General features: G+C 42.0%; 7 protein-coding genes and 1 long non-coding RNA gene across 19 annotated transcripts in view; 5 read left to right on the top strand and 3 right to left on the bottom strand.

The window, feature by feature from the left end:
• The window catches only part of LOC118360749 (synaptotagmin-6-like), a 44,542-nt gene extending 33,414 nt beyond the window's left edge, over window positions 1-11,128 (bottom strand). The window contains exon 1 of the mRNA XM_035740123.2: window positions 10,880-11,128. The gene's annotated coding sequence lies outside the window, so the exon portion shown is untranslated. The remainder of the gene's footprint in view (window positions 1-10,879) is intronic.
• Window positions 11,129-74,423: 63,295 nt separating this feature from the next.
• On the top strand, window positions 74,424-99,534 carry LOC118360748 (kelch-like protein 21). Its single transcript, XM_035740122.2, has 5 exons — window positions 74,424-74,561; window positions 89,908-91,018; window positions 92,260-92,671; window positions 96,285-96,357; window positions 96,460-99,534. The coding sequence occupies exons 2-5, from the start codon at window positions 89,959-89,961 to the stop codon at window positions 96,778-96,780; spliced, it is 1,866 nt and encodes a 621-aa protein (XP_035596015.1). The 5' UTR covers window positions 74,424-74,561; window positions 89,908-89,958; the 3' UTR covers window positions 96,781-99,534.
• Window positions 99,501-105,674, bottom strand: LOC118360747 (telomere zinc finger-associated protein-like). 4 transcript variants are annotated; one of them, XM_035740118.2, is made up of 11 exons: window positions 105,389-105,674; window positions 104,141-104,964; window positions 103,597-103,922; window positions 103,280-103,397; window positions 102,751-102,843; window positions 102,325-102,411; window positions 102,027-102,181; window positions 101,766-101,902; window positions 101,338-101,502; window positions 100,741-100,829; window positions 99,501-100,605 (listed from the first exon to the last, which is right to left on the bottom strand). In XM_035740118.2, exons 2-11 carry the CDS (start codon window positions 104,903-104,905, stop codon window positions 100,066-100,068), a joined length of 2,475 nt encoding a protein of 824 aa, XP_035596011.1. In that variant the 5' UTR covers window positions 104,906-104,964; window positions 105,389-105,674; the 3' UTR covers window positions 99,501-100,065. The 4 variants fall into 4 exon arrangements, with proteins under 4 accessions (XP_035596011.1, XP_035596013.1, XP_052341019.1 ...); XM_035740120.2 differs by having other exon boundaries at window positions 103,597-103,859; XM_052485059.1 differs by having other exon boundaries at window positions 104,894-104,964.
• A 189-nt stretch (window positions 105,675-105,863) lies between these two features.
• LOC118360384 (uncharacterized) lies at window positions 105,864-119,053 on the top strand. 2 transcript variants are annotated; one of them, XR_004820842.2, is made up of 9 exons: window positions 105,864-107,171; window positions 110,473-110,569; window positions 110,668-110,765; window positions 112,170-112,342; window positions 115,490-115,732; window positions 115,967-116,081; window positions 116,300-116,459; window positions 116,885-117,006; window positions 117,316-119,053. It is a non-coding gene; the product is annotated as an uncharacterized LOC118360384 (long non-coding RNA). The 2 variants fall into 2 exon arrangements; XR_004820843.2 differs by lacking the exon at window positions 110,668-110,765.
• Window positions 119,054-124,953: 5,900 nt separating this feature from the next.
• Window positions 124,954-232,442, top strand: LOC118360745 (pleckstrin homology domain-containing family G member 5-like). 8 transcript variants are annotated; one of them, XM_035740113.2, is made up of 19 exons: window positions 125,004-125,031; window positions 142,496-142,591; window positions 164,058-164,134; window positions 203,842-203,983; window positions 204,506-204,602; window positions 205,153-205,213; window positions 205,621-205,712; window positions 205,999-206,135; window positions 206,987-207,180; window positions 220,033-220,224; window positions 221,310-221,480; window positions 222,505-222,600; window positions 222,766-223,077; window positions 223,749-224,036; window positions 224,225-224,344; window positions 224,627-224,759; window positions 228,126-228,399; window positions 228,572-229,663; window positions 230,523-232,442. In XM_035740113.2, exons 4-19 carry the CDS (start codon window positions 203,941-203,943, stop codon window positions 230,530-230,532), a joined length of 3,312 nt encoding a protein of 1,103 aa, XP_035596006.1. In that variant the 5' UTR covers window positions 125,004-125,031; window positions 142,496-142,591; window positions 164,058-164,134; window positions 203,842-203,940; the 3' UTR covers window positions 230,533-232,442. The 8 variants fall into 8 exon arrangements, with proteins under 8 accessions (XP_035596010.1, XP_035596006.1, XP_035596003.1 ...); XM_035740111.2 differs by lacking the exon at window positions 125,004-125,031 and adding an exon at window positions 125,587-126,475; XM_035740117.2 differs by lacking the exon at window positions 142,496-142,591 and having other exon boundaries at window positions 124,954-125,031.
• Window positions 232,443-238,107: 5,665 nt separating this feature from the next.
• LOC118360744 (ankyrin repeat domain-containing protein SOWAHB-like) lies at window positions 238,108-261,376 on the top strand. Its single transcript, XM_052485057.1, has 11 exons — window positions 238,108-238,394; window positions 240,685-240,746; window positions 241,107-241,388; window positions 242,652-242,750; window positions 245,226-245,285; window positions 245,582-245,683; window positions 248,185-248,199; window positions 250,808-250,894; window positions 252,790-252,862; window positions 257,181-257,282; window positions 257,664-261,376. The coding sequence occupies exons 1-11, from the start codon at window positions 238,271-238,273 to the stop codon at window positions 257,849-257,851; spliced, it is 1,194 nt and encodes a 397-aa protein (XP_052341017.1). The 5' UTR covers window positions 238,108-238,270; the 3' UTR covers window positions 257,852-261,376.
• An 11,669-nt stretch (window positions 261,377-273,045) lies between these two features.
• On the top strand, window positions 273,046-274,750 carry LOC118360383 (iroquois-class homeodomain protein IRX-1-like). Its single transcript, XM_035739647.2, has 2 exons — window positions 273,046-273,473; window positions 273,702-274,750. The coding sequence occupies exons 1-2, from the start codon at window positions 273,267-273,269 to the stop codon at window positions 274,473-274,475; spliced, it is 981 nt and encodes a 326-aa protein (XP_035595540.1). The 5' UTR covers window positions 273,046-273,266; the 3' UTR covers window positions 274,476-274,750.
• A 4,341-nt stretch (window positions 274,751-279,091) lies between these two features.
• LOC118360743 (tumor necrosis factor receptor superfamily member 5-like) lies at window positions 279,092-285,181 on the bottom strand. The gene is made up of 9 exons (XM_035740107.2): window positions 285,018-285,181; window positions 284,411-284,489; window positions 284,131-284,256; window positions 283,885-284,031; window positions 283,585-283,678; window positions 280,372-280,430; window positions 279,883-279,981; window positions 279,767-279,798; window positions 279,092-279,658 (listed from the first exon to the last, which is right to left on the bottom strand). The coding sequence occupies exons 1-9, from the start codon at window positions 285,075-285,077 to the stop codon at window positions 279,296-279,298; spliced, it is 1,059 nt and encodes a 352-aa protein (XP_035596000.1). The 5' UTR covers window positions 285,078-285,181; the 3' UTR covers window positions 279,092-279,295.
• Between the last annotated feature and the right edge of the window lie 3,177 nt (window positions 285,182-288,358).

The raw sequence follows: 288,358 nt of genomic DNA, 5'->3' as shown, positions 1-288,358 counted from the left end.
GTATTCAGACCCCTTTACTTTTTCCACAGTTTGTTACATTACAGCCTTATTCTAAAATTGAACAAATGATTTTACACCAGATCTACACACAATACTCCATAATGACAAAGCAAAAACAGGTTTTTAGACATTTTTGCAAATTTATAAAAAAAATAATAATAATAATAATAATAATAATACCTTATTTACATAAGTATTCGGACCCCTTGCTATGAGACTCGAAATTCATGTGCAAGTCATGTGCATCCTGTTTCCATTGATCATTCTTGAGATGTTTCTACAACTTTTTTAGAGTCCGTACACCTGTGGTAAATTCAATTGATTGGACAGGATTTGGAAAGGCACACCTCAGTCTATATAAGGTCCCACAATTGGCAGTGCATGTCAGAGCAAAAAACAAGCCATGAGGTCAAAGGAATTGTTCACAGAACTCCGAGACAGGATTGTGTCGAGGAACAGATCTGGGGACAGGTAGTAGTGATGTCAGAGTAGTGATGCTGGACGGGCGGGCAGGTGCAGGCATCGATCGGTTGAAGTGTATGCATTTAGTTTTACTTGCATTTAAGAGCAGTTGGAGGCCATGGAAGGAGAGTTGTATGGCATTGAAGCTCACCTGGAGGTTTGTTAACACAGTGTCCAAAGAAGAGCCAGAGGTATACAGAATGGTGTCGTCTGCTTAGAGGTGGATCAAAGAATCACCAGCAGCAAGAGCGACATCATTGATGTATACAGAGAAAAGATTGTGTATACATTGTGGATACACCATGCCTTATAAAGGATGAGAACACTATTCCCCTTTCACAGACAGTCAGGTTATTGATCCTATGAGCCAACAAACATTCTGTATCGTATGTGTGCGTCCAAGAGGCCAATGGAAACTGTGGAAAACCTTACCACAAGCATCTCACACATCCCTCACTCTCTTCCTCGCTACCCTGGCTGTGTGTTTTGTGACGTTTATCTCTCCATTGTGCATCACTTTTCACACATTGAGCTGCCTCACTGTTTTTTTTTACAGGCAACCCTTAGCGAATGACATTTTAACAAAAAGTCTTAAATCGATTTCCAGGTATGGCGACCGTGAGGTAGTCAGGTGAAGGTGATCCGTTTGGTATTCTGGTTCTTTACCAAAAATATGCCTCTTAAATTGAAAATAACTTTTCAGTCATTTATTGACTTTAGAGTTTTTTTTTCTTTATGTCGGCAACTGCATGTTATGGCAAATACTAGATCTACAAAACAAAGTGACCATGGACCAAGTAGCTGATGACACGGCTAAAGTGAGTTTAGAGACACTATTAACACAATGGCTATGTAAAAAGATACGCGTTAATGCCTTCACTCGCACACCTATTAACAAGACACAGCACCACTCAGGCCAACTGTCTAAATGAATAACACTTTAATGGCTATTGCATATGCAGCCTAAATGACAAGCCATCCATTGGTAGGCCATAGCCATGACCTATTTGTTTACGTAACAAACTTCAAGTGAACAAGACAACATGATTGCTATGATCTGGACAATTATTTTGAATGCCCCCCAGCCGATAGGCTATAAAGGCCTGAGTGGGTGGGAAGAATTTAAGTGACCCATATATAAAAAAGAGATCAAATGTCATACAGCATAAGATGCTGAATTTGTAAGCACACTGTCATTACCCTACCGCCACCAAGGGGCACTCTGTTCACAGCGTTGACATCAGCAAACCGCTCGCCTACACGACACCATACACATGGTCTGCAGTTGTGAGGCTGGTTGGACGTATTGCCAAATTCTCTAAAACAACATTGGAGGCGACTTATGATAGAGAATTGAACATTAAATTATGTGGGCAACAGCTCTGGTGGACATTCCTGCAATCAGCATGCCAATTGCACGCTCCCTCAAAAGTTGAGACATCTGTGGCCGTGTGTTGTGTGACAAAACTGCACATTTTAGAGAGGCCTTGTATTGTCCCCAGCACAAGGTGCCCCTGTGTAATGACCATCTCAGTGCAAGAGGTGTCACTGCAGTCCCTGGAGCTGCTAGAGTCTCCCGCCTCTCCAGAGCTGCTAGAGTCTCCCGTCGCTCCAGAGCTGCTAGAGTCTCCCGTCGCTCCAGAGCTGCTAGAGTCTCCCGTCTGTCCAGAGCTGCTAGAGTCTCCCATCTGTCAAGAGCGGCTAGAGTCTCCCGTCTGTTCAGAGCAGCTAGAGTCTCCCGCACATCCCGTACCACATCTGTCACTTAATCCGGCATAGCCAAAGACACGACACAGCTATAAGAGCAAATGGACACATCTCTGATCCAGACATCCCTTTCCTGCAGTCAATGACCAAAAGCACCCTCTTGTCCTCATTGGTGGAATGTTATTCATATTTGTCCAAATGTCCAAAGAAAAAATAAATAAACAACGAAAATCCGGTGTTTCTTTGTTAAACTGTTTTGTTATATTTCAGTCTTCGTTAATGTATATGAAGTTTAATATTGGGATTCAAACTCAAAATGGACTACAATTCAACTCTATATCTGACATGGTACAGGTGTCTTCTTTTTCTTAAGCCCATAATCATGTGTGTTAGGTGTATATTATTGTTTCAAAGTAGATTTGTTTAAGACTACCAAGAATCACTCCATGTGACACTGATTTAGGTTCAGTTATCAAGAGGAAGAAGACAGGGGAGGCCCTCTGTCCAGTTATTTATTTGCTTTAGCCACGTAACCCCAAGCATCAATAATCAGAACCCACGGCTCAATCCAGGGAAAGCAGCTACTCTTCCTGGGGTTCAGTAAAATTAAGGCAGTTTCTACAATTTTAAAAACATTACAATACATTTCACAAAACACTGTGTGCCCTCAGGCCCTTACTCCACCACTACCACATACCTACATTACTAAATCCATGTGTATGTTATCGTGTGTGTGTGTGTGTGTGTGTGTGTGTGTGTGTGTGTGTGTGTGTGTGTGTGTGTGTGTGTGTGTGTGTGTGTGTGTGTGTGTGTGTGTGTGTGTGTGTGTGTGTGTGTGTGTGTGTGTGTGTGTGTGTGTGTGTGTGTGTGTGTGTGTGTGTGTGTGTGTGTGTGTGTGTGTGTGTGTGTGTGTGTGCGTGTGTGTGTGCGTGTGTGTGTGTGTGTGTGTGTGTGTGTGTGTGTGTGTGTGTGTGTAATAATGTGTCTGTGTTGCTTCACAGACCCTGCTGTTCCATAAGGTGTATTTTTATCTGTTTTTTAAATCTAATTTTACTGCTTGCATCAGTTACTTGATGTGGAGTAGAGTTCCATGTCGTCGTGGCTCTATGTAGTACGTTGTGCCTCCCATAGTCTGTTCTGGACTTGGAGACTGTGAAGAGACCTCTTGTGGCATGTCTTGTGGGGTATGCATGGGTGTCCGAGCTGTGTGCCAGTAGTTTCGACAGACAGTTCAGTACGCTCAACATGTCAATACCTCTCATAAACAAAAGTAGTGATGAAGTCAATCTCTCCTCCACTTTCAGCCAGAAGAGATTGACGTGCATATTATTAGTATTAGCTCTCTGTGTACATCCAAGGGCCAGCCATGCTGCCCTGTTCTGATCCAATTGCAATTTTCCTAAGTCCTTTTTTGTGGCACCTGACCACACAACTGAACAGTAGTCAAGTTGCGACAAAACTAGGGACTATAGGACCTGCCTTGTTGATAGTGTTGTTAAGACAAGGCATCGCTTTATTACAGACAATATTCTCACCATCTCAGCTACTACTGCATCAATATGTTTTGACCATGACCGTTTACAATTTAGCGTTACTCCAAGCAGTTTAGTCATCTCAACTTGCTCATTTTCCACATTTTTTATTACAAGATTTAGTTGAGGTTTAGGGTTTAGTGAGTGTTTTGTTCCAAATACAATGCTTTTAGTTTTAGAAATATTTAGGGCTAACTTATTCCTTGCCACCCACTCTGAAACTAACTGCAGCTCTTTCTTGAGTGCTGTCACTGTAGTAGCTGATGTGTGTAGTGTTGAGTCATCCGCATACGTAGACACTCTGGCTTTACTCAAAGTCAGTGGCACATCGTTAGTAAAAATTGAAAAAAGCAAGGGACCTAAACAGCTACCCTGGGGAATTCCTTATTCTAACTAGATTATATTTGAGAGGCTTCCATTACAGAACACCCGCTGTGTTCTGTTAGACAAGTAACTCTTTATTCATATTATAGCAGGGTGTTGAGTGTCCTTCCCCATAAGCATGCTGAAATTCTGTTGTCAATTTGTTTACTGTGAAATAGTATTGTATCTGGTCAAACACCTTTTTTTCCAGAAGTTTACTAAGGGTTGGTAACAGGCTGATTGGTCAGCTATTTGAGCCCGTAAAGGGGGCTTTACTATTCTTGGTAGCGGAATGACTTTGCTCCCCTCCAGGCCTGAGGGAACACACTTTTATGTAGACTTAGATTGAAGAGATTGCAAATGGGAGTGACAATTTCATCCTCTATCATCCTCATTCATTTTCCATTGAAGTTGTTTGACTCAGGTGGCTTGTCATTGTTGATAGACTACAATCTTTTTTTCAACTCTTCCACACTGACTTTACGGAATTCAAAAGAACATTTATTGTCTTTCATAATTTGGTCCGCTATATTTGGATGTGTAGTCCGCGTTTGTTACTGGCATGTCATCCCTAAGTTTGCATATCTTGCCAATGAAAAAGTCATTAAAGTAGTTTGCAATATCAGTGGGCATTGTGATGAATGAGCCATCTGATTCAATGAATGAAGGAGCCGAGTTGTCTTTTTTTCTCTCCAAAATGTTATTTAAGGTGCTCCAATGCTTTTTACTATCATTCTTTATATAATTTATATTTGATTCACATTGTAGTTAACTTTTATTTTTTATTTAGTTTAGTCACATGATTTCTTAATTTGCAGTATGTTTGCCAATCTGTTGGTTTGCCAGACCTAAGTGAAATACTTTCCGCATCCCTCTCAACCGTACAATTTTCAATTCCTCATCAATCCAAGGGGATTTAACAGTTTTTACAGTCGTTTTCTTAATTAGTAACTGGAATAAGTAGTTCCATAAATGCATCAAGTGCAGCGTCTGGTTGCTCCTCATTACACACCACAGACCAGCAAATATTATTTATATCATCAACATATGAATCACTACAAAACTTATTGTATGACCTCTTATACACTATATTAGGCCCAGCCTTTGGAACTTTGGTTTTCCTAGATATGGCTGTTATATTGTGATCACTACATGCTATGGATTTGGATACTGCTTTAAAGCAAATATCTGCAGCGTTAGTAAAGATGTGATCAATACATGTTGAGGATTTAATTCCTGTGCTGTTTGTAACTACCCTAGTAGGTTGACTGACAACCTGAACCAGGTTGCAGACACTGGTTACAGTTTGAAGTTTTTTCCTGCGTGGGCAGCTTCATGACAGCCAGTCAATATTTAAATGACCCAGAAAATATACTTCTGTGTTGATATCACATACTGTAGATTATCAAGCATTTCACACATATTATCCAGATACTGACTGTTAGCACTTTGTGGTCTATAGCAGCTACCCACAAGAATGGGCTTTAGGTGAGGCAGATGAACCTGTAACCATATTACTTCAAAAGTATTTAATATTAGATCGTCTCTAAGCTTTACAAGAATGTGGTTCTGAACACTACAGACTGCAAAACCGCCTCCGCCTCTGTTTCTGTCATTTCTGTCTTTTCGGGAGATGTTATAGTCATCTATTGCTACCACTGTATCATCAAAGCTATTATCTAAGTGAGTTTCAGAGATAGTCAGAATATGAATGTCATCTGTTATTGACTTCATGGACCTTGTTTCTTAGGCTACATATGTTAATATGGGTTATTTTTAGCACTTTTCTGGGTTGCTTGATTGTTTTTAATCCTTTACTGGGAAGCTTATCAGAGGTAGACTTACTCAAGTTATTTACATTGGAGCTGATGGTCTTCCTACTATTGCACACCGCTCTCAGTGCTAACAGTGTAACTCTGGTTTATAGGCTCATGATTACTGCTTGCAATAGCTTTAGGATAAACGGATGTATTCGGTGCAATTAGGGGTACATAAATTAAATTACTTACATTGTGTTTGCCAATGCCCCTAAGATCATGTACATTTGATGCAGCATTATGACGACTCATTGTCACAATGGTAGGGATTAACTGAGCTGGTCTTGGATCATTATCATACCAGTCATTGTTTCAATGCAGCCTTGAAATGCGAGTCCAAAAGCCAAGATGATTTGGTGGAGAACTACATGCGATATCATTGTATGCAGACATTTGACTGTATTTATCTGAACCAGCACATTATTTTGCAACTGTTATGGTGCTCTATCAGGAGTCAGAGTGAATTGGGAGAAAACAGAAATAATGCCCATTTCTAATTATGAATTCTCAAGCTTGGGTGGCAGGTAGCCTACTGGATAGAGCGTTGGACTAGTAACTGAAAGGTTGCAAGATCAAATCCCTGCAATGACAAGGTAAAAATCTGTTGTTCTACTGCTGAACATGGCAGTTAACCCACTGTTCCTAGGCTGCCATTGAAAATAAGAATTTGTTCTAAACTGACTTGACTAGCTAAATGAAGGTAAAAAAAATTAAAAGCTTGGAAAGTAGATTTGAGTGGAAATGGACAAAGATACATGGGTTTATTGATAATTTACAATTTGCAGGAGGCCTATAAAATCTACTTCAGTGCCCTCCACTAATATTGGCACCCTTGGTAAATATAAACCAAAAAAAATGTGACAAAAAATGGCTTTGCTGTTTATCCTCTTGTTCTTTCATTTAAAAAAATCCACAAAAATGAATTAAAATTGATGTGAAATAAATGCGATAAATATTTTTCCACAAAACATGTGCCCCAATTATTGGCACCACTAAAAATGCTTATGAGTCAATTCTAACTGAAGTATATTCCCATTCATATTTTACTTTTTCAAGTTCACCTGAGTGATTACGAACACTTCAGTGGTAAGCCATGACTTCCTGTTTCACTGGGGTTTAAATATGATGTGACACACAGGCACACCTCAAAATCAACACAAAAATGGTTCACTGATCACAGAATCAAGGTTTTGCCACGGCCATCCCAGTCCCCTGACCTAAACCCCATAGAAAACCTGTGGGATGAGCTGAAGAGGAGAGTCCACACGCGTGGACCTGGGAATCTGAAGGATCTGGAGAGAATCTGTGTGGAGAAATGGTCTCAGATCATTGAAATGCAAATCAATTTATAGCATTTTTGACATGCGTTTTTCTGGATTTTTGTTGTTGTTATTCTGTCTCTCACTGTTCAAATAAACCTACCATTAAAATTAGACTGATCATTTCTTTGTCAGTGGGAAAACGTACAAAATCAGCAGGGGATCAAATGCTTTTTTCTCTCACTGTATGTGAACATGTTCATATTTGCTTCTACAACCTTAGACATAAATGACTGTAATTCAAGATAATCCACAGGATTTACTAAACTCCTGCCAGAATGCATTTAAAGCACCCAGAAAAGTCACATCTCTGTTGGAGATGCAGAAAACAAAAAGGAACCCTATTACATATGCTGTGGTCCTGTTACATATGCTGTGGTCCTGACACCATTTTGGGATAATGTCTGTACTAACATGTCATTGTGCACTTTATATCCATCCATATCCACGATTATGTCTGTTGGGAAATATCAATATCAAACAAAGTTTTGGTGTAGGTGTAATTGCTGCAAAAAAAATGTATAGCTTTCAATTGGAAAGTATCATACTCACTGTCAGTAATGAACTGGAGGGCTGAACTATGTAGTTACATTCCATTAGATTCAGAGTCTAATGGAATGTAACTAAGCAAAATAAAATGCATTTTTGATCAAATCTGGAAACCTGGCATTGACCATCTTGAGATGTATGACATTTCCCTACAGACAGAATCGCGTTTGAATTATCAATGTATATTTGCTACGTTCAAGGACAGGTGTGGGCATGTTGTGGTGTGTATCGGGTGTAGTGGTTGTGTTGTTTTTGTGTGATGTTGTTTCTGTTTTTTCATGTTTATATATTTTTTAAAGAAGTGAACAAATTAGTCATAAAACATGCTGCTTGAAGAAAATCATACCATCCATCCCCTGTTTTCTGCTTCAGGAGTGAGAGAGAGAGTGAGAAACAGAGAAACAGAGGCAGAGAGAGAGAAGAGACCCCTGAGGTCATCCTAATCAACCTCAATCATGTCACGGCTGCTGCCTGCCTGCACACACGCCGCCCGCCTCCTGCTTGGCTCGTAGGGTCTAGTCTTTGGCAGAAAACGGATAAGGCTGGAAAGGATTTGTTCAGTTTAGGCTCCCTCCTACTGCTGTATACTGCTGGGGACAGAGTGACAGACAGCCTGGAACAGCACCATAGGAACAGGTGAAGGGATGCAGGGGACCCAGAGATAGAACAGCCTAATCTCTATGGGGGGACCAATATCTACCACAGAGATGCATTCAATCACCATCACTTATCACTGAATGCTCAGCCAGCCACAAACAATGTAAAGTGATTTGATGTTGGCTGAAAAATTATTTATGAACCCAATCCACTGCAACACCAGATCCTCTGCCAATACCAATACAATTCATGTAAGTTTTTAGTTATGAATACCTTACTCCTATAACTACTACTGTATATCCTAATGCACATTGAACTTTTGAATGATTTTCTGTCTGATTTGTGTTGTACAGTACAGATGAAAGGAAACAAATGGTTCCCTGGTGTGTCTCACATTAGCTTGGCAGCAGACAGGGAGCGTTAATCAAAGGGACAGACAGAGCCGTGATCCATCCACTAAGGATTGATGATGAAACCCATGTGAGCTGTCCACAGAGAACATGAGGTAACTACCTACCTGATGGGACTGGGAGGTAACACTCTGGAGACCTGACTCTGTGCTGCACATTTCATGCTACGCAGCTAAATGTGTACCCCTGATACCGTACTGTTGTACAGGACCACTGACTACATTGTCAGTGGTCGCGGCAGCGTAGCCTAGTGGTTAGAGCGTTGGACTAGGAACTGGAAGTTTGCGAGTTCAAACCCCCGAGCTGACAAGGTACAAATCTGTCATTCTGCCCCTGAACAGGCAGTTAACCCACTGTTCCCAGGCCGTCATTGAAAATAAGAATGTGTTCTTAACTGACTTGCCTGGTTAAATAAAGGTAAAAAAATATATATATAGATAGATGTGATATAAAACACCAGAGACATTGACTACACAGTTATAAAGATACAAGATACTGTAAACATAAGAGATATACAAGTTACAAACAGAACCAGTCAAAAGTTTGGACACATCTACTGAGTAAAGGGTTTTTCTGTTTTCTGTATTTTTACTATTTTCTAAATTGCTGAATAATACTGAAGACATCAAAACTATGAAATAGCACAAATGGAATCATGTAGTAACCAAAAAATGTATTTTAGATTTTAGATTCTTCAAAGTAGCCACCCTTTGCCTTGGTGACAGCTTTGTACACTCTTGGCATTCTCTCAACCAGCTTCACCTGGAATGGTTTTCCAACAGTCTTGAAGGAGTTCCCACATATGCTCAGCACTTGTTGGCTGCCTTTCCTTCACTCTGCGGTCCAATTCATCCCAAATAATCTCAATTGGATTGAGGTCAGGTGATTGGGGTGGCCAGATCATCTGATCTAGCACTCCATTACTCTCATTCTGTGGAAGAGCTATTTGACCAAGAATGAGAGTAATGGAGTGCTGCATCAGATGATCTGGCCTACACAATCACCCGACCTCAACCCAATTGAGATGGTTTGGGATGAGTTGGACCATATAGTGAAGGAAAAGCAAGGACCAAGTGCTCAACATATGTAGGAACTCCGTCAAGACTGTTGGAAAAACATTCCAGGTGAAGCTGGTTCAGAGAATGCCAAGAGTGTGCAAAGCTGTCACCAAGGCAAAGGGTGGCTACTTTGAAGAATCTAAAAATATATTTTGATTTGTTTAACACTTTTTTGATTACTACATGATTCCATATGTTATTTTATAGTTTCAATGTCTACAATGTAGAAAATAGTAGAAATAAAGAAAAACCCTTGAATGAATAGGCGTGTCCAAACTTTTGACTGGTACTGTACAGCATATACAAGAGGCATAAAACAAAGTCAAGATTTTGACAAATTGACTAGAGTTGCAAAGCTTCACATTGGAATTGACTGAGGCAGAAGTGGGAAAAAAGATGCGGCCAAAAAGTGTGGCAACAGAAAATCATTCTTATCAAATATTTACACAGTGATTCATAAATGATACAGAAGAGTATGTGTAATCCAGCAACAGATAGTCTTAGAAAGAGAAACTCAGACACTGATTTGACACTGGTGAGATAGAAATAGTGGCAAAACATAATCAACACTTGAGCAGAGAGGAAGGAGTCTGTCACTGCTTAAAAAGATCAGAGGATCATCCCCACTTTGATGACACACACACACACGCAAACACAAGCACACGCACACATGCACGCAGGCACGCACACATGCACGCAGGCACACACACACACACATGCTTACACACCACCACAACACACACATGCACACACTCGTGCACATACACACGCACACAGCCACACGCATACACAATTTAATTATGCAACAAAAATGAACTTGAACCATTCAGCAAACAAAAGCCAGAGGTGTGCCATCCGTCTGCCTGCCTCTGAGACCAAAGCATCACACAAACAAGACAAGGCTTTCTCTCTCTTCTCATCCCCCACAAACTAACAACCTGTTTCCCATACAGCCACATCATGAGAGAAAATAACCTGGAGAAATCAATGATCAAAGGAAAGAAAGAGCTCAAAGCAACAGATTTTCACCAACTGATCCAATATAAAGTGACAGCTTGTACTCACCGGTGACTGGCTCTCTCACTATGTTTCCATGTTCCCTCTCTCTCTCTCTCTCTCTCTCTCTCTCTCTCTCTCTCTCTCTCTCTCTCTCTCTCTCTCTCTCTCTTTCTTTCTTTCTTTCTCTCTTTCTTTCTTTCTCTCTCTCTCTCTCTCTCTCTCTCTCTCTCTCTCTCTCTCTCTCTCTCTCTCTCTCACTCTCTCTTCTTCACTTACTCCCTCTCTCTAACTCTTACTCTCGATCCTCTCCCTCGCTAGCTCTTAGACAGAATGAGCTACCACTGCACTCAGGAACTCTGTTTCTATGGGGGCGAGGCGAGAGCAAGTCAGCCAGCAGGATACTGTACTGTAGCAAATGTTTAGGGGCAGATACGTCCTCACTCAGTTCCAGAGCAGTTACAACCGCTTCACAAATAGCCTCTCTGCTAATCCCTGTTGTGGTGAAACACCCCCAAACCACTTCACTTCGCTATCACATACAGATGTAGGATCTGAATTTGATCACCCTGTGATGTAAGAAATGTAATACTTGTAGTGTGTTTGAGGTTTAAAAATGCTTCAGAAGTTTGTAATTTCCACTTTGAAATTGCAGGCTTGATGTAACAACACATACAAAATTATCCATTAATTATAATCCACATAATAATTCACATTTCCTGTTGCTGCAGGATTATTTTCCTGCTGTAGCAAACTGGCTCAAATTAAGATCTACACCTGTAGTGGTGTGTATGTAAGTGGAGACTAGATGTGGATGTGCATGCAGCGGGGGACAGAGAGGGAAAAAACATAACATAATATACAATCTGTAAATACTGTAATACTGTAAATACTGTAAATACTATAATACTGTAATAATGTAATACTGTAATACTTTAATACTGTACTACGTAATACTGTAAATACTGTAATACTGTATATACAGTAACACTGTAAATACTGTAAATACTGTAAGTAGTCTGTATGTTTTCTACAGAAAATATGCACAACAAAAGAGAGAGGAAGACATGTATACGTTTACAAGGCATGAATATTAATAAAGCAGACATTCCTCCTCATTAATATATTTTTTTAAAGGTGAGTAGATAACAGATCCACCAAAGGTTTGTTTTATTTTCAGATTGAGATTAAGCAAATTTGTTCGACGGAAGATAAAATGTATTATTTATGATGCTGCGAATACAAAACTATGGCTTTGTTTCCCTAGAGTGTTCTAAAATCTACTGCAAGGAACACAATCAAAATGCATACAACATTGATGTAATATACTTGGGAGAAATTGTGCCTCAGTCTGCAGCTATAGCTATGTCTGAGGTCAAGCGATATTGCAGCACAATCTAGCAACGACAGACAGACAGACAGAGAGAGAGAGAGAGAGAGAGAGAGAGAGAGAGAGAGAGAGAGAGAGAGAGAGAGAGAGAGAGACAGAGAGAGAGAGAGAGAGATATATAGAGATAGCAATACCTCCTAGCCTCCCCCTCTCTGTCTAGATTAGCATCAGTTTATATCCTCATCTGCCTTCAGCAGCCTAGATGCAGTCATCTCTGTACACAGAGAAGCACCCTGACCAGCCATCAGCCTAGATGCAGTAATCTCTGTACATAGAGAAGCACCCTGACCAGCCATCAGCCTAGATGCAGTAATCTCTGTACACAGAGAAGCACCCTGACCAGCCATCAGCCTAGATGCAGTCATCTCTGTACATAGAGAAGCACCCTGACCAGCCATCAGCCTAGATGCAGTCATCTCTGTACATAGAGAAGTACCCTGACCAGCCATCAGCCTAGATGCAGTCATCTCTGCATACAGAGAAGCACCCTGACCAGCCAACAGCCTAGATGCAGTCCTCTCTGCAAGCAGAGAAGCAACCTGACCAGCCATCAGCCTAGATGCAGTCATCTCTGCATACAGAGAAGCACCCTGACCAGCCATCAGCCTAGATGCAGTCCTCTCTGCAAGCAGAGAAGCAACCTGACGAGCCAACAGCCTAGATGCAGTCATCTCTGCATACAGAGAAGCACCCTGACCAGCCATCAGCCTAGATGCAGTCCTCTCTGCAAGCAGAGAAGCACCCTGACCAGCCAACAGCCTAGATGCAGTCATCTCTGCAAGCAGAGAAGCACCCTGACCAGCCAACAGCCTAGATGCAGTCCTCTCTGCAAGCAGAGAAGCAACCTGACCAGCCAACAGCCTAGATGCAGTCCTCTCTGCAAGCAGAGAAGCACCCTGACCAGCCAACAGCCTAGATGCAGTCCTCTCTGCAAGCAGAGAAGCACCCTGACCAGCCAACAGGCTAGATGCAGTCCTCTCTGCAAGCAGAGAAGCACCCTGACCAGCCAACAGCCTAGATGCAGTCCTCTCTGCAAGCAGAGAAGCAACCTGACCAGCCAACAGCCTAGATGCAGTCCTCTCTGCAAGCAGAGAAGCACCCTGACCAGCCAACAGCCTAGATGCAGTCCTCTCTGCAAGCAGAGAAGCAACCTGACCAGCCAACAGCCTAGATGCAGTCCTCTCTGCACACAGAGAAGCAACCTGACCAGCCAACAGCCTAGATGCAGTCCTCTCTGCACACAGAGAAGCAACCTGACCAGCCAACAGCCTAGATGCAGTCCTCTCTGCAAGCAGAGAAGCAACCTGACCAGCCAACAGCCACAGTGAAGACGGCTTGCAATCAATTAAATAACCAACTACATAACGAAGACGTGTAAAGATTAATCTGATTTAAAGATTTATCATGTTGATATGCAAAATGATATAGTTGGCAGGTACTCAATGGGACTCTGAAATATACATGTACAGTGCCTTCAAAAAATATTCATACCCCTTGACTTTTTCCACATTTTGTTGTGTTACAGCCTGAATTCAGAATGGATTCAATATATATTTTTCTGACGTATCTGCACAGAATACTCCAGAATGACAAAGTGAAAACATGTTTTCAGACATTTTTGCATATGTACTGAAAATTAAATACAGAAATATCACATTTAGGTAAGTGTTCACACCCCTGAGTCAATACGTTTTAGAAGCACCATTGACAGCAATTACAGGTTTGAGTATTTCTGGGTATCGAAGAACTTTCCACACCGGGAAAGTGCAACATTTGCCCATGATTCAAGGTCTGTCAAATTGATTGTTGATCATTGCTAATCTGTACAGGCTTCCTTCTTTTCACTCTGTCAATTAGGTTGATATTGTGGAGTAGCTACAATGTAGTTGATCCATCCTCCGTTTTCTCCTATCACAGCCATTAAACTCTGTAATTGTTTTAAAGTCACCATTGGCCTCATTGTGAAATCTGAGCGGTTTCCTTCCTCTCCGGCAATTGAGTTAGGACGAACACCTGTATCTTTAGTGACTGGGTGTATTGATACACCATCCAAAGTGTAATTAATAACTTCACCGTGCTCAAAAAGTTATTCAACTTCTGTTTTTTTTTTACCCACCTACCAATAGGTTCCCTTCTTTGCGAGGTATGGACAGTGTATTAATAGAAAAAGGTGTGTACTGCAGTAGTTACAGGATGAGCCTTGACTAGAATACATTGTATACATATGAAGTAGGTAAAACAGTATATAAACATTATTAAAGTGACCAGTGTTCAATGACTATGTGCATAGGGCAGCAGTCTCAGGGTAGAGTACTGGGTGGTAAGCCGGCTAATAACAGTGACTAAAGTTCATGGCAGGGTACTGGGCGGAGGCCGGCTAGTGGTGACTATTTAACAGTCTGATGGCCTGGAAGCGGGGTGAACAGGCCCTGGCTGGAGTGGCTGAGGTCCTTGATGATCTTATTGGCCTTGCTGTGTCACCAGGTGCAGTAGATGTCCTGGGGGACAGGCAGTGTGCCCCCGGTGATGCGTTGGGACAGCATCAATCTTTGTAGAGCCCTGTCGTTGCAGACGGTGCAGTTGCTGTATCAAGCTGTGATGCTCTCAATAGTGCATCTGTAGACGTTTGTGAGGGTCTTAGGGGTCAAGACAGATAAATACTACCTCAGGGCTACAATATGTACAACCTCAGGATATGCGGTCGCGGTGTCGGCTTGAGGGGAAATATACATGGTCGTGATGATGACCGAAGAGAATTCTCTCCGGTGGTAATGCAGTCGGCATTTGATAGTGAGGTATTCCATATCGGCAGAACAAAAGGACTTAAGTTCCCGTATGTTACCACAGTCACACCATGAGTAGTTAATCATGAAACATAATGCACAATGCACCTCTAACTGAGACAGCTCAAAGCAAATCGAAGAAATATGTTATACTGTGTGACAAAGTAATATGTGTGTCAAATGTGCTATTGTATTACAAATGTATTGTATTACAAAAACTATTCATGACAGAGAAGTTCAAAAGAGCAGGGATCTTATGACAGCGAGCTGATAGCAGCTGGACAGACACTTGACAGGGCAGCGAGGGCACGACAGTGTGTTTGAAGTGATAGGTCAACATCAAAGCTGAGTCAGTCCAAAGGTAGAATATTCTAGAATTTTGTAGGTTTGGTACACTTGTAGTGTGTTCTAAATCTATGTATATCCAAAAATGGTTATATCGCTTGCTTCCTATATGACACCCAAATGCTTCTATATAGAGCCCTTGAAGGCTACATACAGTACAGTATATAGGACTTTTTCTGAAAAAGGTTCTTATATTTAAACTGAAGAACCACATTGGGTCTAAATAGCCTACAAAAGGGTTCTATATAACCTTTCAGGGTGCCGTATATGAAGCATTCATCCGATATCGAAAGAACGTTCCAATAATACATTTAATCTGTTCTTTAAAGGTTCCCAGAATGTTTAATTCGGTTGTGGGAACCTTCTGGTGAGAGCATTGTGGGGACATCACAAAAGATATGTTCCCAAACCACAAAAACTGTCATGATGTGCGGATGATTCTACAATGTTTGTTTAAGGGTGTAAAAAACATTCAACCGTTTGTTACAAGAATGTTCCTAGTCTGTTCTTTAGAGGTTGCTATAAAAATAAAAATAAATGATGTTCACACAACATACATTTGACCTTGTCTGGAGGTCCTCAGAACATTTCAAGAACATTTACAAAATGTTATACTTAAGATTTACCTAATATTACTGCAACATTCTCACCATGCACATTTGTAGCTCCTTAAAGTTAAGGAAAAAGATTGGAATACATCCCCATTATGTTTCTCTCCAGATACATATGGCATTTATATTTTATTCATAGGACATTTCAACAGCATTTAATCATAGAAACACAACTAAATGTTTTTACTCTTATGTTGTCAACTTGCACATTATTTCAATCATAGGACATTCGAGCAGCATTTATTGATACAGACACAACAATATTTTTCAAATGTAATTTGTTAACAATCTGTACATTATATCATTCATAAGTCATTTGAACAGCATTTAATCATATAAACACATTCATATTTTTTACACTTCATATATTGACAATGTGCACATGGTGGGGTTAAACCTACAATGTTTGGTTCCCGAGCCAGGTCTTTAATCCTCTGCCCCAGACCATGAAAATGCTGGAGGAAACAGGTAGAAAATTAACTATATCCACAGTAAAATGAGTCCTATGTCGACATAACCTGAAAGGCGGCTCAGCAAGGAAGAAGCCACTGCTCCAAAACCGCCATAAAAAAGCGAGACTACGGTTTGCAACTGCTAATGAGGACAAAGATTGTACTTCTTGGAGAAATCCACAAGCTTCCACAAGCTTCCACAAGCTTCCCACAATATGTTGGTGAATTTTGGCCCATTCCTCCTGACAGAGCTGGTGTAACTGAGTCAGGTTCGTAGGCCTCCTTGCTCGCACACGCTTTTTCAGTTCTGCCCACAAATTTTATATAGGATTGAGTTCAGGGCTTTGTGATGGCCAATCCAATACCTTGACTTCATTGTCCTTAAGCCATTTTGCCACCACTACTTTGGAAGTATGCTTGGGGTCATTGTCTATTTGGAAGATCCATTTGCAGCCAAGCTTTAACTTCCTGACTGATGTCTTGAGATGTTGCTTCAATATATCCACATAATTTTCCCTCCCTCATGATGCTCTCTATTTTGTGAGATGCACCAATTCCTCCTGCAGCAAAGCACCCCATGATGTCAAGCAAAGAAGCACTGAGTTTGAAGGTAGGCCTTGAAATATATCCACAGGTACATCTCCAATTGACTCAAATTATGTCAATTAGCCTATCAGAAGCTTCTAAAGCCATGACATAATTTCCTGGAATTTTGCAAGCTATTTAAGGGCACAGTCAACTTGGTGTGTGTAAACTTCTGACCCGCTGGAATTGTGATACAGTGAATTATAAGTGAAATAATCTGTCTGTAATCAATTGTTGGAAAAATTACTTGTGTCATGCACTAAGTAGACATCCTAACCGACTTGCCAAAACTATAGCTTGTTAACAAGAAATGTGTGGAGTGGTTGAAAAATTAGTTTTAATGACTCCAACCTAAGTGTATGTAAACTTCCGACTTCAACTGTTTGTGAAAACGGCAGATTTCTAAGTTTTGTAGAAACATTTATAAAGTACAAAAATAAATAAAACAGTGATTTTCAAAGATTATGAGATTCACGGTGATGAGGGAGCAAGAAAATACCTTCCCTTTTGCTAGAAACTCGTTGCAAGTTTTGAAAATCACTTTTGTTTTTTTACTTTTAATACTACTCTGTGATGTCACAGAGAAGCATTTTTTTCGGGTCCTTTCTTCTCATCCTTTTAACCACAGACCATAGAAACAGGTTGTTTTCACATATGTAGACACTGGTTTGTGCTGGAAATGATGAGTATGAGGTTGAAAAGTGGTGGAATTGCCCATGAATTCTCTCTGAGCACAAACCCCCTTAGATGAATGCTCTAATTATGTTTTGATCAATTCATATTAGTCGTTGAATTATCCATTGTATAAATTATAAAATGTTCCTACATGTGTGCTATGTGCATTGATTTCATACAATGACAGTATATTTGTCATTCTTATATATCTTCCTCCAAGTCTGTGTCTTAAATTACTGCCTTGATTTACAATCAAAATCATTTAGCTAATGTTACCTTTTCGATGTGAACATGATCTTACATTTATATATTAATCCCTTTCTCTTAATTGGGATAAATAATATTTAACTCCTGTGGTGTTTTAGGCTTAAACCCTTTACCCTTCTACAAGTTTGAATTCTGATGAGGGTGAATGGTTTGACAGAAAGAGACAGGGTTTCATGTTAAGAAATTATGGATAATGAGGACAGATATACGGGGTAAGAGGAACGAGGATTGTCGGAAGAAACCAGAATTTCATGGTAAGGAAAATAAAGCATAAAAAACAAAGACTCTAGGCTGAATACATCAGCCGTGTTAGGATTCCATACAAGGTCGGCGTTGTTGAGTATGTTCATTTTTGGTAGAACCTCAACTGACGAGCGTTATCCTTGGCTGAGAGGATTAAAGATCTGGCTTGGAAAGCAAACATTGCAGTTTTAAACTCATGTTCAGACTGTCAACATATGACGTGTAAAAAACAGGGTTGTGTTTGTATGATTAAATGCTGTTCAAGAGTCATATGAATGAATTTAAAATGACCTGTGTCTCACATCACCAAATGTTCCCACGGCCTATAGAAACATTCTGGGAACCTTTAAAGACCAGACAACATGTCTTCTGTGAACGTTCATATAACATTAGGTAAAGGTTTTTTGCACCCTAATAGGAACATCATCCACACAACTGGACAGTTTTTGTGTTTTTTGTTATGACCCTATACTTGTGATGAAAGGTCAAGTTTCAGTCAAACCCACTTCTGAGCTTTTAATTGTTTACAAGATGGTTGCTGCTTTCAGGGGGAGGTTATATTTATTAAAATGTTGTTGCCAGGAATAGTCACGCAAGGGGAACTGGGAGGCTATATAAGCTACAGGATTTCTTAGACACTTTGCAGAACCTGGGGAGAGCTATCATATACTGTACTATGTACCAACTTCTGCCTACAATTGTATTACTAAAGGAAAATCTTAATACTTAAACAGAGTCTGTGTTTCCTTTCTACTACCAATATATATATACGTTTGATAATTATATAGACCTGATCATCTTTTGAAGAAATTGACCAACACCACTCAAGGACATTCAGAGACTTGTCCCAAAGCCACTCCTGCGTTGTCTTGACTGTGTATTTAGGGACCTTGTCCTGTTGGAAGGTAAACTTTTGCCAAAGTCTGAGGTCCTGAGCGCTCTGGAGCAGATTTTCATCATGGATCTCTTTGTACTCTGCTCCGTTCATCTTTCTCTCGATCCTTACTAGTCTCACAGTCTCTGCCACTGAAAAAACACCACCACAGCATGATGCTGCCACTGCCATGCTTCACCGTAGGGATGGTGCCAGGTTTCCTCCAGACGTGAAGCTTGATATTCAGTCCAAAGAGTTCAATCTTGGTTTCATCAGACCAGAGAATCATGTTTCACATGGTCTGAGAGTCTGTAGGTGTTTTTTGACCAACTCCAGGTGGGCTGTCTTGTGCCTTTACTGAGGAGAGGCTTCCGTCTGGCCACTCAAACATAAAGGTATGTTTGGTGGAGTGCTGCAGAGATGGTTGTCCTTCTGGATTGTTCTCCCATCACCACAGAGGAACTCGGGTTCTTGGTCAACTCCCTGACCAAAACCCTTCTTCCCCGATTGCTTAGTTTGGCCGGGTGGCCAGCTCTAGGAAGAGTCTTGGTGGTTCCAAACTTCTTCCATTTAAGAATGATGGAGGCCAATGTGTTTTTGGGGACCTTCAATGCTGAAGACATTTATTGGTACCCCTTCACCATATCTGTGCCTCGACACAATCCTCTCTCTACGGACAATTCCTTCAACCTCATGGCTTTGTTTTTGCGCTATCAACTGTGGGACATTAAATATACAGGTGTGTGCCTTTCTAAATCATGTCCAATCAATTGAGTTGACCACAGGTGGACTCCAATCAAGTTGTAGAAACATCTCAAGGATGGTCAATGAAAAGAGGATGCACTTGAGTTCAATTTCTCATAGCAAAGAGTCTGAATACTTATGTAATTAAAGTCTATATATTTTTGGGGATTCATTTTCAAAAACATCTGACAAGCTGTTTTCACTTCGTCATTATTGGGTATTGTATGTAGACTGCTGAGCATTTTTTTATTGAATCCATTTTAGACTGTAACGTCACAAAATGTGGAAAAAGTCAAGGGGTCTGAATACTTTCCGAAGGCACTCTAATTATGCACCATAGCAGTATTTTTGTGAATTTCCATGCCAAGAAAGTTCAACCAATAAGGACATTGTTTGAATGAGCCTGCTGTCTGATCTAAACATGAATGGAGTCATGTTTTGTAGCAATTATTGTCTTTGTGTTTCGCCGATTGCAAGATCACGCTAGCAGCGAGTAGATATTGTTATCCTTGTTCAATAGAGCCATTGGTCTCAAAAATGTTCCTGTCTGCCACGACATTGCAGGATATATAGGTTGACAAATTTTCTCTGGCTTTGTAAAGACTATAGCCTGACGGAAGCCCTATTTACCGACCCTCGAAAGCAGGCTTTTCAAAATGGGCGCGTTACTAGTTTCTACAGCTAACGTTACTAGCTAGCCTTACAGCACATCTCATTAGGACTAGGAGCAAAACTGGAGACATTTTTTGATGATGATGACGAAAAGTCAATGAATGATTTTGTCTTTATGATTCGTTTTTGAGTACCTACTGTATACCTGTGCGTTGTAGTTAGCGAATGTGTGTCTTTGAGATGTGTAATATTCTGTATCGTGGTGCTACAGTAGGCATACAGACAATACACAACGATTACTCATGAAAGTCTAATAGCGCTTTTGCATTCTCTCACAGACAATACTGCTTGGTGGCCTACAGATTGTTTGGGGAGTTTATTCTACCTGGGGAGAATTTAGGCAAATTACACTGAATCCCCTTGCCTGCATGTGTGGTTGGGACCTTGTGTGACCTGTTTCAGGAAACTAGGCATATGTCGCGGGTCACTACTTCACATGAGAGTCATTTGAACATAATATTTTCTTTTTTTTTAATCAATTTTCTTTTTTTTTATAAATGTGTGAACTTTCATGTGCCTTAATAACAAACTTGAATGCCATCTGTAAATACAAATACAATTGTTAAATTACAAGCCTAGTTGGTTTAGCCACAGAAAAGGGGGGCAACCTTCCCGCTAGCCATGATTTGCTGAGATAATGAGTGGGCTGGACATTCCAAGAGATGAGTTCGGATTGGTCTGCCATATAGCACGCTTTTGTCTATTTGAGCTGGTTAGTATGTGTAGGTAATACTGTCTAACACAGCTTTTTTAAAGTATATATTGCTTAGTAGAACTGGATAAGTGTTGCTCTCCACTTCCTGGAGGTTTGAGTTTTGAAATCAGTGGAATTATAGCATGATAGCTAAAGTGATGGAGAAAACACCTGTCTCCAGATTAGATCTTCAAACTAAGGGCAACCATGGCATCTGTGACTGGGAGAAGCCTCCAACCATGATGTATTTGGGTAAAATGGTCTAGCTAGCTACATTTTCAGATATTACACGTTTCTAATTTTTACAAAGTCCTTTTCATTTCAAGTTAAAGTGTACTGTTAGCTAGCTAGCTAACATTAGCTGGCTGGCTCACTAGCTAACGATACGTGTATTATCGTATTATTTGTATCTCAGAGCCATTTACTTGGCTAGTTATGGGATTATGAATCTGGTTCACTAGCTACCTGCAGATTCATGCACGGTAGTAATTTCATGAGTGTTAGCTAGCTAACATTGAACCTGGTTCTCTAGCTCTGTCATGTTCATCGTATGTAGTAGACCAAAGCGCAGCGTGGTTAGAATACATTATTTTTTATTGCAGGAAGAACACGAAGAACACTTAAACAAAACAACAAAACGATAAGACGAACGTGACTGCTAATGAAACAATGTGCTAACGTGCAACATAACATAGACCATAACCCACAAAATACCCAAAGAAGATGGCTGCCTAAATATGGTTCCCAATCAGAGACAACGATAAACATCTGCCTCTAATTGAGAACCAATCTAGGCAACCATAGACCTACATAAACACCTAGATGGTAAACAACCCCATAAATCTACAAAACCCCTAGACAGTACAAAAACCTTAGATGAGACAAAAAACACACATTCCACCCTCGTCACACCCTGACCTAACCAAAATATATAAAGAAACAAAGAATACTCAGGTCAGGGCGTGACAAGCTCCCTGACCTGACGTGACAAGCTCCCTGCAGATTCATGCAAGGTAGTAACGTCATGAGATTATGGTTCATTGTTTAGCTAGCTAGCTACATGTCTTAACATAAGATTTGACTATGCAAGAATACCTTTCAATAAAATGTCACTGTGACAACTGTTGATAGATGAGGCTGGTAAATTTGCTCTGGCTATCTACTCTGATTTCAGACCACGGGTAAGATAGTCTAGCTCGCTACATTTTCAGATATTACATGTTTTTAATTTTGACCTGAAGTCTTTTCATTTCAAGTTGAAGTGTACTGTTAGCTATCTAGCTAACATTAGCTTTCTGGCTCGCTAGCTAACGTTATGTGTATGATTTTAGAATGTTAATGTGACAACTGTTAGCCAGTTATCGTGGGATCAACCCTTAAGGAGATTCGTGGTGCATAAGCTTAAGAGGGTGTGAACGATGCTGAATGGGTGTTGACAAAGAAAAGCTCTCCAGTAGGTACCAAAACATTTAAAGACCTTTTTCTCAAAAGTGAGGTTACAAGTTTATCAACTTTCAAACCTTTATTTATTTAACTAGGCAAGTCAGTTAAGAACAAATTCTTTCTTACAATGACAGCCTACCCCAGTCAAACTCTAACAATGCTGGGCCAATTGTACACCTCCCTATGGGACTCCCAATCACAGCCAGTTGTGATTCAGCATGGAATCAAACCACGGTCTGTAGTGACACCTTTAGCACTGAGATGCAATGCCTTAGACCACTCCGCCACCCGGGAGCAGAATTACTTTCCTATTGTTCCTCAAATGCATTGTATGATATAAAACATTTTAACCCTGTGTCTCTGCTTTTATCCAATGTAAAAAACACCATTTCAAATGTTACTACATAATCAAGGCAGTCGGTCACATTTGAGCAATTCAAGAGGAGATGTAAAAGGTCCATAATAACAATACCCTGTTGTATCAAAGGGACTCTGAGCACCTCACTGCACCCCAAAAACACACCATATGCATGTATTCCTTTTGAAGAGCTGTAGTATTTATTATAGACGTGAGAAGTATATTTTTGTTCTACTGTATATATATGTCATACATTGCCATAACTTTTCGTGCATACTGCTGTGTAAACTCACCTCTGTCTCCAGAGCAAATAAATGTTGAATAAAAGCCATGTCTACTTGAATAAAAGCCATGTCTACTTATTTGCGACATTGACAGACCAATCAACTGTTATTTTGAAGCATGTTTACTTGCCAACAAATGAAAGTTGAAATGACGCACAGACTCCCTGCGTCATTCGTTTTAGCAGTAAGATTGTAGCTAGTTACTTCCAAATACATTAAATGAATATCACAATTGATCCAGAAGTTGAAGTCAATACTTTATTGTTTTCTGATGCAGCTGCAATCATTTAGTCACTTGTCAGTACACTTGTAAAGCATATTATATAAAACATTTGATATGAAACTTAATTAAAAACATATGTACAAGAGCTAGCAACATCTATACTACAATGCAGCTGTGAGCATAGTAGCCATTCTATATTATACTACAACTGAATATGGATGTTGTGCTGGCTGAATGTTCCAGGCAGGGTCCTGAATAAGTCTACAGTATCTGAACTACTAAAGCTGGTGTCAACCTCGTCTTGTCTTGGGCAACGGCAACTGGTCTGGCAGAACTTCATGAGCTCCATGACCTTGGACATAGACTATACACTTTGGCTCTTGTCAGCACTGTGCAGTCTATTCCTCTTCCCAGTCAGATGATGATGAGCTTGTTCTCGTCTGAAAACTTTCATCCAATGGGTCTACAGGATCTGTACTACTATAGTTGGTGTCCAGGTCATCAGCAGCAGGATGAGTCTGTAGGACATACACTAGTCAGTGATTAGCCAACATTTTACTACTTTGTCCCCATCAATAGACACTCAGAAAGGTAATATACACACCCATCCCCCTCACGTTTAATAGATCAAGCTGACTAACTTTCACAAACACAATACCTACTCCCACACCATCCCCTCCTTACTAATAACTCTACAGATAATGTAACTACGATAGAAGATGAAGGCTACTTATAAACACACCAACTATGACAACAAAACACAAAACATGTTTATGCCTAGCTCCAGTATATTTATTTGCTCATTATAGAGTTATGGAAAGATTTTGCAAATGTGACTTACCCTACTTCCTGGTGCTGAGCTTGATGTTGATGCCACTGCAGATGTTGATGGGATCAGACTCTGTAAATACAACACATAGGCCAGTCACATTAGCCTCTGCGGTATTTAGTTAGCTAGTTAACGGTTAGATACTGTCCAGTAGGTTGTAGCTAATGTAACCTAACGTAGCTAAAGTTAGCTTGCAAAATTGCAAATCACACCGCCAGATAGCAGCTGGTTATCGCTATGAATTCTGGATATTGTGGTTTGCTTTACAATCAGGAAATGTAGATGTCTCGTTTCTACCGGTGAGATGCAGAACCTGTCATATTTGTGTGTAGTGAGGAAATTCTCGATTTTTATTACACATATTATATGAAAATAACATTATTGGACATATAGAGTGAAAGAGCAGCAGTGACGTTTCCCTTTAATGGGAATCTTAGCTAATGTCCTGGGAATGTTCCCGGTTGGCTCGGAACATAGACAAAATTCACTCCGTGGCTGAATACAATCAATGACAAAGCTTTACGACAAGCCAGAATATAATCCTATTAACAATGTCTCACTTAGCAGCAGGTATTATAATTTCTTCTTCTATCATACTTCTTATTAACTTGAAATGACTCATAGGGACAGTTATAGATGTAATACGTAGGGGTGTGGGCCATGTGCTAGTGGTGTGCCATGTGCTTGTGCTGTGCTGCTTGACTCATGATCTGCACCTGTACATGCATTTAATTACCTCTTTTATTTAGCCTTTGTATAGATTCGACATTGTACCTGTCATTGAACATGGAAGAAGCATGATGCCTACCAGTGGAGGGAGGGAGCTCGACCTAGTAGAACTAAAGGCACATCTCAGCGTCAGGCCTCACTACGGATATAGCTCCACAGCAGTCATCTTTCTAATGCACCAAACATCAACAGCCCTCAATCAATGTCAATTTAAGCATAAATGGCTCGTGGATTGCTCTATACCTGAAACCCCAGCCTGGCAATCTTAAGAACAGAGGATCAAAGAGAAAGCTCTGCTCAGTTGAGATGTGTCCTTCAGGGAACTGATGGGGGTTCTCTGAGAATACAAATCTAAATTGAAATTCACTCAGTTTTTCAATGACGCTTTTCGTGAGATTTAATATAGCCCCCTCAAAATCCTTCCAATCCATTGACAAGCCCAAGCCCGGACCAATGTGTTAACTTCGAAAAAAGAGTAGAAGTTTAGGGGACAAACCCAAGTAGGAAATGGACTGGAGAGGGCTGATGTGCCGCAGAGATTAAAGAAAGAAGGGCATGATAAGAGGAAGTTCATATAAAATGGAGGATAGTGGTGGCTTTAATGTCTAGAGTCCTTTCCTTTCAGGGGATTTAGAGCTACCCTACATAAGCCAAAAGTATGTGGACGCCTGCTCGTTAAACATCTCATTCCATAATCAAGCACATTAATATGGAGTTGGTCACCCCTTTGGTGCTATAACAGCTTCCACTCAACTAGGACGGCTTTCCACTAGATGTTGGAACATTGCTGCGGGGACTTGCTTCCATTCAGCCACAAGAGCATTAATGAGGTCAGGTACTGATGTTGGGCGATTAGGCCTGACTCGCAGCCGGCGTTCCAATTCATCCCAAATGTGATTAATGGGGTTGAAGTCAGGGTCCTGCGCAGGCCAGTCAAGTTAATCCACACCGATCTCAACAAACCATTTATGTATGGACCTCGCTTTGTGCACGGGGGCATGCTGAAACAGCAAAGGGCCTTCCCCAAACTGTTGCCTCAAAGTTGGAAGCACAGAATTGTCTAGAATGTCATTGTAGGCTGTAGCATTAAGATTTCCCTTCACTGATTACTACATGTGATGCCATATGTGTTATTTTACAGTGTTGATGTATTATTTTACAATTATTTTACAATGTAGAAAATAGTAAAAAGAAAGAAAACCCTGGAATGAATAGGTGTGTCCAAACTTTTGATTGGTACTGTATATTGTGTATAATATCTCTCCAATGTTTTTTTCTAAACAGCATTTGGAACAAACTGTGAATTTCAGAATCAAAACGGTCGACAATAGACAAACAAAGTGGTTTCCAGGGGGGGTCTATTCGTTCTAAATGTATCGGGTAAACCCTCATGAAAACCCTCATGAAAACTACAGTTTACTAGATAATACTACAGTACTTACTTTAGAATTCTGTCTTAAACAATAGTATACTGTAGAATAATATACTACCACTGTAGTACCCCTCAATCATGTGTAGCACTTACTATAGAATGGTGCATTATGCTGTAGAATACTATAGTAAATATTATAATAGTGTCCACAAAAACACTACAGTCTGCAAATACACTACCCATTGTGCCACCCATAAGTGAGCCTACAGGTTATAGAAATTATTAGAAGCTCTGAACTATCCGTTCAGACCCCAGGCCTACCTAGCTACAAGAAATGGAAAATGTACTCTTTTAGTATTTCTCAAGTAGGTTTCCTCAAGGAGAAAGCCTGCACTTCTATGTTAATGAGAATAAAACAAAAACACTGTAGTAAATATTACAGTAATGTCCTCAAAAACATTACAGTAAATACTACAATAAACTACAGTGAATACTACAGTATACTACAGTCCACAAAAACACTACAGTATATACTACATTATTCTACAATCCACAAAAACACTAATTTAATTACTATAGTATATACTACAGTATTATTTTACTACAATATTTATAGTATAATTAAATGTAAATACTAAAGTATACTGCAGTAAATACTACCATATTCACTACAGGGTTTTTGCTGACTTTTTTAACATCACTACAGTGAATACTATAGTATTTATACCATAGTATTTTTTTTCATGTGGGGAAGCTGTAATGGCCCTGTGATGTGTCACACCAACCTGTATTATAGTACAAATCTGCAATGAATTCAATTTTGCTCACAGGTGAAGGTAATCTGTGATATGAATCACTAGGGAGTCCTACAAAACTACTGAAGTGAACACTAGATCAGGGATCATCAACTCTTGAGCGGATGGTCGGGGGACCAGAACATAATTACAAATCATTTGTAGACTGCAAATTGACTGCAAAAAAACGCAAAAAAAACATAATAATTTGAAACCTTGCTTACATTTGTATAAGATCACGTCTCTCTATTATGCATGGGAATACTTGGGAACATATTTCCAAAATTAAAATCACTTATAGCTGGTGTTTTTACAGTCTTTTATTTCCAACAATAAAAATACAAAAACAAAACTTGGAGGGTGTAATATAAACAATCATAGTCCAAATTGGTCCCGAGAGCCACCACTTGGGGAACCCTGCTGTAGATTGTAACTACAGCAATGCTGTGGTCCCAGACATTAACCCTACTCGTCTTCTCTACCAAGACGGCTATTTTCAGAGGACACGAAAAGACACAAATCTATGTTACAGGAACATCCTAGTACTAGAAACATCCTGAGAAGCAAATGTTGAACTTAAATGATTTGGTTGAGCAAAGATACTTACTATCCTCATCCTCTTCTAATGTCTCTGTCATAATCTGAATGGTTTGAGAGAATCATTTGTTTTCCATAAGTTCAGATAGTTACAGCCTGAGCTAAAATGCACAAATTATGGAGTGTATCACCTCTGGCATGTCATAGATGCACCATTCTTATCATGTTCTTAATTAAACATATTACCCTGTGTGGCTCAGTCGGTAGAGCATGGTGCTTGCAATGCCAGGGCTGTGGGTTCCATTCCAATTGGGGTAAAGTATGGAAAACTATGCACTCACTACTAAGAAACACTTTACATCAAATCAAATCAAAGCTTATTTGTCACATGTGCCAAATACAACAGGTGTAGTACACCTTACAGTGAAATGCTTACTTACAGGCTCTAACCAAGAGTGCCAAAAAAGGTATTAGGTGAACAAAAGGTAGGTAGAGAAATACAAACAACAGTAAAAAGATAAGCTATACACAGTAGTAAGGCTATAAAAGTAGTGAGGCTACATACAGACACCGGTTAGTCAGTCTGATTGAGGTAGTATGTACATGTAAATATGGTTAAAGTGACTATGCATATATGATGAGTAGCAGTAGTGTAAAAGAGGGGTTGGCGGGTGGTGGGTGGGACACCATGCAGATAGCCCGGTTAGCCAATGTGCGGGACCAGTGGTTGGTTGGCCCATTTGACGTAGTATGGTGACTATACATATATGATAAACAGAGAGTAGCAGCAGCGTAAAGCGTGGGGGGCGGTGGCTCACAATGCAAATAGTCTGGGTAGCCATTTGATTACCTGTTCTTATGGCTTGGGGATAAAAACTGTTGAGAAGCCTTTTTGTCCTAGACTTGGCACTCCGGTACCGTTTGCCATGCGGTAGTAGAGAGAACAGTCTATGACTGGGGTGGCTGGGGTATGACAATTTTTAGGGCTTTCCTCTGACACTGCCTTTACCTGTTATGACACATATATTTAGACCTGTTGTGACATATATTGTGTTATTTTATGACACCAACATAAGAGTGTAAAAACCCACAAAACCTACCACACAAGGCTAAACATTCCATTACACCATAGCCTACATGTCAACAGTATGTTTAAGGGTTTTTCTTTATTGTTTACAATTTTCTACATTGTATAATAATAGTGAAGACATCAAAACTATGAAATAACACATATGGAATCATGTAGTAACCAAAAAAGTGTTTGAGCCAATCAGTTGTGTTGTGACAAGGTAGGGGAGGTATACAGAAGATAGCCCTATTTGGTAAAAGACCAAGTCTATATTATAGCAAGAACAGCTCAAATAAGCAAAGAGAAACGACAGTCCATCATTACTTTAAGACATGAAGGTCAGTCGATGCGGGAACATTTCAAGAAGGCTACCAAAATAGTTGATCAACTTCCAAATATTGTTTTACAAAGTAATACAAGAGAGATAGGCTTTTGGCACGAGCGCATTGGCCATCACCAGTGAGTGAGCTGCGCATCATGGGGTGAGTCAGTGAAACAGGAAAGCATTTTTAGGACTATCATTTCCTCCTCTACAGCAGTCTTCTCTTTTCAGCAGGATCCATTTGCTTTCCAACCTGTGTTTTCCCTTCATTGTATTTGAAATATTGCACAGGGCCTGTTTTGTCTGCATGCTGTTTTTTCTGCATGCTATTTTTTCACTGACAGATTTGCAGCGTGTTCACTATTATAGGCTATTCCTTGTTTTTGGGCTAATATCCACAGCTAGGCTATTTAAGAAAATAATCTATGGAGCCTTAGCCAAATTATAGGCCTCCTCATGGTGTAGTAGGCTATTCTGAATGATTTCATTTATGGTAGACTACTCTGAATGATTTCAACAGACAGCAGTAATTCTATAACTTTGGCAAATGTATTTCAATGTATTTCAATATGCAGTTCCTTCAGAACCCTTAGCGCGATTCTATAAGGAAATACGTGATGAAGTGCTGCTGCTGGAGAGATGAGAGTTGCAGGCTCATGTCTTTCAGAGCAAAGAGGGAGAGAGTTCATTGAAAGCGAATCTCATTCTAGTTATGTGAGAGATACTGGTGCGATTTTCACACAGCCACGCTTTGGTCTCAAACATATGTTGCACAAATCATAAACCCAAATCAACTCTCAGAATATTAGGTCCGGACTGAAAATCTACTTCTTCACACTACTTTTTTTGTGGGGCCAGGAGAATTAACAAAGAGGCATCTCGAATGAACATTGATCACTTTTGTTCAAATTTTTACATTGCAAAAAAATGCAATGAGAGGTTCCCAATCCGGCAAATAAGTTCCGGAACAAAACAGTCCAAAATTGAGAGGTGCAGGATCCTGTTCCGGCAAGATTTGGCTCAAATTAAGCACTGGTGGTGATACTTCACAGACCTTCAACCACACATCTGTTACACAAACCTGTATTCTGTCGGTTAGAGAGAACATTTCCCAAAGTACCCTTCCTTCAGTATGCTTGTCAACCATGGTGTTGTTTTGTAGGTAGAACATAAGTGAAAAATGCATCATAGAGGCACGACTGTCTCTTTCCCTGTGTTTATCAGTGTCCCACGGAGAGGTTTTCAGCAGTTGGACAAGCTGGAAGGTCATTCCATCAATTCCTGTCAGTTTGGGTAACATCACTTCAGGCTGTAGCCGGTTGGCACAGAGCTCTAATACAATCAAGGAATGAAATGTCACAACAAACCTCAAGTTGCCCCTACCATTTGTCTTAGTGCAAGTGAGACAGAAATTAAATTTTGTCATTTTGTTATTAATGTAACACCATCAAACCCTCTCACTGAATCACAGACATAAACACGTTTCTCTGCACGCACAGGCACACACGCATATATGAACATGCTCGAATGAACGCACACCCACACACAAACACAAACACAAACACAAACACAACAGCACACACACTGACTTTGGAGGCCTTCCAGTTGTATTTCATGAGGTTGTTATTCAATTTCCACTCATTCTCGTCTCCTCTGTTGTCCCTCTTTTTGGGTAACATTTCCTCAGGGGACAGTTAATTGGACTATAAGTAAAAACAAAGAATAGGAACCAAGAAATATTCCAGGAAATTGGAATAATAAAGTATGTACCAATAAAAGCCAACAGCGTCAGATACACAAGGTGGACTGAGAAACCCAGTTTCTGTTAATACAACAGAAAATACAGAGCATAAATATGATATAATTTGAGTAAGAGTAATATACGTATATATAAATTGCATTGAACTATTTATTATACATGAATGAATAAAATGACGAGGGTAAGCTTCATCTGCTGTTCAGTTCCACATAGCAATGTTAGATAACAGTCCTATATACTGTAGAAGCCCTATGTAATGATAATACATAACGGGATCTGCAGCATAGCTTAAACAATAGACAACATTCAGACCATCCAGAAAAATGATATACAGCATACCCTTGGCTTGCCCCTGAAAAAGCTGTGGTATTTTGTAAGTAATTATGGTCTTTCATGCATGCAACACAATCATCCAATTAGTGAATAAGGTGTTGACAGGGCTCTAACGTAGTGCATGTAAATATCAACATCTCTCTCACTTCATTGTGCCCACAGCCATAACACCCTACCACTTTACTGTTAACAAACCAAGGTAAGAAGAAGGGGCTAGATTTGGCTATAGCATGTTACTGTAGTCTCACTAAAATACTAATAAGACAGGGTTAGATTTGGCTATAGCATCTTACTGTAGTCTCACTAAAATACTAATAAGACAGGGTTAGATTTGGCTATAGCATCTTACTGTAGTCTCACTAAAATACTAATAAGACAGGGTAAGATTTGGCTATAGCATCTTACTGTAGTCTCACTAAAATACTAATAAGACAGGGTTAGATTTGGCTATAGCATCTTACTGTAGTCTCACTAAAATACTAATAAGACAGGGTTAGATTTGGCTATAGCATCTTACTGTAGTCTCACTAAAATACTAATAAGACAGGGTTAGATTTGGCTATAGCATCTTACTGTAGTCTCACTAAAATACTAATAAGACAGGGTTAGATTTAGCTATAGCATCTTACTGTAGTCTCACTAAAATACTAATAAAATACTAATAAGACTAATAAGACGGGTTAGATTTGGCTATAGCATCTTACTGTAGTCTCACTAAAATACTAATAAGACAGGGTTAGATTTGGCTATAGCATCTTACTGTAGTCTCACTAAAATACTAATAAGACAGGGTTAGATTTGGCTATAGCATCTTACTGTAGTCTCACTAAAATACTAATAAGACAGGGTTAGATTTGGCTATAGCATCTTACTGTAGTCTCACTAAAATACTAATAAGACAGGGTTAGATTTGGCTATAGCATCTTACTGTAGTCTCACTAAAATACTAATAAGACAGGGTTAGATTTGGCTATAGCATCTTACTGTAGTCTCACTAAAATACTAATAAGACAGGGTTAGATTTGGCTATAGCATCTTACTGTAGTCTCACTAAAATACTAATAAGACAGGGCTAGATTTGACTATAGCATCTTATTCAAGTCTCACTAAAATACTAATAAGACAGGGCTAGATTTGACTATAGCATCTTATTCAAGTCTCACTAAAATACTAATAAGACAGGGTTAGATTTGGCTATAGCATCTTACTCAAGTCTCACTAAAATACTAATAAGACAGGGTTAGATTTGACTATAGCATCTTATTCAAGTCTCACTAAAATACTAATAAGACAGGGCTAGATTTGGCTATAGCATCTTACTGTCAGGCTGTGGGTAACTGGTGCATGGAATCAGGCGCAGGAGAGCAGAGATGAGTGTACAAGGTAGTTTATTCCACGAACTGCACCAGTATAAAACAAATATTAAAGGTGCGTGAAAATACCGGTCACTTGTAAATAACGGGCATAAAAACGAACCCAGCAAACAATACCAGCCATAAAGATACAACCTGAACATAATAAACAAACACGCACACCAACATGAGGGAAACAGAGGGTTAAATAATGAACATGTAATTGGGGAATAGAAACCAGATGTGTAGAAAACAAAGACAAAACAAATGGAAAATGAAAAGTGGATTGGGAATGGCTAGAAAGCCGGTGATGTCGACCGCCGAATGCCGCCCGAACAAGGAGAGGGACCGACCTCGGCGGAAGTCGTGACACGTACTCACGTCTCAACAAAATGTTGCCTTCTCCAGGATGAAATCCAGGTCGATTGGATACATGAGCATTTTAAGACAAAATCAAGCCTTTCTAATGTCTCACATCAGTGTGGTTGATGAAGTGTGTGGGGGCACCTGTCTGGTTATAAGTGTTTCTACATCACCAACTCAGTAAGAATAGCAGTAGTTTGACCCCCAGAAGGTTCGCTGGAACTACAGAACAGCTTTCAGCATGACAGGCTGCATAGAGCAGTCCTGTTGATGAGGGAACAGAACAGAATGACTGTGTATGTCCCAAATTGCACCCTATACCCTATATTGTGCTCTATGTTTGACCAGAGCCCCATGGGCCCTGGTCAAAAGTACTGCACTGTAATGGGAATAGGGTGCCTTTTGAGACGCAAACTCTGTCTGCATGCAGCTAAATCAACAATGCCAACCTCTCTCGTGGCATAATCCATGTAGGAGTTGTCTAATTTACATTTCTGGGTAAATTAATTGGGTTCAAAGCACTGATGTGAGTGATAAATTTGAGAAATGAGGGCATGATGCAATTCTTGTAGTAGAGATACAGGCAGTGGCAATTTTAGCACGAAATCTTGGTGCGGTAACTCCCCCTACAATGTTTAGCCACAACACAACACAAAACAACACTAAAAAATACATTATTTGCAATATAACAGTGACAAATGGTGCCCACAAACTCTTAGTGCCAACATAAAGCTGTCCCAACAGCAGCGTCCCAACAGCAGTCCCAACACCTTACCACTGCTACACCTGGCTACTCAGAGCCTTGTCTGGCAGCGAAACAGTTCCTTCAGCCTCATTAACTGTCTTTGAAAAAAACATAGATGATATGGCTGACATGCTTAAACATATGTGGTTTCTACTGAAAATTGAGATGTACAATCTATGGCATAAGGGGACGACGAGCATTAATGGGACGACGATACATTAATGAGCTAGCTAGGACAGATGTAGTCAATATAACTATTTGTTCAGCACTTTTGAAATGTACAGCGACATAATTGAGAACATGGGCTGTTCTTACAGTATTCTCCCTGTACACCAAGTCAGAGCCGTAGGATAAATGAAGGGGGTAAATAAGCAGAAAGCTTACAATATTCGATGATGACATTTCTCTAAAACAGGCTATAGGCTACATGTGCACTACCAAGTCAGAACAGTAGGCCAAGTTATGAGAGGGAAAGGGACCAAATTATTAGAGTGAGGCACATGGGCTACTAACAGCTTACTACACAACATACAATTAGTATAACTTTCTTAGCTGCAGTATACATATCTCCCTGGCATATTACATAATTGATGCAGCAGCATACATTACATTTTTTGACTCACCTTGTTGTGCTGTGCTCACTTGAACAGGAAGGTGGCCCGGCGGTCCTTCGTGAGCAAATGCTGTCATCAAACTTTGTCATCAAATTCTGACATTCTCTGAATTTATGGTGTTTTCGAGACAACTGGGAAATCTAAAAAATATAAGTTTGAATCAAGATGTCTGTGATCTTCAGGTCAGAACTCTAGAAAGAGGCCTGAGTTTACGACTTGGAATTCCGAGTTGGATGACCTTTCAAAATGTATTTTCCCAGCAGGATATAATTTTTTTCTGAGTTCCCAGTTCCGAGTTTTACAGTAGTTTAGAAACCTGCCGGCAGAAGTCATGCTGGATTGACAGCATGGCCAATGTTGAATGTTTATCATTCTAAGCTTGGAAAAGAGACCCTTAAACCCACACTTGGACCACACACTCACTCCACTGAATAGCAGGCTTGTGATTGTTTTGCAATGGTTGCAGTTAGCCACTGATTCTTCCAAACCACAAATTGTTGAATTTGTGATTTCCAACATGTTGTATAATGTTTGTGTCCAATGGCCGATGAGCACCATCTATAATTTCTCTTCATAATTTATTTTCATATGACAACGACTGAAAAGGATTTGCTTGTAGATTGTCGACTTGATTCATGATGATGACTGCTAGCTTGCTATCTAAGATTTTGAAAGTATGATGTTGACATGATTAGTCCAATCAAAGTTACAGTAGATATAACGTGATTTGACGTCATTTTATCTGTGGCCAATGACCTTGAGCCTTCTTGGATGTGCACTTCTAATGTAACTCTATGGCAGCACCCAAGGGGCTTGAATTTTCGAGCTCTCCTCATAGATTTTGGGGTGACGTAGTGTTCCCACGAGTGACAGAACACTGAGCCAATCACGGCTCAACAAGAGAACATTACCAAACTCTACGTTACATATTTTCAGCTGGCTGCCCCACCACCACAGAAAGCACTGAGCTAGGCTGAAACACTTGCATTTTGGAGCTGCCTTACTCAAGAAAGCAAAAAAAGAGACCATGTTTGTACAGTATGCGGCTTTATTAAGTCAATTAAAACATTTTTTTTAATTGTTTGAAAAATTATATGTGACATGTATTAATGCCAAAATAACATGCAAAACAGGGCAGCTATGCCCTACCTGCCCTGAATGACGGGTCGCCACTGGATACAGGCATGCATGTAATTCTATACAGGCCAGTTAATTATTCTATGTTGTGGCTGAGATACAGGCATGCATGTAATTCTATACAGGCCAGTTAATTATTCTATGTTGTGGCTGAGATACAGGCATGCATGTAATTCTATACAGGCCAGTTAATTATTCTATGTTGTGGCTGAGATACAGGCATGCATGTAATTCTATACAGGCCAGTTAATTATTCTATGTTGTGGCTGAGATACAGGCATGCATGTAATTCTATACAGGCCAGTTAATTATTCTATGTTGTGGCTGAGATATAGGCATGCATGTAATTCTATACAGGCCAGTTTATTATTCTATGTTGTGGCTGAGATATAGGCATGCATGTAATTCCTCTATATGCTGTGATCCAGTTCTAGGGCTTCACAAAATGTCCATGTGTTTCAATGTGCATTCTGTAACTATATTTGCAACAGGCCAGGATTAATAATATGGTCTGCTTATGGTTTGCTCGTTCTCTTTCTGAGTTTTCATGGTGGCTGGATGTCCTTTGGGTGGTGGACCATGTTTGATACATACGGGAAACTGTTGAGTGTTGAAAACCCAGCAGCGATTCAGTTCTTGACACAAACCGTTGCGCCTGGCACCTACTGTACTATCAAACCCTGTTCAAAGGCATTACATCTTTTGTCTTGCACATTCACCCTCTGAATGGTGCACATACAATCCATGTCTCATCTGTCTCAAGGCTTTAAACCCCTTCTCCTCCCCTTCATCTCCACTGATTGCAGTGGATTTAACAAGTGACATCAATAAGGGATCATAGCTTTCATCTGGATTAACCTGGTCAGTATATTGAGGGAGAAAACCATCTGTACCTCTGGTTCATGCAGGGTGGTGGGTTATTCATGCAGGGTGGTGGGTTATTCATGCAGTTGTGGTGGATTTACATTGATGATACAGCACAGAGCATCACAGTGCATGGTGGGAAATAGCCCTGTACGGTTCTACTGAGAGATAGATAACACCCCAACAAGCAACACTATCAGGAATATCCCAAAAGCTAGTGATCTTCAACAAGTTAATGGTTCAAAAAAAGAACAGAAGAAAATAACACAGTAGAAAAAGCAAAATAATTCCAGTTGGAGTGCTGCTCATATTCTCAGAACAGAGGCGTGATTGGTATTCTGGACTGCTCCTTTTGTCTTTAGTGCATTGTAATGAAAAATGTGTTCCACTTGGTTGGCCATTATTTCAGCCACCTCTTCAGCCAACTGGGCTAACTGAGAGACGGGATCCGTTTGAATTTAAGCTATGGCTTTTATCAGCCACTCTCAGGGAGGATAACCTTAGTCCTCTGCGTGTCGGTGGGTCTAAGGCAGGGAATAGAGGTAGAACTAGATGGGTTATAATGCTTGTGGTGATGTGTATACACTGTTGGAAAAAAAGGTGCTATCTACAACCTTAAAGGGTTCTTCGGCTGTAGCCATAGGATAACCCTTCAATTAACTATTTTTGGCTGCAAGTAGAACCTACATGGAACCAGAAATGGTTCGACCTTGAACCAAAAAGGTTTTTCCTATGGGGACAGCCAAAGAATCATTTTGGAACCCTTTTTCTGTACACTACTCTCAAAGAACTAGAATGTATATTATTTCCTCTTTATTCCCTCTCTAATAAGCTTGAATTTACACTGAAATGCAAAATGTAAATGTTTCATGAGCTGAAATAAAAGATCCCGGATATTTTCCACAAAAATCGTATTTCTCTCAAATTTTGGGCGCAATTAGTTTACATCCCTGTTAGTGAGCATTTCTCCTTGGCAAGATAATCCCTCCACCTGACAGGTGTGGCATATCAAGAAGCTGATTAAGCAGCATGATCATTAAACAGGTGCACCTTGTGCTACGGACAATAAAAGGCCACTCTAAAATGTGAAGTTTTGACACACAACACAATGCCATAGAAGTCTCAAGTGATTGAGGGACGGTGCAATTGGCATGCTGACTGCAGGAATGTCCACCAGAGCTGTTGCCAAATAATTGAATGTTACTTTTTCTATCATAAGCCACCATGCTTGGGACTCTCTGGATTGACATGTACGACAGCATGTTCCAGTTCCCGCCAATATCCAGCAACTTCACACAGCCATTGAAGAGGATTGGGACAACATTTCACAGGCCACAATCAATAGCCTGATCAACTCTATGTGAAGGAGATGCGTCGAGCTAAATTAGGCAAATGGTGGTCATACCAGATACTGACTGGTTTTCTGGTCCACAGCCCTACCTTTTTTTAAAGGTATCTGTGACCAAGAGATGCATATCTGTATTCCCAGTCGTGAAATCCATAGATTAGGATCTAATTCATTCATTTCAATTGACTGATTTCCTTATATTAACTGTATTTCAGTAAAATCTTTGAAATTGTTTAATGTTGCGTTTATATTTTTGTTCAGTATACATAAAAATATTCCGTCAGTTTTCAAAACTGTTATGTGCTGTCACATATCAGACTGTATTTGTTCATCCAAGTGTGCACAGCCAGAAGCGCTACCACAACAGCCTTCATGTCGTAATAATGAGACATAGGCATCTCGCAGTGAAATGGACAGCTTTCCAATGTTCTTTTGGAAATGTTTGTACTCACTGGGAAGTGCTGTGTCTGTAGAACACAGAGTCAGTGTGACTGTGTGAATATTAATTATTAAAGGGAGGTTTGTCTGGGTTCTACAGTAATCTCTACAGCCTAGTTCATTTGATGTTTTTGTCCTGTTGTTTTGGATTTCACCTGCACTGCGTCATCCTTCCTGGCCTGCAAATAGAGGACTAAGGAGCGACCAGTTCCCTGTTCTGGATGGAACTTACCTTTATTTGTAATAATTTATAATTTTCTCCTTACAGAATTTGAATATTGAGGAAAGACAATCATTACATTATATAGCCTGATCTAGCAGCATAGTGCTCTCTGAGAAATTCCCCTGGAGATACTGCAGTATTGTTTCTTCCCAGAACCGTATTGCTCTAGCTTAATCACAAAGGAGAACATGACTTCATTCACCAACATGAAATGCAGCAGAAAAAATGCCTAAACATTCCCCCTCTTATCTCTCCAAAGGCATCAGCAAAAAGGTAAACACAACACAATAAGGTTATTGTAAAATACATTTCCCGAGATGGATGAACAATAAGGATTTGAATTAAGACTTCCCATTAGCATTTTCCTTTCACTGAATACCTTCAAACCTTGTGTCACTGTCAAACATTTTCAAGACATTGCCACAGTGAAGAGTTCCTACACTACAATGATGGATCCAGAGGGTACATGTCACATGTCAGGTGCCAGGGCGTGGCCGTGTTCTAAGTTCTGTCCATATCTCCCATCCACATCTCTACCAAGTCCCAATAATAATAAAGTAAAGCGCCTTGCATTTATCCTTCATGTGGCAGAAGAGATTCACAGTGATGGGTGGATAACATGCAATGGCATTTAATGCCCCCACAGCTTAGTGACGGATGCCCATGGCATGGTGAAGTACGTTTGATTCCATCGCTGAGGATAATGTGGAGTGACATAGGATTTTGTCAGAAATGGTGTGACGCGTACCCTCTGACATGGGGATCCATCCGAGCAGAAACATCGCTGAACGACATTTGTTATGTACCTGCCTTCAGTCCAAATTCTCTGGCTGGCTCTTCAATCATGTCACATACTGTAGCTATATGTTTCACTGATGTATTGGTCTATGTATAAGCAGTTACAAAATCCTCCAAATGTAAAAATCATCTTCAGTTTATATGTACACTTCAGTTCAAAAGTTTAAGGTCACTTAGAAATGTCCTTGTTTTTGAAAGAAAAGCACATTTGTTGTCCTTTAAAATAACATCAAATTGATCAGAAATACAGAGTAGACATGGTTAATGTTGTAAAGGACTATTGTAGTTGGAAACGGCTGATTTTTTATAGAATATCTACATAGGCGTACAGAGGCCCATTATCAGCAACCGTCACTCCTGTTTTCCAATGGCACGTTGTGTTAGCTAATCCAAGTTTATAATTTTAAAAGGCTAATTGATCATTGGCAGGAACTGGAACACACTGTTGTACATGTCAATCCAGAGCATTCCGAACATGCTCAATGGGTGACAAGTCTGGTGAATATGCAGGCCATGGGAGAAGTAGGACATTTTCAGCTTCCAGGAATTGTGTACAGATCCTTGCGACATGGGGCCGTGCATTATCATGCTGAAAGATGAGGTGATGGTGGCGGATGAATGGCACAACAATGGTTCTCAGGAACTCATCACAGTATCTATGTGCATTCAAATGGCCATCGATAAATTGCTATTGTGTTCATTGTCCATAGCTTATGCCTGCCCATACCATACCCCCACCGCCACCATGGGGCACTCTATTCACAACGTTGACATCAGCAAACCGCTCGCCCACACGATGCCATATACATGCAGTCTGCCATCTGCCTGGTACAGATGAAACCAGGATTCATCCGTGAAGAGCAGCACACTTCTCCAGTGTACCAGCTGCAATTGAAGGTGAGTAATTGCCCACTGAAGTTGGTTACTGCAGTCAGGTCAAGACCCTGGTGAGGAAGATGAGCATGCAGATGAGCTTCCCTGAGATGGTTTCAAACAATTCTTCGGTTGCGCAAACCCACAGTTTCTTCAGCTGTCTGGGTGGCTGGTATCTGACGATCCCGCAGGGGAAGAAGTCGGATGTGGAGGTCCAGTGTTGGCGTGGTTGTGGTCTGGGGTTGTGGTCTGGGGTTGTGAGGCCTGATGTACGTACTGTCAAGTTCTATAAAACGACGTTGGAGGCAACTTATGTGAGAGAAATTAACGTTCAATTCTATGGCAACAGCTCCTGCAGTCAACATGCCATTTTCCCACTCCCTCAACACTTAAGACATCTGTGCCATTGTGCTGTGTGACAAAAATGAACATTTTAGAGTGGCCTTATATTGTCCGAGGCACAAGGTGCAGCTGTGTAATGATCATGCTGTTTAATCAGCTTCTTGATATGCCATACCTGTCCAGTGGATGGATTATCTTGGCAAAGAAGAAATGCTCACTAACAGGGACGTAAACTAATTTGTGTACAAAATTTGAGAGAAATACGCTTTTTGCGCTTATAGAACATTTCTGGGATCTTTTATTTCAGCTCAGACATTGGACTAACACTTTACATGTTACATTTATATTTTTGTTAAGTATATGAGTAGAACTCTTCCCAGCCATTTCAATATCCATTACTATAGACACAGCTATACTGTAGGATGAGTTGTCTTTTTCATTATGATAGGCCCTCAATTCTGACACACAATAAATGTCAATGGGAAAAAAATACATAGCGTGTACTTAACAATTGGATATATTTAACATTTGGGATGCCTCTCATAATTAATCACAGTGGGACTGTCTGCGACATTAAAGAACTTTGAAAGTACACTACAAGGCCAAAAGTATGTCAACACCTGCTCGTCGAACATCTCATTCCAAAAGCATGAGCATTAATATGGAGCTGGTCCCTCCTTTGCTGCTATAACAGCCTCCACTATTCTGGGAAGGCTTTCCATTGCTGCGGGAACTTGCTTCCATTCAGCCACAAGTGCATTAGTGAGGGCGGGTAGTGACGTTGGGCGATTAGGCCTGGCTCGCAGTCTGCGTTCCAATTAATCCCAAAGGTGTTCGATGGAGTTGAAGTCAGGGCTCTGTGCAGACCAGTCAAGTTCTTCCACACCGATCTCGACAAACAATTTCTGTATGGACCTCGCTTTGTGTACGGAGGCATTGTCATGTTGAAACAGGAAAGGGACTTCAGCAAACTGACCATCCTACCAATCCTACCAATCCTCGACTTTGGTGATGTCATTTACAAAATAGCCTCCAATACCCTACTCAACAAATTGGATGCAAGTCTATCACAGTGCAATCCGTTTGGTCACCAAAGCCCCATATACTACCCACCATTGCGACCTGTACGCTCTCGTTGGCTGGCCCTCGCTTCGTACTCGTCGCCAAACCCACTGGCTCCATGTCATCTACAAGACCCTGCTAGGTAAAGTCCCCCCTTATCTCAGCTCGCTGGTCACCATAGCATCTCCCACCTGTAGCACACGCTCCAGCAGGTATATCTCTCTAGTCACCCCCAAAACCAATTCTTTCTTTGGCCGCCTCTCCTTCCAGTTCTCTGCTGCCAATGACTGGAACGAACTACAAAAATCTCTGAAACTGGAAACACTTATCTCCCTCACTAGCTTTAAGCACCAACTGTCAGAGCAGCTCACAGATTACTGCACCTGTACATAGCCCACCTATAATTTAGCCCAAACAACTACCTCTTTCCCTAGTGTATTTAATTAATTTATTTATTTTGCTCCTTTGCACCCCATTATTTTTATTTCTACTTTGCACATTCTTCCATTGCAAATCTACCATTCCAGTGTTTTACTTGCTATAATGTATTTACTTTGCCACCATGACCTTTTTTGCCTTTACCTCCCTTATTTCACCTCATTTGCTCACATCGTACATAGACTTGTTTATACTGTATTATTGACTGTATGTTTGTTTTACTCCATGTGTATCTCTGTGTCGTTGTATGTGTCGAACTGCTTTGCTTTATCTTGGCCAGGTCGCAATTGTAAATGAGAACTTGTTCTCAACTTGCCTAGCTGGTTAAATAAAGGTGAAATAAATAAATAAATAAAAAACTGTTTCCACAAAGTTGGAAGCACAGAATCGTCTAGAATGTCATTGTATGCTGTAGCACTAAGATTTCCCTTCACTGGAACTAACGGGCCTAGCCCGAACAATGAAAAACAGCCGCAGACCATTATTCCTCCTCCATCAAACTTTACAGTTGGCACTATGCATTCGGGCAGGTGGCGTTCTCCTGGCATCCTCCAAACCCAGATTCTTCCGTTGGACTGCCAGATGGGGAACCATGATTCATCACTCCAAAGGAAACGTTTCCACTGATCCAAAATTCAATGGCGGCTCGCTTTACACCACTCCAGCCAACAATTGGCATTGCGCATGGTGATCTTAGGCTTGTGTGTGGTCACTCGGCCATGGAAATCTACTTCATGAAGCTCCTGATGAAGCGTTCTTTTGCTGACATTGCTTCCAGAGGCAGTTTGGAACTATGTAGTGAGTGTTGCAACCGAGGACAGACGATTTTTACGCACTATGCGCTTCAGCAGTTGGCCGGTCCTTTTCTGTGGGCTTGTGTGAGCCGTTGTTGCTCCTTGAAGTTTTCACTTCACAATAACAGCACTTACAATTGACCGGGGAAGCTCTAGTAGGGCAGAATTGTGACAAACTGACTTGCTGGAAAGATGGCATCCTGTGACGGTGCCACATTGAAAGTCACTGAGCGCTTCAGTACGGGTAATGCTACTGCCAATGTTTGTCTCAATGTTGATTTCATGTCTGTGTGCTTGATCTTATACACAGGTGTGGCTGAAATAGCCAAATCCACTCATTTGAAGGTGTGTCCACATACTTTTGGCAATTTAGTGTCCCTCTAAATAATGCAGTAACTTTGGTGCAGTAAATATACCAGGATAATAGCACTGACTGAGATTCTTTACAAAAGTAAAGTAAACCTGAAGTCCTCTCATTAATCCATGCAACAATACTATCAGTTTCAGTTGCAGGGAGCTGTGGGCTCCAATCTGCTATAATGCTAATGGTAAGGTTGAGCGATCAGGACAGCATCAGCAGAAATTAAGCTAAAGGCTGATTTATTCGTTTTATAGGAGCTCTGCTTACCCAGACTAACTAAAAAGTCACTCTGAGTTTGGTTTATAGGCTATACCTATGGTTGCTCTGCCCTGGGGTCACAAAAACTAATTAGAGATGTGTCCAAGGCCCAGCCTGACCCCTAACATAGACAGTGAGGAAAACAAAAGGAGAAGAAAATAAGTAATACAGAGTGATAGTGCATGTGCGAGCATGCGTGTGAATTCTTTCCTCCAAAAAATACATTTGTTCTGAAAAAATGCACCTACTTATACAATTGCTGTTATATTAATACCATGTGGCATCCATTCATCAATAGTCCTGTCACATGCACAGATAGGGCTCTACCTGATATACAGTACCAGTCAAAAGTCTGGACACCTACTTATTCAAATGTTTTTCTTTATTTTTACTATTTTCCACGTTGTAGAATAATAGTGAAGACATCACAACTTGTGAAATAACACATATGGGAATCATGTAGTAACCAAAACATCTTAAAGAAATCAAATATATTTTATATGTGAGATTCTTCAAAGTAGCCACCATTTGCCTTGATGACAGCTTTGCACACTCTTGACATTCTCTCAGCCAGCTGCATTTCAGATGTGAAATGATGTGCCTTGTACAAAGGTAATTTGTGAATTTCTTTCCTTCTTAATGCATTTGAGCCAATCAGTTGTGTTGTGACAAGGTAGGGGTGGTATACAGAAGATAGCCCTATTTGGTAAAAGACCAAGTCCATATTATGGCAAGAACAGCTTAAATAAGCAAAGAGAAATGACAGTCCATCATTACTTTAAGACATGAAGGTCAGTCAATACGGAACATTTCAAGAACTTAAGTTTCTTCAAGTGCAGTCACAAAAACCATCAAGCGCTATGATGAAACTTTATCTCATGAGGACCGCCACAGGAAAGGAAGACCCAGAGTTACCTCTTCTGCAGAGGATAAATTCACTAGAGTTACCAGTCTCAGATTGCAGCCCAAATAAATGCTTCACAGAGTTCAAGTAACAGACACATCTCAACATCAACTGTTCAGAGGAGACTCTGAATCAGGCCTTCATGGGCAAATTGCTGCAAAGAAACCACTACTAAAGGACACCAATAATAAGAAGAGACTTCCTTGGGCCAAGAAACACGAACAATGGACATTAGACCGGTGTAAATCTATCCTTTGGTCTGATGAGTCCAAATTTGAGATTTTTGGTCCCAAGCACCTTGTCTTTGTGAGACGCAGAGTAGGTGAACAGATGATCTCCGCATGCGTGGTTTCCACCGTGAAGCATGGAGGGGGAGGCGTGATGGTGTGGGGGTGCTTTGCTGGTGACACTGTGATTTATTTAGAATTCAAGGCACATTTAACCAGCATGGCTACCTCAGCAATACGCCATACGCCTCAGCAATACGCCATCCCATCTGGTTTGTGCTTTGTGGGACTCTCATTTGTTTTTCAACAGGACAATGACCCAAAACACACCTCCAGGCTGTGTAAGGGCTATTTGACCAAGAAGGAGAGTGATGGTGCTGCATCAGATGACCTGGCCTCCACAATCACCTGACCTCAACCCACTTGAGATGCTTTTGGATGAGTTGGACTGCAGAGTGAAGGAAAAACGGCAAACAAGTGCTCTTCAAAACATTCCTCATGAAGCTGGTTGAGAGAATGCCAAGAGTGTGCAAAGCTGTCATCAAGGCAAAGTGTGGCTACTTTGAAGAATCTAAAATCTAAAATCTATTTTGATTTGTTTAACACTTTTTTGGTTCCTATTGTAACGGTCGGACCGAAATGCAGCGTGGTGGTTACTCATGTCTTTAATGAAGAGATCGCGATACATGAAATAACTATACAAATACAAAACAACAAACGGAACGTGAAAACCGAATTACAGCCTATCTGGTGAAACTACACAGAGACAGGAACAATCACCCACGAAATACAAAGTGAAACCCAGGCTACCTAAATACGGTTCCCCATCAGAGACAACAAGAATCACCTGACTCTGATTGAGAACCGCCTCAGGCAGCCAAGCCTATACTAGACACACCCCTAATCAACCACAATCCCAATGCCTACAAAAAACCCAATACGACAATACAATAACCCCATGTCACACCCTGGCCTGAACAAATAATTAAAGAAAACACAAAATACTGAGACCAAGGCGTGACAACTATGTGATTCCATATGTGTTATTTCATAGTTTTGATGTCTTCACTATTATTCTACTATGTAGAAAATAGTAAAAATAAAGAGTAGGTGTATCCAAACTTTTGAATGATACTGTATATATATATTTTCTTCACAAAAGTAGTGTACTGGGCCTTTAGTAGTCCTGTATTAGCTGATGATATAGCACCTGTCCCTTGGCTGCGCCTGTAATTTGAGCTGTATTCTATCAAGACATAACCATGTTGATCTGTATGGAGCTTGCGCTTGCCCAGTTGTGCCTTTTTTCCAGTCTGTCCTGCAAGGTGATTGCGCAAGCGCCCGCTGGTATCCAATCATGCATGGCTTGAGAGATGCAGTTTAAATACATCAACAGTATTGCCACAGCAGCATAACATTGATTAACACTTAGCACTTGATTTAGCCCACATTATGATCAATATTCGGTATGGTTGGCAGATGCATTCCAGAAAGATAGAGAGACAAATCACAATCAGTCAAATAAATTGATCTAGCTAACGAGCAGATTTACATAAATCATCAACATCAATGATTAGCTGATAGCCCATCCTCTTTTCTCGATGTCAATCATGTCTTTAGGAGGATGTGTAACCTATCTAACTTGCTTACAATTTCTAATGACGAGTGATTGTGTTGTGCAGAAATAAATAGGCCTTTGCTAAAAATATATATAATTTTCAGCTTCAGAGGGATTTAGCATGTTATTACTTTCGAGATAATAATAATAATAATAATAATTATTATTATTATTCTTTCAAGCGGGGTTGCCCTTTTTTCATTTTGAGCACCTTACCCCTGAAAGGTCTGTGCATGGCCCTGGTTAAGTCCTAATATACTGTACTGTATATAAAAGTTGTTACTGCAAGAAAGGCAAATTTTGCTCAAACGTCACAAACGCTAGCTCACTGTTTGAGAAACAAAAAGCAGTGACAGCAGGGAAAACCAATTCCACAGTGCAAAAACACAGTGCCTATTCTGGAATATAGACACTGTTATAAAACATGCTTAAGATTCTATGTACATGTTCGAAATGTTCTTACCTGGTTCCTTGTGGTCCGAGTTTTGGTTGGACAGCAGAAACAGGAAGTCCTGGCAGGTGTCCTGGTCCAATAGCTGCTTGTTCTGGAGGCAGAGGTCAACAATCAGGGTCACGGCTTTCTGACAGAACATGTCATACTCCTCTCCGTCAGGACTCATGCTCCCAGCTGCATCCTCTGTCTCTCAGCGCTGTGTCTCAGCAACGTGCTCATCCAAGGAGACTCGTAACGCTACGTAACACATGCACTGTACAGCACCCACAAACAGACACACAGCCGCCCAGCATAGACAGAAGATAAATGAGACTGGTCTCTGTCCGTACGGCTGATTCTTGTTATTCTGTCTTGTACTGTCTCTCAAGTGTGTGTGTGTATTTGAGTGTGTGGAGGTTAGCGTGTATGTGCATTTCTAAATGTGAGTTTGTGTCTGATCTGGGCCAAGTTTGTGTGTATGTGTGTATATGTATTAAGTTTGTGTGTATGTGTGCATGACCACGTGTAGCTTACGGTTGGGGACTGTGTGTGTACAAGTGTGTAGGCTTGATGAATCACTTATTCCCCCAGGTATTCTAGGAACAATAATTATTACATCACATTTATTCTGAAGCTCTGGCAAATTAAAATGAGAACACTCAACAACAACTGAATATGGATGATACAGCCCCTCCCTCTCCCCTCCCCTTACTGTCCTGTTCTCCCCCACTCTCCCATCCCTCCCCCTACTCTCCTGTTCTCCCCCCACTCCCCACTCCCCACTCCCTCATCCCTCCCCTTTACTCTCAAGTTCTCCCGCCACTCTCCCACCACTCCCCTTACTCTCCTGTTCTCCCCCCACTCCCTTATCCCTCCCCCTTATTCACCTGTTCTTCCCCCACTCTTCCACCCCTCCCCCAATCTAACCCCTCCACCAAGCAACAGATGAGTTCACCCTGCAACAACTGAATATAGATACTAGAGCCCGTGTCCTCAGTGCTTCCCCTATTCTCCCCCATTCTAACCCCCACCCAAACAAAACACAACAGATTAATTCACTGGGCAATAACTGAATATGGATATTAAAGCATATCTCCCGTCTTCCCCCACCTCCCTCCCTCCCTCTTTCTCCCCCCATCTTCCCAACCCCCTCCTCCCACGCCAATACCTCTGTCTGTGTGTGTAGTAATGAAAAGCTTCTTGTTTGGACCAGTGGGCTGGTCAGGTCAGCTGATCCCTCAGCTCCAGGTCTCCCCTCTGGTATCACTCCCCTCTGGTATCACTCCCCTCTGGTATCACTCCTCTCTGGTATCACTCCTCTCTGGTATCACTCCACTCTGGTATCACTCCCCTCTGGTATCACTCTCCTCTAGTATCACTCCTCTCTGGTATCACTCCACTCTGGTATCACTCCCCTCTGGTATCACTCCCCTCTGGTATCACTCCACTCTGGTATCACTCCCCTCTGGTATCACTCTCCTCTAGTATCACTCCTCTCTGGTATCACTCCCCTCTGGTATCACTCCCCTCTGGTATCACTCCTCTCTGGTATCACTCCCCTCTGGTATCACTCCCCTCTGGTATCACTCCTCTCTGGTATCACTCCCCTCTGGTATCACTCCTCTCTGGTATCACTCCCCTCTGGTATCACTCCCCTCTGGTATCACCCCCTCTCTGGTATCACTCCACTCTGGTATCACTTCCCTCTGGTATCACTCCCCTCTGGTATCACTCCTCTCTGGTATCACTCCACTCTGGTATCACTTCCCTCTGGTATCACTCCCCTCTGGTATCACTCCTCTCTGGTATCACTCCACTCTGGTATCACTCCCCTCTGGTATCACTCCTCTCTGGTATCACTCCTCTCTGGTATCACTCCACTCTGGTATCACTCCCCTCTGGTATCACTCTCCTCTGGTATCACTCCCCTCTGGTATCACTCCACTCTGGTATCACTCCCCTCTGGTATCACTCCTCTCTGGTATCACTCCCCTCTGGTATCACTCCCCTCTGGTATCACTCCTCTCTGGTATCACTCCCCTCTGGTATCACTCCCCTCTGGTATCACTCCCCTCTGGTATCACTCCACTCTGGTATCACTCCCCTCTGGTATCACTCCTCTCTGGTATCACTCCTCTCTGGTATCACTCCACTCTGGTATCACTCCCCTCTGGTATCACTCTCCTCTGGTATCACTCCTCTCTGGTATCACTCCACTCTGGTATCACTCCCCTCTGGTATCACTCTCCTCTGGTATCACTCCCCTCTGGTATCACTCCCCTCTGGTATCACTCCCCTCTGGTATCACTCCACTCTGGTATCACTCCCCTCTGGTATCACTCCCCTCTGGTATCACTCCCCTCTGGTATCACTCCCCTCTGGTATCACTCCACTCTGGTATCACTCCCCTCTGGTATCACTCCCCTCTGGTATCACTCCCCTCTGGTATCACTCCCCTCCAATATCACTCCCCTCTGGTATCACTCTCCTCTGGTATCACTCCCTCCGAATTCACTCTCCTCTGGTATCCCCTCCGGTATCACTGCCTCCCTGGGCTCAGATAAACTCCCTGTTTCTGGTACCTTTCACTTCTCCTCTACCCCCTCCTCCTTTTCTCTCCCTCTTCCTCCTCTGCATCCTCCTCCTCTCCTCCCCTTCCTCCACAACGTGATTGCCTGTGCTTTGCGTGCTGAATGTTTACAACAGTCTGATTAGGAGGAGGAGGGAGGAGGGCGAGGAGGGAGGGACTAACTGTGTATGGGAGACATATCGTCCGACCGGACCTAATCACGGTCTGTATCGACTTTGGAGTGATTTTTGCACGTGGCTGCATCCTAATAACCTTTTGAGTGTTCTTGGCTGCACATGTGTGTACCTGCATCTAGATGACCGTGCGAGTGCGTTTGTGTGTGCAGGTGTATATTAAAATGCTTGATAATATTTTGTTCAACTGTTGAGTGAACACAATACTGAATTTAGTTTCTGATCATAATTATTACAAGCGTTGGACTCTGATATTAATTCATTAATTTACTTTAATCTGCAGTCTCTTCAAGACTGTTGCATGCACTGGGAAAACTGCCAGGAGAAACTTGCTTAATTGACGTGACTTAGTCTCCACACAAAACTCTGCATTAACTTCCCTGACCCTGAGCCTTAATTACATTCTTACTGACTTTAACATTATTCAACTTAATTTAATCAACCTAATAAAGATAAAGATGTAGGAATAATGACTTCATGCCTCTCTAGCCTACATACAAAATTATATTCCCGATTGATTCCCTTACTTAATTGAGCCGAGACAGAGATGACCGCGTTGAAAGAGGAGCCGTGTCCATTTTGGTGGGGGAGGAGTTTCTTCAGATGATTGCTGAGATAATTGGTGGCTAATCTTGGTCTACGTTCGCTCCCTCGTCTTCTCCGGTCCTGGGTGGATCGCCTCTCAGGTCCTCTGGTCCTCTGTTGATCCCAGGTAATGAGGTTTGGATCTGCTCAGGCGGACAACAAATTATTTCTGGCTGCACCTCTTCAAAGGAGTCAATTACTTTCTCCATCTGCTCTAGCTGATCCGGTCCTCTTTATTTACCTGTGGGGTATCTGGCTAATACTGGAGGGTCAATCAACAGTCACCTGTTGCCCCAAGCCATAAGGTTGTATGTACTGCGGGGAAAGCACTGGAAATTGCTTCATGGTGCAATACATCTAACTGTTGTTAGAAGAATGTGCTGGTGCAATGCATCCAACTGTTGTTTACTCAGTGCATCAATGGGGAGACAATTGTGTCTGTCCCTACTTAATTAAAGGATTAACATTTAGTAAATAAACATTATTACACTATGACTATGGGGACAGAGCAGCATGATCTCCGCCACTTCTGCCAACACTCAGTAGGCATGGTGATAGACCGGTGTGACGGCACTGTATTTTGCTGATGCACTTGAGAGAGAAATAGATTTGTGGACGTGACAGTTCAGCCAGCCCTACAGCCTTGCACTTCATCATAAGAGCATTTGCGTGGCAGACTGGCAGTAGGGGCAATCAGCAGTTGAAACAATAACAAACTGTTTCGGGAAACAGCTGAGGGATGGGACTGGAGTAATGTAACCACTCTCAAATGCACGGACTGACCATCCATGGTATCAACATTTGTTTTAACCATTATTTGAGGCTATACAGTGTTCTTTTTTACATTTATGCTGTAAACAAATATCAGAGTAAAGCAAGCTTATATTTGGGTTCTGATGGGGTATGACAGTTGAACTAAACTGACGGGGCATTTATAAGTATAATTTTTCAAGAATATAGTCTAAAACAAGATAATAGCTGTGAGAGTTATTTAAGATACTCTTCAAAGAGTTAGGGTTTCAGACGTTTTCTGAAGATGAGGCAGGGACTCCGCTGTCCTGACTGTAGGGGAAAGCTGGTTCCACCTTTGGGGTGCAAGAACAGAGAAGAGCTTTAATTGGCCTAAGTGGGAACTGTAGTGGGGGGAGTGCCAAGAGACCAGAGGTGGTTGAACAGAGTGTTCGGGTTGGGATGTAGGGTTTGAGCGTACTATGAAGGTAAGGAGGGGTAGTTCCTTTAAGTATAGTATAATTAAGCAATAACGCCTGAGGGAATGTGGTATATGGCCAATATACCACGGCTAAGGGCTGTTCTTAAGCACGATGCAACACTGAGTGCTTTTCAACCACCTAGTTTATAATTTAGCCTAAGTATAACTTACCTGCATGCATTTCATACCATTTTCTCCCCATTTCCTCTCCATCTCCTGTGAACCACCAGTCCTGGGATGGCCATCCACCTGTTAAGCAGAATCCAACATTTATTAAACATCACAGGTTTAATTGTATAACACCAGCTTCTTCATTATTCATCCATCTTTAAGATCAAACATAGCACCAAAGTCATATAGCATATAGCAGATACTTTACTCGAGTCTCTGAATAATTTAGATACTTAGTGTCAGAAGTGCATGATGGGAAATAGACGTAAATATGAAGTATGCTTATGTAGAATTAAGGTTTTAATCAAGTTTGCACTGCTAAGAGCACTCACAGCTAATTCAGTTAGCCTTGGTATCAAACCATCCAATCTTAAGCGTGTCTTGGTCCATGAAAAGTGCTATATAAAACCCATGTATTAGGACTATTATTGTCATTATACCAGCTCATCTCACATACACCATATTTTACGTTAACGGCCAAGTTGCTATCTATACAGTGTAGATGCTATCTATAAATAATGAGAATGGGTGGGGGTGTTACTAATATTGACTGTAGCAGGTGTGCATGGGCATTATTTATTCCTAGTAAATGAGGAAAGCTGTTGCACATGAGGTGGCCAAGAGAGGGGAGGGTTTGTGTCAACATCATCTTTGGTGAATCTGTGTGCTCCGACAGGCCTGTGGCTGCAGGTGTTGAACTTGATTCAGAGTGGCAAATGCATGACAAAGGGACCACTCAGTCAAAGCTATGCTAATCAACATCAGCACTCCTATGAACTTGACCTGAGGGACAGCGAATTGATAATTTCTATATATAGAGTGAAATGTGTGTGTGTTTGTTTGTGTGTGTGCACGTGCTTGACACTCTATGTCACAGTATGTTAATCATAGGTTTTGAACTTTATCTTTAGGGCGAAGCAGAAAATACTTCAATTTTGACTCACAGTTAAGCTCATTAGTGACACCCTCAGACTGTGTGTTAAAGTTCTCTGGTTATTACCTACTCTCAAAAGAGGACAAATGGGAGGGAGAAAGGATCTATGAACACATGAAGTTGAATACGGACATACTGTTTCAGCGAATTGCTCAGGGCAACTAAAATACTCATAAAGTAAAATGACATGTAGGCCTCAGACTGTATACAGTGATGTACAGTATGGGGGATGGTGTCCAGAGAGACATGACATTAGTCACAGTCCATGAGGCGTTCCAACCTGGACTCAGGGGTAAACATAGCATAGTAAATGTAAATCCAGGACACTCCAATTAGTATGATATGTTACGTTTTGTATGGTATGTATTAATTTGTGGATGGCCATTATCCATTTTATCCATTAGCTAGTCTAGGGGTTAGGGGTTAAGAGTTAAATTAAAGGGTTAAGGTTATTGTTAGGAGAAAGGTTAGCTAACATGCTTAGTAGTTGCAAAGTAGCTAAAAAGTAGTAAATAGTTGAAAAGTTGTTAATTACCTAAAATTGTCCGTGATGAGATTCAAACATGCAACCTTCGTGTTGCTAGATGTTCGCGTTACACCCATCCACCCCGACCAATCACTCTACTTTCATTGTTGTCTTAAGTAACCTTCCTTCTTATGAAACCAAACATATCATACTCATTTGAGTGTCCCGGATTTACACTACCGTTCAAAAGTTTGGGGTCACTTAGAAATGTCCTTGTTTTTTAAAGAAAAGCCTTTTTTTTGCCAATTAAAATAACATCAAATTGATCAGAAATACAGTTTTATTGCTTCTTTAATCAAAACAACAATTTTCAGCTGTGCTAACATAATTGCAAAAGGGTTTTCTAATGATAAATTAGCCATTTAAAATGATAAACTTGGATTAGCTAACACGACGTGACATTGGAACACAGGAGTGATGGTTGACCTATGCAGATATTCCATTTAAAAAAGTAGTTTCCAGCTACAGTACAATAGTCATTTACAACATTAACAATGTCTACACTGTATTTCTGATTAATTTGATATTATTGTTATGGACAAAAAAAATGCTTTTCTTTCAAAAACCAGGATGTTTATAAGTGACCACAAACTTTTGAACTGTAGTGCATGTTTATTATGTTACGTCTAATCTATGAAACCAGGATGGGCATTCACAGCATTACTTCATATACGGAAATCATCAATTGAAATAAATTCAATAAGCCCTAATCTATGGATGTCACATGACTGGGCAGGGGCAAACCATGAGTGGGCCTCGGAGGGCATAGGACCACCCACTTGGGAGCCAGGCCCACAAAAGGGCTTTATTACAGACAGAAATACTCCTCAGATTAATCAACTGTCTGGGAGCCTGGTCTCAGCTGATCCCGCAATTGAAGAAGCCGGATGTTGAGGTCCTGGGCTGGCGTCGTTACACGTGGTCTGCAGTTGTGAGACCGGTTGAACGTACTGCCAAATTCTCTAAAACGACGTTGGGGACAGCTTATTGTAGAGAAAATAACATTGGTCTTTTATTGCCTTTTATTGTCCCCGGCACAAGGAGCACCTGTGTAATGAACATTCTGTTTAATCAGCTTCTTGATATGCCACACCTGTTAGGTGGATGAATTATCTTGACAAATGAGAAATGCTCACTGACAGGGATGTAAATTTGTGCAAAATATTTTTGAGAAAAAAGCAGCAAAACTACATGGTCTTTTTTACAAGATATTCTTTAAAGAGGTAGGGTTTCAGATGCTTTTTGAAAATTGACAGGGACTCGGCTGTCCTGACATTAGGGGGAAGCTTGTTCCACAATATGGGGGTGCCAGGACAGAACAGCATCATGGTGTAAGAACAACGGTAGTGGCAGTATTGTTTATGTTTTAAAATGAATCTTAATAAACACTGATAATATCTCGCTGCAGGCAGTAAGCAGATTTGCAGTGATTAGAATTATTATGAACCTTGTTTCCGCATTGGTCGTATTGGTCGAATGGGCGGATTTGGTAAATCCAGTCAGGTCATGAAGAAACTCACACTACACCGCATCTGTTTATAGTGGGTCGAGGACAAAGACTCATGATCTGTCTGGTATGTAGCTATTGCCTATTCCCGCTAAATGTCAACTCATTAGGAACATTAGGAGACATATTACCATACAAAGTCCCTATTAAAGGATTTAACTATCTATTTCTCATTCTAACCCTTATCGCGGATGTATTGAAAGCAGGAAGCTGAAGGAACCTGAAGGTAATAACAAAAACACAAGGCTATATACAGACAGAATACCCTATATAATATTCATAAAACACTAAATACATGAATCAATTCAGTAGTTTGATGACTATCGTCCTTGAACAACTGTAAAGTGCAGACAGGCAAATACACAAAAGTTAGGCCTACAAAACATTGTACAGTATATGCCTATGCATTGTCAACAGTCATATGCACGTAAACATTATGTAATAAGTATAATTAACAATGAAAGTACTCCAGTGAGCAACCCCAGTCAGCCAGCATCCTGACTCTAGCAGAGCATGGACAGGATCAACACAGGGGCTGAGGCTTAGCTCTCATATAAATTCATCTTTAGGAGAGAGCTTCCCTACCTAGTCTCCTCCCCTTTCTTGGCCACCTCAGGCGACCTACAGATGGCCTGATAGTCCTGTGTTTGCTCAGGTGATTTGAGATGTATGGGGCCTAATACCAATGACTACTTCCAGCAGCCCTTCCTGGAAATGAGAGGCTAAATGAGCTTCGATTCCATTCATCAGGATGAAATGTGTTCAAGCTGTTACCACGGCAACAGATCCAACAGGGAAGGGAGAGAGGGGGATGAGAGGTCCAAGAATTTAAAAATCTATGTATAATTCACTACAATAACAGCAGAGACCAGATAATAAAGATGATCACATGGAAAAATAAGATTCATACCCTCTTCATAAAAAAAAAGAATACATATTTTTATTCTAAATGTGCTGTTTTGTTTTAATTACTCATGATATACACTACAGTTCAAAAGTTTGGGGTCAGATAGAAATGTCCTGGTTTTTGAAAGAAATTTTTTTTATTTGTCCATTAAAATAACATAAAATTGATCAGAAACACAGTGTTGACATTGTTAATAAGTCGCTCTGGATAAGAGCGTCTGCTAAATGACTTAAATGTAAATGTAAATGTATTGTAAATTACTATTGTAGCTGGAAATGGCAGATTATTTATGGAATATCTACATAGGCGTATAGAGGTCCATTATCAGCAACCATCACTCCTGTGTTCCAATGGCACGTTGTGTTAGCTAATCCAAGCTTGTCATTTTAAAAGGCTAATTGATCATTAGAAAACCATTTTGCAATTATGTTAGCACATATAAAAACTGTTGTACTGATTAAAGAAGCAATAAAACTGGCCTTCATTAGACTAGTTGAGTATCCGGAGAATCAGCATTTGTGGGTTCGATTACAAGCTCAAAATGGCCAGAAACAAAGACCTTTCTTCTTGAACTCGTCAGTCTATTATTTTCTGAGAAATGAAGGCTATCCCATGCGAGAAATTGTTAGAAACTGAAGATCTCATACAACGCTGTGTACTACTCCCTTCACAGACAGCGCAAACTGGCCCTAACCAGAATAGAAAGAGGAGTGGGAGGCCCCGGTGAACAACCGAGCAAGAGGACAAGTACATTAGAGTGTCTAATTTGAGAAACAGATGCCTCACAAGTCCTCAACTGGCAGCTTTATTAAATAGTACCCGCAAAACACCTGTGTCAACGTCAACAGTGAAGAGGCGACACCGGAATGCTGGCCTTCTAGACAGAGTTGCAAAGAATAAGCTATATCTCAGACTGGCCAATAAAAATAAAAGTTTAAGATGGGTAAAAGAACACAGAAAATGGACAGAGGAAAATTGGGGGAAAAAAGTGTTATGGACAGACTAATCTAAGTTTGAGGTGTTCGGATCACAAAGAAGAACATTCGTGAGATGTAGAAAAAATGAAAAGATGCTGAAGTAGTGCTTGACGCCATCTATCAAGCATGGTGGAGGCAATGTGATGGTCGGGCGGTGCTTTGGTGGTGGTAAAGTGAGTCATTTATACAGGGTAAAAGGGATCTTGAAGAAGGAAGGCTATCACTCCATTTTGCAACGCCATGCGCCATGCGGACAGCGTTTAATTGGTCCAATTTCCTCCTACAACAGGATAATGACCCAAAGCACAGCTCCAGACTATTCAATAACTTTTTAGGGAAGAAGCAGTCAGCTGGTATTCTGTCTATGTGGCCAGCACAGTCACCGGATCTCAACCCTACTGAGCTGTTGTGGGAGCAGCTTGACCGTATGGTACATAAGAATTGCCCATCAAGCCAATCCAACTTGCGGGAGGTGCTTCAGGAAGCATGGGGTGAAATCTCTTCAGATTACTTCAACAAATTGACAACTAGAATGCCAAAGGTCTGCATGGCTGTAATTGCTGCAAATATTACCAATAAAGAAAAACCCTTGAATGAGAAGTTGTGTCCAAACTTTGGACTGGTACTGTGTATTTCCACACTATGAGGTTGGAATAATACTGTGAAATTGTGAAAATGATGATAATTTCAGCCTGAAAAAAAACCTCCAACCATGGGTTACGGCCCTGGTTCCTAACCTCTCTGCCAATAACAGATAGTTTTCAGTTTTCCTCTCTCCACGCCACGACAGTCCAGGCAAAAAAATAATTTAAAAATTGCTTCGCTAAGAATCTATTTTTGTTTATTTTTGACCATTTTAATTTTAAACAATCACAGTAAGGTACTTAATTTTGACCCAGTAATAATTTGTTATTGAGATAAATAATGGCTGCATTGGAACTTGAAGTAAGTGATTCAAATAGATATTGGATTCATTCAAGTTTCCAATACGAAGTGTTATGACAACATTGTAGAAAACTAAGCAGCACTGAAATGCAGACTGTGCAAATTGTTAGGCGTTAGGCTATTTTATGAGGGTTTTACAGACACTGCAAGTTCTTCCATACATGGGAGGGAGTTGAGTACAGTCTTGGGGGGGGGTTCTTCCACAGGGACAAGGATCATACAAAAAGGTTCTAAATTCCTGTCTTTGCTGGGAGAAAAGATTATACTGTACCTAGAACCATAAAGGGTTCTTCAGAGATATGCTGAATAAACTTTTATGGTTGGAACTAGGAAGAACCTTTTTTTTAAAGTGTAGACCCTGCTTGCCCTAGCTCTACCTGATGCACCATTTGTAATCTCCGATTTTCGGTGTGTGAAATCACTCTGGCAGAATGATTTGATGGTTGGCTCTGAAGCAGAAGTGTGAGATTTGTTTCTGTGTTGATAAAAACAACCCTCACTGTTTTCTGACACTGTTGCAAACACTTTCATTTAAATTTTGGCAGGAAATAATCACATCTTCCACAGGCAGGAACACAGCTCACCTAGTCATTGTGATGTTGTTTTGCAACTTTTTCATTTGAATATTAAATGATGTGTCTTTTGTGCCTCGCCAGTTGGCCTCTTAGTCATCCCTTAATATTGTTTTATTATGAATCTGCTCCACGTGTACTAGCAAAATATGCAATGTTTTGCCATGAGCAACATTTTACAATGTTGCATCACTAAGAATTTGTAAGCACCTACCCAAAGGGTACAAAAAGGGAGAAACTAATCAATATTTGTTTTATTTTTTTTTATTTTTATTATTATTATTTTACCTTTATTTAACCAGGCAAGTCAGTTAAGAACACATTCTTATTTTCAATGACGGCCTGGGAACAGTGGGTTAACTGCCTGTTCAGGGGCAGAACGACAGATTTGTACCTTGTCAGCTCGGGGGTTTGAACTCTCAACCTTCCGGTTACTAGTCCAACGCTCTAACCACTAGGCTACCCTGCCTACTAATTATTGACTTGCTTATAAAACAAACAGTCATACATTTTTCATGACATAATAGTCGATTGTCAGTTGTAATTTTGTCATCTAGTCACGTTTGAGACCAGTTGTAAAATATCTACATTGTAATCTCCAACAGTAAAATGATTCTTTGAAGAACCCTTTTGGTTCCAGGTAGAGCACTTTTGGGTTTCACGTATAACCCTTTCACAACCCTTTTCTACATGAAACCCAAAAGAGTTCTACCTGGATCCAAAAATGGTTATCCTATCAGGACGGCCAAAGAACCATTTTGGAACCATTTTTTCTAAGAGTCTATAAGAGCTCTTCTGAGAGCCCTTGAAAGCTAATTGTACCCATGCAGCACCTCATCACAAAACACACCAGTACTTAGATAAGCAGTGTTCTTTTGTTCCTCGTTAATAATGACCAGTTTAGTCTGTCTCCAGCCCACCAAGACTCAACCAGCTCCATCCACCATCCTAATAACACAGCTGCCTCTGCAATGTGGCAGGAGCCACAATGGTAAGTGTGTTCAGGGTGTGTGTGTATACGTCTCTGGTGATAAGGGGCGAAGCTGCAGTCTATAGACAGGCTGTGAAGCAGAAACATATGGTTCTTGACGCCTCCCGGGGTTTAATGTCTTGGTTTTTTCCACAGACTGAACCAAAAATGAACACTTTGGCAGCAGGGCCACTGTCAGGTTGTCGTCATTTCCTTTCACATGCAGGGAGTTAATCTGTTAGGAGGAACGTAGGGAACACATTTGCCTCGTGATTATGAGCTGCTCATATGGTTGACGTAGCATAACGAGGTCCAGCAGAGTTGTGGTTTTGCATAAAAATCTGGGATATTTGTTGTGAACTATTGACTTATGATAGTTAGCCACTGAGAACACACACTACATTCCACCAACCTAGTAGCTTTCATCCAATGCCCCTTTTCCACTGTGGAGATTTACACCAGAACTTGGCTAGTGTCAGAATGACATACAGTATAATGACACCCCTCTGTCTGGTGACCTTTACTGATGCCCTGTGTTTGGCTGGGTCATTGGCCGGGTCAGAGTAGGTCAGTCAGTGTCTTTTGTAGTGGACGTTCGTTATTCTGCATCACGTGAGTCATGGCAGAGGCTGGAGCTCAGCCACATGCATCACTGCACCTTACTAAGTGGTTTTAACATGGTGAGTATTAGAAGCTCACACATCTCCCAGCGATTCCTTTCATTTTCCTTTGTTTCAGTCAACTTCCTTCTCATTATACAGTCGCTTGACTTCTTCATGGAGTTTGATGTAAAAAAAAATGGACTTTCTTTCACCTTGACTGTTGAGTGTTCCGTGTTCTGAATTCTGTAAATTCCACATTCTGAGGCGGATCAGAGACGGAGTCTCCATTTATTAATCTCCTCAGTCATTATCTCTCATTAAAGCGTCAATCAGCCCCCGTTTCGGTAAAAAGCTAAGGGATAGGGCTGGGGAAATGTAACCACTCTCAAATTCATAGACAGAGCTATGGATGCACGTACTGACCATCCGTGATATCAAAATTATAGTTTTAACCATGTTTTGAAGGCTATATAGTGTTTGGTTACATTTACTTTGTTTACACACATTGGAGTGAAACAAGCTTATATTTCGGGTTCTGATGGGATACAGCAGTTGAATTAAGCTCATGGGGCATTTAAAAGTTATATTCTTCAAGAATAAATGGTTACATTTCATTAATTCAGAAATCCTCAAATGTATCAATCAACTGCGATTTGTCCCTTTAAGGCAAAATGTATAAATATGAATACATTGGAAGTAATTATGAAAATTATGATGACTGACTTCATAAACTGCATACAGCTATACAAGACTGTATTAGATTGTAACTCTTAAAAGGGCAATCTGCAGTTAGAACAATAACAAACACCACCCCACCATTGATTTGGTAAACAGCTGAGGCATGGGGCTGGAGAAATGTAACCCCTCTCAAACTCATGGACAGAGCTATGGATACAAGGCCTGACCATTCATGATATCAATATTATACTTTTAACCATGTTTTGAGATTATACAAGTCTTTGGTTACATTTACATAGTTTACAAAGGAGTAAAACAAGCTTACATTTGGAGTTCTGATGGGGTATGACAGTTGAACTAAGCTCATGTGGCTTATAAGTTATATTCTTCCTGAATCAATGGGTACATATCATTAATTTAAATGTGTTAAATTTGGATGTAGCAACTTCAGATTGCCCCTTTAAAGTCACAGTCACTACACTAAATTCCACTTAAGGGTATAGTCACTATAGTGGTTGACCTCCCTTCACTGTGTTGTATGATGTGTCACTCTGAGCTAGGTTACCCTGGGCCATCCACTACAGTTGCATTAATTGTGACATGGATGATTAATTGTGCAGTGTTGTGGGAGAGGAGATAGGGATAATGTAAGCGATGGATATCTGTTGAGTCTCTGTAGTGGGTGGGAGGCGGGACAGGACGGGAGCAGCAGTTACTCTTTAAGCGCCATGTATAGATGTCTATTATGATACATGTGTCTTAAAAACAAGAGGAAAGATTTGTGAGGTTTCAGAATAAAGGGATTGGGACTGAAGATAATGTAAAATATAGGGTACCAGTCAAAAGTGTGGACACACTTACACATTCAAATTTATTATTATTATTATTTTACTATTCTCTACATTGTAGAATAATAGTGAAGACATCAAAACTATGAAATAACACAATCATGTAGTAACCAAGTGTTAAACAAATCAAAATATATTTTATATTTGAGAGCTTTGCCTGGAATGCATTTCAATTAACAGGGGTGCCTTGTTAAAAGTTCATTTGTGAAATTTCTTTCCTTCTTAATGCATTTGAGTCAATCAGTTGTGTTGTGACAAGGCAGGGTTGGTATACAGAAGATAGATCTATTTGGACATGAAGCACAGTCAATACGGAAAATGTCAATAACTTTGAAAGTTTCTTCAAATGCAGTCGCAAAAAACAATCGCTATGATGAAACTGGCTCTCAAGAGGACCGCCACAGGAAAGTAAGACCCAGAGTTACCTCTGCTGCAGAGGATAAGTTCATTAGAGTTACCAGCCTCAGAAATTGCAGCCCAAATAAATGCTTCACAAAGTTATAACAGACACATCTCAACATCAATTGTATGGAGACTGTGTGAATCAGGCATTCATGGTCGAATAGCTGCAAAGAAACCACTACTAAAGGACACCAATAAGAAGAAAATATTTGCTTGGGCCAAGAAACATGAGCAATGGATATCAGACCAGTCCTATGGTCTGATGAGTCCAAATTTTAGATTATTGGTTCCAACAGCCATGTCTCTGTGAGATGCAGAGTAGGTGAATCCGCATGTGTGGCTCCCACCATGAAGCATAGAGAAAGAGGTGTGATGGTGCTCTGCTGGTGACACTGTCAGTGATTTATTTAGAATTCAAGACACACTTAACATGGCTACCACAGCATTCTGCAGCGATACGCCATCCCATCTGGTTTGTGCTTAGTGGGACTATCATTTCTTTTTCAACAGGACAATGACCCAAGACCCAAACTGTTACAGACCTATATCCCTCCTGCCCTGCCTTTCTAAAGTATTTTAAAGCCAAGTGAAGAAACAGATCACCGACCATTTTGAATCCCACCGTACCTTCTCTGCTATGCAATCTGGTTTCCAAGCATGTCACGGGTGCACTGTCACGTTCTTTCAAAATCGAACCCAGAAGCAGACCAGGACAAGGAGAGTAGGAAGAAGGTGAGTATTTATTTACAAGTGAATGTGAATGGGTAGATATATCCAGGTGGCGTAGCGGGCAGCGGTGGTGAGTTGATGGGAGTAAATAGGTGGATCCAATGGGGTAGCGGAAACCTCAGACGACCAGGCGGGAATAGGGTAAATGATCCGGGTGAGTAACTGAAGACAGAACAAACGGAGGTAAGTTTAAGGCAAGCAATACGTAAAAAACAACAAAACAAATTCTATCCAACTTGAGTCTGATACTATGGCACAACATACTGTTCATGGCTAACGATCCGGCAGGGAATGGATGTCAGGTCAGAGCTTTTGAAGGGGAGAGGTGATGATCAGGACAGGTGTGCAGATTACTGATTGGATACAGGTGCGGGTGAACATCGATCTCCCAACAAGCTAATTCGCCCGGCAATCATACAGGGTGCGTTCCAGGACACCGGAAACACACTCCAGGACAGAAACACAGGCAAACACAGACTCAGGAAGCGGGATTCGTGACATGCACCTCAGCCACGCTCAAGGTACTAACCAATATCATAACCGCCATCGATAAGAGACAATACTGTGCAGCCGTCATCATCGACCTGGCCAAGGCTTTCGATTCAGTCTCAGTCAATCACCATATTCTTATTGGCAGACTCAACAGCCTTGGTTTCTCTAATGACTGCCTCGCCTGCTTCACTAACTACTTCTCAGATAGAGTTTAGTGTGTCAAATCGGAGGGCCTTGTGTCCGGACCTCTGGCAGTCTCTATGGGGGTGCCACGGGTTTCAATTCTCGGTTTGACTCTTATTTCTGTATATATCAGTGATGTTGCTCTTGCTGCTGGTGATTCGTTGATCCACCTCTACGCAGACGACACCATTCTGTATACATCTGTCCCTTCTTTGGACACTGTGTTAGCAAACCTCCAAACGAGCTTCAATGCCATACAACACTCCTTCCGTGGCCTCCAACTGCTCTTAAATGCAAATGCTATTAAAACTAAATGCATGCTCTTGAACTGATAGCTGCCCGCACCCGCCCGCCCGACTAGCATCACTACTCTGGACGGTTCTGACTTAGAATATGTGGACAACTATAAATACCTAGGTGTCTGGCTAGACTGTATACTCTCCTTCCAGACTCACATTAAGCATCTCCAATCCAAAGATAAATCTGGAATCGGCTTCCTATTTCGCAACAAAGCCTCCTTCACTCATGCTGCCAAACATACCCTCGTTAAACTGACTATCCTACCGATTCTTGATTTCGGCGATGTCATTTATAATTTAGCCTCCAACACTCTACTCAGAAAATTGGATGCAGTCTATCACAGTGCCATCCGTTTTGTCACCAAAGCCCCATATACTACCCACCACTGTGACTTGTATGCTCTCGTTGGCTGGTCCTCGCTACATATTCACCGCCAAAACCACTGGCTCCAGGTCATCTATAAGTCTTTGCTAGGTATAGCTCCGCCTTATCTCAGCTCACTGGTCACCATAGCAACACCCACCCATATCACGCGCTCCAGCAGGTATATTTCACTGGTCATCCCCAAAACCAACACCTGCTTTGGCTGCCTTTCTTTCCAGTTCTCTGCGGACAATGACTGGAACGAATTGCAAAAACCACCGAAGTTGGAGACTTGTATCTCCCTCACTAACTTTAAGAGTTAGCTGTCAGGGCAGCTCACCGATTGCTGCAGCTGTACACAGCCTATCTCTAAGTAGCCATCCAACCAACTACCTACCTCATTCCCATATTTGTTTTTGTTTTTCTGCTCTTTTGCGCACCATTATTTCTACTTGCACTTCCTCATCTGCACATATATCACTCCAGTGTAAATTTCTAAATTGTAATTATTTCACCACTATTGGCCTATTTATTGTCTTACCTCCTTACTTCATTTGCACACACTGTATACATATTTTTCTATTGTGTTATTGACTGTACGTTTGTTTATCCCATGTGTAACTCTGTGTTGTTGTTTTGGTCGCACCGCTTTGCTTTATCTTGGCCAGGTCGCAGTTGTAAATGAGACCTTGTTCTCAACTGACCTACCTGGTTATAATAAAGGTGAATAAAACATATTTTTAAAATAAATTTATATATAAAAATATATATATATATATATATATATATATATATAATTTAAAAACACACCTCCAGGCAGTGTAAGGGCTATTTGACCAAGAAAGAGAGTGACGGAGTGCTGCATCAGATGACCTGGCCTCCACAATCCCACGACCTCAACTCAATTGAGATGGTTTGGGATGAGTTGGACCACAGAGTGAAGGAGAAGCAGCCCAAAAGTGCTCAGCATATGTGGGAACTCCTTCAAGACTGTTGGAAAAGCATTCCAGGTGAAGGTGGTTGAGAGAATGCCAAGAGTGTGCAAAGCAAAGGGTGTCTACTCTAAATAATCTAAAATATATTTAGATTTGATGTAAGCACTATCAGAGTCCAAAAAATGTGACTTAAGATATGATTCATCATGATAATAAAGCAGTATCAGGAATCAAGGTATGACCCAGATGCAGACACATTGAATTGACAATGGTTTAATATTCCAACAGGGGCAGGCAATAAACAGGTCAAGGCAGGCAGGGGTCAGTAAATCAGAGGTGGGGCAAACAAATAGGTCGGCAGGCAGGCTCAGGGTCAGGCAGAGTGGTCAGGCAGGCGTGCTCAGGGTCAGGACAGGCAAGGGTCAAAACCAGGAGGGTGAGAAAAAGAGAGACTGGGAAAAGCAGGAGCTGATAACAAAAACACTGGTTGACTTGACTAACAAGACGAACTAGCAATGGACAAACAGAGAACACAGGTATAAATACGCAGGGGATAATGGTGAATATGGGCGACACCTGGAGGGGGTGGAGACAATCACAAGGACAGGTGAAACAGATCAGGGTGTGACAAAGCTGTAATCAAGGCAAAGGGTGGCTACTTTGAAGAATCTCAAATATGAACTATATTTTGAGATTTGTAAAACACTTATTTGGTTACTACATGATTCCAGATGTGTTATTCCATAGATTTGATGTCTTCACTATTATTCTACAATGTAGAAAATAGTAAAAAATAAAGAAAAACCCTTGAATGAGTAGGTTTGTCCAAACTTTTGACTGGTACTCTATATTTTCACTAATTCCATCTATTCTTTACTTCCGTGCAGTAGGACTCAGTGGCTGCAGATGTACCAGCAGAGAATATCCAAAGTGTTGTTTGGTATGATATCACAGAGGTAATATTAGTGGTGTAAAGCGATATCACAGAGGTAATATTAGTGGTGTAATATGATATCAAAGAGGTCATATTAGTGGTGTAATATGACATCACAGAGGTAATATCCGTGGTGTATTGTGATATCACAGAGGTAATATCCAAGGTGCAATATGATATCACAGAGGTAATATTAGTGGTATAATATGACATCACAGAGGTGTAACATGATATTACAGAGGTAATATTAGTAGTGTTATGAAATGCACATCAACTTGTGTGCACCATCAGAGTGCAGAGTCCAGAAAATCTGACATAAGATATGATTTATCATGATAATTAAGCAGACTTGTGTCCTTTTTCACGAAAAACAACATTAGACTAGATTGTTCAGGCAAGTGTTGAATGGTTGTACTGAGATAAATAATTTCCATCCCATGTGGATGTGTCGAGTTTGAATTTAAACACGTACAGTCTATTGCCTTTAGGAATAATGAGCAATAAAGGTTTATAATTACTTTAAAACCAAGGGCTGACAGTCAGCAATAGTCCACAAGGATACAGATCTTTAGCTTATGATTGTCATCCAATGAGGCAACAGGAAACAAAACCAGTGGCTTTGCCCTCTAAATGAAAGACATTGTTTGTGACATGCTTGACAGAAAGCTAGCAGTATGGGCTAAGGCAGCACGGATCATCAAACAACCAATTGAGCACGCACGCAGGTTGCCCACCTGACCCAAAAGTTCAACAGCACATACAGTCATCGTCTTACTCAGGTGAGGTGGCGTCACTCCGACGCAATGCTTGTCCCTCAATCAACGGTTACAAGTGAAATCTTTGCGCTAAGACAATGCACATACACACAAGGCTAGTCAATAGCACTGGCTGAGCGCAATCCTCTTATACATACATGGCAACTATGGTAATTGAAGACATTAGGACTATTGTAAAGTATAAAGTAAGTGCCTTATTATTATTAATAATAATCATATTTTGTGGGGTGCTTATATTTGTCCCGTTACAAACAAGTGTGTAATGGAAATGTTTTATAATTAATTTTTTTGCATGTCCCAACCCCCGGAGACACCCGCAGGGAGTGAGGTCACGGACAGGGTCATCATCATTCAGCGGCCCTGGAGCAATTAGGGTTAAGTGCCTTTCTCAGTGGCACAGCAACAGATATATATATATTTTTTACCTTGTAGTCTCCGGTATTCGATTACTGGCCTAATGTTGCAACCAACACCAATGCCTTCTCTTGAAGAGAATTACATATTTATTCAAGTTTGAATGTTATCCTAATAACAGGTTTGTTTAGATGACACTGTATGGACAAAAGAAGGAACCACTGGTAGGCCTAGCATTTGATGTTAAGTGTTACAATGTCAAATACAATACAATCATCTGTTTAATCTTCCCCCTGTGTACATTCAATCTAACCTTTTACACAGATTGTCAATGTGTTTACAGAGGCTGCCATAGCGTTGTGGTGGAAATCCACACACCACTTATTCCTCTTCTATATTGAACTAAGACACTATGTGCATCTATGATGGCAGGTGTAGCACTTTCCTGCAGTCAATGACCAAAAGTGCCCTCTTTAACCTCATGAGTGAAATGTTATTAATATTTTTCCTAATTTCCTAATTCATGAAGATAAAAAAATAAATACAAATAAGTGTTTCTATGTCAAACAGTTTTGTTATATTTCTGTCTTCTGTGATGTATATAAAGTGTATTATTGGGATGCAAACTCAAAATTGAATAAATGTAAACTCTATATCTGACATGGTACAGTTGTCTTCTTTTTTTTAAGCCCATAACCATGTGTGTTAGGTGTATACTTTTGCTTCAAAGTCAAATCTGTGTAAGACGTTGATTAATGTGCACTGTCCCTGTAAAAATTGTAAAAATAAACCTAAACTACCAAGAATCACTCTATGTGACCCTTGATTTAGCCCACTACAGTAAAAGTTTAACATGACCAATTGAACAAGGCATTGTTTGGGTGTTTGATGAATAGTGAAAATGGTCCGTTGATGCTCTACTTGGAATGGGAGCTCATAGAAATACGTTCTTCCTGGATGAGGCTTATGCACGCAACAATTAACCACTTCAATTCCAGTCGGAGGACATAAAAATGCACCACACTTGGGATCAATCATAAGCATTTCTGTGGAAATTCACAGGAATTCACCCCTTTTTGTCTGCCTGGTAAAGGAAAGTCAAGGTGTGTTATTAAAGCTTCCACCGCATGAAAGAGCAATACTATAAAACAATTAGGAGGGAATATAATTCAGAAGATTATTATTATTGTCTGATATTAAAGTGTGCTCAGATGAAACATGCATGGCCACATTCTGTGTATACTACTAGCTAAGCAGGCTATGATTGTCTGTCCCCTGTCCCTACCCCATACTGTGTCTTCTCTAGTTCCTCTCCTCTCCCCTCCCCACCTCTCCGCTCCCCTCCCCACCTCTCCTCTACCCTCCTCTCCTCTCCTCTCCTCCTACCCTCCCTCCCCTCCCCACCTCTCCTCTCCGCTCCCCTCCCCACCTCCCCCACCTCCTACCCTCCCCTCCCCACCTCTCGTCTCGTCTCCTCCTCCCCTCCCCTCCCCACCTCTCCTCTCCCCTCCCCTCCCCTCTCCGCTCCCCTCCTGAGGTGTTTATTGATATTCAAAGCCACACTTGAACCATCATATCAATAATTTACACATTGAGTGTGCTGAATTTTAAAACGTCTGGACTCAGTGTAAAGTTGTCATGAGGACGGACGTCTAACAAGCCTTACATTAATCAGTCCTGCTGGACGATCCCACTACTTGCAGAGTAATGTGTGGTTTACAGATGTTTATAAAGTAGGTGGTTCGAGCCCTGAATGCTGATTGGCTGACAGCCGTGGTATATCAAACAGTATACTACAGGTATGACAAAACCTTTATTTTTACTGTCCTAATTACGCTGTAAACCAGTTTATTATAGCATAAAGGCACCTCAGTGTTTGTGATATATGGCCAATATACCATTGCTAAGGGCTGTTTCCAGGCACTCCACATTGCGTCGTGGAAAAGAACAGCCCTTAGCCGTGGTACTCCATCGTGGTACTCTATCATTTTACTGAATTTGAACTAAATAGGGACAAATATTTTTTCATTAAATGCTATTTGATCCTTGTCAGGTATTCTGGTACATTTTCATCAAGCAGAGACATATTGCAGAGTGTCTGGTGATTAGTGAGGAGGACATCAGTCAAAGTTCTTAATGATGGGCTTTTTACCTCTGGTAATATCCTGCTGTCGGAATACCTTATTATAATCTACTCTATGTAGAATGTGACTAATGCAAACTAAGAGAAATACATCACTTTACAGACAAAATCTATATAATTGGCAATACACTGAGCCACTGAGCCATGAGCCATTCGTTTGAAAGAAAAACGTAAAGATGTAATTTTAGGGCATGTGAGTTTTGGACACGAATCAACTGCTACAATAAATTGTGAGCCAATGGAAAAGAAAATAATATAAGCTACTTGGGAATTATTTTAGTTCTCTGAACACAGCCTTATACACTGCTCAAAACAATAAAGGGAACACTAAAATAACACATCCTCGATCTGAATGAATGAAATATTCTTATTAAATACGTTTTTCTTTACATAGTTGAATGTGCTGACAACAAAATCACACAAAAATGATCAATGGAAATCGAATTTATCAACCCATGGAGGTCTGGATTTGGAGTCACACTCAAAATTAAAGTGGAAAACCACACTACAGGCTGATCCAACTTTGATGAAATGTCCTTAAAACAAGTCAAAATGAGACTCAGTAGTGTGTGTGGCCTCCACGTGCCTGTATGACTTCCCTACAACGCCTGTGCATGCTCCTGATGAGGTTGCGGATGGTCTCCTGAGGGATCTCCTCCCAGACCTGGACTAAATTATCCGCCAACTCCTGGACAGTCTGTGGTGCAACGTGGCATTAGTGGATGGAGCGAGATGTGCTCAATTGGATTGAGGTCTGGGAAACGGGCGGGGAGGGCCAGTCCATAGCATCAATGCCTTCCTCTTGCAGGAACTGCTGACACACTCAGCCACATGAGGTCTAGCATTGTCTTGCATTAGGAAGAACCCAAGGCCAACCGTACCAACATATGGTCTCACAAGGAGTCTGAGGATCTCATCTCGGTACCTAATGGCAGTCAGGCTACCTCTGGCGAGCACATGGAGGGCTGTGCGGCCCCCCAAAGAAATGCCACCCCACACCATGACTGACCCACCGCCAAACCTGTCATGCTGGAGGATGTTGCAGGCAGCAGAGCGTTCTACACGGCGTCTCCAGACTGTCACGTCTGTCACATGTGCTCAGTGTGAACCTGTCACGCCCTGGTCGAAGTATTTTGTGTTTATCTTTATGTATTGGGTCAGGCCAGGGTGTGGCATGGGGTTTTTGTATTGTGGTGTGTTTTGTCTTGGGGTTTTGGTGTGTATATATTGGGATTGTAGCTAGTGGGGTGATCTAGCAAAGTCTATGGCTGTCTGGAGTGGTTCTCAATCAGAGGCAGGTGTTTATCGTTGTCTCTGATTGGGAAGCATATTTAGGCAGCCATATTCTTTGATTTTGTCGTGGGTGATTGTCCTTAGTGTCTTTGTTCCTGTCACTGTGTTAGTTGACAAGTATAGGCTGTTTCGGTTTTCGTTACGTTTATTGTTTTGTAGTGTTTGTGTTATTTCGTGTTTACGTTTGTTTGATTAAACATGGATCACAATCTACACGCTGTGTTTTGGTCCGACTCTCCTTCACCACACCTAGAAAACCGTTACAGAACCTGCTTTCATCTGTGAAGAGCACAGGGCGCCAGTGGCGAATTTGCCAACCTTGGTGTTCTCTGGCAAATGCCAAACGTCCTGCACGGTGTTGGGCTGTAAGCACAACCCCCACCTGTGGACGTCAGGCCCTCATACCACCCCCATGGAGTCTGTTTCTGACCGTTTCAGCAGACACATGCACATTTGTAGCCTGCTGGAGGTCATTTTGCAGGGCTCTGGAAGTGCTCCTCCTGCTCCTCCTTGCACAAGGGCGGAGGTAGCGGTGCTGCTGCTGGGTTGTTGCCATCCTACGGCCTCCTCCACGTCTCCTGATGTACTGGCCTGTCTCCTGGTAGCGCCTCCATGCTCTGGACACTACGCTGACAGACACAGCAAACCTTCTTGCCACAGCTCGCATTGATGTGCCATCCTGGATGAGCTGCACTACCTGAGCCACTTGTGTGGGTTGTAGACTCCGTCTCATGCTACCACTAGAGTGAAAGCACCGCCAGCATTCAAAAGTGACCAAAACATCAGCCAGGAAGCATAGGAACTGAGAATTGGTCTGTGGTCCCCACCTGCAGAACCACTCCTTTATTGGGGCTGTCTTGCTAATTGCCTATAATTTCCACCTGTTGTCTATTCCATTTGCACAACAGCATGTGAAATCTATTGTCAATCGGTGTTGCTTCCTAAGTGGACAGTTTGATTTCACAGAAGTGTGATTGACTTGGAGTTAGATTGTGTTGTTTAAGTGTTCCCTTTATTGTTTTGAGCAGTGTGTATTTTCTGCTGGAAATAAATACTTATCTTTCAACTCCTGGTTCAAATCTGACCAGTCAAGAGAGACAAAGGTGTTAAAAACCACAAAGTGAAGAATATCTCCATCTAGTGTCTGAAAGGTAACAGTTAGAAAATTCACCACTTCTACTATTATTACATGTTGTTTATTAATTTACTATATCCCCTGGACAGTGTTTGTCAGTCCAAATCTCTAAAATTAGTATTTTGGATGATGCAAAGGGTTAGCACAATAGGCAGATAATGAGGTAAGTCTCACAGATAAGAATTACACACATGCTGTGAACAAATAGGGTTAGGAAAATATTTTCACAAAGGCAAATCTAAACCAGGATTTTAATTAGGAATCTTACAAATTGAAGAACAGCAATAAACAAAAACTACAATATATTGTCAGTATCTAGATGTATGTACAATCAATGTTTCTTCTATAAGTAGAGCCTGTATTGTGGTCAGCATTTCCCTGGGCAAATAAGGATTCCCGCATTAAGCCTTTTCCTAGATTAAAGAATGCATTTTCTTCGCAAATTATGCTATTTTTGCTCACTTATGATTGAGTGCTAGTGGTACAAAGAATGCTCTGAATTTTAAGCAGTTCTGTAAATTAAGCATAGAGGTCATGATTATCATATTGTTGTCCTTCATATGCTTAATAAATCAAATTGAGTGACTAGTGAGGCCTATACACCTATATTTCCTTATTCCTGAGATTTTTACAAAGACGATTAGCCTTTGATTGACTATCAATGGTGTCTATCAGTGTCAAAACATTAACCATTCATTAAATTGTGATGTGATCCTAATTGAGGATATGGTAATACCAATTTCGGTATTGATATCGTTCTGTCCACTAAAAACTATTAGGCCTTTGCATCAACCATCATACATCAAGACTAATCAAAAGACAAATCATACACCACTAAATGCCATACCACTAGCTACAATAAAAAATAGACAGCTCATGCATCAGAATTAAGATTAAAATTGGGAAGTGGACAAGCCCACATATATGTAAAAAATTAAACCAAAATCAAGATAGGGTTGGATATGCCTTCAAGCAGAGCTTTTATCTGAGTAAATATTTATTTCCAAGCTTGGCCCTGGCTGGGAGAAAGCCATGATAATGAGGCCTGGTTTAGTTGCAGTCCAGGCATTCATTACACAATGTGTGCGGGGGGATTTTATAAGTAAACATTTGTCGAAATACTGTACTTTCAATATTATTAATTTCCATGTCAGCTCTATGCCTGGAAATGTCCTTGTCTGGAGGAAATTATCACAATTTAAAACTTTCAAAAAAACTTTTTAAAATTCTAACATATAATAATAATAATAATAATAACAATAATAATAGATAACAAATATTAACTGAAAAAGACTTATATCGTTTCTTGTAACAGCCCTCTGTGACTTCAAAGAATATTTATCTCAAAACTGTGATTCCTAAAACATTTGTCCAGAGATTTGGCCAACTCTCGCAGATTTGCTCACAACCCTATATTATAATCAGGAATGAGCAGGGTCAGCTATACCATCAGGACCCCTTACTCATGTCCTCACTACATGTAGTGCAACAAGACCACTCATGGTCGGTAAAGTTCTCTACTTTTGACAGATTTAAACCAACAATATTGAAATCACCATGGTCACAACCATACACTGTCTGCTCCATCTGCCTGATAGAATATGAACTTTGGTTCAAAAATGTTGCGTTTTATTAGGTTTTAGAATCATAAAGCAACTGACAAAAAACTAAAATTGCTACTGTGTATACTTAAAAATAAACTTTAAGTATACAAAATAAACTTTATCTAACATGGAAACACATTTTGATTTACAATGATGGCCTATCCCCCAGGCCAAACCCTCCCCTAACCTGGACAACGCTGCACCGCCCTATGGGACTCCCGATCACAGCCGGCTGTAACACAGCCTGGGAACGAACCAGGGTCTGTAGTGACACATATAGCACTGCAATGCAGTGCCTTAGACTGCTGCACCACTCAGGAGGCCTATACTACATAATTCTTTTTTTAAATGCTATTTTTGTCAACTCCGCAAAACATCAGCTTCATCAGAATACTGAAATATCTGATAGAATGGTTATGTTCTTATTGGGGATTTGGAAATGAATCACTTTCCATATTTTACAAATGTTTGTAGTGAACTTTTATTTTTAGAGGCAAATGTCCACAAGCATTATAGTGAGACAGTAAGACAAGTATTCTCTCTCTCCTCTCACCTGTGACAACGGTGCTAACATTACTCTTCCTGGTTCTCAGTGTACCTGTATACACTATAACCCCATAGTGACATAACCCCATGTCAGCGTGCCTCTAGTAAAGTAAGTTGAAACATCCCTAGACAGATAAAATATACACACTTTAATCAAAGCTTGATGATGAGTTGGTTATTTGAATCAGCTGTGTAGTGCTATGGCCCCCCAAAAAACATCCACCCAGGTGGGGCCCCAGGACAGTCTGGGAAACCCTGAATAGAGCAACACGAGATGGCAGCAGGCTGACAAATAAGGCTATCTGTTTATTGTCACGATACCATTACTTTGCCAGAGGGAGGGAGAGAGCTCCGATAAAATAAAATATCAACGTTACAAAAGCCTAAGTAAATGTTGACAATTAATGAGTTCAATAGCGTTTAATTAGCAACAGATTTTCTCATTAATAACAAATAGCCCACAATTTCATGATGCAGAATATAGAAACAGCATGAAGACACACACAACATTATACACAAAATAATTGTCAAGGAAACATACGGTAAAATCTTCAAGAACATATTATTTAGACAAATATTTGTTCAATTCCCAGTGGTTTCAAGTAACATGTTCTTGCTACATTGTAACTATATTGTAACAAATTGCAGACAGGTCTCATAGACTACACATAACAAATTAAATGTAAATCCGGGACACTCAAATTAGTATGGTTTCATTATATAGAAGGTTAATTAAGGCCAAAATGAAAGGGGGGTGGTTGGGGTGAGTGGGTGCATAATGGTCAGGCAACCAAAAGGTCGCGTGTTCAAATCTCATCATATCTTTAGCATTTTAGCTCATTTGCAACTGCGTACTACTTTTGAACTGTTTTGCAACCCTTCCCCTAACCCCAGTCATAACCATTTTAGCTAACCCTTTCCATAACATTAACCCCTAAAACTAACATTAGCCAGCTAGCTAGCGTTAGCATTAGACACCTAACCACATAGCTAACGTTAGCCACATCAAATTGGATTTTGTAACATATCATATGTTTAGCGAATTTTGAACATATTGTACATTTAGCAAATTTGGAACATATCATTCAAATTGTAATCCTAATTCATAACATAGTGTAACGACCCTGGGATTATAAACGCGGATATCAACTCTGCCGCTTGAGCACGCTTTTGCGGCACAGTCGATAGCACGCTGGAAGGTCGAGGGTTCGAGACCTGCTCCCTGCTGTTTCATTACAATACCATACGAAATGGATGATGGACATCTACAATTTAACATATACCATATGAAATGTAACATATTATGTTAATTGGAGTATATCGGAGTGCCACAGGGTCTAAGGCACTGCATCTCAGTGCAAGAGGCTTCACTATGGAACCTGGTTCGAATCCAGGCTGTATCACATCTGGCCGTGATTGGGAGTCCCATAGGGCAGTGCACACAATTGGCCCAGGTCGTCGGGTTTGGTCGGAGTAGTCCGTCATTGTACATAAGAATTTGTTCTTAACCGACTTGCTAGTTTTTTTTTAAATTCACCGATTTACTTACAGAATAATACGAAATTATCTGAGACCACGTTGAAAGTTGTGAACGTCACACTGTGTCAACTACTGTATCCAATGAGGAGCATTTAGAGGCTATACCATTTCTTCACACGACGCGGAATCATGACGCAGATGACTGGAGGAGAGAAGCAATATCAACGTCTATTTTCAGATACGAAATGTGAACAACTTTTAAGCGTTTAAAACTATAACCCGTTCGTTGACTAGAATACGTTACATTTGGTAAGTATATGTACTTAATTATTGACCTGTTTTATGTCTGCGAAGATTTTTCGTCGGTGGAAAGGATATATACAGTTGTGATTGGACAGTATGCATGTCTGATATAAAATAATAACTGAGTTCTGCATGTTATTCTCTTTGTTTCAACCAGATATTTCTGCTCGTGTTTCTACTTAGACACACCCGTCAATACATACTATTTTTCCTTGTTGATGATTAACAGAGTCTAAATAAGAATAGACCTACTGTACTGACAGACAAAAAAAATATTCATGGTATTTACGATAATGTAGCTATGTGGACTTTTTTCATTATCATAAATTCAAACGATTACAGTGCTAATGGGCACAACTATGTTTTACAGTGGATTTGGGTTGGTGGACTAGAACGTAAACAATAAAATGAAAGCAGTATGTATGTTTGTTGAAGGTACATACAGTTAGTTGTAGATATATGTCCCTAACTATGGACGTTGTTCTTATCCATCGGTGTTATGGAAAAGTACATTCAAGTTATACGTTGGTGTGAGCAAAGACAATGTGCCCTTCTGTCAGCATACCAGGCTTTGTCCTCCACCTCCAACGGTGTTACTCTTATCTAAGTAGCCCCACATGCAGGGATCAAACTGTCCCTCTTCTCTCCAGATGGAATGTGACCAGTGGTTGACTAGCCTGCCTTTTTATGGCCAAACCAGGCTGCATGGGATCAGCTATGGAGAACCCAGAGCTTTAGCTCACTCCACTCAGTTGGTTCTCATGGCCCCTGGTATGCAGGCCCTGTAGCAGCTGTGTTGTCATGGACATGTATTTGCCTACCAGGTGCAAGTATTAGCCTGGTCCCAGATTTGTGATGTCTTGTCTAATTATTTTTTTTATTTTTTCCTTATTTAACTAGGCAAGTCAGTTAAGAACATATTCTTATTTTCAATGACAGCCTAGGAACAGTGGGTTAACCTCCTTGGGGCAAGGGATTCTTGTCAGCTTAGGGATTTGATCTTGCAACCTTTTGGTTACAAGTCCAACGCTCTAATCACCAGGCTACCTGCCGACCATAAGAGTTGGCAAAAGAGATAGTGATGCACAGATATGACCTTTTTGGCTGATACCGATATCCAATATTTTCCTTGCAAAAAAACCTGATACTGATAACCAATATTTAACATTTTAGTGGCCTTTTAAGCATTCTAGTACAGTTAAATAGTTAACACACACACATGGATGCAGCTGTCTAAGGCACTGCATCTCAGTGCAAGAGGTGTCACTAGTCCCTGGTTCGAATCCAGGCTATATCACACCAGGCCGTGATTGGGAGTCCCATAGGGCGGCGCACAATTGGCCCAGCGTCGTTCGGGTTTGGCCGCGGTAGACCGTCATTGTAAATAAGAATTTGTTCTTAACTGACTTGCCTAGTTAAATAAAGGTTACACACACACGCACCACACTGACCAGAAAGTTATTTTGTTGGCATTTAGCAGAGGTGGGACCAAGTCATTGTTTTACAAGTCACAATTCTTGGCACTCAAATCTCAAGTCAAGACCGTCAAGTATTAAGTCAAGTACTAAACTTTAAGTTTTGAGTCCTAAACAAGTCATAATGTGCTCTTCACCAAATGTAATACCATTTCATATTTTTAACAAGAGTAATAGTTAGTATATTACATTTACGCAAATCATGAATGCTTTTAAAAATATCTATATATTTACTACTTTCCAAATAAACATATTTCCATATCCCCCAATAGTGATCGATGATTGCCATGGGGCACAATCGGGCGATGTAGGCTTGTACACAATCTCCCAACCTTAACACACACACACTCTCCCTCTCTGTGTGGTTACATTAGGCTAGTGTATGTCAATGGTTTTAGGAACGGTAGTAACATCAGGCATGATTTAGGGTACCAACTGCCTAGCCAATTGTAGCTCAATCTTGGGTGCAATGATCACGTTCCCGCACTGACTGACTCTGTGGAGGCTCATTGATTTAATGTTACGTTGGCCTACATGATACACTAGTAAAGTAATACAAAATATATAACTGTCGGCTATATTAGCCATGACTTACCGTTCTTTGTGTAGCTTCAAATGTAGAACAAAGTTGGAAATTGTGTGCATGTTTTGCAAGTTGCAATCCATTTTGTGTTGATACAGCGTCATCTTTATATCCGAAAATAATAATTTTGGGTATCATCTTTCCATGGGCTCCATCTGAATTCACCTGCCGATGTTCCTCTGCACTGCCACTGCCACCTTTTTCTCAGCTGGCACAATTTGATTGGCTGCTGTCTGATTCAAACTGTAATCTGTTAAATGAAGAGTTGATGAGCTGCACACTTTTTTTAATAGCATCATTTTTAATATTTGGACTTGGGGAGGGTATCAAGTCAGGTCGAGTCATAAGGCTCAAGTCCAAGTCAAGTCACGAGTCATTGGTGTTAAAGTCAAAGTCGAGTTGAAAGTCATCATATTTGTGACTCGAGTCCAAGTCATGTGACTCGAGTCCACACCTCTGGCATTTAGTATGTCCCCATTACCAGTAAAACATAATCAAAACCTATTTCTTTCACTTACTCGCTGTGCTGTGCTGTTTCGTTGTTCATTTGTTCAGTCGCTTCATTCTCAACCAGGATTTCTATGGAACGCTGTTTGGGTCTTTGCGTGTCAAAAAAGATACAGTGTCAAATAACACTATTTGACGTGTCAAATAAGCTTGTTGACCAATAATTTAATGCGTTAATACATGTTTTTATGTAGTTAAAACACATTGATTACACAATCACTCGTATTTCATATGTCACAACGATTCATCGATACGTATGCTATGGTGCTGGTAAAGTTGTCTAGCGCATCTACAGTGCTGGTCATACAAAAAAGCTATAGTTAACTCATGGATGCAAACAATGTTCTTCCCCAAAAACATAGCAAAATGACAATCTGTTTCAGTAGCTATATAGTTAGCGAGCTAACTATATAGCTAGTCGTCATCATCTAAAATAACCCTTATTTATAAAGACAGGACCCATCTATGTGAAGCTAGCCACAATAAGGATTACCTACAATAGTGGACTTTGCGGTTAGCCTTCAAAAGAAAAGTATGTAATTGACAATGATGCAAATTAATACAAATAATAGAATTATACCATATTTGAATAGACCATGCTAAACGAGGTTGGAATATTGTTATATAAAATTAACAAAAGACCATTTGTTCATCAACAAAAATCTGTTGAAATCTCACTGGATATACTTTAGAATTGCATCGGGGGCATACTTATTTCACTGTACAGCCTTACCTATGGATTGTGGATCAATGATGGGGTATCAGTCTATTCAGTGACACCCAGAGAACATTAGCGTCGTAGCTCTTATTGCAGGAATCTGAAACAACTGAATTGAGACACATTTATTGTCAACCTATGTGTATTGAACACTATTCCCAAGGAAAAACAATGCTGCGTGGATGTTTTGGAGTCTGATAGCTCTGAGGAGGACATTGGGGAAAACTATTTTGGGTATTGAGTAGACTGATACCACATTTCATTTATCCCCAATCCTTAGGTAAAGTTGTACAGTGCAATATGAATGTCAGTACACACAATAGGCTGACTGGGGAGGTGATTTCACAGTCACAATCCCGCGATAAGAGCTACAGCGCTAATATTTTCATAAACTCTTCACAGTTGTGTTCTGTGGGTGTCGCCGAGTAGACTGATACCCCATTTCATTGCTTCACATTCCAACCTTGTCTAACATTATCTAGTCTAAATATGGCACGATTCCACTAAATGTAACCTTCTGCATCGCTTTCAAATAGGTACTTTTATTTTGAAGGCAATCCGCAAATTCCACTATTGTGCCTAATCCTTATTGTGGCTCGCTTCACAACACAAAACTCGGTCTCGTCGAGCCTCACTAACCAGATGAAGGTAGCTGGCTGCTTATAACGTTAGCTTTGGGCAACAGGGTTAAGTAGCTGGCTAGCTATTTATTTTCATGAACTGAATTTCAATAGGCGAACAACACGTGGCTACATGTGGCTAGAACGGTTGATTGTCAAGGGCAATGAATTCCATTATCTTGGCATTAATGTATTTCAACCTTTGAGTTGTCTCACTAAAATGTTCTTACTCTTTCAAATGACTGCTCGACTTGTTGACTGCTCGATCCACACAGCAGACATTGTGGGCTAGGTTAGGAATGCTGTGTTGCACGTGTAGCGCAACATTTTACATGGCGTCATTACATCATGTACCTAAGTTATATAGGTATGCACGTCACCTTAGACATCGGTTTTGCACATCGGCATTAAACTAGACATCAGGCTTTTTAGAATGCGTCCTGGGTTTTTAATCACTGTTCTTTCTTTTTAATGCGTCTTTGTGTCTGTGGAAGCTCATTTTGAGTGGTGACTAGGCACTTTATGGAGCCATGGTTTTGGTTTTGAACCGTGAGTAATTAGATAAATGGTGTTGCTAAGTTGGTGTTTACCATGTCCTATCTGCAGGGGTCAACAGATGTTGTTGTTTTGGCTGAATAGTCTAGTAGAAGGACCTGCTCTAAGCAAAACGGTTCCGTCTGGTTTTGATTTTCTCCATCCATGTACACAGAATAGGCTTAGCTTCCAAATAAACATTCCATAGCTGGATTTGAAACCACACTTAATAGCATAATTCATATTTTGGCTGTAGGCTACACATTCATTAAGAACAATCTAGCCTTCTTCTCTGGGAGCTTTTCATATCATTTGAGGACTTAAAAACATTTTGTTTACATTTACATCCTGTAGCTTCAGCCGTATTATAAAAATAACCTCAAGAAGACTTTCAGGCTGAAATTGAGGCCTTGTTCTTTTATCCTCTTGAGAAACCAAGTGGTGACATTTTCCTCTACTGTCAACCCTACATTCATTTATGTCAAATACTGTATTTAGAAGGAAATTATACCTAGCAACTAATATATTACCATTATTACCAAGCTTAGCTCATCATCAGCCATTCCTGATTTCCACCCAAGACTGCTGTAAACAGTCCAGAAACTTGTTAGATGATGACTGGCTGTTTATTAAGATCTATGACTGACCATGTTAGCCCTATCTTAAGGGGTTTCTCCAAGGAGGCCATACTCCCTAACTATAGGGCATGAGTCAAGTTCCTAGTTCCTGGGCCAGTCACACAGGCAACTACTGTAATGAAATGTGGTGAGGGTAGTGGCATGCATCAGTCTGCATTCTAATATACATAATATGCTTTCTGTTGGTGGGTAAGTTCTAGTCACATGGTGCCTGATGGTCACACTACTCTCTGTATTCCTCTCCAGTTTGTCCACCCAACTCTGCTCTCTCTGTCCCTCTGAGTGAGGCAATTGCTTTCTCTCTGCTATTTTAGGTTGGTAAACACACAACCCATAAGTTGCTCAATACCCCTCTCGGGTCTTTGGGAATCACTTACCTACTCTTTATGTTGTGACCCACTGATCTAGTTCTAACAGATATGTTAGTTTTTTGACAGTTCTTGTCATCTACAGTTACAGAGTAGGGTATCATACTGACTTGCACACAAGACGTGGGCAAGAAGGACTAGTAGTGTGAATAGATATTATCCAATTTAATTTACAACCAGAAAGGCACTACAGTAATTAGTTTGTATAATAATACTGTACCATATGAATTAACACATAAACTTATGTAGAATTGATCAACCAGAACATTCTGCAAGGAAATGCAATAATCCCTTTTAACCTGACAATCACTTACCCAGGAGAATAGAACAGCTGAAGTTAAACTCCAGAGCAGGTTTCAGGCCTGCTTCTGTAGAGTAACCTTTTGGGCAGGGTTTCCCAACTGGCGGCCTGCGGCCAAATTTGCCCCGCAGGTGGTTTATTTGGCCCCCCAAGTTACAGTTCATTTGGAAAGTATTCAGACCCCTTGACTATTTCGACATTTTGTTACGTTACAGCCTTATTCTAAAATTGATGAAATTGTTTCATCAATCTACACACAATACCCCATAATGACAATGCAAAAAAAGTTTTTTTTAGAAATGTATCATTAAAAAAAGAACTGCAAATATCACATTTACATAAGCATTCAGTCCTTTTACTCAGTACTTTGTTGAAGCACCTTAGGAAGCAATTACAGCCTCTAATCTTCTTGGGTATGACCCCTACCTGCCCTAAGCTCTCTCCTGGCCCCTTACACTAAGTCTGAATTTGTCCTGCTAGGTGACCTAAACCGGGACATGCTCAAACCACCTGACAGGTCCTAAAGCAATGTGACTCCCTTAAACTTTCTCAGATTATTACCAGTCCCACAAGGTATGACTCCAAACACCCAGAAAAGGCTCCTCTCCTCAATGTTATCCTCACAAATAATCCTGATAGGTATCAGTCTGGTGTTTTCTGTAATGACCTTAGTGATCCTTCATGAACTGGCCTCTGCAAAATGGTATAGAATCAGCTTGATCCCCTCTGTCGAAGACGCTTGGACCTTCTTTTTTTATATCTTCAGTGGTATTGTTACCAAACACACCCCCATAAAGAAGTGAGAAATAAAAACAGGTTCAGCCCCTGGTTCGACCATGATCTTGCAGAGTTACTCCAGCTCAAGAATTGTATTTGGTCGAAATGCTCGGCACACGCATACTCAGGCTGACTGGCTCTTGTTCAGGGAAATGAGAAAGAAGTGCACTCAGGCTATCCGGAAGGCCAAAGTTAGTTACTTTAAGGAGAAGTTATCTCTGTGGGTCTAATCCCAAGAAGTTCTGGAAAACGGTTAAAGACCTGGAGAACAAAACTTCACAGCTGCCCATGTCCCTTAATGTTGAGGATGTGGTTGTTACTGACAAGAAGCACATGGCTGAGCTCTATAACCTCTCTAGGGTAGGTGAGACGCAAACGTCCCACCAGGCCAACATCTGGTGAAACTGCAGAGAGCTAGTGCGGGGTTGGATGCGGGTTGGATGCGCGCTGTGTTAAGAAGCAGTGCGGCTTGGCTGGGTTGTGTATCAGAGGACGCATGACTTTCAACCTTCGTCTCTCCCGAGCCCGTACGGGAGTTGTAGCGATGAGATAAGATAGTAGCTACTAAAAACAATTGGATACCTCGAAATGGGGGAGAAAACGGGGTAAAATTTAAAATATATAAATATAAAAACTTGACCCCCAAAAAACTTCTGGGTCAAATGGTTTAGACCCTTTTTTCTTTAAGGTTGCTGCCCCTATCATCGCCAAGCTCTCCAACCTTTTTATCCTGTCTCTCCTTTCTGTGGAGGTTCCCATTGCTTTGAAGACAGCCACGGTTCGTACTTTATTTAAAAGGGGGAGCTCAAGCTGATCTTAACTGTTATATGCCCATTTCTATTTTGGCCTGTTTACCAAAAGTGTTGGGAAAAACTTGTCAATAATCAACTGACTGGCTTTCTTGATGTCTATAGTATTCTCTCGGGTATGCAACCTGGTTTCCGCTCAGGTTATGGATGTGTCACTGCAACAAAGGTCCTCAATGATGCCACCATTGCCCTTGATACTAAGCAATATTGTGCTGTTATCTTTATTGACTTGGCCGAAGCTTTTGATACGGTAGAACATTCCATTCTTGTGGGTCGAGTTTTCAGTGATTCCAGTTTTGGTGTCTCTGAGGGGTATTTGGCCTGGTTTGCTAAGTACCTCTCTCAAAGAGTGCAGTGCATAAATCCAGAAAATCTGCTGTCTCAGGCACTGCCTGCCACCAAGGGAGTACCCCAAGGCTCGATCCTAGGTCCCAAGCTCTTCTCAATTTACATCAACGACATAGCTCAGGCAGTAGGAAGCTCTCTCATCCATTTATATGCAGATGATAGTCTTATACTCAGCTGGCCCCTCCCCGGATTTGGTGTTAAATGCTCTACAACAAAGCTTTCTTAGTGTCCAACAAGCTTTCTCTACCCTTTACCTTGTTCTGAACATCTCCAAAACAAAGGTCATGTGGTTTGGTAAGAAGAATGCCCCTCTCCCCACAGGTGTGATTACTACTTCTGAGGGTTTAAAGCTTGAGGTAGTCACCTCATACAAGTACTTGGGAGTATGGCTATACGGTACATTGTCCTTCTCTCAACACATATCAAAGTTAAATCTAGACTTGGTTTCCTCTATCGTAATCACTCCTCTTTTACCCCAGCTGCCAAACTAACCCTGATTCAGATGACCATCCTACCCATGCTAGATTATGGAGACGTTATTTATAGATCGGCAGGTAAGGGTACTCTCGAGCGGCTATCAGATTTGCCACCAATGCTCCTTATAGGTCACATCACTGTACTCTATATTCCTCTGTAAACTGGTCATCTCTGTATACCCATCGCAAGACCCACTGGTTAATGCTTATTTATAAATCCCTCTTAGGCTTCACTCCCCCCTATCTGAGATATCTACTGCAGCCCTCATCCTCCACATACAGCACCCGTTCTGCCAGTCACATTCTGTTAAAGGTCCCTAAAGCACATACATCCCTGGGTCGCTCCTCTTTTCAGTGCACTGCAGCTAGCGACTGGAACGAGCTGCAACAACACACTCAAACTGGATTTTTTTTCTCAATCTCTTCATTCAAAGACTCAATCATGGACACTCTTACTGACAGTTGTGGTTGCTTTGTGTGATGTATTGTTGTCTCTACCTTCTTGCCTTTTGTGCTGTTCTCTGTGCACAATAATGTTTGTACATTGTTTTGTGTTTCTACCATGTTGTGTTGCTACCATGTTGTTTATTTTATTTATTTTTATTTCACCTTTATTTAGCCAGGTAGGCCAGTTGAGAACAAGTTCTCATTTACAATTGCGACCTGGCCAAGATAAAGCAAAGCAGTGTGACAAAAACAACAACAGAGTTACACATAAACAAACGTACAGTCAATAATATTTTTATTTTTATGTACAGTGTGTGCAAATGTAGAAGAGTAGGGAGGTAGGCAATAAATAGGCCCTAGAAGCGAAAATAATTACAATTTAGCATTGATACTGGAGTGATAGATGTGCAGATGATGAATGTGGAAGTAGAGATACTGGGGTGCAAAAGAGCAAGAGGGTATGTGATAATATGGGGATGAGGTAGTTGGGTGTGCTATTTACAGATTGGCTGTGTACAGGTACAATGATCGGTAAGCTGCTCTGACAGCTGATGATTAAAGTTAGGGAGGGAGATATAAGACTCCAGCTTCAGTGATTTTTGCATTTCGTTCCAGTCATTGGCAGCATGGAAGAAAAAGCAGCGTTGGCTTTGGGGATGACCAGTACAATATACCTGCTGGAGTGTGTGCTACGGGTGGGTGTTGCTATGGTGATGGGGCTTTACCAAGCAAAGACTTATAGTTGACCTGGAGCCAGTGGGTTTGGTGACGGATATGTAGTGAGGGCCAGCCAATGAGAGCATACAGGTCGCAGTGGTGGGTAGTATATGGGGCTTTGGTGATAAAACGGATGGCACTGTGATAGACTACATCCAGTTTGATGAGTAGCATGTTGGAGGCTATTTTGTAAATTACATTGGATAGTCAGTTTTACGAGGGTATGTTTGGCGGCATGAGTGAAAGAGGCTTTGTTGCGAAATAGGAGACCGATTCTAGATTTAATTTTGGATTGGAGATGCTTAATGTGAGTCTGGAAGGAGAGTTTACAGTCTAACCAGACACCTAGGTATTTGTAGTTGTCCAGAACCGTCCAGAGTAGTCATGCTAGTCAGGCGGGAGGGTGCGGGCAGCAATTGGTTGAAGAGCATGTACTTAGTTTTACTAGCATTTAAAAGCAGTTGGAGGCCACGGAAGGAGTGTTGTATGACGTTGAGGCTCGTTTAGAGGTTTGTTAGCACAGTGTCCAAAGAAGGGCTAGATGTATACAGAATGGTGTCGTCTGCGTAGAGGTGGATCAGAGAATCATCAGCAGCAAGAACGACATCATTGATATATACAGAGAAAAGAGTCGGCCTGAGAATTGAACCCTGTGGCACCCCCATAGAGACTGCCAGAGATCCGGACAACAGGCCCTCCGATTTGACACACTGAACTCTTATCTGATAAGTAGTTGGTGAACCAGGCGAGGCAGTCATTTGAGAAGCCAAGGCTATTGAGTCTGCCGATAAGAATGCGGTGGTTGACAGAGTCGAAAGAAAGTATTTTATCGATGTCGGTTATGATATCGTTTAGGACCTTGAGCGTTGCTGAGGTGCACCCATGACCAGCTGGGAAACCAGATTGCATAGTGGAGAAGGTAAGGTGGGATTCGAAATGGTCAGTGATCTGTTTATTAACTTGGCTTTCAAAGATTTTAAAAAGGCAGGTCAGGATGAATATAGATCTATAACAGTTTGGGTCTAGAGTGTCTCCCCCTTTGAAGAACGGGATGACCGTGGCAGCTTTCCAATCTTTGGGGATCTCAGATGATACGAAAGAGAGGTTGAAGGCTAGTAAAAGGGGCTGCAAAATTTTGACAGATAATTTTAGAAAGAGAGGGCCCAGCTGATTTGTAGGGATCCAGATTTTGCAGTTCTTTCAGAACATCAGCTGTCTGGATTTGGGTAGGGGAGAAGCGCGGGAGGGGGCGGGGGAGTTGCTGACATGTTGGCCAGGTAGGGGTAGCCAGGTGGAAAGCATGACCAGCTGTGGAAAAATCCTTTTTGAAATGATCGATTATTGTAGATTTATCAGTGGTGACAGTGTTCCCTATCCTCAGTACAGTGGGCAGCTGGGAGGAGGTGCTCTTATTCTCCATGTACTTTACAGTGTCCCAAAGTTTTTGGGAATTAGTGCTACAGGAAGCAAATTTATGCTTGAAAAGGCTAGCCTTAGCGTTCCTAACTGTCTGAGTGTATTGTTCCTGACTTCCTTGAAAAGTTGCATATCGCGGGAGCTATTCAGTTGTAATGTTGTGTTGCTACCATGCTGTGTTGTCATGTGTTGCTGCCTTGCTATGTTATTGTCTTAGGTCTTTTTTTATGTAGTGTTGTGTTGTCTCTGTTGCGTGATGTGTTTGTGCTATATTTATATTTTATTTAAACAAATGAACCCCCTGTCCCCGCAGGAGGCCTTTTGCCTTTTGGTAGGCCGTCATTGTAAATAAGAATTTGTTCTTAACTGACTTGCCTAGTTAAAGGTTACATAAAATTTTAAAAAAAAGAAGCTTGGCCCACCTGTATTTGGGGAGTTTCTCCCATTTTTCTCTGCAGATCCTCTCAAGCTCTGTCAAGTTGGATGGGGAGCGTTGCTGCACAGCTATTTTCAGGTCTCTCCAGGGATGTTCGATCGGACTCTGGCTGGGCCACTCAAGGACATTCAGAGGATTGTCCCGAAGCCACTACTGCGTTGTCTTGGCTGGGTGCTTAGGGTCGTTGTCCTGTTAGAAGGTGAACCTTCACCCTAGTTTGAGGTCCTGAGCGCTCTGGAGGTTTTCATCATAGATCTCTCCGTACTTTGCTCCGTTCATCTTTTCCTTGACCCCGACTAGTCTCCCAGGTTCTGCTGCTGAAAAACATCCCCACAGTATGATGCTGCCACCACTGTGCTTTATTGTAGGGATGGTGCCAGGTTTGCTCTGTACACAATTCCTGGAAGCTGAAAATGTCCCAGTTCTTCCATGGCCTGCATACTCACCAGACATGTCACCCATTCTGCATGTTTCAAATCAAATCAAATTTGATTAGTCTCATGCGCCAAATACAACAGGTTGACAATACAGTGAAACGCGTACTTACGAGCCCCTAACCAACAATGCAGTTAAAAAAATATATAAGTAAGAATAAGAAATAAAAGTAACAAGTAATTAAAGAGCAACAGTAAAATAACAATAGCGATATGATACAAAGGGGGGGGATACCGGTACAGAGTCAATGTGCGGGGGCACCGGTTAGTTGAGGTAATATGTACATGCAGTTAGAGTTATTAAAGTGACTATGCGTAGATGATAACAACAGAGTAGCAGCGGTGTAAAAGGGGGTGTGGACTCCAAGGAACCTGAAGCTCTCAACCTGCTCCACTACAGCCCCGTCGATGAGAGTGGGGGAGTGCTCAGTCCTCTTTTTCTTGTAGTCCACAATCATCTCCTTTGTCTTGATCATGTTCAGGGAGAGGTTGTTGTCCTGGCACCACATGACCAGGTCTTTGACCTCCTCCCTATAGACTGTCTCGTCGTTGATCAGGCCTACCACTATTGTGTCATCGGCAAACTTAATGATGGTGTTGGAGTCCTGCCTGGCCGTGCAATCATGAGTGAACAGGAAGTACAGGAGGGGACTGAGCACACACCCCTGAGGGGCCCCTGTGTTGAAGATCAGCGAGGCGGATGTGTTGTTACCTACCCTTACCACCTAGGAGTGGCCCGTTAAAAAGTCCAGGATCCAGTTGCAGAGGGAGGTGTTTAGTCCCAGGGTCCTTAGCTTATTGATGAGCTTTGAGGGCACTATGGTGTTGAACGCTGAGCTGTATTCAATGAATAGCATTCTCACATAGGTGTTATTTTTGTCCAGGTGGGAAAGGGCAGTGTGGAGTGCAATAGAGATTGCATCATCTGTGGATCTGTTAGTGCGGTATGCAAATTGGAGTGGGTCTAGGGTTTCTGGGATAATGGCGTTGATGTGACCCATGACCAGCCTTTCAAAGCACGTCATAGCTACAGACGTGAGTGCTACAGGTCGGTAGTCATTTAGGCATGTTACCTTAGTGTTCTTGGGCACAGGGACTATGGTGGTCTGCTTAAAACATGTTGATATTACAGACTTGGACAGGTTGAAAATGTCAGTGAAGAAACTTGCCAGTTCGTCAGCGCATCCTCGCAGTACACGTCCTGGTAATCCGTCTGGCCCTGTGGCCTTGTGAATGTTGACCTGTTTAAAGGTCTAACTCACATTGGCTGTGGAGAGCGTGATCACACAGTCTTCCGGAACAGCTGGTGCTCTCATGCATGTTTCAGTGTTATTTGCCTCGAAGCGAGCATAGAAGTAGTTTAGCTCGTTTGGTAGGCTCGTGTCACTGGCCTGCTCTCGGTTGTGCTTCCCTTTATAGTCTGTTGTGGTTTGCAAGCCCTGCCACATCCGACGAGCGTCAGAGCCGGAGTAGTACGATTCAATCTTAGTCCTGTATTGACACTTTGCCTATTTGATGGTTCGTCGGAGGGCATAGCGGGATTTCTTATAAGCTTCTGGGTTAGAGTTCTGGCCCTTCGAAAGCGGCAGCTGTAGCCTTTAGCTCAGTGCGGATGTTGCCTGTAATCCATGGCTTCTGGATTGTGTATGTACGTACTGTCACTGTGGGGACGACGTGATCAATGCACTTATTGATGAAGCCAATGACTGATGTGGTGTAATCCCGGAACATATTCCAGTCTGTGCTAGCAAAACAGTGCTGTAGCTAACCATCTGTTTAGGATGCTCTGTCTGGATCAATGTGTACGATAGCGTGTTCCAGTTCCCGCAACTTCACACAGCCATTGAAGAGGAGTGGGACAACGTTCCACAGGCCACAATCAATAGCCTGATCAACTCTATGGGAAGGAGATGTGCCATTCTGCATGAGGCAAATGGTGGTCACGGTAAATAGTGACCGGTTTTCTGATTCACGCCCCCTAACTTTTTTTTAAAGGTATCTGTGACAAACATAAGCATATCTGTACTCCTGCTGATGTGAAATACATAGATTTGAGCCTAATCAATTGATTTCAATTGACTGATTTCCTTAAACTAGGTAACTAGTACCTGTAACTAGGTAAAATCTTTGAAATTGTTGCATGTTGCGTTTATATTTTTGGTCAGTGTATGTTCTGGAGCCCTGATCATCCGCTCAAAAGCAAAAAATAAATTTAAAAAATGTCCCGTGGCTGAATCTAGCCGATCCCGATCCCTGCGCTGTCATTGGTGGGAGTTGGCTCATCGCTCACAGGGCTCTGTTGACCTACCAACGGCTGACTCCATTGTTTAATCCTGGTGTGGAATGTGAGCTATGTACTAGGCTGAGGCTCAATGCTCGTCAGCTTGTTGTTTTTTCTGCCGTAGAAGGCCAGGAGGTAGATGGCTGCCTTGCCCTTCATGAAACATACCTGTGTATTTTAAGAAGACATGAGTATCCCGTAATCCCACCTGGAATCATGTTGGGCTGGAGCTCACCGGAACACATATGTTCTACTGCTTAAGCTCCTGTTCCTCTTATAGAATATTAGCTCAAACATATTGTGGAACTCCTTCACCTAAATATAAACAGTACCAGCACCCAACACGAGTACCAGCACCTATTTCAGTCAAAGTCAAACCCTGCATGTAGCAATTCCAAAGTTTTTACTTGCCCTTCAGATGACTGGTTGTTGTTGAAGCGCCCCAATGTCATAACCTGTAGAATAACACTGATCAAAATCAACTAATTCAAGTCTATGGCAGCCTTTGAAAATAAATGGCTTTTAGTGAGAAACCCAGGAGTTCTCTTTAAATTAGCCTCGCAAGAGTCATGACACACGCTGACAGTTTTTAAATCAGCTCCTAACACATTGTAACATTGAGAAACTGTGAGACTCTGCTCGTCAAGATGGGGTAATTCTCTGTGTATGGCCTTATTACAGCAGCTGGTAATAACTCTTCAGTGAGAAACCAGGGAGCTCTCATTATATTGTGACATGACGCAGTGATTTAGTGTTAAACCAGTTGTCAAATAACTAAGACTTTCTCTTCGTCAAGTAGAGGTATTTCTTCTGTGGCCTGATTAAAACAGATGGTTGATTCTGTTTGTCAGTTGTTTTTAGGAAACTGATTTGTGGGTATTATGAGTGCAGTGTTTGAGTCTGAGAGTGACTGTGAGCAGGCTAGAGGCAGGCAGGCAGGCTCTAGTTTGACGACTACCTCATGGGGGCGGATAGGAGGATGTACGGTAGGAAGACAGGTATATGAGAAGAGAGGAAATGGACACTGCCTGTCAAAGTATATTTAGACCCACAGCACAGGCAAGCTCTCTTTCTTAAACACGGACAGGGAGCTGCTCAGTCACTGGAGCTGTGCAATGTACAGTCTTACTTTCTAGAAGGCAGGCTACTGTTTGTTTATTGTGTTGTTTTACCACCTATTACGCCCAGTAGGACTCTTCAGTTAGGGGATCCTCACCATTGGCTTTACTGTAATTCAGCTGGTTGTTATTTGTATTGAAAATACCAGAGGTTTCTGTAAGTAGCTGAACTTGCTAATTCTTATGCTAACTCTGTTGAATACCTACACAGTGTTGCTCATTTAGTTGTTGTTATTTTGGTTTGTAGGCTTCATATTTAGATTGTGTGGTATAGTGTTTGTGAATCAGTGAACCTGAACCCATTTCGAAGTGATTGTAACAGAAATTATAATGGTGTTTCTGTTTTCAGATGAACCCTGTCTTCTAAGTACAACCTCTTCGAGAGATCCAGACAAAAGCGATGGAGGGAGGAGTGATGGAGAGAGAAGTGATGTCTGAGAAGCCAGTCATGCAGACACAGCCATCCACACTGCCCTTCTTTGACACGGCCCACGCCTTTAACCTGCTCCGGGGGATCCACGAACTCCGTGCAGAGCGCAAGTTCTTTGACGTCACGCTCTGCGCAGAGGGCCGCGAGTTCCATTGCCACCGGACTGTGTTGGCTGCAGCCAGCACCTACTTCAGGGCCATGTTCGCCGGGACGCTGAGAGAGAGCGCCATGGACCGTGTGGTCCTTCACGAGGTGTCTGCTGAACTACTGGGCCTGTTGGTGGACTTCTGTTATACAGGCCGAGTCACAGTCACCCAGGATAATGTAGACCTCCTGCTGAAGACGGCCGACCTGTTCCAGTTCCCCTCCGTTAAAGAGGCCTGCTGTGCCTTTTTGGAGCAGAGATTAGACGTCTCCAACTGCCTGGAGATCCAGGACTTTGCAGAGGCCTACGCCTGCCATGACTTGGCTGTCAGCGCCCGCCGCTTCGTCCTCAAGAACATTGTGGACCTCGCCAAAGGCAAGGACTTTAAGCGGTTGCCCTGGAAACGGCTGCTGGAGTTTGTGTCGGACGATGCGCTGTGTGTGGACAAGGAGGAGACGGTCTATCAGATCGCGGTGCGCTGGGTTAAAGCAGACTTACAGAGGCGGCTCCACTACTGGCCCACGCTGCTGGAGCAGGTCAGACTACCCTTTGTACGTCGGTTCTATCTACTTGCCCACGTGGAAAGCGACCCCCTGGTTTACCTCTCCCCCTCCTGCCTGAGGATGGTGAGCGAGGCCCGGAGCTTCCAGTCGTGTGAGTATGACCGGCATGACAGACCCTGCCAACGCATGCGGCCGCGGCCCTCCACCGGCCTGGCTGAGATCCTGGTGGTGGTGGGCGGCTGTGACCAGGACTGTGACGAGCTGGTCACTGTGGACTGTTATAACCCTCAGACTGGACAGTGGCGCTACCTGGCCGAGTTCCCCGATCACCTGGGAGGGGGCTACAGTATGGCCGCCCTGGGCAATGATATGTATGTCACAGGTAGGTTGACAATGCTCGTTATACACTCTTGTACACACTATTTATGTTGTTTGGTAACACATAACTATCAAAGCATATTTTATATTGGATTAATGAAGGGTAATTGGTAGTTTATAAATGTGAAATGGTATAAAATGTATGGAATTTCACTGGATATAGCAGCATTAAAATCTTTCTTTATACTGCAGGTTAGGCTATATGTTTAAAACACAATCTACATCAGTGTGATGTGTTTATATACAACGGACAGCAGTTTACATAAGTGGTTACAGTTGCTGTGTGATGTCTTAGTCACTGTTACCAGAATGCTCTGCAGCTTTCAAGTCAGTGAATCTTATGAAATAGCAGGCAGTCAGTAAGTTTAAATAAACCACAGCCAGCCACTCTGGCTATATGAGAGGGAGGAGCTTTGAGGTGAGCTAGCTAGGTGGGAGGAACATGGTGTCCTGCCAAGACTGCAGCAGTAGTTGGTGGGCCAACTGAGACACAGACCTGGGTTCAAATACTATTTGAAATATTTTATATATTTTGAGTGTGTATTTGAATCCGCCTGGAGATGGTCAGTTTTGACCGTTTTAGGACGATCCTATTGGTTCATTAATTAAGCCAGGCTAGCTCAATCAAGCAATGATCATCTCTTTTAAATAGTACTTGAAACTAGGTCTCTCAAAGAGGCCATCATCATCAGCGAATGGCTTTCCGGATCAGGAAGAGTGTTTCCATTGAGAAAACATCTCAGGCCCTCACACGCTGCCTGTAATTCTGTCAGGACAGTGATGGGGGTCATAAATCATTAGCAGTGCTCTCATACCTTACAGCAGGTGGCTGCAGCACAGAGCACATGGTTGGGAAATGGGCTAGTGTTATGAAAGGTGACAAGTTGATTCAACATCCTTATATTCATTAAACCTACAAGGTGAAGCTGCTAAACAGACATAGAATGAGTACAACACATATCGATGAAACTGAAAGAAGTATTGAAATGAGAGGAAAGATACATTATTCAGTTGCCAAGTTAATCAGCATATAAAATGTGGCAAGTATTCTTCCACATAAAGCTTATACCCAGATCTCATGTCTGACCTATTGGTGATTTCCTCTGTGCTAGAACACCCAAGGGTGATGCATGGGTTTTCAATTAGCACCACTTAGCTGTAACCTAACCACATGTGAAGAACAGCATGTCTTTTGTGGATATCTTCCATCTCAAACACACCTCTCTCCTGTCCTTTGCACCCTAGGAGGATCTGACGGTTCGCGTCTCTATGATGGCGTGTGGCGCTACAACTCCAGCGTTAACGAGTGGACCGAGGTGTCGCCAATGCTCAAAGCCCGGGAGTACCACAGTTCCTGTGTCCTCAGAGGTCAGCTGTATGTAGTGGCGCCAGACAGCACGGAGCGTTACGACCACGCGCTGGACTGCTGGGAGGCCCTGCCCGCCATGCTGCACTCTATGGACAACTGCTCCACCACCACCTGTAAGGGGCGTCTCTATGCCATCGGCTCCATGACCACAACAGGGGAGGACAACATGGCCATACAGTGTTACGATGTGGACACCAACCGCTGGACCCTGGTCAACTGTGGCGAGCTGCCACCATGGTCTTTCGCTCCCAAGACTGTCACCCTCAATGGGCTCATTTACTTTGTCAGGTGAGGAGAATATGGACAGGAATGTGGGACACTGAAAAAGTATTTGAAAATTATTTTAAATCTAAATGGGATCAACTTTATAAAGGTTGGATGAGATAGAAACTTGCTAAACAATGTGGAAGTACATAGTCAATCTTTCTGTCCTAATGTTAAGGACAGCTGTAGCTGTTAAACAGAAGGGGAGCATGAATGGTATATCGTTTTACATTTAGTCATTTAGCAGACACTCTTATCCGGAGCGACTTACAGTATTGAGTGCAATGTTGTGTTTGAGACCACATAGCGAGACCGAATCAAGACCAAGACAAATCGAGTCCGAGTCAAGACCAAGACAAAACAGAGTCAAGACCGGGACGGGGCGAGACACAGTCAAGACCGGGACCAGAACAATGCGATTCCAATTTAAGACCACAGTAATAAGAGCTCAAAATGTACAGTATTTCTGTGTCAATATTTCAGAAGAACTTATGGATTATTTAGCCATTCAGAATGTTGAACATTTTATTCTAAGGGAAAATAGAGAGCTACTACAAATTTTCACTAACCATAGTCTCTAAATAAGATAAAAATTCTAAATGTTACAATTTCCCCCGGCCTACCATAGGCGAGTGCACGACTCTCAAATAATTTCCCCGTCTCCTCTTCTAGGGGAGCAAAGAAATTCCAAAGAGCGTGACAAGGTTTTAGGATATGTTTCAACAAAAGTAAAGGACAGTAATGTTGCGAGTAAAGTAGAAAGCCCAGGTTTTAATAGTCTATAAGATATAAAAATGTGTAATGAAAGGGGTGTGGATATCTGGCCTGGCAAAGTGGACTCATGTGCTGACTGAACAGGGGCTGATAATGAGTTTTTTCCTCCACTTGTCTTGGTCGGTCTCAGGAATAAATTACAAGTCCTCATTGTCCGAGACCGAGTAAAAATGTATCAAGACCAAGACACTTGTATGTGGTCTCGAGACTGGTCTCCAGTATGACAACACTGATTGAATGCATCAAATCAAATGTTATTTGTCACATGTGCCGAATACAACCGTGAAATGCTTACTTACAAGCCCATAAACAACAATGCAATTCAAGAAAGAGTTAAGAAAATATTTACTAAATAAAGTAACAAAGAAAAAGTAACAAAATTACATAACAATAATGAGGCTATATACAGGGGGTACCGGGAATGTGCGGGAGTACAGGTTAGTTTGTACATGTAGGTTTGGGTAAAGTGACTATGCATAGATAATGAACAGCGAGTAGCAGCAGTGTAAAAACAAGGGAGGGTGGGGGTGTCAATGTAATTAGTCCGGGTGGTCATTTGAATACTTGTTAAGCGGTACCGAAGCCTTTTGGACTTAGACTTGGTGCTCCGGTACCGCTTGCCATGCAGTAGGAGAGAATAGTCTGACTTGGGTGGCTGGAGTCTGACAATTTTTTGGGCCTTTCTCTGACACCGCCTAGTACAGTGAGGGAAAAAAACTATTTGATCCCCAGATGATTTTGTACGTTTGCCCACTGACAAAGAAATGATCAGTCTATAGTTTTAATGGTAGGTTTATTTGAACAGTGAGAGACAGAATAACAACAAAAGAATCCAGAAAAACGCATGTTAAAAATTGATTTGCATTTTAATGAGGGAAATAAGTATTTGACCCCTCTGCAAAACATGACTTAGTACTTGGTGGCAAAACCCTTGTTGGCAATCACAGAGGTCAGACGTTTCTTGTAATTGGCCACCAGGTTTGCACACATCTCAGGAGGGATTTTGTTCCACTTCTCTTTGCAGATCTTCTCCAAGTCATTTAGGTTTCGAGGCTGACGTTTGGCATCTCAAACCTTCAGCTCCTTCCACAGATGATCTATGGTATTAAGGTCTGGAGACTGGCTAGGCCACTCCAGGACCTTAATGTGCTTCTTCTTGAGCCACTCCTTTGTTGCCTTGGCCGTGTGTTTTGGGTCGTTGCCATGCTGGAATACCTATCCATGACCCATTTTCAATGCCCTGGCTGAGGGAAGGAGGTTCTCACCCAGGATTTGACGGTACATGGCCCCGTCCATCGTCCCTTTGATGCAGTGAAGTTATCCTGTTCCCTCAGCAGAAAAACACCCCCAAAGAATAATGTTTCCACCTCCATGTTTGACGGTGGGGATGGTGTTCTTGGGGTCATAGGCAGCATTCCTCCTCCTCCAAACACAGCGAGTTGAGTTGATGCCAAAGAGCTCCATTTTGGTCTCATCTGACCACAACACTTTCACCCAGTTGTCCTCATTCAGATGTTCATTGGCAAACTTCAGACGGGCATGTATATGTGCTTTCTTGAGCAGGGGGTCCTTGCGGGCGCTGCAGGATTTCAGTCCTTCACGGCGTAGTGTGTTACCAATTGTTTTCTTGGTGACAATGGTCCCAGCTGCCTTGAGATCATTGACAAGATACTCGCGTGTAGTTCTGGGCGGATTCCTCACCATTCGCATGACCATGTAACTCCACGAGGTGAGACTTACATGGAGCACCAGGCCGAGGGAGATTGACAGTTCTTTTGTGTTTCTTCCATTTGCGAATAATCGCACCAACTGTTGTCACCTTCTCACCAAGCTGCTTGGCGATGGTCTTGTAGCCCATTCCAGCCTTGTGTATGTCTACAATCTTGTCCCTGACATCCTTGGAGAGCTTGGCCATGGTGGAGAATTTGGAATCGGACTGATTGATTGCTTCTGTGGACAGGTGTCTTTTATACAGGTAACCAGCTGAGATTAGTAGCACTCCCTTTAAGAGTGTGCTCCTAATCTCAGCTCGTTACCTGTATAAAAGACACCTGGGAGGCAGAAATCTTTCTGATTGAGAGGGGGTCAAATACTTATTTCCCTCATTAAAATGCAAATCAATTTATAACATTTTTGACATGCGTTTATCTGGATTTTTGTGTTGTTATTCTGTCTCTCACTGTTCAAATAAACCTACCATTAAAATTATAGACAGATAATTTCTTTGTTAGTGGGCAAATGTACAAAATCAGCAGGGGATCAAATACTTTTTTCCCTCACTGTATATAGGTCCTGGATGGCAGGAAGCTTGGCCCCAGTGATGTATTGGGCCGTACACACTACCCTCTGTAGCGCCTTACGGTCGGATGCCGAGCAGTTGCCATACCAGGCAGTGATGCAACCAGTCAGGATGCTCTCGATTGTGCAGCAGTATAACTTTGAGGATCTGGGGACCCATGCCAAATCTTTTCAGTCTGAGGGGGAAAAGGTGTTGTCGTGCTTTCTTCACAACTGTCTTGGTGTGTTTGGACCATGATAGTTTGTTGGTGATGTGGACACGAAGGAACTTGAAACTCGACACACTCTACTACAGCCCCGTTGATGATAATGGGGGCCTGTTCGGCCCTCCTTTTCCAATAGTCCACGATCAGCTCCTTTGTCTTGCTCACATTGAGGGAGAGGTTGTTATCCTGGCACCACACTGCCAGGTCTCTGACTTCCTCCATATAGGCTGTCTCAGTTTGTTTCATAATTGTCCCCTGTGGGAATCGATTCTACGACCCTGGCATTGCAAGCCCCATGCTCTACAAACTGAGCCACAGGGCAGCAGTGACATTTCTCACTCTGGATTCTTGCTTTCTAGGGATGACTCGGCAGAGGTCGACATCTACAACCCTCAGAAGAATGAATGGAACAAGATCAGCCCCATGACACAGGTATGTGACACACAGGAGGTGCTAATGTTATGGCCTGCCACATTTTTCCCTCTGCCTTTACAATAGTATTTATATCAACATTTGTACTATTTCCTTCTTCAGGTCCATGTAGGAGGCAGTGTGGCAGTCCTGGGTGGTCGTCTCTTCGTGTCTGGTGGCTATGACAACACATTTGAGCTGTCTGACATGGTGGAGGCCTACGACCCCTCCACCCATACCTGGACACCCGCAGGCCGCCTTCCCCAGCCCACCTTCTGGCATGGCAGTGTCAGCATCTTCCGCCAGCTCATGCCCGCCGTATCCAACGCTTTCGAACCCATTGACCTGCCCGAGGCTAACTCCATCCACCTGCACCGACACCACCGCAACCAGGCCATGCACAACCACAACCTCAACCAGAACCACGACGTCAACCCAGTGTAACACACTCCAAAAACGAATGGGTCAGGGAATATCATACTGACCACTGTTTCAGCCATTTTAGGTTTACTGTGAAAACATACACCTCTTTATGATGCTACAGAAAAGGTGGAAAGACAGAGTGATCAAATGATCCTGCATGGATGTGATCACTATAGGACTGTAATTACATTAGATTGTGCTTATGTGACTGAACATGTGTGCAATTTTGTGATCCCCATGTAATTCACTTGCCTACCACACTGTCATTGATCATGATCAATGGGCATATTATTGACTGGACTAATAGACTGGCTGGGTATGAAGGTCTCATGTTGGGGAAAGAAAAATCTATACATACATGGATAATCTACGGCAGGCAGTAGTGTATTATTTAGATTATGGTTATACAGTTGAAGTCAGAAGTTTACATACACTTTAGCCAAATACATTTAAACTCAGTTTTTCACAATTCCTGCCATTTAATCCTAAAAATTCATAAAAACAACAATTCCATTTTAGGTCAGTTAGGATCACCACTTTATTTTAAGAATGTGAAATGTCAGAATAATAGGGAGGTGAGAATTATTTATTTCAGCTTTTATTTCTTTCATCACATTCCCAGTGGGTCAGAAGTTTACACTCAATTAGTATTTGGTAGCATTGCCTTTAAATAGTTTAACTTGGGTCAAACGTTTCGGGTAGCTTTCCACAAGCTTCCTATAAATTGGGTGAATTTTGGCCCATTCCGTCTGACAGAACTGGAATAACTGAGTCAGATTTGTAGGCCTTCTTGCTCGCACACGCTTTTTCAGTTCTGCCCACAAATTTTCTATGGGATTGAGGTCAGGGATTTGTGATGGCCTCTCCAATACCTTGACTTTGTTGTCTTTAAGCCATTTTGCCACAACTTTGGAAGTATGCTTTGGGTCCAAGTCCATTTGGATGACCCATTTGCGACCAAGCTTTAACTTCCTGACTGATGTCTTGAGATGTTGCTTCAATATATCCACATAATTTTCCTTTATCGTGATGCCATCTATTTTGTGAAGTGCACCAGTCCCTCCTGCATCAAAGCACCCCCACAACATGATGCTACCACCCTCGTGTTTCACGGTTGGGATGGTGTTCTTCGGCTTGCAAGCATCCCCCTTTTTCCTCCAAACATAACGATGGTCATTATGGCCAAACAGTTCCATTTTTGTTTCATCAGACCAGAGGATATTTCTCCAAAAGTACAATCTTTGACCCGATGTGTAGTTGAAAACAGTAGCCTGGCTTTTATTATGGTGGGTTTGGAGCAGTGGCTTCTTCCTTGCTGACCGGCCTTTCAGGTTATGTTGATATAGGACTCGTTTTACTGTGGATATAGATACTTTTGTACCTGTTTCCTCCAGCATCTTCACAAGGTCTTTTGCTGGTGTGCTGTGATTGATTTGCACTTTTCGCACCAAAGCATGTTCATCTCTGAGACAGAACGCGTCTCCTTCCTGAGTGGTATAACGGCCGCGCGGTCCTATGGTGTTTATGCTTGCGTACTATTGTTTGTACAGATGAACGTGGTACCTTCAGGCATTTGTAAATTGCTCCCAAGAATGAACCAGACTTGTGGAGGTCTACATTTTTTTTCTGAAGTCTTAGCTGATTTCTTTTGATTTTCCCATGATGTCAAGCAAAGAGGCACTGAGTTTGAAGATAGATGAACCTGTGGATGTATTTCAAGGCCTCTGATTGACTCAGGCTAATTGACAATTTATCAGAAGCTTCTAAAGCCATGACATCATTTTCTGGAATTTTCCAAGCTGTTTAAATGCACAGTCAACTTAGTGTATGTACATTTCTGACCCACTGGAATTGTGATACAGTGAATTATAAGTGAAATAATCTCTGTAAACAATTGTTGGAAAAATGACTTGTGTCATGCACGAAGTAGAGGTCCTAACCGACTTTTCAAAACTATAATTTGTTAACAAGAAATGTGTGGAGTGGTTGAAAAACAAGTTTTAATGACTCCAACCTAAGTGTATGTAAACTTCCGACTTCAACTGTATATCTTTTTTATCTTACAATCACCACAATGTTTTCTAGCACTAACCAGCTTTGATAACCATTGCGAAATTAATCTGGAGACTTGTCCAGTGCTGTACAACTATGGAACCTTAGGATGGAATCAGAGCATGTGATGCAACTGGGACTGGGTTGCTAAAACCCCATCAAAGTGATAGATTAAATAGATGTGTCCCTGTTTTATTGATATGATAGATTATCAGATGCTGATCACCGTTTTGCTCTCCCTCATCTAGACTGACTGTTTACACCTAATTGGCACGACTACCAATCCAGCCTGCATGAAGTACTGGTCATATTTTCTTTCAAGGTGCATTTATTTTATTATAGATGCTTTAATATTTTATTAGAATGGTTTAGTTTTATTTATGAAAATGTATTTGTAGTGTTAGTTCATATAACGTTAGTGTGTTTTCCTAGTGCAACAGGAGGCAGAGGTACATATGAAGATAGATACCGGTGACAACCGCTGTTATGGTAACTGGAGGTGGTAACACATTCTCAATTTATTTGTGCAACATGTGTTTGACTAAAGTTAATTTTAGTATTGTTTACTTACTGTAATGCCATTCAGTTCTGTTTTCTTAGTTTTCATACAAGATGTTTGTGTTGTCCCAACACAGTTTTTCATATGTGCGTTGTTTGTATACTGTAGAGAGGTCATCCTTACAGTGTGATTACAATAAAACTGCAGGCAGGACTGCCACTTTATTCTGTTTACCGTTTGACTTGATGATGCAAGACAATCCCATTGATTTACATTCACTTCTCACAACCTGACCTATTGACTTATCTCATCAAATTGTGTAAAAACACAACAAACTTCATAAAACCTAAGCCAACTTATATTACATTGTCAGACCCAATGCACGGGCAAAATGAATAAGATGCCCACAGAGTAGGGGAATGTCTTGAGGGGTTCATCATCTACTGGGCTGAGTGGGAACCAGTTTTTCTGTACAGTAATTTAGACAGAAAACATGGTTACAATAATGACTGAAATCAAATGAATGCTTCGACTGCAGAGCAGAGCGAGTAGCCACAGTGTGGGAGTTCTTGAAGTCTTGCAGTACTCAAGCTGCTCTAGGCTTCTCCAATGAGAATGTCTAGCGGTGTGAGATACTAACCAGTCTGTCCTGTCCTCAGGCCTTGCTCTTAGTCCTCAGGCCTTGCTCTTAGTCCTCAGGCCTTGCTCTTAGTCCTCAGGCCTTGCTCTTAGTCCTCAGGCCTTGCTCTTAGTCCTCAGGCCTTGCTCTTAGCAGGAGGATCCTCCTGTATGTCCTCCAATTCCACAGTGGTCTCAGGGATGGGGTAATCTGCGACCAGTAGAGTCTGCTCCATCACATCTGTCACATTGAAGCTATGCCCCGCCACACCCAAACCCTGGCTGGTGGATGTGATGTCCATGTGATGGCCATGTCCCTGTGCCACCCCAACCTGGGTAAAGCCCACTTGGTCCTGGTTAAAGCCCACATCCATCTGCCCTTGGCTGGACACCACCTCCTCCATAAGGGGCTGGATCACCACCCTGAGGATGTCACTGGCTCCTAGTACAGTTCCAGGTCCAGGTATAGGTCCAGAGACAGGAACAGAGACTGGGACACTGGGTCCAGAGACAGGCGCTGGCCCCTCGGGTGTCTCCTTCTCAGTGGGTGGTATCTGTGAGGGGCTAGTCTCATCCTGCAACCCCACGTCCTTTACTATCAGGTTCCGTAGCTTTCTCTCCCGTGGATTGTAGTTCTCTGTACGGGTGTGGACCTGAACATGACGCCGTAAGTGAGCCTGGAGAAAAAGAGGAGACTTCAGCGTTCATATCAATTGAATACAAATTTGATGATCCCCTCAGTGGCTGGGTGAGCAGGAGGCGTACATGAAATTTGAAGAACCAAGCGAGCACACTGGAAATGCATGGCCTACCTGTCTGGTAAACTTGTAGCCACACTTTTCGCACTCAAACTTCCTCATGCCCTGATGGCGACGCACATGGACATGGAGCTGCTCGACGGCTGGCGGATAGCGGAGTAAACAAGACAATAAGAAAACATATGGCAAACTTGTCTTGTTTAACTGAAGTCGGGATGGAATCACTTCTGGAAGCAATCTACTCATTAGGTGTGAGATTCCCAAACATTTTATGGCGCTAATGATAATGACTCCCGAGTGGCGCAACAGTCTAAGGCACTGCATCTTAGTGTTAGAGGCGTCACTACAGACCCTGGTTCGATTCCAGGCTGTATCACAACCGGCCTTGATTGCGAGTCCCCGTAGGTGGTGTACAATTGGCCCAGCGTCGTCCGGGTTAGGGTTTGGCTGGGGTAGGCCATCATTGTAAATAAGAATTTGTTCTTAACTGCCTTGCCTAGTTAAATAAAGGCTAAATAAAATAGAAAATAAATCATCTTAAGCCTGTTTTAGGCAAAGAACTTAGTCCGACAAAGCTTTGTGTAAACTCAACATGACAGGAAAGAAATATATTTTAACTGTGGTGCCACGATCTCATGTGGCCATTCTCACCCTTGAAGGTCTTGCCACATATCTTGCAACAGTGAGGGCGGTCCTCCTGGTGCTTGCTGGCAACATGGCGGAGCATTGGTCCCTTCTCTGTGAAGCGCTGGTTACAGAACTCACAGCTGTAAGGTCGCTCTCCTGTGTGGGTTCGGTGGTGCTTGTCAAGACTGGCTGAAATCACACAATGAACAGACATAAGCATTGGCACAAGCACAATGTTGAGCATTGGAATAGACCATGTGAAAGCACACTGGATGTTAACGTGAGAGTTTGTGTTAGTCTGTGAGACAGAACCGGTGTATCTCAACGATTACTATAAGACTAAATCATAACATATGATCTGAGCAGCTATGTTTGTTGTAAGAAACGGGTTTGTCCTGCTCTGCCATCTACAGGGCCTAGTGAGAGGATGGCGTGCAAGAGGAAGTTGTTACCTTGTGTCCGGAAGGTCTTCCCACAGAGGTGGCACTGATGGGGCTTCTCTCCAGTGTGAACCCGCAAGTGCATGTTAAGGTTAGCCTTCTGGGTGAACGCACGGTTGCAGTACTCACACACAAATGGACGCTCGTTTCTTAGAAATTACGACAAACAGGGACGTCACATTATTTAACACGACAGTAAGGCTGATTCAAACAGTCTAGCTCCCCCATGGTAACAAACCCCTCTTCCACTACCATGGCCAGTCTCAGCCCCACCTGTGAATGGCTTTGATATGCATCTGCAGGCCGTGTCGGCTGGAGGCTCGATGGTCACACTCCTCACACACAAAGAGCTTCTCGCCGCGATGCTTGGACGCCTCATGCAGACGCAGCTCTGTTTTAGACAGGTATGCTTTGCTGCACAGAGAGCACTGTGGGAAAAATCATTATCACAGGTTAGAAGGTGATTAGCAAGAAAGCAGTCATAAATCTTGACAATAATGCAGAAGGAATAAAGGATTGAATACATGAAAAAACAGACCAATTAACACAAAGGAGAGAGAGAGAGACTTACTGCATGTGGTTTGGGTGCACCGTGGATTTTGATTTCGTGACTTCTTAAATCTTTTTTATGCATGAACTGTTCCGAGCATGACGTACACTGAAATAGATACAAGATCAAGCGATGACTCAATATGAGTTTGATACAAAACACACCAGAGAGATAAGTCTTACAATGTCAATTAATGACATGTTCACAGTACTGCGTATCGGGCGGCAGGTAGCCTAGTGGTTAGAATGTTGGGCCAGTAACTAAAAGGTTGCTGGATCGAATCCCCAAGCTGACAAGGTAAAAGTCTGTTATTCTGCCCCTAAACAAGGCAGTTAACCCACTGTTCCCCGGTAGGCTGTCATTGTAAATAACAATTTGTTCTTAACTGACTTGTCTAGTTAAATAAAAGGTTCAATTAAAAAAAAATAATTGTGGTAGGTACTGGACCTTATTGGGCATTTCCCCTGTATGGGAGACTGTGTGCAGACGTAGTTCCCCCAATCTGTCAAATGACATGTGGCATTGAAGGCAGTTGTGTACCTGTAGTAAAAACAAGAATACACACATACAGTACATGAGGGAAAACCTAAAGCATTGTATCATTTATGGTATTTCTTATTGGACAAGTCAGTGGCCTTGGGGTTAGAATGTCCATCCTGAGATTGGAAAGTTGGGAGTTCAATACCTGGCCAAGTCATACCAAAGACTGTAAAAATGGGACCTGATGAGTCTCGCAGGTAAGGCCCTGCGGTAGACTAGCGTCTGGTCCAGGAGGTGTACTTGTACATCAAGCTGCCTCACGCTACACAAACAGGAGATCGGCTCCTGCCACATAAGCCTTTCCATCGTGCATTTGCCAAGGCTTTTGCAAGGCTACTTACTTATTGGACATGTCAAGGTAGTCCCTCCCCTTTATGCTCAGTTTCCTTCCTATTGATGCCTAGTAAACAAGGCCTTGGTCCTGCTGGTCACTCACCACTTTTATTTTTTCACCACAGTTGCAGTTTCTGGCCTGGTGGTCCATCAGATTCTCCTTCCTGTAGTACCTCCTTCCACACTTAGAGCATGGAAAGGGCTTCTCACCTGTATGACACCTGAGGAACACAGGAAGAACAGAAACCACACACTATTCACACTAGTCATTCAATAATACCGGTATTTTTCATTATTCAGGTCTCTCTTGCTAAATATAAGTTATCTAAATAGGACACACCTGTAAAGACAAATGTGGTTTAATATAGACATGGTGAATGGCAAAGTCAATACAATATGATAGCAGTTATGTATATATACCTGTTGTGTACTTTGAGGTAATACTTGCTGAGGAAGGTCTTATTGCAGGTGGGGCACTGAACAGAGCCCTTTGTAGACCCCTTGGCTGCCCGTTCACCGTTCTCTTTATTGACAGCTTTGGTTGGTCCTTTACGTCTGCCTTTGGGGCTGGAGGAGGTAGGCAGCAGGGCATGGGGCACATACTCTTCATCAGTGTCCTCAGCTACCCCCTCCACCAAATCACCACCACCGCCATCACCATCATAGTCTTCTTCATCAAGAGGCTGCAGATGAGAATTAGCTTTGTAGCTCAAATCTGGTACAAGGTTGCCGAACACATCTGTTACCTGTCAAATAATCAAATACAATGAATCATCATCATCTCTACGGTCATTCATCACATCTTCTGGCCATCCACCTGCAACTGGGAGACAATATTTGATGCATCATATTGCCAGCTGTATAGTTCTAGTATAAAACCTACAAATCTGTAGGCACATTGTGTGGAGGGCCACACTCAATCTTACATTAACACTTTAGGATAAGGTAACATATTGTAGCCTACCTCTGTTGTATCTGTAGGCTGAGGGAGGCGTTGTCCCTCCTCCTCAGCCCCATCACTCCTATCCTTTAGGCTAATAACTAGTGGTGGAGTCCCCCCGCTAGTGGTCCCCACATGGGGCAGGAGACGCACACCGGGGCCCTCTCCAAACGGTCTTCTGGAGGCCTTCACCCTACTCCCAGAGCGAGTTGTGATGGCAGTTGTGGTGGCGGTAGCTTCCAGACAATCCTTCTTACTTGTGCCGCTACTAGGGGTTTGGGATTTTTTGGGCCTCCCTCTTTTTTTAGGGGGCCTCCCTCTTTTTAGGGTGACCTTGGTTCCTACATAAGTTACAGCTGAGATTGGCTGAAAATGATGGCTCAGAAGACATGCAGATTGCAGTCCTTCTGGAGAAACTGTCCCTTCTGTGGCAAACTGCTGACAAAGTGCGAGCGCATCTGGTACACATAGGCTGTCTGCAGCCTGTCGCACATTCTCCAGATTCAGAGAGTCAAGGTTTAACTCCCCGGTATAGAAAAAGTCTAGAAGCAGTTCCAGGCCATCAGTGGGGAACTCCTCTGGGAGGGAGACCTCCTTAACCATGGTGGTGGTTGGCTCGGACTCCTGAAACCGCCCACTGAAACAGGCCAGGATATTGCGGTGGGCATTGTACACCCTCCCACCACCTCCTACTGTCAGTTTGGCATCACAGAACGAGCTGAGACTCCTCTGCTCATTCAGAAAGGACAAAACCCGTTGGGCATGGTTGCTACTCACCTTTGTATGCATTTCTCACCCTTGACAATAGATTGCTGCTTGCAAGGGACACTGGATTCAGTGTTATGCAGCTGAAAGGGTCATAAAACAGATGAAAATTCACAAAAACTGATAGAAAATAGGTTTAGTTTATTTTATATTAATATCATTACGCTATTAGCATTCTTGAAAATGCAATAGCATCATCAGCAATTCATAATGTATAAATTAGTCCAGACCTCAGATGAAGTGCATTATTAGCTAGATATTCACTTTATGGGACATCTGCACAAGGGGTTGAGCAGTTTCAAATATACCAACATATGAGATAATTGAATAGTAAAATAAATAGAATTTGTTGAAGATTAGACACAGACAAATGTAATACTTAAGACATTATTAGCTAACGTTAGGCCTATACCCCTAGCTAGCTACGCACCTCGACGTTTCAGACATTATACAGACGCTCCCTAAACTCATCTGTCCAGCAGAAACAGAGATGCGAGTCACCCTCACCTTTGCAGGATCCTGACATTCGTATCACTGCTATCAGTTGTCGGTATGGTGCAGTGAATATAATATAATTTATAAAAAGTTATTTTGACTAACGTCTCAGGAACATGAATTGCTTTCTTTTTAGTCCAGGCCAGGCGGTTGAGACCGGATGTGACGTTTAGGCTAGCGCCGTGCTGTGAAATTGAATTGAAATAGTGTGTAATTTAGCATGTAAACATCACGTTTAAATTATACGATCGTATAGCTATAGAATTGCATTCGAGTTTATGTTCGGTTTTGTGAATGCATGGTCAGCTGTCTGTCTACTCCACAAGCAGCTAGCTACGGGTGTGTTCGTAAATTCAATATGGAGTGCACTTAAGAGTGCGCTCAGGACGTTCGTAAATTCAGACCGTTGTCAGATTTTCCTTTCGTAAATTCAGAGCGTTTCGCTCTCGGAGCGTACACTGGACGCTCTGCTCTGGCTGAGGAGTAGAGTTGATTCGAGCGTTCTAACCACACAACAGCAGTCAAGCACCCAAAGCTAGCTACTTCCAGACACAAATTAGAGAACACTTCACTCTGATCATTTTACTTTACTCGCCCTAGCAGAGGCTAGGGCTGTTGTCATGTTATCCAGAGCGCTGGTGTCTGTAACTATGCTGCTGGCAACCATTTAATTGTGTTTTTTTGCCGACGTTTACTGATACCGGCCATATTCTACGGGTGTTGAGCATTCGTAAATTTATCATTTACTCTGAAATTGGATTAAATAGCCAGAGCGAATATACGAACGCACCCTACATGAACAGCTGAGCATGCGTGAACTCCTTGAAGGTTCATTATGTTTTAGCAATATCCCAAGTTACCACAGGAACAAAGTAAAAATGGCCGTAAAAATATATGAAAACTAAAAACAGCTTTTTGGTCTTACGGGTACAGTTAGGCATAATATTAGCACTGTGGTTATGATTATATTTCAATAAGATAAATAGGCGGGGTTTAGTCATAAATATGACTTTGTGGCTGTGGTAATGAGCGGAGACTCGACATTTTTTTTTGACGGTGTAGTTGCTGGTTATTATCACAAATTATCCCTATTTTAAGTATCTTAACTAATATGAGGTAGATAGCAAGCTCGTTTTGCAGTTAAATTGGAAGCGAACGCAACTACAATCCCAGCTATAAGCTGCCTGCCTCTTTGTAGAGTTACTGTGACAAATGCTGATGTCAAAATGGCTTTATAAATACATTTCATTGATAGAGAGACATCTGAGACAGCTCAGACTTGCTGGACACACCGCTCTCTGGCATCATTTACAAAATAGTCTCTAACACTCTACTCAGCAAACCGTATGTAGTCTATCACAAGGCCATCCGTTTTGTCACCAAAGCCCCATATACTACCCACCACTGCGACGTGTATGCTCTAGTTGGCTGGCCCTCACTACATATTCGTCGCCAAACCCACTGGCTCCAGGTCATCTGTAAGTCTTTGCTAGGTAAATATTCGCCTTATCTGAGTTCACTGGTCACCATAGCAACACCCACCCGATTTCTCTTCTATTATGTTATTGACTAAGTTTGTTTATGTGTAACTCTGTATTGTTGTTTTTGTCACACTGCTTTGCTTTATCTTGGCCAGGTCGCAGTTGTAAATGAGAACTTGTTCTCAACTGGCCTACCTGGTTAAATAAAGGTGACATTTGTTTTTGCATGACCCGACTGAGGAAAACAGCCGGAGGCATGTTGATGTCACAGACCTGCAGGGGGGCTCTCATCAGCGTTGTTAGCGCTTGTGCAGGTAAACACGCACACAGCCCTGCTATCTTAGCATGACACACAGTTCCCCTTCAGTCATTTTCTATAGACAAGCATGTTCTGTTGTAGTGGTATTGTTAGAGAGGGGTAAAGATAAAGATCTTTGAGAATACCGGTTGAGGGGTGGAGATGATGTAGTTAATTATTCCTTGCCCACGAACATTCGACCACCCATCAGACATGATTGCAATACAGTCTGATTTCTCTATGATTTGCTTGACCTTCACTTGAACTCTGCATCCAGCAAATGAGAAAATAAAGCATGTCTAGTTGGAGGGGTGTATGCTAGTAAAAGAACATTCAGAAATCTCTTCCAATACACAGCCTGTGAGTATCAGAGGTGAACCAGCTGCATACACAGCTTGAGCCAGACATTCATCAGCATTTCTGACTACGTTCCTCCATTAAGTTAAAAAAAAACTTCTGATTCCATGAGGACCATGAGCTGTTGCTATCAATAAGGTGTCATCATTTTCACCTGGAATAGAAGTAGAGGGACTTTTGTCAGAGGTTGCTTGTTGTGAGCGCTGAGGGAACTTGATGCACTTGGCCAGATGATTCTGCATCTTTGTGGCATACTTCACATGTGATTTGGCACAGTATTTGCAAATGGACACAGCTTTTCCTTCTACATTGGCTGCAGTGAAATGTCTTTACTCACCAGATAGTGCCCATGGGCATTTTCCTGTAAAGATTAGAAAATAAATGAGTAAAAAAAAAGAGAAATAGTTAAGCAGTTACATTAAACAACTCATTTGTAAGATTTTTTTTTTAAATGAAATATGTATGGAAATAGGTGAATTAACACTCCTCAGTTAGCAGGCTCAAACAAGCTAAAACCCACATGGTAGCAAAAACTAACTAGCAGAAATTGTTAACAAGTTAGAAATGATTTAGCACACTTTGCTGTAGGCTACGACAGTGCCTTGCGAAAGTATTCGGCCCCCTTGAACTTTGCGACCTTTTGCCACATTTCAGGCTTCAAACATAAAGATATAAAACTGTATTTTTTTGTGAAGAATCAACAACAAGTGGGACACAATCATGAAGTGGACCAACATTTATTGGATCTTTCAAACTTTTTTAACAAATCAAAAACTGAAAAATTGGGCGTGCAAAATTATTCAGCCCCTTTACTTTCAGTACAGCAAAATCTCTCCAGAAGTTCAGTGAGGATCTCTGAATGATCCAATGTTGACCTAAATGACTAATGATGATAAATACAATCCACCTGTGTGTAATCAAGTCTCCGTATAAATGCACCTGCACTGTGATAGTCTCAGAGGTCCGTTAAAAGCACAGAGAGCATCATGAAGAACAAGGAACACACCAGGCAGGTCCGAAATACTTTTGTGGAGAAGTTTAAAGCCGGATTTGGATACAAAAAGATTTCCCAAGCCTTAAACATCCCAAGGAGCACTGTGCAAGCGATAATATTGAAATGGAAGGAGTATCAGACCACTGCAAATCTACCAAGACCTGGCCGTCCCTCTAAACTTTCAGCACATACAAGAAGAAGACTGATCAGAGATGCAGCCAAGAGGCCCATGATCACTCTGGATGAACTGCAGAGATCTACAGCTGAGGTGGGAGACTCTGTCCATTGGACAACAATCAGTCGTATATTGCACAAATCTGGCCTTTATGGAAGAGTGGCAAGAAGAAAGCCATTTCTTAAAGATATCCATAAAGTGTTGTTTAAAGTTTACCACAAGCCACCTGGGAGACACACCAAACATGTGGAAGAAGGTGCTCTGGTCAGATGAAACCAAAATTGAACTTTTTGGCAACAATGCAAAACGTTATGTTTGGCGTAAAAGCAACACAGCTCATCACCCTGAACACACCATCCCCACTGTCAAACATGGTGGTGGCAGCATCATGGTTTGGGCCTGCTTTTCTTCAGCAGGGACAGGGAAGATGGTTAAAATTGATGGGAAGATGGATGGAGCCAAATACAGGACCATTCTGGAAGAAAACCTGATGGAGTCTGCAAAAGACCTGAGACTGGGACGGAGATTTGTCTTCAACAAGACAATGATCCAAAACATAAAGTAAAATCTACAATGGAATGGTGCAAAAATAAACATATCCAGGTGTTAGAATGGCCAAGTCAAAGTCCAGACCTGAATCCAATCGAGAATCTGTGGAAAGAACTGAAAACTGCTGTTCACAAATGCTCTCCATCCAACCTCACTGAGCTCAAGCTGTTTTGCAAGGAGGAATGGGAAAAAATGTCAGTCTCTCAATGTGCAAAACTGATAGAGACATACCCCAAGCGACTTACAGCTGTAATCGCAGCAAAAGGTGGCGCTACACAGTATTAACTTAAGGGGGCTGAATAATTTTCCACGCCCAATTTTTCAGTTTTTGATTTGTTAAAAAAGTTTGAAATATCCAATAAATCTCGTTCCACTTCATGATTGTGTCCCACTTGTTGTTGATTCTTCACAAAAAAAATACAGTTTTATATCTTTATGTTTGAAGCCTGAAATGTGGCAAAAGGTCGCAAAGTTCAAGGGGGCCGAATACTTTCGCAATGCACTGTATGTACTCATTAACAAAACATCATGTATGTCATATAAAATATATTTACCCCACCCAGTATTGTAATCAAAACTTAGCAGAAAGCATGTAGTCCTTGGCTCAAACAGTGTAGTAGTGTGGACTCAATAGCATCTTATTAGTGTGCAAGATCTTGAGAATCAGCTGTATGTGTAATGGAAGAGTGCACTGCACATGTGACTGAAGAATGAGTTTTGCAACCCTCTGCATGCACTTCTATTGAATTGGGGGTAGTTTAACCAAAATAATATGCCACAAGACCTAGATTTGCCTTGTGTATCCCACAAAAAACCCTTTAGACTTTTTTGATGAATTTAAGCAACATTCCAGGGCTAAGCTTCCCATGGAAAATTTCCAGAAAGATTCCTGAAATTTATCAGAAAGATTCCGAACCTTTTAACCCTAGTTGCTACTTATCCATACGATCAATGACAGGAGCGGTCCCAAAACATTCCAAACACGATCATGAGCAGTAAAAACTGTCGATTGACTTCAACACTTTACAAACTAAGCACACTGAAATCAAACACGACTTTCGCAAAGAGTTGCTCACACTGTCAAAACCACACAGAGCCCCGTCCTGACTGCTGATGCACTCTTAAAGTGGCAGTGCACGGTGAAGGCTCCGTACAAGATTTCGCCACAACGTTTTATTCCACATGAGGGATACTGAGATGTTTTAACTAGATTACTTATTGATTGTTATTTTCCATCTACAGAGGAGCTAGATGGCTTTCCAGTTATTCTAGTATGTGGTGCTAAGAATGTTGGGAAGTCCACCTTCAACCGCCGCTTCATCAGTACCTTACTAAACCAGTAAGTAGTGTTTGTTACTTTGTTTGTTTGGTTGAAAGGTTCTGCAGTGATACAATGCCCATAGCAATAACCGTGTGTGTGTATGTGCACTTGCGTAGCACTGCAAGTGTAGAATACCTGGAGTGTGACCTGGGCCAGACAGAGTTCACTCCCTCAGGTTGTCTCTCCCAGTCTACTGTTAGAGAGCCACTGCTGGGTATGTACTGTACTGCCTTCCATCACAATCACATGTGCAATACATTTTAGTGCAGTAAATACAATTTCCAATGCATTCATTACTCAAATGGCAAGTACACTTGAACTACCTGCATTTCAATTTGGTTTAAATAATGCAAAAACAAAGTGTTGGAGAAGAAAGTAAAAGTGCAATATGTGCTATGTAAGAAAGCTAACGTTTCAGTTCCTTGCTCAGAACATGAGAACATATGAAAGCTGGTGGTTCCTTTAAACATGAGTCTTCAATATAGTTTGTAGTTATTATAGGAATTATAGGACTATTTCCCTCTATACCATTTGTATTTCATTAAACTTTGACTATTGGATGTTCTTTTAGGCACTTTAGTATTGCTAGTGTAACAGTATAGCTTCCGTCCCTCTCCTCGCTCCTCCCTGGGCTCGAACCAGCAACACAATGACAAGAGCCACCATCGAAGCAGGGTTACCCATGCAGAGCAAGGGAAACAACCACCCCAAGGCTTAGAGCGAGTGAATTTTGAAACGCTATTAGCGCGCACTAACTAGCTAGCCATTTCACTTCGGTTACACCAGCCTCATCTCGGGAGTTGATAGGCTTGAAGTCATAAACAGCGCAATGCTTGATGCATAACGATGAGCTGCTAGCAAAATGCACGAAAGTGCTGTTTGAATGAATGTTTACGTGCCTGCTTCTGCCTAACCACCGCTCAGTCAGATACTCAGATACTTGTATGCTCAGTCAGATTATATGCAACGCAGGACACTAGATAATATCATCAACCATGTGTAGTTAACAAGTGATTATGATTGATTGTTTTTTCTAAGATAAGTTTAATGCTAGCTAGCAACTTATCTTGGCTTACTGCATTCGCGTAACAGGCAGTCTCCTTGTGGAGTGCAACGAGATAGAGTCATGTCGCTATTGCATTGGACTAGTTAACTGTAAGGTTGCAAGATTGAATCCCCCGAGCTGACAAGGTGAAAATCTGTCGTTCTGCCCCTGAAGAAGGCAGTTAACCCACCGTTCCTAGGACGTCATTGAAAATAAGAATCATCAAATCAAATCAAATCAAATCAAATCAAATCACATTTATTTATATAGCCCTTCGTACATCAGCTGATATCTCAAAGTGCTGTACAGAATGTGTTCTTAACTGACTTGCCTAGTTAAATAAAGGTAAAACAAATTTAAAAGTTAATCGGCGCCCAAAAATACCGATTTCCGATTTGTAATGGAAAACTTGAAATCGGCCCTAATTAATCGGCCATTCCGATTAATCGGTCGACCTCTACTCCCAACCAAATTGTGCTATTGTTTTTTTTGCGTTTTGTGTAAATACTTTTATTTTGTACATAATGTTGCTGCTACTGTCTGTTATAACCAAAAATAACTTCTGGCCATCAGAACCACGATTACACATGGTGGACTGGAAGAAACTTTTTCTTTTAACGAGTCCAACGAGAAGGATATACTGCTTTCACTGGAACAGGCACAGATCCCCGTAATTGGCTTGAAGAAAAGACACAGGAAAAGGGGCCGCGGATTGGGGTGCCTTCTGAGAATCCGTAGGCGAGCAGGTAAACTCCCACTGCCATCCATTCTTGCTAATGTGCAATCATTGGACAATAAAATTGATGACCTACGATTAAGATTATCCTGCTACTCTAATGTTTCAGAGAAAATGTCTGACACTAGAGATGCTTAACCAAGTTTCATTCTTCCCAAAGGGTTGACACAGCTGTATTCAGACAAAGACATGTTTCCACCACTACAAGTATATATACTCCACTTTAGGCACTCCTCCTTCTCTCCAACAGGAAGACGAAGTGATAAAGTAATAAACCGTTCTGTCTCCCTTAAGATGACCTGACCACAACCCCTTTGAGGTCTAATCCAAAGCTCTCCACCAGTATCACCTATCGCACTCCCGTGACTTCCTCCCGTCCACCCAGCATATTCCACAGCCACTCTGTCTTTCTACAGAGAACCATTAAGTTCTGACATAAAAACCAGTCTCTTCCACTCCTTTATATACTATGCTTATGCATATAACAATGTTCAAAGTTTACCTCGAATCCAACAGGACATTAAAAACTGTAATATCTTATGTTTTACCGAGACGTGGCTGAACGATGATAATATAGACTTGGCGCTATTTTCCATGCACCGGCAGAACAGAGAAGCTACGTCTGTTAAGGGGAGGGGGGACGGGGTCTATTTTGCAATAACAGCTGGTGCTCGATGTCTAATATTAAAGAAGTCTTGCTCGCCTGATGTAGAGTTCCTTATGATAAGCTGTAAACCACACTATCTACCAAGAGAGTTCTCTATATTATTTGTAGCCGTCTATTTACCACTACAGAACGAAGCTGGCACTAACACCGCTCTCAACCAAATCTATAAGGCCATAAGCAAAGAAGAAAATGCTCATCCAGAAGCGGCGATCCAAGTGGGTGGGGACTTTAATGCAGGCAAACTTAAATCAGTTTTACCACATTTTTACCTGTGCAACCAGAGGGAAAGAAATCCTAGACCACCTTTACTCCACACACAGAGATGCATACAAAGCTCCCCCCACCCCTCTATTTGGCAAATCTGACCATAATTCTATCCTCCTGATTCCTGCTTAGAAGAAAAAAGTAAAGCAGGAAGTACCAGTGACTCACCCAATATGGAAGTGGTCAGATTACATGGATGGTACATTACAGGACTGATTTTCTAGCACAGACTGGAATATGTTCCGGTATTTATCGAATGGCATTGAGGAGTACACCACCTCAGTCATTGGCTTCATCAATAAGTGCATCGTCGACGTTGTCCCCACAGTTACCGTATGTACATATCCCAACCAGAATCCATGGATTACAGGCAACGTCCGCATCGAGTTAAAGGCTAGAGCTGCCGCTTTCAACCAGCGGGAGACTAATCCGGATGTTTATAAGAAATCCCGCTATGCCTTCCGACGAACCATCAAACAAGCAAAGTGTCAATACAGGTTTAAGATTGAATCGTACTACACTGGCTCTGACGCTCGTCGGATGTTGCAGGGCTTGAAAACTATTACGGACTACAAAGGGAAACCTAGACACGAGCTGCCCAGTGAAGCGAGCCTACCAGACGAGCTAAATGCATTTTTATACTCGCTTCGAGGCAAACAACACTGAAGCATGCATGAGAGCACCAGCTGTACTGGATGACTGTGTGATAACACTCTCGGTAGCCGATGTGAACAAAACCTTTAAACAGGTCTAGATTCACAAAGCCGCTGGGCCAGATGGATTACCAGGACGTGTACTCAAAGCATGCGCGGACCAACTGTCAAGTGTCTTCACTGACATTTTCAACCTCTCCCTGACCAAGTCTGTAATAGCAACATGTTTCAAGCAGACCACCATAGTTCCTGTGTCCAAGGAAGCGAAGGTAACCTGCCTAAATGATTACCGCCCGTAGCACTCAGGTCGGTAGCCATGAAGTGCTTTGAAAGGCTGGTCATGGCTCACATCAACAGCATCCAATTCGTATACCGCCCCAACAGATCCACAGACGATGCAATCTCAATCGCACTCCACACTGCCCTTTCCCACCTGGACAAAAGGAACACAGATGTGAGATTGCTGTTCATTGACTACAGTTCAGCGTTCAACACACATAGTGCCCTCAAAGCTCATCACTAAGCTAAGGACTCTGGGACTAAACACCTCCCTCTGCAACAGGATCCTGGACTTCCTGACGGGCCACCCTCAGGTGGTAAGGGTAGGCAACAACACGTCTGCAACGCTGATCCTTAACACTGGGGCCCTTCAGGGATGTGTACTTAGTCCCCTCCTGTACTCCCTGTTCACCCATGACTGCGTGGCCAAACACGATTCCAACACCATCATTACGTTTTCAGACGACAACGATGAGCCAGCCAATAGGGAAGAGGTCAGAGAACTGGCAGTGTGGTGCCAGGACAACATCCTCTCCCTCAATGCGAGCAAGACAAAGTAGCTGATCTTGGACTTCAGGAAAAGGCGTGTCCTGAATAGGCCCCCATTAACATGGGCTGTAGTGGAGCGGGTCGAGAGTTTCAAGTACCTTCGTGTCCACATCACCAATGAACTATCATGGTCCAAACACACCAAGACAGTTGTGTAGAAGGCACGACGAAACCTTTTCCACCTCAGGAGACTGAAAAGATTTGGAATTGGTCCCCAGATCCTCAAAAGGTTCTACAGCTGCACCATCGAGAGCATGGTTGCATCACCACCTGGTATGGAATCTGCTCGGCATCTGACCGTTAGGCGCTACAGAGGGTAGTGCGTACAGTCCAGTACATCACTGGAGCCAAACTTCCTGCCAACCAGGACCTATATTTTATTATATTTCACCTTTATTTAACCAGGTAAGCTAGTTGAGAACAAGTTCTCATATGCAACTGCGACCTGGCCAAGATAAAGCATAGCAGTTCCACACATACAAATATAATAGGCGGTGTCAGAGGAAAGTGCATAAAATTGTCAGAGACTCCAGTCACCCAGGTTAGACAGTAACGCCGTGTTCTTGGCAACCTGGGGGAAAAAACGCTACATTTGTCCCAAGCTGCCATGTTCATGTTTCACCCAATCCTCAAAAAGGAGGGAAAGCAAGCACACATGTCAACAAATAAATAATGCGTAGTAATTAATACTTTTTTGTTGTTGAATTCTTCATACTGACCTGTTGACATGTGTCTGCCTCTTCAGGTTTTGGCTTTCAGTTGCTGGTGGACATCATTTGCCTCTGCTCCGTCTCTCAGGTGGGGCAGCTCAGTAGTGGGGATAAAGTCATGTGCCCCCAACTCACCCCTGTGTTCCTGAGGCTGGCAGACACACCCTCCTGCCCAGTCAGCCCTGGGGGAGGACAACTCTGAATCCCATCCTCTCCAGTGGAGATACTCTATTCAGTATTCACCCAGAGTTTGAAGGAGTGGGGCGCCCAAGCGAAATGTAAGAGTCCCAACAAGACAACAGCTTTCTTGGTTGCCATGGATATGGATATTAATTTTTCTGCTGAAGGAAGATACTTGCCATTTTATTTGGAGAAAAGACAAACCCACTCTGCACTTGCCAGTATCACTTGTTCATTAAGCTGATGTATAAGCCTTTGTCAGAGATTTTCTTGCCCTACTTCTCTGAGTTCACCCCTCTGCCCCCCCCCCGGTGTGTGTTTATCTTCCACAGGAGACACCAGTGTAGCAATGAGCAGTGTGACCTGGCTCTGCTGGGCTACTTCAGCCAGCTGCAGTCCCCTAAACCAGGCTCCGTCAGACCCCTGCACGGCTTCACCCCCTACCAGGTAAGAAATAATACAAACTTTTAAAGAAGAATGTAGCCTCACTCTAGTGCTGATGTCATTGATAAGTGCCGTGTTCTGCCGGCCTGCTCATGTCAAATCATGTTTTATTCATGTCTGTGTAAGCATAGGATTCAAGTCTGTTATATTTTTTACCTTTTAGAATATACTAATTCCACTACGTCCCTCCCTTGTCCTCTCTGTGCTGGTTCCCCATTCAGCAGTGGCGGTGGGTGTGATGCACTGTGAGGTAGCACCAGCTCATGTGCTCTACGCTGCCAATGCCAGTGGTGAGGCTGTTCTTTCTGAATGAGAAGGTATCAGGCAGGGGAGGCCCAGTTCTACTCTCTCAAACCCCTGTCTGTCCCTGTATGGGATTTGGTAAGTATATATAGGTCTATGCCCATTACCCATACACATGTTAAAAAGGAAGCTGGTGGAAGGAGCCATAGGACTGGCTCATTGTAATGGCTGAAATGGAATTGTTTTATTCCATTCCAGCCATTACAATGATCCCATCCTCCTATAACTTCTCCCACCAGCCTCCTCTGACATGCTAGTCTGTCACTATTCTGTGTGGACAACTGTCATCTATCTAGCCGAGAACAGTAATAAAGTTCGGCATCTCCCCATCATGGATGAATAACTCTTCGAATGGATGGTGTGATGGATGGATGGAGGGATAACAAAGCTCTAAATTGTGGGTAATCTATTAAATTGATGAGAAATCTAGAGGTCCTTCTCCTCCAATGGGTTTTGAGGTGGAGGCGAGTAGTATGCAATTGAGGATCTCCCTCTGTTCTCAGCAGGTGTCCTTTGGGGGTGTGGACACGTGGCCTGTACACCTGTAGCTCCCTCAGTCCTCCGTCAGGTCAACGGTCTTCTGTTGGGTGCTGTCACACTGCCCAACAGCCTCCTCACAGGACAGGTAAGACAAAAGGATACATCCCAAACACTAAGTAATCTAAACACTGCGTGCAGTGTCGTACTCTCCGCTCCTCAATCATCTGTAAGATGTCTTTGTTTGACTTTGATACTCAAATATAAATTATTATTAAACATATGCATGAAAAACTGAAAAATCACAACTGCCAAACCCAACCATTCAAATATTGCCGGCCTGTCCTGTTCCTCTCCATCGGTGTCAGCTTTTAGCTATCAGGTTATTTTGGTTCAGTCACTCATTCTTGCTACATATTCTTGCTTTATCTTAGTCCACATCCTCTTTCTGTTACAGACAGGAATTGTGGGAGAGCCTCCCTACGTCACAATAGACTACAACTTTGAGCTAACCGGGACTGGGAAGATTCAAGGGGCTTGCAAGACCTGACCAGATGAATAACGCAAAGTGATTGTTTTTGTGAGAAGAGACTATGGTTTCACAGCAAGAAATCTGAAATCTGAATATTTTTTACCTTCCTTGTTTACTGACTTCAAACACCAAGGCCAGAGTCTCTCTTTCCCTTGCTTTCTCTTATCGCTCCTGTTTCATCAGAAGTTGGAAATAGGCCTAAATAAAACAATTTCAGGTCTTTTGTTTCTTCGGTGTAAGATCTTTTCTTGTCCTGAAGAGGGCATTTTAAGTAACCTCATACATTCATACCAGAGTGGTTCATACAGTAAAGGAGTATATACAAGGTTTGTTGCCTTTTGGTGCCCTGAAGAGGGCAGTGTTGTTCAGGTTTATATTTCAAGTTTATCAAGCCGAGCTCGTACAGTTAGTTGTATCGTAAATGAGATTTTATAGGCTGCTGCACAAGATTGTGTGTATGGATGGACACAGTTTCGGAGCATCATGACGAACGCACACATTTTGTTGTCTGCGCGGACATGTTTCAAGTTTTATTAGTCGTATGTACAGGACACATGGTATGCACCGTCCAAACTAAATGCATACTTGCAGGTTCCTTCTTGACAATACAACAATAAGAAATAATAAACTAAGAATACGAACATAAAGTAAATGGCTCAGTAGAATAGAATAAACATCTTAGCATAAGTATAATACATTAAGGCACAATTTAAAGTCCAATATTTACACGTGTTTTGGGAAGGGGGATTGGGGGCAAGTGTTTAAATTGTGCAGTATTTAGCAATCATAAGTCTGTTAGAAACAGTTGTGATGTGTGTAGCATGAATGTCTGCATTTACACAAGCAGCCAAATGTAGATTTTTTTCCCCCACTAATTGGTCTTTTGACCAATCACATGAGATCTTTTCACATCAGATTTTTTTCAGAGCTGATCTGATTGGTCGAAAGACCAATTAGTTAAAAAAAAAAAAAAATTGGTCTGCCTGTGTAAACGCAGTGTGTGTGTGTATATACAGTGGGGAGAACAAGTACTTGATACACTGCCGATTTTGCAGGTTTTCCTACTTACAAAGCATGTAGAGGTCTGTAATTTTTATCATAGGTACATTTCAACTGTGAGAGACGGAATCTAAAACAAAAATCCAGAAAATTGTATGATTGTATGATTTTTAAGTAATTGATATCACATTTACCTAAGTATTCAGACCCTTTAGTCAATACTGTGTTGAAGCACCTTGGCAGCAATTACAGCCTTGGGTTTTCTTGGGTATGACACTACAAGCTTGGCACACCTGTGTTTGGGGAGTTTCTCCCATTCTTCTCTGCAGATCCTCTCAAGCTCTGTCAGGTTGGATGGGGAGCGTCGCTGCACAGCTATTTTCAGGTCTCTCTATAGTTGTTTAACCGGGCTCTGGCTGGCCTACTAAAGGACATTGAGACTTGTCTCGAAGCCAGTCCTGTGTTGTCTTGGTTTGTGTGCTTATGATCGTTGTCCTGTGAACCTTCGCCTCAAATCAAAGTTTATTGGTCACATACACATGTTTAGCAGATGTTATTGTGAGTGTAGGGAAATGCTTGTGCTTCTAGTTCCGACAGTGCAGCAATATCTGACATGTCATATAACAATTCCACAATAACTACCTAATACACACAAATCTAAGTAAAGGAATGGAATAAGAATATATACATATAAGTACAGTGGGGCAAAAAAGTATTTAGTCAGCCACCAATTGTGCAAGTTCTCACACTTAAAAAGATGAGGCCTGTAATTTTCGTCTTAGGTACACTTCAACTATGACAGACAAAATGAGGGAAAAAAAATCTGAAAATCACATTGTCGGATTTTTAATGAATTTATTTGCAGATTATGGTGGAAAATAAGTATTTGGTCAATAACAAAAGTTTATCTCAATACTTTGTTATATACCCTTTGTTGGCAATGAGAGGTCAAACGTTTTCTGTACGTCTTCACAAGGTTTCCACACACTGTTGCTGGTATTTTGGCCCATTCCTCCATGCAGATCTCCTCTAGAGCAGTGATGTTTTGGGGCTGTTGCTGGGCAACATGGACTTTCAACTCCCTCCAAAGATTTTCTATGGGGCTGAGATCTGGAGACTGGCTAGGCCACTCCAGGACCTTGAAAAGCTTCTTGCGAAGCCACTCCTTCTTTGCCCGGGCGGTGTGTTTGGGTTCATTGTCATGCTGAAAGACCCAGCCACATTTCATCTTCAATGCCCTTGCTGATGGTAGGCTTTGTTACTTTGGTCCCAGCTCTCTGCAGGTCATTCACTAGGTCCCCCCGTGTGGTTCTGGGATTTTTGCTCATCTTTCGTGGAGCCCCAGATCGAGGGAGATCATCAGTGGTCTTGTATGTCTTCCATTTCCTAATAATTGCTCCCACAGTTGATTTCTTTAAACCAAGCTGCTTACCTATTGCAGATTCAGTCTTCCAAGCCTGGTGCAGGTCTACAATTTTGTTTCTGGTGTCCTTTGACAGCTCTTTGTTCTTGGCCATAGTGGATTTTGGAGTGTGACTGTTTGAGGTTGTGGACAGGTGTCTTTTTATACTGATAACAAGTACAAACAGGTGCCATTAATACAGGTAACGAGTGGAGGACAGAGGAGCCTCTTAAAGAAGAAGTTACAGGTCTGTGAGAGCCAGAAATCTTGCTTGTTTGTAGGTGACCAAATACTTATTTTCCACCATAATTTGCAAATAAATAAATAAAAAATCCTACAATGTGATTTTCTGGATTTCTTTTCATTTTTTCATTTTGTCATAGTTGAAGTGTACCTATGATGAAAATTACATTGCCTCTCTCATCTTTTTAAGTGGGAGAACTTGCACAATTGGTGGCTGACTAAATACTTTTTTGCCCCACTGTATGTGGCATAAACACAAGCAGTCATAATGTTTTAATCTGATTAGGCTACTTCAAATGTTTCCTTAAGGCATGTGCATGTTCATCCAAAATGTAATTCCAGCATCCTCAGCATGGTTTGACATTGACACCCTAAAGACTCTGGCAAGTGCACTAATCCAGTGTCACTTTGATTATGCCTGCACATCATGGTCCCCCAGCAGCCCCAAACATCTCAAGAATCAGCTATAGACCATCCAAAACAAGCTTGTAAGAATTGTAATTAAACTCCCCCCTCATACTCATCTGACAGTTGAGCATTTTAAGCAGCCTGGCTGGCTGTGAAAACAATTTAAGTATTAATTCAACTTGGTCTGGTCCACAGAATTATCACAGGCTCAGCCTCCAGGTACCTATCCAACAACAATATTTTTCATTTGTTAGATATGTCCACCAGCATTATACCAGAGCCAGAGTCTAATGTTCCCTGTTTTAAATAGGAATCTATCTGGTAAGAACACATTTTTGTATACCGGAACTGTTGAGTGGAACGAAGTACAACAGCAACTCAAAGCCATAACAACCATAACCACTTTTAAAAAATTATGCCAAAAGCTGGCTAATGTTTGAACAGTAGAAAATGTTTTTGTCTGTATCTCTGTAATGTGTCTGTATCTATGTAATTGTATACTGTATGTATTTATGTAGAAATAGGGACCACAATGGAAATGTGCAATCCTGTTCACTTTGAAAAATATTTGTATTGTGTGTCTATATGGGTATTTTTTTACAAATAAAATCATTCAATCAATCCAAACTGTGCAGAGGCCATTTGATGAATGGAAATAGACATCTGTTACAAAACACCAAAAAGTTTAATGACATTCAGAGATTGTCAAGTCGAGCCTTCAATAATAGATATGCCTACAAGGTAGGGAGGGATATATAACCCGTCTATATAAGGCAGGGGTAGGCAATTACAGACCTCGAGGGCCAGATTGGTGTCACAGTTTGGCCCTAGCTCCAGCTAACACACCTGACTCCAATAATCACATCATCATGATCTTCAATCATGATCTTCAGAATGCAATTTGATTAAATTTGATTAAATCAGCTGTGTATGCTAGGGATGGAGAAAAAGTGTGACACCAATTAGGCCCTCCAGGACTGGAGTGTTCACTGTAATTTCCTAGGCCAGGGTTTCCCAAACTCTCTCCTCAAATCAAAGTTTATTTGTCACGTGCGCCGAATACAACTGGTGAACCTTACAGTGAAATGCTTAATTACAGGCCCTAACCAACAGTGCAATTTTAAATTAGGTGAACAATAGATAAGGAAATAAGAAACAACAGTAAAGAGACAGTGAATAATTACAGTAGCAAGGCTATATACAGTAGGGAGGCTACATACAGGTGTAGAGGTCCTGGATGGATGGCAGGTAGCTTAGTCCCAGTGATGTACTGGGCCGTACGCAGTACCCTCTGTAGTGCCTTGTGGTCGGAAGATGAGCAGTTGCCGTACCAGGCAGTGATGCAACCAGTCAGGAAGCTCTCGATGTTGCAGCTGTAGAACCTTTTGAGGATCTGAGGACCCATGCCAAATATTTTTAGTTTCCTGAGGGGGAATAGGCTTTGTCATGCCCTCTTTATGACTGTCTTGGTGTGTTTGGACCATTCTAGTTTGTTGGTGATGTGGACACCGAGGAACTTGAAGCTCTCAACCTGCTCCACTATAACCCGTTGATGAGAATGGGGGTGTGCTCGGTCCTCCTTTTCCTGTAATCCACAATCATCTCCTTAGTCTTGGTTACGTTGAGGGAGAGGTGGTTGTTCTGGCACCACCCAGCCAGGTTTCTGACCTCCTACCTATAGGCTGTCTCATCATTGTCGGTGATCAGGCCTACCACTGTTGTGTAGTCTGAAAACTTAATGAAGGTGTTGGAGTCGTGCCTGGTCACGCAGTCGTGGGTGAACAGGGAGTACAGAAGGGGACTGAGCACGCACCCCTGAGGGGCTCCAGTGTTGGGGATAAGCATGGCTGATGTGTTGCTACCTACCCTTGCCACCTGGCCTTTCAAAGCACTTCATGGCTATGGATGTGAGTGCTACGGGTCTGTAGTCATTTAAGCAGGTTACCTTAGTGTTCTTGGGTACAGGGACTATGTTGGTCTGCTTGAAACATGATGGTATTACAGACTCAATCAGGGACATGTTGAAAATGTCAGTGAAGACACCTGCCAATTGGTCAGCACATGCCCAACGCACACATCCTGGTAATCTGTCTGTCCCAGTGGCCTTGTGAATCTTGACCTGATTAAAGGTCTTACTCACGTCGGCAGAGAGAGCGTACAGAGAGCGTGATCACACAGTCGCTCTCATGCATGCCTCAGTGTTGCTTGCCTCGAAACAAGCATAGAAGTGATTTAGCTCGTCTGATTGGCTCATGTCACTGGGCAGCTCGCGGCTGTGCTTCCCTTTGTAGTCTGTAATAGTTTAGAAGTCCTGCCACATAAGACTAGCGTCAGAGTCAGTGTAGTACGATTCAATCTTAGCCCTGTATTGGTGTATTGCCTGTTTGATGGTTCTTCGGGGGCATTGCAGGATTTCCTATAAGCTTCCGGGTTAGAGTCCCACACCTTGAAAGAGGCAGCTCTACCCTTTAGCTCAGTGCGAATGTTGCCTGTAATCCATGGCTTCTGGTTGGAGTATGTACGTACAGTCACTGTGGGGATGACGTCCTCGATGCACTTATTGATAAAGACAGTGACTGATGTGGTGTACTCCTCAATGCAATCGGAAGAATCCCGGAACATGTTCCAGTCTGTGATAGCAAAACAGTCCTGTAGTTTAGCATCTGCTTCATCTGACCACCTTTGTATTGACCGAGTCACTGGTGCTTCCTGCTTTAATTTGTGCTTGTAAGGAATCAGGAGGATAGAATTGTGGTCAGATTTACCAAATGGAGGGCGAGGGAGAGCTTTGTACGTGTCTCTGTGTGTGGAGTATAGGTGATCTAGAATGTTTCTCCCTCTGGTTGCGCATTTAACATGTTGATGGAATTTAGGTAAAACTGTTTTAAGTTTACCCTAATTAAAGTTCCCGGCAACTAGGAGCACCGCCTCTGGGTGAGCGGTTTCCTGTTTGCTTATTTCCTTATACAGCGGACTGAGTATGGTCTTAGTGCCAGTGTCCATCTGTGGTGGTAAATAAACAGCCACGAAAAGTATAGATGAAAACTCTCTTGACAAATAGTGTGGTCTACAGTTTATCAAAAGATACTCTACTTCAGGTGAGCAAAATCTAGAGACTTCCTTAGATTTTGTGCACCAGCTGTTGTTTACAAATATGCATAGACCGCCCCCACTCGTCTTAATAGAGTGTGCTGTTCTATCTAGCCAGTGCATTTTATATCCTGCTAGCTGAATATCCATGTCATCATTCAGCCACGATTCCGTGAAACATAAGATGTTACAGTTTTTGATGTCCCGTTGGTAGGATATTCGTGATCATACCTTGTCTAATTTATTGTCCAATTATTATACGTTGGCGAGTAATATTGACGGTAAAAGGCACCTTTCCCACTCTCCTTCTCCGGATCCTTAATATGGATCCCTTAAGCGTGAATCCCGCTCGAATCCCGTTAGCGGGATTGATTTGACAACATCCAGTGAAATTGTAGCGCGACAAATTCAAACTACAGAAATATGAATTTTCAACCTTCACAAAAATATAAGTGTAATATATCAAAATAAAGCTTAACTTCTTGTTAATCCAGCCGCTGTGTCAGATTTCAAGAAGGCTTTACGGTTAAAGCAAACCATGCGATTATCTGAGGACAGTGCCCCGCATACAAACACATGAAAAACATATTTCAACCAGGCAGGTGCGGCACAAAAGTCAGAAATAGCCATACAAAAAATGCCTTACCTTTGAAGATCTTCTTTTTGCAATCTCAAATGTCTCAGTGACACAATGAATGGTCGTTTTGTTTGATAAATTCCTTCTTTATATCTCCAAAACGTCCATTTATTTGTCGCATTTGATTCAGAAATACACCGGTTCCAACATGACTAAAAAGTATCTAATAAATTACCTGTAAACTTGGTCCAAACATTTCAAACAACGTTCCTAATCCAACCTCAGGTATCCTAAAAATGTAAATGAATGATCAAATTTAAGACAGAATAAACTATTTCTAATTCAGGATAAAAACAACGTGAAGCGCGCTCCAGTTCACGCTCAACAAAAGTCTAAAGCTTACAAAGAACAGCCCTACTTCTTAATTTTTCAAAAGAAAAACATCGAACAATTTCTAAAGACTGTTGACATCTATTGGAAGCCATAGGAACTGGGATCTGGGCCCTATTAAATCAGGTCTCCCATAGAAAAACATTGGAAAACCCAGTGACCTCAAAAATGTTTTTCCTTGGAGGGATTGTGCTCGGGGTTATGCCTGCCAAATCAGTTCTGTTGTACCCACAGACATTATGCTAACAGTTTTCGAAACATCAGTGTTTTCCATCCAAATCTACTAATTATATGCATATCCTAGCTTCTGGGCCTGAGTAGCAGGCAGTTTACTTTGTGCACACTTTTCATCCAGATGTGACAATACTGCCCCCTATCCCAGAGAGGATTTAATAAGAGGCACCCTGCTCTGTGTCCTCTGTGCCTGTGTCTCTTTCTCTTGCCATTAACGGGAATGTCAGCCTTGTCGGGTGTTCGCAATATATTCTGTGCTTCCTGCTTGTTGAAGAAAAAAATCATTGTCGAATCCGAGGTGAGTGATCTCTGTCCTGATATCCAGAAGTTATTTTTTGCTGTAAGATATGGTGGCAGAAACATTATAGACAAAATAAGTTACAAATAACACGGGAAAAAAACACATAAAAGCACAATGGGTTCGACATCCGTAAAACTGCTGTCATTTCTTTCGTTGCCATTTTATTGGTGCAGATTTTGGGTTTTGCCCTAGCACTACACAGCTGATTCAAATAATCAAAGCTTGATGAGCTATAGGGCAAAAACCGAAACGTGCACCCATGGGTGGCCCCAGGACCGAGTTTGGGGAACCCTGTGACTATACCAATCAAGTAAGGGCCAATCAATCAAGGCACAATTGCAAACATCAAAACGTATCCCTTGCTATAGAGACCATTAAAGCTAAAGTAATTTTTGATTCAATTAAACAATATCTGATTATTGAAACATTATTTATTGTTTAAAGGGAAACATTGTATGTTTTTCTCTACTGTCTTTGTTAACAATGCTACAATCAAATGACGTATGCTCTCTTTGGCGCCCCTAGCTGCAACATTCTACCAACTTTTAAAGGGAAAGACGAGAAGGTAGCCTGAATGAATGGAATACTTTTTTTTGATGGTTGAAAATCGGAGGGACAGATTGAGACTAGGCGGGGAATTACGTTGCCGACTTCAAATTGCTTCACTTGCGCGAATGCAACGTAGAAGAAGTCAATGGACGAAAATTGCAACAGAGTAGTCTGTGCTTCTTTCACCTATGGTATAATGGACGATTAAAATAAATAGTAGTGTTATCGTGAGAGGGAGGGGTGAACGCTACGGTGGTTGGACAGTTCAAGCCTATTTAGGACGTGGATGTCGAAAATAATGATTTTCGTGCAGCAACAGGTTACTACTGCTGCATAGTGGAGTAAACCATAACAGCGTGTCCTTTTGTCATATTGCAGAATTTACCTTTAGGCGGTGATTATTACTTGTGTCAGACCTATTCTGCACCAGTCAGCCATTAGCCTATTCCATTTTGGTGAAGACTGACTGAGTCAGCCGTGTGACAGGTTAGTTTATTCACGAAAGGTTGGATTTATTTCAATGCATTGTTTTTTAACAGGTTGACTGCAGTGCTCTCAAGCTAATTTATTTACAGAGAACGAATACACGAGCACGCACGGGGTTCCAAAAAAAGAAGACAGTGGTTTTAGGCGAAATGGAGAGTGATTAAAATGGCACATTAATGTTAAATGCAAACTTCAAGACCAGACCATCGGAATCTACCATTCATTGAGAACAGACATGAAGACGACCAACCATAGGTGATCTTCTCCTCTGGGATGTGTTGTTGGTGAGTTTTCAGGCGAAGAACCAAAAACAGGACTTAAATGGTTTCAAACAAGTGGACCATGAATTCAGTTCTACAGCACAAATCACCGCCAAGGAGTTGGCTTCGTCTCCGATTACGACTCCGTAAGTATCCTACAACAGCCACTGTTATATTTTCTCTCCTCTCGTCATCATTCATTATCATATACACAACGTGACCAAAAGTATGCTTGTCGAACAATTCATTCCAAAAGCATGCACATTAATCTGGAGTTGGTCCTCCCCTTTTGCTGCTATAACAGCCTCCACTGTTCTGGGAAGGCTTTCCACTAGATGTTGGAACATTGCTGCTGGGACGTTCTTCCATTCAGCCACAAGAGCATTAGTGATGTCAGGGTATTAGGCCCACAGTTGACGTTCCAATCTCAAATGTGTTCGATGGGGTTGAGGTCAGGGCTCTGTGCAGGTCAGTTCTTTCACACTGATCTCAACAAACCATTTCTGTATGGACTTCGCTTCGAGCACGGGGGGCATTGTCATGCTGAAACAGGGAAGGGACTTCCCCAACCTGTTGCCACAAAGTTAGAAACACAGAATCATATAGAATGTCATTGTATGCTGTAGCGTTTAGATTTCCCTTCACTGGAACTAAGGGGCCTAGCCCTAACCATGAAAAACAGCCCCAGACCATTATTCCTCCTCCACCAAACTTTACATTTGGCACTATGCATTGGGGCAGGTAGCGTTTTCCTGGCATCTGCCAAACCCACATTCATCCGTCGGACTTCCAGATGGTGAAGCGTGATTCATCACGCCAGACGAGGTGTTTCCATTGCTCCAGAGTCCAATGGCGTCAACCTTTCATCACTCCAGTCAACGCTTGGCATTGCGCATGGTTATCTTAGGCTTGTGTGTGCGGCTGCTCAGACATGGAAACCCATTTCATGAAGTTTCCAACGAACAGTTGTGCTCACCTTGCTCCCAGCGGCCGTTTGGAACTCGGTAGTGAGTATTGCAACTGAGGACAGAGGATTTTTACGCACTATGCGCTTCAACACTTGGCGGTCCTGGTGCCACATTGAAAGTCACCGAGGTCTTCAGTACGAGCCATTCAGCTGCCAATGTTTGTCTCATGAGATTACATGGCTGTATGCTCGATTTATTACACCTGTCGGCAACTTGTGTGGCTGAAATGGCAGAATCCACAAATTTAAAGGGTGTCAACATACTTTTTGTGTATTATTTTAGTGTATTATCCACCCTTTGATCTCACACAGTGTCCTTGAACTCATATGGTATTTATGACAATCTTGGCCTCTCCCTTGTGGAATAATTTCCTCGGACTGATCTGGAGTCTTCCATTAGCCAATTTCATGTAAAGGATGATGTATTTAACTTAAGAGACTTGCACGTGAAGATTATTCTTTTCCAGGACTAGGCCTTACCTTTGTCTGACTATGTGTAGTGCTTACAGAGAATGCAATAAGTTGCTCGGAGAAGACATTATGTGGGCCGGACTCTGATGCAGAGCTTTGGCCAAGAGTTAAGGCAGGTAAACAAGAACATTGTCACCTTGACCTCCAGCACCAAGTGTTTGCTTGACACAGTTCAGTCTGTGAGCTGACTAGATTACCAAGGCTGGCAAGCCAACACTTCCCCAAGTTGAAGACTGTCGTTGGCAAATGACCAGAGAACAAAATCATCACAGTTGGAGTCCTATGGGCAAATTATTTTGGTCTTGGACTTGAAAGCACCCAGATGATAAATCTGCTGAGAAACCACACTGTTGAAAGAGGAATCTGAATCTGATTGAAGTAACCAGATTCAACAATGTTATTGATAGCATTTTTCAAAATGTTTGCCTTGGCTTGCCAGCACACCTTCTCTCCAGCACACGTCAGAGGGAAGGGTAAACGTTGCACTGGACAGGATTCTTGACTTGAAATGTTTTTTTTAGCTTTACTTAACTAGGCAAGTCAGTTAAGAACAAATTGTTATTTTCAATGACTGCCTAGGAACAGACAGTCTTGTCTACTTGATATTCTTTAATTACAATTACAATTCTGCAACAAGCATTTTCACACAATACTGCAACGACCAGTCCGCTAGTTATTCTGCAACAATGCCCTGTTTTACCCTTCATCTTATAGGATGTACAGCCAGTATATTATAGTCTCAGTAAGTGACTGGGTTTGAAGTTTTGTAGCCTAATTGGTTGAGTCTGGAAACCTTCAATGTTCCACGCCACCAGGTCTTAAGCCTCTGCTCTTAAACACACTGGTCTAATCTGGGAACAGATGTCTTGTCTGGGCTCTCTGTGCACAAGCACAACAAGAAACAGCCTTCCTTATGGATAGAATTATGTACACATAGGCTACATGATATTATGGACATAATTACAGCCATCATAATTCATGATACCTATGTGTGTAATTTACTGTAGTTTGTTTGACAAGTGAAGTCCCCACCAGTAGCTGGGTGTGGTTTTAGTGTATGATGTAGAGCCTGGAAGGTATGTTGGGAGGTTGTCAGAGTTCCATGCCATGGTTCTTTTCTTAATTTATTTAAACCAGCGTGTCCCAAACTCAGTCCTGCTAACTCCAAGGGGTGCACATTTTGGTTTTTGCCCTAACTCAAAACTTGAGGATGAGTTGATTATTAGAATCGGCTGTTAAGTGCTAGGGCAAAAACCTAAAAGTGCACCTGTTTGGGAAAGGCTGCTTTAAACACACAGCCTGGTTTAATCTTCTTTAGCCTGTTTTAATCTGGGTGCAGATTTCTGTCTGGTGTGTTTAGGGGTCCCTGGTTCGTTTTGGTTTCAATATTCTCCTTTGGAGACATTCTACTTTTTCTTCTGTGATTTCCTTTTACTTTTCCTCCTTTTACTTTCCTGACACTTCCTGCCGCTGTGGTCTGCATCATCTTGTGGTGTTTGTTCAGTTTTTTTTCTTTATCTCCTCTTCCATAGCAGGAAAGGATTGCCCCATGGGTAGGTGAGTGTGACTGTTTGAACTCATCTTTGCATGATACCCATCTGTTCCAGAGCGTGAAAAGTCTGACTACCAGTGTGTCCATTTTTACTACTCAAGATCGGTCTGTGAAACTGCATGGAGAATGTTTTGACAGTTTAAAAAAATATTTTTAGTTTGCCATCTAAGTACATGGACAGTTGACCACTGTGGGAAAAACAATTTACAATTCGGTGTTGACTATTTCAGAACACAGATAAGATTGATACGACTGATGTAGCTTACCTACTATTGTGGCAAATGTGGCATGGTTTTACACTAGGGACCAACCAGCCCTTTACCTTGAGTCATGTGAACGTGTTCACATTCACAGCTGAATCGACAGATGAAGTCATGGCCATAAACCTGCTCTCACAGCTGGATGCTAACCCCCCCCCTCGATCGTTGCATATATTTTCCTGTCATACCTCATTCTTTTACAAAGTACTCTTTAAAACACATGGGAGAGAATGGCAACCAAAGTTGTTGTCCAGTCGGTGTTGTCAGGTCTCACCCTCACCCTGTCTTGCAGGTCTTATTCACCTCGTTTTAGCTGGGCTGTTCTTCAGAGACCCAGACCTGTTGCTGGGGGATCTCGAGCTGCTTTTTACCCTCAGGGAGCTGGAGGCACTCAACCTCTTTCAGTCAGCTGGGACATGTGTCATTTGATAGCATCAAAAAGACTATTGGGTTTTACGATGCAGTTATCAGACATTGCTCTAATCAGAGTGAACGGTATAGGCACATTTGAGGTCTATGAATTCAGTAATGGAATGATCTATCTCAATATATAACAATATTGGAACGATTCATCTGAATGTGTGGATTGGATTCATGTAGGGCTTGTGCTGTCGTTCCAGCTGAACATTCTGTCTTCGTTTTGGTATTTTTACATTTTAATTTCACCTTTTATTTAGCCAGGTAGGCTAGTTGAGAACAAGTTCTCATTTGCAACTGCGACCTGGCCAAGATAAAGCAAAGCAGTGTGACACAGACAACAACACAGTTACACATGGAGTAAACAAGCCAGTAACACAAGAAACAAATCAATGACACAGTATAAAAAAAGAAAGTCTATATACAGTGTGTGCAAAAGGCATGAGGAGGTAGGCGATAAATGGGCCATAGGAGCGAATAATTACAATCTAGCAGATTAACACTGGAGTGATAAATGAGCAGATGATGATGTGCAGAGGTGTATTTGGAGGGCAAGTTAGTTAGGATGATATCTATGAGGATCCCCCTGTTTACGTATTTGGGGTTGTACCTGGTGGCTTCATTGATAATTTGTGTGAGATTGAGAGCATCAATCTTAGATTCAAGGTGGCTGGGATGTTAAGCATGTCACAGTTTAGGTCACCTAGCAGCACGAGCTCTGAAGATAGATGGGGGGGCAATCAATTCACATATGGTGTCCAGGAGAGGAACAGGAGGCGTAGGATGAGGGTACAGCTAAAGGCTATCAGGACAGGTCGTTTAGTGCGTTCAGAGCAGAGAGTAAAAGGAGCAGGTTTCTGGGCATGAGAGAATAGATTCAAGGTGTAATGTACAGACAGAGGTGTGGTAGGATGTGAGTACATTAGAGGTACAACTAGGCATTGAGTAATGATAGAGATATTTAAACCAGGTGATCTCACCGCATATGTGTGAGGTGGAACTAAATGTTAGGTTAAGGCATATTGAGCAGGGCTAGAGGCTCTAGTGAAATAAGACGATAATCACTAACCAGGACAGTAATGGACAGGGCATATTGATATTAGGGAGAGGCATGCGTAGCCGGGTGATCTGGCTGGAGACTCAGCGATTCAGACAGCTAGCAGGCCGGGGATAGCAAACTAGCAGAAGGGCTTTTGAGGGACGTCTCGACGCGTGCGGTGACGTTGACAGACAAGTCGTGATGGATTAGTTGGGGTCCAAGTCCAATTGGCCGATTAATTAGGGCCGATTTCAAGTTTTCATAATATATATTAATTATTTATTTTTTTATCTGCAAATCGGCGCCCAAAAATACCAATTTCCGACAATATATTTATATATACACACACACCTTTTTATTTAACTAGGCAAGTCATACACACCTTTTTATTTAACTAGGCAAGTCCGTTAAAAACACATTCTTATTTTCAATGATGGCCTAGGAACGGTGGGTTAACTGCCTTGTTCAGGGGCAGAACGACAGCTTTTTCACCTTGTTAGCTCTGGGAACCAATCTTGCAACCTTATAGCTAACTAGTCCAACACAATAACGACCTGCCTCTCTCTCGTTGCACTCCACAAGGAGTTACGCGAATGCAGTAAGCCAAGGTACGTTGCTAAAAAACAATAATTCATAATCACTAGTTAACTACACATGGTTGATGATATTACTAGATATTATCTAGTGTGTCCTGCGTTGTATATATTCTCACTGAACATACAAGTACCTAAGTATCTACTTGAGCGGTGGTTAGGCAGAAGCAGGCGCGTTAACAGTCATTCAAACAGCACCTTTGTGCGTTTTGCCAGAAGCTCTTCGTTGTGCATCAAGCATTGCACTGGTATGACTTCAAGCCTATCAACTCCCGAGACAAGGCTCGTGTAACCAAAGGGAAATGGCTAGCTAGTTAGCACGCGCTAATTGTCGATGTGCTGCTGGTTCGAGCCCAGGGAGGAGCGAGGAGAGAGACGGAAGCTATACTGTTACACTGGCAATACTAAAGTGCCTATAAGAATATGCAATAGTCAAAGGTTAATGAAATACAAATGGTATAGAGGGAAATAGTCCTATAATTCCTATAATAACTACAACTTAAACCTTCTTACCTGGGAATATTGAAGACTCATGTTAAAAGGAACCACCAGCTTTCATATTGTCTCATGTTCTGAGCAAGGAACTGAAATGTTAGCTTCAAATCAAATCAAATTTTATTTGTCACATACACATGGTTAGCAGATGTTAATGCGAGTGTAGCGAAATGCTTGTGCTTCTAGTTCCGACAATGCAGTGATAACCAACAAGTAATCTAACTAACAATTCCAAAACTACTGTCTTATACACAGTGTAAGGGGATAAAGAATATGTACATAAGGATATATGAATGAGTTATGGTACAGAGCAGCATACAGTAGATGGTATCGAGTACAGTATATACATATGAGATGAGTATGTAGACAAAGTAAACAAAGTGGCATAGTTAAAGTGGCTAGTGATACATGTATTACATAAGGATGCAGTCGATGATGTAGAGTACAGTATATACGTATGCATATGAGATTAATAATGTAGGGTAAGTAACATATAAGGTAGCATTGTTTAAAGTGGCTAGTGATATATTTACGTAATTTCCCATCAATTCCCATTTATTAAAGTGGCTGGAGTTGGGTCAGTGTCAATGACAGTGTGTTGGCAGCAGCCACTCAATGTTAGTGGTGGCTGTTTAACGGTCTGATGGCCTTGAGATAGAAGCTGTTTTTCAGTCTTTCGGTCCCAGCTTTGATGCACCTGTACTGACCTCGCCTTCTGGATGATAGCGGGGTGAACAGGCAGTGGTTCGGGTGGTTGATGTCCTTGATGATCTTTATGGCCTTTCTGTAACATCGGGTGGTGTAGGTGTCCTGGAGGGCAGGTAGTTTGCCCCCGGTGATGGGTTGTGCAGACCTCACTACCCTCTGGAGAGCCTTACGGTTGAGGGCGGAGCAGTTGCCGTACCAGGCGGTGATACAGCCCGCCAGGATGCTCTCGATTGTGCATCTGTAGACGTTTGTGAGTGCTTTTGGTGACAAGCCGAATTTCTTCAGCCTCCTGAGGTTGAAGAGGCGCTGCTGCGCCTTCTTCACGACGCTGTCAGTGTGAGTGGACCAATTCAGTTTGTCTGTGATGTGTATGCCGAGGAACTTAAAACTTGCTACCCTCTCCACTACTGTTCCATCGATGTGGATAGGGGGGTGTTCCCTCTGCTGTTTCCTGAAGTCCACAATCATCTCAGTTTTGTTGACGTTGAGTGTGAGGTTATTTTCCTGACACCACACTCCGAGGGCCCTCACCTCCTCCCTGTAGGCCGTCTCGTCGTTGTTGGTAATCAAGCCTACCACTGTTGTGTCGTCCTCAAACTTGATGATTGAGTTGGAGGCGTGCGTGGCCACTTAGTCGTGGGTGAACAGGGAGTACAGGAGAGGGCTCAGAACGCACCCTTGTGGGGCCCCCGTGTTGAGGATCAGCAGGGAGGAGATGTTGTTGCCTACCATCACCACCTGGGGGCGGCCCGTCAGGAAGTCCAGTACCCAGTTGCACAGGGCGGGGTCGAGACCCAGGGTCTCGAGCTTGATGACGAGCTTGGAGGGTACTATGGTGTTGAATGCCGAGCTGTAGTCAATGAACAGCATTCTCACATAGGTATTCCATAGCTTTCTTACATAGCACATATTGCACTTTTACTTTCTTCTTAATTACTTTGTTTTTGCATTATTTAAACCAAATTAAACATGTTTCATTATTTACTTGAGGCTAAATTGATTTGATTGATGTATTAAATTAAGTTAAAATAAGTGTTCATTCAGTATTGTTTTATTTGTCATTATTAGAAATAAAAAAATCGACCGACTTTAATCGGTAGCGGCTTTTTTGGTCCTCCAATAATCGGTATCGGCGTTGAAAAAAATCATAATCAGTGGACCTCTACTCTAGACAGCTAGCGAGCCTCTGCCATCGGATGGGCATTCAGGGCGGGTCGCGATGTAGAGGCCAGTTGAGTACCCCCTCGAGCAGATTACATCTTAGTCCAGTCGTGAAGGATCGGTGGGGTTCTGTGCCCCGTACTGGCAGTAGAAGGGGTCCGGGTATTGTAGCCCAGGAGTGGCTGTTGGGCCTCTTTTAGATAGCTGGGAGAAAGGGCCTAGCATGCGCTAGCTCCAGGCTAATTGTTGCTTGCTCCGGGACCGACGTTAGCCAGTACTTGGATAGCAGCTCGCTAGCTTGCGAAGATCCAGGTGAAATTGTCCAGAGCTTGCAGTAGGAATCCGGGGATATGGAGAGAAAATAGGTCCGGTATGCTCTGGTTTGAGTCACGTTGTACAAACTGGCAAGAGGTTTCCGAGCTAAAGGTTAACTGATGACCGCTAGCAGTGGTTAGCTGACTATTAGCTAGTGAGCTGGCTAGCTTCTGTTGGGGGATTCCGAATTCGAGGTGAATAATACTTTAGAAAACAGATCCACATCACATTGGGTGAGGTGGGTTGCAGGAGAGTGTTTTAAAGTTGAGTTTTAGAGAACAAAAGATGTCCGACTGCTACGCCATCTTGGATTAATGGTGTATAGATTAGATGGTTTGATTTGGATAAAAGTTGTTTTAATTATGCAAAGTGGGTAATGGATTTCAAACTCGTCCAAGGTCATCGTGGTGACTATTAATTGTAAACCACCGTTCTCCATGGTCTTGGAGAGAACCACACCCTGTTAAATTGGCCTTGTGGCTTCCCTGCTCTTCAGAACATAGTGGATAATTACAAGGGGGATAACCTGAGCTCTGACACATGGTGCATCTTTAGGTTAGTAGACATTGGATGTAATGTTTACCTCAGTGTCCCTATATAAATAAAAACACACATACCACCCCATTCAAATGGCTGTTTATGAACATTAGAGCCCTAAGGCTGACAATAACCATATTTTGAGTCAGTGAATAAGTGTTTTGATTTCTGTGAGGATTTCAGAGAGTAGTCCCACTGCACTTTCAGCTATGCCATTTAAATGAAAGGATTCTTTATATCAACAAGCCGAAGAAGGCAATACCAGTTGTTAGTCCCTCTTAACTGGTGGTTTAAGTATGGACTTTTAAATTGCATGTCTGATAGCAATTTTCTCTGCGGGAAAGAACACACACAGTCAACCCCTTTTTTGTACCACATGGGTAGCGAGTAGTTGATGTACTGTTGTTGGATTGGGATGAATGTGTCTTCAATAGATCTGTTTACAAATGTCTTGTCCTATAAATGTTTGAGATGATTTAATAATTTTTGCCGATTTTGTTTGTGTAAGGGAGGGTTGCTCTCTATATAGTGTCTCTTGTGGAAAGGGCTTCCTTGCCAGCCTGTGCCAAGGCCTGTTGCATTGTTTCTGAGCGGCACATGCTCATTTGATGTGAAAGCACCACTAATACCAGGGTGCAAACTTTTCATCTGCATCACTATATCTGTGTTTGGAGTCAGTGGATAGGCTGCTGCGATCTAAGCAGAGTCACTTGGCATGTTTGTATTTATTAGGGATCCCGGTTAGCTGCTGCCAAGGCAGTAGCTACTTTTCCTGGGGTCCAAACACATTAAGGCACTTACATATAAAACAGTATATCATATAACATTATTACACCACTACATATCTACAATACAAAATGTGTAATACCACCTGACAGCGTCACAAAAACGATGCACACGTGTCAATGGGGCAGAAGTCTATGTGTTATGATTCTGACTGGTCAGATGGCTAGCAACAATGACAAGAAGCTGCCATGTGGGGAGTCGTAGGTGGCTAGTTTCAGCTAGTTTTATCTTATTCTTGATGCCATGTCTTGTTTTGACTATGCTAAAATTCACTGAGAACTCGTGCTCATTGTAAAAATGTTGCATGAAATATAGTTTACGACATGTTGTCAACAAATATAGTTTACTACATGTTGTCAACAATCTAAGCCAACACTGTCTATTTTGCCATATACAACCAACCTGTCTATAGAAGGCAACACAGGCCTGTCTCTGCAAGTAGCAGTCTGAATACTTCCTCCTGAACGGGCAGGATTCCCGTTTCTTACTGTGTGGTGGTTCAGCACCCTTTTTTTTCTCTCAATCTGTCGGGAGTTCGGCACATTTTTTTTTTGTCAGAACGTTAACTTAGGAGCGCATACAATTGTGTCAAATGAAAGCATTCATATGCTTTTTATTGGGGCATATACATTTTTCAACAATTGTGCATCTTAAAAGGTAGGAATAAGCTAAGGCTTTGATTTCTGATCAAATGGATTGAAAGGGGGTCTTAGAAAACATCTAGCAGAACATGGAGTGGTAGAGGACCGTGAGATACCATGTTAAACATGGCGTGGTAGAGGACCGTGAGATACCATGTTAAACATGGCGTGGTAGAGGACCATGAGATACCATGTTAAACATGGCGTGGTAGAGGACCCTGAGATACCATGTTAAACATGGCGTGGTAGAGGACCCTGAGATACCATGTTAAACATGGCGTGGTAGAGGACCCTGAGATACCATGTTAAACATGGCGTGGTAGAGGACCCTGAGATACCATGTTAAACATGGCGTGGTAGAGGACCCTGAGATACCATGTTAAACATGGCGTGGTAGAGGACCCTGAGATAACATGGCGTGGTAGAGGACCCTGAGATAACATGGCGTGGTAGAGGACCCTGAGATAACATGGCGTGGTAGAGGACCCTGAGATAACATGGTGTGGTAGAGGACCCTGAGATAACATGGTGTGGTAGAGGACCCTGAGATAACATGGTGTGGTAGAGGACCCTGAGATACCATGGTGTGGTAGAGGACCCTGAGATACCATGTTAAACACGGAGTTAATTAGAAATACATCAAAATTAGGGCTCGTGATACGTCAAATTTAATTAGATGAATTTGTTTTTGTGCTATTCCAAATGCGTGTATCGTAACAATCAAGTTAAAAAAAATATGTAAATATATTTTAAAAAATCAGCATTTGGCTGCTTTTTCTCATTTTGTTTTTGGTCTTGTCTCCTTGGCTCCTTCTGTGCTTTGTTTAATGACTGTAGGCTGTGTGCACCTTCCCATTTCTCTCACTCACTCACTCACTCACTCACTCACTCACTCACTCACTCACTCACTCACACAAAGCCCCTCACCCTGCCACTCACAACAACGAAGAGATCACTTCTTCCTCTCTGACAAGCGGTTTCAACTCGCTTTTTGCATTTGCGGTTTGGTCCAACAGAATCGGTCATATGGACACCGATACACATTGAGGCATTATTTTACTTTTAATAGAGAAGTTATCTGTAGAGCTCCGAGACAGAATTGTGTCGAGGCCTCGATCTGGGGAAGGGTACCAAAAAAATTCTGAAGCATTGAATGTCCCCAAGAACACGGTGGCCTCGATCATTCTTAAATAGAAGAAGTTTGGAACCACAAGGACTCTTCCTAAAGCTGGCCGCCTGGCCAAACTGAACAATTGAGGGAGAAAGGCCTTGGTCAGGGAGGTGACCAAGAACCCAATGGTCACTCTGACAGAGTTCCTCTGTGGAGATGGTTGTCCTTCTGGAAGGTTCTCCCATCTCTGCAGCACTCCATCAATCAGGCCTTTCTGGCAGAGTGGCCAGACGGAAGCCACTCTTCAGTAAAAGGTACATGACAGCCCACTTGGAGTTTGCCAAAAGGCACCTAAAGACTCTCAGACCATAAGAAACAAGATTCTTTGGTCTGATGAAAACAAGATTCAACTCTTTGGCCTGAATGCCAAGGGTCACATGTGGAGGAAACCTGGCACCATCCCTACGGTGAAGCATGGTGGTGGCAGCCTCATGCTGTGGGGATGTTTTTCAGCAGCAGGGATTGTGAGACTAGTCAGGATCGAGGGAATGATGAACGGAGCAAAGTACAGAGATCCTTGAAAACCTGCTCCAGAGCATTCAGGACTTCAGACTGGGACGAAGGTTCACCTTCCAACAGGACAACGACCCTAAGCACACAGCCAAGACAACGCAGGACTGGCTTCGAGACAAGTCTCTGAATGTCCTTGAGTAGTCCAGCCCAGTCGAACATCTCTGGAGAGATCTGAAAATATCTGTGCAGCAACGCTACCCATCCAACCTGAGAGCTTGAGCGGATCTGCAGAGAAGAATGGGAGAAACTCCCCAAATACAGTTGTCAAGATTGTAGAGTCATACCCAAGATGACTCGATGGTGTAATTGCTGCCAATGGTGTTTCAACAAAGTACTGAGTAAAGGGTCTGAATACTTATTTAAATGTGATATTTCAGTTTTTATATTTATAAATTAGCTAAAATGTGAACTTGTTTTTGCTTTGTCATTGTTGTTTTTTCCCCCCTCATCAATCTACACACAATGTAACAAAATGTGGAAATAGTCAAGGGGTCTGAATACTTTCTAAAGCTAATGTGTAAGGAATTGTCAACTGGTTCTATTTCTGAGAAATAAAGTAGTCCTCATGATTTCAACATCTGAACAAAGTGGACGGGCTAGCATGCTGTTCAAACAGTTGGAGACAGACAAGTCTGTGTTCATAACAATTCATCTGTTCTACCTTGTTATCTAGCGAATGGATCCAAGTTTGCTAAATTTGAAATATAAAGATTAGCTGGCTCCTCACTAGAATGTGGGCTTGTACTTGAGAGATTTGAGTTCATTTGTGTACATTTTCTTATAATGCCGGCTACAAAAAGTTAGTTATTATTAGTTAATGTGTATTATGCGTGGTTCAGGTTAAATACAAAAATAAAAATGCTTTTTCTTAGACTCAGTGATTATTGTAAAAAGCAGTTAAACTTTTGATAAAATTATTAGATTATTGGTGGGTCTTATGGTTGTGGAAGGATATTTTTTATTTATTTAAACTTTTATTATGACTGGGAAGTCATTCTGAGACCAGGGTCTCTTTTACAGATGAGCCCTGCAGGAATACATTTAAATGCATACAATAAACAAAATGACAAACATTAAGAAAAAAAAGACCCATTTATCAACAGAGGTTTCCGATCAGTACTCTGTACTGGTCCCCCTTGGTCAGTTCATATCCCCATAATCTAAAATGGCCTGGACAATTTCCTTCAGACATCCTTTTGTTTCTGTAAAATAAACCAACATTGAACTTCAACTTCACCAGCTGTGACATTTTTTTAAAATGACAGTTTATCATTCAAGATATTTGTAGGAACTCGCTCAATTTGTGTACCGTTCAAACTAGTCATTACAATGAATTGAAATCTGGTTTATGGGGCCTTGGAAAAATGCATGCGTTTTGTTTGGATTTAACACTAACTTTAGATCCAATGGTGATCTCTAAAGTGCTTGAAAAACAGACTTCAAATGTGAAAAGGCTTTTCACAATTCCTGACATTTAATCTTAAACATGACCTGTCCTTGGTCAGTTAGGATCACCACTTCATTTTAAGAATGTGATGTCAGAATAATTTTCTATAGGATGGAGGTCAGGGCTTTGTGATGGCCACTCCAGTACCTTGACTTTGTCCTTAAGCCATTTTGCCTCAACTTTGGAAGTATGCTTGGGGTCATTGTCCATTTGGAAGACTCATTTGCGACCAAGCTTTAACTTCCTGACTGATGTCTTGAGATGTTGCTTCAATATATCCACATCATTTTCCTCCCTCATGATGCCATCTATTTTGTGAAGTGCACCAGTCCCTCCTGCAGCAAAGCACCCCCACAACATGATGCTGCCTCCCCCATGCTTCATGGTTGGGATGGTGTTCTTCGATTTGCAAGCCTCCCCCTTTTCCCTCCAAACATAAAAATGGCCATTATGGCCAAACCAATCTATTTTTTTTTTGTTTCATCAGACCAGGGAACATTTTTGTAAACCCTAGTCTGTCTTTCATGTCAGTTTTGGAGCAGTGGCTTCTTCCTTGCTGAGCGGCCTTTCAAATTATGTTAGGGCTCGTTTTACTGTGGATATAGACACTTTTGTACCTGTTTCCTCCAGCATCTTCACAAGGTCCTTTGCTGTTGTTCTGGGATTGATTTGCACTTTTCACACAAGTACATTCATCCCTAGGAGACCGAACACGTCTCATTCCTGAGTGGTATGATGGCTGTGTGGTCCCATGGTGTTTATACTTGCGTACTATTGTTTGTACAGATGAACGTGGTACCTTTAGCCATTTGGAAATTGCTCCCAAGGATGAACCAGACTTGTGGAGGTCTACAATTTTTTTTCTGGGGCCTTTGCTGATTTCTTTTGATTTTCCCATGATGTCAAGCACATTTGCACATGCTGTATATATATTTTCCTACTGTATTATTGATTGTATGTTTGTTTATTCCATGTGTAACTCTGTATGTGTCAAACTGCTTTGCTTTATCTTGGCCAGGTCGCAGTTGCAAATGAGAACTTGTTCTCAACTAGCCTACCTGGTTAAATATAGGTGAAATAAATAAGAGGCACTGAGTTTGAAAGTAGGCATTGAAATACATCCACAGGTACATCTCCAATTGACTCAAATGATGTCAATTAGCCTATCAGAAGCTTCTAAAGCCATGACATTTTCTGGAATTTTCCAAGCTATTTAAAGGCAAAGTCCGCTTAGTGTATGTAAACTGCTGACCCACTGGAATTGTGATGCAGTGAATTAAAAGTGAAATAATCTGTCTAACAATTGTTGGAAAATTACTTGTCATGCACAAAGTAGATGTCTTAAGTTTTTGTGAAGTTGTTGAAAAACGAGTTTTAATGACTCCAACCTAAGTCTATGTAAACTTCCGACTTCAACTGTAACAACATTCAACAACATACATAAACTGAACAAGATCCACAGACATGTGACTAACAGAAATAGAATGTGTCCCTAAACAAAGTGGGGTCCAAATCAAAAGTAACAGTCAGTATCTGGTGTGGCCACGAGCTGCAGTAATTACTGCAGTGCATCTTCTTATGTACTGCACCAGATTTGCCAGTTCTTGCTGTGAGATGCTACCCCACCCTTCCACCAAGGAACCTGCAAGTTCCTGGACATTTCTAGGGGGATTGGCCCTAGCCCTCAACCTTGGATCCAACAGGTCCCAGACGTGCTCAATGGGATTGAAATCCAGGCTCTTCACTGGCCATGGCAGAACGCTAACATTCCTATCTTGCAGGAAATCGCACACAAGAACGGTCAGTATGGCTGGTGGCATTGTCATGCTGGAGGGTCATGTCAGGATGAGCCTGCAGGTAGGGTACCACATGAGGGAGGAGGATGTCTTCCCTGTATGCACAGCGTTGAGATTGCCTGCAATGACGACAAGCTCAGTCCGATGATGCTGTGACACACTGCCTCAGACCATGACTGACCCTCCACCTACAAATCGATCCCGCTCCAGAGTACAGGCTTCGGTGTAACGCTCATTCCTTTGATGATAAACGCGAATCCGACCATCACCCCTGGTGATACAAATGGCGACTTGTCAGTGAAGAGCACTTTTTGCCAGTCCTGTCTGGTCCAGTGACGGCGGGTTTGTGCCCATAGGCAACGTTGTTACCGGTGAGGATCTGCCTTACAATAGGCCTACAAGCCCTCAGTCCAGCATCTCTCAGCCTATTGTGGACAGTCTGAGCACTGATGGAGGGATTGCTGTCCCCAGTCCACCTGGTCGTGCTGTATCTCCAGTTTCAACTGTTCTGCCTGCGGCTATGGAACCATTTCCTGTTCACTGGACGTGCTACTTTGTCACAGACCTGTTTTTTAAAGCTCTCTAGATACAGCAGGTGCAGTAGAGATTGTCTGAATGATCGGCTGTGAAAAGCCAACTGACATTTACTTCTGAGGTGCTGACCTGTTGCACCCTCTATAACCACTGTTATTATGATCTGACCCTGCTGGTCATCTATGAGCATTTGAAAATCTAGGCCATGTTCTGTTATAATCTCCACCCGGCACAGTCAGAAGAGGACTGGCCACCCCTCATAGCCTGGTTCCCCTCTAGGTTTCTTTCTGGGTTCCGACCTTTCTAGGGAGTTTTTCCTAGGCACCATGTTTCTACACCTGCATTGCTTGCTGTTTGGGTTTTTAGGTTGGGTTTCTGTACAGCACTTTTTGAAATCAGCTGATTTATGAAGGGCATTATAAATTAATTTATATATAAATTCATTTTAGTGTCCTGAGCTTTCATAACTGTGACCTTTTTTAAAGGGACGTGTGTGTGTGTGTGTGTGTGTGTGTACCAAAATATGAATGCAACAATTCCAAAGATTTTACTGAGTCACAGTTCATATAAGGAAATCAGTCATTTGAAATCAATTCAATAGGCCCTAATCTATGGATTTCAAATTACTGGGCAGGGGGCACTGCCATGGGTGGGTCTGGGAGGACATAGGCCCACCCAATTGGGAGCCAGGCCCAGCCAATCAGAATGAGTTTTTCCCTACTAAATTGCATTATTACAGACAAATACTCCTCATTTTCATCAGCTGTCCGGTTGCCTGGTCTGACGATCCCGTTGGTGAAGAAGCCGGCTGTGGAGGTCCTTGGATGGCGTGCGGACACATGATCTGCAGTTGTTGGAGGTACTACCAAATTCTCTAAAACAACACATTTTAAATGCAGCATGAGCTGAAATAAGATCCAATACATTTGTTGGTTCGCAATTGGAAAAAGGTGGTAGAAGTAGTATTCCTCCAGTAATGTGAAATTCATAGATTAGGGCCTAATTAATTCATTTCAATTGAGTGATCTCCTTTATATGAACTAAATCAGTGAAATTGTTACATGTTACTTTTTTTTGTGCATAAAATGCATCATTCTGTTACAAAATCGGTAACAGAGAATGGCAAAAAAATCTAACAGAATGATTGCAACTGAATTGGCTGCAATGGGAATTCATAGTAATCACAAACCAATCATTCTGAACCAATCATGGACAGCACACTAAAGTAGAGTACAGTATGATTTGGGGTACTGAACAATACTTTACACAGGTGCTCCCTGTACTGAACTCTGCTGTGCTGTACTGTGATGTCCAGACTTGTATGATTTGGTCTTGTTTTGGGCTGGAGCTCTTTAGAATAATATCCTAACATATTACATTTTTCCGCCTGACGAATACCTGTTAACCTCTCTGGCATAGGTGGGAAGCTGGCGTCCCACCTGGCCAAAAGCCAGTGAAAATGCAGAGCGCCAAATTCAAATAAATGACTAGAAAAATCAAACTTTCATGAAACCAAACATGTAAGATACCAAATTAAAGCTACACGTGTTGTGAATCCAGCCAACATGTCAGATTTCAAAAAGGCTTTTCGGCGAAAGCAAACGATGCTAGTATCTGAGGGTAGCACCTCCGTAAACAAACAGAGAACATATTTCAACCCTGCAGGCGCGACACAACGCAGAAATAAAAATATAAATCATGCCTTACCTTTGACGAGCTTATTTTGTTGGCACTCCAATAAGTCCCATAAACATCACAAATGGCCCTTTTGTTCGATTAATTCCATCGACATATATCCAAAATGTCCATTTTATTTGGTGCGTTTGATCCAGAAAAACCTCCAGTTCCAACTTGTGCAACGTGACTACAAAACATTTCAAACTACTTTTGTAATACAACTTTAGGTATTTAAAAAAAAAAAAAAAAAATCAATAAAATTGAAGACTGGATCTGTGTTCAATACTGGAAGAAAACAAACTGACGCTACCTTTCTGGTCACGCACCTCTATCTAACAGTACACTTGAAGTGATCCTCGTTTTGAACAGGGCTACTTATCTTATCTTCTGGGGATGAGTAGCAGGCAGTTGAATTTGGGCATGCATTTCATCCGGACGTGAAAATACTGCCCCCTGTCACAAAGGAGTTAAGGATACATCACCATAAAGAGTGACATTCATTATGTAATTCTGTATAGTACAGATCAAGAACCCATGAGCGGCAAGGCCTAGCAGTTAGCGCATTGGGCCAGTATCCAAAAGTTTGCTGGTTCGAATAGCAGATTTTCACAGTTGGCTAGGTCTGTGCCCTTGAGCAAGGCACTGAATCCTCATTTGCTCCAGAGGTGCCGTACTACTATGGCTGACCTTGTAAAACAACACATTTCACTGAACCTATCCAGTGTATGTAACAATAAAACATTGTCATTGTTACCGAGCGTTAATCCTCTTCACTTAACTGTAGTTCAATAACCAAAAGAGGATAAAAAAAGGTCTATTTTCTGACATCGTTCTTTGTGCAGACATCTTTGAATCTTAATTCGGAGTATACAGTTGAAGTCAGAAGTTTACAAACACTTAGGTTGGAGTCGTTAAATCTCGTTTTTCAACCACTCCACAAATTTCTCGTTAACTATAGTTTTGGCAAGTTGGGTAGGACATGACACAAGTAATTTTTCCAACAATTGTTTAGACGGATTATTTCACATTTACTGTATCACAATTCCAGTGGGTCAGAAGTTTACATACACTAAGTTGACTGTGCCTTTTTAAACAGCTTGGAAAATTCCAGAAAATTGTCATGGCTTTCTGTTAGGCTAATTGACATCATTTGAGTCAATTGGAGGTGTACCTGTGGATGTATTTCAAGGCCTACCTTCCAACTCAGTGCCTCTTTGCTTGGGAAAATCAAGGAATAAGCCCCAAAAATTATAGACTTCCACAAGTCTGGTTCATCCTTGGGAGCAAATTCCAAACGCCTGAAGGTACCACGTTCATCTGTACAAACGATAGTACGCAAGTATGAACACCATGGGTCCACGCAGGCATCATACCGCTCAGGACGGAGATGTGTTCTGTCTCCTAGAGATGAACATACTTTGGTGCGAAAAGTGCAAATCAATCCCAAAACAACAGCAAAGGACCTGGTGAAGATGCTGGAGGAAACGGGTACAAAAGTAACTATATCCACAGTGAAACGAGTCCTATATCGACATAACCTGAAAGGCCACTCAGCAAGGAAGAGTGCCACAGTCAAACGACCACCCCCATCACTGTCAAACGCTCCCTAAAACACTTCTGTGAGCAGGCCTTTCTAATCGACCTGGCCCGGGTATCCTGGAAGGACATTGACCTCATCCCGTCAGTTGAGGATGCCTGGTCATTCTTTAAGAGTAACTTCCTCACCATTTTAGATAAGCATGCTCCGTTCAAAAAATGCAGAACTAAGAACAGATACAGCCCTTGGTTCACTCCAGACCTGACTGCCCTCGACCAGCACAAAAACATCCTGTGGCGGACTGCAATAGCATCGAATAGTCCCCGCGATATGCAACTGTTCAGGGAAGTCAGGAACCAATACACACAGTCAGTCAGGAAAGCTAAGGCCAGCTTCTTCAGGCAGAAGTTTGCATCCTGTAGCTCCAACTCCAAAAAGTCCATTCTGCCCTGCCTATCTAAGGTCTTCGAAAGCCAAGTCAACAAACAGGTCATTGACCATCTCGAATCCCGCCGTACCTTCTCCGCTATGCAATCTGGTTTCCGAGCCGGTCAAGGGTGCACCTCAGCCACACTCAAGGTACTAAACGATATCATAACCGCCATCGATAAAAGACAGTACTGTACAGCCGTCTTCATCGACCTTGCCAAGGCTTTCGACTCTGTCAATCACCATATTCTTATCGGCAGACTCAGTAGCCTCGGTTTTTCGGGTTTGACTGCCTTGCCTGGTTCACCAATTACTTTGCAGACAGAGTTCAGTGTGTCAAATCGGAGGGCATGCTGTCCGGTCCTCTGGCAGTCTCTATGGGGGTGCCACAGGGTTCGATTCTCGGGCCGACTCTTTTCTCTGTATATATCAATGATGTTGCTCTTGCTGCGGGCGATTCCCTGATCCACCTCTACTCAGACGACACCATTCTATATACTTTCGGCCCGTCATTGGACACTGTGCTATCTAATCTCCAAACGAGCTTCAATGCCGTACAACACTCCTTCCGTGGCCTCCAACTGCTCTTAAACGCTAGTAAAACCAAATGCATGCTTTTCAACCGATCGCTGCCTGCACCCGCATGCCCGACTAGCATCACCACCCTGGATAGTTCCGACCTTGAATATGTGGACACCTATAAGTACCTAGGTGTCTGGCTAGACTGCAAACTCTCCTTCCAGACTCATATCAAACATCTCCAATCGAAAATCAAATCAAGAGTCGGCTTTCTATTCCGCAACAAAGCCTCCTTCACTCACGCTGCCAAGCTTACCCTAGTAAAACTGACTATCCTACCGATCCTCGACTTCGGCGATGTCATCTACAAAATTGCTTCCAACACTCTACTCAGCAAACTGGATGCAGTTTATCACAGTGCCATCCGTTTTGTCACTAAAGCACCTTATACTACCCACCACTGTGACTTGTATGCTCTAGTCGGCTGGCCCTCGCTACATATTCGTCGCCAGACCCACTGGCTCCAGGTCATCTACAAGGCCATGCTAGGTAAAGCTCCGCCTTATCTCAGTTCATTGGTCACGATGGCAACACCCATCCGTAGCACGCGCTCCAGCAGGTGTATCTCACTGATCATCCCTAAAGCCAACACCTCATTCGGCCGCCTTTCGTTCCAGTACTCTGCTGCCTGTGACTGGAACGAATTGCAAAAATCACTGAAGTTGGAGACTTTTATCTCCCTCACCAACTTCAAACATCAGCTATCTGAGCAGCTAACCGATCGCTGCAGCTGTACATAATCTATTGGTAAATAGCCCACCCATTTTCACCTACCTCATCCCCACAGTTTTTATTTATTTACTTTTCTGCTCTTTTGCACACCAATATCTCTACCTGTACATGATCATCTGATCATTTATCACTCCAGTGTTAATCTGCAATATTGTAATTATTCGCCTACCTCATGCCTTTTGCACACATTGTATATCGACTCCCCTTTTTTTCTACTGTGTTATTGACTTGTTAATTGTTTACTCCATGTGTAACTCTGTGTTGTCTGTTCACACTGCTATGCTTTATCTTGGCCAGGTCGCAGTTGCAAATGAGAACTTGTTCTCAACTAGCCTACCTGGTTAAATAAAGGTGAAATAAAATAAAAAGAGGCCACTGCTCCAAAACTGGCATAAAAAAGCCAGACTACAGTTTTGCAATTGCCCATGAGGACAAAGAGAGTACGTTTTTGGAGAAATGTCTTCTGGTCTGATGAAACAAAAATAGAACACTTTGGCCATAATGACCATTGTTTTGTTTGGAGTAAAAAGGGGGAGGCTTGCAAGCCGAAGAACACCATCCCAACCGTGAAGCACGGGGGTGGCAGCATCATGTTGTGTGGGTGCTTTACTGCAGGAGGGACTGGTGCACTTCACGAAATAGATGCAATTATGCGGTAGAAAAATTATGGGGATATATTGAAGCAACATCTCAAGACATCAGTCGGGAAGTTAAAGCTTGGTCGCAAATGGGTCTTCCAAATGGACAATGACCCCAGGCATACTTCCAAAGTGTGACCGAAAGGCTTACGGACAACAAAGTAAAGGTATTTGTGGCCATCAATCCTATAGAAAATGTGTGGGCAGAACTGAAAAAGCGTGTGCGAGCAAGGAGGCATCATAACCTGACTCAGTTACACCAGCTCTGTCAGGAGGAATGGGCCAAAATTCACCCAACTTATAGTGGAAAGCTTGTGGAAGGCTATCCAAAACGTTTGACCCGAGTTAAACAATTTAAAAGCAATGCTAACAAATACTAATTGAGTGTATGTAAACTTCTGACCCACTGGGAATGTGATGAATGAAATAAAAGCTGAAATAATTCATTCTCTCTCTTCTGACATTTCACATTCTTAGTGGTGCTCCTAACTGACCTAAAACAGGATTTTTTAAAACTAGGATTAAATGTCAGGAATTGTGAAACACTTTAGCCAAATACACTCAGTTTATGTAAACTTCTGACTTCAACTGTATATTTAAACATTTTTGGAAAATGTGGTCACAAACAGATTTTACTATCATTCTGTTACTAAACTTTAAATCTTCAATGTTTAAAAAAAAAAATAATCTATGGACAGTGCAAATTAAGTAGTCCTTGTGCTTAGATTTCTATGTTTTACCTATGGAATCAATGATTCTTGTTTTTAAAAGTATGCCAAAGTAAAACACATTGGCATCTCAACTTCATTCTGTTACCATGGAATTGTCCGGAGGCTTTCCTGGCACTGCTCTTTGCAGCTGGGTAATGTCGGGTTATTCCCTGTTTGATGGGCCACCTTTCTAAATATAACCCCAAACCACCTCCACGTGGGCACGCATAAGCCCTTCGGCTCGACTGCACTCCCTCTGTCAACACTCTTACTCACACACTTCGTCTCCGGTACACACACAGACACTCTCACAGTTACCATTTTGTACCCTCACTCAATCAAACACTCACTCCTCCTCAAACGCTCCATTTAATACTTCAAAGTATACTGAGGAAATAATTCATATAGACTATATAGCCTTCTGGTAGTTGGTAGGAGTGATTCCCTTGGACGAGCTACTTTACTGTAATGAATGACATCCGGTGCACTTGGCAGACCATCTTAGGTCATTCAATATTGTTTGTCAGCTACAAGACAACTGGACGGGCAGCATGATGACATGCCTCTTTAAAAGACTGAAACATACACTACTTGACCCAAAAGTATGTGGACACTTGTCGAATGTCTCGTTCCAAAATTATGGGCATGAATATGGATTTGGTCCCCCCCTTTGCTGCTATAACAGCCTCCACTCTTTTGGGAAGGCTTTCCACTAGATGATGGAACATTGCTGAGAGAACTTGCTTCCATTCAGCCACGAGCAGTAGAGCGGACCGGCACAGATGTCGGGAGATTAGGCCTGGCTCGCAGTCGGCATTACAATTCATCCCAAAGGTTTTTGATGGGGTTGAGGTCAGGGCTATGTGCAGGCCAGTAAATTTCTTCCACACTGATTTCGACAAACCATTTCTGTATGGACCTCACTTTGTGCACGGGGGTATTGTCATGCTGAAACAGGGAAGGACCTTCCCCAAACTGTTGCCACAAAGTTGGAAGCACAGAATCGTCTAGAATGTCATTGAAGCGTTAAGAATTCCCTTCACTGGAACTAAGGGGCAGCCCCACCCGATTTATTCCTTCTCCACCAAACTTTACAGTTGGCACTATGCATTGGGGCAGGTAGCGTTCTCCTGGCATCCGCCAAACCCAGATTAGTCTATCGGACTGCGAGATCAAGTGTGATTCATCACCCCATAAAATGTGTTTCCACTGCTCTGGAGTACAATGGCGGCCAACATTACACCACTGCAGCTGACGCTTGGCATTGCGCATGGTGATTTTTAGGCTTATGTGCGGCACCCGGCGAACAGTTCTTGTGCCGACATTGCTTCTAGAGGCAGTTTGACAGAACACACACAGTCCTGTTCACACCACAGCTTTTTGTTGCTCCCAGAATTTTCCACTTCACAATAACACTTTTACAGTTGACACACACACACGAACTGACTTGTTGGAAAGGTGGAGGACAACACTGTGATTTCAATTCTATAGTTGATCTGTTCAATTTGTCTACATTTGGCAGCCAGATCACTATATTGAAGTGTTGACAGGTGTAGACAAATTGAACACGCAGTCAGTCAATCTCATGTATGTATGTATGTGTGTGTGTGTGTGTGTGTGTGTGTGTGACTTGATTTGGGACATGATGATAGGGATGGGAGACTAATGCCTCTTGAGTTTGTTCCCTTTTTCTGCATGAAGTGGATGGAAATAGACCTTTGTGCCGCAGCAGCCCCTAGTCCTCATGCTGTAGCCAATGACTGGTCTCTTCATTAAAAATCAAGCAGCAGTGCGCTCAAAGCTTTTCAATATTATTACCATATGTCTGCAAAGCCCAAAGCAGAGCGACAGAGCAGACGGGCTCCCATCTTACCCTCTAATTTCTCATCCCAAATTTGGATATTTTGGTTTTTGTGTGACATTGTCCCTCCCTTCCATGGCTAGCAGAGCGTGTTCTCGCAGTATTTCTATTATAGATGTATAATAACAGTAAATCAACTGTTCAGCAATGTATGCCCATAGACTGATAACTTACTGGTCTGGTTTTAACCCATCCTCCGTTTGCAGAGCGGAAATGTTCTATTCTGTGTCTGTGGCCTCTTTACCAAAGAGCTTGGTTCTGCTACATCTGTCTTCTCTCTGGGAAACTGTTTCTCAATGTTTGTAATTTAATACTGTACCTCTGCAGAAATAGATGAACCCAGACATTAGACGTGTTGCATTCATAAAAACAATGAATCTTTCTGGAGACAAAGAGCAAGGCTCTAGCAAGCCCAATTAATGCAACAAAAATGTCAGGCTTTTACAGTTTGCGCAAAACAAAGTTCTACTCCATGTAGGAGTGGGTTTTTAAAAGAGATCTTTGTGTCAGTTAGAAAGCCATTGGCCCAGACTGCCAGTCCCAGCATGCATTGCAACTCACCTCTGTATGAATACATCACTTGTTTGATTGAGTGGGTTGAATGCCCCTCTATCGTCCACACATCCTACACGGCTATGACACTCAACAGCTTGTCGCACAGAAGATGTTAGAAAGTTGAGAACTTTATCATTGCTACATTTTAAATCTATGAGAGGATGCTGACAACATAGTTATTACTAGGTAGCAGTAACAAAGTACATTGGGAAGACAACTGTGTGAGCGGTAATCAGGGTGTGTTTTTAACTCCTCAGGAGTAACTCGAATGAATGGCTTGGAAGAGGATGATGGAGGGGGACTTGACTTTGTTTGGATGCTTAACACTTTAACCCCGGGACGACAGAAGGAGCAACAGGAAGAGACGTTATCAAGACCATGGAAATGGTCTTTCGTTGATGGTTGTGGATTATGAACATCTGTCAGATTCTTCAAGGATTTTGAACTGGAGCACAGTTTGCATTGAGAGTTTAGACCAGTCTTCTCCTGCTGGGTTGGATCTTCAATACAGATCCTGGAGGGCTCTGATAAATCAGGTGTCAGCCGTCTGTTTATTATTAGTGATATGAGTAACAGACTGTTCCAAACCAAGACGGTGGTTTGGTTTCCTCAGAGAGCTAATTGAAACCCAGTTAGGACATCTTGACTAATGTATGCCCAGTTGGACGTGAAGTGAGTAACTCTGGCACATGGCTTGGAGAGAAGGTTCAAAGCAAGTGTTTAGTGGTTGAGCTGGATGAGGTAATATTGCCTTGTTTTGCAGGTGCAGTTTTTGAATGAAGTTGAATAAGCTATTGGCAGAGTGCAAGGGTTGGACTGCGTTGAGTTGGACTCTGTTAAGATGGGTTTGATGTAGGTAAGATATAGGTAGTTGTTGGTAGACTAGTGCTTAATTTTGGTGTGTGGCATGAGGGTCAGTCTACTGCAATGATCGGGGACAGAATTTGAAGGTTATTTACATAAGGTTGAGGTTGTTAAGATCCATGGTTCGGGTTGAGAGTGAGGGAGACACAGGTTGGTCACCATGTTCCTGTATCGGAAGAAGAGGGGGGCATATGAGCTCGAGACCCTCCCATCCTACATCATTGAGCAGGGGGCAGAACGCTACTCCTGGTCCTCCTCATTTGACATCATCCATGATCTTTGCGGTAAGCTTTAGGATCTATGAAACAGGTTAAGTAGTACACCTGATCTATTCAGGTGGCATGCTTAATTCCTTTCAGACTGATATCCTAATATGTCACTGGCAGAGGGAATTGGATTCCATTGGAAGATGATCATATTAACCGACTCGACGACGCCTAGCATTTGACATTTACAATTAGGCCTATGATGTTGTGTAATTTATCTGAATCAGCCACAATGTCATATGACACTAGCTAGGTTTCCATCCAATTGGTGACAGATTTTCATGCAAATATTATAAAATATGCATAAAACAATATGCACATTTTCCCAACGGAATTGTTGCAGATAAAAGGCTGTGTGATGATGTAATGCACGTAAAAATAACTTTTGCAGTTCAACTAAATCGGTTTGAATCGCATTTAACTCTACATATGGTTTTGTTACAAAAACTGTTGCCGTTATATACAGTTGAAGTCGGAAGTTTACACACCTTAGCCAGATACATTTAAACTCAGTTTTTCACAATTCCTGACATTTAATCCTAGTAAAAATTCAGTTAGGATCACCACTTTATTTTAATAATGTGAAATGTCAGAATAATAGTAGTGCTTTATTTCCGCTTATATTTCCGCTTATACATTCATCACATTTCCAGTGGGTCAGAAGTTTACATGCACTCAATTAGTATTTGGTAGCATTGCCTTTCAATTGTTTAACTTGGGTCAAATGTTTCAGTCTGAAACGTCCCATAATAAGTTGGGTGTATTTTGGCCCAATCATCCTGACAGAGCTTGTGTAACTGAGTCAGGTTTGTAGGCCTCCTTGCTCCAAACACAACGATGTCATTTTTCAGTTCTGTCCATACACTTTGTCAATGCAGTTGCAAACGATTTGAGGTCAGGGCTTTGTGATGCAGAACAGTTGAAACTGGAGCAGCAGCATGGCCAGGTGGACTGGGGATAAAGCAAGATTATTTTGACTTGTCCAACGGCAGCTCAGGATCGCTCATTTTGTCACCAGAATAAGATCCTAGATATTTATTGGAAAGCATCAAGCTCATCACTGTGCACTTTCACTACCCTGTGAAGTTCATCATAAATGATTTATTCTGTAGCCTAATGAACTGAATTCTTTCCTGAGTCGTAGTGGGAGGACCACACAACATATCGTGTGACTCCAACTTTACTAAGATACAGTATAATGGTGGTTATATCAATTGTTGAGCATAAAGGCGTTTACAGCATAATTAATTTTAGACACAAAGATCTCACCACGTCAAATTGTCTATTGACAATTAAGAAATTGTACTGACATTTCCTGTTTCCATCAGCCCTGTCTTGACTTTTTTCCCATGTGGGCTAATTCATCTGCATGAAATGGTTCGATGGGAACCTGGTTACAGATAGACTTGAATAATGAAATGTAGCCAGTTTCTCTGCGAGCAGATGGCAATGCGCTGCCGCATGGTTCACATACATCTGTGATCTTGGTCTCAGCATTTCAGCACCATCATGGAGTCTTTTTTTCCCATTCACACTTCTTCTGTTCAGTCTGTGAAAAGCACTCGACATGACATAGAGAGCACCTCAAATGGGAGGAGCTGAGACCGGGATGGGAACAGCTGCTGCTGTGAAGAGAAAATATTTACCACTGAAGGAGGGAGTGCATAATATAGGCCTAGAAGTGCTTCTACTTTTTGAAGCTTGAAGCAGCACAGGCTTTCTGCTTTCCACCATCTGGTGCCCTCTATGCCATTAGTGAACGGGAAGTAATAACATTGGGCTGGAATGCTCTTATACAATCCTGCCAGGCCAGCAGTGTCTTGGAGGTCTGCCTGAGTCACTGGGCAGCTTCAGGTGTCTGCAGGTCAGAGTAGACCTCCGTGTTCGAGAATGAGAAATGGAATGTCTGACTGCTACAGAAGGACAAGTCTTTCATCCCCACCCAGTCCATGTAATTCAGCCTCAACTGAACTGCTCCTGAAAAGAATTCTCCACTCTGCTGGGGGACAGGGTTGCTTGGGGCTAGCGGACTATTCTACCTGGATCCAAAAAGGTTTCTACACACTATTTATGGTTTAGGTAGCTCTTTTTTTCTAAGAGTGGGGCAGGAGGTATAGGGTTGGGGGACTTGGAACATACCTTTCCACCCTCTCTCTCTGTGCCATTTTATCCCATAGCTCCTAATGAAAATGCCCTGACACGTGATCAGATCACATTATATAATCAACTGAAATTACCTATTGCTTTATATTGCTCAGTCAGACATTAAGGCCCTCAAACCTTCTGCTATGTAATGAATGATCCCCACATATCATCTTCAATATGGTTATAAGTGTAATATGTGGGTGCACTTACACTCCTATGTAATGAATCCTCTTCAATATGGTTATAAGCGGGTGCACAAATACTCCCACCGTGGACACAATTATGCTTTCAGTTTTGTTACGTTTGGCACTTTGATGACATGTTTTAGACTTCTTGACTATGGCTTTTGCAACATTCGATTGAACTGTGAAACAATTGTCCTTTTTAGCTATGTAACTATGTTGTACACTGTTGTCCAGGCACAGCCTGAAACTCTCATAAAATTACTCATTGAAATAAAATCAGCTTTATTGTATTTCTCCATCCGAATGGAGTGATCCACCATCCAGCCCTCTACTGTTCTGAATACATTCCACTTGTTGTGCGCTGCTGGCCAAGTTTTGATTGGTGTAATGGTGTGTGTGTGTGCGCCAAACAACATCAACAGGATGGCTTTGTTCAATACCCACTGACTGCCACTTTTTATCTGTTATGTTAATAACCGCTGGTCTGTCATTTTTTTTGTACTGGAACATCAAGGCCCCTCAGTTCATGCCACCATTTCAGCTGTGTGCTGAAGTGTACTAGCCCGGTCCCAGGTCTGTTTGTGCTGTAATGAGCTCAGGAATTGGAAAGCACAAACTGATCTGGGACCAGGCTATGAGAGTACCAGGGTTTAATTTACAGTGGTGGTCTAATTAACGCATTCACTGTAGTCACATTTCCCTCCCTCATCTTAGCCTTGTGTTTTAACAACACTATCTGTAACAATTGAGGTGGCTAGACTGCACAAACAGATCTGGAACCAGGCTAGGGCGGCAGTGCTGCAGGTCCTGCCAGCGCTGAATAATGTCAGCTTCTGAAACATGCAGCAGAACTCCACCAACCCCAGGCCTTGGAAACACCTTGTTCGCTGGCCAACTCTTCCATCTGCCATCAATCTTTTGTCTTCCAGGAAACAAAAAAAATATAGTACCTAACATTGTATTTGTACCAAACTTTTTTCTCTAACAGTGAGTAAGACATTTACATTACATTTTACATTTAAGTCATTTAGCAGACGCTCTTATCCAGAGCGACTTACAAATTGGACTTGAGGCATCCAAAATCATGGTCAAAAGCAACCCACGGACACCCCAACAGCGAGTATACAGTATCAGTTCTGTCTGGCAGGTACTATGGAGCTGTGGCTCAGAGTATTGTTTCTTCATGCTATGTCATGTATTCTCAGTGAATGTGGTGATTTCCCCCTGTTCAGAAACATTTGTCATTGAAGTTTGTATCCCATCCTGATATTACCATGTTCCGACCACTAGATGGTGCTCCCCCCCACCCTCTCAATATTAAAGGGAAAGTTCACCCAAATGGCATATTTGTTTACATACCGAAAAGCTATAATGGCAACCGAAGTATTTGTTTTTGTTTTTCTGGCCACTAATTCATGTGCTAGCTTTTTAGCATTTATGGCACAAATCTAATGCAAGTACCTATATTAGCATGTTCACGCTTCATATCCAAATAATCTGTATAAATCAATGTATGTTACTTAATCAAGTTTTGGATACTTAAGGATGATTTGGACATGACCGCTTACAGGGTAAGGAAACCAATGTCATTTTTTAATTTGGGTTAACTATCCCTTTAACATTGGGGGGGAGGGGGGAATAACTCATAGCAGGAACACCACCATCTAGTTGTCAGAACCTGGTAATATATGGATGTAAGATGGGACATAAACCTAACAACTTCAATGACAAATTCCTCTGAACAAGGGAGGCCGTGGGTGGCTTTATACAGTTGTTGTTGGGATTCCTCATTTCAAACTCATGGTCCGAATTGGATGTTAGGTCATATATAAATGCAACATGTAAAGTGTTGGTCCCATGTTTCATGAGCTGAAATAAAAGATACCAGACATGATCCATATTAGAGGTCGACCGAATATGATTTTTCAATGCCGATACCGATTTATTGGAGGAACGGAAAAAGCCGATACCGATTTTTAAACGGCCAAAGTTAAAAAAAATATATATATATATTTTAAAAAATATATATATTTATATATTTTTTCATTTGTAATAATGACAATTACAACAATACTGAATGAACACTTATTTTAACTTAATATAATACATCAATAAAATCAATTTAGCCTCAAATAAATCATGAAACATGTTCAATTTGGTTTAAATAATGCAAAAACAAAGTGTTGAAGGAGAAAGTAAAAGTGCAATATGTGCCATGTAAGAAAGCTAACATTTAAGTTCCTTGCTCAGAACATGAGAACATATGAAAGCTGGTGATTTTCTTTTAACATGAGTTTTCAATATTCCCAGGTAAGACGTTTTAGGTTGTTATAGGAATTATAGCACTTTCTCTCTACTTTTGTATTTCATATACCGTGCCTTGCGAAAGTATTCGGCCCCCTTGAACTTTGCGACTTTTTGCCACATTTCAGTTTTCAAACATAAAGATATAAAACTGTATTTTTTTGTGAAGAATCAACAAGTGGGACACAATCATGAAGTGGAACCAGATTTATTGGATATTTCAAACTTTTTTAACGAATCAAAAACTGAAAAATTGGGCGTGCAAAATTATTCAGCCCCTTTACTTTCAGTGCAGCAAACTCTCTCCAGAAGTTCAGTGAGGATCTCTGAATGATCCAATGTTGACCTAAATGACTAATGATGATAAATACAATCCACCTGTGTGTAATCAAGTCTCCGTATAAATGCACCTGCACTGTGATAGTCTCAGGGGTCCGTTAAAAGCGCAGAGAGCATCGTGAAGAACAAGGAACACACACACACCAGACAGGTCCGAGATACTGTTGTGAAGAAGTTTAAAGCCGGATTTGGATAAAAAAAGATGCAAGCGATAATATTGAAATGGAAGGAGTATCAGACCACAGTTTTAGAAACTTCAGTGTTTTCTACCCAAATCTACTAATAATATGCATATCTTAGCTTCTGGGCCTGAGTAGCAGGCAGTTAACTCTGGGCACCTTATTCATCCAAGCTACTCAATACTGCCCCCCAGCCATAAGAAGTTAAGTTGTTTTCTAGTGACTATTTGGATACAACCATAACAGTTAGCTAATGTGGAGTGATTTCGCCTGGCATAGAACATTTGCTCAATTGTCAGGACACTGTTGTTCAGAGGTGCTAGCCAACAACACAGCTAACACAATCACTTCACACTGAAGCTGGAAAGACTGCAAACTATATCCTCCAAACACCGGCATCTCTGGCATTATCAGTTAAATGTCTAATTATACTGTAGGCCCTGGCTGCACCTCCCTGTAGAGAGGGCAAAGAAAAAGGCTGTGCAAACTGAACCTGTTGTTTCTCTTAGTGTACATCAACTCATTGTCTGCTATCACGTGAGTATGCATGCATGCATGTGTGTGTGTGCATGTTTGTAAATGTTTTGGCTTAATCAGCAGTGCTGAGTTCTGGAATTCCTGTTCATCGCAGAGGGAGAAAGGGAAAAGGAGAATTATAGTGAGGGGGTCAGAGCAGACAGTGTGATTTTGAGAGATTAAGGGGAAGACGGATATAAGACGGTCCCATAGAAAGGGCATGTTATACAGATAGAGGTATCTAGCTATATGAAGGACAGACATGAACATCATAGGTGAGCGAGGGTGCTGAGTCAGAGATCCAGAAGCTGACGGTTCTGCAGTGCACTCTGAAATTTCCAAAGCATTGTTGCTGTAGGACTAGACAGGTGTAGTTTTAAGCAAAGTGCCCCTTAAGAGCGCCATAGTTCTGAAATGTTTTCTGTAGTTAGAAACGGAAAAGAAAAGCATTCGAGCAACATTATTTTAATCACAGACAATTTGAACTCTTAGAAATGTAGCAAATTGATTCCACCCATATTGGCCATTTCAATTTATAGTATAATATCTAATAAATTGTATAATATCTAATAAATATAGTACCCAACATCCAATTTGGACACTTTTTGGGGTGTTCAAATCAAACTGGTAATAATAATCAAAATGACATACACTACCATTCAAAAGGTTGGGATCACTTTGACATTTCCTTGTTTTTGAAAGAAAAGCAAGAAGGCCAGCATCCAAGAGTCGCCTCTTCACTGTTGACGTTGAGACTGCTGTTTTGCGGGTACTATTTAATGAAGCTGCCAGTTGAGGACTTGCGGCATCTGTTTCTCAAACTAGACACTCAAATGTACTTGTCATCTTGCTCAGCTGTGCACCGGCCTCCCACTGCTCTTTCTATTCTGGTTAGAAGCAGTTGGCACTGTTCTGTGAAGGGAGTACTACACAGCATTGTACGAGATCTTCAGTTTCTTGGCAATTTTTCGCATGTAATTGGCTTCATTTCTCAGAACAAGAATAGACTGACGAGTTTCAGAAAAAAGGTCTTTGTTTCTGGTCATTTTGAGCCTGTAATTGAACCCACAAATGCTGACGCTCCAGATACTCAAGTAGTCTAAAGAAGTTCAGTTTTATTGCTTCTTTAATCAGCACAGTTTTCAATTGTGCTAACATAATTTCAAAAGGGTTTTCAATTGGCCTTTTAAAATGATAAACTCGAATAAGGTAACACAACGTGCCATGGGAACACAAGAGCGAGTGATGGTTGCTGATAATGGGCCTCTGTACGCCTATGTAGATTAAAAAGCATCCATTTCGAGCTACAATAGTCATTTACAAAATGTTTTATTTTATTATTTAAATGTTTAAAGTCAGTTAAGAACAACATTTTTATTTTCATTGACTGTCTAGGAACATTGGCTTAACTGCCTTGTTCAGGGGAAGAACAACAAAATTGCAATGAATATATATATATTTACGCTCTGTGTGTCGTCGGGGTCTCTGTTGAAAAGTTTGTTTCTGTTGGAGAGTTTGTCCGCCCTCTGTCGTGGATAGTTCAGAGTAACATTCATTAATGTCGTTATGGATAGATGTTTCGGCGGTTGTCGGTCTTCACATTCAATGATACCAAATTCCTAGCTGCAGACTAGTAATTAATATCAAAGACTTGTTCTTATTCTGTCGGTATCGATAGTCTAAGAGTTTAACCACGTAGGTTGGTTAAATGATTCAGCAGTCTGGTCTCAAACCTTGGCCCTCTCGTTATCGATGTAAGCTGGTCTGCAACCTTTGTCCTCTCATAATTGAGAGCAACATTGTCAGTTGAGAACTTCTCAAATTGGGGGTTTTATTCGGGAGAGCAGAAAAGGGCCTGTCCCAGGATGCCTGACCATAACTGCTCATGCTCTGATTTAGTTAAACTCCTAACGGAATTGGAGTTTTCTTCATTAAACAGTCAAAAATCATTGACTGTCTCCCGTGAGTTTCACAAAATTGTACCAAACGGACCAGTTCATAGCTGGATTCTTCACAGATCTTTTCTACTTTCTCCAGAACATAAATGTTGTTCGGACCTCAAGTTCTGTGAGGTGGAAGAAATTAATTTGTTCTCTATGAAAATTCACTCTGTCTCTATACTTTGGCCATGAGGAGATTAGCTCCTCCAGGAATTTACCTCTCTCTGACCACAGCAGCCTGGGTGTAGGAGACAGGGAGAGGGGGATGGGGCTTGCTGTACCCAAAGAGGGCAACATCATGACAATTCAAATAACTGAATATTTAAATTCATGCACTTCAAAATTTATTTTGTGACTTTGTCCCAGAAGCATTTAACTGCAGGGCACTCCCACATCATATGAAGGAATGTGATATAGAAACCAGTACTTTTGGGATAATTGATCAATTCCATCATTGGAGAAGTTGCCTGATAATGTGTCTTTTCAAATCTTGGAATGTTCTCACCATTACTGTCCATGATATTGGCAAGGGTACAGATTCCACATTTGAGGGGACGGGGGAAAGAGATGCAAAAGGATGCCTTCCAGATTGCAAGGAATTGTGAAATAGTGGAGAATGGGTATGCCATTTTGATTCCCAGTTGTATTGTTTTAAAATATTGCGCCAAATTAGAAATTGTGAGAAATAATAGGACCGATGCATAGTTTACGTTATTTAAGTGATATCATTGAAGACCACCTCTTCCAGGGCAATAGGAGGCACCATATTTCTCTCTATACTCAGCCAGAGGTCAGCACAATCATGTCTGAACCAATTTAGGATGGGGCAAAATGCTAGTGCCTGGAAATACAATTTAAAGTTTGGTATGGGTAGTCCTCCTAAGTCTTTCCCGCTTTGCAAGTTTAATTTTATCTAGGCTCATTTACCTTGCCATATACATTTTGAGACCGCACTATGGATTTTATCCCAATAGCCAGAAGGTGGATACAAGGGATGCATTGAACTACTGAAATTCAGCCAATCTCTTCATAACAATGATTTAAGGAATCCAAATAAATTGTCAAAAGCCACCCACGGACCCCCCACACCCCACCCCAATGGCCAGTATACAGTATCAGTTCTCTATGGTTGACAAGTAGTATGAAGCTGCTGCTTGGAGTTTCGTTCATTCATATCATGTAATGTGTTCTCAGTGAATTTGGTGATGTTTTTTCCCCCGTTTAGAGAAATTAGCCACTTGTCGTTGCTTGCATTTTCCCCTGTAATTTAATGTAAAAAGCACCAGGTTTTGCCAACTAAATGCAGCTGTTCCTGCTACTGCCACACTATTTTAGCGATATGGTTTACGATATGTTTTGACACATTTACTTAGTTTGCGTGTCTGTGTGTTTGACCTACAGTTTTAGTCGGAAGTTTACATACACCATAGCCCAATACATTTAAACTCAGTTTTTCACAATTCCTGACATTTAATCCTGGTAATAAAAAATTGTCTTAGGTCCGTTAGGATCACCACTTTTATTTTAAGAATGTAAAATGTCAGAATAATAGAGAATAATAGTAGAGAGAAGGATTTATTTACGCTTTTATTTCTTTCACCACATTCCTAGCGGGTCAGAAGTTTACATACACTCAATTAGTATTTGGTAGCATTTCTTTTAAATTTAACTTGGGTCAAACGTTTCGGGTAGCCTTCCACAAGCTTCCCACAATAAGTTGGGTGAATTTTGGCCCTTTCCTCCTGACAGAGCTGGTGTAACTGAGTCAGCTTTTGTAGGCCTCCTTGCTCGCACATGCTTTTTCAGTTCTACCCGTTCCGCCCGTCAGGGCTTTGTGATGGCCACAACATTGGAAGTATGCTTGGGGTCATTGTCCATTTGGAAGACCCATTTGCGACCAAGCTTTAACTTTCTGACTGATGTCTTGAGATGTTGCTTTAATATATCCACATAATTTGTCCTCCCTCATGATGCCATCTATTTTGTGAAGTGCACCAGTCCCTCCTGCAGCAAATCACCCACACAACATGATGCTGCCACCCCTGTGCTTCATGGTTGGGATGGTGTTCTTTGGCTTGCAAGCCTCCCCCTTTTCCCTCCAAACATAAAGATGGTCATTATGGCCAAACCGTTCTGTTTTTGTTTCATCAGACCAGAGGACATTTTGTCCCCAAGTGCAGTTGCAAACGTTGTCTGGCTTTTTTTTATGGTGGTTTTGGAGCAGTGGCTTCTTCCTTGCTGAGTGGCCTTTCAGGTTATGTCAATATAGGACTCGTTTTACTGTGGATATAGATACTTTTTACCTGTTTCCTCCATCTTCACAAAGTCCTTTGCTGTTGTTCTGGGATTGATTTCGAGGCAAGCAACACTGAGGCATGCATGAGAGCATCAGCTGTTCCGGACGACTGTGATCACGCTCTCTGTAGCCAACGTGAGTAAGACCTTTAAACAGGTCAACATACACAAGGCTGCGGGGCCAGACGGATTACCAGGACGTGTGCTCTGGGCATGTGCTGACCAACTGGCAGGTGTCCCTGATTTGAGTCACCATAGTCCCTGTGCCCAAGAACACGAAGGAAACCTGCCTAAATGACTACAGACCCGTAGCACTCACGTCCGTAGCCATGAAGTGCTTTGAAAGGCTGGTAATGGCTCACATCAACACCATTATCCCAGAACCCTAGACCCACTCCAACTTGCATACTGCCCAAACAGATCCACAGATGATGCAATCTCTATTGCACTCCACACTGCCCTTTCCCACCTGGACAAAAGAAACACCTATGTGAGAATGCTGTTCATTGACTACAGCTCAGCATTCAACACCATAGTACCCTCAAAGCTCATCACCAAGCTAAGGATCCTGGGACTAAACACCTCCCTCTGCAACTGGATCCTGGACTTCCTGACAGGCTGCCCCCAGGTGGTGAGGGTAGGTAGCACCACATCTGCCACACTGATCCTCTACACTGGAGCTCTCCAGGGGTGCGTGCTCAGTCCCCTTCTGTACTCCCTGTTCACCCACGCCTGCATGGCCAGGAAAAAACTCTAACACCCTCATTAAGTTTGCTGACGACACAACAGTGGTATGCCTGATCTCCGACAACAACGAGACAGCCTATAGGGAGTAGGTCAGAGACCTGGCCGGGTGGTGCCAGAATAACAACCTATCACTCAACGTAACCAAGACTAAGGAGATGATTGTGGACTACAGGAAAAGGAGCACCTAGCACATTCCCATTCTCATCGACGGGGCTGTAGTGGAGCAGGTTGAGAGCTTCAAATTCCTTGGTGTCCACATCAACAACAAACTAGATTGGTCCAAACACACCACGACAGTTGTGAAGAGGGCACGACAAAGCCTATTCCCCCTCAGCAAACTAAAAAGATTTGGCATGGGTCCTGAGATCCTCAAAAGGTTCTACAGCTGCAACATCGAGAGCATCCTGACCGGTTGCATCACTGCCTGGAACTGCAATTGCTCGGCCTGAGACCGCAAGGCACTACAGAGGGTAGTGCGTACGGCCCAGTACATCACTGGGGCAAAGCTGCCTGCCAACCAGGACCTCTACACCAGGCGGTGTCAGAGGAAGGCCCTAAAAATTGTCAAAGACCCCATCCTTAGACGGTTCTCTCTTCTACTGCATGGCAAGCGGTACCGGAGTGCCAAGTCTAGGATAAAAAGGCTTCTCAACAGTTTTTACCCCCAAGCCATAAGACTCCTGAACATCTAACCAAATGGATACCTGGACTATTTGCATTGTGCCCCCAACCCCAACCCCTCTTTTACGCTGCTGCTACTATCTGTTTATCTTATATGCATAGTCAATTTAACTATACATTCATGTACATACTACCTAAATGGCCTGACCAACCAGTTCTCTCCCACACATTGGCTAACCGGGCTGTCTGCATTGTGTCCCACCACCCGCCAACCCCTCATTTTATGCTTCTGCTACTCTGTTCATCATGTATGCATAGTCACTTTAACGATACCTACATGTACATACTACCACAATAAGCCTGATTAACAGGTGTCTGTATATAGCCTTGCTATCCTTTTTTTTCAGATGTCTTTTTACTGTTTTATTTCTTTACTTACCTACACAAACAAACACCTTCTTTTTCGCACCATTGGTTAGAGCCTGGAAGTAAGCATTTCACTTTAAGGTCTACTACACCTGTTGTTTTCGGCGCACGTGACATATAAACTTTGATTTGCACTTTTCGCACAAGTGCGTTCATCTCTAGGACACGGAACACGTCTTCTTCCAGAGCGGTATGACTGCTGCGTGGTCCCATGGTGTTTATACTTTCATACTATTGTTTGCACAGATGAACGTGGTACCTTCAGGTGTTTGGAAATTGCTCCCAAGGATGAATCAGACTTGTGGAGATCTACAATTTTTTTCTGAGGTCTTGGCTGATTTCTTTTGATTTTCCCATGATGTCAAGCATAGAGGCACTGAGTTTGAAGATAGGCCTTGAAATACATCCACAGGTACACCTCCAATAGGCTAATTGACATAATTTGAGGCAATCAGAAGCTTCTAAAGCCATGACATAATTTTCTGGAATTTTCCAAGCTGTTTAAATGCACAGTCAACTTGGTGTATGTAAACTTCTGACCCACTGGAATTGTGATACAGTGAAATAATCTGTCTAAACAATCGTTGGAAAAATTACTTTTGTCATGCATAGTGTAGATGTCCTAACCGACTTGCCAAAACTATAGTTTGTTAACAAGATATTTGTGGCTTGGCTGAAAAACGAGTTTTAATGACTCCAACCAAAGTGTATGTAAACTTCCGACTTCAACTGTATGTGGAGGTGTGTTTTTCTTATGGTCTTTCCTCTGCTGTGTTCCAGATGAGAAGCCCGTTCAGGAGGAGGACTGGGTGGTGTGCCAGCACGCTGAATGCCCCGGCCGTCGCCGAGCCTCGAAGGTAATACACATCCTGGGATGGGCTGGTCTGTTTGAAGGCACTACGGCCCAAACCATGGTCAAATAAATCCATGGCAAGGAGAGCTCTGTGTGTAACTTTATTTAATTTGGCTTGTCCCTTTGGACAGAACACTTAAGGCTACATGAGTTGCAGCTTGAGTCCATAAGACTCCATAAGAGCCCCCAAGTCCGTCCCCCCTTCGACGTAACCAGACAGTATTGAAGCTCTCTATGGTGGGGCCCCTGTTACATACAACATGATCAGAGAGGAGCAGGGAGACCCCTTTTCTTCTGTTAGGTGTTAAAAGGGTGCAAGACGTGAGGCTGTGTCTGGCCACTAGACTGTGAAATTAATTTGAATTTTTCCTTTGAAGCCTTTCTGAAAAGTGGACCATAGCCAGGCGGCCAGATGAACCAAAGCAGTGTTTGTCTCAAAGCCTGGTTGCCCCCAAAAGTCCACGTCACTGTAGCCCTTCTGTCTGTATTAGCTGTATTTTCCCCTCTGTATCTGTGACAGAGCAAGCAGCCCCTCCCTTTCACAAAAATGGAAATGATGGACTGGAGTGAAAGAGGAGAAAATAAGAGACGGGATGGAAAAGAGCACAAAGATAGAGGATGACGACGTCACAGCACACACAAATAATAGTTATAGATAAGGCCAGTTATAGAAGCATATTATGCAAAAAGTAGAATAAAGTGAAGTCCTAAGTAGAGCTTAACCTGCAGTAGCCTCCAGGTCGCTCAGCCTCTTCAGCTTCACATATTATTGAGCAGACCCTCCTTTCCCTGATAGATCAAAGCACCACTCTTCTCTTCCCACACTCATGTTATAACAGGCGACAAGGCTCTTCTTCTGCAGGCCTTTTAGGATTTGTTTTGTAAAAGTTGAGCAAGAGATAAGCCATGTACACAGTGGTTAAAGTGTCTACATTTATGTGTGTGTTGACCTGTGCACCGGGGGAGGCTGGGTGAAGTGTCTACATGTGTGTGTTGACCTGTGGGGAGGGGAGGCCGGTCGGACTGACACTACCTGTCTCCTTGGCTGAGGTCACGGGCTGACGTTATGTAAAGAGATTAGGATGAGGCCTGTTAGTTATGGGGAGGGGACTGGAATAGGAGGGGGAGGATTGATAAGATGGCTGGGGACTGGGGGGGGGCTTGTTTTCAACTGCAAGCAACAGCTAAGCCTTTATCTCTTCTTTCTCTGACTTTTTCTGGCAGATTTCCATTGAATACCCTTAATTTGTCCAGTCAGCTGACAAAACTGTACCTGTCAGAGGATGGCACAGCAAAGCCTTGTTCCTTCACTTGTAACTTTTTCCCCCCACACAAGTATTTATTAGGTATATAACAATTAGTTTAAAAATATGTATATTTTTGGTAAATAAATATATCCATACACGCACGCATGCATACATACACACATATACATACACATACCTATATAGACATACATACTTTTTTAATAATATACCTTTATTATTATTCCCCGCAAACCCTACCACCAATCCCCCAATTGAAGTAAACTAATGAACACTTCGGCTTTTATCTTCAATTTATACACATTTTACAGACAGTCTATTTTACAATAGATAGTTTTGTTTGTTTTTAGTCCTTCCTCTATTTCTGATGTCCATCCAGTTTGATTTCTATGTGGAACTGTGCCATTTCACAAAAGTTCTGAACCTATATACATTTTACAGACCCCATATGTATTACATGTTTTATTTTGCTATTAGTCCCACCCTTCAGCTCCATTCAACCTCTCCCATCTGTCTCTAAACATCATCCATTTTGGATTTATATTTGCTATATATTTTTTGACTGTGCTGTGATGCTTCACAAACAAATTGAACCTTTCTATTCTCATAGCTTCTACAGATTTTAGCAAAAACATTTTTTTTTAAATTTACAATAATGATTATATTATTGATTGATTGACTATGGCTTTTCAAATCACCTAGTATTGCTATCTGCAGCATTAGTTTTAGGCAAATGTTGCAATTCTTCAGCCATTCCTGGACCTGTGACCAAAAACGAGCTACATATGGACAATACCAAAATAAATCATCTAATGACTCTGCCTCCTCACAGCAGAATCTGCAGAGCTGGGAAGATTGTAATCCCTCATATATACACTGCTCAAAAAAAATAAAGGGAACACTTAAACTTCACAATGTAACTCCAAGTCAATCACACTTCTGTGAAATCAAACTGTCCACTTAGGAAGCAACACTGATTGACAATATATTTCACATGCTGTTGTGCAAATGGAATAGACAACGGGTGGAAATTGTAGGCAATTAGCAAGACACCCCCAATAAAGGAGTGGTTCTGCAGGTGGGGACCAGAGACCACTTCTCAGTTCCTATGCTTCCTGGCTGATGTTTTGGTCACTTTTGAATGCTGGCGGTGCTTTCACTCTAGTGGTAGCATGAGACTGAGTCTACAACCCACACAAGTGGCTCAGGTAGTGCAGCTTATTCAGGATGGCACATCAATGCAAGATGTGGCAAGAAGGTTTGCTGTGTCTGTCAGCGTAGTGTCCAGAGCATGGAGGCGCTACCAGGAGACAGGCCAGTACATCAGGAGACGTGGAGGAGGACGTAGGGGGGGCAACAACCAAGTAGCAGGACCGCTACCTCCGCCTTTGTGCAAGGAGGAGCACTGCCAGAGCCCTGCAAAATGACCTCCAGCAGGCCACAAATGTGCATGTGTCTGCTCAAACGGTCAGAAACAGACTCCATGAGGGTGGTATGAGGGTCCGACGTCCACAGGTGGGGGTTGTGCTTACAGCCCAACACCTTGCAGGACGTTTGGCATTTGCCAGAGAACACCAAGATTGGTAAATTCACCACTGGCGCCCTGTGCTCTTCACAGATGAAAGCAGGTTCACACTGAGCACGTGTGACAGATGTAACAGTCTGGAGACACCGTGGAGAATGTTTTGCTGCCTGCAACATCCTCCAGCATGACCGGTTTGGGGTGGGTCAGTCATGGTGTGGGGTGGCATTTCTTTGGGGGGCCGCACAGCCCTCCATGTGCTCTCCAGAGGTAGCCTGACTGCCATTAGGTACCGAGATGAGATCCTCAGACCCCTTGTGAAACCATATGCTGGTGCGGTTGACCCTGGGTTCCTCCTAATGCAAGACCATGCTAGACCTCATGTGGCTGGAGTGTGTCAGCAGTTCCTGCAAGAGGAAGGCATTGATGCTATGTACTGGCCCGCCCGTTCCCCAGACCTGAATCCAATTGAGCATATCTGGGACATCATGTCTCGCTCCATCCACCATTGCACCACAAGACTGTCCAGGAATTGGCGGTTGCTTTATTCCAGGTCTGTGAGGAGATCCCTCAGGAGACCATCCGCCACCTCATCAGGAGCATGCCCAGGCGTTGTAGGGAGGTCATGCAGGCATGTGGAGGGCCACACACACTACTGAGCCTCATTTTGACTTGTTTTAAGGACATTACATCAATGTTGGATCAGCCTGTAGTGTGGTTTTCCACTTTTAATTTTGAGTGTGACTCCAAATCCAGACCTCCATGGGTTGATACATTTGATTTACATTGATCATTTTTGTGTGATTTATTTCTTATTAAAAGTATTTAATAAGAATATTTCATTCATTCAGATCTAGGATGTGTTATTTTAGTGTTCCCTTTATTTTTTTGAGCAGTGTATAACATTCTATTAGTTGCAAGAATTCTGTATAGTAAATTTGAAGTTTTGCATCCGACGTTGTTTTGCGTATCAATTCATAAATCATGTGCCATGAAATGGGTACATCGCAAATCTCTTCCCAACTATTTTGCAATTTATATGGCACAGCTGTCAGTTTTTGGTCCTTAAATGAAATTAGTATATGTTTTTATTTATCACACTTTTCTTTAACCATTTATGTTCTTTAATGCAGGGCTGACATACAAGTTCCTTACTTTTTTCCCCTTCTACTTGCCTCTTCCATTTTTGTGGTAATGCTGCAATGAATTGGTTGTAATTTTGGGTAGAGCACACATTTCCATATGTCTGTGTTAGCTGCATGTGTGACAACTCCACCAGTCCTATTTATGATATCATTCACAAAAATTATACCTTTTTAAAAAAAAAAATATTTGAAAAATAGTTTTTTTTAAAAATCAATTAGTATATTTGAATTTAACCACCATTTGTTGTATTATTTGTTCCGTCCTTTCAGGTGGATTGAAATTAAATTGCAACCAACTTTCTAAGGCTTGTTTAAAAAAGAAAGATATTTTGGAGATTATTTCCTTTTCAAACAACCGAAAGTGGGCCGGTGTAATCTGAATAAAGGGAAAAAGGCCCTTCTTGAACATAGGATGAGACATTCCTACCAATTTACTAGAGAACCAGTTTGGATTTAAGTATAACTTTTGTATGACTGATGCCTTTAGTGAGAGGTCTAATGCATTAATATTTAATCATTTCTGCCCTCCGAATTCATATTTGTTATATAAATAGGCCCTTTTAATTTGATCTGGCTTGCCGTTCCAAATAAAATGGAATATTTTATGTTCATATAATTTAAAAAGCAGGTCACTAGGTGTAGGCAAGACCATAAGCAAATAGGTAAACTGTGATATAACTAAGGAGTTAATCAGGGTGATTTTTCCACAAATAGACAGGTATTTTCCTTTCCATGGTAGCAAGATCTTATCTATTTTTGCTAACTTTCTATAAAAATGTATTGGAGTGAGAATTTCTTTCTTTTCGGCTTTGTATACCGAGTATGTCCACATCTGTCAGACCATTTTATTGGTAAACTACATGGTAATGTAAAATTAGCTTTTTTTTAGTGGTCCAAAATGTAAAATATTTACTTATCATAATTTGGTTTTAATCCAGAGAGAATAGCAAAAGTATCTAGATCCTCTGAGGATTTCACTGTTAGTCTACACCTGTTGTTTACCAAGCATGTGACAAATACAATTTGATTTGATTGTGTTTATGTTTTCTTCAGTTGGCAGACGGAGCAGCAGAGAAAGGACCATGAATCCAGTCTGTCTCCAGGCTGTGACAGGTCTGGTTTTAGACACCAGGGGTCACTAGTGAAGCAGCCTCATCTCTTGCTATTCTCTCTTGTTTCCTCTTTAATGGCCTGTATTGCACAAGCATTCGAGACATGATTTAGAGCAATTTAAATATACACTTTGTATTATATCCAATGTGGTTTTAAATAAACTTGTCAAAGAAGCCATTTGACTTACAACAGAAACATTAAACTTTCTGAGTATTTTAAGGAGTTTGAACTGAGCTGCTTCTTGCAACAGGTCTATACACTGAAGTCTCTTTCCTCCTGTTATGTCTCCATTCTGTTTGAGCATTCTTGGTCTTTATAGCTCTGGCTTTTGGTCTCACTGCATACTGTAGTATTTGATTAGTTCCCTTCTGCAGTAACTCTGATCCTCAGGCATTGTGTCTGTTCCAGTTGCAGCATGAGCCCTGGCTGGCGTGGCGGGAGTTGAGTTCACCTGTCCTGTTCACTGGATCAATCCAGGCTGTTCTGAGGTACTGGCAGTGCCTACTATAGCTGTCTACAAGTCGAGTCATCATCACATTATTCAACACTACCTGTACTGAGGTGTGCCTTAGATAACACTTGAATGTGTTTCCATAGGGTTTGAACCTTGTTGTAGGTCTGTGACACCTCCCCTCCGTTGTTATTTATTGTTACTACTTTTACTTTAGTTTATTTAGTAAATATTTTTTAAACTCTTATTTTCTTAACAGCATTTTTGGTTAAGGGCTTGTAAGCATTTCACGGTAAGGTGTTGTTGTATTCGGCACATGTGACAAAATCTAATTTGATTTTATCTGTGAATGTTTTTCAGGCCGATAGCTAGGCCTTAGCCCTAAATTAATACTGAACCGACTGACTGCTGTTAAGCAGCCCCAGTAAGGAGATGAGGAGACCAGTCTGAGCTCGCTCTGGGACACAGGTCTCTCACATATACACCCCTCCCCCTCTCAGTCACTACAGGACAGGATCAGACAGGGCCCCTAAAGTTGTGGGTTCCCATGGCAATGTGCCCCACCTAGGACAAACATCTGGAGGGAGGGATAATGGATGGATGGAAGGGGAAGAGAGGTGGGGCAGAGAGGAAGAGGAGGAGACAAGTTTCAATCAGCTGATTTACTTTTTTTTCTTGCTCTTATTTTTTTCCTCATTTCTTTGTTTTGTTTCATTGGTATTGGTTTCACTTGGTGGATTTCCATATTTCTTCCTGTCCCTTGTGTATCTATTTGATGACTACTTCTCTGAGGTTGTTTTCTATGGATGTAATATTATCCACGCGTTAAAGCTACGTACTAATGAAACAACCCCTGCAGCTTCCAGCAGAATGTATGATTTAAATAATTATTGTCAAAAGCCACTGTCAGCAATTCAACACTTCGATCTACACTGAGTATACTAAACTGGCACCTATGATCATATCCTGTTCAAAGGCACTTATATCTTTTGTCTTGCCCTTTCACACTCTGAATGGCACACATACTGTACGCAATTCATGTCTCGAGGCTTAAAAGGTCTCCCCTTCAACTACACTGATTGAAGTGGATATAACAGGTGACATCAATTAGGGAGCAGAGCTTTTACCTGGATTCAACTGGTCAGTCTGTCATGGAAAGGGTAGGTGTTCTTAATGTTTTGTACACTCAGTGTATATAACGAGACTGAAACCCAGGAATTTAACCTCTATTTCCAGGTACAGCATTCACTCTAAGTTTGGTGTAATTCTCTAGGTTTGGTAAGTTAGTCATGTACAGAGGTTTTAAGCTGTCCGTACTGGGGTACATAATGATGCTTCCCTGGCCTGCCTGGCTCTCGTCAGGCAAGAGTCTGGCTGTAGCCTCATGGACGGATTAGAGGACTATTTAAAGCAGCTGTGCTCATCCCTTTAATGTTCATCCTGCCCTTTCTCCTTTCTTTGTCTTTTTTTTTGTTCTGGGATAATGAGGAACACAGTCTGATTGAAAAGGTCTTGGACCCGAGGGGATCAGCCAACACTGGAGCATGATTTATAGATGTACTCTGAATAATGGGAAGTGGAATTGTATAGCACTGTGTGTGAGGGCATAAGCACGTGTGTGTATAGGCATACCCATGTGCAAACCCTTTCATATCCATTTGAAAGTAGCCCAATATTCTATGTGCTTAGAGTACTGTGTCCTGACTGTCTCGGGCTGTTGATTTGTGAATACACACATACTTCTACCATCCCGTTGGTCACTCCGCTATGGTGATTCATATCACTTGGAGCATTCACATGTCTGAGTACGTCACTCTTGATTGTCATCCGTATATTCCTCACAGCTTGTATTGCCGTTTATATAACAATCACCAAAATCGATATAGCTTAAGTAGACAAGTTAATGAGTTGAAATGAGAGAGCACAGAGTCTCCTAGGGGTTCCTGAGAAGGAAGGATGACCTCAGTTTCTGTGTAAGAGCCCAGAGGAAAGTTTTCCCTGTATGAGAAGTCAGATACTTTGTCCCTTATGGCACCCTATTCCCTATTTAGTGCACTACTTTTGACTACGGCCCATATGGGTCTTTTCAAAAGTAGTGCACTACATAGGGAATAGGGTGCCAATTGGGACTGTACCAGAATAACTGCTGCTGGCATGGGTGGGCTCTGCTGTGGTGGGACTGTGATGTTAGACTCCCAAGCAGGATTTGGCCATTGGGATTGCAAGGCTAATGGTTTTTCAATGTGAAGTACATAGAGAAAGTTAAGTGCGGGGTCTTTGATATGCCTGTTAGACTGGCACTTCAATCATCTTTACAGGGAAACCAATAATGCTAACGATAGCTTTTACATTCATTTCATCCCATTTTCTTTTTTTTACCGGACGTGATTTATGGAAATGTTTGGGGTAACAGAATTTAAGTATTTAAACGTCATAGGCTACATCTCACTTATGTGACACTGTAGTATGGTTGAATTGGCTGAAGACAGGAAAGCATTTGCTATCTATGAAGTGATTTCATCCCATAAAGTGCAGGCTATAAGCTCCTCAATGACAAGAATAATAGTTAAGGTATTTAAAATGTGCTGTATCGTATTTTGCACGCCAGTGGATATACTACTTCAGGTAGCATTACTGTATGATAATTCACTTATCTTAATCGTTGTTTTGTACATTATGAACACAGGCATGTACACAGAGGGCGATTTGGGTAAAAACTGGTGGAGGCTATAGCCAATCATGAAGCAGTGGCTGAAGTGCGACCTTGTACATCTGTACAGGATCATCCAGGATGAGTATAATAATAATTTATAGGCATACCTGTGTAGTCTGAGGTTGTAAGGAGAGGCCTTTGCGGTCTGTTTTGGTAAAGGACAGGGTAGAGAAGGGTTGGGCAATCTCATTTTACCCTGCAAGGCAAAGCAGTTACACAGCTGATTCAACTAATAAAGTATTCATTGAAGACTGAGTAGTTGTATAGGTGTGTGTGATAAAGTTGAGCCCTATAGATAAGCCCTAATGGGATAAATGGTGGGTCCCCCTGCTTGAGGTAAAGTCCCAGTGTTCGTCTGCAGCAGATCTAGAATCATAGTCAGCCTCAGAAACAAGCTACAACAAGCTTTTCACTCCACAGAACTCCATTGCACAGTCATCACCTATGAGCCAATCACAGAGCTTGTAATACTGTACTTTTCCATGACTCTTTTGAAGTGGTCATAGTGAATTAAGGGGGTGTTTTCAAAGTAGTCCCAGGGACCATCAGAATACTGCTGAAAATATTTGTATCTCGTTCTCAGTGACAGTGTCAGGTTTCTATTGAAGTGTGTTTTTCTTGAAATTCTTTAGAAAGTGACTAGAACTCTGACATCAGAAGTCAGGGATGGGCGGCTACCTGCTGCCTCTTTGATGGGGGTGGGGGCCACAAAAAATCTGAACCCACATCCATCCTATGTAATGTAGAGAAAATGTTGCATTTTTAAAGCAAGCTTGCTGGCAATTCTACACATTTTGCCATGGGGCGAAAAAGATTTAGCCATTTTAGAACTCATTTCATGCAATTCTACTCAGTTCAACATGGGGCAGAGAGGAAAATTAGCTGTTATTTTAATGTAATATGAGTGAGACTGACAAACAAAATCAATTGAGGCTCCATGGCCGGTAATTCGACCATGATAACAAGTTTATATAGCTGGCCACTAAACCAATTTAGTAATGTAAATGTTAGCTGACATGTTAGCTGATAATTGAGTGACTATCTGTGACTGACATAACGAGGGAAAACTGCTGATGCACAACCAAATTTTGAAAATGCACCTTGTGAATTCTACTATTCTAACCCCTTAAGAATTCAAATAACAGCTAATCAAGCTATGAAGACAGTTATCAGATTGAAATTAGTCTGCTGCTCTTCCTGGAGAGATTTACCTTGATTAGTAGTAGACTTGTGTACTAACGTCACATAAAATGTAATTGCATTGCAGAAAAGAACAGAGCTGGCCCTGTATGTTGGTGTATAGAAACTAGGCCCTTAAGGCATTTGTTTTGCATCCAACAATAACAAACATGTAGTGTGATGCGTGCCGATCGGTAAATGTCTTGTCAGGAAGGTATTCAGAACCAGAAGGAGGTCCCTGTGACGATGGTGACGTCAACCCTAGGCCCCATGGGTCTCTTTGACAGGAAGCAGACGGCACAATAACAGGAAGAGGGCACCTGACCGACCGACACTCCAATGGAAATGGCCTTGGGCTGAAAGGGAGTCCGGGACAACCAATATAACTGCCTACTTCAAAGACTTTTAAAACGAGGCCCCCAGTGGCGAGATGATGGGTTGAAACAACATAAATCCAAATCCCTCCTCGAAATGCAAGGCTCTGCTCTTCTTCATGGCAAACCAAACTAAAAGCCTGTATAATTGTTGGTTTGGACTGATTTCTGAGGGAGGGAGGGTGGCTGAAGCTAATGAACTCTTTAAGAATGACTGTCTGTCTGTGTGACGGCCTGTCTGCTTTCAATTAGGAGGAACAGTGCGCTAGATTGTCTCCCAAATCCATAACATGTTATTATCGCGGATAAGATGAGTAATAGTAGGCAAATCTTTAAGTTGAATTAACTCACAAACTAAACTAACAACTTCTGGAACTTCCAACATAATTCATGATGAAATAATTAGGCAATATTTCTCCTTTTGTCACCCTTCTCGCTCTCTCTGTACTTTCTACATACCTTTTTTTGCTCTGTTTTATCTCTTTTTGTTTTGATATGTGTCCATCTCTTGAACTCTCCTTGTGAGAATTTCTGGGCTTCTCGGTCAGGGAGGCTTTAATGCCAAGGTCAGGCATCAAGGGAAGGTCTCCTCTATACACAGTACACACTCCCCCTCTCCTCCCCAACAATGGCATTGCCACTAGAGACTAATCCTTCAGGGTAATTGCCTGACTGCCACTCCCTCTTTTTAAATATAGACTGCTGTAATTGAGGTTGGCAACGGGGGCGGGGTGGGCGGGGCACCAGTACTTCAACTTGTTTTGAACAGGTGAGATTAGAGGGAACAGAGGAGAGATGAGTTTGGCTTTCCAACCGAACAGAACAGACCCCTCCCCAAACTGTGCCTCCAGCCATGGAGTCCTGAATAGTTTTTCTGAGCTGGTTAATTGAGGACTTAAATGAGGCTCATATAGTAGGCTTAGGTTTAATGACAAAACGGAGAGCAGTGTACTGGCCCATGTTTGTGGACAGGACAGCGCTGTAGACCGAAGACATGGGGATGAAGGCAGTAGTGTCTGATTATTACAGCCACCAGCAGTTTTAACAGTATTGAGGTTAATGTCCTTGTATGGGAGGCTCCTAGGTTAAGATTATTCCAAAATCATGTCTTCAAGATTGAAATCATATAAGAAACAGTTTTATTTAATTTATCTGAAAAGTAAACAAGTTCAGTTCTCCAACACTTCTCACACTTCCTCCCATTGATAAGAACTAATTTTACTACATAGGCGCAAACCACTAAACACCTCCCCCACTTATTTTCCTGTCAGCGCTTTTTAAAGCACATCTATTCCGTCCTCTGACCTTTTGACACAGAGGTCAGGAGTCAAACACAGGGACAAATTGGAGCTGAATACGGAGCAAGATAGACAAGGGTAGAGAACCATGTGCGTGTGTGTGCTTGTAGGTCTGTGACTGGCTAGGCTGAGGCTCAGAGGCTGATGGTGGTGTAATGTGCGTCGGGGGGGGGGATTCGTAAATACAGCAGAGGCAGCAGCAGCTCACATGCTCATTCTGGGTGATTCTTCACGAAACTAGAACAAAACAGGACCATTTTGCAGATTTTCATGAAATTGAATCCATAGAATGGACCTTTGGAAGGATTGTTGACAAATTTGACACGTTGACATTTTGTATCTTAAAGTATCATTGAGAAACACTTTGGGAGGGGTCTGGTGGTCCTCCCGCAGAATATTTTGGGGCATGTAAATGCATTTTTACACAATCCAATATGTTGTCTCTATTTAGTAGAAAAGTAAGCAAAAATGCCCACAGTCATCAAGCTATATAAGAGATGATTATTAAATAAGTAATTAACAAGACTGAACTAGATCAAAAGTAATTAAATAATACATATTGTGTTGTACCTTTAACCAATAGCCTAACAAATGAACAACTCTTTACTTTTCATTGTTTTTATTAAGAAATCTTCTCAAATTTGACAGCCCGAGCCGCCTACACGCCGGACCCCAACCAGCCTAGTCAATAACTCAACTCTCTCCCAACACATTTTCCTTAACAGTTCACACCTTATTTTTTTCATTCCCTAAGGGAAAGGTAAAAAACACAAGCACATACGGTGCCTTCGGAAAGTATTCAGACCCCTTGACTTTTTCCAGATTTTGTCATGTTACAGCCTTATTCTAACATGGACTAAATACAAAGACATCCTCAGCAATATACACACAATATCCCATAATGACAAAGGCAAAACAGGTTTTTAGAAATAGTTTAAAATGTATCAACTAAACAAACACCTTATTTACATATGTTTTCAGACCCTTTGCTATGAGACTAGAAATTGAGCACCGGTGCATCCTGTTTACATTGATCATGCTTGATGTTTATACAACCTGATTGGAGTCCACCTGTGGTCAATTGAATTGATTGGACATTATTTGGAAAGGCACACACCTGTCTATATAAGGCCCCACAGTTGACAGTGTATGTCAGAGCAAAAACCAAGCCATGAGGTCGAAGGAATTGTCAGTAGAACTCTGAGACAGGATTGTCTCGAGGCACAGATCTGGGGAAGGGTAACAAAACAGTACCAGTCAAAAGTTTGGACACACCTACTCATTTATTTTTCTATCAAAACTATGAAATAACACACTTTTTTGGTTACTACATGATTCCATGTATGTGTTATATTTGAGATTCTTCAAAGTAGCCACCCTTTGCCTTGATGACAGTTTTGCACACTCTCTTATTCGACAATGTAGAAAATAGTAAAAATGAAGAAAAACCCTTGAATGAGTTTGTGTACTGTACATTGACACAGAAACAGCAAATCCTCCATATAAATGTAATTTTATAGGACTAATTGTAGAGCTCTTTTTACTTGCAAACAATATACAGTAGCTGGGTCCCCCCCGTCCTGTCCTTAATGGTCCACCACCCTGCAGCGCCCCAACCCAACACACCACACTCAACTTTAGGATCTTAGTGAAGCATTACTTATTGGTTTCGGGTGTGTTAGGCCAAGGCCAGAGTGACCTACAGGACGGCAGACCTAAATAGGTATCTCCCCTGACGTGGGCATGTTTTCAATAGACTAAAGTCGTACTGTATTCCATAGAAGTCATCCAGACCTAATGAAAGTTGCCCAGTATACCCTTAGTCTTGTAATAAATCAAATCTAGTGATCCATAACTGGGAGGATAATCCGTTTCTTCCAATGAATGACAATGCACTTCTTAGCCGCAATAAATGCTTAGTTACACAGTTTCTTCAGATAAGTCTCCAGTATCAACATTTCCAAGCAAACAAAAATGGAGAAGGGAGAATCTGTAGACATGCTGAGATAAAATAACAACTCTTTGCCAGAATTCAGCCAGCCTGCACAAGAACCAAAACATATGCAAATATGACCCCTTTTGTGTGTCACACCTCCAAATCAAATTAAAATCAAATGTTATTGGTCACACACATGGTTAGCAGATGTTATTGCGAGTGTAGAGAAATGCTTGTGCTTCTAGTTCCGACAGTGCAGCATTATCTAACAAGTAATCTAACAATTCCACAAAAACTACCTAATACACACAAATGTAAGTAAAGGGATGAAATAAGAATGTATCAATCTATGGATGAGCCATGACAGAGCTTATATAGGCAAGATGCAGTAGATGGTATAATGTATGAGTAATGCAAGATATGTAAACATTAGTGAAGTGGCATTGTTTAAAGAGACTAGTGATCCATTTATTGAAGTGGCCAGTGATTTTAAAGTCTATGTATATAGGGCACAGCCTCTGTGCTAGGGGTGGCTATTTAACAGTCTGATGGCCTTGAGATTGAAAAAAAAAACGCTTCAGTCTCCCGGTCCCAGGTTGATGCACCTGTACTGACCTCGCCTTCTGGATGGTAGTGGGTTGAACAGGCAGTGGCTTGGGTGGTTGTTGTCCTTGATGATCTTTTTGGCCTTCCTGTGACATCAGGTGCTGTAGGTGTCCTAGAGGGCAAGTAGTTTGCCCCTGGTGATGTGTTGTGCAGACCGCACCACCCTCTGGAGAGCCTTGCAGTTGTGGCCGGTAAAGTTGCCGTACCAGGCGGTGATACAGCCCGACAGGATGCTCTCAATTGTGCATCCAAAAGTTTGAGGGGTTTTAGGTGACAAGCCAAATTTCATCAGCCTCCTCAGGTTGAAGAGGTGCTATTGCGCCTTCACCACACAGTCTGTGTGAGTGGACCATTTAAGTTTGTTCATGATGTGTACACCGAGGAACTTGAAGCTTTCCACCTTCTCCACTACTGTCCTGTATATGTGGATAAGGGGGTGCTCTGCTGTTTCCTGAAGTCCACAATCATCATCTTTGTTTTGTTGACGAGTGAGGGGTTGTTTTCCTGACACCTCATTCCGAGAGCCCTCACCACCTCCCTGTAGGCTCTCGTCGTTGGTAATCAAGCCTACTACTGTTGTGGTCTGCAAATTTTAATGAGTTGGCGGCGTGCATGGCCAGGCAGTCATGGGTGAACAGGGAGTATATGAGGGGGCTGAGCGCGCACCCTTGTTGGGCCCCAGTGTTGAGGATCAGTGAAGCGGAGATGTTTCCTACCTTCACCACCTGGGGGCGGCCCGTCAAAGTCCAGGACCCAATTGCACAGTGCGGGGTTGAGACCTTAAGTTTAATGATGAGCTTGTAGGGTACTATGGTGTTGAATGCTGAGCTGTAGTCAATGAACCACATTCTTACATTGGCATTCCTCTTGTCCAGATGGGATAGGGCAGTGTGCAATGTGATGGCGATTGCATCGTCTGTGGACCTATTGGGGCGTTATGCAAATTGAAGTGGGTCTAGGGTGACGGGTAAGGTGGAGGTGATATGATCCTTGACATTTTTGTTTTACTTGTTTTGTGTAATTGGGAAAAGCCTCTATCAACCCTTGATACATTTTGGAAATGAACTTTGGAGGTTTGTCAGACGGCCTTAAAATAGCACCTGGCTTGTCCAGCGTTTTCTGCACAGAAAGCGTAGTGTTATATCTGCAAAAATTCACCTCATCTCCGTAAGACTGGTCTTCCCTGGCTGCCTGACCCTGCTGAGACCCCTGTCACCATCTGATCCTCCTAAAATAAGGCATGACAAATAATTACCTTGGTGTACATTTATACATTATATTATCCAAGAATATAATCAATGGTTCAATAATTAAAATTACCATTATTCCCAGATCAGACTGTAGCTTTGCTTAAGCTGCTGTACTGTAGGTCTACCCATCAATTCAATATGGAACTTTGTATCATTCACTGATATTGTTAATATACAGCAAAATTCACCTGAGCTCCGAAGACTGGTCTTCCCTGGCTGTCTGACCCTGCTGGTACCCCTGTCACCAACTGATCCTGCTAAGACATGATGAGCATAGGGTTGTGTACTGACTGCGCTAGAGGGCTGCATTCCCGTGGGATGCCTCCGGGAAATGCAGGTCCAGACAGATCATTGTGGTGTGGTCTGCGCTTCTCATGCTGCCAGCAGTAGCACAGATCATTGTGGCGTGGTCTGCGTTTCTCATGCTGCCAGCAGGAGCACAGATCATTGCGGCGTGGTCTCCGTTTCTCATGCTGCCAGCAGGAGCGCAGATCATTGTGGCGTGGTCTCCGTTTCTCATGCTGCCAGCAGGAGCGCAGATCATTGTGGCGTGGTCTCCGTTTCTCATGCTGCCAGCAGAAGGGCAGATCATTGCGGCGTGGTCTCCGTTTCTCATGCTGCCAGCAGGAGCGCAGATCATTGCGGCGTGGTCTCCGTTTCTCATGCTGCCAGCAGGAGCGCAGATCATTGTGGCGTGGTCTCCGTTTCTCATGCTGCCAGCAGGAGCGCAGATCATTGCGGCGTGGTCTCCGTTTCTCATGCTGCCAGCAGGAGCGCAGATCATTGCGGCGTGGGTTTCTCATGCTGCCAGCAGGAGCGCAGATCATTGCGGCGTGGTCTCCGTTTCTCATGCTGCCAGCAGGAGCGCAGATCATTGCGGCGTGGTCTCCGTTTCTCATGCTGCCAGCAGGAGCGCAGATCATTGTGGCGTGGTCTCCGTTTCTCATGCTGCCAGCAGGAGCGCAGATCATTGCGGCGTGGTCTCGTTTCTCATGCTGCCAGCAGGAGCGCAGATCATTGCGGCGTGGTCTCCGTTTCTCATGCTGCCAGCAGGAGCGCAGATCATTGTGGCGTGGTCTCCGTTTCTCATGCTGCCAGCAGGAGCGCAGATCATTGCGGCGTGGTCTCCGTTTCTCATGCTGCCAGCAGGAGCGCAGATCATTGCGGCGTGGTCTCTGTTTCTCATGCTGCCAGCAGGAGCGCAGATCATTGCGGCGTGGTCTCCGTTTCTCATGCTGCCAGCAGGAGCGCAGATCATTGCGGCGTGGTCTCCGTTTCTCATGCTGCCAGCAGGAGCGCAGATCATTGCGGCGTGGTCTCCGTTTCTCATGCTGCCAGCAGGAGCGCAGATCATTGCGGCGTGGTCTCCGTTTCTCATGCTGCCAGCAGGAGCGCAGATCATTGCGGCGTGGTCTCCGTTTCTCATGCTGCCAGCAGGAGCGCAGATCATTGCGGCGTGGTCTCCGTTTCTCATGCTGCCAGCAGGAGCGCAGATCATTGCGGCGTGGTCTCCGTTTCTCATGCTGCCAGCAGGAGCACAGATCATTGCGGCGTGGTCTCCGTTTCTCATGCTGCCAGCAGGAGCGCAGATCATTGCGGCGTGGTCTCCGTTTCTCATGCTGCCAGCAGGAGCGCAGATCATTGCGGCGTGGTCTCAGTTTCTCATGCTGCCAGCAGGAGCGCAGATCATTTGTAAACAGTCCTCATTTCTGCTTTGTGTGCATTAGCCTACCCTTTGTATTAGAAGCACGTCTTTTTCACATTCAGAGTCAGAATTCGGTACTTCAACTTCAGTAGCCTTCCTCTCCAATCAAAAAATGCAATCATTGAAAAGGAAAAGCACACACAGGTTAGGCTGTTAGGCTGCTAAGGTGAGCGAGCGTTGCACCTTTTTCATTTTCATTGATTACCCATTTATTTGTCTCTGCCTGCAAATCGTCCTGCTAAAAGGTAGGCTATATCCAATAGGTCTATGCAAATCGTCCTGCTAAAAGGTAGGCTATATCCAATAGGTCTATGCAAATCGTCCTGCTAAAAGGTAGGCTATATCCAATAGGTCTATGCAAAACGGCTATATCTATATCCAATAGGTCTATGCAAAACGTCCTGCTAAAAGGTAGGCTATATCCAATAGGTCTATGCAAACGTCCTGCTAAAAGGTAGGCTATATCCAATAGGTCTATGCAAATCGTCCTGCTAAAAGGTAGGCTATATCCAATAGGTCTATGCAAATCGTCCTGCTAAAAGGTAGGCTATATCCAATAGGTCTATGCAAATCGTCCTGCTAAAAGGTAGGCTATATCCAATAGGTCTATGCAAATCGTCCTGCTAAAAGGTAGGCTATATCCAATAGGTCTATGCAAAACGTCCTGCTAAAAGGTAGGCTATATCCAATAGGTCTATATAGGCTATATCCAATAGGTCTATGCAAAACGTCCTGCTAGGTCTATATCTAAAAGGTCTATGCAAACGTCCTGCTAAAAAGGCTATATCCAATAGGTCTATACGTCCTCTAAAAGGTAGGCTATAATAGGTCTATGCAAAATGCATCCTGCTAAAAGGTAGGCTATATCCAATAGGTCTATGCAAAACGTCCTGCTAAAAGGTAGGCTATATCCAATAGGTCTATGCAAAACGTCCTGCTAAAAGGTAGGCTATATCCAATAGGTCTATGCAAAACGTTGCAAGAGTTGCTGTCATCATTCTTGCTCCTTAAAGTTCAGTAGCTATACCTGCGAGATCAGGTATAGCGTGTTTGGTCTCATTTAAATAGAGTAGCCTAAGCATGGGCAATGAAGCATGGGGCAGTTATCTATCCAAGGAAATGTACTTCCTAAATAGGCCTATGATTAGACTATAGTTTACTACCTAGAAATAGGGCTAAATATTGATCACCCATATTTCTTTGTCTGAAAAACATTCCACTCCTAAAAGCTAGTCTATAAAAATAGCTCAATAGAAAGTACAAGTCTCTCCAACAGTTTACCCGACCGCTGAGGCATCCACATGGTTCTGTAGCAGACCGTTGCTGCTTTTTGTATCATATCGCAATGATAAAACAGCCCCAGTGAAAGTTGCGCCCCTTCTGAGAAATAATTTAAGTTTGAACATTTGTGACATTTTGGCCTTACCCAGGCCTCCTTTTAAGACTCTAATGTGTAATCTGTATGTGCAACAAAGGACAAATTGGTGTCATGCTGAATGTTTATTTATTTTACCTTTATTTAACTAGGCAAGTCAGTTAAGAACAAATTCTTATTTTCAATGACAGCCTAGGAACAGTGGGTTAACTGCCTGTTTAGGGGCAGAATGACAGATTTGTACTTTGTCAGCTCGGGGATTTGAACTTTCACACTGTAACTACTAGGCTACCCTGCCGCCCCAATGTATAGTAGCTTTACTTCTTGCTTTGTAATATGAGTAGTATTTTGATTTCAATAACAATGTTCTGACATTAATACTGTATATGAACACTGAAAATATTACATTTTGGCATAGTAACAGTAGTGGAAAAAGTAACCAATTGCCATACTTGAGAAGTAAAGTTATGTTAATAGAAAATTATATCTTAATAAAAAGTGAGTCGCCCAGTAAAATACTACTTGAGTAAAAGTCTAAAAAATATCTGATTTTAAATATACTAAAATATCAAAAGTAAAAGTATAAATCATTTCAAATTCCTTATAAATTAAACAAACCAGATAGCGCACCTTCTTATTTACGGATAGCCAGAGGCACACTGCAACACCAGACCTCATTTACAAATGCGTGTGTTTAGTGAGTTCGTCAGATGAGAGGCAGTACGGATGACCAGGTATGTTCTCTTGTGAATTGGACCATATTCCTGTCCTGCTAAGCATTCAAAATGTAACGAGTACTTTTAGGTGTCAGGAAAAATGTATGGAGTAAAAAGTACATTTATTTTCTTTAGGCATGTGTAAAACTAACCAAAAAACCTATTTAAGTAGTACTTTCAAGTATTTTTACTGAAGTACATTAAACCACTGCATAGTAGGGACAACCAAATGAAGCATTCAAAGAAAAGAACACCCTCCCTACAATCAAGCATGGGGGAGGTTTGATAATGCTGTGGGGTTGCTTTGCTGCCTCTAGTACTAATGGCATTGAACATGCTCAAGGTATCATGACATCAGCAGATTTTCAGCTCTTCTGGAGTCCAATGTTCAACCCAGCGTCCAAAAACAGGGTCTCAATTGAAACTTGTGGGTCTTCCAGCAGGACAACAACCCCAAACGCACATAAAAAAGGAGTGGTTCAAGAGGAAACATTGGCCTATTCTGGAGTGGCCAGCGAACAGTCCAGATCTGAATCACATGGCGAGATCTGAAAACAGCAGCTGCTGGAGAGCACCCTCAAACTTTGAAGAATTAGAGAAGTTTGCTCCAGGAAAGTGGGCCACTAAATAGGTGCAGTAAGCTCATTGATGGCTACAATAAGCATTTGTCTGCAGTTGGGGTATACAACTAAGTACTAGCGCTTGGGTGCCAATAATTTTTTTCCAGGTCCCTTTGTCTTTATTTTCTTCATTAAACAGGTTCTGCAATGTTGAAATCCAATAAGGTGTGGAGACAATTTAATTTAGAATAAATAGGGAATTATTTAAGAAAGGTTCAAGGGTGCCAATATATTTGGCCGCAACTGTATTTTAACAATCCTTCCTCCAAAGCACCCTCCTATGGATTACATTTTGTGAAATTCCCAAAAACGATGGTCCTGTTTTTGTTCTACTTTTACGAGGAATTCCCCTCCTAGTCTCTTTTCTGTCAGATTATTCAGATTATCAAACACTTTCTCACTCACTCACTGATGGACAAACTTTACTGAACATAAATATAACTGCAACATGCTTAAATTTCTATAAAATTACTGAGTCACCGTTCATATAAGGAAATCAGTCAATTGAAATGAATTCATTAGGCCCTAATCTATGGTTTTCACATGACTGGGCAGGGGCCCACCCACAGAAGCTAGGCCCAGCCAATCAGAATTAGTTTTTTTTTCCCACTAATGGACATTGTTACAGACAGAATTACTCGTAAATTTTATCAGCTGTCTGGGTGGCTGGTTTCAGAAGAAGCCCGGATGTGGAGGTCCTGGGCTGGCATGGTTACACGTCGTCTGCGGTTATGAGGCCGGTTGGATGTACTGCCAAATTCTCTAAAATTACGTTGGAGGCGGATTATGGTAGAGAAATGAACATTACATTTTTGGGAACAGCTCTGGTGGACATTCCTGCAGTCAGCAGGCCAATTGCACGCTCCCTCAATTTGAGACAACTGTGGCATTGTGACAAAACTGCACATTTTAGTGGCCTTTTATTGTCCCCAGCACAAGGTGCAGCTTTGCAATGATAGGCTAATGCGATTAGCATGAGGTTGTAAGTAACAAGAGCATTTCCCAGGACATAGACACATCTGATATTGGCAGAAAGATTAACATGAATTTAAGTTAACTGCACTGTTCAATTTACAGTAGCTATTACAGTGAAATAATACCATGCTATTGTTTGAGAGTGCACAATTTTGAACATGAAAAGTTATAAATAAACAAATGAGACACATTTGGACAGTCTTGAAACAAAATTTTGAACATAGATACAATGGTTCATTGGATCAGTCTAAAACTGTAGACATACACTGTTGCCATCCAGTGGCCAAAATCTAAATTCCACCTGAGCTGGAATAATACATTATGTCCTTTCTCTAGCATTTCAAAGATGATGGTACAAAACAAATACAAAAGACCGGCTGGTTTGTTCTATGTATTATTTTTTTAACAGATTTAACAGTATTGTGTGTTCTACTACATTCCATTCACATTTCCACATTTCCACAAACCTAAGTGTTTCCTTTCAATATTTTGGCCAGGATGCTCTTGAAAAATACATTTTTAAATCTCAATGGCCCTTCCTGGTTAAATAAAGGTTCAATAAAAAATAAAAAATGTTACCAAGAATATGCATATCCTTGCTTCAGGACCTGAGCTACAGGCAATTAGATTTGGGTATATCATTTTAGGTGAAAAAGGGGCTAATTCTTAAAAGGATTAAGATTTTCAGCTTCTTGATATGCCACACCTGTAAGGTTGGATGGGCTATCTTGGCAAATGAGAAATTTCGCTAACATGGATGTCAACAAATTTGTGCACAATTTGAGAGAAATAAGCTCTTCTTGCATATGGAAAATTTCTCAGATCATTTATTTCAGTTCATGAAATGTGGGACCAACACATATGATGTTTTATATTTTTGTTCAGTATAGATTAGAGAGGAGCTTCTATCCAGGGTGGGACTTTTAATTCTGGTCTGCCTGCCACCAACCTTTAAAAAGCTGGAACTATTTGCCACTTTCCCATTGAAACTTGAATAAACATTTCCCATCACACTTTTTCTCATTGCATTTTTTTTATACTGGGGGTGTGTGATTGAGAAAGCATCCTCCCTCTCTCACAACTTCTCCCACTGTCTGCATTAGTACGGAGGTTCAGTGAAAGCAGGGCTGTTCAATTCTGGTCCTGGAGGGCTGATAAGCTTCTGTTTTTTTTTTTGTTTCTACCTGGTAAATTGCATTCACCTGGTGTCCCAGATCTGAACTTGTTCCTTATTAGACGGAGAGGATGAAAACCAGAATTATTACGGCTCTCCAGGACCAACATTGAACAGCCCTGAGTGTAAGGATCCCAGCATGTGTCGTTATCATCTACCTAGGATTGTGTAGTTTAGGGTTGATCTTACATTTGGTTCACATCTAGGTGTAATGTATAGGGACAGATGGGATATCATACCTGGCTGAGTATAGCCAGAGTGAAGGTGATAAGGGAATTTTGTTCCTCAATGAGAGTGCTAGTGCAATACACCCGCTAGTTCTGTCTTGACTTGTAAACTCTTGCTCCTCGGGTAGCATCGGTTGACAAACTTCCTCCAGCTGTTCTATAGTTTTTGTTTTGCCGGGTTTGTTTACGTGTTGTGTGCCTCTAACAATGTTAGCTGCCTACTAGGGATGATGGCACACATACGCACACACATACACGCACACAAATACAAATCCAAAGTTTAGTGGCCTTTAAATCTGGTTTTCCTTAGACGTCGGCATATTCCACATCTGGTTCTTACATCAACAAGCCAAGGTCTTCAGCAGCACCAGCCAGTGTCTCCCCTCTCCGTTTTCATTATATCAAATCCAAAGTGGCTTCCAAACGATCAATTTCCAAGTTGAAAGTGGAACAGCCTGTGTCCAGATCAGCAGTTATCCTATAGAGAAAAACCTAATTTGTCTCTAGGAGTTTCCAGCAGCTCCCAAAATCGTTTAGTTTTTTCTTTCTCACTTCCTCCTTTTTTGGTCATGCACACCGCCTTCCTGCCTGTCTCCTTTCCTTCCCTAAAACTATGGATAGGAAGCCTGGTTGCATCATAGTCCAGTGGTGCAGCCTGAGACAACACTAACTCCCGTCTCAGTGCCCTTGACTGCATTAGTGGAGACCGATCAGCTGCTGGTGAGTGGTTATTTTGTTTTCTCATGTTGTCACATTTCGATAACACTTTGTTTACGTGTAAAATGTCAAATAAACACATTTTGATAGTTCAGTCTGAGGTGAAGCCAACAAAATCTGCAGTTTTAGGATTGTGTATTTAAAAATGCCTCAGAGTAGATACAGTACATCATGGTTGTAGGGCAAAAGGCTTGCCATTACCTTTTAGGGAGAAAAGACTTTGACTTCAGGGTGATCTGCGTCTTTTGATATTAAGTACTAGCCTATTTCTCAAGGTGTGGGTGTGCAATCTGTGCATGCATGTGCAGTGTACAGGCAAGGCTCTTCATGTTGAAACACTTTTAGTGGAATGTTTACTTTGTAAAAATAGCTATTTCCTGTGAGGTTCTGTTAGGTGGATGGCCTTGAGGTTATCTCTGTCATAGAACAGACAACTCACAAACTCTACTGTACAATAACGGACCAAACACAGCTAATCCAATGGACCGTTGCCCATTGGAAAAATAACATGTTTTTTGGGGGAGATGGTCAGTTCACAGTTTTTGACACTGCTTACTTGTGCGATTTGGGATATATGTTGGAGAAGCAGTTTCTGGACCTCTTTTTAATCAACATATTTTTTTGTTACTTTTTCCAAATTACACACAGCATCAAAATTGAGAAGCAGGGGAAAAAAACTGTTGCCATAAGGTAGGTACAATATATTAAAGCAATTATATTGCATTTTTACCAAAGTAAACTTCTTTCAGGCCAGTCAGTCTTAAAGGCCCAGTGCAGTCAATTCATTTTTACCCTTTGTTTTATTTATATTTCCACATTGAGGTTGAAATAATACTGTGAAATCGTGAACATGATGATAATGCCCTTTTAGTGTAAGAGCGGTTTGAAAAGACCACCAGTCAGCTTGTTTTGGTGGGATGGAATTGTGGCCTTCCATGGTGACATCACCATGCGGTAAATTGGTAAATAAACCAATAAGAACGAGTTCTAAACCCCTCTGCCAATAAAAGCACATTTTCACTTTCCCCTTCCAAATTAGACCACTCCCAGACAGTCCTAGCTTGACAAATTGCTCTTTGCTAAGAATCTATTTTTGTTTATTTTTGACCATTTTAATTGTAATGTCACAGCAAGGTACTTCATTGTTACCCAGAAATGATTTGATATTGAGATCAAAAAGGTTGCTTTGGACCTCTGACTTATGCCTTAAAAAAATCTTAACACAACAATTATTTCTTGAATTACTTTACAATTCTTCAGTCTTTGGAGATCCACTTTATACCAATTCCTGTTAATAGCTTTTTTTACTTGCAGAAAATCAAACTTTAATCAACGATATGTCACTGTCAATTACAACCTCCAGAACATTACCAAGGTACATAACAGGGCAGGATCTAGGGACCTCCTATCCCAGAATATATTTTATTACAGAACATACAGTACATTGTCCCAGAATAGTGTTATCTTCAGACATTCCCCGAAAACATGAATGCTTGGGATCTAACCTTCATGGCCACACGGCTGCAAGCATGCTTGTGGACCTAGCTATTGGCTTTTGATTCTCGGTGTGATTCAAAAGTCATATTTTTCCAACAAAACTCCCGCCATGTTTTCAGTTTGGAACAATGTATTCAAAATACTTGGAGGTTTGTCATCATTATGAAACTCCATGTGGTTTTCCCCCAGTCTGCCTGACAACTCCTCAAATATACATATACACAGATGACAAGTCACAGAGTTTAGTTTGACCAAGGACTTTCCCACTGGTTTGGTACGTGATGTACTGAGCTTTTAGGCCTGTGGCCGCTTTGGTTAAGAGTGTTCTCAACCCAGCCTGGGAGAAATGCGTCCGGTTGTACGTCAACATTATTTGACTGGATTGGAACTAAAAAGCATAAAGCAGCAGGCATCTTAGTATAACACTAGACACATTCTAATACCTGTGGCATAGGTCTTAGTGACATAAACCAGACACTGAGCGGTCGCTCAGCCTCAGGTGTGGGCTTGGACGGTCAATCTCCTCATTACAAATGAGAAAATAAGCCTGTTCAAGTTTTATGGCTGTATCATCCCATGTGTCATAGAAAAACATGCACACACTGCCTCAGCCTTAATCTCTGACACGTGTTGTGTCAGAGGAGGGACATGTGTTGTGTCAGAGGTTACAAGGCTAAGGCAGAGTGAGTGCATGTTTTTCTGTAGACATCCATATGTGTTTGAAGGGGACCAAACCAATCCCAAGTAAAGGGAGGGTGGTTAATAGGAGACAAACATGATAGGGTGGCGTTGGCCTCCTGCATTGGAAAAGCTCTGGCTGGCTTCTGGCACTCTGGAATGGTCGGATGGCGGGAGAAGAGAGCGGCGGTACGGTTTTATCCTGCCTCTTCTCAGAATAGAATAATACTTTATTCGACCAGGTCCAGTCCTGATCTGGGGCTCTGATTTGTCCCTTTTGATCTCATCTGCCCCCCCCATGTTTCCACCTACAATATCCACCAACAATAACCAAATGGTGAGACCTACGCTATGTAATCTGTAGGAAACCTAGGCTATCCCCCAATCGCGTGCTCAACTCCCAAGAGGGACATCAAAATGAGTTACCAGAAAACTGTACAAAAAAATAGATATAGAGAGATCCTAGATGGCAGACCCAAGAAGTAGTACTTGAAGTCATGTCTTTTTGATGTGAAGCATACTCGCTGGGTATTTATTGCTTAGTATTTGCGTGCCAATCCATCATTCTTAATTCAGAGAAATCATGATTGATACTATAGAGTATTTTTTAGCTCTCCATTATTCCACCATGTCTCAGTAGTAATTAGCAGTACGGTAAGTGCTGGTCTCTCAGGCTGAAGCTATATTATTTGTTTAGTGGTGTAGAGAGAAGTCACCCAGGCAGCTTGCCGATGGAGGCAGAGGCTGTTTGAGTGAAGTCTGAACACCAGACCATAACAGACCAGAATAGGAGGGCCTGGGAAGGATTAGAGAGCAGAGAAGACTTCCATGTCTAGGACATCAGCTGTGGAAACAATACATTTCTTCATTCATAATGAATACGTTATGAGTGCTGGGCCTAGTAATGTGTGTTTGTCATTTGTTTGACTGTCTGGATATCTCAGTTTGTGTATATTTGTATCGGTCTGTGTATACTTGCTCCAAAGGAAGAGCAAAAAAGTGAGGCGGAGAGAGGAGTTGCCCAAAGAGGCCTGCTTTTCGTGTTTGAGAGAAAGTGCGTAGCTTATGAATGAGTTGAAATTGGTGCTTTTCAGTGAAAGAGTATGTGCCATTAATGTTGTGTACTTTTGTCTGTGTTTGGGATCTGTTTGATTAGTTAGATGGGAGTGAGTCTGAACTTGTGTGTGTCTGTCTGAAGTCTGGACCAATGACTGTCAGTTGAGGGTGTGTGAGTGCACAATTATCTTATTATTTGCACAAGACTACACAAATGAGTCAAACCAATCATGTTTGTGATTGTGACACCAGACAAACCTCATATGGTTCAAGCCAGGGATGTGATTCAGTACGTCTACTTTTAGCCACACAGTTAGCCCCTTACATGTTCAAATGACTGATGATAAGAAGGCCTAGCTGCCAAAATGGTCTTTAGTCTGGCTCACACAACTCAGTCTTCCTGACTTTAGCGTCTGGATAGGCTCCTTGATGGTGTAGGCACGATGCTTCAATAATAAAGGGGGCTGTACCTTTTTATTTATTTTTTTACTGATTTTGGTTCTCTTTCTTACTCAAACATCCACATGGACAGCCACACACAGCCCCTGAGCGCAGCCCCCCTCTAATACAGCTGTTGGATTTTCAAATCCAAACAATGAGCAATCTCAACCCCCCAAGAGAGAGAAATAAATAAACAGTTCGAGAGAAATAATCAAAGCTCAGGACGATGTTTGTGCGAACATTGCACCAACAAACTGACTCCTGTCCAGGCCAGTGTGTCACAGCTCTCCCTCACTGTGTACCACGTTAATCGTGTCAACCAGGCTCTGGAATCACCTCTTAAAGTTTCCAAATCAAAGATGACTAACATGTTAGGGCCTGGTCCCGAAGGAACCCATATGTGGGGTGATGTTAGGGTTTGGAATATTTCACTGAAACACTGTGCACCACACTGTCATCTGACTGCAGCGTTAACAAAGCACACAGTAAATAACTGAAATGAAGGCTTTATTAGAGCACAAGTAGCCATATCCAAATGTCATCATGACTGTTTGGTCTGGGCTCGATGTAGCTAAAACATAATCGTCTATTGTCTTGACTCTGAATGTCATAGCTGTTCACTGATGTGTTGATTCATGCTGCCTGTGATCGTGTGTGTTGTGAGAGCGTGGGAGCTGGCTGCTGGAGACAGACTGTATGTGGATGACAATGGGAAGCAAGGAATTGAATTAGCTCTGGGTGTGGGCACCAACAACGTGTGTGTGTTGTGGTGTGTGTGTAGAGCAGTAGACCAAACACAACGGGTCCTATTAAAAACCTGGGGCGGGGCCTTTTCTCTTTCACGATGTCTCTCCCAATAACAAGTCTCCTACTAATATCACTGTCTGCCAACTCTTTTCCAATGAGCTCCACTCCATCTTTCACTCGCACACTATGGCATTGCACAGAGGCTCATTGCAACATGTGTGCTGCAAACATGTCCGTTCACTGAAACGATAAACAACAGTGTTGTGTGCGCGCACACACACATGTGACTTTGCTCATGTGTGATCAGACATGCACTACCTTTCAAATGTTTGGGGTCACTTAGAAATGTTCTTGTTTTTTGAAAAAGGTTTTTTTTTTGCTCATTTAAATAACATCAAATTGATCAGAAATACAGTGTAGACATTGTTAATGTTGTAAATAACTATTGTAGCTGGAAACGGCAGATGTTTTTCTTTTTTTTTATCTACATAGGTATACAAAGTTCCCATTATCAGCAATCATCAATCCTGTCTTCCAATGGCACGTTGTGTTAGCTATTCCAGGCTAATTGATCATTAGAAAACCCTTTTGCAATTATGTTAGCACAGCTGAAAACTGCTGTTCTGATTAAAGAAGCAATAAAACTGGCCTCTTTTGGACGAGTTGAGTATTTGGAGCATCAGAATTTGTGGGTTTGATTTACAGGCTCAGAATGGCCAGAAACAAAGATCTTTTCTTTTGAAACTCGGTATATTCTTGTTCTGAGAAATGGTAAGGCTATTCCATGTGAGAAAGGAACTAAAGACCTCATACAACGCTGTGTGCTACTCCCTTCACAGAACAGCACAAACTGGCTCTAATCAGAATAGAGAGAGTGGGAGGCCCCGGTGCACAACTGAGCAAGAGGACAAGTACATTAGTGTCTAGTTTGAGAAACAGACCCCTCAAGTTCTCAACTGGCAGCTTCATTAAATAGTACAGTGAAGAGGTGACTCCGGGATGCTGGCCTTCTAGGCAGAGTTGAAAAGAAAAAGTAATATCTGACTGGCCAACAAAAAGAAAATATTAAGATGAGCAAAACAACAGACACTTGACAGAAACTCTGCCTGGAAGGTCAGCATCCCGGAGTCACCTTTTCACTGTTGACGTTGAGACTGGTGTTTTCAAAGTGACCCCACATTTTTTTAACGTGTGTGTGTTCCATTAGTCATTAAAACTCTTTTTTAAAACCACTCCACAAATGTCTTGTTAACAAACTATAGTTTTGGGAAGTCGGTTAGGACATGTACTTTGTAATTTTTCCAACAATTGCTTACAGAAAGATTATTTCACTTAAAATTGACTGGATCACAATTTCAGTCGGTCAGAAGTTTCAAAAGAAATCAGCCAAGAGCTCAGAACAAAAATTGTAGATCTCCACAAGTCTGGTTCATCCTTGGGAGCCATTTCCAAATGCCTGAAGGTACCACGTTCATCTGTACAAACAATAGTATGCAAGTATAAACATCATAGAACCACGCAGTCGTCATACCACTCAGGGAGGAGACGCGTTCTGTATCCTAGAGATGAACGTATTTTGGTGCGAGAAATGCATAATCAATTCCAGAACGACAGCAAAGAACCTTGTACCGGTTTCCTCCGGCATCTTCACAAAACTATCTATTATCCACAGTAAAACGAGTCCTATCTACATAACCTAAAATGCTGCTCAGAAAGGAAGAAGCTACTGCTCCAAAACCACCATAAATAAGCCAGACAACGTTTTGCAACTGCACATGGGGACAAAGATCGTACTTTTTTGGAGAAAGGTCCTCTGGTCTGATGAAACAAAAATAGAACTGTTTGTCCATAATGACCATCGTTATGTTAGGAGGAAAAAGGGGGAGGCTTGAAGGCGAAGAATACATCCAAACTGTGAAGCACGGGGGTGTCAGCATCATGTTGTGGGGGTGCTTTGCTGCAGGAGGGACTGGTGCACTTCACAAAATAGATGGCATTATGAGGTAGGAAAATGATGTTGATATATTGAAGCTACATTTCAAGACATCAGTCAGGAAGTCAAAGCTTGGTCGCAAATGGGTCTTCCAAATGGACATTGACCCCAAGCATACTTCCAAAGTTGTGGCAAAATTGCTTAAGGACAACAAAGTCAAGGTATTGGAGTGGTCATCACAAATCCCTGACCTCAATCCCATAGAAAATGGACAGAACTGAAAAAGCGTGTGCGAGCAAGAAGATTTTGCAAGAATGGGCTGCCATCAGTCAGGATGTGGCCCATAAGTTAATTGACAGCATGCAAGGGCAGATTGCAGAGGTCTTGATAAAGAAGGGACAACACTGCAAATATTGACTCTTTGCATCAAATTCATGTAATTGTCAATAAAAGCCTTTGACACTTATGAAATGCTTGTAATTACACTTCAGTATTCCATAGTAACATCTGACAAAAATATCTAAAGACACTGAAGCAGCAAACTTTGTGGAAATTAATATTTGTGTCATTCTCAAACCAGAGTCGTGGACAAAAGGTAGGTGTGTGTGTATATATGTATATATATTACACACACACTAAAGGCTTCCGCATACATAGATTTGGTTTGCTCCCAGCAGAGCTTGGCTATGCGACGTGAACATCTGTGCTCGCATACTCCCTTAAAATACATATACTTGTCCCTCTTGAGACGCCGTAGCCTGTAATAAGTGTTGACTTTTTTGCAGAGGTCCGAGTCACCTAATTGTACATCTAATAAAGATGTTTGGTGCAGTATTTCTTGCAATGTGCATGAAAACAACCAGTTGTCTGTCGTTGTATGACAAACACTTAATTGAAGGATCCCTACTTTTGACCAACCACTGACGAAGGGGGCGTAGATTTCGGCTTGCTTCGAGAATGTTGGGTGCTCGAACTGCTTGGGAAAACAATGGCCAAACACCAAAATGAACAAAAACGTGAACATTTTGTTATACTATACAATGCATTCGGAAAGTATTCAGACCCCTTGACTTTTTCCACATTTTGTTACGTTACAGCCTTATTCTAAAATGTAGAAAATTTTAAATATTCAATCTACACACAATACCCCATTAAAAAAAGCGAAAACAGGTTTTTAGACAATTTTGCAAATGTAATACAAATAAAAAAAAACACTTATTTTCTATGAGACTTGAAATATTGATCTCGGGTGCATCCTGTTTCCATTGATCATCCATGAGATGTTTCTACAACTTGATTGGAGTCCACCTGTGGTCAATTTGATTGGACAGGATTTGGAAAGGCGCATATACCTGCATATACCTATAATATATACGGTCCCACAGTTGACAGTGCATGTCAGAGCAAAAACCAAGCCATGAGGTCATTGGAATTGTCCATAGAACTCCGAGACAAGGTTGTGTCGTTACACAGATCTAGGGAAGAGTACCAAAAATGTATGCAGCATTGAAGGGCCTCAAGAACAGTGGCCTCCATCATTCTTAAATGGAAGACGTTTGGAACCACCAAGACTCTTCCTAGAGCTAGCTGCCTGGCCAAACTGAGCAATCGGTGACCAAGAACCTGATGGTCACTCTGACAGAGCTCCCGAGTTCCTCTGTGGAGATGGGAAAACTTTCCAGAAGGACAACAATCTCTGCTGCATTCTACCAATCATGCCTTTCTGGTAGAGTGTCCAGACGGAAGCCACTCTTTAGCAAAAAGCACATGACAGCCTCCTTGAAGTTTGCCAAAAGAAACCTAAAAGACCCTTTAGTCAAAGATTTATCTAGTCTAATGAAACAAAGATTGAACTCTTTGGCCTGAATTCCAAGCTTCATGTCTGGAGGAAGAATGGTAGTGGCAACAACTTTTACTTCATTCCTAAAGAAAATAATGTACTTTTTACTCCATACGTTTTCCCTGACACCCAAAAATACTTGTTCCTTTGACAGGAAAATGGTCCAATTCACACACTTATCAAGTGAACATCCCTACTGTCTCTGATCTGGCGTACTCACTAAATACATGTTTCGTTTGGTAAATGACGTTGGAGTGTGCCCCTGTCTATCTGTAAAAAAAGATTTGTACTTTTACTGTTGATGCTTAAGTATATTTTAGCAATTACGTGTCATTTTCTATTAAGATATCTTTACTTTTACTCTGACAATTGGGTACCTTTTCCACCACCTGAAGAGTGGCTTCGGGACAAGTCTCTGAATGTCCTTGAGAGGCCCAGCCAGAGCTTGGACTTGAACCTAAGCGAACATCTCTGGAGAGACCTGAAAATAGTGCATTGACGCTCCCCATCATACCTGACAGATCTTGAGAGGCTCTGCAGAGAAGAATGGGAGAAACTCTCCAAATACGGTTGTTCCAAGCTTGTAGTGTCATAGGTGCTTCAACAAAGTAATGAGTAAAGGGTCTGAATACTTATGTAAATGTTTTTCTGTTTTAATTTTTTTTTAATTTTCGGAAATGTATAACCTTTTTTTGCTTTGCCATTATGGGATATTGTGTGTTGACTGAGGAAAAACTAATTGAATAAATTTTCAAGTAAGGCTGTAACGTAACAAAATGTGAGGAAAGTCAAGTGGACTGAATACTGGGAACCATACAGTAATCTTACACACACACACACACACACACACAGAGGTTATATAAGAATATAATAATAATAATAGAGTTAGGTGTGCTGTAGCAGGACAGGCTGTTCAGATTAAAGCCAGTCAGTCGGGGGAGGGGGTTTGTGTCTGATCCAGTGCTGTTGGCAGCATTGTCTTGCATTTTTATCAGTATTTTCTTAATGGAGATGGAGGGGCATCAAACCTTATTATGCTGATCATACTGCCAAATAAACCGTTGTGTGTCATCATGTAGGGAGTGCGTTTGTGTAGTGTTGACCCTGACTGAGTTAACCGGGCTGAATCACCTCAAGAGGCTCCAGTCCAATCATCTCGAAGTGAGACAGCTGAAGTTGGTGAGAGGAAATCTAACTCCTTTCATTCAATATAGGTCTAGCTCAATTGGACTAGCGTCGTCCGGGTTAGGGAGGGTTTGGCAGGTAGGGATGTCCTTGTCTCATCGCGCACCAGCGACTCCTGAGGTGGGCCGGGCGCAGTGCGCACTAACCAAGGTTGCCAGGTGCACAGTGTTTCCTCCGACACATTGGTGCGGCTGGCTTCCGGGTTGGATGCGCGCTGTGTAAAGAAGCAGTGCGGCTTGGTTGGGTTGTCTATCGGAGGACACATGACTTTCAACCTTCGTCTCTCCCGAGCCCGTACGGGAGTTGTAGCGACGAGACAAGATAGTAGCTACTAAAACAATTGGATACCATGAGATTTGGGAGAAAAAGGGCAAAAATTCAACAACAAAAAACATTATATATATATACATTTCAAACATCCTTTTACATAAAACTGTACTAAATATACTCACGTCACCAAATAATTGATTAAAACACACTGTTTTGCAATGAAGGTCTACAGTAGCTTCAACAGCACTCAGTAGGGTAGCACCATGGTGGAGCCGGAGGACCGCTAGCTTCCGTCCTCTGGGTACTTTTGATTTATTTACAAAACCTAGGAGACACATGGTTCTCACCCCTTTCCATAGACTTACTGAGTAATTATGACAACTTTTGGAAGACATCCTACAACCTATCAGAGCTCTTGCATCATGAACTGACATTTTTTCCCACCCAGTCAAAGGATCAGATAATGAATCTAGTACTGAAAACATAAGCTACAGCTAACTAGCACTGTAGTACATTAAATGTGGTGAGTAGTTGTCTCAAAGAGAGAGAAAGGCAATAGTTGAACAGTTTTGAACAAATTCATTTCTTCAAAAGTTAAGGAGAAGCAAAAGATTTCTCAACAAAAAAAAGTTTCACATACTTAGTTAGCAGATGCAGCTAGCTAGTTCAGCTTACTCAGAGGGATGCTATGACTATCCAACACAACACTGGAACTCTTCCAAGTCAAAGTAATCTACCAGAAGATGGTTAGGCTTTTCATTAGCATCCATATTTTTTTTCCTATTCCTTAATTGTTTGAAACCTGGACTTCATATTGTGAGGCATGTCTTAGGCCTTACTTAAAAGTAACCATAAAGCCAAAATCCCACCATAGAAACGTGGAGGCAATTATTTGTATAAAGTCTTAATCAATAGAACAGGAGAAAGCATATGAGTAACTTTCAATTGTCTAGCAGTCAAAGGCATTATCGGAGTCATAATAGCAACCCATGATAGTTGTTGCATATATAAATCTTCCCCTATTTCTAACGGTATTTCTGTCCACGGTTGCCAACTAATTTTCAGGGGAAGTTGCTAGAGGCAGGTCGATTTGTTGATAAATGACGTGATGTCATTGCGTGATGTAAAACTGCGTCATTACGTAGAATACACAATAACATTACTTAAATTGACTGGTCATCTCAGCGTAAAAAATATGATTTTACATTTGTTAGTTTAGATTTGTTTGTTAATCACATTTTTATTTGTAAAAGTAATTTCAACACTTTTTTTTATGATCAGATATTTTTTTAAACACATTGGATTATTGAACAATTACACATTATTGAACAATTACATTTGATTTTCTTTTTAACTAGTAAACCTACACATTCTGATCAATTATAGTTTTAAGCATTGGTAGTTAACATGCTACCTAACTGATCAACAATTATAAGTACAAGCTAATAAATAACAAGGTATATATGCTATCTTATTGAACAAGCAACTTAACTCAAATAATGTGTGCGTTAGGCTGCTTTCTCCAGGTTGTTGTGCTGCTTGGCTGGCTAGCTAATCACTGGTTTCCTCCAGATATTGCCACTGTTGTTGCTCACAGTGCGGTATACACTGCCACCATCAGCTGTGTCTCCGCCAGTTCCAGAAAGTCCACTCCTTGCATACGTACTGTAAATATGACGAATCATAGATTGGCAAGGAAATCCTCTTCATCTTCACTGTCCAACTGCATTGTCACGGAGCTGGAACCAGCAGAAGAGGATGGAGTGGCCTTAAAGCTGTATGCTGCTGTGGTGCCAAACTGCTGCAGAACTTCACTTGGTAGTTTATGCTGGTAACAGGTATCACCAGCCAGCTTTAGTCCATACTGCACCAGGAGTATGGAGTTGCGTGTGCAGTGACTTTGTATTTCTTAACTTTGACTTACCACACTTATTTGGCTGAACAGCAGTTCAACCTCCGCATTTGAGTGTGTCAAGGAGAGGGCATTGAGTGCAGCTTTGCACAGTTCTTCAAGTGGATTTAACCCGGAAGAGTGTTTGTAGTTAGTCAATTCACTCCAAAACTCAACTGTATTTTCAGTTGAGTCCCACCTAAACAGATGGATGTTTCTCTATTGGGAAACAAATTGATCATTTGTTTGGGGCTGGTACCCCAGTAGCTCAGCTAAATTAATAATTTCAGTGGTGCCTTTATTGTGCTTTAGCGTTTCCTTAACACTGAACAAGGCCATGTTTCACAAGGCTTCTAGGTTGTCTGGGGGCCTTGCATGCAGCTCCTTGCTTAAAGCAACAATGTAGTTGATGATGCACTGTCTCCGAATGACCTTTTCGTCCTCTGGCGCAAGACTGAGTTGGTACACCATGCTCTCAAAAGCACTCAAGGTAAGGTGATGGACTGAGTTGTCCATCAATGGTATCCTTCAGGACATTCATTTTTCCCGTAGGATTGACTACTCTGCTGCAAATTGATGTTGAGGTGTACCAGATTGTCCAAAAGCTTGACAGGATCTGTCTGTTCTCCCTCAAATGACTGCAAGTTGTATGTCGGACAGGGTTGATTTCCAGAATGTCAGGTAGACATAGTTAGTCTTGTACATGGCGTGGAGCACATCCACCATGTAGCAATGCTCACTGGCCTTGGTCAACTCAAAGTGGAGTTTCAGTTCTTCCCACTGGCTCAATGTACAAGTTACAGCATGCTCATCGATAGTCAACCTGTGGCACACACTTTGGTGATCTGCAGGGTTTTCTGGCCACAATTAGTGATGGCATAAACTGCTTTGTATGCCTTGTGCCGTTTGGGGGAAATTGAAAACCAGTTGTAGGTTTCTCTGATTAAGTACCCAACACTCCTTGGGATGGTTTATTTGAATGCTGCACTGACAGCCAATTGTAAAGACTGGCACACATAGCGGATGAGTACCAAATTGGGCAATGCACATTCTTCCTTTAAAATCTTGTGCACCCCAGTCATCACGGATGCATTATCAGTGCCAATACCCTGAAGATTATTTTTAAGGTTACACTTCTCAAGAAACTCAACTACCGCCTTTGCTATTGATCTGGCATCGCCCCCCTTCAATTCAACCAGCCCGAGAAATGTGGACACCGCTCTTTTTTTTTACCACTGAAATACCGAATCACCACACCCAGGTATTTCGAGACACTGACATCGGTGAACTCATCCAAAAGGAGACTTCTCATCCCCCACATCTGATGTTAACCTTTTGTGAAAATAAGGAGCCAGTACTCCCCTAATCATTTCTGTGCACTAGGTGCGGTGCATTTGGAAGTTTGTTGCTGCCACAGAATCTGAAAAGACAGCTTTGCAAGCCATACCTAAATGGTCGCATGCTAGCAGCGAACAATGCTCCACAATGACAATTCCCATAGTAGCTTCTGCGATTTTGCAGTTATCCACTTTCTTAACCAACTGTGGTAATGTAGACTGCGTTGTGGGGTTGTACGGTTTTGATTTATTTATATGCTTTGCTGTAGCACAATGTTTTTTGATGTCATACATTGTTGCAAGCATATCTGATTTGCAGAATGCACAGTATGCCCAACATTCATCCTCAATTACTGGCTTCAGACACCCTTTAAATTCAGGTACAGACTCCCACTCTTTTCTGTACTTCTGGCTGTACAGTTTTGATTGAGACATGTTGATTGATGTTGTAAGTTCTGTTCAAGATCAAACATTCGTGACCAACTATATTCATTGGGTTTGTCTCGCTGAACGCATACTACTGCTGCTGCAGTCAGCCAACAATGATTTGCAATTTGCGGATATTTTTGCTGCCTGTGCACGAGCTGAGCGCCTGCTGTTGACGACACTCACAATGCAATTTTGCAGCCAGGCACATGTGTTGTGACTCAGTGTGACATAGAAAATCGTTTTTGTGTAATTTAGAGGGAAAATGCGTGCATTTGAGCATTTAAGTCACTTTTCAAAAGTTGCTTAAAGTTTCAAATACATTTTAAAAGTAGCTAAAATTGTTGCTAGGTGCTGTTTGAAAAAAAAGTTGCCAGGGTAGTCTGAAAAGTTGCAAAATCTAGCAACAAAATTGCTAAATTGTCATCACTGTTTCCGTCTCTGTTCATTTCAAACCGCTCACATGTGAGGAACATTCACGCGAAGGCCGACCGCCGTCGGGACATTGCTGCGCCTGTGAAGAATAATATTTTATAAAAATGATTAAGTTAACATTCTGATCTGTTTCATCAGCCGTATTAATTGAAACGCCATATACCTCTACTAAGCTACTTTATTGTGCATCGTACAGTAGGTATTAAGAATTGAGTATACGCAATGCCCACGGGGAAATCCGTGGGTATATGGTGCATATACCACCCTCTAAACCACCGTGCACATCAGCCATCGATAATTGAGTGTTGCCGATTGAGTTTGTACACTGCCATGGGACACAACGCAACGCGAGCAGTATTGCAGCTTTCATTTATTTCAAAGAAAGCGTCCCATCAATGGCTGATGCCAATGCTGGATGGCTGTTGTGTAGTAAATAAAATGGTAATAGAACATTCATGATTTCTTTGACAAAGCCTCTTGAGTATGTTCATATTTAGTCAGTTTTGTCTTTAAAAGGAAACTCTCAGACACGTTTTGGGAATAGTATCACAGTTCTCCTCATCCCAGATCCAACAGGCTCATTTTTGTTGGCTCGGCCAAGCAACAGATATTTTCAGAAGCTTTAGTCCTGAAAGGAATGCAGCCAGCTGCCTGGACACCCAGCCCATGGTTGTCTTTTTGGCTACCTTTCTGAACACACACAAACACAGACATACAGTATCTTCTGAGCGGAGGTTCATTGTTATTTCGAGGAGACAAATTTGAAAGCAGTACTCTTTTGATTTCTGACATGATTGTGTTGTTACTTAGCATTGTGCTATCTATGTACACTGAACAAACATATAAACCCGTCATGTAAAGTGTTGGTCCCATGTTTCATGAGCTGCAATAAAAAATCCCTGAAATGTTCCATATGCACAAAAAACATATTTATCTCTGTTGTGCAATAATGTATTTACATCCCCGCTCGTGAGCATTTCTCCTTTGCCAAGATCACCTGTCAGGTGTGGCATAGCTGATTAAACAGCATGGTCATTACACAGCTGCACCTTGTGCTGGGGACAATAAAAGGCCTCTTTAAAATGTGCAGATTTGTCCCACAACACAATGCCACAGATGTCTCAAGTTTTGAGGGAGCATTCAATTGTCATGCTGACTGCAGGAATGTCCACCAGAGCTGTTGCCAGAGAATGGAATGTTCATTTCTCTACCATAAGCTGCATCCAACATCGTTTTAGAGAATTTGGCAGTACGTCCAACCGGCCTCAACCGCAGGCCACATCCGGCTTCTTCACATGTGGGATCATCTGGGAAGTGGGGGCCATAGATTAGGGCCTAATGAATTTATTTAAATTGACTGATTTCCTTATATGAACATCTATGAACTGTAACTCAATTGTTGCATGTTGTATTTATATTTTTGTTCAGTATGTTTTATTTACAGAGAGAAAGAGAGAGCAGAAGAAGTATTCCGACCAAACTTGATTAATATAATTATCAATATACCACCATAACAATGTTTATGATGAATGGAACAAGGCCTTTTAAGTTGCATTTGAAACTCCCAACAGCCAGAGACATGTTCCGTCTAAAAATATGAATGTACACTTAACTGTGCCTATTACAGTTAACAAGGGCCATTCTCTGGGTGTTGACTAGAGGTCCTAAGGAAGGGAAGGGAGGAGCCTTGAGAGAGGCGAGGACTCTGTCTGACTGAGAGCTGAAAGAGGCCCCTGGTTTAATCTCCACCCTGCGTCAGATGGCTCTGACAGAGAGACCAGACCAGCTCACTGAGCCCAGGCAACAATTAGAGCTCCAGATTAAGGGGGCTTTGGACTACTGAAAGCTGTTCATATTCTCTTCTTTCCTTCTTATGGGTCCTCTCTATACTGGGATTCCTTCCTCCCCCCCAGCTTAATGGCACTGGCAAGAACATATCTACGTTTTGTGGATAGCTTGAGTAGACATCCTGCATGTTTGTTATGTATTTGATATATGTGTATTGAACACAGCCTACAGGTGTATTTTTGTATATTTTACCTTTATTTAACTTGGCAAGTCAGTTAAGAACACATTCTTATTTTCAATGACGGCCTAGGAACATTGGGTTAACTGCCTGTTCAGGGGCAGAACGACAGATTTGTACCTTGTCAGCACAGGGATTTGAACTTGCAACCTTTCGGTTACTAGTCCAACGCTCTAACCACTAGGCTACCCTTGACTTGTTAACATAGTAAGAACATGGTTCAACCTGAGTGACTGGGAACTTGTGGGAAAACACTTGTGCGGTTTTTCTTGTGTGTACTATATTTGTGCCTGCTTACTTGCAGCCCCCACTACACGCGCGTGCGCACACCTCCAGTCCCATGCAGAGCACACGGAGACAATGACAGGAAATACATTAGCAGGACTTCCATTGTATCTCCCCATACGTCCTCATTTCCTGTATAGGAGTCATAGCGGGTAGTGGTGGTGCTGGAGAGGGGTAACTCCTGCGGCTCTCCTCTTCTCCCTGGGCCAAGGAGGCCACCCCTTGGAGGTGCTAGAGGAGGGGGAGATCTGTCTGTCTGGCTCCAGACAGAGGGGGCCTAATCCAGCTCATTTCTGGTGCATGTCTGGCTGCTTGTATGGCTGGCTGCATGGTTTACTGGCTGGCTTGCTGGCTGGCTGGCTTACTGACTGGCTGTCTCTCAAGCTCTAGTCACAAGACCTCTGTGTACTTCGACATTGAACTTTGTCTGCTGCTTCTATCCCCTGTAATGGTTTAAACAATGGCTTGGGGACTACGTGGCTGTCTGTCCTGCCATCAGGTAGATGTGTGGAGCTTTATACTGTGACCTGTCTCTCTGTAGGCCTACCTAACCTCCCCAGGGCTCCAGGCTAACCCTTACCCTACCTAACCTCTTCCCTATTTCAGATTGTCAATGATGTGTACGCAGAGGTACTTGAAGCTTTTCACCTTCTCCACTGCATCCCTGTGGATGGGGACATGCTTCCTCTGCTGTCTCCTCATGTTCACAATCAGCTCCTTTGTTTTGTTGACACGGGAGAGGTTGTTTTCCTGGCACAACTACACCAGTGCCCTTACCTGCTCCCTGTAGTCTCGTCATTGTTGGTAATCAGGTTTACCACTTTTGTTGTCTGCGAACTTGATTATTGAGTTGGAGGTGTGCGTGGCCATGCAGTCATGGGTGAACAGGGCTGTAGAGAGGGATGAGCACATACCCTTGTGGGGCCCCTGTGTTGAGGATCAGCATAGTGGTGTTGCCTACATTCACCACCTGGGGGCGACATGTCATGAAGTCCAGGACCCAATTGCACAGGGTGGTGTTCAGACCCAGGGCCCGAGCTTAATGATGAGCTTAGAAGGAACTGGTGTTGAATGCTGAGCTGTAGTCAATGAACAGCATTCTTACATAGGGATTCCTCTTGTCCAGATGGAACAGGGCAGTGTGATGGCGATTGCGTCATCTGTGGATCTGTTGGGGCGGTTTGCAACTTACAGTGGGTTGTGTCTGGTTCCCGAGACTACTCTGTACCTGAGCCCGACTACTGACCAGGTAGATTGGTACATCCGCTGTACTGACCTGACCCTCACACCCATCTCTCCCCAGGTGTGCCACCACTCGGACTGCCAGGACCTGAACAACAAGAGCCCACTTAATTTGTGTGAGTCATGTGACTCCCGCTGCCACCTGGAAGACACAGACAACATGCACTTTGACCGACACCCCCGCTTTGACCTGCAACCCCAAGGTACACCACATTTCCAATTCACACATGCGTATTAATACACACTTGTACATGTGTGAGATGGAACAAATAATGTGTAAGCACCCACCAAATTATTATTATTATTATTATTATTATTATTATTATTATTATTATTGTTATTATTATTATTATTATTATTATTATTATTATTATTATTATTATTATTATTATTATTATATGCATGAAAAGTAACACTGGCACATCTTCCTGTTCCACCACTGACTTCCCTCCACCTGTGATTTTTATCTTAAACTGGGGTTCATAACCTTAAGATATGAGACTGTCTGTCATGCAATTACGGCTTCTAGGCTCATTGAACTGTTAGTCGTGACAGCTAGACTGACTCATTCTTTCTGCGTCATCCATCGTGACTGTCTTCCACATTTAGAAGAGTTGATCAACTTTTGTCATGCTACATTAAACTGGAAGTACCTGTGTTATTAAGGAAAGTGTTATTAAATAATATTATTAATGATCTAATATTCTGTGTAACCCCCTTGTAAGGTTCCATCCTGGCCCGGAATGTGTCGACGCGCTCCTGTCCCCCCCCCACCAGCCCCCCCTCTGACCTGGAGGAGGAGGATGAAGGGGCCAACCAAGGGTATGTCAATCCTTGTTATGCGAAAATGTATTACATCTGTCTGTCTGCATGGCGCTTGTCACTTCGATTTAAAATAAAATAAAAAATGTAAACTAGATCAGCGAGGAGTGTCCTCTTTGACTGCACTGCTCTATTTATATACAATAATTGTAGTTATGCTTCAGTTAGTGTTGACCTGTTGTTCCATAGATCAGGGATCATCAGCTATATTCAGCCACGGGATGATATTTTCTTGAGCGGATGGTCAGGGGGCCGGAACATGTTTACAAAACATTTGTAGACTATAAATTACTTCAGGAAGCCCAAACAGATATAATGTTTGACTAAAGCATAATAATTTCAAACCTTTCTTACATTTGTACACGTTCACATATATCTATATTTTATAACTGGGAATACTTTAGAACTTGATTTCCAAAATGAAAATCCCTTGGAGTTGATTTGCTGAGAGGAACTAGTGGGACAAATTTAGCCCAAGGGCCACCAGTTGGTGAGCCCTGTCATAGATGTTCAATTACACTATGTGCATAGGATATTATTTTTCTTTCAGGGAGCGTAAAACTGGGGGTCTGAAGTTGGTGAAGAAGAAACCACGGCGACGGCACACAGATGTGAGTATTGATACAGCCAGGTGGGGATGTGACACACACGCCCCTTAAGAAACAACATCTCTTCACCTTAGACTTGTCCCAATACTATTAGGAACTATGTTGGTTAGAACATACCTGTCTTATTGTATGTGGTGGAAAGTTAGATTGTATGATGATCACAGTGCCAACATGGCTACAGGCTTCAAGCTGTTAAGTTACACCACTGAAAATGGCAGCCAGGGGCCAGGGACCCAGGTTAGGGAGTGATATATAATGGTGTCCAATGGTCCATCCCTGAGTGTTACTGGCCAGTCAGTCTGCCTGGTAAAGTGCCTCCCTGTGGATCTAATGAGAGAGAAATCACTATAGGAGCTCTGGCCTTCACAGTTTTACAGCCATTATCTTCTATTGTCTGTCGCCCCCTGCAGGACCCCAGAAAGGAGTGCTTCAGCCTCAAGTTTGATCTGAACGTGGACATTGACACAGAGATCGTCCCCGCTGTGAAAAAGAAGACCCTGAGGTGAGTTAGGAGAATTGGTAGTGGGCTGAATAAATAGGGATGATTGTGACTGATGTCTGTCTTTTCTATTTAAGGTCTGGTCTGAGTTTGTCCAAGGCATGGGACAAAGTCATAGTATATAACAATGTTCCATTTGATTATTTGGATAGGACCCACTGCATTAGTGTTGCATAAACATATGGTGTGAATGGTCTCTGTTGACTCTGTCCTGTGCTTACATAACTGTATTGGGTGAATGTTCTGTGTTAATTCTGTTCTCTCTGTACTGTGTGTTCCTCTATTCCAGGGAGGTGCTGGGCCCTGTGTTTGAACGAAAAGGTATAGAGTTATCCCGGGTAGATCTGTTCCTAGACCAGTCCAACACTCCGCTGTCCCTCAAATTCGAGGCCTACCGCTTCGGGGGCCACTATCTCAAGGTCAAAGGTAAGAGTCAACTGCATCAGAGTACCAGTCAGAACATTTTCCTCAAGCTTCACAATTATTAGAATAAAATAACTCTGTGGAAGTATGGGTGTTTTTGATTCTAAGCAAACCAAGGTACAATGTGTTTCAACTTTTGATTACTGCCCTGCACTGAAAACTACATTTTAAGGGTTGACAAAATATGAAACAAACACCAATCTAATGAATGTGCATTTATTATAGAGTATTTGGCTCCTCTTTGTACCCCCTAGCATAAACAATGCCACAACAGAGCCTCAGTTTCCTGTCTCTCCCTTGATTCAGAGGAAACTGGACAGAGTCCTTCATCTTGGATCCCTGGAGGAGACTATGCCCTTTTCTCATTTAGGAAAAAGTCTGACCTCTAGCCTCTCTCTCCTGTCCTCTCCTCCCTGACCCTCAAACCCACAAGAGGTTTAGTGGTCGAGGAGAAGTCAATTTGTTAACAGGCGAACAGAAGAGTGTTCTCCCCTTCTCGACAGCCTACTTTCAGATTTTTACCTTGTTAGCTAGTGGATGTTATCCAGCAACTTTTCGGTTTCTGGCCCAATGTTCCTACCCGCCAGGCTCTCAACTTATCCAATGCAATCTGCAGCTATTAAGCACATTTTAAAAGCTAGCCTTGTTGTATAATATTTTCACAATCTAATTTTTAAAAGGGATTTAAGACTGTCCACTAGAGATCCTGTTTTGGTGCCTGAGCAAAGAGAACTTAAACAGGAAGCTAGTCCTGAAATAAATAAATGTTGATGCACTTCTCTATTACACCTACCTATCTTCAATAAGAGAATTATAACACACTAAGCTAACCCTCCATGTTGGTTCCTCCTCAGCACGGCCAGGTGATGAGCTGAAGGTGGAGCAGGGAGTGAAGGACCTGCGCTCGCTCAGTCTGCCCAACATGAAACCCTCCTCTGGGGTTCAGAGCTCCTACATCCTCACTGCGGGCAGCGAGAGGGTGGAGCACAGCTCTCTGGGACGCATGAAGAGCAACGTTGACCTACTGGTCAGCGCAGCCTCTACTACAGTATGTATTCACTCACACACTGCAACCGATGTACATCACATCTCTCTCTCGCGCACACCATGGGTCCATATACAGTATCACACATACAGTATACACACAGAGTTCACATGGGCCTTCGCAGATGGGCCTTGAACAAATGAAGGACAGGAGGGGTTTTCAACAACAATGACAAAAATCATGTGAAACTTCCAAAATGACGAATTCAAGGAGTTGGAGCACTCAACAAAAAAAGCAGTGATTTATTTTAGGTCACTTTAGTTTGTTGTCCAGGATGTGAACAGGTGACAGATGTTACCACTTCATGAGCTCAGTATAAGCACACTTAAACTATACATCCTATCTGACTTATACACACCTACTACTGGTTGTGACTAGATGGAGTACAGCTACTACTGGTTGTGCTAACCCTTTTCAGAACCTTAACCTAATTATCCTAACCTGTTACATTAATTCCTCATATGCCTTGTGCGGTGCCAGCCACCTCTATGGCCTTCAAGCCTTGCTAGGTAGGCTAGTGACCTAGAAGAAGAGGAATTGCCATTAGCTACTTATTCTGGCTGACAGGAAGAACCCGGTAGTGTTCACTTTGGCCTGGAGGAGAGGTGCTGAGAGGAGTCTGCTGGATGAGGGGGAACTGGCACCCTGCTTCACCCTGTGTTAATAGACCGTGGGAGAGGCTAGAATCATAAGGTTTAGTGTCCTGTCTGTCTCATTCTGTACTGTAGTTATTCTCCGACTGACTAAAGCCTACATTCTGACATGTCATTTAGTCAACTTTGCTGGAAGAAAATAAGATTGTGAGATTGTCCATTGCCTTCTCAGTATAATCTCGGAACCCAGAAAAAAGTTTGGCATGCCAGCAAGTCAATTTGTGTTAAGTCTGTCACGAGCGACTACTTTCAGTATGAAAACAGCATGCTCTTTTTGTGCCATACTCTTTCGCTGCCTCTGCACATTGCTTTGAAAGATTGGTAACTGTCTTGTGTGGACTAGCCCTCTCCGCTTACAGATTGAAAAACAAGTCAATGGGTGTGAACTGTGGAGATCCCTGCAGGCAAGTCTAGACCCACTCAGTCAGTACTCACACACTCAGGTGAGACAGTGTAGCATTGCATGCACTGAAAATGTGTGATGTCATTGCGGCCGTGCTGCTGTGCTAGGATACCGGAGGTTTCTGTAATTCAGGGATTTTATTGTCTGTCTGCGGGTCGGTAAGTCATCAGCCTTGGACATTAAGTTCTTACGGCTGAATTCCCGTTCACGGGATCGATTTGACAGTGAAAGTGCAGGGCGCCAAATTCAAACAGAAATCTCATAATAAAATTCCTCAAACATACAAGTATTATACACATTTTAAAGATAAACTTGTTGTTAATCCCACCACAGTGTCCGATTTCAAAAAGGCTTTACGATGTAAGCATACCATGCGATTATGTTAGGTCAGCACCTAGTCACAGAATAACACAGCCATTTTCCAGCCAAAGAGAGTCACAAAAAGCAGAAAAATAGATCAAATGACTCACTAACCTTTGATCTTCATCAGATGATACTCATAGGACTTCATGTTACACAATACATGTATGTTTTGTTCGATAAAGTTCATATTTATATCAAAAAATCTCAGTTTACATTGGCGCTATATGTTCAGTAATGTTTTGCTTCCAAAACATCCAGTGATTTTGCAGAGATCCACATCAATTTTCAGATACTCATCATAAATGTTGATGAAAATACACGTGTTATACATGGAATTAAAGACATACTTCTCCTTAATGCCATATTAAAAAAATATTTACAGAAAAAGCACACCATGCAATAATCTGAGTACAGCGCTCATGCCCAAAACAAGCCATACAGATACCCGCCATGTTGTGGAGTCAACAGAAGTCAGAAATAGCATTATAATATTCACTTTTGATGATCTTCATCGGAATGCACTCCCAGGAATCCCAGTTCCACAACAAATGTTTGTTTTGTTTGATAAAGTCCATAATTTATGTCCAAATACCTCCTTTTTGTTTGCGCGTTTAGTTCACAAATTCACAAGGCGCAGGCACTTAGTTCAGACGAGAGTTCCATTACAGTTTGTAGAAACATATCAAACGATGTATAGAATCAATCTTTAGGATGTTGTTATCATAAATTTTCAATAATATTCCAACCGGACAATTCCTTTGCCTTTTAGAATTGAAAAGGAACGCAGCTAACTCTCACGGTCACGCGCCTGACTGAGCTCATGACATTCTGCCAGACACCTGACTCAAACCGCTCTTATTCTCTCCCCCTTCACAGTAGAAGCCTGAAACAAGGTTCTAAAGACTGTTGACATCTAGTGGAAGCCTTGGGAAGTGCAATCGGACCAAATTTACACTATCTTGGATAGGCAAAGACTTGAAAACCAACAAATCTCAGATTTCCCACTTCCTGGTTGGATTTTTTCTCAGGTTCTGTTATACTCACAGACATCATTCAAACAAGTTTTAGAAACTTCAGAGTTTTCTATCCAAATCTACTAATAATATGCGTATCTTAGCTTCTGGGCCTGAGTAGCAGGCAGTTTACTCTGGTCACCTTATTCATTCAAGCTACTCAATACTGCCCCAAGCCATAAGAAGGTAAACATGTCTGTCTGATTTAGTCAGGATTTTGGTCATACTGTTCCTCTCCAATCCTGTCTTTGTTTAGTTTGAGGAGTCTCATTCAGTCAAAGACAAGCAGTAAATGCATGATATACAAAACCCCTTCATAAAAAAAAGAAAGAAAGAAAAGCCTGTATCAGCTCACTCAAACTTGGACACTGTTTATATTCATACACAGAGAGCAGCCATTCTCATTATGCCCTCAAGGAGGTGATAAAGAGCAAAGTAAAGGTACACACTTTAAAGAACTGCCCCTATAAATTACACAATGTATATGAGACAATGTTAAAATTCCAATAGCTCTACATTTCAATTACTTAACCTCAAACCAACTATACATTTTAGAAATGCCTTTAAAAATATTGAGAGCATTTAATGAGAACTAAATGGTGTGCAACATTGAAAATATTGTCTCATTTACATTGTAATTTATTGACGGTCCCAAACTAGCCCTGGAGATAGGTTATCCAAAGTCAAACAAACTTTCCCACAGTTGCACACCAGACAGCTGAAGCTAATTGGCTAATTAATTTGGCTAACTCTTCACATCTGTAAACACACACTTAGTAATGTAGTCTGATTTCTTTTTCTGGAGGCAGCTCTACTGAGTGGTCACTAGCTGGCACAGCCACAGTCAACCTTGATGCCTAAACCTAACCTTAAATTAATGCAAATTTACATTTTTATAATGTTGCCAGTTTTTACTTTGCATCTGGCCCATCTAGCAGAAATTCTCAGTTCTGCCTCAAAGACAAGACTCATCCAAATAAATGTCAACCTGCTCAAGAGGCATTAGAAGACAAAAATTAATATTACCAATTGAAGACATCTATAGCAGGATAAATCAATGTTAGTTTACATAGCTGGCCATGAATATTGCATTTGTCTTCATGGGTTGTTTAAGGACGCGTATACTATATATAATATAATTATGATATCTTTACATAAAACCAAAACAGAGTCTGTCTAGTCATTCCAATTATTTTAATATCCCTTGGTCTTCAATAATATAACTTTGAAATATAGTATTATGGAGTAGCTTCAATGTTATTTCTCCTATCACAGCCATTAAACTCTGTAACTGTTTTAAAGTCATCATTGGCCTCATGGTGAAATCCCTGAGCGGTTTCCTTCCTCTCCGGCAACTGAGTTTGGAAGGACACTTGTATCTTTGTGGCGACTGGGTGTATTGATACACTATCCAAAGTGTAATTAATAACTTCAGGGATGTTTCTGCTACATTCCAGGAGGTTAAGTTAAGGTGTTAGGCTCAGATACAAATGCTGGGAAGAGTTTGACCAAAGGCTAAATTACTACATGAGTAATTAAGCGTGTCCAATAGTTGGGCTTTCATGTACTGGCTTTGTGGATTGGCTAGTCACTGTGTAGGCCTACAGTATGTAACTATTGAATAATCCCATTTGTCGAGAATCTAAACAGTTGGCTTCAAGTCACATGGTTTTACAATGGGTACTTCAAACAGAATGCTCTAGACAGATGGGGATCATGTGATTTACAATAGCTAGATCACATCTATAAAAGTGATCTTTGAACCTTTTAGAAGGCCTTTGTGTAATATGCGCCATTTGGTTGCCATGGAAACAACACACTACAAAGATAGCCAAAGATTCACCTGGTCAGAATGAAACAGCATTTGACAGCTAGACAGAATCATTTCAACGCCTTGTCACTGTGAACTGATTGGACCTCAGTTTATAAAGATTATTATTCAAAAATTCTCCCCAAAATAATATCTGTATCCCATAAGTATTTTATTGGGTGAATAAAAATGTGATATAACAAACCCCTCTACCAATGACTGTTGTGAAATGCAATGGTGCACACATTTCTTTAAAGTGAAGAGCAGTACAGGACAGCACAGATGGAAATGCAATTTAGGGAAGAAGAAGACTCAAGGAAACCCTCCACATCCTCCCACATGTTCGTTCTTGTCTGTCTTATTCCGTGAGAGGACTCACTTATCTAACAGTCTCAGATTACCCCCATTCCCGTCAGTCGGTCACTCTGTAGACTACGTGCTGACATGGGCTCACCATGATCTAACCAGTAGAAACTCTATCCACGCACCAAGTCAACCAGGGCTTGTGTTTCACCCAGGTTTATAGTAGATGGTCTTATGATGGTCTAGCCTAGAGTTATCTGCTGGCATCTGTGGAACTTGAGTGTTGGGAGGGAGGGGGAAGACCGTTGTGTAAGGACAGGTAGGTCAACAAGAAGACTGATGGGGAGATTATTGGAGCTGTTGAATAGCCTGGATGGTTGAAGGAACCATACCATCTTCTTTTAGAAGATTTGACATAGATGTGACACATGAGCACTCCATTTACATTTTTACATTTGAGTAATTTAGCAGACTCATTTTACATTTTTACATTTCAGTTGTTTAGCAGACGCTTGTTTAGCAGACTAGGTGAAAAATATGTTGATGTGCCCATGAGCAAGTCACATTCCTAATTGCTTTTAAGTAGCTCTGGATAAGAGAGTCTGCTAATGACTCAAATGCATGCATTAAGCCTATGTAGTTATAATGTGCGTTTGGTTATATAAACTGGTAGCTTAAGTTAGTGTCTGGTTTATTAATTCTTTGGTAATGGTAGCAGGATGGTAGCAGGTTATGTAATAACGGTTTTTCGTAATTTATTTTCCCTTGTTTAACTGCTGTATTTTCCCCCGCTAAGCACAGTGTTCACATTCATGTCTTTCCCCTAGACTACAGTTGTAATTGTTTTGCTTAGCCAGGCTAACAAAACTAACAGCTCATTCATTTAAGGACATCAAATCACTGAGTGAAATACACAATCAGGACAATCAGCAATTTGCGCAATAGTCATTTGAATGACGATGGAGAATGGGGGTAGTCACATGCATTTTACTTGTATGTTTATGTTTGATGATCTGCACTCACGTGCCTATTTATTGAAACGACTAGCCATTCACACATCTCAGGTTAGTTGAAATACAGACTGCCTCGCAACAATAGAAGTACAAGTTGAAATTGTTATACTTTGATAGACAACTCCACTATGAAAATGCTAAATTTTGTTAGATTTATATTTCATTGGTCTTGGATCCCAAGTGGCACAGTGGTCTAAGACACTGCATCTCAGTGCTAGAGGCGTCACTACAGACAACCTGGTTAGAATCCAGACTGTATCACAACCGGCCGTGATTGGGAATCCCATAGGACGGTGCCCAGTGTCGTTCGAGTTTGGCCGGTGTAGGCCGTCAATTGTAAATAAGAATTTGTACTTGGCTAGTTAAATATGAGACGCTGAAATATACAGGCTGTAGTGTAGATTTGGTGTACATTGGTGATTCAACCAATTACCATTTATTTTTTATTTGACCTTTTATTTAACTTGGCAAGTCAGTTAAGCACAAATTCTTATTTTCAATGACGGCCTCGGAACAGTGGGTTAACTGCCTGTTCAGGTGCAGAACGACAGATTTGTACCTTGTCAGCTCTTGCAACCTTCCGGTCACTAGTCCAACGCTCTAACCACTAGGCTACCCTGCCGCCACCCATACAGAAGTGTAATTTAAATATTGCAATGATGAACCAAATTCTATCCCTAACTGACATTTATAACTGACATTTATTTATTATTTATTTAACCTTTATTTTAATCAAGTGTGTTTCTCGAAAACGGTTTGTTTATCCAGCATGAAAGGGGATTTTTGTGTGTACTTGGTGGTGTTTATGTTTAAAATAGGCCTGGTTGAGTATGCAGGCCCTGGTGGGCACGGATGTCTGCTGTTTACGGCCTATCAGGGTTGGGAGCTCAGGTGTGACTAGGCGTGGCTGGGAGCCAGTTGAACTGCTGCAGGAGAGGTAGTTGTGTGTTTCAATGTGTTAGACTGAGACAGTAAAGTGTGGAGGCTTGAGGAGAGAAGGGACGATACAGCACTTTTATGATCCCAGTGTGATTGTCAGGCATTACTGCTCTGGTGACAGACAGAAGAAGCAGCTACAACTCTCCTCCACCTCAGTACTTCACTGTGCGTTGTACTCCCCGTCTCTGTGGACTTTGGTTGGGTGCTTCCTCTTTTTTTCTAGCTGTAATGTTTTTCGGATCTCATAGACTTTTGGATTTAGGATCTTCCTAATTTAAATGAGTCATATTTCCTTTTGGATGACTGGTTTTGCATCTATTCTTAAGTGAGGCTTGAGAATGGTGCGGTTTAATCGCCTGTCGTCTTGGCGTAGCTGGGACCTGCTGCATGTGGAGTGTATTCCTGAATCAGCCCCCCTCCAGAGCCCAACAACAACACAATGTCAGGTGAGACAGACAGAACCACTGGGTCTCTGTTCCTCTGTGGCTGCAGTATTTAAGTTGATATTAGATAAGGAAATGCCATTGTAATGTAAGCCATCTTGAATGTAATGCTTAGGCAATGATTGCAGGATTCTCAATCTGTAACCTTAGCCATGGTGGAGATTGTATCTGATGTATTTATCTCTTGGTCCCGTGAATGGTGGAAAACACCAGCCAGGTAGTGTGTGTGTAGTGGAGACACCAGTCATGCTGGTGGGCCTCTTCTGATGGCACGTTTGGGATCCAGTGCCAGGTAGGCGGCAGGTAGCCTAGCAGTTAAGAGCGTTGGGCCAGTAACCGAAAGGTCTCTGGCTCGAATCCCTGAGCCGACTAGGTGAAAACTCTGTCTGTGCCCTTGAACAAGGCACTTAACCCTAATTGCACCTGTAAGTTGCTCTGGATAAGAGCGTCTGCTAAATTACTAAAATGTAAATGGGTCCCATGCTGACCATTAACCAGTGATATCTGGGTTAGCAGGTGATAAGGACTATCCTATTGTTGTAATGAACACATACGGGGGTTTGCGTGTGTGTGATTTCCTTTCTTCCTGTCTTTGCGTGTGTGTGTCACAGTGGGTGTCCATGTGGGCAGGAAGGTTAACGTCACACTTTTTGCATCGTTAATCAGACAGCCCGATCAAGGGTCCTCTTATCGGTGAATAACAACATAACAGATAGGCCAGTAGCGCGGTGGGGACGGGTTGCTACTGCATTACCGCTTAGCTACTTTCAATTAGAGGTCGACCGATTATCGGAATGTCCGATTTCAAGTTTTCATAACAATCAGAAATCTGTATTTTTGGGCGCCCATTTGCCGAGTAAAAAAAAAAAAAAACGAGGCAAATCAGTTAAGAACACATTCTTATTTTCAATGACGACCTAGGAACGGTGGGTTAACTGCCTCGTTCAGGGGCAGAACGACAGATTTTCACCTTGTTAGCTCAGGGGGTCCAATCTTGCAACCTTACAGTTAACTCGTCCAACGCAATAACGACCTGCCTCTCTCTCGTTGCACTGCACAAGGAGACTCCTGTTACCCGAATACAGTAAGTCAAGGTAAGTTGATAGCTAGCATTAAACTTATCTTATAAAAAACAATCAATCATAATCACTAGTTAACTACACATGGTTGATGATATTACTAGATATTATCTTGTGTGTCCTGCGTTGCATATAATCTGACTGAGCATACAAGTATCTAAGTATCTGACTGAGCAGTGGTAGGCAGAGACAGGCACGTAACATTCATTCAAACAGCACTTTCTTTGTGTTTTGCCAGCAGCTCTTCGTCAAGCATTGCACTGTTTATGACTTCAAGATTATCAACTCCCGAGATGAGGCTGGTGTAACCGAAGTGAGAACGCTAGCTAGTTAGTGCGCGCTAATAGTGTTTCAAACGTCACTCGCTCTGAGCCTTCTAGTAGTTGTTCCCCTTGCTCTGCATGGGTAACCCTGCTTTGATGGTGGCTGTTGTCGTTGTGTTGCTGGTTCGAGCCCAGGGAGGAGCGAGGAGAGGGACGGAAGCTATACTGTTACACTGGCAATACTAAAGTGCCTATAAGAACATCCAATAGTCAAAGGTTAATGAAATACAAATGGTATAGAGGGAAATAGTCCTATAATTCCTATAATAACTACAACCTAAAACTTCTTATCTGGGAATATTGAAGACTCATGTTAAAAGGAACCACCAGCTTTCATATGTTTTCATGTTCTGAGCAAGGAACTGTAACGTTAGCTTTCTTACATAGCACATATTGCACTTTTACTTTCTTCTCCAACACTTTGTTTTTGCATTATTTAAACCAAATTGAACATGTTTCATTATTTACTTGAGGCTAAATTGATTTTATTGATGTATTATATTAAGTTAAAATAAGTGTTCATTCAGTATTGTTGTAGTTGTCATTATTACAAATAAATAAATAAAAAAATCGTCCGAATAATCGGTATCGGTATCGGCGTTAAAGTCATAATCGGTCGACCTCTGCTTTCAATACTTTCCTCCATTCAGGTCTCTGGGTTTTTTTTTTCAAAGCAAGGTTAAAACCACAAAGGGCTGTGATAAGATGAGGAAGGAACCAACTGGACACGAGACTTTGTCATTAACCAGCTTGGAGCTGAACGTGACTGCCAACTACTCAGGGCCACCAATTTCCCTAGTTCCCAGACCTGTCAATGGTGTTGTAGGTCAGGGTCCTCTCTGTTATTAATGGACGATGACAGATAGGTCTGCACAGAGGCCAGGTGAAACTCAATAAAGTTTAGAGAGGGCTGGTCAGATATACAGGGCTGCACAGAAAATTAGGTAAAATGGTTTTTAGTTAGGTGTTGAATGCTGCTCTTTTGAACAGACTTCTGCAATATCTGCTGTTTTTGTAAGTCGAGAATCAGTACAAATAGGTCATTAAAATAGCTCATTGAGAAATATATAGGATCAATGCTAAAATAAGTACATTAACCCCAGTTGATTAGATATGACCTGAATTTGATGGTGTGTAGTTGTGCTGCCACGTATTGTGGAAAGGGGTGTTTGCTTAGTCATATCTGTGAGGAATATCTAAGCATACTAAAGAAATGTGTTAAAACAGCTCATTACTGGTCATTTCTTACCTTGTTACAGTCAACCAGGACATCTTTGTGGAAAGTTGTGTCCACGGGCAATCAAAAACATAATTGATTGAGAAAACATAGGCCTAATGGGTTGGGTAACTTGGGTTCAGACCACAATAGAGCAAGACTTTGTGGTTGTCACTGCGGTAAAGGTCAAACTAACGTTCTCACCAGTTCAGTAATACTTGCTTTTGTTAGCTCACTCATTACCTATTTTTCTCCTCCTGGAGACATTCCAAAATCAATTTGTCTATACGTGACAATTAGCTTTGCTCCCAAGAGGCACAACTGTCCTTGTAAGTATGTTTCTATATGCCTGGTATAGGTGTCACATTAGTGACTGAATACATGTCTGTTCTGTGTTAGAGTTTAATTTACAATCAGGGAGCGTAATTGGAGGCATGCCAGATTTTAAATGACGTAAAGCTGTCAGTCAGTTTGGAAAGAGAATCAGTGGTTTAAAAGAAAAGGGAAAAGAAGTGAAGGGAGACGGGGTGTGTGTCTGTGGGGGATTCAGAACAGTCAGAACAAGGAAAGTGGACGTCAGAGGCAGCGACTAAACAAAGGGTGAGTTACTATGAACAGTTGGCATGTCCTCTGCAGCACCAGGATGCCTGCTCTTTTCTGTTGGAGCCCTGCAAGCTGTTGCTCTGGCCACACCCCTTTCTATGCAGATCACACACAGACACTCACTCACTTTTCCTGTAGCCCCGCCTCCTCTTCCTTTCCTCCTCAACACAATGGGGCAGACAGGATCCTCCTGGTTGCTATGACTCCAGGACAGTGGCTGTGTGAAATTCTAGGCAGGCAGCAGACTCAATCAGCACAGCAGGCTTCACCTCTGAGTTAGAACATCGGGACAGGCAGGACTACCACGGAGTACACAGAGACACAGAGTTCAAAGACGAGACCTGGGGTGGTGTTCATGGTGTATTCATGGAGATAAGAAGGATACAAGAACTTCTCTATCAGACATATAAACCTGGACTCTTTCAACTTGAGCAAGACCTCTTATCTCAGTTCATAACTGGACTTCAGAAGCACTTTTCTTTGAGGAACAACCTTTCATTGTTCCAGCTGTCGCTCTTCGGGGCTTTCCTCTCTTAGTCTGAGGGCTCTGGCACGAGTGTATCGTGAATGTATGCGTAAGAGAAGGAAAGGTTGAACTTGAGAGAACACAACAGCTGGGTCCAGTATGGGCTGCAAAATCTAACTAACAGAAGGATTAGGATGGTTTTTCAGATCTTTGACATGCCGCTGGCTTTAATGGTGAGTACTCTACTGCTTCCATTGTGTGTGAAGCTTTGGGGAGCCTTTCCCCTACTATATCTGGGTGATCAATCTGCAGTATAAGAGAGAGTTATACATCCCAGTTTAGACAGTAAGTCTTGAAGTCAGTAGAGGCTTTAGGCTACTTGTTTCTGGGTTGTTTGGTATAGTGCCAGGACTTTGATTTGTACTGTAATGTTCTGCAAATGACTGATTTGGTTAGGTTTCAGTTTTTCTGATTAGGTTTTAGTTTTGGTTAAATGTTCATTGTCATACTACTCTAAAACCCATGTCACTAAATAAAAGAGTCACATTTTTCACCCCTACCATGCTCTGTGTATCTGTTGCCAGAGCATTCCTGAGCCAAGGTAATCGGAATTCAGCCCCTCTAGTCCAGCCCAATGAGCTGCTGTCACTGGCAGAGAGTCCAGTGTGTCTCTCTCTCGCTCTCTCTCGGTCCACTTCCTGCACCTGTGTCCTTGTCCTCTTGGCCGAAATCCCCCAGAAATCCCCCTGGTCAGAGCTGGATGAGGGGCCTCGCTGCTTGCCCCACTGAAGCGATTATATCTAAATATAGTGGATGGGAAATTTAGCTTGAAATATTTGGTCCTTTCCCCTTCGATTTTCGTCCCACTTGAATACTAAAACAGAGGAGGAAAACTATCCACCATATGGAGTTGAAGTAATATTTATTTGGACAGAAGGAAAAGATTGTACTCTAGTACAGCGATTGGTCTAAATGTTTGCTTCTGCATGAACGCTTTTAAAGAATCCCGAAAGGTAATACATTTGGAACAGTATTGTTTATAGACGGGCATGTTTGTGTCTGCAGAGAGAGAGAGAGGTTTATTATTGCTCCTCTATGTCTGACAGTTTGTTTAGAGACCATTGCTCAATCCTTACCGACCTCTTGTGTGGACATTCTCACTGTTGGTCTTATCCTGTAGGCTCGTGAGGGAACTCAGCCGGGGTCTCAACTTACTAATGAGAGTTAGAATAGTAGTTGGGTTGTGCATCAGCAGTCACTTAATTAGCCGATGTCACTTGTAGTAAGCATGGTTGAATTACCGACTATGCTTACTACATGCTTACTGATGATCAATGGGGTGGGGCCCATTGATCATCGGTTGTAAAACTGATAATTTTGTGTAGTGTTGCAGGAAATTAACTAAAAAAAAAACTTTTTTCTCTTCGCTGTCACAAGGGGGGCCGCTAAAATGGTTTGCACGCAAGGTCAAGGGAGATTCAAATTGAATCAGCTGTGTAGTGCTAGGGGAAAAATACAAAATTGCACCCTCTTGGGGTCCCGAGGACAGAGTTTGGGAAACGCTACTCTTCTGTGTAATGACCTAAACAGGGGTCAATGGCCCAGCGACTCCCTAGTCCCCACTAGCACATTACTCTGCACTGACATACTGTCTCTCTCTGATGGCAAAAAAAACTGCTTCCTCAGATACTGAGGCCTGAGAAGGCCCATGTTTGTTTGGTTTGCACGGCGGCCGGTGCTCGTAAAGTGGACTGAGATTGCTTGTCTTTAAGACTCACAGGCCGGCAGCAGGGCTTGATGACAGGGTAACGATAGTAATGAAACGATGGAGTGGAGTGACTCTAGCTGACCTGTCTGTCCGTTCTGCCATGTTCCCTTTTGATTTAAGGAGTGTTCCGTCTCAGGAAGTGGCATTCATTTCCTCTCAATCCTGTATGTGTCTGAACGGCAGTTAGGATGGCTTTAACAGCTCTCCTGATGACGATGTCATTCCTCACATCAAAAATCCCCCTTGATTGCCTGTTTATTCTCCTTGTGTATTTCTCATCTTTTTAAATTCTGTCGCGTCTCTTTCCATATCTCTGCCTGACGACTCACTATTATCTCCAAGTGATGCCCTCACCTAAACGCTTTCAATCTTATTTACTTTTTATTAACTCTGTCTGTTTCTCTCTCCCTCTGCCTTTGGTGGGGATTCCATATGAACACTGGTCTCCTGGTTCTTGCAGGGTCAGGCGCGTCGCAGGAAAAACATGACAGAGTTCCTTGGGGACGCCAGCATCCCGTCTCCGGACTCCTTGGCCGGGCTGAGCGGCTCTCTGCCAGGCGTAGGACCTGGACCGGACAGCTGGAAGAACCGTGCCGCCAGCCGCTTTTCTGGCTTCTTCAGCTCCAACGCTGTAGCAGGGGCTTTCGGAAAGGTGATGGGAAAGGCCTGGTCTGGGCCATCAGGGGGGGGACCCAGCCACTAGTAGAGGGAGGGGCTTGGTGGTGGGGGGGGTTAGTGTGTGCGCAATCGTGTGTGTGGTGCAGGGGTCGAAGGCCATTTCCACTCAGCTCCCAGTGAGATCACTTCCCTTCTCTCCAAAACCTCCGAGTTGGCTCACACAGCAGCTTTCCACTGAACAAATATGCTTAGTGGCTGTGGTGGAAGTGGCCTGGAAGAATGAAGGTTTAACAAAGGTGTTCCGTGTTCTGTAGACAATTCTATTCAGGTCCCTACCATGATGATGATGATGATGATAATAATACAATAAGACACAAGGATCTGAAATGGCAATAATCATTAGCCTTTATCGCCTAACAAAGCACACAATCATACACTCGCTGACGCACACAGACACCCTCCTCTCCCCCCCACACACACGTACATTGTCTCCACTCCCCTGAGGTCATATCCTGCACTGTAGCAGATGTCAGAGGGAGACGGCGCCTGTCACTCACCTGTCAGCTACCAGATCATCTCTATTCATCTTGTCAGGGCAGTGTAGGGTAGGGGCGGATCAGAGACCTGGCCCCTCTCCTCCACAAAGCAGGGGTGAATCAGGGCATCCTGTACCCCCTTCAGGGAACAGGTCCCTTAAGCACAGTTGGCACACCCCCTCCTTCCCACTCCACTAGCCTCCTTCCCCCTCCACCCACCTCCTCTATTGTCCAACTGATCTCAATGCACAGAGCTCATTTTCATAAGTACATGAGGCTGGCCTGTGTCCTGGCAGGACAATAGGCTGGATAGCTTTTGACAGATTTAAGAATTCAGGACTCGAGGGAGGGTTATGCTAATGCAGGATTTCAAGCCTGTTTACATTTTGCTTTAGGAGTGTAATAAGCTCTATTTTAATATTGTAATGGACAGGAAAATGCACTGTTCCTGCTCCTCCCCTTCCTATAGTAATACTGATTTAATCTAAATGTGCTCTACATGTGAATGACTTTGTAGTGAAGCAGGAAGAAGAATATTGCCCAGGGTCTGTTTGTTTACATGTGTTGGCGTCCATTCTAACAGGAGATGGACCGCATGGAGCAGCTCCAGAATAAGCTGCAGTCGTACACTCTTTTTGGCCTTCCCAAGGTTCCTCCTCAGCTGTCCTTCCACCAGGACTCCTGGGAAGAGGAAGAAGAGGAGACAAGCTTTGCACTGGAGGACAGCTGGACGCAGCTACTAGACCATCCTGAGGTAGGGTAACAAGAACACGCACACACATGAATACAGGCACTCACCAAAACACACTCCACTGACACAACCACACATGCTTGTACCAGTCAAAAGTTTGGACACACCTACTCATTCAAGGGGTTTTCTTTATTTTATTTTTGATGTCTTCACTCTTATTGTACAATGTCGAAAATAGTAAAATATTTTCGACATTGTAGAATAAGAGTGAAGACAAAAATAAAATTGGGGGATTATTTGTTAGTCACACCAATTTAATCAGTGTTTAAGCGCTAGAATGGTATCATTTTGACATACTCTTGTAACAGTAAAGCTGTTATGTCATGAGCTGGATGATACATATCGTGCTAAATTGACTGAATTGTTGCCCTAACGATGAATTGAATGATAAGTTTATAACATTGATGTGCACTACAGTTCTTTTTTAAATCTACCTTTTAAATTACTACTACTACTTTGATTGTTGTAGCCATCAATTTTCCCATTAACAATAACCCATATTAACAAACCCATTTAATTTTGAATTTCACACTTTTGATTGTTTTTCAATAATAATAAAGTGTGACCGTATACATACAGACATACCAATAGACAGCTACAACACAGGGCAACCGTGCTGAGCGATTCATCAGAATGGAGATTTTTTTCCTGGTGGATAAACAAGTAATTGACAGATGTCTTGTACTAGAATTCCATTTTGTTGGTTTCTTTTTGTGAGCCCAACGCGCCGTTTCTTTAGAGAAATCAAATCATTCACGAGAGAAATCAAGTCAAGAACTTTGTGTGAAGCTGGGCTGAAGGGAGTTGTAGTTTTCATTAAGCAAAGTGAATGTGTTGTGTTCACAACAGGGTAGGTGTCACTTCCATTTCAATTCCAGTCAATTCGAGAAGTACACAAATGCCAATGCTTTTCAATTTGGAAAATGTTGAATTGGGTTTATTTTCTGAATTAAATGGAATTTAAATTGAATTGACCCCACCCCTGGTTCACAAACATGAGGCCATTATCTAATGTGTGTATTTCTAGACTTTGACCAGACGCCAGTTCCATCAGCAGGAGGCTATCTGGGAGCTAATGCACACTGAGGCCACCTACATCAAGAAACTACGAGTCATCACTGATGTAAGTACACTTTAGATAAGAATGTCCATATTCCCACACTGTAACCCTGTATCAGGTCCTAAGTAATCACTTGAATTCATCTCAATTAGATGTCCTATTTGTTAGGCATATGAGTGCTTTACCTAGATGTCCCATTCTGACAACTTTTCTCCTCTCTTCCTGTAGTTGTTCCTGTGTGGGCTGTTGAACCTGCAGGAGAGTGGTCTTCTGACAGAGGTGGAGCCAATGCGTCTCTTCAGTAACATCCAGGACATTGTGCGTCTACACACTGCCCTTTGGAGCCAGGTGATGCTGCCCGCCCTGGAAATTGCTCGGCAGGCCAGGACCCTTCTCAACCCTGTTGACCTCCACTATGGCTTCAGGACCTTTGGCTCCCGTTTCAAGCCCTACATCCGTTACTGCATGGAGGAAGAGGCCAGCCTGGAGTACATGAGATCACTCCACAGGGACAACGAGCTCTTCAGGATCTACGTCACGGTGAGTTGCAGTTTGTCGGTCTTCCCTATCTCTCTGTTTATAGTGACAGTGTAAAGTTAAACAACTGCCTACCAAAGACGGTTTGCTCCTCTCAACATGTATCTCACTAACACAGCACAGTCAACCAATTTGAAACATCAGTAGTACATTCTACCTGACCTTTTCAGTACTGTTCTTTAAGCTTCAACTCTTGATTTTGTATTTTATTTCTTTATTTTATTTCACCTTTATTTAACCAGGTAGGCAAGTTGAGAACAAGTTCTCATTTACAATTGCGACCTGACTAAGATAAAGCAAAGCCGTTCATACAACAACACAGAGATACACATGGAGTAAAACAAACATACAGTCAATAATACAGTAGAAAAATAAGTCTATATACGATGTGAGCAAATGAGGTGAGATAAGGGAGGTAAAGACAAAAAAAAGGCCATGGTGGCGAAGTAAATACAATATAGCAAGTAAAACACTGGATTGGTAGATTTGCAGTGGAAGAATGTGCGAAGTAGAAATAGAAAGAATGTGGTGCAAAGGAGCAAAATAAATAAATACAGTAGGGGGAGAGGTAGTTGTTTGGGCTAAATTATAGATGGGCTATGTACAGGTGCAGTAATTGATCTAACGCCTGGTGTGTCTCTCGCTCTCTCTTTCTCTATTACACACACACACAGTGGGCTGAGACTCATAAGCAGTGTAATCGTCTTAAGCTGGCTGACATGCTGGCAAAGCCCCACCAGAGACTCACCAAGTACCCCCTACTGCTGAAGGCTGTCCTCAAGAAGACTGACGACTCATCATCCCGCGACGCCGTCAGCAGCATGGTGGCGTGTGTGGAGGGCTTTATCAACAGTGTGGACTCTCAGATGCGTCAGCGGGAGGAGCGGCAAAAGCTAGCCACCATCTCTGGACGCATTGACTCCTACGAAGCAGTGGAGGGGAGCAGCGAGGAGGTGGAGAAGGTGAGCACACACCGTACTAAGGGCTGGTTTCCTGAGTATAATGCTGCAAGTCTACTGCTAGACTAAAAGCACGTTCAATTGAGAATCTCTATTGAATGTGAATTTTAGTCCAGGTTGAAGTTGTGCTGCATTTTGCTACAAGAGGCTTGTATTTCTGCTTGGTGTTTAACCCTTCTCTCGCTCCTCAGATACTGCGTGAGTTTAACTGCTTTGACCTGATGGCTCCTATGAGAGGCACATCACCAGAGGAGACCAGACAACTCCATCTAGAGGGGGCACTGCGCATGAAGGAGGGAAAAGACAGCAGGGTAAGAGACTGGCTGGGCTGCTTCTAATTGATTTTAACACATTAGAATTGCTTTTAACTCATCCTAATTGGTTATAACTGCTTAACTGCTTTTAACTCATAACTGTTGCAGGCTGAGAACTACCCAACACTGTATTTTAAGTTGTGGTAGAATATTTCAATGACCAGGGTGATTGGGGAGCAAATTATTTGATTTCGCCTAGTTATTGTATGATTGGTGAATGAATGAGGATGATCGACCTGAAATGAAGCTGGAAGTATTTCCCCATCCGTCCCTCTTTAGATGGACGTCTACTGCTTCCTCTTCACGGACCTGCTGCTCATCACCAAGCCAGTGAAGAAGGTTGAGAAGGTCAAGGTGATCAGACAGCCACTCCTCATCCACAATGTTGTCTGCAAGGAACTCAAGGACCCTGGTGAGTGCCGGCAATCAACTACATTTGAACCAGACCTGTATTCAAATTATTTGTTTTCTTTAAAATTCTTTAGCTGTGCTTGATTAAGCATGTCTGGGGCAATGGAAAAGTCATAAAAGTTCAAGCACAGATCCCTATCAATGACAATTTTGGGGGCTGTTCAAGTAAGCTCATGATTGTTTTTAGAGAACTCCATAATGACTGCACTGGAAAAACATATGTGCACATTTATCTATAGGCCTATGCCATTAGTGTGCAACCATGTCTAATTTATCATAACCGTTACAGATAACACATCCTAATTGTTAAGTTGCCCAATATACTGTATATTCATTCAATAAAAATAAGCAAGTGCCATTTAAGATAAATGTATTGAAACCATAATATCAACTGGTTATATTATGGAGCACAATCTTCAAAAAGCCAGTAACCTCAGCAGTGGGGCTTGTAGAAGCCTATGACTGCAATGGCATAGCCTTGTTATGTTCGTTTAGCAGATAACACATTCTTATTTCCCCAGCCTATTTTATAGTAAAAGAAAGATGTAATATAACAGAATGAAATGAAGAAAGTTTCCAGTCTGATGATCATCTCGAGTCTGGAACAGTTATTCTCAGTGATCATTTGAAACGGGCTCTAATTGGCGAGTTGAAAGGAAAACATTTAAGGGTTACAAACCAAAATCTGTTGTCTTTTAGATATAAAGACGTTCGATTTAGTTGGAATTTGGAATTTTCCAAATGTATTAACAATTCCACATTGAACATAGATGAATTACGGCCATGACATCTGTTGGTGAGTAGGCATATGCTTAATGATTCTGCTGCAAATATGTTCTTTGTCATTATCAAACTAATGTTTTTGCATATTTTCAGTGTTTTATTTTTTTATTTGATTTCACCTTTATTTAACAAGGTAGGCTAGTTGAGAACAAGTTATCATTTGCAACTGCGACCTGGCCAAGATAAAGCACAGCAATACGACACATACAACAACACAGAGTTACACATGGAATAAACAAAACATACAGTCAACAATACAGTAGAAAACAAGAAAGCAAAAAAGTCTATATACAGTGAGTGCAAATGAGGTAAGATAAGGGAGTTGAGGCAATGGCCATGGTGGCAAAGTAATGACAATATAGCAATTAAACACTGGAATGGTAGATGTGCAGAAGATGAATGCGCAAGTAGAGATACTAGAGTGCAAAGGAGCAAGATAAATAAATGAATAAACACAGTATGGGGATGAGGTAGGTAGATAGATCGGCTGTTTACAGATGGGCTATGTACAGCTGAAGTGGTCTGTGAGCTGCTCTGACAGCTGGTGCTTAAAGCTAGTGAGGGAGATATGAGTCTCCAGCTTCAGAGATTTTTGCAGTTTGTTTCAGTCATTTGGCAGCAGAGAACTGGAAGGAAAGATGACCAAAGGAGGAATTGGCTTTGGGGGTGACAAGTGAGATATACCTGCTGGAGCGAGTGCTACGCGTGGGTGCTGCTATGGTGACCAGTGAGTTGAGATAAGGTGGGGCTTTACCTAGCAGAGACTTGTAGATAACCTGTAGCAAGTGGGTTTGGCGACGAGTATGAAGCGAGGGCCAACCAACGAGAACGTACAGGCCGCAATGGTGGGTAGTGTATGGCGCTTTGGTGACAAAACGGATGGCACTGTGATAGACTGCATTCAGTTTGTTGAGTAGAGGGTTGGAGGCTATTTTATTAATGACATCACCAAAGTCGAGGATCGGTAGTATGGTCAGTTTTACGAGGGTATGTTTGGCAGCATGAGTGAATGATGCTTTGTTGCGATATAGGAAGCCGATTCTAGATTTAATTTTGGATTGGAGATGCTTAATGTGAGTCTGGAAGGAGAGTTTACAGTCTAACCAGACACCTAGATATTTGTAGTTGTCCACGTAAGTCGGAGCCGTCCAGAGTAGTGATGCTGGATGGGCGAGCAGGGGCGGGCAGTGATCGGTTGAAGAGCATGCATTTAGTTTTAATAGTATTTGCATTTAAGAGCAGTTGGAGGCCACAGAAGGAGATTTGTATGGCATTGAAGCTCGTCTGGAGGTTAGTTCGGGGCGGCAGCGTAGCCTAGTGGTTAGAGCGTTGGACTAGTAACCGGAAGGTTGTGAGTTCAAACCCCTGAGCTGACAAGGTACAAATCTGTCGTTCTGCCCCTGAACAGGCAGTTAACCCACTGTTCCCAGGCCGTCATTGAAAATAAGAATGTGTTCATAACGGACTTGCCTGGTTAAATAAAGGTAAAATAAAAATAAAATAAAAAGTTAACACAGTGTCCAAAGAGGGGCCAGAAGTATACAGAATGATGTCGTCTGCATAGAGGTGTATCAGAGAATCACCAGCAGCAAGAGCAACATCATTGATGTATACAGACAAGAGTCAAACATTGTCCTACTTAAATCAACCAGTCCATTTACAATGTGTGATAAAACTGTCGTCATTTGGCAAGGAATGTACAGTGCCAATTGTAGCATGTAAATCTAGGTTGGGCAAACCCTATTTTTTATTTTTTTTGGCATGCCAGCAAAGCAAGACATGTTTTGCACTATAAACATGACAAACGGTGCCTCACTTTAGATTTTGCAGTGACGTAGTGGCCCCATGAGTGACAGAACACTGAGCCGATCACGGCACAACTAGAGAACATTACTAACCCCTACTCTGTATTTTCCATTGGCTGCCCCACCACCACAGAAAGCACTGAGCTAGGCTGAACACCTGCATTTTGGAGCTGCCTTACTCAAGAAATCAAAAAAGAAACCATGCTTGTATGCGGCTTTGTTTTTGATTACATTGTTTGAAAACGGTTATATGACACGTATCAATGCCAAACTAACATGCAAAACAGGCCACAAATTGTAGCTTGTGTGTCCCATTAGTTAGATATATTTTTATAGGAATTTATTTCTGTAGGCCTAACGGAAGGACTCAGCACGTGTGTGAAGGGAGCGGTTGAAAGGCAATTGAGTGAATGAGACAAGGAGGGGAAAGGGAAGGACTGTGTGATGCTTGTACATTTGCGGGACACCAAAAATAAATTATAAACCCATGTACAAATGGAACACTACAGTCAAAGCAAATTAACATGGTCTTCAAGACAGCATTTCACTTGCCTGTTTGGGCAGCCACATCACTTTCCACCAAGTAGTTTTCTCTTGTTAAAAATTGAGCTTTGACGTCTGTTCAAGTTCTGGATCACTCAGGTCCATCCCTACCTTCTGGCACTCATGGCACGCTCAAGCAAATGCTCAAACTATCTGAAAGATTTTAACACCTGCAATACAACCCAAACTAGCTCTATTTACTTAATAAACATCATGATGATTCTCTCTTCCTGTAGGGTCCTTAATTATCATCTACCTCAATGAGTTCAAGAGTGCCGTGGCAGCCTACACATTCCAGGCCAACAGCGCCACCCAGGGGCGAAGCTGGGTAGATGCCATCTGCAATGTCCAGAACCAGCTCGAGAGACTGCGGACTGAAGAGGTTCTCAGGCAGCAGACCACCTTACAGCACCGGCTACATGGAGAGGAAGAAGAGGAGGAGGTAGACGAGAGTAGCAACTCCACCGCCAGCTCTCCCGGCACAAGGCACAAAGACGAGCAGGGACCAAGGTACAAACCCAAACCACTACTTAGCTACAGAAGAGTGAAGCACTACTAGAAGGACACTGTGTAGATGGTCATCAGTTCTGTGCAGAGACTATTTAATGTCAACATTATACATTATTGTTAATGTTATAATTATTCTCATCATTCTAACCTTTTAGTTCTCTTTCTCTTCCAGTCATTCGGACGGCTCCACAGAGACCCTGTCAGTCATGGACATAGGAGAAGACTTAGGAGGGCACCCAGACCCCTCCGCCCCACACACAGACCCAGGCGGACCCTTAGAGAAAAGCCCAGACTCAAGCATAGTTACCCCACCTACTGGCCCTGAGCCCCTGCACTGCCACCCTGCTAGGCCCCTGGACCCAGACCGGGACCCTGAGCAAGAGCAGGAGGGGGGTCTGGAGGGAGGGGAGGGTCAGCTGGAACCTCAGTGTCGCTCTCTGTCCATGGATAGTGCCTACGGTACCCTCTCCCCAGAGTCCCTCTTGAGAGAGCTGGACCTGCAGACACGGCCAGGCCAGAGCGATGGAGAGGAGACCGAAGAGGAGGGAGAGGTGGAGAGCCACGATGTGGGTGTGAAGTTGGACAAGAAGGTGGAAATGGAACTGGTAGAGGAAGGAGGAGAGGAAGAGGATTCAACCTCTGTTTGTTCCCAGCTGTCAGTGGTTCAGTCTCTGAAGCCTCGGCGACGCCCCCCGGTGACTCCCCGCCTCCACTGCTTCCAGAGCCGAAACATCAAGTCCCGTTCAGAGGACAACCTCCTACAGCTTTTCCACGACAACGTCTCTGTCTCCTGGATACACACCCGCAGCCCTACAGTCCAGGAACAATCAGAACTCAGGAGAGAACAGGCGGATTGCCTGGCCCATAGTAAGAGCCTATCAGAACTTGGCCGAGCCCGTGACCACACTGGGCTGTTTCAGATTGACCTCGACTCAGAACAGACTGATGATGACTTCCTCACCCTGAGCATGCCCTCTAGTAAGCTATGTGACACCCTGAGGAGGGCAGAGGCCCGCAAGAGGGCTCTGGGTGCAGCTGAGGGCAGCGTAGGCAGCAGGAGCCTGGCCAACAGTAGCGGCTCGGCGGTGGCGCCATCTAGAGGACAGGAAGGGAAGTGCAGTAAGTCGTTGACAGCCGGTGGCCCAGAGGAGCAGTCATTGGCCAAAAGCAGAAAGTCCCCGGCCCAGCAGCACAAGAAGCTGACCCTTGCCCAGCTCTATAGGATACGCACCACCCTAGTGCTCAACTCTACGCTCACCGCATCGTAAGTCACAGCTCAATTTATACTGGGTATCATCTCTATGTACGTGGATGTGCTCTTTTCTATTTAACCTTTTTATTAACAGGGAGTCATGCTGAGACCAAAGTCTCTTTCACAGATGAGCCCTGTATTGCAAAATAATATACAGATCAATACAATATGAAACTCAAGAGAGGTCCAAAACACAACGATAGACAACAAACACATTCGTCATTAAAAAGGTCCTCAATTCAGCCATCTGAAATGACTTAGTGGCACCAAATCATCACATTTTAAAGCTGATTTATCTGACTCTGTAGAGACCGAAGGAATTTTCAGAGTCAGTAGCTCGTACGTCTAAAGGTTAGTTATGTTAGGTAGAGAGGGAGTTTTTGTAAAATAGCTTTATAAACAATGAGAGCAACACATCAATCTACAAGACTTCAAAGAGGGCCATCCTACTTTCTGATACAGAATGCAGTGATGTGTACTGAACCTCCCGCCTGTTGTAAAGTGTAGTGCTCTGTGATAAACTCCAGTCTTTGGGCTTCCATGTGTCATTCTAAATGTAGGCCTATAGTATTTGATTATATGAAGTCTCTGCCAAGTTAACACAATTCAAGCTATGATTATTTGAGCTAAAATCACTACCGAATTACAAGCATCAGAGGAACTCTTTCAGCCAAAGTTAAAATAAAAAGTTGTGTTTTAGGATACTATCTGTATTGTTAGGAGCTAGTAACATAAGCATTTCGCTGCACCCGCTATAACACTTGCTAAACTATTTACGCGGCTAATAAACTTTATTTTTATCTGTTTTACTGTGTTCAATATCGAAGTCCTTGTGGTAATCAACCTCTGTTGTGTGTTTTTGTTTTTCTAGGGAGGTGTAACCACTGGCAGACAACCAACCAACTAGTGACACCTGAGCATGAAGAGGAACCACACTTGGTGATGTCTGCATGGAGGGGACTGAATTCCTTGACACAAATGCACTCTCTCAGATGCCTTTTCCCTTTACATTGCCTGTTGGACAGTGTCTGCTGCACAGTTTTGCTAGCTGACAATAAGAATATTATTTGCTGTTGCATTTGGTTTCAGTTTATTTTGCGAGGGGAAAGGCAGAGAGACATTTAAATGCTTGCACTTTGAAACGGACGGACATAGCGTTGAGGGGAGCCGAGGCTGGGACCTTTGGGTGGACTGGACAGTTACTGGTGTGGGGTAACACTACCGGCCACCCAATTAAAGGAGACTGTAAGAGGGGTCGTCCAGGCATAGATCTACCTGCTTCAATCTGCTATGGACCGGTCTGGATCAGAGAAGATGTAAGAAAGGCTTGGATGGCTCAAAAACTCTTAACTCTTAAGTTATGAAAAAAAAGTGAACAGTTCCCGAAATATACCTGCTCTTGAGAATGTGGTTGAAAATAACAGCTCTCTAGAATGTGGTTAAAATAACTTTTCTCGTGAATGTGGTTGAAAATAACGGCTCTCTAGAATGTGGTTAAAAATACCGGCTCCCTAGAATGTGGTGGTTGAATTGCAGCATTTAGGATGTAATGGTATTTGTACTCCTCCTGGTTAGCTTTTGACAAAACAATACATGTTGCACAATGGTATCTTTGTGTTTAATAGAAGAATCACAAAGGGAATTACTTTACATTCACAGTGCACACTTTGAATTTTCTATGTGTTTGTGTGTGTGTGTGTGTGTGTGGGGGGTGTTTATGTCTGTGTCTGAATGAAACATTGTCCTAAACTCCTGACTGAACCAAAAATACTTCCTTCATGATTTCCATCCTCTGAGTAATGCCAACATACCCAAAGATGTAAAGACTTGACTAGCCAGTAGATTTCAAACTAAAGGTTATCTTACAAGTGTTCAAACAACCATAACAAACAGAACATAATGTATTACTGTATGTTATCAACTGCTGTGTGTGTTTTCAAATGTACACAGGCAACTATTATATTTTCAAAGTGGCTGCGTTTAAGACATGGAGTATTCTCTGGGCTTTGTATTTTCTACTGGGCTGCTGCAGCCATTTTTTTAATGAATAGTGGTTGTATGATTTAACTATGAGATGATGATGATGATGATCTGGTTTTCCATTCTCAGATGAACCCTTGGTTATTGGGTGGAATGGAGTTGTTTTGAAGAAACATTACTGCACCAATGTAGAATGATGTGAGCATGCACTCACAACCTGCAGCCTACACTAGAACAAACAGCAGCAGGTAGAATGTGGTGATTGTAAAAAAGCAGTCTACACTAAAAAGTATTCCATGTCATGATGAGCTTGGAGCACTTTTTGAGACATTGTATATTTTGTGTTTATTTAATGTACAGTAACTTAGAAACTGAAAACAATGGTTTGGGGTTGCATATTATTCATGAATGAGTTTTCTTTGAATGGTTTTCTGTCCACACTAATAGGAGAAGTAATTTGGCGGGAGCATTGACCACCACAGTAGACTAACATGGTCTAACTGACATGCAGCTTGTTCTTATTGATCATTTAATGAGTTGTCGAAAAACCCTCCTTGTCAAGTGTTTCCCAAACTAAATAGTTTAACATTTGTTTACTTCTAGTTTTTGTTTATTTGTAATATTTATTAAGCTTGCTATGTTTTTATATATATATAAATTCTTTGATTTTATGAGTTGTACATTTTGTTTTAATATTTCTTTTCTTGTTTTTCATATCAGGAATGATGAATCTACTATGAACCAAAATCATTTGTTTTCCCTTTCAGGAATGTCTCTAAAGTGTCTTACCAAATAAAAAATGATCATCAAATTTTATTGGTCAAGTACACATATTTTGCAGATGTTGTTGCAGGTGCAGGTAAATACTTATCTTTCTGGCTCCAACAGTGCAGTAATACAAAACAATACACACACATCCCAACAATACAGGAATTAAGAAATATCAGATCGAGCAATGTCAGTCTAGAATGAATATATACACTGTGCATTCTGAAAGTTTTCAGACCCCTTGACTTTATCCACATTTTGACAGCCTTTTTCCAAAATGGTTTGTTTTTTATTCCCTCATCAATCTACACATAGTAGTACCCCATGATGACAAGCAAAAGCAGGTTTCTAGAAATTATTGCTAATTTATTAAAAAATGTAAAGTATTCAGACCCTTTACTCAGTACTTTGTTGAAGCACTTTGACAGTGATTACAGCCACACGTCTTCATGGGTATTACGTTACAAGCTTGGCACAACTGTATTTGGGGAGTTTCTCGAATTCTTCTCAGCAGAACCTCTCAAGCTCTGTCAGGTTGGATGGGAAGCGTTGCTGCATAGCTATTTTCAGGTCTCTCCAGAAATGTTTGATCGAGATCAAGTCCGGGCTCTGGCTGGGCAACTCAAGGACATTGAGACTTGTCCCAAAGCCACTCATGCGATGTCTTGGCTGTGTGCTTAGGGTCGGTGTCCTGTTGAAAGGTGAACCTTCACCTAGTCTAAGGACCCAAGGTCTCTGGAGCAAGTTTTCATCAAGGATCTCTCTGTACTTTGCTGCGTTCATCTTTCCCATGTTCCTGCCGCTGAAAAACATCCCCACAGCATGATGCTTCACGACCCTGCTTCACCGGATGGGGCCAGGTTTCCTCCAGACATGACGCTTGGCAATCAGGTCAGAGTTCAATCTTGGTTTATCATTGGAGTGGAGTACACAATGTATATCAAATCAAATCAAATATATTTATATAGCCCTTCGTACATCAGCTGATATCTCAAAGTGCTGTACAGAAACCCAGCCTAAAACTCCAAACAGCAAGCAATGCAGGTGTAGAAGCACGGTGGCTAGGAAAAACTCCCTAGTTTTCATATCATTCTACATTTTTAAAGAGTAGTGACCTGACTATTGGGTACCCAATTTACAAAATTATATTGATTTCCTCATACTGTAAGCAGTCTATGGACAAGGTATGACAGCAATCCATGGTTTGGTTTAGTTTCCTTGGCACAGTTTCCAAATGCTAACGTTTTAGCATGGGACCGATATTAGCATTTTTCGCGCATGTCCAAATCATCCGAAAGTATTATTGTGAAGCTCAACAAAGTCACTTAGATGTTTTGAACGTAATGCGCTAAAATGCTAATATCGGTTCAATGACTTGAATGGAATTTGGTAAAAGTTGCATGGTTTGAGGATTCACTGACTGGCTTTGAGAAGGGATTTTTTTATGTTCTTATTTAACAGCACTGAGTGGTCTGTGTCTTAAAAGTCTGAAATGGAGTCCAATCATAGCCTAGTAACATTACTGGATGAGCGATTAACATCACATTAGTGTTCTTATGAACTGCCAGCAGATGGTGTTACAAATCTTTGGTGTTTCATCATTGTATTTCACCAATATTAGTACCAGGGAGAAGCAAGATATTTATGCTCTTTAGCAACGACTAAAATGGGTGGATCCTTATGTGTACATCTCTACATACATGTTTCAATTGAGTTCATTGGGTATAGCACAATACCTCTTCGTTTGAGGTAGGTGTACCATTTACTACAAATTCTGGATCCTCTTATTAGGCGGCGCACAATTGGCCCAGCGTCGTCGGGGTTTGGCCGGGGGAGGCTGTCATTGTAAATAAGAATTTGTTCTGAACTGATTTGCCTAGTTAAATGTTAAAGAAAAAATAAGAATTATGTGTAAGATGACAATCAGAAAGCTTCCGAATGAATTTTCAGAGTTTGGCTGATGTTGCTGTTTTTTTAAACATTTGGACAGTGTGACGAGTTGTGGTTTTAGCCTGGGTGCCGGTCTGTTTCTGCTGTCTTGCCAACCACTTACTGTATGTGGAATTGTCATGCTTGACAATGACAATGGTGTAGGCAAAAGCACAAACGGATCGGGGACAAAGCTAGTGTTGGATTATTTATGAATCAAGATCATCTTTTATATTCCTTTACAGAGACAGTTCCTGCTGAATCAGTACAGATGTAGGATTTTAATTTGAGCCAGTTTGCTACAGCAGGAAAATGAACCTGCAGCAACAGTCAATGTGAATTATTATGTGGATTTTTCGGTAAGGGAAAATCAAGTCTCTGAAATTTGTGGAAATTACAAACATCTAATACATTGCAGGGAAGTTAACCTGCAACAGGATGATCCAATTAAGATCCTACATCTGTATGAACTCATGATGCATGATGAGATCATACCATATATTTCTGGCCGACTAACCTCTCCTTCCTTTTCCTCAGTACTACTCTTCAGCATATGAAACATGTCCTTTCACTGCTGCATCCACATATTCCCATAACAAGACACATTGTTTTCATGTGGAGGCTTTGAATAGTGGGATGTTCACGGTCCACAAGTGTGTGGCAGATCTTCCAGAGGCATGGCAGGAACATGCATGCGCGTAAGCACACACACACACACACACACACACACAAACATATCCACTTACAGGGATTGCTGGTCCTGTGCTATCCTGCCTTGCCCTGGCTGTAGTGTGCGCTGGACAAGGTATATTTACAGGTGATTATATCAGCTAATCTGTGCATTACAGCATGTTGATTCCACACAAGCCCCTAATCCACATGGAAAAGGCAGCATGGCCCCTCTGGGATAGTCTCTAGTCTTAATCTGATCCAGAATCCGGTCGGTCGGTGGGCGGTGTCTCCTCCCTTGCTCACATCTGGTCCTGTGGGATTTAATGTTGTAATCCTTGATTTTAAAACAATTTTATTGTGCTTTAGCGCTGATACCCTGGACTTTAATTATTGAAATGCAGCTTTAGTTTTGAACCACAAAGTAATTACACAACCTCCGCTATATTAGCTTCTCCTAATATGGAACGTGTGTGGTACACAGAATGTACTCTCACTGGACACTGCAGTGCGGTGTGCACGTCCTCACAATTAGTCGGAAAGGTGAAAGACATTGCTTAGAAAGTGTTTTAAAGAAACAGTTTTTGAACCAGGTTATCAAATCAGATTATGTGATGTTACTGTTGGAGCAAAATTGGTTTGTCCAGAAATTAGTGTATGTAAAAGAGGTATGACATATGAGGCATTGTTATGCTCTCCCACTTTTGCTTTGTTTTTTCAACATTGGGATACTCCCTTGAACTCTTGTGGTGGCAGTAATTACGTGCTGTATATGGGATTGTGGATGTATTGTCTATGATGAGATCCATTTTAAATATATAGTATTATCATCCTGGTTGTTCTGTTTCGTTCCAAGCAGCTGGGGAATGTGAGGGTTAACACTCCTCCCTGTGACAGATGTCAAAAAGCATGCTGTAAAAAATGTCAGATTAACACAAAGGGGCACTTTGTGCAGATCCCGATTATGGAGAGCACTTTCATATATTAAAGTCTGCCAATCCCTGTGCTCTTTTGGAGCCGGGATTAAAATCAGGTAGACACTATTGTTTGTCTAAACAATCCCCTCTCTAATCTAAGCTCTCCCTCCTTCCCGCTCTCCCTCAACTTGTTTCCTCTGTAGCTTGGAGCCTAAATGGGCCCAGGGCTGGCCGGCTGGCTGGCTGGATGTACTGACAGCAGGGGCTTATGTTATGGGTCGTCCGCTTGCTACTGCCACCACAGATTCCCATTAAATCAACATCATCCCCTTTAGAAAGGCTAGGTGATTGGATTTAGGATGTTTTTACAGAGTGGTAAAAAAGAGAACTGATAACTAAAGCGTGTTCAAAAAGTCTGTGCTGTGAAAAGGCCCACGGACAAGTGGCAACCATATGGAGTGGATCACTGTGCTAGTCATAGTGAACATCTGCCCTATATCAGAGCTAGGACACCACCAGTCCATGTCACGCGCTGCCATTCGTTAAAGACTAATTGACCTTCATATTGTTGGAGACTGAGAGGGCCACAGCTCTCAGAACATCTGGCCCCTCAAGACCCCAAGGCAGACTCTGGGCCCCTAAAGGTTTAAGCAGACAGGTGGCCAATAATCCGGTCATGGGTCACCCTGTGTTGTTCATGGTGGAATCTTTTGTTGTTACACATCTAAATCACATCCAGGAGGTTAGACCAAGGAGGTTAGACCAAGGAGGTTAGACCAAGGAGGTTAGACCAAGGAGGTTAGACCAAGGAGGTTAGACTAAGGAAAGTAACATCTTGGAAAAAGTAACATCTTGGAAAAAGTAACATCTTGGAAATGTTATTATTTGCCGTGTTTTCTATAAAATAGTTGTATTCAAATTGTTTCCCCATGGACATATGTCAACTTCACGCCTGTACAGACACATCCTACCTGCTTTATATATTAGGATTTGTGTCTTCATTACTGTGATAGATGTACTTTCTAAATAATTTTCCAAATTACTCCATACTGTATTGTGAGCAAAGTTATTACATGATTGATACATATTATTTACCCTCCACTTTGTGTCTTTTCAGTAATGGCAAAGTGATTATTGAATATGTTCTCAGCTTCTATCTGGAATTTTACAACACACAGACATGGCATATGTCAGCGGATCATCATTCTTTATCCTCATAGTAAAAGTTAGGGTGTTTTTCAAAAATGGCAACGCATAAGGTCTCATTTTGTTGTATGAACTGCAAGATTACTAGGGCCTACTCCACACTGTAATTGTATCAGCTCATAAGAAGCTTATTGTCATATCAACATTGTATTTTTTAGGATGATAAAACATATGAAATTTAAATCACAAGCATATTTCTTAATTAAATGGAAACTCATCTAAAGAGTATCTAGCTACAAGTGGAAAACGAGAGAGAGCAAGTGAGATTACCGAGGTAAATCAAACACATTTAATATTCAGAACGCATTGACACAATTAATCTGACATTGTGGTGTAGGATAATACCTTAACTGACACTAGGCATCAACTATAATGGGGCTCTGTCTGAGCACCATGGTCCCTCTTGCTGTGGCATATGGTTACACACCGGATAGATGCTTTCACCTATGTGAACCCAACTAGTCCTACTGCATGAGTTGTATGATTCTAATGGTGACTTTTGTCATGAAATTCTAAGGAAAATGTTTTAATCTAAACCTAATAAAAAAGTTTTAAAAAATCATAAATATTTGAAGGGAAATGTTTTATTCTAAACCTTAAAGTCATATCATAGATCAAACATCTCTCTAAAAGGCAGTAGAATTACATAGGCCCCTAAACTTTGTGGAAGATGCTGACTCAAAGGCTATAAAATAACTACGATAGACGAGGCTAATAATGCATTGAGAAAGGATGGGTTGCTCAGTGCTATGCCAAATACTTTGACATTGTAAGAGAAGCCTAGGCCTTGTTTGAACAAATCTATATGCCACTGTAATACTGGATGTCATAAGGTGAATGCACCAATTTGTAAGTCGCTCTGGATAAGAGCGTCTGCTAAATGACTTAAATGTAAATGTAATGTAATAAAGTTGCAACATGCTGTCAAAAACCCTTGCTGTCTCCCTCGCAGCTTTGTTTCAGTCCTGAAAGAGTTAACCGGAGGAGGCGCAGTGAGTGGTTGGGTTTGGGTGGAGTAAAGTTGGATGTACTATACCATTTTTTTCTCTCAAATTAGCCAGGATACGCTACAATGTCATAGCAGCAAGATCATAAGAATTCTAAAAGAAACCTGATTTTATCATAGAACACGAGCATTGATATATCGATAATGGGCGATGTAAGTGAAGAATCGTTGTTGGATTATTTCTACTCAGCCGGAGGGAAAGTAAAAAATTCAGATTTAATGAAAACATACAAGCCTTTTATTGGTCACAAGGACATGGAGCTGCGTGGTAAGTAGCGGTACATTGTATCTGAAATGTAGAATTGAAAAAAGATTTAACCTCAACAGCAACAGTTTCATGTGTTCAGTGATGGATGGCTTTTAGCGATGTCACTGACCGTACCATGTCTCGCCTCATGCGACATCTGTCATGTAGCTTTTATGATATGATCATATTCAACGGTTTCCAATTTCATATATAGTTTTCCCGTAAACCCATTTGTTTCTCATTGTTCCCAATCCCCAGTCGGTTAGCTTAAACGTAACATCTGCTTTACATTAAAGGTCCTTTAAAAAGATACAATTACACCAGGAATTCTGTCATTTCCTTTGAGACCAGTTATAGCTGCATGAATTCTCCAGTTCCCGCTACCCAAGCCTCAGATCCAGACCACTCCAACGAATCATTTTCACCATTGGACTGTGTGGTATTCTGTTGTGACATTACAACAAAGCTTCACCCTGATAAACAGTGTGATTACGGTGCTGCCTTTCTGTAATTGATACCAGCCCCTGAATCACGAACCCAAGTCAGCATTATCCTTAAACCTGCTACTGTGACATAAAAAAAAATCTGTTATGCTTTACCAATCATTTCTCATGCACTACACCACAGCATCATCCCTGCATGGTACTGGATCAAATAACTAGGCCTGAACATGTTTGACCGGCTCTAGATAAATGATTATCCAATGTGACCTTGTATTACAGTTGTATCGCTTGTACTGTCCAGATGCTATCTCAGTGGTACAGTTGTTGACAGAGGTTTCCAACGAAAGCTGCTTTGCTGTGCCATCTGACATGGCTGGAGTGTCCAATTATGGAAATGATTTTCAGTACATACAGTACTTAAAGTCTGTTATAACAACATGTGTTCCCTTCTTTAATGGGCACTATTGCACCATAATAGTGTTTTAATCGTAATGCAATAAATTAGGCCACATGTACCAGCACAGCTAGATCTCTAATGGAGTGCTCTTTTATTACGATGGAACAAAATGGGGACATTGTGGGAAAGTGATAGCTAACGTGTCTGTCCAGTTGCTATGGTTATCTGTCTACCTCAAGATAATGAATAACTGCACGTGTAAACTGTGTCACCCCTATATTACTAAGTCAGGAATTATTTTGTTGATGTGATGTAAGTGGCCACTTCCTCTGGATTTCCTGTTTTTGTGGATGTGAAGTCGTGAACTACTGTCTCATTCTGAAATGTTATTTCCTTACCCTGTTGTCAGGGAAAAGGAAAGAGGTCAATTGTCCAGCTCTATATATTCTTTCATAACTAAGCATTCTTTCAAACAGAGGGCTTCTGCCATTAGTATTTTGTATGTTTTACTAGGATTATCTATGTTAATTAGGTGGTCTGGCCACTGGAGTAATGGATCAATTCTCAGAAACAGTACTCTATCTAAACCAACGTCTGTCAGCATCAAGTCTGAATATAATTTCACAAACTCAGTTGTATTTGTGAGAGGAGTTAAATAGTTAACTATTGTAATAGCCATCCATCTGCAGTTGGTTTGGGTTCCCATAGGAAAGATTTAATACTGCGGAAATAGACAGATAGGTTGGGGTTGGGATTTTTGGAGATGATGCGTGAGTAGAGTTTATTTTATATATATATATATTTTATCTGCCCGCCTCTCATGTTGGCAGCGAGAGTTCTGGTTTCCTCTCTGTCCCTTTTCCCAGTCAGTGACTTTGTTCTGAGATGATTGTTTTGCAACTGGAGCAGTGCTTGGCCTGCAGAGGAATGAAGAATGAAAGCCCCTCACTCCTGGAGCCCCCACTACTTTTGCCCAGAGCTCTATGGGTCCTGGTCATAAGTAGTGCACTAAATTGGCAATAGGGTGTCATTTGGGACAGAAGCCTGGTCTCTGCAGGCAGGGGGAATATGGTGAAATAACAGGGAGGGGAGATCAACCACCAGCCTTCACAGGCCACACAATAATCTCAAATAGCCATCATGCATTCTTCTGGTTCAAAAGGTCTACATCTTGGAATGCCAGAGTGATGCAACAGCCTTATTTAGAGTTAATAGAACATTCCATTTCAGATAAATCTAATCAATCATAAGATAACACTTGATTTGATTAGTGGTTATTATTCCATAAGAAATCTATTACTACACTTGTTATTAAGTATTGTTAGACCACATTATATTTGTTTTCCTCGTCATCCTTTGACATGTTTTCCCCAAATCCCTCAGAGAATGAAAGTCTGAGGTTTTGGGAGAGAACTAAAAGCGATATCATGTTTTTGAAAGTGGATATGCCAACATTGTTTCTTTTCCCCAGCCAAATACAGAGAGGAGTTCAAACAGATCATCGACAGGATTGCTGTTGTGAAATCAGAGAATGTAAGTGAAGTAGAGTTTTTGACCATTTGTGGAATGTGTGCCGTGAAAAGCTGTGATAAAATCAGTGTGTATAATTCTTTAATGCTCCACACTCAAATCAAGTTCCCTTTCCACAATATTGAGTCAGCCATGGTAGTTAAATTGTATGAAACCAAAAAAGGATATGGTATTTCTTTGCTGGGTCTGTTTACTATGTAGTTTGTTGTGTTATTGGTTATATACAGTGTTGTTATTACCATTCAGTTACATAGTAATTAGAAAGGGCAACTTACAATAATTACTTTTAGGTCAAAGTTGACCTCTCATATACAGTAGGCCTTTACCCTCATCTCCTGCCGGCCTGCTGTCTGTCCCTATCAGGGTGAGAAGTACCTAGTTCTGAAGAAGAGATACCGGCAGCAGAAGCAGGACAGTGAGACAGAGCCTGGGACAGACAGACAGGCCAGCCCTGCCAGGCCATCGGCCTCAGCCCAGTGGGATGGGTCAGGGGTCTCGTCTCTCTCCAGTGCCCAGATGGAACCATACCTCCAGCCTGAACCGGCCAAGCGGGCAGAGGAGAGGAAGCCTTCCCGGGTGACGTGGTGTGGAAGAGGCCCCAGCATTACTGTCACAGAGGCACCTGAGCAGGAGCACATGCAAGAGGTCAGTCTCTGTTGGCTCACTAGACTCTATCCTTGATACTTGTGTGTGCCCTTTAGCCTGCTCAAGTCTGCACATTTGATGAAATATAAATGCCATGACAGCATTAGAGAGGAATAAATCTGTATGAAAACAAGACTTGCCACTATTATCATTCTCATCCATTTCCTATGGAATTGAGTTAAGTATGACTGCTCTCTCATTCTGGCATCAGACCTCATTTTGGGCATAAGAGTTGAAGCACAGACGAGTTTAATGATGAGAAAGTCAGCTGTATATTTTACTCAAAGGGTATAGCTGTTCAGAACCAAATGTTCATTGTCATTCCCTCCCCCCCTGGTGGACCCTCTTATTAGTCAGATAATGATCATTTAATGCTAAAAACCCAAGTTAGATAGGCCCACTGGGCTAAAAATGGACCAGCCCAGTCCGCCCCTGTGATAAATGTAAGGGTCATTTGTACATTGATATTTGACCTCAATAAAACCCATATTCAGCTCTTCAATTTACATGATAATGTGGCTGAAGTGATTTTACATATTGTTAATGGAAATCAATATTAGTAGTGTGTCTACAATCCTAGCATTTAAAGAGATTATTCAGTAACAGTAAAAAGGTTTGGACACACAGGGTTTTTCTTTATTTTGACTGTTTTCTACGTTGTATAATAATAGTGAAGACATCAACACTATGAAATAACACATGTAGTAACCAAAAAAGTGTTAAACATATAAAAATATATTTCATATTTTAAATTCTTCAAAGTAGCCACCATTTGCCTTGATGACAGCTTTGCACACTCATGGCATTCTCTCATCCAGCTTCATGAGGTAGTCACCTGGAATGCATTTAAATTAACAGGTGTGCCTTGTTCATTTGTGGAATTTCTTTCCTCTTTACTGTGTTTGAGCCAATCAGTTGTGTTGTGACAAGGTAGGGTTGGTATACAGAAGATAGCCATATTTGGTAAAAGACCAAGTCCATATTTTGTCAAGAACAGCTCAAATAAGCAAAGAGAAACGGCAGTCCATCATTACTTTAAGGCATGAAAGTGCAGTCGCAAAAACCATAAATCGCTATGATGAAATTGGCGCTCATGAGGACCGCCACAAGAAAGGAAGACCCAGAGTTACCTCTGCTACAGAGGTCTAATATGGCTAGAATTTTGGCAGAGCTACAGTAACCAGGGGTAAATTGAGAATGTTCGTATTAAATGGAGAATGGAGAAATGGCATCATTCTGTATGTTATGTCGCTGTGCCTCCAGGATCAGCACACTGAGAAAAAACCCTCACAGTCTATTTCGGAGGAACCCCTTGTGCACAGCAAAGTGGAGAATGAGCCAGACAGAGACTCAGGGTCAAAGGTGAGAGGCTAGTGACACCAGGAGTAAATCTCAAAAGTATTTTCCTCAATTCCTTGCATCCCATCTTGCCTCGTCTCCTCATAAGGTTGGAGAGAGCGTTAGAGAAGTTCTGAGGAGAAGATGTCTTCCAATGCTCTCCTCACATCCCTTTCAAAATGTCAGTGGGAGGTGAGGAGAGCAGCTCCAGGAATTAGGAAAATACTTTTGAGATTGAATTTTCCCCTGATGTTACTTCATCATATTTCACTGTGTTGGATTTTAACAGGTCTGTGGAAAGAACCAGTTGTCAGCAAATATTCCCCTGTGTAAAAATACTGTGGCAGGTTGAACTTCCTCTTTGCACTCTGTTTATACTACTCTCCTTTGCTCTTGAAGAGCTTGGTGTTCTAATCTCTGGCTCTGAACGTTGTTCTAATCCTTGGTTCTAAACGGTGTTCCAATCCCTGGTTCTAAAACTGTGTTCTAATCCCTTGTTCTTAACTTTATTCTAATCCCTGGTTCTGAACAGTGTTCTAATCCCTCGTTCTGAACCTAGACAAAGAGAATGGAATTACATGACAGAGAGAAGAAAAGTGCTCAGAGCTCTTATTATTGTAATTATTCAGAACTCAACGATAAAAAAAAATCTGTCCAACAAATAGACTACATGACCAAATGTATGTGGACACCTGCCCGTCGAACATCTTATTCCAAAATAGTGGGCATTAATATGGAGTTGGTCCCCCCCTTTTGCTGCTATAACAGTCTTCACTCTTCCTAGAAGGCTTTCCAATAGATGTTGAAACATTGTTGCGGGGACTTGCTCCATTCAGCCACAAGCGCTTTAGTGAGGTTGGGCACTGATGTTGGGCTATTAGGCCTGGCTCGCAGTAGGAATTCCAATTCACCCCCAAAGGTGTTTGATGGGGTTGAGGTCAGGGCTCTATGCAGGCCAGTCAAGTTCTTCCACACCGATCTCGTCTAACAATTTCTGTATGCACCTCGCTTTGTACAAGTGGGTATTGTCATGCTGAAACAGGAAAGGGCCTTCCCCAAACTGTTGCCACAAAGTTGGAAGCACAGAATGGTCCAGAATGTATAGAACTAAGGGGCCTATCCGAACCACAAAAAACATCCCCAGACCATTATTTCTCCTCCACCAAACTTTACAGTTGGCACTATGCATCGGGGCAGGTAGCGTCGGCATGACAAATGGTGAAGCGTGATTCATCACTCCAGAAAACGCGTTTCCAATGAGTCCAATGGCGGTGAGCTTTTTATTTTTTAATTTTAATTTTACCTTTATTTAACTAGGCAAGTCAGTTAAGAAGTTAAGAACAAATTCTTATTTTCAATGACGGCCTAGGAACAGTGGTTTAACTGCCTTGTTCAGGGGCGGAACGACCGATTTTTACCTTGTCAGCTCGGGGATTTGATCTTGCAACCTTGCACATTGGAAAGGTGGCATCTTATGACTGTGCCACATTGAAAGTCACTGAGCTCTTCAGTAAGGCCATTCTACTGCCAATGTATGTCTATGGAGATTGCATGACTGTGTGCTCGATTTTATATACCTGCCACCAACGGGAGTTGCTGAAATAGCCGAATTCACTCATTTGAAGATGTGTCCACATACTTTAGTATATATAGTGTATTTTTTTCCCTCATAATTTTTCTTGCCAGCAGAGAAAAAAGTGGACATGTGGAATTGGTTGAATAAATAGGCCTCCACTTTTCTTGTTACACAAGGCATGTATGACAGCGACATGAAAGAGTTGTGTGTTTTACACCATCTCTCTGTATGATCTGAGAACAATTAGCAATCAAGATCTTGACAAAACAAAACATAAAGAACATTTTCTCCCCACATTAATCAGCCAGAATGACTCTTTTGTGCATTCCGAGAATTCTGTGCTTTATTTTCTGAGCATTTTTGACCCTCTGTAAAACGGTGGGTGTTTACAGTTATTATTACATTGTAACCTTGGTGTGAAAAACTGTTTGCTCTGTGGCTCCATTTGCCATCCTGTCTGTTTGTATGTCTGTCTCACTCTTTTTGCATCACTTCATCCCTTTTGATCTCTGAAGTTTAAGGTGATAAATACAAACAGTGTGATTTTAATAATTGTGTGTGTGTGCGTGCACGTGAGTGTGAGTTAGGCTCTTAGCACATACTCATCATATTCCATGATAATTTACTTGAAGTAAGCGTTACCAAAATAGTGCAGTACCCTTCATAATAAGTCTGCTCAACCATTGATCTATGGACTGCCACCTTTGTCTAAATGTGACCTAAATGTATGAACCTTAACCAGGCACTGATGTTTTTCCAGAAAATATGTATTTTAAAGTCGTGGATTTTATTGTATTGATTGTTGTATTGTGTATTTATGACTATTGTGAATTGTGTCCTGAAAAAAATCAGCATTAGCTGCCATTGATACTTTCTTTATTAAATTGAAATAAACCATTCTCTGATTCGTGTATGTCTCTCAGTCAGAGTCCGAAGAGCAGGAAGAGGAGTGTACGGGCAGTATTGGCTCCACCCCAGTGGCTGTGAGTTTCCTCATTCATTTACAGGTAGCATTAATATACAGAGGCGGCAGGTAGCCCAGCGGTTAAGACCATCACTGCTTCGATTCCCAAGCCGACTAGTTGAAGAATCTGCCGATGTGTCCTTAGCAAGGCATTTAACCCTAATTGCTCCTGTAAATCGCTTTGGATATGTGCGTCTGCTAAATTACTAAAATGTAAATGTATACAATCATATATTCATACTACACGTTAATGTATACAGTACTGTGATGTCTGTGCTGGCCATTTACTTAGCTCATCCACTCCCTGTCCTACAGCTGGACCCTGTGGAGAAGGAATGGATCTACTCTGCTGCATGTGGCTGTCTCTCTGACCTCGCCCAGCTGCTACAACAGGAGCCCTCCCTGGCCAACAAGAAGGTAACCCCCCCACATGGCCCACCCCAACGTTGCCCTTAAAAATGTGTTATAAGTCACCCTCATCATTCTGTATGCCATTGCAATATAAATGTTGTGGATGAATAAGTAGCCATGTTTTAATGGGAGTCAGGTAAACGTTTTCTAAGATGTTTAACTTAGAGCACCACACTGATATTGAGTTTTTCCCTTCTTTCCTTCATTTGGCTTTTAAAGGACTTCACCTCGGTGAGTATACTTTCTCCAAGCTTTTGAATATAATAAATATGTATACTTCATGTGCATGAGCGGTCTACATAGAAGAGTGTATGTTATGACCTGCATGAACTATGTAGTTAGTTTGACTAATATTGTTTCTTTTCTGGTTGGAATCTGCTATGTTGTGCCTGCCTGTGACCATGACTGTCTCTCTCAGGGGGTAAGTAGTCTGACTATTGATATCCCACTGTATGGGCAGTCTTTATATGTTCTGTCTCTAAATTCTTGACCACTTAAACTTCTTATGGCTGCAGGGGCAGTATTGAGTAGCTTGGATGAAAGGTGCTCAGAGTAAACGGACTGTTCCTCAGTCCCAGTTGCTAATACAGTGGGGCAAAAAAGTATTTAGTCAGCCACCAATTGTGCAAGTTCTCACACTTAAAAAGATGAGAGAGGCCTGTAATTTTCATCATTGGTACACTTCAACTATGACAGACAAAATGAGAAAAAAAATCCAGAAAATCACATTGTAGGATTTTTAATGAATTTATTTGCAAATTATGGTGGAAAATAAGTATTTAACGTTCCCAAAGTAAACAGGATATTTTGTCAGGACAAGATGCTAGAATATGCATATAATTGACAGCTTAGGATAGAAAACACTCTAAAGTTTCCAAAACTGTAAAATTATTGCCTGCGAGTATAACAGAACTGATATTGCAGGCGAAAGCCTGAGAAAAATCCTATCCGGAAGTGCCTCATGTTTTGAAAGGTCTGCGTTCCAATGCATCCCTATTGAGCAGTGAATGGGCTATCAACCAGATTACTTTTACTACGTATTCCCCAAGGTGTCTACAGCATTGTGACGTAGTTTTACGCCTTTATGTTGAAGAATATCCGTAAGCGGCTACATTGTGTAAGTGGTCACCTGATGGCTCTCAGAGTGATTCTCGCGTAAAATACAGAGGTAGCCATTTTTCCAATCGGTCCTACTGAAAAACCAATTGTCCCGGTGGATATATTATCAAATAGATATTTGAAAAACACCTTTAGGATTGATTATAAACAACGTGTTTCTGTCGATATTATGGAACTAATTTGGAATATTTTTCGGCGTTGTCGTGACCGAAATTTCCGGTCGATTTCTCAGCCAAATGTGAAGACCAAACGGAGCTATTTCGCCTACAAAAATAATATTTTTGGAAAAAAGGAACATTTGCTATCTAACTGGGAGTCTCGTGAGTGAAAACATCCGAAGCTGATCAAAGGTAAACAATTTAATTTGATTGCTTTTCTGATTTTTGTGACCAAGTTACCTGCTGCTAGCTGGACATAATGCTATGCTAGGCTATCGATAAACTTACACAAATGCTTGTCTTGCTTTGGCTGTAAAGCATATTTTGAAAATCAGAGATGACAGGGTGATTAACAAAAGGCTAAGCTGTGTCTCAATATATTTCACTTGTGATTTTCATGAATAGGAATATTTTCTAGTAGTATTTATGTCCGTTGCGTTATGCTAATTAGTGTCAGTCGATGCTTACGCTCCCGAATCCGGGATGGGGTGTCACTAGAGGTTAACAGGATTGCAGCCCTAAGAAGTTTTAAAAGTGCCTAACAACAATAGCCTATATTACGTGTTTTAACATTTGGTCATGATTGCTCATATTTTCGTTGTTCATCATTATCAACAGGTAAAAAGCAGTGTCAAACCTGCTCCTAACTCCCAATTCCATATGTACTAATTGCAAATAGTCAACATTCCATAGTTTTTGTTTTACTTAATTGTATTTTAAAAACCCTGTGATGTAAAAACATCAGATCATGCATTTCCTGCGGTGCCACTATCAAAAGGATTATGAAAGATAGCTTTTTAACTTCTGAACCCCCCGCCCGACAACCCAAATCCCTTTATTGGTCTCCCTGTGCGCTCAAGAGATTTGGGTTTATGTTTGTTGTCCCTCCCCTCTGTTGGGGTTCTCACACTGTCCTGTTTCAGACCACCTTCTAAGACCTAACCCTAAGCCCCTGCCATCACCACACCCACCCGGAAAATATTCAAGGGTCGCCATTGAAGTGCAGGGAGATGGGAGGGGGGGATTAGAGAGAGACTCTTAATGCTCCACAAAGACTTCAACCACTTAAAGATAAGATTAAAGTTATAGAGCAGGCTGGAATTAATTGAAGAACAATTTTGGTGGTGTCCTCGGGAAGATGCTAAATCTCCCTCGGACGGCTTTGATGCCCACCGAACCACCACCCTTCGGCGGTGAAGTCACCCGTACCTAGGGCCTGAGTTTGAGGAGGTCTGGGTGCCATTTGTTCCTTGGTCTGAGGTTGTAACTGACTCTGTAACCTACAAAGATTAGACCATTCATAAACTTTGACTTTCACAATAGCAGATGCATTGTGTAGCCTTACTCTCCCCCTCAACCGTCATTAACTAAGACTTGCTTATTCAAAGACCAACAAATTTTAACCGCATCTAACATATAGATAGATGTAGGATCTTCATTTGATCAGAATTTTCTAGCACCACAGGAAATGCAGATGAGCTTTGTGATTTACATAAATTCACTGAAAACCCACACTAACACATGGTAATATTAACAGAAACATAAGCGTTTTGTTGTAGCTGCAATAACATCAGAAAAATATGTGAACAAATATGGACCAATAAAATTAGATTTTGATTTGACCGTATTGCACTTTTCATGTTACCTACTTTTAGCTAGCAAATAGCCTCTGAAGTATTGGGACACTGGCAATGACAAAATACATTATTTACCATTAATTTCTATTGGGCACAAAATAATCTGAAACACAACCAAGACAAACAGCAAATGCATACAACATTCAACTTGATGTAATCATTGTGTGTTCTGAATATAGGACCAAATATTTAACTTTTTAAGTGCATTTTGTCCAATACCTTTGGTACCCTAAAATGGGGGGACTATGTACAAAAAGTAATTTCTAAACGGTTAACCCACAAATGATGAAGATACCATCAAATTAAATCTGACTGTCTGCACTTTAACCTAATAATCATTGTATCATTTCAAACCAATATGCTGGAGTACAGAGCCAAAACAAAAATTGTCACTGTCCCAATTATTTTGGGGCTCACTGTATGTCAAATTAAGATCCTACACCTGTATCATATTCCTTCATCGTCTCCATCTCTCTCTTTTTCTTCATCAACATGTGACATGGGCTCCCCCCTCCTGCCATGTTGGACTGGGATGTACTTCCTTTTACCCTGTCCTGTAGTTTGTAAGTATATCATTCTCCAATCCCTCCTCAGTGGTCTTACTATGAACAGCAAGGTGTCACACAGGCCATAGGTCATTTTGTCAGATGTGTCTCCAGTTGACCAACCCTCGACAATTTGGCCACTACTTACTTACCTCCACAATTGGTGTATGACACACACACACACACACACACACACACACACACACACACACACACACACACACACACACACACACACACACACACACACACACACACACACACACACACACACACACACACAAAGGTGGTCATCAGTCAAGCAGGCAGGCATGCGAGGGGGTGGCCCCACCGAGCTAGGACAGGAACGAGAGGCACGTGGAGGGGTTGAGGCCACATCCTGTCCGACCTCATCCGTCACTCCTGCCCACTAGGGGACCCGCCGAGCAGCCACTCAAACGACCCATCCGACCAATCCGTCTTCAGCATGTGACAGGACAGACAACAGAGATAGAGATACTCAGAGCCAGACTTCATCTATCACAATCTGTCTCCCAGACTGGTTTTTGACATCTAGAGGTATATCTTCCCCCATGCTTCTATGATATCTGATATTGAGGTTTTTGTATAGTTCACCGAGGTTGTGGTATATAGTGCACAATGCAGGAGACAAAGAATAACCATTATGGCCATAAACAAGCATGAATAATAATCACATTGTAAGCTCATACTTTCTAACAAACTAAAGGAGATGATTGATTGACATATTTTTATTGACATAGGAAACCTACTTTTGTTTTCCCTGTTCCATGTCTGGAGTCAGACTCAGACACACAGGTTGTAGTTAACAGGCTGACATCTGTAGCAGCCCATGTTTTCACCTGCCGAATAGCTTGTTATTACACAGCCTGAAGTGCTCAGTGCTCAGAGACCCATTGACAAGAGTAACACAGTTGATCACAACAGCATCACTGTCAGACAGGTGGATGTGGTGTGCATGGGAGTTTTCATGTGTGTGTATGTGTTGTTTTGTGTGTGTGTGCATGTCTGTCTGTGTATGTTGTATGTGAGAGTTTGTGTGTGTGTCTTTGAGTATGTATGTGTGTGCGTGTTGTCTCTGAGCGTGTGTGGTAGGCCCACAGCATGGAGGGGCCCCAGTGCTGTTCTTCTGACGGCTGCGTGCTGACAGTGGTGCATTGCTTGGTTGGGTCTCCCCTCTCACCCTCTCTCCCCTCTGTGGGTCACACCAACACCATCAATCTTCCCCCCCGTGACAGGCGGCTGGGCACCCCTGTTGTGCGCACAGTGCAGTGTTGTTTTGTAATTAGGCTCAGTCAGATGGCAGGAAACCATCCCACCACCTTTCCCTCCATTTCTCTACTCCTCCTGTGCACAGCTGGGCCACTGCCTCAGTCAGAGCTCTCAACCTGATCTGATTCACACTGTTTAAACTCCTTGTTAGAGCAGTAATGATGCTATGCTAATTACTATCTACTAAATAACCACCACTGGGAATGTACATGTATCTACAAGTATTTGTGTATATGCCAATACAAGTATTTGTGTATACTTAAAAATAAAATGGCAACTCCTGTGTCAGTGTTGTAGTAAAGTGCTTTTGTTATGTACAGTATATGGAATTTGTCTGTATTTTGTAAATGGCTTACATTTCCCTCCTTGTTTTGGCCACAGACAGCTCTACACTGGGCAGCCAAACATGGCAAAGAGGACATGGCTGCCATGATGGCCAATGCAGGGGCTGACGTCAACACTAAATCTGTGAGTATTAGCCTAGTGTTTAGAGCGTTGGACTAGTAACCGAAAGGTTACAAGATCGAATCCTGAGCTGACAAGGTAAAAATCTGTCGTTTTGTCCCTGAACAAGGCAGTTAACCCGCTGTTCCTAGGCCGTCATTGAAAATAAGAATTTGTTCTTAACTGACTTGCCTAGTTAAATAAAGATTTAAAAAAGGTACACTGTGGGTTGTTCCACGAAGTGAGTTCCTTTTGCGTCCCTTTGATATTTTAAGTAGACATTGTGCACAAATATTTATTTTTAAAAGCCTGTTATATTAAATGAAGTGCCCATTAATACAGACCACGTGGAGAATTCAATCAATCTGATTTTCTATATGAATAAAGGCTTGCTAAAGTGCCAAAATTTGCATTTTGAAATGTCCTTCTGTGCCCCTCTGACTTCTAGGAAGATTTTAACCCACTTGATCCCAACATTTCTGAAAGTTTTCAATATAATTGTAAAGCCCTAGTTATTTTGTTGCTGTGACAAAGTCATTTCTGAAGATTGTTATTTAGTTCATGTTAATATTAATAAATAATAAATAAAAAAATAATGATGGCCCTCATTTTAAGGTCAACCGTGTTATGTGAACCGAACTCTATTTTTAAGAGAGATTTTATTTTCAAAAGAAACATTGAACAGGTAATAGTCAAATAACAGTGTAAAATCAGGTGAGCTGATTCTATCCTTTTTGGCAATTTGCTAGTGTTTTGTGGTGGAAAACTGAATGGTCGAGCACAGGCTAGAAACAACCATTTCAATATTTTTTGTGAAGCATGCATTTAATTCCTGTTGTGTTGCACACAACAAGCTTCCATTCTGCCTGTCACAAGACATGGCTGATTTAAGATGAACTTGTCAACCCTGTTATTTTATTCAGTAATTAATAGGCATGGGAAAATATGTTTTTTATTAAGTTGAACATGTGTTCTTCATGACAAAATCTTAAAACTAAGTTAAATAAAAAAGTTGTTGCACTACTCAAAAGGGACTTTGAGTTTGAGTTCATTTTTATTTTTACGACAGTGCACATTAATCAACATTTCAGTAAAATAGCAAGCCGGCTCATTTTCAACTGCAGCCCCGGGACAGGTTATTGTTTTGTGGATTGACTCCTGTTTGGCACACCTGCATTTGGGGAGTTTCTCCCGTTCTTCTGTATCAGAAATTGGAATGGTCTGTTACAAAATATTGTCTTACTGTACAGGTAATAACATTACTCCTGCTTTTATTTTCTTTCAGCATGTGAGTATCTCCTTTTTCATCTAAGTGTATCATGCACAGGAAGTGATCTGGTAAAATAGGTACTGTATGTTGTTGTCTGTATACACTATTTGGAGGCTGGCAGCCAGGTTAGATGTAATGTTGCACCATAATGGTTCCTGTGAAGATACCGCTTTGCGAATGCATTACAGTAGTCACACACACACACACACACACACACACACACACACACACACACACACACACACACACACAGTGTCTACTAATAAATCAAGCCACATAATGTTCTTTCCCCTAAACACTGTCGGAATGTATTACCGTGCCAAACTCACAACTTTGGCAATTTTGGGGGAATTACTAGGTAATTATGTATTTGGTCATTAGGTTTTGTTGCCATAACCTCTGGTAATTTGTATATTCTCTCCTTTCATGTATTCATTGGCTGTGTTGGGGCCATGGGAAACTGTAGGGGGTAGGTATTAAAACGCCTTGTACATTTTTCCATGGTTGAACCTTGAACCCTGCACACAGTAGACATCAGAGGTTATGTTCAAATAGCTATGTTATCCCATTTGCATTTTACACCAATGTTTTTGGTGGGGAACATACAGTATAGACACATCTGCATGATTTTGCCCTTTTTGTTTTGCAGGGCTATACACCCTTGCATATTGCAGCATTGCATGGCCATCGAAACATTTTGGAGCTGCTCATTGGAACATATGGTAAATGACAGGGAAAGTTAACTCACTTGCTTTTTGTCTTTGGGGTGTGGAATGAAGGGTATCAATCATTGTCTCATGTCAGATACCGCGATAGCTGTCTGCACTGTTCTGTCTGATAACTCGCAAACACTCATGGAATAGCTAAAAAGAAATTTGGCTACAATATGCTGTCCTCACATTCAAAAAATTTACCAAGGTAACTTTGTCCACTGAGCCCCCTTTCAACCTCAAAAGAGTCAGTTAATCTGACCCAATATTATAAACCTGTAGCTAATATTTATGGGGCCGACAGAGATGGCCGACAGAGATGGCCGCCTCGCTTCGCGTTCCTAGGAAACTATGCAGTTTTTTTGTTTTTTTACATGTTATTTCTTACATTGGTACCCAGGCAATCTTGAGTTTCATTACATACAGTCGGGAAGAACTACTGAATTTCAGAGCAACGTCAACTCACCATCAGTATGACCAGGAATATGACTTTCCCGAAGCGGATCCTGTGTTCTGCCTTTTACCCAGGAATGGATCCCAGCCTGCGACCCAAAACAAAGACGTCGTAAAAGAGGGAAACGAAGCGGTCTTCTGGTCAGGCTCCGGAGATGGGCACATCGCGCACCACTCCCAAGCATACTTCTCGCCAATTTCCAGTCTCTTGACAACAAGGTTGATGAAATCCGAGCAAGGGTAGCATTCCAGAGGGACATCAGAGACTAACGTTTTTTGCTTCACGGAAACATGGCTCACTCGAGAGACGCTAACGGAATCGGTGCAGCCAGCTGGTTTCTTCACGCATCGCGCCGACAGAAACAAACATCTTTCTGGTAAGAAGAGGGGCGGGGCGTATGCCTTATGGTTAACGAGACGTGGTGTGGTCACAACAACATACAGGAACTCACCTGATTTAGAATTCCTCACAATCAAATGTCGACCGCATTATCTACCAAGGGAATTCTCTTCGATTATAATCACAGCCGTATATATTCCCACCCAAGCAAACACATCGATGGCTCTGAACGAACTTTATTTGACTCTTTGCAAACTGGAAACCACATATCCTAAGGCTGCAATCATTGTAGCTGGGGATTTAACAAGGCTAATCTGAAAACAAGACTCCCTTTATTGTATCAGCATATCGATTGCGCAACCAGGGCTGGTAAAACCTTGGATCATTGCTATTCTAACTTCCGCGACGCATATAAGGCCTTCCCCCGCCCTCATTTCGGAAAAGCTGACCACAACTCCATTTTGTTGCTCCCTGCCTACAGACAGAATCTAAAACAAGAAGCTCCCGCACTCAGGTCTGTTCAACGCTGGTCCGACCAATCTGATTCCACGCTCCAAGACTGCTTCCATCACGTGGACTGGGATATGTTCCGCACTGCGTCCAACAACAACATTGACGAATACGCTGATTCGGTGAGCGAGTTCATTAAAACGTGCATTGAAGATGTCGTTCCCATAGCAACGATTAAAACATTACCAAACCAGAAACCGTGGATTGATGGCAGCATTCGCATGAAACTGAAAGCGCGAACCACTGCTTTTAACCAGAGCAAGGTGACCGGAAACATGACCGAATACAAACAGTGTAGCTATTCCCTCCGCAAGGCAATCAAACAAGCTAAGCATCAGTATAGAGACAAAGTAGAATCGCAATTCAAAGGCTCAGACACAAGAGGTATGTGGCAGGGTCTACAGTCAATCACGGATTACAAAAAGAAAACCAGCCCTGTCACTGACCAGGATGTCTTGCTCCCAGGCAGACTAAATAACTTTTTTTGCCCGCTTTGAGGACAATACAGTGCCACCAAAACATGCGGACTCTCCTTCACTGCAGCTGATATGAGTAAAACATTTAAACGTGTTAACCCTCGCAGGGCTGCAGGCCCAGACGGCATCCCCAGCCGCGCCCTCAGAGCATGCACAGACCAGCTGGCTGGTGTGTTTACGGACATATTCAATCAATCCTTATCCCAGTCTGCTGTTCCCACATGCTTGAAGAGGGCCACAATTGTTCCTGTTCCCAAGAAAGCGAAGGTAACTGAGCTAAACGACTACCGCCCCATAGCACTCACTTCCGTCATCATGAAGTGCTTTGAGAGACTAGTCAAGGACCATATCACCTCCACCCTACCTGACACCCTAGACCCACTCCATTTGCTTACCGCCCAAATAGGTCCACAGACGATGCAATCTCAACCACACTGCACACTGTCCTAACTCATCTGGACAAGAGGAATACCTATGTGAGAATGCTGTTCATCGACTACAGCTCAGCATTTAACACCATAGTACCCTCCAAACTCGTCATCAAGCTCGAGACCCTGGGTCTCGACGCCGCCCTGTGCAACTGGGTAATGGACTTCCTGATGGGCCACCCCCAGGTGGTGAGGGTAGGTAACAACATCTCCACCCCGCTGATCCTCAACACTGGGGCCCCACACGGGTGCGTTCTGAGCCCTCTCCTGTACTCCCTGTTCACCCACGACTGTGTGGCCATGCACGCCTCCAACTCAATCATCAAGTTTGCTGACGACACTACAGTGGTAGGCTTGATTACCAACAACGACGAGACGGCCTGTCGGCTTATCACCAAAAGCACTCACAATCTTCTACAGATGCACAATCGAGAGCATCCTGTCGGGCTGTATCACCGCCTGGTACAGCAACGCTGCCGCCCCCACTACAGCCCCGTCGATGAGAATGGGGCGTGCTCAGCCCTACTTTTCCTGTAGTCCACAATCATCTCCTTTGTCAAGGTATTGGATTGGCCATCACAAAGCCCTGACCTCAATACTATATAAGATTTGTGGGCAGAACTGAAAAGAGTGTGCGAGCAAGGAGGCCTACAAACCTGACTCCGTTACACCAGCCCTGCAGGGGGAATGAGCCAAAATTCACCCAACTTATTGTGGGATGCTTGTAGAAGGCTACCCGAAACATTTGACCCAAGTTAAACAATTTAAAGGCAATGCTACCATTTAACATTCTTAAAATAAAGTGGTGATCCTATCTGACCAGAGACTGGGAATTTTTACTCGTATTAAATGTCAGGAATTGTGAAAAACTGAGTTTAAATGTATTTGGCTAAGGTGTATGTAAACTTCCGCTGTTCTATCCTGCCGATACAGCGTATAACCAGTATGTTGATAATGTCGTCTCTGTGAAGATATTACAGTTTTTAATGTCCCGTTGGAAGTTTAATATTCCTCGTAGGTCATCGATTTATTTTACAATGATTGCATGTTAGCTAGTAGAACGGAAGACAGTGGGGGTTTATGCAATCGCCAACAAATTCTCAGAAGTCAGCCCGACCCCCGTCCTCTTTTTCTTCGTCTTCTCTTCGAGCAAATGACGGGTATTTGGGCCTGTTCCCGGGAAAGCAGTATATCCTTCATGTCGGGCTCATCGGACACGTTAAAGGAAGAAAAAACTTCTGGTGAGTAATCGCTGTTCTGATGACCAGAAGTTATTTTTGGTCATAAGATATTGTTGCAGCAACATTATGTACAGAATAAGTTTTTTAAAAACAAGTTACAAACAACGCAAAAAAACGAACAAAAGAACACAGTTGGTTAGGAGCACGTAAAACATCAGCCATCTTCTCCTGCGCCATGATACCAATCAATCCGTATAAAATGGATGGCAGGGATGCTAACAACGCCCGTTAACACACTAAACGTGGAGTACTTCCGCTAGCTAACTAGTTTAGTGAAGTTCTAGCTGATGGATCAATTTGTTTTCATGATAACCCAGTTTTCCCTTGATTAGTGCGCCGAGTTCTACAGGACAGCTGACTGCTCTCTGCGATTTATTGCGTTGGACAAATGTTCTAAAGTTTGCGAGACACAGTGCTAGCTGTCAGAGTGAGATACATGCTGATTGCTGAGAACAGTTGCATAACTTTGGTGCCGTACAACTTCATCAACAAGCTGACAAACAAGCTGACAAACTAGCTACCGTATGGCCATTCAAACAAGCTTGCACTAGGCTGCTAGCTGGAGCAAGTTTGCTCAGCTGATCGAGCATGGTTTGTCATAGTAGACAGTGCATCATAGCTCCTAAGAGCGGAGTGATTTTCAGAATTAATAACTAGTGTTAGGCGGATGAGCATAATCGTGATTTTTAGAGATGAGTTCCACGTCCTACAATATAGATTGGTTGAGGGACGAGAGTTGTATAGGAGTGACGCCATCTGACGTGAGACAATGGGGTGTCAATGCAACATTTCAGCTATTATCGATCTGCCATCGATTGCCTCCCCCCCCCTCCCCAAGAAGTTTCTGAGTCAATGTTTGGCATGCCTTTCCTCTTCTCTCAGATGCGAAGGAGAACCTCCGGGACTACAGTGGCCATCTTGCATGCCAGTACCTGAACATCAGGGAGCCTACAGAGGATGACAGAGCAGCTCCAGAAGAGATACGTGAGTGTCTCTTACTCTCTTCTTTTTGACTCCAATGTCTCTGAAATGTTGTCTAAATGTGTATGTGGCTTTGTTAAGATCTGAACAGAGCACGAAAAGGTCACTCTTAGTTAGGTTTCAGCCTTTACATTCACTCTTAGAAAAAAAAGTTGCTTTCTAGGACCTAAAAGGGTTATTCGTCTGTCCCCATAGGAGAACCCGTTTGGGTTCCATGTAAACCCCTTTTCGCTAAGGGTTCTACATGGAACTAAAAAGAGTTCTACCTGGAAGCAAAATTATTCTCCAAAGGTTCTCCTATGGGGACAGCTGAAAAACCCATTAGGTTATAGATAGCACTTTTTGTATTATACAGCTATGGTGGTCCGTATTTTGTTACATCAGAATTCCCTGAGTTCCATATGGCCCAGGCCAGAGACCGCAGCAGGAACAGGAAGTTGACCTCGTTGTTCCAGTCCAAGAAGAAGTGGGGCTCAGCGGAGGAGCTAGCCCCTGTAGAGGAAGAAAAGGTGGCACTTGCACCGCATCAACTCATCGTCCCCGCATTCAGACCCAGGAAATTCTCACGCTGAGAAAGTAGGTAACCAAATGCCCCAACATGCATTGATGACATAAGTACATGTTCAGTCAGTGTATGTTTATTTGAATTTGAATATATGCTTTTATGGTATGTATGCTTGTGTGTCTCGTGCCTTCAGAAAGTATTCAGACCCCTTTACTTTTTCCACATTTTGTTACATTAGAGCCTTATTCTAAAAATTATTAAAACGATTTTCCCCCTAATCATCTACACACAATACACCATAATGACAAAGCAAAAACAGGTTTTTAGAAATGTTGCTAATTTTTTATTTAAAAAAAACGGAAACATCACATTTACATAAGTATTGAGACTCTTTACTCAGTACTTTGTTGAAGCACCTCTAGCATCGATTATTCTTGGGGATGACGCTACAAGTTTGGCACACCTGTATTTGGAGTGTTTCTCCCATTCTTCTCTGCAGATCCTCTCAAGCTCTGTCAGGTTGGACGGGGAGAGTTGCTGCACAGCAATATTCAGGTCTCTCCAGAGATGTGTGATCGGGTTAAAGTCTGAGCTCTGGCTGGGCCACTCAAGGACATTCAGAGACTTGTCCTGAAGCCACTCCTGCATTGACTTAGCTGTGTGCTTGGGGTCATTGTCCTGTTGGAAGGTGAACCTTCGCCCCAGTCTGAGGTCCTGAGCGCTTTGTAGCAGGTTTTCATCAAGGATCTCTCTGTACTTTGCTCCGTTCATCTTTACCTTGATCCTGACTTGTCTCCTAGTCCCTACTGCTGAAAAATATCCCCACAGCAGGATGCTGCCACCACCATGCTTCACCGTAGGGATGGTGCCAGGTTTCCTCCAGATGTGAAGCTTGGCATTCAGGTTAAAGAGTTCAATCTTGGTTTCATCAGACCAGAGAATCTTGTTTCTCATGGTCTGAGAGTATTTAGGTGCCTTTTGGCAAACTCAAAGTGGGCTGTCATGTGCTTTTTACTGAGGAGTGGCTTCCATCCGGCAACTCTACCATGAAGGCCTGATTGGTGGAGTGCTGCAGAGATGGTTATCCTTCTGGACGATTCTTCACAGAGGAACTCTGGAGCTCTGTCAGATTGACCATCAGGTTCTTGGTCACCTCCCTGACCAAGGCCCTTCTTCCCCGATCGCTCAGTTTGGCTGGGCGGCCAGCTCTAGGAAGAGTCTTGTGGTTCTAAACATCTTCCATTTAAGAATGTTGGAAGCCACTGTTCTTGGGGACCTTCAATGCTACAGACCTTTTTTGGTACTCTGTACCTCGACACAATCCTGTCTCTGAGCTCTACAGACAATTCCTTTGACCTCATGGCTTGGCTCTTGCGCCGACATGCACTGTCAAATGTGGGACCTTATATAGACAAGTGTGTGCCTTTCAAATCATGTCCAATCAATTTAATTTACCACAGGTGGACTACAATCAAGTTGTAGAAACATCTCAAGGATGATCAATGGAACAGGATGCACCTGAACTAAATTTCGAGTCTCATAGCAAAGGGGCTGAATACTTATGTACGGATGAAGTCGGAAGTTTACATACACCTTAGCCAAATACATTTAATCTCAGTTTTTCACAATTCCTGACATTTAATCCTAGTAAAAATGCACTGTTTTAGGTCAGTTAGGATCACCACTTTATTTTAAGAATGTGAAATGTCAGAATAATAGTAGAGAGAAGGATTTATTTCAGCTTTTATTTCTTTCATCAAATTCCCAGTGGGTCAGAGGTTTACATACACTCAATTAGTATTTCGTAGCATTACCTTTAAATTGTTTAACTTGGGTCAAATGTTTCAGGTAGCCTTCCACAAGCTTCCCACAATAAATTGGGTGAATTTTGTCCCATTCCTCCTGACAGAGCTGGTGTAACGGAGTCGGGGTTGTAAGGCCTCCTTGCTCGCACACGCTGTGCAGTTGCAAACCGTAGTCTGGCTTTTTTATGGCGGTTTTGGAGCAGTACCTTCTTCCTTACTGAGCGGCCTCTCAGATTATGTAGATATAGGACTCGGTTTACTGTGGATAAATGTACTTTTATACCCGTTTCCTCCAGCATCTTCACAAGGTCCTTTGCTGCTGTTCTGGGATTGATTTGCACTTTTCGCACCAAAGTACATTAATCTCTAGGAGACCGAACATGTCTCATTCCCGAGCGGTATGACGTCTGCGTGGTCCCATGGTGTTTATAGTTGCGTACTATTGTTTGTACAGATGAACATGGTACCTTCAGGTGTTTGGAAATTGCTCCCAAGGATGAGCCAGACTTGTGGAGGTCTACAATTTCCCCATGATGTCAAGCAAAGAGGCACTGACTTTCAAGGTAGGCCTTGACATACATCCACAGGTACACCTTCAATTGACTCAAATTATGTCAGTTGGCCTATCAGAAGCTTCTAACGCTATGACATAATTTTCTGGAATTTTCCAAGCTGTTTGAAGGCACAGTCAACTTAGTGTATGTAAACTTCTGACCCTATGGAATTGTGATACAGTGAATTATAAGTGAAATAATCTGTCTGTAAACAAATTGTTGGAAAAATTACTTGTCATGCACAAAGTAGATGTCCTAACCGACTTACCAAAACCATTGTTTGTTAACATGAAATTTGTGGAGTGGTTGAACATTTGTTTTAATGACTCCAACCTAAGTGTATGTAAACTTCCCACTTTAACTGTAAATACCTATTTACGTAATTATTTTTTTTTTTTCATTTTTCAAACATTCTAAAAACCTGTTTTCGCTTTGTCATTTTGGGATATTGTGTGTAGATTGCTGAACATTTTTATTGATTTAATCCATTTTAGAATAAGGCTGTAATGTAACAAAATGTGAAAAAGTAAAGTGGTCTGAATACACTGTATGTATGCTTTTATGGCATAGAGAGCTCTAACTATTGACCTGTTTTTTTTTTGTTTGTTTATCGCTTTGATTGTATTGTAGCAATCTTCAAACATGATTTGATTGTCATTTTATTCAATTTAAAAGTCTCATTTTATTGTAGAGAGAAAAATGTTACAAAAACTTTACATATGGAGCTATTTTGCATTCTGCATTGATTTTTGTCTTGTTCTTTCAATTTAGTCTGTATTTGAATTTTACTTGCCTTTTTCTCACACCGTGTTTAATTATGAAAGCGAACAAGCAGGTGGAATGCAAACATTATTTCTCGTTGCGAGGGCTGATGTGACATTCCAGATTTGAAGTGCCATGTTTATATGTTGATTGCATTCTGTTGTCCCTTGGTTAATAAGGGATGTTGTTTTGTATAAGTTCGCCCTCAGTATTTACATTGCATTTCTATTGAAGGTCAAAACAATAACAGATTATTGGCACAGAATAGTCAGTTCACAATGAAGTGGCTGTCTTATAAGATTTTGAAACAAGAGTTAATTGATGTGCCATGACTTTCCATCGTGTGTTTTTTCTCAAGTTGTCAGTATTGCCTCAGTCTGAACATGCTTCTGATCAAAGCTTGTTTTCTTTTGCACATTATTTATATTTTAGTAAATATTTTGATATTAAACTGCCATTTTGTGCTACAAATGTTGTATCTTCACTTTTTAATCTTTTTGACAGCAACAGTAGAGTGAATTTTACCAAGTAAACTTAGTTCTTAAATGGGTACTTATATCAGCTGTGGGGATGGTCTTAAGATTACTCAATGCATAATAAAATATTTTCCTTATACATAGGGGTAAAATAACAAGATTACACTTAATTAAATCTTCAGCTTTAACCCCCTAGTTCCTCTCACATTATGACTCCTCCTCCCGAACAACAAGAAATTAAACTTGTGAGAACGCATTTTAAAAAAATGGTAATACACTCACTTGTTTTCTAAGCCTCCTTTGATCTACATCAACCTCCTCACTCCTCACTTTGCACTTTAAAAATCGGTCCTGGTTACTCTCCATAAGGCTTTAGTCCTTAATTCCAGATTAGTCGAAAAGGGCAGCACCACTTGCTTTTGGGGTTTGGGGTATCAGAAGACATGGAGGCACAGAGGCAAGTGTTCTGTGCTTCAATTCTGAAGAGGGGGAGGTTGTTGGGGGATGGGATAAGAGGGGAGTTTCTGTAATAGATACTTATCTTACTGCCCTCAAGCCCTCAAAACAAAGTCCCCCTATGAAGAGATTATAACCCAGGGAGGGCACATTAACTCTAATTCCATGCTTTGAGGCCTAGGCACCCCATATCAACCCCCTGCCCACATACCCCACCCCCCGATACCACCCCCTGCCCCACTGCCTAGCCCCCCATACCATCCCCTAGCCTGGCTATAACTACCCCTTACCCCACTTACATCTAACCCTTCTGTTGTAGGGGCTACCTTGTATCTGGCCCATGTATGAGGAGACCTTGTGGCTACACACTGTGTGTGTGTGTGTGTGTGTGTGTGTGTGTGTGTGTGTGTGTGTGTGTGTGTGTGTGTGTGTGTGTGTGTGTGTGTGTGTGGTGTGTGTGTGTGTGTGTGTGTGTGTGTGTGCGTGCGTGTGTGCTCGTGCAAGCGTGAGTGGGGGTTAGCGGGGAGGGGATAGGGTTAGTTTTTCAATAGCACGCTGTTTCTAATGAAAAGCTTTCAGGGGTGCATACTGCTATGTAACCGATTCCCCTCTCTGAAGAGATTAGGAGCTACATTGTTGGTTTGGTTGCTCATTTCCATGAGAGCACTGCCTCCCACCAGCGCCTGCTTGCTATTGTTATCAAGGGGTTGAAACACAGAGAACCAGTGCCCCTGGCTTCCTTGTAGCCTTTGTTTTACAAATCGGCCAAAATGTAGATGTCACATCACAGATGCTTTACAAGCTCATTATGCTGGCTGTGAAGGTATAGTAAAAAAAAATCTGTAGCTGCATGAACTTCAGTTTGTTACATTTTGAAGAGTTGCTTTCTTCTGCTTCCTCCATTTCCTAGCGCTTTAACAAAACAATCTTACATTATTTTGAGCAACATTATAGATATTACAATGAATGAAACATATTCTACTATGGTTTAAATGTAGCGTTTCATGCCCATGCACATCGAGTAGCAGTGAAATGATTTGCCACAAATATTAGTGTATGTTAGCAATGAATTATTTCTCATATTGTGGATGGTTATTTGCTAATGATGATAATAAGTGGAATCTTGTAGCATGTAGAAGAAGTACTCCCATGTCACGTTATATGTTCTAATGTAGCTACTGTCATATAGTATAATATGTGCTCCCAGGTGGCGCAGCGGTCTAAGGCACTGCATCTCAGTGCAAGAGGTGTTACTACAGTCCCTGGTTTGAATCCAGGGTGTATCACATCCGACTGTGATTGGCAGTCCCAAAAGGCGGCTCACAATTGGCCCAGCGTCGTCCTTAACTGACTTGCCTAATTAAATAAAGGTTCAATAAAAAAATACAAATAAATGTGTGTCTGTGGGTGTTCACTATAATATGTCATTCTGTGTCCACATTGCTATTCCTGACTTTAATGAATAAACCATGTACACTCCTGGGCAGCAGGGCATGTTGACTTGCATATGCGTGGTGGGGGTCACCTTACCAAATCAAAGTTTATTGGTTGCGTACACAGCTTTGCAGGTGTAGCAAAATGCTTATGTATCTAGCTCCAGCAATGCAGCAATATCCCAAAAAATATAATAACAATGCACACATAAATCCCAAATTAATAAATAAATAGCAAAAAATTAGGATATCAAATCAAAAATCGAATTTTATTTGTCACATACTCCTGTTTAGCAGATGTTATTGCAGGTGTTACGAGCAATGTCAGAGTCCGGAATACAAATCAAATTGTATTTGTCACATCCTTAGTAAACAACAGGTGTAGACTAACAGTGAAATGCTTACATACTTCCCAACAATGCAGAGAGAAAAAAGAAAAACAACCTAAAATGACACGAGCAATGAATACACAATGAGTAACGATAACTTGGCTATAGACATTGCCTTCAGCATGTATTCATACCCCTTAACTTATTCCACATTTTGTTGTTACAGCCTGAACTCAAAATGGATTAAATAAATGTTTTTCATACCCATCTACACACAATACGCCATAATGACAAAGTGAAAAAACAAGTTTTTAGAAATGTTAGCAAATGTATTGAAAATTAAATCCAGACATATTTAATTTACATAAGTATTCACACCCGAGTCGACACTTTGTAGGAGCACCTTTGTTGATGATTACAGCTTTGAATCGTCTTGGATATGTCTGTATCAGCTTTGCTCATCTGGATTTGGGGGTTTTCTCCCATTCTTCTTTGCAGATTTTCTCAAGTTCTGTTAAGTTAGATGGGGAGTGGCTGTGAACAGCAATCTTCAAGTCTTTCCACAGATTTTCAATGGGATACAAGTCTGGGCTTTGACTGGGTCACTCAACGACTTTCACATTCTTGTTCTGAAGCCATTCCAGCATTGCTTTGGATGTATGCCCCCAGTCTAAGGTTGTTTGCACCCTAAAGGAGGTTCTCATCAAAAATGTCCCTGTATTTGACTCCATTCATTGTACCCTCTATCCTTACCAGTCTCCTAGTCTCTGCCACTGAAAAGCATCCCCATAGCATGATGCTACCACCTCCATGCTTCACCGTAGGGATGGTGTTTTCTCCAGACATAGCGCTTTGCATTCAGGCCAAAGAGTAACATTTTTGTCTCATCAGACCACAGTCACAATCATAGTCTTTCACATGCCTTTTTGCAAACTCCTGGCGTGCTGTCATGAGATTTTTTCTCGATTGGCTTCCATCTGGCCACAAGTCAGACTTGTCCTTCTGGCAGGTTCTCCCAAATCAGCCAAGGAACTCTGTAGTTCTGTCAGAGTGGTCACTAGGTTCTTGGTCACCTTCCCATCCAAGGTCCTTCTTGCCCGGTGGCTCAGTTTGGTTGGACAGCCAGCTCAAGGCAGTGTCTGGGTAGTTCCATATTTTTTCAATTTCCCAACAATTGAGACCACTTTGCTCTTGGAAAAAGTTTATTGGACTTCATGGTATAGATTCTGCTCTGACATGCACTGTCAACTGTGGGACCTTATATAGACAGGTGTGTTTCTTTCTGAGTCATGTCCAAACAATTGAATTGGCCACAGAATGACTCCAAGTTGTAGTGACGTCTCAAGGATTATCAAAGGAAATTGGATGAACCTGAGCTCAATTTGGAGTGCCATAGCAAAGGGGTGTGAATGTAAATGAGATTTCTATATTTCATTTTCATTCACTTTGGTAAAACTTCGAAAACTTGTTTTCACTTTGTCATTATGGAGTATTGTGTGTAGATGGGTCAAATAAAAAAATCAATATTGAATTCAGGCTGTAACACAACAAAATGTGGAACTATTTAGCAGTATTATGGCTTGGGGGTAGAAGCTATTCAGGGTCTTCAGGGTCCGGTTGGTTCCAGACTTGGTTAGCGTGGCAGATGTGTGAACACTGAGCTGTAGTTGATGAAAAGCATTCTCACATAGGTGTTCCTCTTGTCCAGGTGGGACAGGGTAGTGTGGAGTGCAATAGAGATTGTATCATCTTTTGATGCGTTGGGGCGGTATGCAAATTAGAGTGGGTCCAGGGTGTCTGGACTGATATGAGCCATGACCAGCCTTTCAAAGCATTTCATGGCTACAGATGTGAGTGCTACAGGGCGATAGTTATTTAGACAGGTTACCTAGGCACAGGGCCAATGTGGTTTGCTTGAAACATGTACGTATTACAAACTGGGTCAGGGAGTGGTTGAAAATGTCAGTGAAGACACTTGCCAGCTGGTCAGTGCTTTCTCTGTGTACGCATCCTGGTAATCCATCTGGCCCTGTGGCCTTGTGAACTTGTTTAATGGTCTTACTCACATTGGCTATGGAGAGCAAGATCACACAGTCATCTAGAATAGCTGGTGCTCTCATGCATGGTTCAGTGTTGCTTGCCTCGATGCGGGCATAGAAGAATTTTAGCTTGTCTGATAGGCTTGCGTCACTGGGCAGTTCGTGGCAGGGTTTCCCTTTGTAATCCGTGATAGTTTTCAAGCCCTGCCACATCTGAAGAGCATCAGAGCCGGCGTAGCAGGATTCAATCTTAGTCCTGTATTGACTCTTTGGCTGTTTGATGGCTCGTTGGAAGTCATAGTTGGATTTCTTATAAGCATTCTGATTCGACACCCACTCCTTGGAAGTGGAAGCTCTAGCGTTTAGCTCAGTGTGGCTGTTTCCTGTAATCCATGGCTTCTGGCTGGGATATGTACATATGGTCACTGTGGGGACGACATCATTGATGCACTAATTAATGAAGCTGGTGACTAATGTGGTAAACGCCTCAATGTTATCGGATGAATCCCGGAACATATTTCAGTCTGTGCTAGCAAAATAGTCCTGTAGCTTAACATCCACTTCACTTCTGTATTGAGTACTTCCTGTTTTAGTTTTTGCTTGTCGGCAGGAATCAGGAGGATAGAGTTATGGTAAGATTTTCAAAAGGGGGGGTGAGGGAGAGCTTTGTATGCATTTTTGTGTATGGAGTGAAGGTGATCTATAATTTTATCGCCTCTAGTTCTCAGGTGAAATTCTAAAAATGTGGTAAAACTGATTTCAGTTTCCTTGCATTAAAACCACCGTCCACGGAAGCGCCGCCTCTGGCTGTGCATTTTCTTGTTTGCTTATGACCCTATACAGCTCATTAAGTGCCAGCATTGGTTTGGAGTGGTAAATAGACTTCTTCAAAAAATATAGATGAAAACTCTCTTGGTAAATAGTATGGTCTGTAGTTTATAATGAGGTTTTCTAGCTCAGGCGAGATATAGCTCCAGATTTCCTTAACATTAGAGATCACACACCATCTGTTGATAACAAAGAGAACCCGCCCCCAATGTTACACGAGGCTGCCGACCGGTCTTGACAATATATGGCAACGTTTTCTGTCACTGTAAATGATGGCGGAGACATTATGTATTTGTGTTTTATCATCGTAGAAAAACACAAATTTGCAGAATTGTTCAGCATCCCGTAAAATGGCTGCTATCCAATGCAGTGCCATCATTCAGTATGGACAGTATATGAATAGAAAAGGTGTGCACAGCAGTAGTGATATATGGTGAGCCATGATTAGAAAACAGTATACAGTGGGGAGAACAAGTATTTGATACACTGCCGATTTTCAAATCAAATTATATTTGTCACATACACATGGTTAGCAGATGTTAGTGCGAGTGTAGCGAAATGCTTTTGCAGGTTTTCCTACTTACAAAGCATGTAGAGGTCTGTAATTTTTATCATAGGTACACTTCAACTGTGAAAGACGGAATATAAAACAGAAATCCAGAAAATCACATTGTATGATTTTTAAGTAATTAATTTGCATTTCATTGCATGACATAAGTATTTGATCACCTACCAACCAGTAAGAATTCCGGCTCTCACAGACCTGTTAGTTTTTCTTTAAGAAGCCCTCCTGTTCTCCACTCATTACCTGTATTAACTGCACCTGTTTGAACTCGATACCTGTATAAAAGACACCTGTCCACACACATTTAACATTTAACATTTACATTTAAGTAATTTAGCAGACGCTCTTATCCAGAGCGACTTACAAATTGGTGCATTCACCTTATGACATCCAGTGGAACAGTCACTTTACAATAGTGCATCTAAATCTTAAAGGGGGGGGGTGAGAAGGATTACATATCCTATCCTAGGTATTCCTTAAAGAGGTGGGGTTTCAGGTGTCTCCGGAAGGTGGTGATTGACTCCGCTGTCCTGGCGTCGTGAGGGAGTTTGTTCCACCATTGGGGGGCCAGAGCAGCGAACAGTTTTGACTGGGATGAGCGGGAACTGTACTTCCTCAGTGGTAGGGAGGCGAGCAGGCCAGAGGTGGATGAACGCAGTGCCCTTGTTTGGGTGTAGGGCCTGATCAGAGCCTGGAGGTACCGAGGTGCCGTTCCCCTCACAGCTCCGTAGGCAAGCACCATGGTCTTGTAGTGGATGCGAGCTTCAACTGGAAGCCAGTGGAGAGAGCGGAGGAGCGGGGTGACGTGAGAGAACTTGGGAAGGTTGAACACCAGACGGGCTGCGGCATTCTGGATGAGTTGTAGGGGTTTAATGGCACAGGCAGGGAGCCCAGCCAACAAAGAGTTGCAGTAGTCCAGACGGGAGATGACAAGTGCCTGGATTAGGACCTGCGCCGCTTCCTGTGTGAGGCAGGGTCGTACTCTGCGGATGTTGTAGAGCATGAACCTACAGGAACGGGCCACCGCCTTGATGTTAGTTGAGAACGACAGGGTGTTGTCCAGGATCACGCCAAGGTTCTTAGCGCTCTGGGAGGAGGACACACTAAATCAAACAGACTCCAACCTCTGCACAATGGTCAAGACCAGAGAGCTGTGTAAGTACATCATGGATAAAAGTGTAGACCTGCACAAGGCTGGGATGGGCTACAGGACAATAGGCAAGCAGCTTGGTGAGAAGGCAACAACTGTTGGCGCAATTATTAGAAAATGGAAGAAGTTCAAGATGACGGTCAATCACCCTCGGTTTGGGGCTCCATGCAAGATCTCACCTTGTGGGCCATCAATGATCATGAGGAAGGTGAGGGATCATCCCAGAACTACACGGCAGGACCTGGTCAATGACCTGAAGAGAGCTGGGACCACAGTCTCAAAGAAAACCATTAGTAACACACTACGCCGACATGGATTAAAATCCTGCAGCGCACGCAAGGTCCCCCTGCTCAAGCCAGAGCATGTCCATGCCCGTCTGAAGTTTGGCAATGACCATCTGGATGATCCAGAGGAGCAATGGGAGAAGGTCATGTGGCCTGATGATACAAAAATATAGATTTTTGGTCTAAACTCCACTCGCCGTGTTTGGAGGAAGAAGAAGGATGAGTACAACCCCGTGAACACCATCCCAACCGTGAAGCATGGAGGTGGAACCATCATTCTTTGGGGATGCTTTTCTGCAAAGGGGACAGGACGACTGCACTGTATTGAGGGGAGGATGGATGGGGCCATGTATTGCGAGATCTTGGCCAACAACCTCCTTCCCTCAGTAAGAGCATTGAAGATGGGTCGTGGCTTCCAGCATGACAACGACCCGAAACCCACAGCCAGGGCAACTAAGGAGTGGCTCCGTAAGAAGCATCTCAAGGTCCTGGAGTGGCCTAGCCAGTCTCCAGACCTGAACCCAATAGAAAATATCTGGAGGGGTTCTCCCCACTGTATATATACACCTGTAAAGTTGGTAAAACAGTCTGCAAACATATTAAAATGACCAGTGTTCAATGACTCTATGAACGTAGGGCAGCAGTCTCTACCACTGGAGTAATATGATCAATTGTTTTGGTTCTAGTCAAGATTCTGTCTCTGAGGAGAGGCTTACAGCTAACGAGCTGCTCTGGTACAGCAAGCCTGCTGGAGAACTACCCTTGCTGGACAGACAGGCTGGGCAAGCTGGGGGTCCTGGGGGCCAACTAAGGCCCCCAATGGGTGGTGGTGGTGGAGCAGTCCAGAGGGCCCCAACGTCCAATGCAGCAGAGGGCCCAACAAGCACCACCAGCAGTCATTCAGTCCCCCAGCTGTCGGCCTGTCCGTCACAGCCTAACAAATGTGGCCTGTCACTCACCCATCAGAGGGCCGTCAATCAGTGCACACCCAGGAGGGAACAGAGGGGCGGGACACCGGCCCACCACCAAGACACTAACAAAGACATACTTAGAGTTGCAAGCGGTTTCAGCGCCACTTCTCTATTAAAATAAGCATGGAGTGGAGCTGATAAGAGTAATGACAAAGGACAAAGAGTTAGGAGGGATGAGGGTCAGGGGGGGTTGATAGCTGGGAGTGGGTGGGAGAGCTTGATAACTTTGACGCTTGGCTTAGAATAGAATCTCATGGGGGGGTTATGTGTTTGTTGTCAATTTGTACTGGTGCTCTTTTTTTTCACACCAAAATAACAACTAGTTTCAACATTTCAATTTAAGATTTCTGGTAACAATTGTTGTGATTCTTTATCAACTTGAAGAGAATGTATTGTTATATTAGTTTTTGTTCATGTCATGGGTTGACATTCACTTAATTTCCTGGGAATGGAATGGAATGGACCTGGAGTCATTGAGTCAGATTTGAAGAGGAAGTGTCTCTTGCCTACTATGATTAGATTATATCAGTAGTGATTAATTCTGTATTTGGGTAAATTATTTTCAAATAGCAAGCATTTTATAATTGTATTCCATTCCCTCTTCATGCCAAATATCCAGATGTACCTTTTACTTAGCACTTTCCCTCTACATTATAAAAAGTACAGGTATCTGTTTTTTTATTTTTATTTTATTTTTATTTTTAAGTAACAAGGACTAGGTGTTGAATACTCTGTGGATTCCCTTCAAGCTTTTGTTGTGTTGACATACTTACAGAGATATAGGATCTTAATTTGATCACCCTGTCGTTGCAGGAAATGTCCTGCACAGCAGGAAATGCTAACTTGCAGTGTATTCAAAGTTTAAACAGGGTTCTACATTTTGTAATTTCCACTTTAATATTTCAGACTTGATTTGCCCTAACTAAAAATGTATCAACCCTTACAAAAATGTCCATTAATTCTAATCCACATTTCCAGTTGCCGGAGGACTATTTTCCTGCTGTGAGAAACTGGTCAAATTAAGATCCTACATCTGTAGGATCTTTTGTTTGGTCAACTCAGCAGGAGGTGATAGCCAGAAATTGAACTCACACCTAAGACCATTGTTGTTACCAGCTGATCAGAACTCACACTGTTGTCATGGTCCTGGATCTTCTCCTCAATCAGAGGCCCGCCCTAGAGGAGGACATTTACATTTCAGTTATTTAGCAGAAGCTCTTATCCAGAGCAACTGTCAGGTGCAATTAGGGTTAAGTGCCTTGCTCACGGACACATTTTCACATTGTCGGCTAGGGGATTCGAACCAGCGATCTTTCAGTTACTGGCCCAACGCTCTTAACAGCTAGTATACCTGCCACCCTGAACACAGATATAGGATACTTTATGTATGAGAATGGGATATTAAAGGGATCATTGAGAGTTCCAATAGAGAAAGGGGGCTCGTACTGTTGTCCTGCATGGCTCTTCTACTGGTTTCAATCAGAGGCCCACTGTTTAGACCCACTGTTAACTGTAGTGACATATATATATATATGAGAATAGGAAATTAAAGGCATCATTGAGGCTTCCAGTCGACTAGAGGGGAATCCTCAATCCATCTCTGATGGGCTAAGGTACTTGTCTTGTCTTAAAGGGTGTTGAAACAGAGGACAGAGGTTGAAACATTTCCATTCACCTGATCTTGTAACCAGCCAAAAGTTGCATGTGCTGGCCATTTAACACTCACAGTAGACTATCATTAATCTTATCTTGTATACTGTATTTCACAGGGAAATGAGGACAATCCTCCTCCATTTGGACACTTTTTTGCACAATCTAGGCACATCCTGAGAGCAAACAATACCTATCCAACCTGTCAGAAGGAGACCAAAACCTGCATTGTAGCTGCAAAAGAAAAATATTTGAAAGGAGAGTCTACAAGTCAGACAAAAGCCACTGCCCTGAGCTGTTTGTCTCCTGAGATGTACGGATGACATTAGCTTAAGCCTCCGAATCTTTGCTCTCCAGCCAACCCATTGTACCAGTTATACATATCCCCCCCTCCCACCACACACACACAAATAAAAAACATTTTTATAACAAAATCTGTGAAATATTGGATTTCCAAACGTTCAGCATAATGTGAAAATGTAAATCAACATGATGAGTGAAGTGCATTCTACTAATAGCAGATGCCGGTCAACAGTCTGTTTCAAATTGATCTTACGTTAATTAAATTATTTCCATAAATAAAGAAATCATAGGATATGTAGTTAGTCTATGGATTGTTATTTTATTTGAGACTTTTATGCATGGCTACACTTTTCCTCTGATTTAAAAAAATATATTTTAACAATTCACCCTTTTAGAATTTACCTAGAGAGACCTACTTAGCAGTAGCTACGCACAAAAGGTTGAACCCAAACCACCACATAATACGAGCATAATAAAGTAAAAACGTCTTATTCAACCAATGTCTCTTTGGAGAAGATGAAAGGGCAGTGGAATAAGATTTTAATATGTTTATCGTATCTTTAACAATCCTTCAAGCTCCCTACATTACCATTTGTTATCTCATAATTATCATATACATTAGTAACACCTGTTTTACTTAACAGCTTTTAATTAGCCCCATTGAAATGATATGCTGAAGCCACAACAAAACCATCCGACATGTAAAGGGAAGTCTGTTATTGTTCAATCACAATAAATTAACAAAATAGTTCTAGGGTATCGCCAGCCGAAGGCAGGTAACCCATTGCCCCAATGACACCCAAAACATAACCACCCCACAGTTGTTAAATAGGAATAGTAAATTGGTATCTTACAAAACATGTTCGATTTTTTTCGATGTTATATTAATAAATATCACCATAATGCCTACATGTTTTTGTTTCCGTTGAGGGAAATGTAGGATACAGAAACCAATAGCCTAATTCAATCGATAAATATTAGATGAAACCTCGAACAAATCTAAATAAAACTATATTGAAGATATCACAGTTTCAGTCAATGGTCATGGAAAGAAGCCTGGAAATGTGTTAATGTCATTAGGCTAATTCAGTTGGCTAATTCAATTCACAGCTACATGTTCAGACTTAAATTTCAAACAGAAGTCTGATCGTAAGACAAGAGAGATAGGGTCTGGTGTTAATCCTATTCAAGTAATTTTATTATCCTACAGTGAGTGTTGCACAAACAATGTCAAATTCGATGGGAAACTATCGATATTAACATGTAATATGCTATTAGGCTATATTTACCATGAATGGCACGTTTACAACAGTTTCTCTTTCCATTATTATGTTTTATTTTGGAAATGCAGTTTATTTTTTGCCTCAAATGCACTTAATTCCGTTAGATTTTTTAAATAAAGTAATTTACTTTTTGGCATATTTGGAACTGAAAAAAATATTTATGGGGACGGGTGATGGCATTGATAAAACTGGTGGCCTACTATAAATTAATAGTTAAGGATCTATAAAGGACCTAACATTATAGATCGTATTGTGACAACAAATAGTAGGCTAAGTGAATTATGAGAGATTCTAGTTTCTTGTATCCTCCTCTCACAACAAAACTGTGAAATTCAAATGAAATATCATTATTCGTCTCTCACCATAGAAATTCTTGGTTTGAGTTACACAGTCTATTTAGCGCCTTTAAGAACCCGTTAAAAGGAACAGCGGAGTTCTCCTTTGATGGGATTTGGTGCGAGTGAAAGCGAGGTATTTTGAACGTAACTGTCAATCACCGCGGTTAAGAACCGCCCATTACTGGATAGGGGTATATTTAGAGCTGGTGAGGGTGCACATTACTGTCATTCAAGCTCTGATAGTCAGGAGGTAAGGATGCCTGCGTCACAAACAGGCAACTTCTTTGAGAGAAATATCAACATGCCCCCTGGATATCAGATACCGTTTTTGGGAGGTCCAGCTGGGGTACAACAGCAACAAGCCCCTTATCTTGCTGCGATGGCTGGGGTACCTTTGACATATTCCGGACTACAGGGATACAACTTCATCCCCTATCCACACCACAGATACATTGCGAACATGGTAAATTATTTGACTATATGTTTTCTCTATTGTATACCTAATCAATAACATTTCCATCTAATTGTCTAAATGTATTCATAATTTATAAATGTCGGAAAAAGAAAGCATTCTACAGACCTTTTTAATACCAATTAAATGTAATGCGTAATTACACACTTCACAAATCAATGTGGTCAGTTATGCACGAATTTAAACATATAATCTAATCACGTTCTCTTATGTTTTCAGAACAACTCTTTCGACCTGAAAGCTGTCTCTCCATATCATCAAGCGCTTCTCGGCCGAGGAGGTCCATTCTACCCGCAATACCGACCAGGCGCAACCGATGACCTGATCAGGGTCGCCAAGGTGGCTACCCGGGAAAGCACCAGCGCGCTCAAGGCCTGGTTGAACGAGCATCTTAAGAACCCGTATCCCACGAAGGGTGAGAAGATCATGCTTGCTATTGTAACCAAGATGAGCCTCACGCAGGTGTCCACTTGGTTTGCCAACGCCAGGCGACGACTGAAGAAGGATAATAGGGTAAACTGGGTGTCCAAGGGGAAATCTGACGAGGAGGGCGAGAGCGACGAAGAGGAGGGCGAGGGCTCTCTGCAGAAAACCCGTTTGGACGAAGAAGATGAGATAGATCCTCCAACCGAAGATGACAATGAGGATATTGGACATAGAGTATCCAACTCAACGAGAGAGCCGGTGGATAAGCGCCTTGTGAAACAGTCAAACGACGACAATAGAGCTGGTAGGCTCGCGGCGCACGCGGGAAATGTGGTAAAGAATGACACAGAACCCAAATCATTTCCAGCTAATCTGGAAAGTAAAGATAACGTTGAGTGTCAAAAACCCAAAATATGGTCTTTGGCAGAAACCGCGACATCGGAAACGGGGAAAAAGCCCCAGTACAGTGCATGTCATCCTGGCACACAAGTTGGCAAATTCTGGGCAGAATGGTCATCAAGGAACGGACTATACATTCCCGTATACCCTGCTCACGATATTCTATAACAGAGCATTTATTATTTAAAACAGTCGAGGACAAATTTTTACATCTTATGCACTTTAAAATACCAAATTCCATGGCGTGGGTCTACTTTTTGACGTTTAAACGTGGACTAATTTGCGATGAAAATGCTGGGTATATGTTTGTTAGGCTACTTGTAAGACCAATAACTCTTACGGAACATGTTATGTGCACATATGTGTATATATATTTTCGATGAACAATCTGTAAATTCTTATTTCATTTGTCTTATCACAAAAAAATATATTGGTAAAATAAAATCGCTCAAAATATAAAATAACATTTTCGTGTGTGTTCCACTATTTTCAAGGATCAGTTCTTACAGCAGGCTATTTGGGTTGGGAAAGGTCTGGTAAAGCGACAGTCTGATTTCGACTGAAATGTTACATTATTTTACATTCTCGTGTAGCTTATTATAGTTTCAGACGCATGTATCCATGCATATTGCCAATATATCTAATGTTAGGAAGTTTAAGCAAGCTGACTGTTGTTGAATAACAACCATCTACAAAAAATGGGTTATAATTTCATTGATAAAACATTATAGAATTTACATATCAAACCTAGATCTGTTAAAATTCATGTATTAGGTTAACTCATTGTTGGTCCATGCAGGATGATAATGGCCTCCACAAATGGCCTACCTTAGGCAACTGACCACATTGGCCAAAAAAATAAACTGCATGCCTGTTCAATATAATACAGCAGAACTTTAAATTAGTATAAAATATTCACAATGTAATACAAATCTATATTATCTTCATGGGAAGTATAAATGGAAACGGGTTAAGTGTTCTGCATCTCCAAACCTCCACAGGTAGAGAGAGATTGTGTGGTGTGTTTGTGTAGGAGAGGAACTAACATACAACAGGAGAGCATACAGTATCTACAGAGTTGGAGGTGAAAGACTGGATAATCCTGTCCCTTGCTAATCACAGAATCACCCAGTTTTCCATGTCAAGTCAAAGGGTTGTATCTCCACTAATCCAGGGATAATGAGAGAACCCCTGAGAGGAAAGAAGCCCCTTCACACCACCCTGAGACACACACATCCAGACACACACAGAGGGTTGAGTCGTGCCCTTTTCACAGGTGGCCACAGGTGGAAAATGAGGTGTAATCCCAGACAGAACAGGACCCAATCTGCCACAAACTAGTGGACATATTTAATTTGATCTCATTATATTAATCCAAGCATACTCTATCCAAGCACACTCTTTAAAATCATTGGACATTTCTTTTAAATCATTGGACATTTTCATTTCTAGTTTTAATTGTGACATGAATATACATTTTACAGCATCTAAAAGGTCAAGCTAATGTCTATGAGTAGCCTAGCATTATGACCTCCCAAGATCATGACATTCTCACAAAAGTATGACAGAGGCTGAAGTCCACCCCCTGACTGATGCTGAAACCTCAAGGTTCTAGTCAGAGCCATTTATAGGGCTCTGTTCTAGTGAAGTACTACCTCCTCCTTGTGGAAAATCGGAGTATATGCCTCTGACACCAAAACAAAACAGGCAGTTTGCATTTGGGTCCCGAGTGGCGCAAGCGGTCTAAGGCACTGCATCTCAGTGCTAGAGGCATACCTACAGACCCTGGTTCAGTCCCGTGCAGTATCACAACCGGCTGTGATCGGGAGTCCTATAGGGCGGTGCACAATTGGCCCAGCATCGTCCGGGTTAGCGGAGTGTTTGGCTGGGGAAGGCCGTCATTGTAAATAAGAGTTTGTTCTTAACTGACTTGCCTAGTTAAATAAATAAAATAAATGTCAATTTGCATTGTCTTTAAAGGGTGACTACACTTTCTGATTTGGCTTCACTTTAGATTTGGTTCATTAAGAAATGCTAGCAGCCATGACTGAATTCAAACCTGAGTTGGTTTTGTGGTGTGGTTTGATGTGAGTGTCTCGTGTGTGTGTTTACAGATGGGAAGAGTTAGCCAAATTATTTCGCCAATTACCTTCAGCTGACTGGTGTTCCGCCTTGACAAAATTGGTTTGACTTTGGATAGCCTATCTCTGGGGCTTGTGAGGGACTGTCAATAAATTACACAATGGAAATGAGACGATATTTTCATGTTGCACACTTTTTAGATCTCAATAAATGCTTTCAATATTTGTACATGAACTTAAAAATGTATAGTTGGACTGAGGTTTCTAATTCATTGAAATTAGCTATTAGAATTTGTACATATTGTCCCAATGTACAGTGCCTTGTAAAAGTATTCACCCCCCTTGGCATTTTTCCTATTTTGTTGCCTTACAACCTGCAATTTAAACTGATTTTTACTTGGATTTTATGTAATGGACATACACAAAATAGTCCAAATTGCTGAAGTGAAATGAAAAAAATAACTTGCTAAAAAAAAATATTCAAAATAAAAAATGGAAAAGTTGTATGCACATGAATATGTATTCACCCCCTTTGCTATTAAGTCCCTAAATAAGATCTGGTGCAACCAATTACCTGCATAAGTCACAATTAGTTACATAAAGTCTACCTGTGTGCAATTTAAGTGTCACATGATCTGTCACATGATCTCAGTATATATACACCTGTTCTGAAAGGCCCCAGAGTCTGCAACACCACTAAGCAAGGGGCACCACCAAGCAAGCGGCACCATGAAGACGAAGGAGCTCTCCAAACAGGTCAGGGACAGATCGAGGTTGGGTTATAAAAAAATATCAGAAATGTTGAACATCCCACTGAGCACCATTAAATCCATTATAAAAAAATGGAAAGAATATGGGAGCCATAGGAGACCTGTCAAGAGAGGGCTGCCCACCAAAACTCATGGACCAGGCAAGGGGGGCATTCAACAGAGGCAACAAAGAGACCAAAGATAACCCTGAAGGAGTTGCAAAGCTCCACAGTGGAGATTGAAGTATCTGACCATAGGACCACTTTAAAACCTCTCTAGGGGGTGTGGGACGGTAGTGTCCCACCTTGCCAACATCCAGTGAAATTGAAAAACCTCTGGGACACTGCAGTGTCCACTCATTCAGAGTGGTCTTACTCCCTCATTTTTCATTTTTCAGAATGCAAGCCTGAAACCGTTTCTAAAGACTGTTGACATCTAGTGGAAGCCATAGGAAATGCAATTTGAGTCCTAAGTCAATGGAATCTGTATAGGCAGTCAATGGAAAACTACAAACATTTAAGGTTTTCGCCTGCCATTTCAGTTCTGTTATACTCACAGACATTATTGTTAACAGGTTCAGAAACGTTGGAGTGTTTTCTATCCAAATCTACTAATTATATGCATATCCTAGCTTCTGGGCCTGAGTAGCAGTTTACTTTGGGCACGCTTTTCATCCAGAGGTGAAAATAGTGCCCCCTACCCTAGTGAGGTTTAAGCCGTACACTCCACAGAGCTGGAATTTACGGAAGAGTGGACAGAAAAAAGGCATTGCTTAAAGAAAAAATTAAGCAAACACATTTGGTGTTTGCCAAAAGGCATGTTGGAGACTCCCCAAACATATGGAAGAAGGTACCCTGGTCAGATGAGACAAAAATTGAGCTTTTTGGCCATCAAGGAAACACAATGTCTGGCACAAACCCAACACCTCTCATCACCCCGAGAACACCATCCATCCATGTTTTTCATTGGCAGGGACTGGGAAACTGGTCAGAATTGAAGGAATGATGGATGGTGCAAAATACATGGAAATTATTGAGGGAAACCTGTTTCAGTCTTCCAGAGATCTGAGACTGGGACAGAGGTTCACCGTCCAGCAGGACAGTGACCCTAAGCATACTGCTAAAGAATCACTCGAGTGGTATAAGGGGAAACATTTAAATGTCTTGGCATAGTCAAAGCCCAGACCCCAATCCAATTGAGAATCTGTGGTACAAGAAAGATTGCTGTATTAAAGATTGCTGTAAACCAGCGAAACCCATCCAACTGTAATTGCTGTAAAAGTTGGCTCTACAAAGTAGGGGGGGGGGGTGAATAGTTATGCACACTCAAGTCTTCAATTTTTTTGTCTTATTTCTTGTTTGTTCACAATAAAAAATATTTTGCATCTTCAATGTGGTAGGCATATTGTGTAAATCAAATGATACAAACCCCCCCAAAATATATTTTAATTCCAGGTTGTAAAGGCAACAAAATAGGAAAAATGCCAAGGGGGTGAATACTTTCGCAAGCCACTGTACATACCAAATGTAAACAGTGAATTTCCCCAAACCATAGCCCTATCCTTAACCACTCATAATTAATACGTAAGCTTAACCCTTTGAGTTGTTTCTGTTTAAATCCTGTAACCATGTGGAATGAATGGGTCAAAATTAGACATTCATCCACATTATGTTAAATCCCGACTTGAAAGTATGAGATCAGGTTGGATATAGAGTTGAAATGTATTCAATTTTGAGTTGCATCCCAATATTACACTTTATATACTGTTATATCACAGAAGACTGAAATATAACAAAACCATTTAACATAGAAACACCGGATTTTAGTCAGCATTTAAAAAAAATTAGTTATGAAAAATATTAATAACATTCCACCCATGAGGCCACTAGAGGGTTTGGTCATTTCACCAACACACCCACCAATGTAACTTCATTGAAATGACGTGGAAACAACGTTGATTTAACCAGTGTGCGCCCAGTGGGCAGTGGCATTTATTTTCGATCGTTTAGTGCAAAGGAGAGTAATTACAACAGAAAACACAATACAGGCATAATCTAGTATGCTTATGAAAATGTTCTATAACATAATACAGTAACAACCAATAGTTTTTAAAACAGTTTACAATGTACAGAATATTCAGCAATATTTAATGAATATTTCATGGTAATGCACAATCTGACCATTGTATATTGTGTTCGGCACTGGGTAAAGCCGAGTGGTTATGTGATACCATTTGTGGATCAGACAAATAAGTATTGTGTTGTTTACCCTGCTCCTGCGCCACCACATGTCCATTTTCTGTCATCTCTTCAGCTTTGGCAGAAGACTCGGCTTGAGAATCGTTAACATCATTCTCCACTGGTGTTTGAGTACCTGGTGATGGTGGTGATAGTGGCTTTCCATTTTGGATCATAGGTTTGAGTTGTTCCCTTTCCTCATCAGGTCCTTCTGAGTTTCTCCCTTCATTGTTTCTGTCTTCTGTAGGTCTCCTCTCCCACCCTAGACACTCCACACAGGGTTCCTAAGGCGAAAGACACAATGTCAGCCATATGTGCATTAGTTTGTCAAAATACTAAATTATAGCTGTATTACTGTCATGGCTGATCGAAATGTCAGAAAAATAACATACCTTTCCTTTCTTGTAGGCCTCTCCATGTTTACCTAGTACACAATAACATATGATTATTTAAAAAATCCTATGTAAAGTTTTCACTCAAATAACATCATAAAAGGAGTGTTATATACCTTTATATTTCCACAGGATAATGCCCACAACACTCGTGACCAATGCAACAACCACAAGGGAACATCCTGCTATTCTTCCAGAGAATGTAGGTACTAACACTGTAAAATAAATCAAAAGAACATCACAAACAATAAAACCAACTATTGTCAATCAACAATATGCCTACGGCCTATGTGTTACCGACACTAGTTTTGACAGACGTAAATAGGACAGGCTACTACAGTAAGCTGCCCTACTATAGAATACTGTAATACTGAGAAAATACCTCCACACAGCCCTACCACATGTTTTGGTTTCAGTGATGTGAATTAAACAGTCCCGTACAACCATGTTGCACAGCTCAGGAGAATGAGTTACTGTGAAGAAGTGATGGTCAACTGACAATAACGGAATACATTCTATTGTTCAACAATTTATTATGGTTGAAGGAAAATGTTGTAATGTTTGGGTAAATTGTGTTGCGTTCATCGTGTGGACCCTGTACTTACCACAGATAATGTCAGAGGTGGATGTCCCATTGGTTTCAGTTTTGGATCCTTTGTCACAACTGAAATTTTTTAGGGGAATATTTTTGAGTATACAGTGCAGTTTATGAACAACATTGGTCAAATATGTGGAAAATTAATCAAGCAATAAATCAAGAAATTCTTAAGTTGTTCAACCAACTAATCAAATATACTTACATTGACTGTGACTAACAGTTACAACTGCAGTATGATAAAATACGTTACATAAACTCAGCAAAGAAAGAAACGTCCTCTCACTGCAAACTATGTTTATTTTCAGCAAAATTAACATGTTTAAATATTTGTATGAACATAACAAGATTCAACAACTGAGAAATAAACTGAACAAGTTTCACAGACATGTGATTAACATAAATGGAATAATGTGTCCCTGAACAAAGGGGGGTCAAAATCAAAATTAAGTCAGTATCTGGTGTGGCCACCAGGTGCATTAAGTACTGCAGTGCATCTCCTCCTCATGGACTGCACCAGATTTGCCAGTCCTTGCTTTGAGATGTTACCCCACTCTTCCACCAAGGCACCTGAAAGTTCCTGGACATTTTTGGGGGGAATGGCCCTAGCCCTCACCCTCCGATCCAACAGGTCCCAGACGTGCTCAATGGGATTGAGATCCGGGCTCTTCGCTGGCCATGGCAGAACACTGACATTCCTGTCTTGCAGGAAATCACACACAGAACAAGCAGTATGGCTGGTGGCATTGTCATGCTGGAGGGTCTTAGTCAGGATGAGCCTGCAGGAAGGGAGGGAGGAGGATCTTCCCTGTAACGCACAGTGCTGAGATTGCCTGAAATGACATCTAGCTCAGTCCGATGATGCTGTGACACACTGCCCCAGACCATGACGGACCCTCCACCTCAAAATCAATCCCACTCATTACAGGCCTCGGTGTAGAGCTCATTCCTTCGACGATAAACGGAAATCCAACCATCACCCTTGGTGAGACAAAACAGCAACTCGTCAGTGAAGAGCACTTTTTGCCAGTTCTGTCTGGTCCAGCGACGGTGGGTTTGTGCCCATAGGCGACGTTGTTGCCGGTAATGTCTGGTGAGGACCTGCCTTACCACAGGCCTACAAGCCCTCAGTTCAGCCTCTCTCAGCCTATTGCGAACAGTCTGAGCACTGATGGAAGGATTGTGCATTCCTGGTGTAACTTGAGCAGTTGTTGTTGCCATTCTGTACCTGTCCCGCAGGTGTGATGTTCGGATGTACCAAACCTGTTTAGGTGTTGTTACATGTGGTCTGCCACTGCGAGGACAGACAGCTGTCCATCCTGTCTCCCTGTAGCGCTGTCTTAGGTGTCTCACAGTACGGACATTGCAATTTATTTCCCTGGCCACATCTGCAGTCCTCATGCCTCCTTGCAGCATGCCTAAGGCACGTTCATGCAGATGAGCAGGGACCCTGGGCATCTTTCTTTTGGTGCTTTTCATAGTCAGTAGAAAGGCCTCTTTAATGTCCTAAGTTTTTATAACTGTCACCTTAATTGCCTGTGAACTGTTATTGTCTTAACGACCGTCCCACATGTGCATGTTCATTCATTGTTTATGGTGCATTGAACAAGCATGGGAAACAGTGTTTAAACCCTTTCACAATGAAGATCTGCGAAGTTATTTCGATTTTTACGAATTATCTTTGAAAGACAGGGTCCTGAAAAAGGGATGTTTATTTTTTTTGCTGAGTTTACATGTTATATACAGTACCAGTCAAAAGTTTGGACATAAACCCTTGAATGAGTAGGTTTCTTTATTTGTACTATTTTCTACATTGTAGAATAATAGTGAAGACATCAAAACTTTGAAATAACACATATGGAATCACGTAGCAACCAAAAAATGTGTTAAACAAATCAAAATATTTTTTATACGGGTGATTCTTCAAAGTTGCCACCCTTTGCCTTGATGACAGCTTTGCACACTAGGCATTCTCTCAACCAGTTTCATGAAGAATGCTTTTCCAACAGTCTTAAAGGAGTTTCCACATATTCTGAGCACTTATTGGCTGCTTTTCCTTCACTCTGCGGTCCAAACATCTCATTTGGGTTGAAGTCGGGTGATTGTGGAGGCCAGGTCATCTGACGGAGCACTCCATCCACTCTACTTCTTGGTCAAATAGCCCTTACACTGCCTGAAGGTGTGTTTTGGGTCATTGTCCTGTTGAAAAACACATGATAGTCCCACTAAGCACAAACCAGATTGGATGGCGTATCGCTGCAGAATGCTGTGGTAGCCATGCTGGTTAAGTGTGCCTTGAATTCTAAATATATCGCACCAGAAAACCACCCCCACAGCATCACACCTCCTCCTCCATGCTTCACAGTGGGAACCACACATGAGGAGATCATCCGTTCACCTACTCTGTGTCTCACAATGACACAGCGGTTGGAACCAAAAGTCTCAAATTTGGACTCATCAGACCAAAGGACAGATTTCCACCGGTCTAATGTCCATTGCTCGTGTTTCTTGGCCCAAGCAAGTCTCTTCTTCTTATTGGTGTCCTTTAGTAGTGGTTTCTTTGCAGCAATTCAACCATTCTGTAATATCCTCATGAGAGCCAGTTTCATAATAGCGCTTGATGGTTTTTGTGACTGCACTTGAAGACAACTTTCAAAGTTCTTGAAATGTTCCAGATTGACTGACTTTCATGTCTTAAAGTAATGATGGACTGTTGTTTCTCTTGGCTTATTTGAGCTGTTTTTGCCATAATTTGGACTTGGTCTTTTACCAAATAGGGCTATCTTCGGTATACCAACCCTACCTTGTCACAACACAACTGATTGGCTCAAATGCATTAAAAAGGAAAGAAATTCCTCAAATGAACTTTTAACAAGGCACACCTGTTAATTGAAATTCATTCCAGGTGACTACCTCATGAAGAATGCCAAGAGTGTGCAAAGCTGTCATCAAGGCAAAAGGTGGCTACTTTGAATAATATCCATAATAAAATATTTGGATTTGTTTATCACTTTTTTGGTTATTACATGATTCCATATGTGTTATTCCATAGTTTTGATGTCTTTGCTATTATTCTACAATGTAGAAAATATTAAAAATTAAGAAAAACCCTTGAATGAGTAGGTGTGTTCAAACTTTTGACTGGTACTGTATTACTAACAGATATATTCTTATTATTTAACACATCACAGTTATTAGTATAAAGATTGAACTCAGTACTTACACTGTCCATTGCTTGCACTTGCTCTCTGCTGAGCTGTCGCTGGAGAAGGTGTTTGCAGGACAGGCCTGACACACCGTGTCCCGGATGTGGTCACCTGAGAAAATATACAGCATATGGCTATAGTGACCACATGCTCACAAATGACATCATTCAGATAGCCTAACTCTAGCAGCTCAAACCACGTAATAAAATAGAATAGAAACAGAAACGGAACAATAAAGTCCATGTTTGAATACATAGCAGGCTCACTAGTCTAGAATTCAATCGTTGCTGATAGTGTTATAAAGGCGTGTTTTCTACCGGTGTAAAGTGTCTCTTGTCCTGGTCCACATTTAGTGTGTGGTACACATGTCAGGCACTCTTTACTGGAACAGTGGTGTCCTGCCTTACATATGCATTGGCTGAGGCTTGTTTTGCTCCGATTGGTACTGCCCTCAAAGTTTTTATCTGTGGCAGGAAGGAGATACAAGTGTAGTATTATTACAAGCAGATGAGGCAGATCAACAGTAATGTCCTTGAATATGTAAACATTATAACAAGTCTCACTTTGGTCACAGTATGGTTGCACTTCGCAGATGATCTTCTCTGTGAATGCTTCCTGGTATTCATTCTCTTGGCAGGGCATACAATGTGGATCAAAACAACCACTATGGTCGGATGACATCCTTGTGCCTATTAAAATAATGTATTTTTATCATAATAAATACTGTACTCTTATAGCCTAATTAAGTGTACATCCTACAAGGGTTCAGACTCAAAAACAAAAACATGTAAGAGGTAGTGAATGGGAGTATATATAAGCTATAATGAATGTTCTCTTCCTTACCTGGCCCACACTTATTACAACACTCCCCATCATTATCATACTGTGTTGCTGGATCACAGGAGTAAACTGCGTGGAAAACCTGTAAACAAAATGTATATTAAAAAATCCCTATTATGATGTCTTAGAAACCTCAGGTCAACTGTCGCAAGTCACAACCAAACAACTGTCTCAACCACAGTAGCGGTGGAAAGTACCTAGATTCACGCTCTAGAGTCTGGACTAGACTAGACCACCATTCACTTTACTTTTCTAGTACTGAGCAAAGCAGCATCAACGTTTCAAATGAGATGCGAGCTAGTAAAATAACATGAAATGTAGGTATTACAGCTTGAACTATGACAATGGTGTTCTTAATCGAAAGTAAAAGTGTGTTGAATGAGCTTTCTGTGCATTTAGCAATCTTGGTTAGAAACGCATCAAAATGTACACATTTAGTCAATCACTTTGTGTTACAAAAGAAACCTAACACTCATCCTCAATATAGGGTCATTGAATACATTTAAAGTGTAGCCTATTGTATGCGTACAGAAAATGGGTGGGAGCTATTGCTCCCGGGAATGCAGAAGGCATGTCTTCATTTACACATAATAGACTAAAACCTACTTACCGCCAGCATAAATAAAAGCGTAACAATTTCGATCCTTTTCGTCTTGAAACAACCCAACATATTTGCAACTTCTCAGATTCTAGGTATTCACTCCGCAGCTACTGTACAAGCAAGTCAGTCGATAACAGCTGAGCGGTGGGCTGGGCTCTGAGCATAAATAACTGAGAGAGGGAAATTCCCAAAACACGTGTGACAATTTCCTAAAAATGACAAAACATGTTGGAACTCAAGATTATGTGGAATGCACGATTATTCCCAAACCATCAAGTAGGCCTACGAAGATTTTTGTGAACAATGCCATCATTATCTTGGATTACTTATCATAGCGGTCTACAGACAATTTATATGTAGGTTTAGTAAGCAGCGGCTTCTTTATTTGAGTGTCGTTTGTGCTTGCATTTAGAACACACATTTGGAAGTGTCATTCGCTCCCCACATTTGCTACACTTGTGTCAGCAGTGGGATGCAGGTGACCGTGAGGCCAGGCCATCGTAGGTGCAGTTAGGACACCACCGCACAGTTGAGTTGATTTAACATTTCGTGGAATCTGGATTATTGGTGATTTCAAACATTGAACTCTTCTATAATGGTCAGGAGGTAACCTACCATTGCTGACTGCCAGAGGTGCGAGATCGTGCGTGTCCCCCCTTGTGCAGGAAATCCCCCACCAGTGAGTCGGAGTGAGGAAGCCGCTTTCCATGGAGGTTTCAGTGAGTAGCAGACAATATTGTAGCTGTACAATCCCCAGGAATCCGGATGAGAAGTTTACTTGAGAGTAGTTGACAAACTGTAAAACAAAACAACAAACAGGATGATAACTAAGAACGCAAACACAGCTCTCAAAATAATCAGACCGCAATCAAGTTTAACTCCATCTCAATGGTGATGAGAGTTGTGATGAGTGTGGGCATACTGCCGCCTCCCTATCAGTCAATAGTTGTGAACATTTCAGTTCTTAAACTCTTCACTTGTACCTATGTTTGTCCTATGTAATTGCTTGCCTTTATTTGTTTGCTTAAGGATTGGCCCCCTTTTTTCTCCAATTTTCGCCAAAAATGACATACCCAAATCTAACTGCCTGTAGCTCAGGCCCTGAAACAATTATATGCCTTTTCTTGGTACCATTTGAAAGGAAACACTTTGAAGTTTGTGGAAATGTGAAAGGAATTTATGATAATATAACATATTAAATCTGGTAAAGGATAATACAAAGTTTTTTTGTGTTTTTTTGTACCATCTTTGAAATACAAGAGAAAGGCTATAATGTATTATTCCAGCCCAGGTGCAATTTGGATATTGGCCACTAGATGAGCCAATGAACCATTGCATTTCTGTTCAAAATGTTGTATCAAGACTGCCCAAATGTGCCAAATTTGTTCATGAATAACTTTTCATGTTCAAACTGTGCACTCTCCTCAAACAATAGCATGGTATTCTTTCACTGTAATAGCTACTGTAAATTGGACAGTGCAGTTAGATTAACAAGAATTTAAGCTATCAGCCAATATTCGATATGTCTATGTCCTGGGAAATGTTCTTGTTTCTTACAACCTCATGTTAATCGCATTAGCCTACTTTAGCTCAACCGTCCCACAGGGGACCCACCAATCCTGAAGAAGTTTTAAATCTGTAGTTTTTGATAAGGGATGGTTTAACATTTACAGAATGGGGATCTGGAGGAAAGTGGGGGAGGGTCATGCTTTTTCAATTTCAGTCAGGGGGAGGTTATGTTTTTTTAAACTAGTCCAGGGGAATGCTATGTAATTTGTAGTTGACATTTCAATATTAGTTTGGGGATAGGGTGGGGCTGCCAAGAGTATGTTTGGGATAGGTTGGTGGGGAGGGTGTGTTTGTTAAAAAAAAGGGGGGAAAGTATGTTTTTTTGATGATTGTATTGCTATTGTAACCCTATAAAAACAACTGTTCACTCTCCCCCCAAAAAGTTGCTTATTAGGCTATATATTGATGTGTGCCCGATGCAGCCACTCATCTCTGATTCTCCGTTGGGCGTGCACTATCAACTGCACCTGTAGGCTATTTAGTGTCGTCTCAATCAAATCAATAGCCTATAGGCTATACAAAGTGCATGCTCGGAGAAGCACAGAGCAATGTTATAATTCTAAGAAAATGTACTTCCTTCCCGAGTCTTTTGTTAAAAAATATAAATGCAACATTCAACTTCAAAGATTTTACTTACAAGTTTATAGACAGTTACAGTTCATATAAGGAAATCAGTCAATTGAAATTGTCACACCCTGATCTGTTTCACCTGTCTTGTGCTTGTCTCCACCCCCCACCAGGTGTCTCCCATTTGTTCCCTTATCCCCTGTGTATATATACCAGTGGTTTCTATTTGTCTGTTGCCAGTTCATCTAGTCTCATCAAGCCTACCAGTGTGTTTTTCTAGTCCTAAACAAATCTAAATACATTTTAGATTTTTCAAAGCAGCCAACCTTTTCCTTGATGACAGCTTTGCACACTCTTGGCTTTATCTCAACCAGCCTCAATGAAATAGTCACCTGGAATGCATTTCAATTAACAGGTGTGCCTTGTTAAAAGTACATTTTTGGAATTTCTTTCCTTCTTAATGCATATGAGCCAATCAGTTGTGTTGTGACAAGGTAGGGTGTCATGCCCTGATCTGTTTCACCTGTCCTAGTGCTTGTCTCCACCCTCTCGAGGTGTCGCCCATCTTCCCCACTTATCCTCTGGGTATTTATACCTGTGTTTTCTGTCTGTCTTTCCTAGTTTGTCAGGATTACCAGTGTTTGTCCTATCAGCTACTGTCTTTTCCCAGCCTCGCTTTTTCTCTTCCTCCTGGTTTTTGACCCTTACCTGTCCTGACCCCGTACCCACCCGCCTGACCACTGCCTGAACCTGCCTGCCATCCAGTACCTTTGCTCCACCTCTGGATTATCGACCCATGCTTGCCGTGACCTGTTGTTTGCCTGCCTCTGTTAGAATAAACCTTGTTACTTCACACAGTCTGCACTTGGGTCTTACCTTGATACCTGACATAGGGCTGGTATACAGAAGATAGGGCTATCTAATATAAACACAGCATGTAAAGTGTTGGTCCCATATTTCATGAAATTAAAGATCCCAGAAATGTTCCGCATACACAAAAAGCTTATTTTTCTCAAATTTTGTGCACAAATGTTCAACATCCCTGTTAGCGAGCATTTCTCCTTTGTCTAGAAAATCAATCCACCTGACAGGTGTGGCATATCAAGAAGATGATTAAACAGCATGATCATTACACAGGTGCACCTTGTGCTGGGGACAATAAAATGTGCTGTTTTGTCCCACAACACAATGCCACACGTGTCTCAAGTTTTGAG

This window comes from Oncorhynchus keta, chromosome 28 (genome assembly GCF_023373465.1).
Source record: "Oncorhynchus keta strain PuntledgeMale-10-30-2019 chromosome 28, Oket_V2, whole genome shotgun sequence".
NCBI lineage: Eukaryota > Metazoa > Chordata > Actinopteri > Salmoniformes > Salmonidae > Oncorhynchus > Oncorhynchus keta.
Note: the sequence above shows the minus strand (reverse complement) of the source record. Positions and strands in the feature narration are given on the sequence as shown.

Bases quoted from the DNA above. Each gene is read 5' to 3' on its own strand.
- LOC118360744 (XM_052485057.1), top strand. From the start codon at position 238,271: ATGGGCGATGTAAGTGAAGAATCGTTGTTGGATTATTTCTACTCAGCC. The intron at 238,395-240,684 runs GTAAGTAGCGGT...TCTTTTCCCCAG, and splicing joins CAAGGACATGGAGCTGCGTG to CCAAATACAGAGAGGAGTTC. The intron at 245,286-245,581 runs GTGAGTTTCCTC...CCTGTCCTACAG, and splicing joins TTGGCTCCACCCCAGTGGCT to CTGGACCCTGTGGAGAAGGA.
- LOC118360743 (XM_035740107.2), bottom strand. From the start codon at position 285,077: ATGTTGGGTTGTTTCAAGACGAAAAGGATCGAAATTGTTACGCTTTTA. The intron at 284,257-284,410 runs GTAAGGAAGAGA...TTATTTTAATAG, and splicing joins TTGTAATAAGTGTGGGCCAG to GCACAAGGATGTCATCCGAC. The intron at 283,679-283,884 runs GTAGAAAACACG...ATATTTTCTCAG, and splicing joins ACAAGAGACACTTTACACCG to GTGACCACATCCGGGACACG.
- LOC118360383 (XM_035739647.2), top strand. From the start codon at position 273,267: ATGCCTGCGTCACAAACAGGCAACTTCTTTGAGAGAAATATCAACATG. The intron at 273,474-273,701 runs GTAAATTATTTG...TTATGTTTTCAG, and splicing joins ACAGATACATTGCGAACATG to AACAACTCTTTCGACCTGAA.
- LOC118360748 (XM_035740122.2), top strand. From the start codon at position 89,959: ATGGAGGGAGGAGTGATGGAGAGAGAAGTGATGTCTGAGAAGCCAGTC. The intron at 91,019-92,259 runs GTAGGTTGACAA...TTTGCACCCTAG, and splicing joins CAATGATATGTATGTCACAG to GAGGATCTGACGGTTCGCGT. The intron at 92,672-96,284 runs GTGAGGAGAATA...CTTGCTTTCTAG, and splicing joins GGGCTCATTTACTTTGTCAG to GGATGACTCGGCAGAGGTCG.
- LOC118360745 (XM_035740109.2), top strand. From the start codon at position 151,475: ATGTTCCTGTATCGGAAGAAGAGGGGGGCATATGAGCTCGAGACCCTC. The intron at 205,214-205,620 runs GTGAGTATTGAT...CGCCCCCTGCAG, and splicing joins CACGGCGACGGCACACAGAT to GACCCCAGAAAGGAGTGCTT. The intron at 207,181-220,032 runs GTATGTATTCAC...TGGTTCTTGCAG, and splicing joins TCAGCGCAGCCTCTACTACA to GGTCAGGCGCGTCGCAGGAA.
- LOC118360747 (XM_035740118.2), bottom strand. From the start codon at position 104,905: ATGCATACAAAGGTGAGTAGCAACCATGCCCAACGGGTTTTGTCCTTT. The intron at 102,412-102,750 runs GTCCAGTACCTA...TATCTATTTCAG, and splicing joins CAGGGGAAATGCCCAATAAG to TGTACGTCATGCTCGGAACA. The intron at 100,830-101,337 runs GTGAGAATGGCC...GCTATCCGCCAG, and splicing joins ATGTGGCAAGACCTTCAAGG to CCGTCGAGCAGCTCCATGTC.